Here is a 240,948-nt window from a genome sequence, read left to right on the forward strand (position 1 = left end):
AAACCCTATTAAATAATAATTAAACCAACATTATCGTTTAACACGTAACTCATCATTTTTTTATTTGTGCAGTATACAAACTGTAGTTTATATATATATATATATATATATATATATATATATATATATATATATATATATATATATATATATATATATATATATGTCGTGCCGAATATATAAAACTGATCAATTAGCAAGAACTCGTTTAAAATTAAGTCCTTTCTAAAATTTTCTCTTATACGTTTAGAGATATATTTTTTTCATTAATGTTAATGTAAAAAATTTTAATTTTGCACCAAAAGAATCTTAGAAAACTTACCTAACCTTATTATAACAAGCACAATTTATTTTAGCCTAACCCAACTAAATATATTTTAAATACGTTTACAATAATTTAATACTAAACAAACGCAATCAAATATATTTTTTTCGTTAGGTTCAGAATGATTTTGGCGAAATTATTGCATACACAAATTTTCACTTGTCCTATATGGCACCAATAACTCACTACAGTTGTGACCGGGTGTGGAAGTGTGAATTGCTCATTACTCTATAATTTGTTCATGATTGTAGCCAAAGTATAAACGTAAGTAACCATTCTACAGAATTCATTACCTTTGTAACTTGTGAGCTCATTACCTTTGTACCTAGTTCAGCTATCAAAACTTTGGGGGCCCAGTCCCTGGACCCATTACGTACCTCTGTAATCTGTAAATACCTTTGTAACTTGTCATGATTGTGACCAGACTTACCTGGAGTTCATTACCTTTGTAAATTGTGAGTTCATTACCTTTGTAAATTGTGAGTTCATTACCTTTGTAAATTGTCAGTTCATTACCTCTGTAACTTGCTCAGCTATCAAAACTTTGGAGTCCAGTCCCTGGACCAATTATGTACCTCTGTAATCTTTTGACTACCGCCCACAGGATGGGTATGTGGTGACTACCGCCCACAGGATGGGTATGGGGTGACTACCGCCCACAGGATGGGTATGGGGTGACTACCGCCCACAGGATGGGTATGGGGTGACTACCGCCCACAGGATGGGTATGGGGTGACTACCGCCCACAGGATGGGTATGGGGTGACTACCGCCCACAGGATGGGTCTGGGGTGCATAATAAACATATTAAACTAACTATATGGCAAGATGAGCATTGCTATTTAAGCCAAGATCGCAAGTTCTGCCTATTCGGCACGACATATATATATATAAACTAGTTGGTAAATATATATTGCTAGTGGCACAAAGCCACTAGCAATATTTATATATTAATTCTGTTTTTTTTAGCACTGTGGATAATAGGTCACTTGGATTCAGCGTAAACTAATATAAATCAAGTCAGCGGATGTTTGACTTCATTCGATGTATTTTAAGCTAAATAATTCCCCTGTGATGCGTGACTTGTGGAAAGTTGCTTTTGTTATGTATTACTGTCTTGTGTGATTGATGTTCATGAGGTATTGATGTCTGGATCATCAATTGTGTGAAGAATACCTCTGGGTGTCCCTAAAGGGAGGTATCTACTGATATTTTCCCATTAGTGGATACCTCCCATGTGTGGGATACCTGAGGTATTACTTGTGTCCACACAGTTGTTGATGTAATATTGATGACTGACTCATCAACTGTAGCGACATCCTTATTTACACGAAGTTGTTGATGCAATATTGATGACTCATCACCTGACGAGACAACGGTGATGCTCGACTCATCACGTACACAACAATACTAGAAAAACAAACCAGGGTACGGGCGGGGACTGAACTCGTGGCAAGCAAGTCGTAAAACTCCTGGGCCAGCTGGCTACAATAAGATTCATTAAACTAGATATATTTAAACAACATAGGGAGGTCACAGTGTTACCTATGCAATTGTGTCATAATACTCCTAGAGAGTGTAACACTGCTGATGATGCAGTGTTGATGACCGATTCAACACTTGTCAAGTGTTTTGCATAAAAACACTGATATCATTCCTTGGCAGACAAACTGTGTCGTCCTGGTCTGGTTGCTGATAAAAGGTATAAAATACCGACACGATGTAAAAATAAGCAAATGGAGTACAATGGGATTCTTTATTGACTACATTTCGACCACACAGTGGACTTTATCAAGTCACGAACAGATCTACCTGGGTAGAGTACACGAATATATGTAAGGTAGAGTTAGGTTGTACTAGATTATACAGCGCCTGGGGGGGGGGATGTGGAAGGCATTCAGGCTTAATTCGGGGAACTGGAGCACAGATCCAATTCCCTAAATCAAGAGCCCCTCACCAACATCAAGGAACCTTCCTTGAGGGGAGGTTGTACTAGAGGGGGACCTGCAGGTCACTCTCTAGTACAACCAGACTTCTCCATACTCTATATTATACTATGATAGTGATATATAAAATACTGAGAGGAAATGTCAAGGTGGCCAGAGACAGGATGTTCCAGAGATGGGACACAGCAACAAGGTGTCACAATTGATGTTCCAGAGATGGGGCACAGCAACAAGGTGTCACAATTGATGTTCCAGAGATGGGACACAGCAACAAGGTGTCACAATTGATGTACCAGAGATGGGACACAGCAACAAGGTGTCACAATTGATGTTCCAGAGATGGGACACAGCAACAAGGTGTCACAATTGATGTTCCAGAGATGGGACACAGCAACAAGGTGTCACAATTGATGTTCCAGAGATGGGACACAGCAACAAGGTGTCACAATTGATGTTCCAGAGATGGGACACAGCAACAAGGTGTCACAATTGATGTTCCAGAGATGGGACACAGCAACAAGGTGTCACAATTGATGTTCCAGAGATGGGACACAGCAACAAGGTGTCACAATTGATGTTCCAGAGATGGGACACAGCAACAAGGTGTCACAATTGATGTTCCAGAGATGGGACACAGCAACAAGGTGTCACAATTGATGTTCCAGAGATGGGACACAGCAACAAGGTGTCACAATTGAAAGTTGAAGACTCAGATGAATCACAGGATTGTTAGGAAGTATTTCTTCAGTCACAGAGTTGTCAGGAAGTGGAACAGTCTGAGAAGTGATGTAGTGGAGGCAGGATCCATAGTTTAAAGTTCACGGAGCAGGAAGAGTGACCTAGTAGCGGCCAGTGAAGAGGCGGAGTCAGGAGCTGTGACTCAACCCTTGCAACAACAACTAGGTGAGGACTTGTGTACTCTCTACCCAGGCAGATCTCTAACTTGATAAAGCCAACTGTGTGGGCACAATGTAGTCAATAAAGGGGTCACATTATACTGCATTTTCCATCCAGTCTGGGTTACATTATAATCATGGTGTAGCGCTAAACCCGTGGGATAGGTCTGGGTTACAGACTGTGGGTTAAACCCACATTAACAATACTTCACTACTACACCTGCTGACTGTATATCTGAGTAAAGCTATTGTGTTGGCCGAACGTTGCCACAACAAAGATACCAAGTGTCTAATTGATCAACTTGTTGGTGCTCTGATTATAATTATAAGCAAGTGCTAAACCCACACGAGTCCTACAGCGTCGGTTCTCTGAACCATTTATCTACATTGCTGTCAGACACAGCAACATATTGGAAATTCTTCACTTGCCTAACCTACTGTCATGACCTACTTCCACATGTGGATTTGTCCACTGTGACACCACCTACAACTGCTTCGCCTCACCTGTTTATAGTATACAGTGGACCCCCGGTTAACGATATTTTTTCACTCCAGAAGTATGTTCAGGTGCCAGTACTGACCGAATTTGTTCCCATAAGAAATATTGTGAAGTAGATTAGTCCATTTCAGACCCCCAAACATACACGTACAAACGCACTTACATAAATACACTTACATAATTGGTCGCATTCGGAGGTAATCGTTATGCGGGGGTCCACTGTATAAGCCCCTTCTTTCAACATATATGGTATTCTTTCAAAATTGGTGGATTGATTACATCGACTCCAGGCTGAGGGACTGATTACCTCAAATTTCTTATCTTCACTATTCTATATATAGGACTGATGAAGACACTGTGTGGCAAAACATTTCCTTAATAAAGATACCTCAAGCGTTGCACGTGTCTAATTTATCGACTTGTCAGTTCCCTGAACTACTTATCTACATCACTGACAAGCACTATGGAGATGTTTAAATCTTATGGCAAATATTTAGAGTAACATAGTAGTATCTGTTAGACATAACAAGACTTGCTCTCCATACATAATTAAGCTTGATGTCAAACAGGTTTGTAGATGAATGGTTCAGAGAACCGACATGTTGATAAATTAGACACATGTGCAACTCTTGGGTATCTTTATTGAGGAAACGTTTCGCCACACAGTGGCTTCATCAGTCCATACGTAGGAGAAACTTGAAGAATAGGAGGAGAATGAGGTAATCAGTCCCTCAACCTTGAGTCGATGTGGTCAGTCCATCAATCTTGAATAGATTGATGGACTAGATAAGATAAGATAAGATTTCGTTCGGATTTTTAACCCCGGAGGGTTAGCCACCCAGGATAACCCAAGAAAGTCAGTGCGTTATCGAGGACTGTCTAACTTATTTCCATTGGGGTCCTTAATCTTGTCCCCCAGGATGCGACCCACACCAGTCGACTAACACCCAGGTACCTATTTGCTGCTAGGTGAACAGGACAACAGGTGTAAGGAAACGTGTCAAATGTTTCCACCCGCCGGGAATCGAACCCGGGCCCTCCGTGTGTGAAGCGGGAGCTTTAGCCACCAGACCACATCGACTCAAGGTTGAGGGACTGATTACCTCATTCTCCTACTGTTCTTCAAGATTCTCCTTTGTATGGACTGATGAAGCCACTGTGTGGCGAAACGTTTCCTCAATAAAGATACCCAAGAGTTGCACATGTGTCTAATTTATCATCTTGATGTCAAACTTTGGTTTGTAAATCAAATGTGTAATAAAGTTTTTCAACTGTCTGTGTCTTTTTCAAGAACCCCTGGTCATGGACTGGGATGGGGGGAATTGACCCCTGAAACCCTCTTCCAGGTTTACTCCAACCTTGCCTGAGACAACCCCTTAACACTCCTCCTCTCCATCCTAGATTTATACACCCTCCTAGCCATCTTATTATGCTCCAACCTCTCTTAATGCATAAACCACCTCAACAACCTTCTTAATAATATTGTTGGTAATTCTACACCCATTTATAATCTCCATGTTCTGAGTTCTTTGTATAATACACAACCCACACATAGGAAAAAGAAACTTACGACAATATTTCGGACCGAGTAGGACCATTAACTAGTAACACTGCATTGTTTCGGTCACAGTAGTGTGCTTTTGAATTCTATGTATAATATTCACACCACACATTACTTTCAAACCTGTCATGTCCACTGTCTCCAGCATCCTTGCTGCAATTTTTAAAACCCAAGCTTCAGACCCATACAACAGTGTTGGTACCACTATACTCTGGTACATTCCCTTTTATATCTCCACTGATTAAATTCTTTACCTCCACAGATGCCACAACACACCACCCATTTTTTCATTCCTTGTCAATTCTGTTTTGCCTCATCTTTCATAAACCCATCCATCAAGTGAACTCCTTAACGGTTCAACACATTTATTTACATAATCATTCTCTCTAGTCTGATAGCTTATCTTTCATTCCCTAGACTCTTGCTACTCTCAAAATTATGTATGAAGAACTAGATAATAAGTTACTTACCCATTTACATTGTGTAAAGCAAGTAAACAACCACAGCACGGGTGGAGCTCGAACTTGTGGAAAGTGAGTCGCAAAACTCCAGACCAGTGCATAAGCCACTGGGCCAGCTGACTACAATACGATTCATATAATAGGTATTTTAAACACATAGAAACAACATCGATGTTAAAAAAACTTGATCCCTTATAAAAAAATTCTTACGTGTCTTATTAAAATAATGATACATGCATACGTGTCGGCGGATGGATTTATGAATGATGAGGTTAATCATAGAATTGATGAGGGAAAAAAGGTGAGTGGTGCGTATATGTGGAGTCAAAAAACGTTATCTATGGAGGCAAAGAAGGGAATGTATGAAAGTATAGTAGTACCAACACTCTTATATGGGTGTGAAGCTTGGGTGGTAAATGCAGCAGCGAGGAGACGGTTGGAGGCAGTGGAGATGTCCTGTCTAAGGGCAATGTGTGGTGTAAATATTATGCAGAAAATTCGGAGTGTGGAAATTAGGAGAAGGTGTGGAGTTAATAAAAGTATTAGTCAGAGGGCAGAAGAGGGGTTGTTGAGGTGGTTTGGTCATTTAGAGAGAATGGATCAAAGTAGAATGACATGGAAAGCATATAAATCTATAGGGGAAGGAAGGAGGGGTAGGGGTCGTCCTCGAAAGGGTTGGAAAGAGGGGGTAAAGGAGGTTTTGTGGGCGAGGGGCTTGGACTTCCAGCAAGCGTGCATGAGCATGTTAGATAGGAGTGAATGGAGACGAATGATACTTGAGACCTGACGATCTGTTGGAGTGTGAGCAGGGTAATATTTAGTGAAGGGATTCAGGGAAACCGGTTATTTTCATATAGTCAGACTTGAGTCCTGGAAATGGGAAGTACAATGCCTGCACTTTAAAGGAGGGGTTTGGGATATTGGCAGTTTGGAGGGATATGTTGTGTATCTTTATATGTATATGCTTCTAAACTGTTGTATTCTGAGCACCTCTGCAAAAACAGTGATAATGGGTGAGTGTGGTGAAAGTGTTGAATGATGATGAAAGTATTTTTCTTTTTGGGGATTTTCTTTCTTTTTTGGGTCGCCCTGCCTCGGTGGGAGACTGCCGACTTGTTAAAAAAAAAAAAAAAAAAAAAAAAACATGCATACGTGGGTACCTAAGTTGTATACAACAATGCCACCTTCATATTATATTAATGGGGAGCACTAAACCCAACAGTAGTCATACAGTTGTATATCAGTGATATTTAGTACTGACATCATGATGAATTAAGACACATATGCAACATCTGGGTATGTTTACTTGTAGATGTTTTGCCATCCAGTGACTAACTGATACATGGGCATAATAAAAACATATACAGCAAATAGTGAAAGACAAGGTAATCAGTCCCTCAGCCTAAGAGCAGATGATGACTAGTGGTCATCACCAGCTCCTAGGCTGAGGGACTGATTACCTTGTCTTCTACTGACTTCTGTACGTATTTCTAGTCTTCAGATTCTTCTGTTTTTCAACAAACTGGAGCCATTAGATTATGTCCATATATTGTAATGACGAAGCCACTGGATAGCAAAATGTCTACAAGTAAAGATATTCAGATGTTGAAAGTTTTTTATTTTTATCACACTGGCCGATTCCCACCAAGGCAGGGTGGCCCGAAAAAGAAAAACTTTTACCATCATTCACTCCATCACTGTCTTGCCAGAAGGGTGCTTTACACTACAGTTTTTAAACTGCAATATTAACACCCCTCCTTCAGAGTGCAGGCACCGTACTTCCCATCTCCAGGACTCAAGTCCGGCCTGCCGGTTTCCCTGAACCCCTTCATAAATGTTACTTTGCTCACACTCCAACAGCACGTCAAGTACATAAAGATATTCAGATGCATGTTTTTTCCATAAAATGTCTCCAAAAAAAAGCCTGCGTCCTATAAACTGAAGGTCAGTGACAGGAGCTATACGTTTGGGGTTTGGGGTGGGCTGCAGCTCTCCCAATTATGTCCGATGCCGAGCCGTTGATACTAAAACAAGTCTCATCAGCCGCATCTTATAAGCTACGAAATACGGTAATTCATCAGTCAATACAATGCCTGGGTAATAAAGAATAGCACCAACTTGTATGATGAAGAGAGTCAAGTCCAAGGCAGCTACAGTGACAAAAAACTGTTCCACAAGGCACATTACTCCCTCCCAGCCTTTTCCTCATTCTCATGTCTGATTTAGACAGAGATGTAAACCACAGCATCAAGACTTCCTTTGCTGATGGTGATATCACACGTCCCTGTCTAAAGCTTACTTTTACTGGAAAATAATTTTCCTCTCTAATACATACCCTAACCTGAGCCTCACTTTTTTTTTTTTCCAACAAGTCGGCCGTCTCCCACCGAGGCAGGGTGACCCAAAAAAGAAAGAAAATCCCCAAAAAAGAAAATACTTTCATCATCATTCAACATTTTCACCACACTCACACATTATCACTGTTTTTGCAGAGGTGTTCAGAACACAACAGTTTAGAAGCATATACGTATAAAGATACACAACATATCCCTCCAAACTGCCAATATCCCAAATCCCTCCTTTAAAGTGCAGGCATTGTACTTCCCATTTCCAGGACTCAAGTCCGACTATATGAAAATAACCGGTTTCCCTGAATCCCTTCACTAAATATTACCCTGCTCACACTCCAACAGATCGTCAGGTCTCAAGTATCATTCGTCTCCATTCACTCCTAACATGCTCATGCACGCTTGCTGGAAGTCCAAGCCCCTCGCCCACAAAACCTCCTTTACCCCCTCTTTCCAACCCTTTCGAGGACGACCCCTACCCCTCCTTCCTTCCCCTATAGATTTATATGCTTTCCATGTCATTCTACTTTGATCCATTCTCTCTAAATGACCAAACCACCTCAACAACCCCTCTTCTGCCCTCTGACTAATACTTTTATTAACTCCACACCTTCTCCTAATTTCCACACTCCGAATTTTCTGCATAATATTTACACCACACATTGCCCTTAGACAGGACATCTCCACTGCCTCCAACTGTCTCCTCGCTGCTGCATTTACCACCCAAGCTTCACATCCATATAAGAGTGTTGGTACTACTATACTTTCATACATTCCCTTCTTTGCCTCCATAGATAACGTTTTTTGACTCCACATATACCTCAACGCACCACTCACCTTTTTTCCCTCATCAATTCTATGATTAACCTCATCCTTCATAAATCCATCCGCCGATACGTCAACTCCCAAGTATCTGAAAACATTCACTTCTTCCATACTCCTCCTCCCAATTTGATATCCAATTTTTCTTTATCTAAATCATTTGATACCCTCATCACCTTACTCTTTTCTATGTTCACTTTCAACTTTCTACCTTTACACACATTCCCAAACTCATCCACTAACCTTTGCAATTTTTCTTTAGAATCTCCCATAAGCACAGTATCATCAGCAAAAAGTAACTGTAGTAGGTTGGTAGACAGCAACCATCCAGGGAGGTACTACCGTCCTGCCAAGTGAGTGTAAAACGAAAGCCTGTAATTGTTTTACATGATGGTAGGATTGCTGGTGTCTTTTGTCTCATAAATATGCAAGATTACAGGCATGTCTTGCTACTTCTACTTACACTTAGGTCACACTACACATTCATGTACACGTTTATTTATACACACTCATCTGAGTTTTCTTTGATTTTATCTTAATAGTTCTTGGTCTTATTACTTTTCCTTTTATATCCATGGGGAAGTGGAATAAGAATCTTTCCTCCGTAAGCCATGCGTGTTGTAAAAGTCAACTAAAATGCCGGGAACAATAGGCTAGAAACCCCTTTTCCTGTATTATTATTATTATAATCAAGGGGGAAGCGCTAAACCCGTAGGATTATACAGTGCCCAGGGGAGGGGGGATGTGGAAGGCATTCAAGCTTAATTCGAGGAACTGGAGCACAGATCCAATTCCCTAAATCAAGAGCCCCTCACCAACATCAAGGAACCTTCCATGAGGGGCCCTTTTCCTGTAAAGATTACTAAAAAGAATAAGAAGAAAATTGTCAAACTGAGCCTCATTACCCTCGTAAAAACTAACTGCTTTCATAAACTTACCACCTATTCACCCCTTGAAAGAGTTACCATCTTCATTACTTCTACCTGCTATATTTTTTTCCAAGTTATTCTGAGAAAGAACCTTAACAGCTTTTCGACACTTTCAATTTTAGATTACATTACTTAGGATTACTTAGGGAACTTGAACGGTTTTGTTTCGAGCCTATCAAATTCTTGAGGGTCATTAAGGTTGTATATAACTTGTATACCAGTAGTCAAGGATTTTTTTTTTTTTAACAAATCGGCCGTCTCCCACCGAGGCAGGGTGACCCAAAAAGAAAGAAAATCCCCAAAAGGAAAATACTTTCATCATTCAACACTTTCACCTCCACTTTAAATTCCTAAAAAACAATTAAAGTAAATTCTGTGTATATACACTGACAAACACACATTTTCATGTCTATAAACAACATACTATGTATGCACTGTGCCTAAGGTAGGGGAAGTAATGTTTGACAGGAATGACAGCTCCAATTCACTGGATCAAAAGCCCTTCACCAGCATTAAAGCTTCTTGACTCATGAAATCAAAATGACACGAGTGGAAACAAACCATACCACAAGTGGGGTTTGAACCCGCGATCAGAGTCACAAAACTCAGACCGTCGCATTAACCACTGGGCCAGCTAGCTACAATAACCTTCCTATGGTGTAGAAATATACCTAGTTGGATGAATCTTATTGTAGCTAGCTGGTCTAGTGGCTAACGTGATGGTCTGGAGTTTTGTGACTCTGATCACAGGTTCAAACTCCACCTGTGGTATGGTTTATTAAAACTTCCTACTTTGAAGAGAGTTCTTTGAAAAAATAAATGAAACAGGTCCAGGCAAATGCTTATCCAAAGGTAGAGAGAGTCGTATTTTACTCTTCCTCTGACAAGAATCTTCCTCAGTGATGTGTCATTAGCAAAGTTCAGTACTGAGACGACCTCGTAGTACCTCAGCTACATCACATCTTACCAGGAGATATCAGAAACACTGCTGGGACAAGTGTAGAGGTCGGCAACTTAACATCACATCTTACCAGGAGATATTAGAAACACTGCTGGGACAAGTGTAGAGGTCGGCAACTTAACATCACATCTTGCCAGGAGATATTAGAAACACTGCTGGGACAAGTTTAGAGGTCGGCAACTTAACATCACATCTTACCAGGAGATATCAGAAACACTACTGGAACAAGTGTAGAGGTCGGCAACTTAACATCACATCTTACCAGGAGATATCAGAAACACTACTGGAACAAGTGTAGAGGTCGGCAACTTAACATCACATCTTACCAGGAGATATCAGAAACACTACTGGAACAAGTGTAGAGGTCAGCAACTTAACATCACATCTTACCAGGAGATATCAGAAACACTACTGGAACAAGTGTAGAGGTCGGCAACTTAACATCACATCTTACCAGGAGATATCACAAAAACTGCCGGAACAAGTGTAGAAGTCTTCAAGAGGAAACTGGGCATCTTCACCAGGTGGCAGATCAATCAGGCTGGGATGGATATGTGGATCAGCAGACCAGCAGCAGCAACAACCTGGTGGACCAGGTTACCACCAGATAAGCCTAGCCAAAAAACTTTCAAAACTCATCGAAGGTATATCATAGGTCCCTCCCCCTCAATACCATGAAGGTAGTACTGGCTCTTACACTTTCCTTCCAAATCCCATTAGGGTAATGATACTCCTTTTTTACAAATATAATATAATATAAGAACTAATGAAATCATGATATATCAATAATCCTGTAAAAACAAAGCTGAAAACCAGCTCTAGTTTCATTGCAAGAGCAAGTCGAAACTTATATCAGTGTTTCAACTGGATAATAATTTCATACAGCACTTCAGTTTTCTAGTAACAGAATCCTGACAAAATGGTAAGTAAAAATATTTAGTTGTTTCTAATCCCTAGAGCTTGTTCCAGTTCAGCTCGTTTCTGCTGAATCTTAGAATAGAAGTAGCGGTTGACAGCTTCGTGAGTCCAGGGTTGATAGTAGTATTGCGCTCGTCGTTCTTCCTCTGGATTACCAACAACGTCAGTCATGGTTTTCAAGTCACGATTCTGGAAAGTAAAAATGTTACTTTGCTTGACTGACTGCCAACCTTCAAAGACTGTAATAATGTTGGTAGAATTACCCACATGTTAGGTAAAAGGAAGCAAGGGGCTAGTACCCCTTCTCCTGCACACACTACTAAATTTAACAAGAGAAACTTTCATGTTTTTTTTTAGGTCACCCTGCCTAGGTGGGATGTGGCTGGTTCATTGAAAGAATGAATTAAAATTTTACCGCTAAATAAGCAATTTTTTTTTTCAACAAGTCGGCCGTCTCCCACCGAGGAAGGGTGACCCAAAAAAGAAAATACTTTCATCATCATTCAACACTTTCACCACACTCACACACAATCACTGTTTTTGCAGAGGTGCTCAGAACACAACAGTTTAGAAGCATATACGTATAAAGATACACAACATATCCCTCCAAACTGCTAATGTCCCGAACCCCTCCTTTAGAGTGCAGGCATTGTACTTCCCATTTCCAGGACTCAAGTCCGACTATATAAAAATAACCGGTTTCCCTGAATCCCTTCACTAAATATTACCCTGCTCACACTCCAACAGATCGTCAGGTCCCAAATACCATTCGTCTCCATTCACTCCTATCGAACACACTCATGCACGCCTGCTGGAATGTCTAGTTTTAAGCAATCTGTGAGTGTTAGCATTAGTCTACTAAAATGTATATGCATGTTAGTGGCTTTCTCTGTGCTTAACAGTATTCCTTTTTTTTTAACACATCGGCCGTTTCCCATCAAGGCCGGGCGACCCAAAAAGAAAAAACAAATTTCATCATCATTCAACACTTTCACCATCATTCCTACATAATCACCGTCTTTGCAGAGGCACTCGGATACAATAGTACACTATACAAAAAATAAAGCTGTTAATTGTTAAAAAACAAGGGCAGTAGTAATCTGCTCATTTAACCCTTAAACGGTCCAAACAGATCGACGTTCAAATTCGTAGTGATCCAAAAGTAGATCTACTTTTTTTTTTACACATTTTCAAATATAACAAAAAAAAAAAATGTAGATAAAAGTTTTTTTTACACATTTTCAAATGTAAAACAAAAAAAAAGATTTACATTTTTTACATACTTTCAGATGTTGAAAAAACGTATATATACGTTTGGACCGTTTAAGGGTTAACAATAATGATGGGATCCTGGAGAGAAAGGGATCACCACTCATGACCCAGTGGATGAAAATATACTGAGCATAGTACCTGGAGCACTCTACCTCCTTTTATTTTTCTACCTCTCTTTCTCCTACCCGTGGCCTACTCTTGTGTAAATATCGGTTCCCTTACCTTCATGTGTGACTATTTAATGATCAACGTCAGACCGAAATGTCACAATGAGTTTCTTTTTACGTGCGGGTTATTTGTGTATTGTGTCCTAAGTTTGTAACTCGATGGTATGCTGATTCTTTCCTGCTCTACAATATTCTCAAAGATTTCATTAAGCTATGATCTTTTCACTAACATTAATACAAAAGCAAACAACCTAACTTCAGTTCTGAATTTCCTAATTTACTTTATACTTTTGTTATCTGCAATTGATTCTATCATTCACTGTCCCAGCAGGTAGGCTTCAGACAAGGCCTCCTAAACTAGAGGAATTTTTTTTTCAACGTGCTGGTTATCTCTCACTGAGGCAGGGCAATCGGAAAAAGAAACACTTTCACCATTTATACTATCACTGTCTTGCCAGAGGTATGTAGACAACAGTTTACATGGATCTCTAAAGAACAAAGTACAGGCAAAGTACTTCCCACCATCAGGACTCGAGTCCGGCTAACCGGAAATATTTTGCCGAGAAAAAATTATACAACCGACAAGCTATATTAAAAAGATACTATGGCAGAACAGACACCATTGTGGATGTTTCACTTGGAGACCAAGCTTTTTAAGCCTACAGAGTAGTACAGTGGACCCCCGCTTAACCATCACCTCCAAATGCGACTAATTATGTAAGTGTATTTATGTAAGTGCGTTTGTACGTGTATGTTTGGGGGTCTGAAATGGACTAATCTACTTCACAATATTCCTTATGGGAATAAATTCAGTCAGTACTTGCACCTGAACATAATTCTGGAGTGAAAAAATATCGTTAACCGGGGGTCCACTGTATACTTCTCTTCATTTATTCAGATTTCCTATGATAAATATATTCACCACTCTGTATAGTCTAAGGACAAAAACATTCTAAGTAATGTGTGTACTGTATACGCATTTTTAAGGGATAGCTTTATTGCTCACTTAATACATGACAGTGTAAACACGTTATCAGGCTTTTATGTGTATATTTGAAAGTTAAAAAAAAAAAAAAAGGGGGGAAATGTTTCACTTTACAGCAGTAGCCTGGAACCTAACCTGCTGTATAAGTGAGGCCCACCTGTAACAATGTATAGGTCCTGTGTGTGGGTTATTTGTGTACTGTTCCAGTTCTGGTATTTTTTATTCTTTAAATTGCCTTAATAAAGGTTTACAATGTGCAATAGTGCCTTCATATCAAGAGCTATTAAGAAATACAGAGAAGATAACCAAATACAGTGGACCCCCGCATAACGATCACCTCCGAATGCGACCAATTATGTAAGTGTATTTATGTAAGTGCGTTTGTACGTGTATGTTTGGGGGTCTGAAATGGACTAATCTACTTCACAATATTCCTTATGGGAACAAATTTGGTCAGTACTGGCACCTGAACATACTTCTGGAGTGAAAAAATATCGTTAACCGGGGGTCCACTGTACTACTAATTTAAGTATAACTCAAAGATTTACCACAGAAAAGACAAGAAATCCATTTGACAGGTATCATTTCACAATAATGGCAGGACAGTATGGTAGCACAGTACCTCCTTGGATGGTTGCTGCATACCAACCAACTCTTGTTTCATATCATACAGGGCTGTGAAAAATACTGTCGTCATACTGACAAGATGTATAAAAAATACACTTGTATGTACAGTTCCAGACATTTATTAGAGGAAACTTTTTGCCACAAATGGCATGATGTTATTTTATTTTTTTTATTATTATCACACTGGCCGATTCCCACCAAGGCAGGGTGGCCCGAAAAAGAAAAACTTTCACCATCATTCACTCCATCACTGTCTTGCCAGAAGGGTGCTTTACACTACAGTTTTTAAACTGCAACATTAACACCCCTCCTTCATGATGTTACCTCTAATAATGTCCAGAACTGTACATGAATTACCTTTTCCACATATAGGGCAATAGTACAGTACCTCCTTGGATGGCTGATATATACCAACCTACTATTGATGTATACCACTCTACTGTGTTTCATCAGAGAAAAGAGTAGCACAGTACCTCCTTGGATGGCTGATATATACCAACCTACTATTGATGTATACCACTCTACTGTGTTTCATCAGAGAAAAGAGTAGCACAGTACCTCCTTGGATGGTTGATACATACCAACCTACTATTGATGTATACCACTCTATTGTGTTTCATCAGAGAAAACAGTAGCACAGTACCTCCTTGGATGGCTGATATCTACTAACTTGTTGCCTGGTAAAATTACTGACAATGTTAAGTAAAAGGACACAGATGCAACCAATGTGACCTTTTTTACTATAATGGCTTGACAGTTCCTGGAGAGTGAAACGTTGCCACATTAAACGTCCTTTTTACCTAATTTATTACCTCTCTTAAGCTCAACACTAACTGAAATGCCTTGTAATCCTTACTAGCAATCTCTCATTTTTCCAAACAGAAATTGTAAAAGGCACTCACCTGGGATATCAGCCATTTCTGAATGAACTGCTGTGGATCCTTGGCAAACGAGAGGTAGAACTCGCGATTAGTTTTGAGGGAATTGATAGTTTCCACTGTCTCGTGGATCTTGGTGTCTAGCGTCTGGATATCTTGCTGGGAGTTGGTACTCAGTAGGAAATTGTTCATTTGGGTCTGTTTACGTCAAGACGGGAAATACATAATGTGAATCAATTTTAAATGTGTAAAAAAATGGGAGCATCCTGTTTTAGTCTCATACTATTTGCTTTATTCTGATAAATGCACAGCTACTTACATTTTGATTTTTTTTTTTAAGTTTCTTAATGATCCCTAAATATTAAAATTAACCAATAATAAGCTTTGTGTTAGTTAAGTGCTGTACTACTGTACTTTGTGTTACAGTTTTCAAGTACAGTGGACCCCCGGTTTACGATCAGCTCCCAATGCGACCAATTATGTAAGTGTATTTATGTAAGTGCGTTTGTACGTGTATGTTTGGGGGTCTGAAATGGACTAATCTAATTCACAATATTCCTTATGGGAACAAATTCGGTCAGTACTGGCACCTGAACATACTTCTGGAATGAAATAATATTGTAAACCGGGGGTCCACTGTACTATATTACTATACAAGTTTGTGATGATGCTACACTCCTATTCTTTATTTCTAACATAACCCTTAGAAACATTCTGAATACTGTACTTTCAATTAGCAACTTCCACACTAACTTTTACTTTTCACATTATTCCATTCCTTATATTATTTGTAAATACTGTACCACTTCCTAGTAATGCAAACTAAATCATGTTCTGATAGCATCAATTTCATCCAATCCTCAATGAAATACCTAAAGCTGTGATTCACAATTAGATTTAGCCTGTAAACGGCCCAAACATATACAGTGGACCCCCGGTTTATGATATTATTTCATTCCATTAGTATGTTCAGGTGCCAGTACTGACCGAATTTGTTCCCATAAGGAATATTGTGAATTAGATTAGTCCATTTCAGACCCCCAAACATACACATACAAACGCACTTACATAAATACACTTACATAATTGGTCGCATTGGGAGCTGATCGTAAACCGGGGGTCCACTGTATATACGTTTTTTCAGCATTTGAAAGTAAGTAAAAAAAACAGATCATCTTCTTGTTTTTTTACATTTGAAAATGTGTAAAAAACTTTGATCTACTTTTTTTGTTATATTTGAAAATATGTAAAAAAAAACATAGATCTACTTTTGTAGCGCTACACATGTGAACATAGATCTGCTTGGACCTTTTACGGGTTAAAGATATTACAAGACTTAAATTTGTATAAAGTGGTAGAACAATAAACTACTACTTCTCTTATTTAGTATTTTCTACAGGAGAAGGGGTTACTAGACCATTGCTCCCGGCATTTTTAGTCGCCTCGTACGGCAGGCATGGTTTATGGAGGAAAGATTCTTTTCCACTTCCCCATGGAGAATAGAGGAAATAAAATGAATAAGAACTATTTAGAAAAAAGAAGAAAAACCTAGATGTGTGTATGTATATATATATATATATGCATGTGCGTGTCTGCGTAGTGTGACCTAAAAATGTAAGTAGCAAGACATACCTGTTATCCAGCGTGATTATGAGACAGGAAAAAGAACACCAGCAATCCTACCATCATTTAAAACAATTACAGGTTTTTGTTTACACTCAGTTGGCAGGACGGTAGTACCTCCCTGGGTGGTTGTTGTCTACCAACCTACTACCACAGGATGGTAGTACCTCCCTGGGTGGTTGTTGTCTACCAACCTACTACCACAGGATGGTAGTACCTCCCTGGGTGGTTGTTGTCTACCAACCTACTACCACAGGATGGTAGTACCTCCCTGGGTGGTTGCTGTCTACCAACCTACTACCACAGGATGGTAGTACCTCCCTGGGTGGTTGTTGTATACCAACCTACTACCACAGGATGGTAGTACCTCCCTGGGTGGTTGCTGTCTACCAACCTACTACCACAGGATGGTAGTACCTCCCTGGGTGGTTGTTGTCTACCAACCTACTACCACAGGATGGTAGTACCTCCCTGGGTGGTTGTTGTCTACCAACCTACTACCACAGGATGGTAGTACCTCCCTGGGTGGTTGTTGTCTACCAACCTACTACCACAGGATGGTAGTACCTCCCTGGGTGGTTGTTGTCTACCAACCTACTACCACAGGATGGTAGTACCTCCCTGGGTGGTTGCTGTCTACCAACCTACTACCACAGGATGGTAGTACCTCCCTGGGTGGTTGTTGTCTACCAACCTACTACCACAGGATGGTAGTACCTCCCTGGGTGGTTGCTGTCTACCAACCTACTACCACAGGATGGTAGTACCTCCCTGGGTGGTTGTTGTCTATCAACCTACTACCACAGGATGGTAGTACCTCCCTGGGTGGTTGTTGTCTACCAACCTACTACCACAGGATGGTAGTACCTCCCTGGGTGGTTGTTGTCTACCAACCTACTACCACAGGATGGTAGTACCTCCCTGGGTGGTTGCTGTCTACCAACCTACTACCACAGGATGGTAGTACCTCCCTGGGTGGTTGTTTTCTACCAACCTACTACCACAGGATGGTAGTACCTCCCTGGGTGGTTGTTGTCTACCAGCCTACTACCACAGGATGGTAGTACCTCCCTGGGTGGTTGTTTTCTACCAACCTACTACCACAGGATGGTAGTACCTCCCTGGGTGGTTGTTGTCTACCAACCTACTACCACAGGATGGTAGTACCTCCCTGGGTGGTTGTTGTCTACCAGCCTACTACCACAGGATGGTAGTACCTCCCTGGGTGGTTGTTTTCTACCAACCTACTACCACAGGATGGTAGTACCTCCCTGGGTGGTTGTTGTCTACCAACCTACTACCACAGGATGGTAGTACCTCCCTGGGTGGTTGTTGTCTACCAACCTACTACCACAGGATGGTAGTACCTCCCTGGGTGGTTGTTGTCTACCAACCTACTACCACAGGATGGTAGTACCTCCCTGGGTGGTTGTTGTCTACCAACCTACTACCACAGGATGGTAGTACCTCCCTGGGTGGTTGTTGTCTACCAACCTACTACCACAGGATGGTAGTACCTCCCTGGGTGGTTGTTGTCTACCAACCTACTACCACAGGATGGTAGTACCTCCCTGGGTGGTTGTTGTCTACCAACCTACTACCACAGGATGGTAGTACCTCCCTGGGTGGTTGCTGTCTACCAACCTACCACCACAGGATGGTAGTACCTCCCTGGGTGGTTGTTGTCTACCAACCTACTACCACAGGATGGTAGTACCTCCCTGGGTGGTTGTTGTTCTACCAACCTACTACCACAGGATGGTAGTACCTCCCTGGGTGGTTGCTGTCTACCAACCTACTACCACAGGATGGTAGTACCTCCCTGGGTGGTTGCTGTCTACTAATAGAACAATATTTGCAAATGTCTACCTGATTTTCTGGACTATTTCCTGCTTACCACTAAAATTAGACTATTTTGACTAAAAATCCATTGCTTTATAGTCAAAATATCTATCTCTTCAATTTTATAGTACTTTTTATATCTAGATTTTTTTTAAAATAGTTAATCATCAACTCCCACACTTTTTTTTTTTAAGACTGGCAGTCTCCCACCAAGGCAGGGTGACTCAAAAGAGAAACTTTCACCATCATTCATGCTATCACTGTCTTGCCAGAGGCATGTAGATTTAACAGTTTAGATATCCTTCTAAACAGCAAGTATCTCCACCCTCCTTCAGAGTGCATGCACTCTACTTTCCACCTCCAGGACTCAAGTCTGGCTAACTGGTTTCCCTGTAACCCTTCACAAAATACAGCAGAATCCTCATATCCATGGAGGTGGTTTCCAAGGTTTCAGTTACCCATGGTTTACCTTGATCTGAAAATAACACTTAATTTTGCTTAATAATTCCCTGCAGATATAGGGGAACTACTGCATTATCTTCCTCACACTCCAACAGCTCATCAAGTCCCAAAAACCATTTGTCTCCACTCACTCCTAATACGCTCACACATGCCTAGTGTATGTCGAAACCCCTTGATACACAAAACCTTCTTTACCCCCTCACTCTGTCTATATTACTATATTCACAAAGCTTAAATTTGGATAAAATTGTCGAGTAATACAGCCTCTCCTCACTTAGCGATGTACTTGTTTACCGACCACTCGAATTTACGACCCTCTCTCCAACCAGTAAACTAAATAATGTATATCAGAGCTGATTTCCTCCATTCTGTTTATTACAATATACCAGGAATGTTATAAATGGTGCAAAGGTAACATTAAAACAACAACAGATTGCTTGGACAAACCCCCTACCATTATAGTATACTCTTCACTTACCGACAAATTCGTTTAGCGACGTAGTCTTAGGGACGGAACTCCATCATTAAGTGAGGAGAGGCTGTATTTAGGTATGCATACTGATCAGACAGCCTGTCATAAGTCTGAGTCGTTGGTATACGAGTCCGACACCAAGTGAAAAGAAGCTGCATTTGCAGATGCCTACCTTGAGATTATCATCAACTTCCACATCTATATCATAACACGATGTCTTCTTCTGGTCTGCCCCCTCGACAGATATGGTATGATTGATAATGATGGGATCTGGAGGAAACAGCAACTGGTTCAGTCTCCCAGGGATTTCTGCAAATTTCATGCGAGGGACACCAAAGATCTGAAAGGTATTACCTGATATGACCATCGTTTGTAAATAATGTTGGGAGTAAGGGGCTAGTAACCTCTCCTCCTGTATAAATTACTAAAACATAAGCCTTATAGTTTTTTGGGGCACCCTGCCTCAGTGAGAGATGGCCGGAATGCCCCCCCCCCAAAAAAAAGGACAGTGGACCCCCGCTTAACGATCACCTCCAAATGCGACCAATTATGTAAGTGTATTTATGTAAGTGCATTTGTACGTGTATGTTTGGGGGTCTGAAATGGACTAATCTAATTCACAATATTCCTTATGGGAACAAATTCGGTCAGTACTGGTACCTGAACATACTTCTGGAATGAAAAAAGATCGTTAATCGGGGGTCCACTGTAATTATAAAGAAGAAAATCAATTAATAAAAAAAATGAACTAAACGTTATATCAGTAGAGGAAATACAGCATTTCATTGACAGTTTAAAATGTTAGTCAGACTCTAATTACAAGCTAATACAACACAACTTCATTGCTTTTCTGCAATATACAACATGTAATTTACATTAATAAAATATTGTTATGCACAAAAGAAAGCCATTAACATGCAGCTTATTTTAGGCAGGTTATGCCTAATGCTTACAGACTACTAAAGACCAGACATAGGTTAATGTAGGCCATTTACAAATCCCACTGGACTTTGTAAATGGTCCAAGGCCGACCGAAACATTGCCGTAGCTTCTCTCTCCTATGTGCGGGTTGTGTAGCAAGTTTTCAGGGCTCATATACATAAAGAACTGAGATGATTTATATCACTAATTACTACTGCGTCTGAATTTTATTGTTCAAATTTAATCCATCAGGCAGTCTGAAAAGGATTTTTTTTTTTTATGTTTGGATAATCAGGGTCTAGAATATCTTCGTAACTTTGGAAATATAAAACAAAAAATGTCGAGAGCAAAAAGGCACAATACCATGAGTGGAACAACAGACAAATAACCTGCAAACGACAGACAAACGTATGACATTTCAGTCAGGGGGCCAAAGACTGTTGAACTGCCTCCCAGTATACATAAGGGGGATTACCAATAGACCCCTGACTGTCTTCAAGAAGTTGCTGGAAGAACATCCAAAGACAGTACCTGACCAGCTGGGCTGTAGTTCCTACATCAGTCTGCATGCAGCCAACAGTTACAGCCTGGTTGATCAGACGCTGGTCACAGACTGGGCTGTGAAGGTATTGATCCCCAAAACCCTCTCTAGGTATACTTAGACCATTAACTAGTTGCTATAAGCTTTTCTTCTAAATGCAGGTTACTTGTGTATAAAAAAGTCAGCAATACAGTGCATTTAGCCTTTGTTCTTCTGTTAAGGTTTTAAACTTTTGAGGATCGGAACTCCTGATCTTCTAACTAACACACACACACACACACACTAACACACACACACACACTAACACACACACACACACTAACACACACACACACACACACACACACAAACACACACACACACAAACACACACTAACACAAACACACACAAAAAAAAAAAAAAAAAAAACAACAAAAAAAAAAAAAAAAAAACACAAAAAAAAAAAAAAAAAGTACAGAAGCTTTTTCTGAAGGTAATAAACCCAAAAGTATGAAATTTGATGGAAAACTTATGGAATTATGCTCTCACAAACTTAGCGGTTTTAGCGATGTTCGGGCATTGGCAATTTCACCCACTTTGAGCTCTTCTCGACCAGTTCCATCATTACAGTTAACCAAACTCATTGTTATTTTGCTAGTCTTGTTCCTAACCTAACAACAGAGAAATCGTTTATCTACCTATTTCAATTACCCAATAAAGTGATCAAGAAATAGATAATTCGGCCAATTTTACATATACATAAAACTCAAAAACTGACAATTTAAAAATAGGTCCAGAATAAATGACATGGATATTCCTAGCACTAAAAACAACATATCCTCTGTTAATTAATCACGTCAACAGGCCTCTCCTATATTAAGCTTGCTTTCCAGTTTGAATTTTTTTTTTTTTTTTTTCAACAAGTCGGCCGTCTCCCACCGAGGCAGGGTGACCCAAAAAAGAAAGAAAATCCCCAAAAAGAAAATACTTTCATCATCATTCAACACTTTCACCACACTCGCACATTATCACTGTTTTTGCAGAGGTGCTCAGAATACAACAGTCTAGAAGCATACACATAAAGATACACAACATATCCCTCCAAACTGCCAATATCCCAAACCCCTCCTTTAAAGTGCAGGCATTGTACTTCCCATTTCCAGGACTCAAGTCCGACTATATGAAAATAACCGGTTTCCCTGAATCCCTTCACTAAATATTACCCTGCTCACACTCCAACAGATCGTCAGGTCCCAAGTACCATTCGTCTCCATTCACTCCTATCTAACACGCTCACGCACGCTTGCTGGAAGTCCAAGCCCCTTACCCACAAAACCTCCTTTACCCCCTCTCTCCAACCCTTTCGAGGACGACCCCTACCCCGCCTTCCTTCCCCTATAGATTTATATGCTTTCCATGTCATTCTACTTTGATCCATTCTCTCTAAATGACCAAACCACCTCAACAACCCCTCTTCTGCCCTCTGACTAATACTTTTATTAACTCCACACCTTCTCCTAATTTCCACACTCCGAATTTTCTGCATAATATTTACACCACACATTGCCCTTAAACAGGACATCTCCACTGCCTCCAACCGTCTCCTCGCTGCTGCATTTACCACCCAAGCTTCACACCCATATAAGAGTGTTGGTACTACTATACTTTCATACATTCCCTTCTTTGCCTCCATAGATAACGTTTTTTGACTCCACATATACCTCAACGCACCACTCACCTTTTTTCCCTCATCAATTCTATGATTAACCTCATCCTTCATAAATCCATCCGCCGACACGTCAACTCCCAAGTATCTGAAAACATTCACTTCTTCCATACTCCTCCTTCCCAATTTGATATCCAATTTTTCTTTATCTAAATCATTTGACACCCTCATCACCTTACTCTTTTCTATGTTCACTTTCAACTTTCTACCTTTACACACATTCCCAAACTCATCCACTAACCTTTGCAATTTTTCTTTAGAATCTCCCATAAGCACAGTATCATCAGCAAAAAGTAACTGCATTACTCTAATAACTGTATAAATAATGGGGGAGATGTTGTGTATCTTTTTATGTATATGCTTCTAAACTGTTGTGTTCTGAGCACCTCTGCAAAAACAGTGATTATGTGTGAGTCAGGTGAAAGTGTTGAATGACGATTAAAGTATTTTCTTTTTGGGGATTTTCTTTCTTTTTAGGGCACCCTGCCTCGGTGGGAGACAGCCGACTTGTTAAAAAAAAAAAAAAAAGTCAGTGCATTTGTGAACATGTATTAAACTGACCAGCTGGATGCATACTGGACGAATGACATAATTTGTGTACTCTGGAATATCAGCAAAAATCAATCTTTGAGCTCAATTTCAAGCTACCTTCAGTCCTAACCCTCCCTACCTTGGTTTATCCTGGGTGTCTAACCCTCTGGGATAAAAAAAAATCCAGACAAATCTTACCTTATCACAATTCAAATTATTTCCTAACTAATTCTAACAGAATAAGACAAACCTGCTCCAGGTACTTGTCACAGTTGATGTATTCTCTCTCGTGACTGTCTTGCAACTTGTGGGTTTTAATATACTGCCACAGAGCAGTAATAATGACAGGGCGTGTCTGCGTGTGCACTCCCAAGAGGCGAGCCAGACGTGGATCCAGCTTGAATTGATGTGGTTGATAATCCAACAACAGTAGGATGGTGCAGCGGACGTTTTTATCACCAGGTCGTTTTACCTGTCAAAGAAAGTGTCAAAAATACACATGATAAATATTTACATTATGCAGACACTCTTCATGACTCAAGAAATCGTAATGACACGATTGCAAATAAACCATACCCCCGGCCGGGATTGAACCCGCGGTCATAGAGTCTCAAAACTCCAGCCCGTCGCGTTAGCCACTAGACCAGCTAGCCACAATAAGATTCATCCAACTAGGTATATTTCTACGTCATGTTGACGGCAGTGAAGGGACTTGAGCTAGAGTTCGTCACGGCCACGCTAGCTGGAGATTCGTCTGTAAAAACTTGCATTTGTGGTCACAGAGGTGCCTGTGCTAACTTTCCTATGGTGTAGAAATATACCTAGTTGGATGAATCTTATTGTGGCTAGCTGGTCTAGTGGCTAACGTGACGGGCTGGAGTTTTGAGACTCTATGACCGCGGGTTCAATCCCGGCCGGGGGTATGGTTTTTCAGACACTCTTCACTTAACGACCTATCTGTTTAATGACCTTGTGGACTTATGATCAGCTCTCCGACCAGTTGGTACTGTACGCTGTATAAGAACTTTGATCATGGGAACTTGCTAACGTGCTTTGTTTAGATGTGGAGGATACTGAATAATTAGTGGAATATCAAGGGAGAGTAACTAACAAAGATTGAATAGAGTTGGAAGCACAGCAGCACTTGGAAGAGGAAGAGGAGGAAAGAATGGAAGTAAGAAAGAAGTTCACAGTAAAGGGGTTAGCTGGTGTGTTCTTGAAAGTGAATGCAGAACAGAACTCAGTTGTTAAGTGAGGAGTACCTGTATATACAGTGGACCCCCACCTTACGATCAGCTCCCAACTCGACCAGTTACGTAAGTGTATTTTTGCAAGTGCTTTTGTACGTGTATTTTTGGGGGTCTGAAACGGACTAATCTAATTCACAATATTCCTTATGGGAACAAATTCGGTCGGTAACAACACCCGAACAGACCACTAGAATGAAATAATATCATAAGGCGGGGGTCCACTGTAATTCCAAATATTTTTTTTTTCAACTAGCTGTATCCCACCAAGGCAGGGTGACCTAAAAAGAAAAATGAAAGTTTTTTTTTTTTTTTAAATTTAGTAAAATATACAGGAGAAGGGGGTTACTAGCCCCTTGCTCCCAGCATTTTAGTCGCCTCTTATGACACACATGGTGTACGGAGGAATTCTTCACCACTTCCCAAGGGAGTAAAAATAAACTACAGCCTCTTCTCACTTAGTGACGTACTTGTTCTGAACCCTCACAGCTCAACCTTTGGTCAGGTTTCCTTCCTGATGACTTGTTCAACCAGGCTGTTGCCATTAGCACCCATGCCTTTACCTTTGACGAGTTTAGAGAGTTTTACTACTCTTGGAGCCCAGTCATGGTTTAGGTTCATCTGGTGCTAGCCTAGTCAACCATGCTGTTGCTGGTGGTGGCCTGCAACTCCACATATTCATCACAGACTGGATGATCTGGAACCTGGTGAAGATACTTGTCCAGTTTCCTCTTGTAGACTTCTACACTTGTTCCAGCAGTGTTTCTGATATCTTCTGGTAAGATGTTGAATAAACTGGGGCCATGAATATTGATACAGTATTTCCTTATTGTGCCCACTGCACACCTGATTTTCACCGAGTTTATTTTACACTTCCTCCCATATCTCTCACTCCATGCATCTGCATAGCCATCATAGCCTGGGTGATCTGGCACCTAGCAGTTTAACTTCAAACCCAGCTAATACATTAAATACTTGAATATTACATAGTATTACTGTGATATTATAAAATATTCAAATCTATCTTTCTTTCAACACACCGGCCGTATCCCACCGAGGCGGGGTGGCCCATAAGGAAAAACGAAAGTTTCTCCTTTCAAATTTAGTAATATATACAGGAGAAGGGGTTACTAGCCCCTTGCTCCCGGCATTTCAGTCGCCTCTTATGACACGCATGGCTTACGGAGGAAGAATTCTGTTCCACTTCCCCATGGAGAAAAATATTCAAATATTTTTATGAAATTACTGCACTCATTTGATATGGAGTTACTGAAGGAGGTAATTACCTTAAAAATGATTTTTTTAGAGAAAGAGTTGCATAGTTTGGGCCAGTAGGCCTACTGCAGTGCCTATATTTTGTTTTTTAACATGCTAGTTGTCTCCCACTGATGCATGGTGACCAGAAAAAGAAACTCACTATCATTCATACTATCACACTATCACAGTTTAATTTTTTTTTTTTTTAACAAGTCGGCCGTCTCCCACCGAGGCAGGGTGACCCAAAAAGAAAGAAAATTCCCAAAAAGAAAATACTTTCATCATCATTCAACACTTTCACCACACTCACACATTATCACTGTTTTTGCAGAGGTGCTCAGAATACAACAGTTTAGAAGCATATACGTATAAAGATACACAACATATCCCTCCAAACTGCCAATATCCCAAACCCCTCCTTTAAAGTGCAGGCATTGTACTTCCCATTACCAGGACTCAAGTCCGACTATATAAAAATAAATGTCCCTCCAAAAAGCAAATATCTCCACCTGTCCTTCAGAGCGCAGGCACTGTACTTCCCACCACCAGGACTCAAGTCTTGCTAACTAGTTTCCCATCTCCACCTGTCCGTCAGAGTGCAGGCACTGTACTTCCCACCACCAGGACTCAAGTCTTGCTAACTAGTTTCCCATCTCCACCCGTCCTTCAGAACACAGGCACTGTACTTCCCACCACCAGGACTCAAGTCCTGCTAACTAGTTTCCCATCTCCACCCGTCCTTCAGAGCACAGGCACTGTACTTCCCACCACCAGGACTCAAGTCCTGCTAACTAGTTTCCCATCTCCACCTGTCCTTCAGAGCACAGGCACTGTACTTCCCACCACCAGGACTCAAGTCTTGCTAACTAGTTTCCCATCTCCACCCGTCCTTCAGAGCGCAGGCACTGTACTTCCCACCACCAGGACTCAAGTCCTGCTAACTAGTTTCCCATCTCCACCCATCCTTCAGAGCGCAGGCACTGTACTTCCCACCACCAGGACTCAAGTCCTGCTAACTAGTTTCCCTGAAACCTTTCACAAAATATGCTCTTACACAAGATTATACTAATAAACTTGACATACCTGAAATCCATCAGTTTCCTGTGTGGTTGCTGTTCGATGCCACTCGACCAAGTGGTTGTCAGGACCATACAGCTCCTTATCCAATTCAATCACCAGAGATTTAAAGAATGAGGAGAATTTACGCTTCAGTTTGCTGGGATCGTTCTGCAAGGATTATTCTTCATTTAGAAAAGTACAAAACATAGTTATGCCTAATTTTTTTTTCGCATGCTGGCCATCTCCACACTATCATTTTAATAATGAATCACAAAACTGCTCTATAAAATTTATATTCATAATAAAAACAGGCTCTATGCTCTGATTATTTAAAAAAACAAAAAATTCTATATCATTCATGCACACAAATGAATTCATGAACATTCAACTTTCTAATAATGAATTGCAAAAAAGGCAGCTACAAAAAAAAAAAAAATTTTTGTAAGGAAATTAGGTTCTATGTTCTGATATTGGCAGTTTGGAGGGAGATGTTGTGTATCTTTATACATATATGCTGCTAAACTGTTGTTCTGAGCACCTCTGCAAAAACAGTGATAATGTGTGAGTGTGGTGAAAGTGTTGAATGATGATGAAAGTATTTTCTTTTTGGGGATTTTCTTTCTTTTTTGGGTCACTCTGCCTCGGTGGGTCACCCTGCCTCGGTGGGTCACTCTGCCTCGGTGGGTCACCCTGCCTCGGTGGGTCACCCTGCCTCGGTGGGTCACTCTGCCTCGGTGGGTCACCCTGCCTCGGTGGGTCACCCTGCCTCGGTGGGTCACCCTGCCTCGGTGGGTCACCCTGCCTCGGTGGGTCACCCTGCCTCGGTGGGTCACCCTGCCTCGGTGGGTCACCCTGCCTCGGTGGGTCACCCTGCCTCGGTGGGTCACCCTGCCTCGGTGGGTCACCCTGCCTCGGTGGGTCACCCTGCCTCGGTGGGTCACCCTGCCTCGGTGGGTCACCCTGCCTCGGTGGGTCACCCTGCCTCGGTGGGTCACCCTGCCTCGGTGGGTCACCCTGCCTCGGTGGGTCACCCTGCCTCGGTGGGTCACCCTGCCTCGGTGGGTCACCCTGCCTCGGTGGGTCACCCTGCCTCGGTGGGTCACCCTGCCTCGGTGGGTCACCCTGCCTCGGTGGGTCACCCTGCCTCGGTGGGTCAACCTGCCTCGGTGGGTCACCCTGCCTCGGTGGGTCACCCTGCCTCGGTGGGTCAACCTGCCTCGGTGGGTCAACCTGCCTCGGTGGGTCACCCTGCCTCGGTGGGTCAACCTGCCTCGGTGGGTCACCCTGCCTCGGTGGGTCAACCTGCCTCGGTGGGTCACCCTGCCTCGGTGGGTCACCCTGCCTCGGTGGGTCACCCTGCCTCGGTGGGTCAACCTGCCTCGGTGGGTCACCCTGCCTCGGTGGGAGACGGCCAACTTGTTGAGAGAGAAAAAAAAAAAATTCTGATAATTATGTTGTGTGCACAATTGTGAACAAAAAATATCTTGTTTATGAATACACATTGTTTCCAGTTACCAAAATCAAATGATTATTCATTTGATTTGTTATTAACACACTGGTCTTGCTTTGTTATTAACACACTGGTCTTGCTTTGATATTAACACACTGGTCATCTCCCACTGTGGCAGGGTGGCACAAAAAGCTAACACTTCATGGTGCCCCACGGCCTGGTGGCTAAAGCTCTCGTTTCACACGGCGAGGGTCTGGGTTTGATTCCCAGCGAGGGTAGAAACATTGGGTGTGTTTCTTTACACCAGTTGTTCCCCCATCAGTAAAATGGATACCCGGGTGTTAGTAGACTGGTGTGGGTTGCACCCTGGGACAAACCTGACCTAATTTTCCCAAAATGCTCTGCATAACAAGCAACTTTCTATACAGTATTATGTCACTGATGTCAGCTATGGTCTGTATACCTTTTAAATTTAGCAATATATACAGAAGGGGTTACTAGCCCCTTGCTCCCGGCATTTTAGTCGCCTCTTACGACACCCATGGCTTACGAAGGAAGAATTCTGTTCCACTTCCCCATGGAGAACCTTGCACATGTACTTGTAGTAAATGAAAGATATTATTATTCACACTATCGCTGTCTTGTCAGAGGCACACAGATCCAACAGTTCAGATGTCACTTCAAACAGCAAATATTCCAAACCCCTCCTTAGAGTGCAGGCAGTGTACTTTCCACTTCCAGGACTCAAGTCCAGCTAACCGATTTCCCTGAATCCTTTCACAAAATATTACCCTGCTCACACTCCAACAGCTCATCAAGTCCCAAAAACCATTTGTCTCCATTCACTCCTAACACACTCACACATGCCTGCTGTGTGTCCAAGCCCCTTGCACACAAAACCACCTTACCTTATGGTCATCTAAAAGACGGCCTTCCACTCTCAGTTCCCATGATGCAACGGACGCATCGTCACCTTCAACTCCCTCGGCCCGTGCAGGGTAAAACGTGTTGGATATAAAAATCCGCAATTTTTTCTTGACTTTCATGGGTCGTTTCAAAGCTTCCTGAAATGCAAGTTTGAAGACACAATTATGAAAGTGAATTTATTAAAAAAAAAAAAAAAAAAAAAAGTAGAACCACAATATACATTTTAGCATAACCCAAATTTGTCTAGTATGACAATGTTGCACAAAATCCTTTTGCAACACACACCAGTTCAAAAAATGCAACCAAAAGTTTTGACAAAGAAACCTTGGTGTACACTTTTGACGAGTTTCACGAGTTTTCTACTCCTGGAGCCCAACTTTATTTCTTTGGCACCACTGAAAATGGGTTGGGTGCATATATATTTGTTAGTGGGTTTGGGTTTGAGAAGGACCTGCCTAGTATGGGCCCATAGACCTGCTGCAGTGTTCCTCCATATGTTATTAAACATGCAAAATACTGGAACACATCATAGCATTAATGTACATGCAAAATTTGGGTACTATGCACTGGGGTACAGGATTCGTACCCACTAACAACCAGCACCATCTATGGTTGTATCCAGGAAGTACACTACGTCTCGACTTACAAACATATTGAGAATCTTCTGTATTGTGTATATTATTATATCATTAGACATAATACAAGTCCCCAACGTGTTCATAAGTTGACGACTTCCTGTATCATGAATATTATACACAATAGAGGAGGTACGCAATGTGTTTGTAAATTGAGGACTTACTGTATAATGATACTGCATGTAATTCACTTGTAGATAGTCCTTCAGTTACGATATACAGTGGACCCCCGGTTAACGATATTTTTTCACTCCAGAAGTATGTTCAGGTGCCAGTACTGACTGGATTTGTTCCCATAAGAAATATTGTGAAGTAGATTAGTCCATTTCAGACCCCCAAACATACACGTACAAACGCACTTACATAAATACACTTACATAATTGGTCGCATTGGGAGGCGATCGTTAAGCGGGGGTCCACTGTATATATAACAAAATTCATAATGAAACCTCTGAATTAAAAACATGAATAAATGACAAAATACATATAAAGACGTAAAAAAAATTAATACGCAAAACATGCAAAATGAAAAGTACACTAATTTCTGGGTTGTATTCTTTGTACAGGCTTCCATCATTTTCTGTTTTATGCAAACACTAAGTATCTTACAATAATTAATGTTACTGAATAAGTAAATAAACAAATAATTACTATAACTAACCAAATACCAGTATTGAAAAGTCAAGTTAGGGGCTTTCTGCCTTCATCCTGGGTAATTATCTTAAGTTTCACCTCCAAAGTACAGTGGACCCCCGGTTTACGATATTATTTCATTCCAGAAGTATGTTCAGGCAGGTGCCAGTACTGACCGAATTTGTTCCCATAAGGAATATTGTGAAGTAGATTAGTCCATTTCAGACCCCCAAACATACACGTACAAACGCACTTACATAAATACACTTACATAATTGGTTGCATTGGGAGCTGATCGTAAACCGGGGGTCCACTGTAATTGCTTTCACACAATTGTAAAGTTGAAATATCCTAGTTTAAACTATTTTAAGTCGAGGAGCACCTGGACTTCTGTACAAGTATATTTGTGAAACACATTCCACAGCCATATGCAACTGCTATGGTTTGAAAAGCACATTAAAAATTCAAAGTATGCAGAGTTGTATATTGCCTGATTGAACCTGGACTGAACCTACAACATAAAACCACAGAAGCCTGTGCCTATATATATTCTTCTTTCAACAAACCGGCCGTATCCCACCAAGGCAGGGTGGCCCAAAAAGAAAAACAAAAGTTTCTCTTTTTAAATTTAGTAATTTATACAGGAGAAGGGGTTACTAGCCCATTGCTCCCGGCATTTTAGTCGCCTCTTACAACACGCATGGCTTACGGAGGAAGAATTCTGTTCCACTTCCCCATGGAGATAAGAGAAAATAAACAAGAATAAGAACTAGTAAGAAAATAGCAGACAACCCAGAGGGGTGTGTATATATATGCTTGTACATGTATGTGTAGTGTGACCTAAGTGTAAGTAGAAGTAGCAAGACGTACCTGAAATCTTGCATGTTTATGAGACAGAAAAAAGGACACCAGCAATCCTACCATCATGTAAAACAATTACAGGCTTTCGTTTTGCACTCACTTGGCAGGACGGTAGTACCTCCCTGGGCGGTTGCTGTCTACCAACCTACTACCTAGGACCTAGGTATGTGTGCTACTGAAAAACCACAGCTTCTGAGATATCAAAACCATACACAAAAGATATTTTTAACGATGCCCAGACAAACCAAAAATGTTTACTCTTGCAGCTATTTGTTGAGTCATACCTAAAGTATTTTGCATTGTAAAACAAGAGTAAAATAAAAATTCCACTGATAAGAGTTAAATACAAGATGGACAATAATAAGTTAAACACAAATCAAGAATAAAAATAACGTCTGACCTGAATATCGAGTCTCTTCCTCATGATGGTAGCATCAAGCTTGCGTTCGAAAGCTAGGAGGTCCATGTATGCCTGGCTTTCTGGTACAAGGTCTCGAACCTGCGAATCCATCATAACATTATTAAATATCTGACCTCATATGGCACAGAGCCAAAATGTATTTTGAGAAAGTGATCAAAATAATTAACATGTAGTGTGTACAATATAATCTTTCAACATTCTCAAACACAGTGTAACATGTAGCATGTACAGTGTAATCTTTCATTCACAAAGCAGAAAAAACTCAAAGGTTTCAAGGTTACATGAAACCTACAAACAAAAATGATCTCACACACTTCTATTCCAGTCAAGACACTAAGACCAAAAGATCCATCATCACTGGATTTTTCCCAAGATCATAATATCGAATTTGCAGTCCAGAGTTTCTTGACGAGGAGTATACAAATATACACCAAACCTTCACTGATCTACATTTCCCTTCCTTCTTCATCACAGAGCAAGAAAAGAGCCCTTCAGATCATCAATTCTCCATGAATCAACACCACTCCTAACAAAGTTATAATACTTCCCTACAGCCAGGTTGCTCTGACTATCTCTAAAGTACTCATCTAATCTAGCACTTGAGTCACCACAACTAACTCTTTCATGAAATATCTAACTAGGGCAAAATTTAAGCACCTTGAACCAGTCAATGCAGGGGTTCACACTATACCCTGTGGAGGCTGCGGCAATATATGTAGCAAAAACCCTCAAAACACGTCTTAATGAACATGTTAATGTATGTAGGAATGATAACTTGAACAACGCCTGTGTACAAAACCGAAATTCCACCAATCACCTGATGAAATTCAAAGACGCCTGACTAGTGATTAAAGAACCTAATTTCCATAGACTTAACCCTTTGAGGGTCGACAGGCCCTCTCCGAAACTCGTTCTCAGGGTCGGCCAAATTAAAAAAAAAAAAAAAATAATTTTCTCTTATGAAAAGATAAGAGAATCTTTTCCCGATCATAAGGACACCAAAAGTTTGAAATTTGACGGAAAACTTACGGAATTATGCTCTCGCGAAGTTAGCGGTCTCGGGGATGTTTACACATCGGCAATTTTGCCCACTTTGAGACCCATTTTCGGCAAATTCCACTGTACTAGTCGACAAAAAACATGAATATTTCGCTAGAACTCCATTTTTTCTATCGAATGGATGCAACAAACCACCCATTTATGAAACTCAACTATCCAGTACAGTGGTCAGAATTTAGCAATTTTGCCAATTTCATACAAATTTCAAAAGATGCCAATTTCCGAATTGGGTCCAGAATAAACAAGAAAGACATTCCTGGCACTAAAATGACATTTCCTCTGGTCATTAGTCACGTCTCAAGGCCCCTCTTATATTCTTTTGCTTTCCACTTTGAATTTTTATTCTCACAAAAAATATAAGATTTACTGTTATGCAGACTACTGCATTAGTGTAAAAAATGGTATAAATATTATTGGCGCACTTGTGAAAGAATATTAGACTCACCAGTTGACGTGTATTGCACGCTTGGCACGATTTGTTTACTTTTGAAATTTGGTAAAAATCGAACATTTCTGCTACTTTGAGCTCAATTTCGAGGTATCTTTCATTGTAAAACCAGTCAAAATCATCTCAATTTCTGTAATATGTCTTCCATTCTATAAAATGAGACCAAGAAAACTAGAATACAACAATAAATACCATACGAAAATACACTGCAAAGTCGCTGTTTTATCCAAAAAAACGGTCCAAGTTTTTTTTTTCTCATTATTCACTGTGTGCTGCAGGATTTTTTTTATACTGTGCACACTGACCACATAGACCCATTCTTTCATATGTAGGCCTACCAGCTTTCTCCCACTAGATTTGAGGGCGCTAGAATTTAGGCGTACTAGTACATGTACGTCAAAAACCCTGGGTCGTAAGCTGTACTAGTACGTCTGAAACCCTCAAAGGGTTAAATACCTTGAATCATCATTAACACTATTTCTAACACAATTAAGTAAAATAAAGGCAAATTTGTCATCTCTGAAGTCTTCTTCTTTCAACAAACCGGCCGCATCCCACTGGGGCAAGGTCGCCCAAAAAGAAAAGTGAAAGTTACTCTTTTTAAATTTCCTAACTTATACAGGAGGAGTTACTGGCCCCATGCTCCCAAAATTTTAGTCGTCTCTTACAACACACATGGCTTACCAAGGAAGAATTCTGTTCCACTTCCCCATCTCTGAAGTATTAGCAAGAATTCTCCTCCAAACAATAAACCCTGCCATTACATAGATGCTGATACTACTACTACTATGACTACTAGTATTACCACAACTAGTATTACTACTACTTCTAGTATTACTACAAAGATTACATTATGCCTTACACCTCACTCTAAAGCTTACACATACCTTCTGTGTCCATGTATTGTTTGTAATGGCATGATAAAGTTCCTGGAGAGCGAAACGTTGCCACAATAAAATGTCACATTAGTTGCACTTGTGTCCTATTACTTAACACGACACCAAAACTAAACGTGGTGTAATTATAGGCTTTTCCCGCGAGCACTCAGAATCTTCAGTAAGGAGTTCCTTGAGGAAGAATGCACTATAATTGAACAAGTACAGTATTTTCTAAACTTCACTATCCTCATCATTTCATAAGAGACTGCAGACGACGGGCATTAAACATCTTCAACACACCCAGAGAAGACACTGCCAAGAAGAGATGCATAGTCCTCCCCAGTAACTCCACTGCCAAACACGTTTCCAACATCTTTTCCAATACCTCATTCCAAGTATCTACCTCCACAACCACAACCATCCAGGACATTACCAGTAATAGACAGGACAAGCTTCCATCCTCTGCAGTGATATACATAATCCCTTGTAATGACTGCAGCAAATTATACGTGGGCAAAACTTCAAAAGACCTCCAAACACGTATTTCAGAACACCAATATGCAAGCAGGTCTGACGATCCAAGGAATGCCTGTGTACAACACCGTAATTCACATAACCATTTAATAAACAACAGAAACTCGAGACTTATCGCCACAGAAGACAACACTCAATACCGAAGAATCCTGGAATCATAACTTATTTCTATATCCGACAACTTCAACCAGAATAGTGGCTTCTATAACATAGCTGAATCACTTGCCAAGAAACTTCTTCATCGCTATCCCACATAAGAACACAGGAATGGAAGAACACTGCAGAAGGTCTACTCACAAACTTATCCAATCTCTTTTCCAAACTACCCAAGATTTTAGACTCTATAACCCCACTCGGTACATCATCAGATGCAGCATTCTCCACCTGACCTCAACATTCTGAACCTGACTATAAATACTCACGTTCCTTCCACCCCAGGTAGATCTGTTTGTGACTTGAAAAAGCCCACTGTGTGGGTGAAACGTTGTCAATAAAGGATCACATTATACTGCATGTGTGTTTATATTTCCATTGTGTCGATATTTTATACTATTTATTTCCAGTAATAAATTAACTGGATAATGGAATGAGTTGAAGAGATTCTTGGATTCTTTTCCTTTTAACACCAGTTGTTTCCCACCAGGGCAGGGTGACCCAAAACACAAACATTTTCACCATCATTCACACTATCACTGTTTTGCCAGAGGATCACAGATATAACCGTTTAGATATCCCTCCGAACAGAAGATATCCCAGACCCCTCCTTCAGAACGCAGGCACTGTACTTCCCACCTCCAGGACTCAAGTCCTGCCAACTAGTTTCCCTGAATCCCTTCACAAAATGTTACCTTATTCACACTCACACTAGTGAAGACTAAAAAAGGCATAATACTATGACTGGAACAATACACGAATAACTCACACATAGGAGAAAGAATGACAAGATTTTGGTCCATCTTGCACTAGTCAATGGTCCAAAACTAACCAAAACATAAGTCACGAGTTTCTTTTTCGTACGTGCGAATTATCCGTGTATTCCAGGTGAGCGTCAACAAACCTTCTGAGGTAGTATTTTCTCAGCTAATTTCTTCTTCTTTTTGGAGCTTCCATGTGAATAGTCTGATGGAACTCCACCCTGGCTGGTTGGGGGAGGCACTCCCCCACCCCCACTCCCTCCACTGCCTCCTCCACTGTAGAATTCACGTTAAAAATGAAACACAACAATCATATGACAAATCGGGAAGACTTTACCTTACATTTGTATTCATTATGTTCTACTTCTAATATATCATTCAATAGTTGTGATAGTTAATTATTATTAAATTCAAGGGGAAGTAATTAATGCTTGTGGCCTGGTAGGCAAACCTCTGGCTTCACATGCTGAGGGTCCGGGTTCGATTCCCGGCAAGGGTGGAAACACTGGGCATGTTTCCTTACACCGGTTATCCCCGTTCACCCATCAGTAAAATAGGTACCTGGGTGTTAGTTGACCAGTGTGGGTTGCATCCTGGGGACAAAATTGACCTAATTTGCCCGAAATGCTCAGCATAACAAGATATTTTCTATATAATAGTACGTCACTGATGTTAGCTATGGTCTGTATACCTTGTACATGTACTTGTAGAAATAAAATTATTATTATTATTATATTATAGGAAGGGTGAGTTTATTTAGGCACTGGGACACAATTATCATACATCATGAGTAGAGAGCAAATAAATAACAAAAAGGCACAATACCGTGACTGGAACAATACACAAATAACCCGCACATAAAAGAGAGAAGCTTACGGCGACGTTTCGGTCCGACTTGGACCATTGACAAAGTCACACTGACTTTGTCAATGGTCCAAGTCGGACCGAAACGTCGCCGTAAGCTTCTCTCTTTTATGTGCGGGTTATTTGTGTATAGAGAGCAAATACAATTCTTCAAATCAAGAGTTCACTGTCTTCAAACTGTGCGAAGAGCAGAAACTGGAGACAAGGGAGTATAGATTGCAGTTGAAGATGCAAATAAGTTGCAGATATACAATACACAATATACAATTTTTTTTATCATGATATTATTTATACAGAAATGGGTGACACTTTAGAGCATTTGGAAAGTCAATGGTTATGCAGTGCATTTCGGGCAGACTTAAGCCTACAATGGCAATAATTATTATTTGCCTATACAGAGACTCCCCTATATACGAACATGTGTGTTGCGAACTTTCGATTATACTAACAATTTGCCAACGCCTTCTCACCACCTGTTTTATTAAATTTATATTTTCAAACTATTATAAACATTATATTATTTATAAGACATTTTGTTTACTAGAGTAAAATAAGTTAGACTAGTAAATTTGATGTTCATACACACATACACACACACACTACACTACAGCCTCTCCTCACTTAATGACAGGGTTGTGTTCCCAAGAGTAGGTCAGTAAGCGAACTGGTCATTAAGCGAGAAGCATACTATACTGGTAGTGGATTTGTGTCAACTATCTTCAGATATTTTTTTTAATGTCACCTTTGCACCATTCATAATATTTCTAGTATACTTTTAAATGTTTATACAGTAGTGTACTGTATACTGTAATACACCTACCATCCGACTTACGACCACTCGACTTACGACCGTGTTTTTTATGCCAAATTTCTGGGAAATAAACAACTATTTGTGTTGTACACAGTGTTTATCCTAAACCTTACAGTATAAAATACAGTACTAACAACATAAAAAGTAAAGTAAAACATGAAATACCAAAATAAAACAATAAAATAAAGTCATTACAAAAATGTTTTGTTGATACAGTATTCAGTAGTTAAGTTCGACTTATGGCCATTTCGACTTACGACCGGTTTCTTGGAACTGAACTCGGTCCTAAGTCAGATGTTAGGTGTACACAGAATAGAAGAAATCAGCTTTAATATACATTGCTTGGGTTTGCATATTGATTGGAGAGCTGATCGTAAGTCTGAGCAGTTGGTAACTGAGTACGTCACTGAGGAGAGGCTGTACTACACTATTGTACAATGTTAGGTAAGACACATATGCAACAGTTAGGTATCTTTATTTTGAAACGTTTCGCCTACACAGTAGGCTTCTTCAGTCGAGTATTGTTCCATAGTCTGAAACAACATGGAGTTGAAGTGACAGGATGGAGCCTTATATACCGCCAGGAGGCGAGATGAAGGCTACTAGTAGAGGTAAGAATGTAGTCGTTCGGAGGTCACGTCCCTCTGAAATCCAGCCATTCTCACTAGTTGAAGTTTTCCAAGTTGTTTTTTGTTTTGTACCAAGATACCATTGTGTTGCAGTGTCTGACAGAGTGAACATCAAAATGGTACAAAATACTGACAGGTTGTCGGTATTTTATACCATTTTGATGTTCACTATTGTACAATACTCTATATGCACATATGCTGGACTTACAAAAAAGACTTATGACTCATACCACAGAAGGGGACAGAACCCATAGTCAGAGAGTCATAAAACTCCAGACCAATGCATTTTCAATCATGTCATTACGATATAGAGAGTCAAGAGTTATGAACAACCACTCGGAACTGAACCTGTTCCTAAGTAGGGGAGTATCTGTATATAAGGACCTTGAAGGAATACAAACAAATTTACACATTACAAATAGTAAAGAATAAGCAGACATTTATTTCTTGAAGCTTAATTTATGAATGCAAGTAATGAGACTTAGACGTAATGAAACACGCCATCAGTCAGAATAGTTAATCAATGGAACGATGGGGTTATCCACATTGTTCAATTGCAATACATGTATATGCACTGACCTTTTGGATGAGCTAGAAGAGGCAGGTCGTTTAGAGCCTGGGGTTGTGGGCATAGATGGAGGGCGTACCATACCCCCAGTGTATGGCTGTGAACCTGGAGGTCCTGGAGGACGCTGCATACCTGGAGCAGAGCTTACTGTGGGACCCCCCATCCCAACAGGAGGGTACTGAGACCGTTGCACATTCATTTGCTGCAAAAGCATTTTATTTAAAAGAATTATAATACACAGGTGCTCTTTGGCTTAGGATGAGGTTACATTCTGTTAAGCTCATCGTAAGTCAAAAATATCGTCAGTCAAATATCAATTAATATTATATTATTATTATTATTAAAGATTCGCCGGTATTCTCCCGGCCCGGGCCTTTTCCAAGTGGTGGCCTGGCCTTGGCTCTCTCTTTAGGGAGTGTCTGAGATCTAAGTCTCCCAAGGGAGGAGGTACAAGTACCTCCTCATCTTTGGGACCAACTGTCCCCAGGCCTAGCCACAAGCTAGGCCTCTCTGGTCTGCCATCCCCGCCTCAAGGGGACTAATGGAAATGACAGTCTTGTGAGCTGTAAGCTCTGGCTCAGGCACCTACCCTACCCTAGAAAGGCTGGGCATGGTGTCAATCAAATATTATTATTATATTTTTATTATTATTAACACATCGACAGTTTCCCACCAAGGCAGGGCGACCAGGAAAAGAAGAAAAACTTTCCTCATCATCCACTCCATCACGGTAAACTTTGGTGTTAATGGACTACTGGGGAGCAGGCGGCTGGTAACAATGACTGTGGTGGCTGGAGATGAGGTTGATTTGCCACGACTGTAAAATTAGCGGACAATTCTGGAACAAACGCACTTGGCCCGTCATTTCCGAACTGACCGACCTGGTGGAATTTGATGCCATACTTACTTCTGAAATTCGTTAAATGAGGAATGCTGTATGTTTACGTTCATTATTGGCAAGGAACTCCAGGAGAGGTACCCTGATGCTGGCAAAGGGCTCTTGATCCAAGAATAAGAGCTATCATCCCCTTGATATAAGCCCCATTACCTCTCGATCTCCAGACTCGGTATAAATAACAATGACTGGTAAGGACCTCAATGGATCCTTAAACACTATACACTGTACATTATTATTATATTTAAAAACAAGTGCCAAACCCACATGAGAAATAGAATGAACATTAAAATGGTATAAAATACCGACAGGTTGTTAGGCAAGACACATATGCCTACTGTGTTTACCTGGAGTTTACCTGGAGAGTTCCGGGGGTCAACGCCCCCGCGGCCCGGTCTGTGACCAGGCCTCCTGGTGGACCAGAGCCTGATCAACCAGGCTGTTGCTGCTGGCTGCACGCAAACCAACGTACGAGCCACAGCCCGGCTGATCAGGAACTGACTTTAGGTGCTTGTCCAGTGCCAGCTTGAAGACTGCCAGGGGTCTGTTGGTAATCCCCCTTATGTGTGCTGGGAGGCAGTTAAACAGTCTCGGGCCCCTGACACTTATTGTATGGTCTCTTAACGTGCTAGTGACACCCCTGCTTTTCATTTGGTATTTCATGTGTAGGCGAAACGTTTCGAAATAAAGATACCTAACTGTTGCATATGTGTCTTACCTGAGAAATAGAATGCAGAGTTGGTTTAAATTGTAAAGGGTTCGTGTATTTGTAAAAATATCATAGCTGGCGCAACTGGTCGGTGTTAGTCGCAGGATGTCTGTCAAAGGTGACGACTAGAATAATAACGACAATATTGGAAATAAGATATTGATTTTTTTTAAGGACAATAATAGAAATAAGATATTTATTTTTTTTAGGTTATCCTAGGTAATTTACACTTTGATAATTATTTAAGTAAGTTTAATTAGGCATGTGTACCCATGCCTAATTAAACTTACAGGTGCATATAGGTACAATTATCATACCAAGTTCACCTAGCAGTAAGTAGGTACCTGGGTGTTAGTTACCTTACATCTGCTGTCAGTGTTCACCTAGAAGTAGGTACCTGAGTGTTAGTTACCTTGCATCTGCTGTCAGTGTTCAACTAGTAGTAAGTAGGTACCTGGGTGTTAGTTACCTTACATCTGCTGTCAGTGTTCACCTAGAAGTAAGTAGGTACCTGAGTGTTAGTTACCTTACATCTGCTGTCAGTGTTCACCTAGAAGTAAGTAGGTACCTGAGTGTTAGTTACCTTACATCTGCTGTCAGTGTTCACCTAGCAGTAAGTAGGTACCTGAGTGTTAGTTACCTTACATCTGCTGTCAGTGTTCACCTAGAAGTAAGTAGGTACCTGAGTTAGCTACCTTACACCAGCAGTATTCACATAGCAGTAAGTAGGTACCTGAGTGTTAGCCACCTTACACCAGCAGTATTCACCTAGCACTAAGTAGGTACCTGAGTGTTAGCCACCTTACACCAGCAGTATTCACCTAGCAGTAAGTAGGTACCTGAGTGTTAGTTACCTTACACCAGCTGTCAGTGTTCACCTAGCAGTAAGTAGGTACCTGAGTGTTAGTTACCTTATACCTGCTGTGTGTTCACCTAGCAGTAAGTAGGTACCTGAGTGTTAGTTACCTTACACCAGCAGTATTCACCTAGCACTAAGTAGGTACCTGAGTTAGTTACCTTACACCAGCAGTATTCACCTAGCAGTAAGTAGGTACCTGAGTGTTAGTTACCTTACACCAGCAGTATTCACCTAGCAGTAAGTAGGTACCTGAGTGTTAGTTACCTTACAACAGCAGTATTCACCTAGCACTAAGTAGGTACCCGAGTTAGTTACCTTACACCAGCAGTATTCACCTAGCAGTAAGTAGGTACCTGAGTGTTAGTTACCTTACACCAGCAGTATTCACCTAGCAGTAAGTAGGTACCTGAGTGTTAGTTACCTTACAACAGCAGTATTCACCTAGCACTAAGTAGGTACCCGAGTTAGTTACCTTACACCAGCAGTATTCACCTAGCAGTAAGTAGGTACCTGAGTGTTAGTTACCTTACACCAGCAGTATTCACCTAGCAGTAAGTAGGTACCTGAGTGTTAGTTACCTTACACCAGCAGTATTCACCTAGCAGTAAGTAGGTACCTGAGAGTTACCTTACACCAGCAGTATTCACCTAGCAGTAAGTAGGTACCTGAGAGTTACCTTACACCAGCAGTATTCACCTAGCACTAAGTAGGTACCTGGTTTTAGGTGCCGGGTATCGAACCCAGCCCCACAAATTACGAACCTAATTACCACTTACCCCCCCTCCTTTGGAGACAAATCCAAGACCACAAATCACATATTTACGAACCTAATTAATAATTCATCATAACAAAACACCCCAAAAAAAATCGAAAAAAAAACAAAAACACGAAAATCCGATTTTGACCCGAGCAATTAAACCCCCCCTGCCCCCCCCGGGGGGTTACAAATACCAAAACTTACTGGGTAACTCTGCTGGGGGTACCTAATAGGTGTACCTTGCCCCCCCTGAGGTCCAGGGTACCTCTGAGGGGTGACAGGAGGTGCTCCAGGAGGCGGCGGGGTGCCCGGGTATGGTGGACGCGACGCCATTTTGAACTGTTGGTCGTTTATACTCCGACTCTCTCACTACCACCACAACACCTGTATCTTATTCTAATTCTAATTCTAATTGTGTTTAAGTAAGTAAGTAATGTTAATATTTTTATTATGAACACCAGACATCCTGTGGGTGTTGAAAAAAATTAGAAGTATATAATGGGTCTCTCACTACCACCACAACACCTATATCTTATTCTAATTCTAATTCTAATTGTGTTTAAGTAAGTAAGTAAGTGATGTTAATGTTTTTATTATGAACACCAGACATCCTGTGGGTGTTAGTTGAAAAAAAATTAGAAGTATATAATGGGTCTCTCACTACCACCACTTATATCTAATTCTAATTTAAATTAGTAAATAGGTTAGTGAGTAAGTAAATCAGTAAGTTAGATTAATATATTTATTATAAACCCCAGAGACAACCTACGGGTGTTAAAACATTACGAGGTTTATAATGGGTTTAGGCTTGTATCCCTTTACAAATACTTTAAACTTCCCTAAGTTAATAAGTCATTAAATAAGTCATTAAATAAGCAAATAAGTACATTTATTCAGGTACAGGTATACATAAATACGGTTACATTATGATATATATTAAATAATATGTTAATTACCCTCCAGCATAACACAGAGCTAAAGTGACTTATGTCCACAGTGACACAATCTTAACTTAACATTAAACTTAACTAATTTAACCACAAAACTAAGAAAAATATATATAAACTATCCATATACAAAATAATTAACCTTACTAGCATAATAAGAAATAACAATGACAGGATGGATAATGAGAACCTTCAAAACTAGGGAGGCCAAGCCCATGATGACACTCTTCAGGTCACTTGTTCTATCTAGGCTGGAATATTGCTGCACACTAACAGCACCTTTCAAGGCAGGTGAAATTAAATCTTCATCAGAGTACAAAACAAATTCTGGCCACAAAATAGAGCGAAACACCAACGTCAAAGACCTGGGAGTGATCATGTCGGAGGATCTCACCTTCAAGGACCATAACATTGTATCAATCGCATCTGCTAGAAAAATGACAGGATGGATAATGAGAACCTTCAAAACTAGGGAGGCCAAGCCCATGATGACACTCTTCAGGTCACTTGTTCTATCTAGGCTGGAATATTGCTGCACTCTAACAGCACCTTTCAAGGCAGGTGAAATTGCTGACCTAGAAAATGTACAGAGAACCTTCACGGCGTGCATAACGGAGATAAAACACCTCAATTACTGGGAGCGCTTGAGGTTCCTAAACCTGTATTCCCTGGAACGCAGGAGGGAGAGATACATGATTATATACACCTGGAAAATCCTAGAGGGACTAGTACCGAACTTGCACACGAAAATCACTCACTACGAAAGCAAAAGACTTGGCAGACGATGCGCCATCCCCCCAATGAAAAGCAGGGGTGTCACTAGCACGTTAAGAGACCATACAATAAGTGTCAGGGGCCCGAGACTGTTCAACTGCCTCCCAGCACACATAAGGGGGATTACCAACAGACCCCTGGCAGTCTTCAAGCTGGCACTGGACAAGCACCTAAAGTCAGTTCCTGATCAGCCGGGCTGTGGCTCGTACGTTGGTTTGCGTGCAGCCAGCAGCAACAGCCTGGTTGATCAGGCGCTGATCCACCAGGAGGCCTGGTCACAGACCGGGCCGCGGGGGCGTTGACCCCCGGAACTCTCTCCAGGTAAACTCCAGGTATACATACATATATATACATATATACATATACATATACATATATACATATACATACATATATATACATATATACATATACATACATATATATACATATTCCTTGTATTTCTCTGTATTATGTTCAAATTAATAAATAAATAAATAAATTTCAATTTGGAACGAATCATTTAGTCGAATATTTTGGTACATTCCTGTAGTTCTTTTAAAACTTTCTTAAACTTGTTAGTAGATTTATTTAGGTACAGGTACATATAAATACAATTATTATACCTAGTAACAATTGTGTAAATTACTTATGATAACCCAAAATAGTCTGAGAGAGTTTATATTAATTATTTGGTCAAATATTAAGGTGATCGATAATTCACTCTTAAAACGGTCAATAGTACGTGAGTTAGTCGTGTTTATATTGTGGATATAATAAGAAACTTAACCTTACTTCGCCAGAGGTAGATACTGGTCTGAAATGTCTTTGTTTCTTTATTTAGCTAAGTTCATATACAAAGTGTCTGGGATCTATCCCCGGCACGGGTGGAAGTCTACCTACTTGGAGTAAGTTTATTTCTAGGGTGGCCCGTGGCCTGGTTGGCAAAGCTCTGACTTCACACGCTGAGGGTCTGGGTTCGATCCCGGGAGAGGGTGGAAAAATTGGGTGTAATTCCTTACACCTGCTGTCTTTGTTCGCTCATCATTAAAATAGGTACCTGGGTGTTAGTGGACTGGTGTGGGTCACATCCTGGGTGTTAGTGGACTGGTGTGGGTCACGTCCTGGGTGTTAGTGGACTGGTGTGGGTCACATCCTGGGTGTTAGTGGACTGGTGTGGGTCACATCCTGGGTGTTAGTGGACTGGTGTGGGTCACATCCTGGGTGTTAGTGGACTGGTGTGGGTCACATCCTGGGTGTTAGTGGACTGGTGTGGGTCACATCCTGGGTGTTAGTGGACTGGTGTGGGTCACATCCTGGGTGTTAGTGGACTGGTGTGGGTCACATCCTGGGTGTTAGTGGACTGGTGTGGGTCACATCCTGGGTGTTAGTGGACTGGTGTGGGTCACATCCTGGGTGTTAGTGGACTGGTGTGGGTCACATCCTGGGTGTTAGTGGACTGGTGTGGGTCACATCCTGGGTGTTAGTGGACTGGTGTGGGTCACATCCTGGGTGTTAGTGGACTGGTGTGGGTCACATCCTGGGTGTTAGTGGACTGGTGTGGGTCACATCCTGGGTGTTAGTGGACTGGTGTGGGTCACATCCTGGGTGTTAGTGGACTGGTGTGGGTCACATCCTGGGTGTTAGTGGACTGGTGTGGGTCACATCCTGGGTGTTAGTGGACTGGTGTGGGTCACATCCTGGGTGTTAGTGGACTGGTGTGGGTCACATCCTGGGTGTTAGTGGACTGGTGTGGGTCACACCCTGGGTGTTAGTGGACTGGTGTGGGTCACATCCTGGGTGTTAGTGGACTGGTGTGGGTCACATCCTGGGTGTTAGTGGACTGGTGTGGGTTACATCCTGGGTGTTAGTGGACTGGTGTGGGTCACATCCTGGGTGTTAGTGGACTGGTGTGGGTCACATCCTGGGTGTTAGTGGACTGGTGTGGGTCACATCCTGGGTGTTAGTGGGCTGGTGTGGGTCACATCCTGGGTGTTAGTGGACTGGTGTGGGTCACATCCTGGGTGTTAGTGGACTGGTGTGGGTCACATCCTGGGTGTTAGTGGACTGGTGTGGGTCACATCCTGGGTGTTAGTGGACTGGTGTGGGTGACATCCTGGGTGTTAGTGGACTGGTGTGGGTCACATCCTGGGTGTTAGTGGACTGGTGTGGGTCACATCCTGGGTGTTAGTGGACTGGTGTGGGTGACATCCTGGGTGTTAGTGGACTGGTGTGGGTCACATCCTGGGTGTTAGTGGACTGGTGTGGGTCACATCCTGGGTGTTAGTGGACTGGTGTGGGTCACATCCTGGGTGTTAATGGACTGGTGTGGGTCACATCCTGGGTGTTAGTGGACTGGTGTGGGTCACATCCTGGGTGTTAGTGGACTGGTGTGGGTCACATCCTGGGTGTTAGTGGACTGGTGTGGGTCACATCCTGGGTGTTAGTGGACTGGTGTGGGTCACATCCTGGGTGTTAATGGACTGGTGTGGGTCACATCCTGGGTGTTAGTGGACTGGTGTGGGTCACATCCTGGGTGTTAGTGGACTGGTGTGGGTCACATCCTGGGTGTTAGTGGACTGGTGTGGGTCACATCCTGGGTGTTAGTGGACTGGTGTGGGTCACATCCTGGGTGTTAGTGGACTGGTGTGGGTCACATCCTGGGTGTTAGTGGACTGGTGTGGGTCACATCCTGGGTGTTAGTGGACTGGTGTGGGTGACATCCTGGGTGTTAGTGGACTGGTGTGGGTCACATCCTGGGTGTTAGTGGACTGGTGTGGGTCACATCCTGGGTGTTAGTGGACTGGTGTGGGTCACATCCTGGGACAAAACTGACATAATTTACGGGAAATGCTCAACATAACAAGTGACTTTCTATATAGTAGTATGTCATTGGTGTGAGCTATGGTCTGTATAAGTTGTGTCAGGTACTGCTAGTAAATATAGGTATTATTATTATTATTATTATTATTATTATTATTATTATTATTATTATGTCATTGGTGTGAGCTATGGTCTGTATAAGTTGTGTCATGTACTGCTAGTAAATATAGGTATTATATCAATACTGTACTGTACTGTAACAGCCTGGTTGATCAGGCTCTGATCCACCAGGAGGCCTGGTCACAGACCGGGCCGCGGGGGCATTGACCCCCGGAACTGTCTCCAGGTAAACTCCAGGTACTGTACTGTACTCACCTATGTCTGGTTGCAAGGGGTCGATTCACAGCTCCTGCATATACTTAAGTTGCTATTTGTTAAGTGTACCACATAAGTAGACAGCACTGTACTACATGGTACTAAAGGTGATATTTCTTAATGTACCATTTAAGCGAATATTTTAATAATAATTACAGTTTAATAAGGATGACTGATAAGTGGTACAGCAGATTCAGTTTTTATTAATTCAATAGAGATTATGTAGCGTTCATGATGGTGGTTTTGAGGGGACATGAGCTAGAGTTCGTCACGAACACGCTGGCAGGAGATTCATCTTGTAAAAACTTGCATTTGTGGTCACAGTGGTGGCCCATGCTAACCTCCCTATGATGAATAAACATACCTAGTTTGATGACTTATTATAACCAGCTGGCCCAGTTGTTAACACACTGGCCTGGTCTTACCACTCACCTGCCATGGGTTCTAACCCCACTAGTACCCTGAATATTTGAAACTCACCAGAAAAACTATTCCTTAGTGAATATAAATGAATATCACTATACCTGGTCACAGGTATAGTGGCCTGATCACAGGCCGGGCAGCGGGGGCGTTGACCCCCGGAACTCTCTCCAGGTAGACTCGTGTGTTCACGTCACTTACACTTCTCTTAGTGTTATCCAGGTGGGTAAGTTACATATATGTTACTGGGCACAACCACTGTGAAAAATAGTGTAATTCCAAGTGCTTTCGTGATTTCTCACATTATTAAGGAACTAGGAAAAGGATCATCAAATATTTGTTTTTTTTACAGTTCCTTGATAATGTGATAAATCACGAAATCGCTTGGAATTTCACTATTTTTGTCACAGTGTTGTTGTACCTAAACAAACTTACTAAGTTAACAATATGTAACTTACTCCAGCCAAAAGGATGATAAGCCTTGTAACCGATCACATAAATTATATTCTCCACTTATAACACAGATTAACATCGTTATATAACAACGATAATACGAAAAGTTAGATGTACCGTATTTTCTGGCATATAAGGCGCGCCTTATATGCCGGAAAATAAGGTATATAAGGGACTTCTTTATTTAGCATAGAAAGTCTTGGTAAATCAACCTGCGTCTTATATGCTAAGAGTCAAGGGTAGACTTTGTGTTAGGTTTAACATACTGCTATGATACCTCTGTTGTGCGTCTTATATGCCGGAGAATACGATTTATGCCAGATTTAAGGTGTAAGGAGGAAGTAACCAGCTTAGGGAGTGAGGAAGATTGTGTAGGAGAAGAGCAGGAGTAAACTGGAGAGAAAAAGACGCTCCCTCTACAGAAGACGACGAAGAGTCACTGAGCTCCTCAGGAGTGCTAGAATATCTGATACACGAAAGGAGGCGCTGACCAGGGAAGTGGAAACTATCGAACTTAAGCTAAATGACTTCTACAGGAACCAGGAGAGGCAGGAGGAGCTTAAAGCTATTAGTGAAATTGAAAGAAATTCAAAATATTTCTTTTCATATGCCAAAAACAAGGCAAATACCACATCTAGTATCGGGCCCTTACTCAGACAGGATGGGACTTACACAGATGACAACAAGGAAATGAGTGAAATATTGAAATCCCAGTACGACTCTGTGTTTAGTGAACCACTAATCGGTCTGAGGATCGACGACCCAAATGATTTCTTCATGAATGAGCCTCAAAACTCCATAAATGTAGATTTCCGACATTACCCTAACTCCGATAGATTTCGAAAAAGCCATTGACAACATGCCTATGCACTCAGCCCCGGGCCCAGACTCGTGGAACTATGTTTTCATTAAGAACTGCAAGAAACCCCTCTCGCGTGCCCTACGTACACTATGGAGGAGGAGCTTGGACATGGGTGAAATTCCACAGTCACTTAAAACAAAGGATATAGCCCCACTCCATAAAGGTGGCAGCAAAGCATTAGCTAAGAACTATAGACCAATAGCTCTGACGTCCCACATCATAAAAATCTTCGAAAGAGTGCTAAGAAGCAGGATTGCAAATCACCTGGATTCCCAAAATCTGCACAATCCAGGGCAACATGGGTTCAGGGCAGGTCGCTCCTGCCTCTCACAACTACTGGATCACTATGATATAGCCTTGGATGCACTGGAAGAAAATCAAAATGCAGATGTAATATACACAGACTTTGCAAAAGCATTTGACAAATGCGATCATGGCGTAATAGCCCATAAAATACGTGCTAAAGGAATAACTGGGAAAGTGGGGAGATGGATCTTCAACTTCCTAACAAATCGAACACAAAGAGTAGTGGTCAACAGAGTTAAATCGGAGGCTGCCATAGTGAAGAGCTCTGTTCCACAAGGCACAGTACTCGCCCCCATCTTATTCCTTATCCTCATATCAGACATAAACAGAGATATACACCACAGCACCGTATCATCCTTTGCGGATGATACTAGGATCTGCATGAGGTTGTCATCTGCTGAGGACGCGGTTAACCTCCAAGAAGATATAAACAAAGTTTTCCAGTGGGCAACGGTAAACAATATGATGTTCAATGAGGACAAATTCCAACTACTCCGTTATGGAAAACTGGAGGAGATAATAACTAGAACAGAGTATACTACTGACTCCGGCCATACAATAGAGCGGAAAAATAATGTAAGGGACCTGGGAGTAGTAATGTCTGAGGATCTCACTTTCAAGGATCACAACAGTGCCACGATCGCACGTGCAAAGAAAATGATAGGATGGATAATGAGAATTTTCAAAACGAGAGATGCCAAGCCCATGATGATCCTTTTCAAATCACTTGTTCTCTCTAGGCTGGAATACTGCTGTACATTAACATCTCCATTCAAAGCAGGTGAAATCGCAGATCTAGAGAGTGTACAGAGATCCTTTACTGCACGTATAAGTTCTGTCAAGCACCTTAACTACTGGGAACGCTTGGAAGCACTTGACTTGTACTCGTTGGAACGCAGGAGGGAGAGATATATCATAATCTACACTTGGAAAATCTTGGAAGGAATGGTCCCAAATCTGCACACAGAAATCACTCCCTACGAAAGTAAAAGACTGGGCAGGCGATGCAAAATGCCCCCAATAAAAAGTAGGGGCGCCATTGGTCTAAGGGAAAACACCATAAGTGTCCGGGGCCCAAAACTGTTCAACAGCCTCCCATCAAGCATTAGGGGAATTGCCAATAAACCCCTGGCTGCCTTCAAGAGAGAGCTGGACAGATACCTAAAGTCAGTGCCGGATCAGCCGGGCTGTGGCTCGTACGTTGGACTGCGTGCGGCCAGCAGTAACAGCCTAGTTGATCAGGCCCTGATCCATCGGGAGGCCTGGTCATGGACAGGACCGCGGGGGCGTTGATCCCCGGAATAACCTCCAGGTAACCTCCAGGAGAGAATAATGTGAAGGCGCAGGGGCGTTTTGTGTGTGTGTACTCACCTAGTTGTACTCACCTAGTTGAGGTTGCGGGGGTCGAGTCCGAGCTCCTGGCCCCGCCTCTTCACTGATCGCTACTAGGTCACTCTCCCCGAGCCGTGAGCTTTATCATACCTCTGCTTAAAGCTATGTATGGATCCTGCCTCCACTACATCGCTTCCCAAACTATTCCACTTACTGACTACTCTGTGGCTGAAGAAATACTTCCTAACATCCCTGTGTGTGTGTGTGTGTGTGTGTGTGTGTGTGTGTGTGTGTGTGTGTGTGTGTGTGTGTGTGTGTGTGTGTGTGTGTGTGTGTGTGTGTGTGTATGTGTGCGTGTCAGGCAGCGTGTGTGGGAGGTGAGGTAGAGTGTGTGTGTGAGAGGTGAGAGGTGAGGTACTTGCTGTACAGTCATGGACACTTTCCAGGTAAGTGTTCCCTCGTGAAGGTACCAAGTGTATTTAGCTATTACCACTCAAGTAACACACCCTCAATAATAATAATAATAATAATAATAATAATAATAATAATAATAATAATAATAATAATAATAATAATAATATCAGTATATGATACAACTTATACAGACCATAGCTGACATCAGTGACATACTGCTATATAGAAAGTCCCTTGTTATGTTGAGCATTTCCCGCATATTAGGTTCTGTCCCCAGGATGCCACCCACACCAGTCCACTAACACCCAGGTACCTACTTCCTCTGTGGTTGTATTGTATCACCCACAGTATGGTTGTATCACCCACAGTGTGGTTTTATCACCTATAGTGTGGTTGTATCACCCACATTGTGGTTGTAACACCCACAGGGAACGGTTAAAGGCCCTTGATCTGTATTCTCTGGAAAGCAGGCGAGAGAAATACATGATATACACTTGGAAAATCGTAGAGGGATTAGTACCAAACTTGCACACGAAAATCACTCACTATGAAAGCATAAGTCTCGTCAGGAGATGTAACATTCCCACAATGAACAGCAGGGGCGCCACGAGTACACTGAGAGACAACACAATAAGTGTTAGGGGCCCAAGACTGTTCAATTACCTCCCAGCATACAGAAGGGGGGGATTACCAATAGACCCCTGGTTGTCTTCAAGACTCCTCTTCAAGACCCCTGACTGTCTTCAAGACCCCTGGCTGTCTTCAAGACCCCTGGGTGTCTTCAAGACCCCTGGCTGTCTTCAAGACCCCTGGCTGTCTTCAAGACTCCTGGCTGTCTTCAAGACCCCTGGCTGTCTTCAAGACCCCTGGCTGTCTTCAAGACCCCTGGCTGTCTTCAAGACCCCTGGCTGTCTTCAAGACCCCTGGCTGTCTTCAAGACCCCTGGCTGTCTTCAAGACCCCTGGTTATCTTCAAGACCCATGACTGTCTTCAAGACCCCTGGTTATCTTCAAGACCCCTGACTGTCTTCAAGACCCCTGACTGTCTTCAAGACCCTTGACTGTCTTCAAAACCCCTGGTTGTCTTCAAGACCCCTGACTGTCTTCAAGACCCCTGGCTGTGTTCAAGACCCCTGGCTGTGTTTAAGACCCCTGGCTGTCTTCAAGACCCCTGACTGTCTTCAAAACCCCTGGCTGTCTTCAAGACCCCTGGCTGTCTTCAAGACCCCTGGTTATCTTCAAGACCCATGACTGTCTTCAAGACCCCTGGCTGTCTTCAAGACCCCTGGCTGTCTTCAAGACCCCAGGTTATCTTCAAGACCCCTGGCTGTCTTCAAGACCCCTGGCTGTCTTCAAGACCCCTGGCTACCTTCAAGAGTGAGCTGGACAGACACCTAAAGTCAGTACCTGATCAGCCAGGCAGTGGTTCCTATGTCGGTTTACGTGCAGCCAGCAGTAACAGCCTGGATAATCAGACCCTGATCCACCACGAGGCCTGGTCATGGACCAGACCACGGGGGCGTTGACCCCCGAAACCCTCTCCAGGTAAACTCCAGGTATACTCCAAGTATTATCTACTACACCGTTTAGTACACGAATAGATGTAGGTTTAAATCCTATCTGCTACGCATATGTTATTAATAAGGCTGAAATTCGTTTGTATATTATGTCAAAATAATTCTATTAAAATCTAGGCTCTTTCTAGTTACTTTTCAAATGTTATGGACACTAATATACTGTATGACTCACGAAATCGTAATGACACGATTACAAACAAACCAAACCCCGGCCGGGATTGAACCCGCGGTCAATCCCGGCAACGGGCTGGAGTTTTGAGACTCTCTGACCGCGGGTTCAATCCCGACCGGGGTATGGTTAATGTACTGTATATATGTAATGACCAATATGTCGTATTTACTGGAATCAGTGTGTATGTTGTGGAATGTGTACGTGGAAAGTGGGCAGGGACTGTGTACGTGTACGTGTGTGTGTCTGTACGTGGGGGGTCAGACGTCGATATATGATCAATGGAGCACTGAGAATCACCTGACCTGGTGATGGTGCTAATGGTGGTGGTAATAGTGGTAGTGGTGGTGGTACTAGTGGTAGTGGTGGTGGTTGTAGTGGTAATGGTGGTGGTTGTGGTGGTAGTGGTTGTAGTAATGGTGGTAGAGAGGGAAGCTCTGGTCGTGACACTGAGGAATATACTAGACGAGAATATACGTATATATATATACATAAATACACCGTGGAACACTGGTGGTGGGGAGGGAACCTGATCCAACACTTGCTACAACAATACTAAACTCAATACTCAAAATACACTAACATAAACACCCCAGAATATAGATTTGGAAACGAAGCCGAAGGTTTGGTACACCAATGCAAGCGGAATAACCAATAAGTGTGAAGAGTGGCACGGAAGAATCAAGGATGCATCCCCAGACATCATAGCTCTCAAGGAAACCAAGCTCGTGGGAGTAGTAACAGATGCCATCTTTCCAACTGGATATCAGATGCTGACGAAAGATAGAGGGAATAGAGGGGGTGGAGGAGCTGCACTGTTTATCGAAAACCAGTGGAGTTTTGAGAAGTTGGAATAGACAGAAGGGAAGCAAGGGACTACATACTAGGAACACTTCAGACTGGAGGTCACAAGGTGGTGATTGCAGTGATGTACAATGCACCACAGAACAGCAGGAGCAACAGAGAGATGGTTGACACACTAGTTGAGGTGGTTAGAAGGGCCCAAGTGGGGCAGGGAAAAACTACTAGTTATAGGTGATTTCAATTACAAGGAAATCGACTGGGAAAACCTTAAGCCACAAGGGGCACTAAAAATGTGGAGAAGTATGATGTTGGAGATGGTACTGGAAAACCTCCAGCGTCAACATGTTAGGGACACTACCCGAGAGGAGAGAACGAACTGTGACGGACGGGATTCCACAGGGGTCAGTTCTAGTGTACGTGAACGACATGACGGAAGGGATAGACTCAGAAGTGTCCCCTTTTGTAGACGGTGTGAAGTTAATGGAAGAATTCAATCGGATGGGATCATGTAGGACTAAAAAGAAATCTGGACAGGCTTCAAGCCTGGTCCAGCAACTGGCTCCTGGAGTTCAATCCCACCAAGTGCAAAGTCATGAAGATCGGGGAAGGTCAAAGCAGACCGCAGACAGAGTACAGGATAGGGGGGCTCAAGACTACAAACCTCACTCAAGTAAAAGGATCTTGGGGTGAGTATAATGTCGAGCACATCTCCTGAGGCGTACATCAACCAGGTAACTGCTACAGCATCCGGGCGCCTGGCAAACCTAGGAATAGCATTTCTACACCTTAGTAAGGAATCAGTCTGGAGCCCACACCTTGTCAAGCACGTCAGGAAATTAGAGAAAGTGCAGAGTTTGCAACAAGACTAGTCCTGAAGCTAAGGGGCATGTCTTACGAGGAGAGGTTAAGGGAAATCGGCCTGACGACACTGGAGGACAGGAGGGTCAGGGGAGACATGATAACGACATACAAAATACTGCGTGGAATATACAAAGTGGACAGAGACAGGATGTTCCAGAGATTGGACACAGCAACAAGGTGCCACAGTTGGAAGTTGAAGACACAAGTGAATCACAGGGATGTTAGGAAGTATTTCTTCAGTCAAAGAGTTGTCAGGAAGTGGAATAGTCTGGGAAGTGATGTAGTGGAGGCAGGATCCATACATAGCTTTAAGACGAGGTATGACAAAGCTCATGGAGCAGAGAGAGAGAGGACTTAGTAGCGATCAGTGAAGAGGTGGGGCCAGGAGCTGTGAGTGACCCCAGCAACCATAATTAGGTGAGTATACACTCACAAACACCTCACTGTTTCCCTGTCACCAGTAACTAACAACAAACACTTGATCAATACCACTCACACGTGTTCAGTCACACGTGTTCAGTCACACGTGTTCACTCACACGTGTTCACTCACACGTGTTCACTCACATGTGTTCACTCACATGTGTTCAAACACGTGCTCACATGTGGTTATACACACATGGTCACACACGTGGTCACACAGTGTATAAACAAACTTTTATACCTCAGTGTATATACACTGAGGTGTATCCCTCTCAGTGTATATACACTGAGGTGTATCCCTCTCAGTGTATATACACTGAGAGGTGTATCCCTCTCAGTGTATATACACTGAGGTGTATCCCTCTCAGTGTATATACACTGAGAGGTGTATCCCTCTCAGTGTATATACACTGAGAGGTATATCCCTCTCAGTGTATATACACTGAGAGGTGTATCCCTCTCAGTGTATATACACTGAGAGGTGTATTCCTCTCAGTGTATATACACTGAGAGGTATATCCCTCTCAGTGTATATACACTGAGAGATGTATCCCTCTCAGTGTATATACACTGAGAGGGATACACCTCAGTGTATATACACTGAGAGGTATATCCTTCTCAGTGTATATACACTGACACTTTAATCAATACTTTAGTTATGAAAGTATTCTCGTCTCTTGACGTTACTAATGACGTATAATAATATCTACAATGTTTGACGCCTCACTTGACGTTACTAATGGGTGGTGTTAGGCTGGAATGCTCGTCATTACGTCAGTGCTGGGTTATTGTAAGGTCTGTTTATCAAGCGTCTTCCACAGGTGAATGACCTTTACGTCATATGTATTATAGATCCCCCTGTTGTTGGCAGCCAGATGTATATAGATTTAAGAGAAAAGTAAACTTTACTGTGTGTGTGTGTGTGTGTACTCACCTATTTGTGGTTGCAGGGGTCGAGTCCTAGCTCCTGGCCCCGCCTCTTCACCGGTTGCTACTGGGCCCTCTCTCTCCCCGCTCCATGAGCTTTATCAAACCTCGTCTTAAAACTGTGTATGGTTCCTGCCTCCACTACGTCATTTTCTAGGCTATTCCACTGCCTTACAACTCTATGACTGAAGAAATACTTCCTAATATCTCTCTGACTCATTTGTGTCTTCAACTTCCAATTGTGGCCTCTTGTTTCTGTGTCCCCTCCCTGGAACATCCTGTCCTTGTCCACCTTGTCTATTCCACGCAGTATTTTATATGTCGTTATCATGTCTCCCCTGACCCTCCTGTCCTCCAGTGTCGTCAGGCCGATTTCCCTTAATCTTTCTTCATAGGACATTCCCCTTAGCTCTGGAACTGTGTGTGTGTGTGTGTGTGTGTGTGTGTGTGTGTGTGTGTGTGTGTGTGTGTGTGTGTGTGTGTGTGTGTGTGTGTGTGTGTGTGTGTGTGTGTGTGCCACAAGTCAAGACCAACACCCCAGTATTCCCCAGGGAACCATCGCCTTCAACCCAGCCTGTGACCCGGAGAAGTCAAGCAAGAAACTCCGGAAGGCCATGAAAGGCATTGGAACTGACGCTAGGGTCATCATACAGGAGCTGACCACCCATCAAAACATACAGCGTCAGGAGATCGTTGAGAAATACAAGGACCTGTATGGACGGGTGAGTTCCCAGTTCTCATTAATCTCTACGTATGAGTTAATTGATAAGACACTTAGGTAACTATATTCCGATACGTTCCTCCTACACAGTAGGCTTCTCCAGCTCATTAACTTGGCCTCAAAGGCATAAGAGAATGTAGGAATGGACGGCTACGTTCAGTTATCGGTTGTAAAAATGTGGAACAAGACACGTACAATTCAGGATATTTATTACAGGCAACATTTCGCCAAGATTGCTTCTTCAGTCCTAAGTTGGGTACATGGACACCGACGCATCTACTGTGACATTTTACCGTAGCAACGTTTCACACTCCAGGAGCTTTAGGTACAGGTACACTCAGTTACACAAATTATACATGGTGACATGTGTGTAAATTACTCGCCATTTAACCCAAGAATGTTAGAGACTTGTGGCTATTGCGGTTCTTGAAGACACTTTGTCTTCAAGATGGATGTAGTTCTTCTTACTTTGCTCTTAATAGGACCTAAGTCTGGGTTCTTCGCCATCCATAGGACCTAATTTAGTGTTCGGCTTCTTTGGGACCTAATCCTGAATTCTTGGCCCTTGGCAGGACCTGAGGAAAGACCTGATGGACGAGTTGGGAGGGACCTTTGAGGAAGCGGTATTAGCTCTTCTGGACAGCCCTAACGACCTGTTGGTAAATGCCCTTAACAAAGCCTTGAAGGTAAGGTTGCCCATCTTGCCCTGCTATGCCCCTTGCCCTAACTCATTTCTATCTTTACAACTTACAGAGCAATCACTCTCTGCAGAGCACCTGCTGCCCTTATTCGCTCATCAGTAAATAGGCACCTGGGTGTTAGTTGCTTGATGTGGGTGGCATCCTGGGGAAGGAGAGGAAAGTCCTCAGTGGAAATAAGCCAGGAAGGTTGACCTCTCTGGGTTACCCTGGGTTAGCAACCCTCCCCGGCAAATATTTTGTGGGTTTGGGTTTGAGGACCTGCCTAGTAAGAGCCAGTAGGCCCATATTGGGCATGTTCTTAAACTGGGCAAGTAGGCCCATACTAGACAGGTCCTCAAACCCAACCTAGTATGGGCCTGTAGGCCCATACTAGGTCTATGTTCTTAACGTTCTTCTTGGTCTCCAACAGGGCCATGGAACAGATGAAAAGACTCTCATAGACATTCTATGTTGCCTCACTCCGGACGAGTTAGAGTCACTCAGAGATCATTACAGAAGAAGTGAGTAACAGAGAGAGAGAGAGAGAGAGAGAGAGAGAGAGAGAGAGAGAGAGACGCACGCCTCAGACATTACCAATGCCTCCCCTTAAAGACTCGCTTGTGAATAATGAATAAATGGTTTAGAAAAGTGACAAATAGTTGAAAATGGTAAACAATACCGACAAGTTGAAGACTAAGACACATGTGCAACAGTTAGGTACTATCTTTATTGATGAAACGTTTCGCCTGCACAGCAGGCGCTTTCAGATACAAAGGCAGCAGTGATAATGAAACAATGATGATGTAATCAATCCATCAACATTGGAGAAACAGTATTTGAGGTGGTCAGTCCCTCAGTCTGGAGAAGAGTTCAGCACCATGGTCTGGAACAAGGTGGTCAGTCCCTCAGCCTGGAGAAGAGTTCAGCACCATGGTCTGGAACAAGGTGGCCAGTTCCCCAGTCTGGAGAAGAGTTCAGCACCATGGTCTGGAACAAGGTGGCCAGTTCCCCAGTCTGGAGAAGAGTTCAGCACCATGGTCTGGAACAAGGTGGCCAGTTCCCCAGTCTGGAGAAGAGTTCAGCTCCATGGTCTGGAACAAGGTGGTCAGTCCCTCAGCCTGGAGAAGAGTTCAGCACCATGGTCTGGAACAAGGTGGCCAGTTCCCCAGTCTGGAGAAGAGTTCAGCACCATGGTCTGGAACAAGGTGGCCAGTTCCCCAGTCTGGAGAAGAGTTCAGCACCATGGTCTGGAACAAGGTGGCCAGTTCCCCAGTCTGGAGAAGAGTTCAGCACCATGGTCTGGAACAAGGTGGTCAGTCCCTCAGTCTGGAGAAGAGTTCAGCTCCATGGTCTGGAACAAGGTGGTCAGTCCCTCAGTCTGGAGAAGAGTTCAGCACCATGGTCTGGAACAAGGTGGTCAGTCCCTCAGCCTGGAGAAGAGTTCAGCTCCATGGTCTGGAACAAGGTGGTCAGTCCCTCAGTCTGGAGAAGAGTTCAGCACCATGGTCTGGAACAAGGTGGTCAGTCCCTCAGCCTGGAGAAGAGTTCAGCACCATGGTCTGGAACAAGGTGGTCAGTCCCTCAGCCTGGAGAAGAGTCCAGCTCCATGGTCTGGAACAAGGTGGTCAGTCCCTCAGCCTGGAGAAGAGTCCAGCACCATGGTCTGGAACAAGGTGGTCAGTTCCTCAGCCTGGAGAAGAGTCCAGCTCCATGGTCTGGAACAAGGTGGTCAGTCCCTCAGCCTGGAGAAGAGTCCAGCACCATGGTCTGGAACAAGGTGGTCAGTCCCTCAGCCTGGAGAAGAGTTCAGCACCATGGTCTGGAACAAGGTGGTCAGTCCCTCAGCCTGGAAAAGAGTTCAGCTCCATGGTCTGGAACAAGGTGGTCAGTCCCTCAGCCTGAAGAAGGGTTCAGCTCCATGGTCTGGAACAAGGTGGTCAGTCCCTCAGTCTGGAGAAGAGTTCAGCTCCAAGGTCTGGAACAAGATGGTCAGTCCCTCAGCCTGAAGAAGGGTTCAGCTCCATGGTCTGGAACAAGGTGGTCAGTCCCTCAGCCTGAAGAAGGGTTCAGCTCCATGGTCTGGAACAAGGTGGTCAGTCCCTCAGCCTGAAGAAGAGTTCAGCACCATGGTCTGAAACAAGGTGGTCAGTCCCTCAGCCTGGAGAAGAGTTCAGAACCATGGTCTGGAACAAGGTGGTCAGTCCCTCAGCCTGGAAAAGAGTTCAGCTCCATGGTCTGGAACAAGGTGGTCAGTCCCTCAGCCTGGAGAAGAGTTCAGCACCATGGTCTGGAACAAGGTGGTCAGTCCCCCAGTCTGGAGAAGAGTTCAGCTCCATGGTCTGGAACAAGGTGGTCAGTCCCTCAGCCTGAAGAAGGGTTCAGCTCCATGGTCTGGAACAAGGTGGTCAGTCCCTCAGTCTGGAGAAGACTTCAGCTCCAAGGTCTGGAACAAGATGGTCAGTCCCTCAGCCTGAAGAAGGGTTCAGCTCCATGGTCTGGAACAAGGTGGTCAGTCCCTCAGCCTGAAGAAGGGTTCAGCTCCATGGTCTGGAACAAGGTGGTCAGTCCCTCAGCCTGGAGAAGAGTCCAGCTCCATGGTCTGGAACAAGGTGGTCAGTCCCTCAGCCTGGAGAAGAGTCCAGCACCATGGTCTGGAACAAGGTGGTCAGTTCCTCAGCCTGGAGAAGAGTTCAGCACCATGGTCTGGAACAAGGTGGTCAGTCCCTCAGCCTGGAAAAGAGTTCAGCTCCATGGTCTGGAACAAGGTGGTCAGTCCCTCAGCCTGAAGAAGGGTTCAGCTCCATGGTCTGGAACAAGGTGGTCAGTCCCTCAGTCTGGAGAAGAGTTCAGCTCCAAGGTCTGGAACAAGATGGTCAGTCCCTCAGCCTGAAGAAGGGTTCAGCTCCATGGTCTGGAACAAGGTGGTCAGTCCCTCAGCCTGAAGAAGGGTTCAGCTCCATGGTCTGGAACAAGGTGGTCAGTCCCTCAGCCTGAAGAAGAGTTCAGCACCATGGTCTGAAACAAGGTGGTCAGTCCCTCAGCCTGGAGAAGAGTTCAGAACCATGGTCTGGAACAAGGTGGTCAGTCCCTCAGCCTGGAAAAGAGTTCAGCTCCATGGTCTGGAACAAGGTGGTCAGTCCCTCAGCCTGGAGAAGAGTTCAGCACCATGGTCTGGAACAAGGTGGTCAGTCCCCCAGTCTGGAGAAGAGTTCAGCTCCATGGTCTGGAACAAGGTGGTCAGTCCCTCAGCCTGAAGAAGGGTTCAGCTCCATGGTCTGGAACAAGGTGGTCAGTCCCTCAGTCTGGAGAAGAGTTCAGCTCCAAGGTCTGGAACAAGATGGTCAGTCCCTCAGCCTGAAGAAGGGTTCAGCTCCATGGTCTGGAACAAGGTGGTCAGTCCCTCAGCCTGAAGAAGGGTTCAGCTCCATGGTCTGGAACAAGGTGGTCAGTCCCTCAGCCTGAAGAAGAGTTCAGCACCATGGTCTGAAACAAGGTGGTCAGTCCCTCAGCCTGGAGAAGAGTTCAGAACCATGGTCTGGAACAAGGTGGTCAGTCCCTCAGCCTGGAAAAGAGTTCAGCACCATGGTCTGGAACAAGATGGTCAGTCCCTCAGCCTGAAGAAGGGTTCACCTCCATGGTCTGGAACAAGGTGGTCAGTCCCTCAGCCTGGAAAAGAGTTCAGCACCATGGTCTGGAACAAGGTGGTCAGTCTCTTAGACTGGAAAAGAGTCCAGCTCCATGGTCTGGAACAAGGTGGCCAGTCCCTCAGCCTGAAGAAGAGTTCAGCACCATGGTCTGAAACAAGGTGGTCAGTCCCTCAGCCTGAAGAAGAGTTCAGCACCATGGTCTGAAACAAGGTGGTCAGTCCCTCAGCCTGGAGAAGAGTTCAGCACCATGGTCTGGAACAAGATGGTCAGTCCCTCAGCCTGGAGAAGAGTTCAGCACCATGGTCTGGAACAAGATGGTCAGTCCCTCAGCCTGGAGAAGAGTTCAGCACCATGGTCTGGAACAAGATGGTCAGTCCCTCAGCCTGGAGAAGAGTTCAGCTCCATGGTCTGGAGCAAAGTGGTCAGTCCCTCAGCCTGGAGAAGAGTTCAGCTCCATGGTCTGGAACAAAGTGGTCAGTCCCTCAGCCTGGAAAAGAGTTCAGCTCCATGGTCTGGAACAAGGTGGCCAGTTCCTCAGCCTGGAGAAGAGTTCAGCACCATGGTCTGGAACAAGGTGGCCAGTTCCTCAGCCTGGAGAAGAGTTCAGCACCATGGTCTGGAACAAGGTGGCCAGTTCCTCAGCCTGGAGAAGAGTTCAGCACCATGGTCTGGAACTAGGTGGCCAGTTCCTCAGCCTGGAGAAGAGTTCAGCACCATGGTCTGGAACAAGGTGGTCAGTCCCTCAGCCTGGAGAAGAGTTCAGCACCATGGTCTGGAACAAGGTGGCCAGTCCCTCAGCCTGGAGAAGAGTTCAGCACCATGGTCTGGAACAAGGTGGTCAGTCCCTCAGCCTGGAGAAGAGTTCAGCACCATGGTCTGGAACAAGGTGGCCAGTTCCTCAGCCTGGAGAAGAGTTCAGCACCATGGTCTGGAACAAGGTGGTCAGTCCCTCAGCCTGGAGAAGAGTCCAGCTCCATGGTCTGGAACAAGGTGGTCAGTCCCTCAGCCTGGAGAAGAGTTCAGCACCATGGTCTGGAACAAGGTGGTCAGTCCCTCAGCCTGGAGAAGAGTTCAGCACCATGGTCTGGAACAAGGTGGTCAGTTCCTCAGCCTGGAGAAGAGTTCAGCACCATGGTCTGGAACAAGGTGGTCAGTCCCTCAGCCTGGAGAAGAGTTCAGCTTCATGGTCTGGAACAAGGTGGTCAGTCCCTCAGTCTGGAGAAGAGTTCAGCTCTATGGTCTGGAACAAGGTGGTCAGTCCCTCAGCCTGGAGAAGAGTTCAGCACCATGGTCTGGAACAAGGTGGTCAGTCCCTCAGCCTGGAGAAGAGTTCAGCTCTATGGTCTGGAACAAGGTGGTCAGTCCCTCAGCCTGGAGAAGAGTTCAGCACCATGGTCTGGAACAAGGTGGTCAGTCCCTCAGCCTGGAGAAGAGTTCAGCTCCATGGTCTGGAACAAGATGGTCAGTCCCTCAGCCTGGAGAAGAGTTCAGCTCCATGGTCTGGAACAAGGTGGTCAGTCCCTCAGCCTGGAGAAGAGTTCAGCTCCATGGTCTGGAACAAGGTGGTCAGTCCCTCAGCCTGGAGAAGAGTTCAGCTCCATGGTCTGGAACAAGGTGGTCAGTCCCTCAGCCTGGAGAAGAGTTCAGCTCCATGGTCTGGAACAAGGTGGTCAGTCCCTCAGCCTGGAGAAGAGTTCAGCTCCATGGTCTGGAACAAGGTGGTCAGTCCCTCAGCCTGGAGAACAGTTCAGCTCCATGGTCTGGAACAAGGTGATCAGTCCCTCAGCCTGGAGAACAGTTCAGCTCCATGGTCTGGAACAAGGTGGTCAGTCCCTCAGCCTGGAGAAGAGTTCAGACCATGAAGCTGAACCCTTCTCCAGGCTGAGGGACTGACCACCTTGTTCCAGACCATGGTGCTGAACCCTTCTCCAGGCTGAGGGACTGACCACCTTGTTCCAGACCATGGTGCTGAACTCTTCTCCAGACTGAGGGACTGACCACCTTGTTCCAGACCATGGTGCTGAACTCTTCTCCAGACTGAGGGACTGACCACCTTGTTCCAGACCATGGTGCTGAACTCTTCTCCAGACTGAGGGACTGACCACCTCAAATACTGTGTCTCCAAGGTTGATGGATTGATTACATAAGAACATAAGAATGAAGGAACACTGGCCCATACAAGGCAGGTCCTTATCAAAACCACAACTACCCAAGAATTTACTCCCATACCATTTTTAAATCTAAATTGATCAAACTTAAATCCGTTATTCCTGGTTCTTACCTGATTCGATAGCCTCAGTATTTTATTAATATCGCCTTTGTTTATGCCCGTATCCCCTTTGTTTCATTACCACTGCTGCCTTTGTATCTAATGGAGCTTACTGGGTATGGGAAATGTTGCATCTATAAAGATACCTAACTGTTTCACGTGTCTTAATTTTTACCCTCTCGTGTCATGATGTTCAACTGCCTCCCAGCATACATAAGGGGGATTACCAATAGACCCCTGGGTGTCTTCAAGACCCCTGGGTGTCTTCAAGACCCCTGGGTGTCTTCAAGACCCCTGGGTGTCTTCAAGACCCCTGGTTGTCTTCAAGACCCCTGGGTGTCTTCAAGACCCCTGGGTGTCTTCAAGACCCCTGGGTGTCTTCAAGACCCCTGGGTGTCTTCAAGACCCCTGGGTGTCTTCAAGACCCCTGGGTGTCTTCAAGACACCTGGGTGTCTTCAAGACCCCTGGTTGTCTTCAAGACCCCTGGTTGTCTTCAAGAACCCTGGCTGTCTTCAAGACCCCTGGATGTCTTCAAGACGGCACTGGACGCACCTAAAGTCAGTACCTGACCAACCGGGCTGTGGTTCGTATATCAGTTTGCGTGTGGCCAGCAGTAACAGCCTGGTTGATCAGACCCTGATCCACCACGAGGCCTGGTCTCAGGCCGAACCGCGGGGTATACTCCAGGTATACTCCGGGGTAAACCAGCGAACGATGTCTTCAAATAAGTCTTTTTTCCGTACTACCTACAGACTTCAACACCGACCTGGACGACGACCTGCAGAACGACCTGTCAGGGGACTTCAAGATGTTGATGTGTAGTCTTGTAGCTGCTGGCAGGAACGAGGACCAGACTGTGGACCCGGCCACTGCAGCCACTGACGCCCAGGTTGGTCTGTAGAAGAAAGTTAAGACACTTGTGCAACATCTGGGTATCATATTGTAGACGTTTCGCCATCCAGTGGCTTTATCAATACAGATTCTTGGACATAACTGGAAGACAGTAGAACTATGTACAGAAGATGAGGTAATCAGTCCCTCAGCCTTGGAGGTGGTGTTCACAGCACCGTGGTTGTAGAGATTCTGAAGCACAGGTAAGGAGACTGGTGCTTATATAGGTGTCAGTGGATAGGGACGTGTAGCAGACGAGGACATAGTTACTGGTAGGTGGGATTCCCCAGTGGAAGTAAGTCCTTCCCAAATTGATGGGTTAGTTGTAGAAGTCGTGAAGAAGGTCATGTAGATGTAATCTGAACCAAGATACCATGATGTTGTAGTGCCTGACAAGTTGTGCAAGACAGGTATGCAATACCGACAAGATGCAAGTTAAGACACTTGTGCCACTGGATGGCGAAACGTCTACAATAAGATACCCAGATGTTGCACAAGTGTCTTAACTTTCATCTTGTCGGTATTGCATACCTGTCTTGCACAATTGGTCTGTAGAACGTGAGAATAGAGGAACACTGTAGAAGGCCTACTGGCCCATACATGGCAGGTCCTTATCAAAATAACCACTACCCAAAGGTACCCAAGAATTTGTTTTTGCACCCCAGGCACCAACCAAACCCAGTCCCTCCCACTCATATATGTCACAGAGGGTACCCAGGGTCGTAGCTTCTATCACCCTACTCGGAAGATTGTTCCACGCATCCACAACTCTGAAAATCAGTACGTACCTATGTCCTTTCTAAATCTAAACTGATCTAACTTAAATCCCTTATTTCTGGTTGTTACTTGATTCGATATCCTCAGCATTTTATTAATATCGCCTTCGTTAACGTCCAGCGTCCACTTATATACTAAGTAAGACACATGTGCAACAGTCAGGTATCTTTATTCCACAATGTTTCGCCTACACAGTAGGATTTTTCAGTCATGAGAAAATAAAAATGGTATACCTAAGATACCTAACTGTTCCATATGTGTCTAATTTTCATCTCGTCGGTATTGTCTACCATTTATATATACCTAGAAGTAAGTCTCATCTAGGGGTAAAGTGCCTAAGAATCTTCAGAGTTATACTGGGTTATTAAGGCTGTGAAACAGGGGTTACTAATCGAAATATTGTTCTGAGTCTTGTCTGTTCTGTGGTGCAGACACTGTACGATGCTGGGGTTGGCAAGAACAGTGAGACAGATGAGGAAGAATTTATCAGACTCTTCAACAACCGCAGCTTCCCACAGCTAAAGGAAACCTTTGAAGAATACCAGAAGCTCTCTGGGTCGCCCATAGAGGATGCTGTCAGTCAGGAGTTCTCAGGGGACATCAAGACAGGATTACTGGCTATTGGTGAGGCTGGAATATTAATGTCTATTACTAACTACAAGAGGAGAGTTATGGGTAATGGTATGGTGATACAGACAAGATATGGTGAAAGACACACGGGCGGGGATAAAACACTCGATGAGAGAGTTATAAAACTTGTATTTGTGGTCACAGTGGTGGCTTATGCTAACCTTCCTATAGTGTATAAATATACCTACTTGGATTAATCTTATTGTAGCCAGCTGGTCCAGTGGCTAGCGCGTCGGTCTGGAGTTTTGTGACTCTCTGATCACCTAACTGTGGTTGCATGGGTCGATCCATAGCTCCTGGCTCCACCATGTGTGTGTGTGTGTACTCACCTAACTGTGATTGCATGGGTCGATTCATAGCTCCTGGCTCCACCGTGTGTGTGTGTGTACTCACCTAACTGTGATTGCATGGGTCGATTCATAGCTCCTGGCACCACCATGTGTGTATGTACTCACCTAACTGTGATTGCATGGGTCGATTCATAGCTCCTGGCTCCACCGTGTGTGTGTGTGTACTCACCTAACTGTGATTGCATGGGTCGATTCATAGCTCCTGGCTCCACCATGTGTGTGTGTGTGTACTCACCTAACTGTGATTGCATGGGTCGATTCATAGCTCCTGGCTCCACCGTGTGTGTGTGTGTACTCACCTAACTGTGATTGCATGGGTCGATTCATAGCTCCTGGCACCACCATGTGTGTATGTACTCACCTAACTGTGATTGCATGGGTCGATTCATAGCTCCTGGCTCCACCGTGTGTGTGTGTGTACTCACCTAACTGTGATTGCATGGGTCGATTCATAGCTCCTGGCTCCACCATGTGTGTGTGTGTGTACTCACCTAACTGTGATTGCATGGGTCGATTCATAGCTCCTGGCTCCACCGTGTGTGTGTGTGTACTCACCTAACTGTGATTGCATGGGTCGATTCATAGCTCCTGGCTCCACCATGTGTGTGTGTGTGTGTACTCACCTAACTGTGATTGCATGGGTCGATTCATAGCTCCTGGCACCACCATGTGTGTATGTACTCACCTAACTGTGATTGCATGGGTCGATTCATAGCTCCTGGCACCACCATGTGTGTATGTACTCACCTAACTGTGATTGCATGGGTCGATTCACAGCTCCTGGCACCACCATGTGTGTATGTACTCACCTAACTGTGATTGCATGGGTCGATTCACAGCTCCTGGCACCACCATGAGTGTGTGTACTCACCTAACTGTGGTTGCAGGGGTCGTGTGTGTATATTGTGTTTATAACGAGTGTATATTACATAAAGTACATACATAATGCGTTGTATTTCAGTGCAGAGAGTTAAGGATCCTCTTGGCTTCTTCTGTGAGCGACTCAACACCACCATGGAAGGTCCTGGTACTGATGATACCACTCTTATACGACTCCTGGTATCACGCTCTGAGGTCAGCAACCACACACGCTATCTTAATAACCCATCCTATAGTAGTAGTGGTAGTAGTGGTAGTAGTGGTAGTAGTAGTGGTAGTAGTAGTAGTAGTAGTAGTGGTAGTAGTAGTAGTAGTGGTAGTAGTAGTAGTAGTAGTAGTGGTGGTGGTGGTGGTGGTGGTAGTAGTAGTAGTAGTGGTGGTGGTGGTAGTAGTAGTAGTAGTAATACTAGTAGTAGTAGTAGTAGTAGTAGTAGTAGTAGTAGCAGTGGTGGTAGTAGTGGTAACATTTACTGGACATATGGCCCACGTAATCACCCACCAAAAACTATGAAAGCAACAGAGATAAAATTAACAAATTAACATTAATATACCAAGTTAAAACAACTAACATCACTTATAAACCCCAATAATGTTAAAAGTAACCTCAGACTCCCCCCGAGGTCCCTACAGGCACCTCGGTAATTATTAATTCACGACAGATGAAAAAGTGGTGGAACAGTGAGTAGGGTGAGGAAAATAGGGGGTAGGAGAAGACAGCAATATATATTTAGGAACATAAGAAGGAACACTGCAGCAGGCCTACTGGATTATGCGAGGCAGGTCCAATTCTCCCACCGGCTTAAGCTAATGCCTTGACCTAGTGAGGTCAAACACGTTACCCGGCATCCGACCTAGCAGCACAAGCTAGTCAGGTCCAACTCACACCCACCCATACCCACTCATGTATTTATCTAACCTATTTTTAAAACTGCACAATGTCTTAGCTTCTATGACGGTACCAGTACTTGATGCAACTTATACAGACCATAGCTCATACCAATGACATACTACTATATAGAAAGTCACTTGTTATGTTGAGCATTTCCCGTAAATTATGTCAGTTTTGTCCCAGGATGTGACCCACACCAGTCCACTAACACCCAGGATGTGACCCACACCAGTCCACTAACACCCAGGATGTGACCCACACCAGTCCACTAACACCCAGGATGTGACCCACACCAGTCCACTAACACCCAGGATGTGACCCACACCAGTCCACTAACACCCAGGATGTGACCCACACCAGTCCACTAACACCCAGGATGTGACCCACACCAGTCCACTAACACCCAGGATGTGACCCACACCAGTCCATGTATTGAGAAGTGAGAGCATATTCACCACCACCTGTGTGCTGACTCGTACCTCCTTGTACTTACAGATAGACCTGGCGAGCATCAAGACAAAGTACCAGGAGATGTATCAGACCGAGCTGGCGGAGGCTGTTAAGGATGATACCAGAGGACAGTACCAGAATATGCTCCTGGCTATTATCGGTACCTAAACTAATACTGTACTGAAGCTGGGGTCAAGCTCCAGGCTGGGGGTCAAGCTCCAGGCTGGGGGTTAAGACCCAGGCTGGGGGTCAAGACCCAGGCTGGGGGTCAAGACCCAGGCTGGGGGTCAAGACCCAGGCTGGGGGTCAAGACCCAGGCTGGGGGTCAAGACCCAGGCTGGGGGTCAAGACCCAGGCTGGGGGTCAAGACCCAGGCTGGGGGTCAAGACCCAGGCTGGGGGTCAAGACCCAGGCTGGGGGTCAAGACTCAGGCTGGGGGTCAAGACCCAGGCTGGGGTCAGGACCCAGGCCGGGGTCAGGATCCAAACTGGGGTCAGGATCCAAACTGGGGTCAGGATCCAAGCTGGGGTCAGGACCCAGGCTGGAGGTCAAGACCCAGGCTGGGGTCAGGACCCAGGCCGGGGTCAGGATCCAAGCTGGGGTCAGGACCCAGGCTGGGGTCAGGACCAAGGCTGGGGTCAGGACCCAGGCTGGGGTCCCTAACCTTTCTTACCTTAACCTAGCCTACCTTAACCTACCTTACCTTAACCTAGCCTACCCTAACCTACCTTACCCTAACCTAGCCTACCCTAACCTACCTTACCATAACCTAGCTTTCCCTAACCTAGCCTACCCTAAACTACCTTACCCTAACCTAGCTTACCCTAACCTACCCTAACCTACCTTACCTTAACCTAGCTTACCCTAACCTAGCCTAACCTAACCTACCTTACCTTAACCTAGTCTACCCTAACCTACCTTATCTTAACCTAGCCTACCCTAACCTACCTTACCCTAACCTAGCTTACCCTAATCCACCTTACCTTAACCTAGCTTACCCTAACCTACCTTACCTTAGCCTAGCTTACCCTAACCTACCTAACCTTAACCTAGCTTACCCTAACCTACCTTACCTTAACCTACCTTACCTTAACCTACCTTACCTTAACCTACCTTACCTTAACCTAGCCTACCCTAACCTACCTTACCTTAACCTAGCTTACCCTAACCTACCTTACCTTAACCTAGCATACCCTAACCTACCTTACCTTAACCTAGCCTACCCTAACCTAGCTTACCTTAACCTAGCTTACATTAATTTACCTTACGTTATCCTAGCTTACCCTAACCTACCTTACCTTACCTAGCTTACCCTAACCTACCTTACCTTAACCTACCTTACCCTAACCTACCTTACCTTAACCTACCTTACCTTAACCTACCTTACCTTAACCTACCTTACCTTAACCTAGCTTACATTAACCTACCTTACCTTAACCTAGCTTACCCTAACCTACCTTACCTTAACCTACCTTACCTTAACCTACCTTACCTTAACCTAGCTTACCCTAACCTACCTTACCTTAACCTAGCCTACCCTAACCTAGCTTACCTTAACCTAGCTTACATTAACCTACCTTACGTTAACCTAGCTTACCCTAACCTACCTTACCTTAACCTACCTTACCTTAACCTACCTTACCTTAACCTAGCTTACCCTAACCTACCTTACCTTAACCTAGCTTACCCTAACCTACCTTACCTTAACCTACCTTACCCTAACCTACCTTACCTTAACCTACCTTACCTTAACCTACCTTACCTTAACCTGCCTTACCTTAACCTAGCATACATTAACCTACCTTACCTTAACCTAGCTTACCCTAACCTACCTTCCCTTAACCTACCTTACCTTAACCTACCTTACCTTAACCTAGCTTACCCTAACCTACCTTACCTTAACCTAGCTTACACTAACCTACCTTACCTTAACCTAGCTTACCCTAACCTACCTTACCTTAACCTAGCTTACCCTAACCTACCTTACCTTAACCTAGCTTACCCTAACCTACCTTACCTTAACCTAGCCTACCCTAACCTACCTTACCTTAACCTAGCTTACCCTAACCTACCTTACCTTAACCTACCTTACCTTAACCTAATTTACCTTAACTTAGCCTACCCTAACCTACCTTACCTTAACCTAGCTTACCCTAACCTACCTTACCTTAACCTAGCCTACCCAATCCTGCCTTACCTTAACCTAGCCTACCCTAACCTTCCTTACCTTAACCTAGCTTACCCTAACCTACCTTACCTTAACCTAGCCTACCCTAACCTGCCTTACCTTAACCTAGCCTACCCTAACCTACCTTACCTTAACCTAGCTTACCCAAACCTACCTTACCTTAACCTAGCCTACCCAATCCTGCCTTACCTTAACCTAGCCTACCCTATCCTACCTTACCTTAACCTAGCCTACCCTAACCTACCTCACCTTAACCTAGCCTGCCCTAACCTACCTTACATTAACCTAGCTTACCCTAACCTACCTTACCTTAACCTAGCTTACCCTAACCTACCTTACCTTAACCTAGCCTACCCTAACCTACCTTACCTTAACCTAGCTTACCCTACCCTACCTGACCTTAACCTAGCCTACCCAATCCTGCCTTACCTTAACCTAGCCTACCCTAACCTACCTTACCTTAACCTAGCCTACCCTAACCTACCTTACCTTAACCTAGCTTACCCTAACCTCCCTTACCTTAACCTAGCTTACCCTAACCTACCTTACCTTAACCTAGCCTACCCTAACCTGCCTTACCTTAACCTAGCCTACCCTAACCTACCTTACTTTAACCTAGCTTACCCTAACCTACCTTACCTTAACCTAGCCTACCCAATCCTACCTTACCTTAACCTAGCTTACCCTAACCTACCTTACCTTAACCTAGCTTACCCTAACCTACCTTACCTTACCCTAGCCTACCCAATCCTGCCTTACCTTAACCTAGCCTACCCTAACCTACCTTACCTTAATCTAGCCTACCCTAACCTACCTTACCTTAACCTAGCCTACCCTAACCTACCTTACCTTAACCTAGCTTACCCTAACCGACCTTACCTTAACCTAGCTTACCCTAACCTACTTTACCTTAACCTAGCCTACCCTAACCTACCTTACCTTAACCTAGCCTACCCTAACCTACCTTACCTTAACCTAGCTTACCCTAACCTACCTTACCTTAACCTAGCCTACCCTAACCTATCTTACCTTAACTTAGCTTACCCTAACCTACCTTACCTTAACCTAGCTTACCCTAACCTACCTTACCTTAACCTAGCCTACCCTAACCTACCTTACCTTAACCTAGCTTACCCTAACCTACCTTACCTTAACCTAGCTTACCCTAACCTACCTTACCTTAACCTAGCCTACCCTAACCTACCTTACCTTAACCTAGCTTACCCTAACCTACCTTACCTTAACCTACCTTACCTTAACCTAGCTTACCCTAACCTAGCCTACCCTAACCTACCTTACCTTAACCTAGCCTACCCTAACCTACCTTACCTTAACCTACCTTACCTTAACCTACCTTACCTTAACCTAGCTTACCCTAACCTAGCCTACCCTAACCTACCTTACCTTAACCTAGCCTACCCTAACCTACCTTACCTTAACCTACCTTACCTTAACCTACCTTACCTTAACCTAGCTTACCCTAACCTACCTTACCTTAACCTAGCCTACCCTAACCTACCTTACCTTAACCTAGCTTACCCTAACCTACCTTACCTTAACCTAGCCTACACAATCCTGCCTTACCTTAACCTAGCCTACCCTAACCTACATTACCTTAACCAAGCCTACCCTAACCTACCTTACCTTAACCTAGCTTACCCTAACCTACCTTACCTTAACCTAGCCTACCCTAACCTACCTTACCTTAACCTAGCTTACCCTAACCTACCTTACCTTAACCTAGCTTACCCTAACCTACCTTACCTTAACCTAGCCTACCCTAACCTACCTTACCTTAACCTAGCTTACCCTAACCTACCTTACCTTAACCTACCTTACCTTAACCTAGCTTACCCTAACCTAGCCTACCCTAACCTACCTTACCTTAACCTAGCCTACCCTAACCTACCTTACCTTAACCTACCTTACCTTAACCTACCTTACCTTAACCTAGCCTACCCTAACCTACCTTACCTTAACCTAGCTTACCCTAACCTACCTTACCTTAACCTAGCCTACCCTAACCTACCTTACCTTAACTTAGCTTACCCTAACCTACCTTACCTTAACCTAGCTTACCCTAACCTACCTTACCTTAACCTAGCTTACCCTAACCTACCTTACCTTACCCTAGCCTACCCAATCCTGCCTTACCTTAACCTAGCCTACCCTAACCTACCTTACCTTAACCTAGCCTGCCCTAACCTACCTTACCTTAACCTAGCCTACCCTAACCTACCTTACCTTAACCTAGCTTACCCTAACCGACCTTACCTTAACCTAGCTTACCCTAACCTACTTTACCTTAACCTAGCCTACCCTAACCTACCTTACCTTAACCTAGCCTACCCTAACCTATCTTACCTTAACTTAGCTTACCCTAACCTACCTTACCTTAACCTAGCTTACCCTAACCTACCTTACCTTAACCTAGCCTACCCTAACCTACCTTACCTTAACCTAGCTTACCCTAACCTACCTTACCTTAACCTAGCTTACCCTAACCTACCTTACCTTAACCTAGCCTACCCTAACCTACCTTACCTTAACCTAGCTTACCCTAACCTACCTTACCTTAACCTACCTTACCTTAACCTAGCTTACCCTAACCTAGCCTACCCTAACCTACCTTACCTTAACCTAGCCTACCCTAACCTACCTTACCTTAACCTACCTTACCTTAACCTACCTTACCTTAACCTAGCCTACCCTAACCTACCTTACCTTAACCTAGCTTACCCTAACCTACCTTACCTTAACCTAGCCTACCCTAACCTACCTTACCTTAACTTAGCTTACCCTAACCTACCTTACCTTAACCTAGCTTACCTTAACCTACCTTACCTTAACCTAGCTTACCCTAACCTACCTTACCTTAACCTAGCCTACCCTAACCTATCTTACCTTAACTTAGCTTACCCTAACCTACCTTACCTTAACCTAGCTTACCCTAACCTACCTTACCTTAACCTAGCTTACCCTAACCTACCTTACCTTAACCTAGCTTACCCTAACCTACCTTACCTTAACCTAGCTTACCCTAACCTACCTTACCTTAACCTAGCTTACCCTAACCTACCTTACCTTAACCTAGCTTACCCTAACCTACCTTACCTTAACCTAGCTTACCCTAACCTACCTTACCTTAACCTAGCTTACCCTAACCTACCTTACCTTAACCTAGCTTACCCTAACCTACCTTACCTTAACCTAGCTTACCCTAACCTAGCCTACCCTAACCTACCTTACCTTAACCTAGCCTACCCTAACCTACCTTACCTTAACCTAGCTTACCCTAACCTACCTTACCTTAACCTAGCTTACCCTAACCTAGCCTACCCTAACCTACCTTACCTTAACCTACCTTACCTTAACCTACCTTACCTTAACCTAGCTTACCCTAACCTAGCTTACCCTAACCTACCTTACCTTAACCTAGCTTACCCTAACCTACCTTACCTTAACCTACCTTACCTTAACCTAGCCTACCCTAACCTACCTTACCTTAACCTAGCTTACCCTAACCTACCTTACCTTAACCTAGCCTACCCTAACCTACCTTACCTTAACCTAGCTTACCCTAACCTACCTTACCTTAACCTACCTTACCTTAACCTACCTTACCTTAACCTAGCTTACCGTAACCTACCTTACCTTAACCTAGCTTACCGTAACCTACCTTACCTTAACCTACCTTACCTTAACCTACCTTACCTTAACCTACCTTACCTTAACCTACCTTACCTTAACCTAGCTTACCGTAACCTACCTTACCTTAACCTAGCTTACCGTAACCTTCTTTACCTTAACCTACCTTACCTTAACCTACCTTACCTTAACCTACCTTACCTTAACCTACCTTACCTTAACCTACCTTACCTTAACCTAGCTTACCCTAACCTACCTTACCTTAACCTACCTTACCTTAACCTAGCCTACCCTAACCTACCTTACCTTAACCTAGCTTACCCTAACCTACCTTACCTTAACCTACCTTACCTTAACCTAGCCTACTCTAACCTACCTTACCTTAACCTAGCTTACCCTAACCTACCTTACCTTAACCTACCTTACCTTAACCTAGCCTACTCTAACCTACCTTACCTTAACCTAGCTTACCCTAACCTACCATAATCAGAACCATAACTTCCTGACTACACTTATAACTAAATATAACATAACTTCTAAGCATGTATAGACAACATACCCTGGGTATGACATGCTTAATACATTAACACACTAACTTGCTTAGATATCAACAAAAAAAATACCACGGGTGGGGTTAGAACCCGCGATCAGAGTCAAAAAACTCCAGACCGTGGGTTCTATTCCCGCCGACTGGAGTTTACAGTCGAGTTGAGATCCAGGAACCATTACGTGTCTGTGTAACCTTCAGGATGGCTATGTATACCAAGGCTATATAATAAATACTGTTAAACTAACGTGTTTTCCCTGTCATAATAATAATAATAATAATAATAATAATAATAATAATAATAATAATAATAATAATAATAATAATACCTATATTTACTAGCAGTACACGACACAACTTATACAGACCATAGCTCACACCAATGACATACTACTATATAGAAAGTCACTTGTTATGTTGAGCATTTCCCGTAAATTATGTCAGTTTTGTCCCAGGATGTGATCCCACAAGTGTGACCATGGCGTAATAGCGCACAAAATGCGCGCTAAAGGAATAACAGGAAAAGTCGGTCGATGGATCTATAATTTCCTCACTAACAGAACACAGAGAGTAGTCGTCAACAGAGTAAAGTCCGAGGCAGCTACGGTGAAAAGCTCTGTTCCACAAGGCACAGTACTAGCTCCCATCTTGTTCCTCATCCTCATATCCGACATAGACAAGGATGTCAGCCACAGCACCGTGTCTTCCTTTGCAGATGACACCCGAATCTGCATGACAGTGTCTTCCATTGCAGACACTGCAAGGCTCCAGGCAGACATCAACCAAATCTTTCAGTGGGCTGCAGAAAACAATATGAAGTTCAACGATGAGAAATTTCAATTACTCAGATATGGTAAACATGAGGAAATTAAATCTTCATCAGAGTACAAAACAAATTCTGGCCACAAAATAGAGCGAAACACCAACGTCAAAGACCTGGGAGTGATCATGTCGGAGGATCTCACCTTCAAGGACCATAACATTGTATCAATCGCATCTGCTAGAAAAATGACAGGATGGATAATGAGAACCTTCAAAACTAGGGAGGCCAAGCCCATGATGACACTCTTCAGGTCACTTGTTCTATCTAGGCTGGAATATTGCTGCACTCTAACAGCACCTTTCAAGGCAGGTGAAATTGCTGACCTAGAAAATGTACAGAGAACTTTCACGGCGCGCATAACGGAGATAAAACACCTCAATTACTGGGAGCGCTTGAGGTTTCTAAACCTGTATTCCCTGGAACGCAGGAGGGAGAGATACATGATTATATACACCTGGAAAATCCTAGAGGGACTAGTACCGAACTAGCACACGAAAATCACTCACTACGAAAGCAAAAGACTTGGCAGACGATGCACCATCCCCCCAATGAAAAGCAGGGGTGTCACTAGCACGTTAAGAGACCATACAATAAGTGTCAGGGGCCCGAGACTGTTCAACTGCCTCCCAGCACACATAAGGGAGATTACCAACAGACCCCTGGCAGTCTTCAAGCTGGCACTGGACAAGCACCTAAAGTCAGTTCCTGATCAGCCGGGCTGTGGCTCGTACGTTGGTTTGCGTGCAGCCAGCAGCAACAGCCTGGTTGATCAGGCTCTGATCCACCAGGAGGCCTGGTCACAGACCGGGCCGCGGGGGCGTTGACCCCCGAAACTCTCTCCAGGTAAACTCCAGGTAAACACCAGTCCACTAACACCCAGGATGTGACCCACACCAGTCCACTAACACCCAGGATGTGACCCACACCAGTCCACTAACACCCAGGATGTGACCCACACCAGTCCACTAACACCCAGGATGTGACCCACACCAGTCCACTAACACCCAGGATGTGATCCACACCAGTCCACTAACACCCAGGATGTGACCCACACCAGTCCACTAACACCCAGGATGTGACCCACACCAGTCCACTAACACCCAGGATGTGACCCACACCAGTCCACTAACACCCAGGATGTGACCCACACCAGTCCACTAACACCCAGGATGTGACCCACACCAGTCCACTAACACCCAGGATGTGACCCACACCAGTCCACTAACACCCAGGATGTGACCCACACCAGTCCACTAACACCCAGGATGTGACCCACACCAGTCCACTAACACCCAGGATGTGACCCATACCAGTCCACTAACACCCAGGATGTGACCCACACCAGTCCACTAACACCCAGGATGTGACCCACACCAGTCCACTAACAACCAGGATGTGACCCACACCAGTCCACTAACACCCAGGATGTGACCCACACCAGTCCACTAACACCCAGGATGTGACCCACACAAGTCCACTAACACCCAGGATGCCACCCACACAAGTCCACTAACACCCAGGATGTGACCCACACCAGTCCACTAACACCCAGGATGTGACCCACACCAGTCCACTAACACCCAGGATGTGACCCACACAGGTCCACTAACACCCAGGATGCCACCCGCACCAGTCCACTAACACCCAGGATGCCACCCACACCAGTCCACTAACACCCAGGATGCCACCAACACCAGTCCACTAACACCCAGGATGTGACCGACCCCAGTCCACTAACACCCAGGATGTGACCCACACCAGTCCACTAACACACAGGATGTGACCCACACCAGTCCACTAACACCCAGGATGTGACCCACACCAGTCCACTAACACCCAGGATGTGACCCACACCAGTCCACTAACACTCAGGATGTGACCTACACCAGTCCACTAATACCCAGGATGTGACCCACACCAGTCCACTAACACCCAGGATGTGACCCACACCAGTCCACTAACACCCAGGATGTGACCCACACCAGTCCACTAACACCCAGGATGTGACCCACACCAGTCCACTAACACCCAGGATGCGACCCACACCAGTCCACTAACACCCAGGATGCCACCCACACAAGTCCACTAACACCCAGGATGTGACCCACACCAGTCCACTAACACCCAGGATGCCACCCACACAAGTCCACTAACACCCAGGATGTGACCCACACCAGTCCACTAACACCCAGGATGTGACCCACACCAGTCCACTAACACCCAGGATGTGACCCACACCAGTCCACTAACACCCAGGATGCCACCCGCACCAGTCCACTAACACCCAGGATGCCACCCACACCAGTCCACTAACACCCAGGATGCCACCCACACCAGTCCACTAACACCCAGGATGTGACCGACCCCAGTCCACTAACACCCAGGATGTGACCCACACCAGTCCACTAACACCCAGGATGCCACCCACACGAGTCCACTAACACCCAGTATGCCACCAACACCAGTCCACTAACACCCAGGATGTGACCCACACCAGTCCACTAACACCCAGGATGCCACCCACATCAGTCCACTAACACCCAGGATGTGACCCACACCAGTCCACTAACACCCAGGATGTGACCCACACCAGTCCACTAACACCAAGGATGTGACCCACACCAGTCCACTAACACCCAGGATGTGACCCACACCAGTCCACTAACACCCAGGATGCCACCCACACTAGTCCACTAACACCTAGGATGTGACCCACACTAGTCCACTAACACCCAGGATGTGACCCACACCAGTCCACTAACACCCAGGATGCCACCCACACCAGTCCACTAACACCCAGGATGTGACCCACACCAGTCCACTAACACCCAGGATGCCACCCACACCAGTCCACTAACACCCAGGATGTGACCCACACCAGTCCACTAACACCCAGGATGTGCCCCACACCAGTGCACTAACACCCAGGATGCCACCCACACCAGTTCACTAACACCCAGGATGTGACCCACACCAGTCCACTAACACCCAGGATGTGACCCACACCAGTCCACTAACACCCAGGATGCCACCCACACCAGTCCACTAACACCCAGGATGGCACCCACACCAGTCCACTAACACCCAGGATGTGACCCACACCAGTCCACTAACACCCAGGATGTGACCCACACCAGTCCACTAACACCCAGGATGCCACCCACAGCAGTCCACTAACACCCAGGATGTGACCCACACCAGTCCACTAACACCCAGGATGTGACCCACACCAGTCCACTAACACCCAGGATGCCACCCACACCAGTCCACTAACACCCAGGATGTGACCCACACCAGTCCACTAACACCCAGGATGTGACCCACACTAGTCCACTAACACCCAGGATGCCACCCACACCAGTCCACTAACACCCAGGATGTGACCCACACCAGTCCACTAACACCCAGGATGTGACCCACACCAGTCCACTAACACCCAGGATGCCACCCACACCAGTCCACTAACACCCAGGATGCCACCTACACCAGTCCACTAACACCCAGGATGCCACCCACACCAGTCCACTAACACCCAGGATGCCACCCACACCAGTCCACTAACACCCAGGATGCCACCCACACCAGTCTACTAACACCCAGGATGCCACCCACACCAGTCCACTAACACCCAGGATGCCACCCACACCAGTCCACTAACACCCAGGATGCCACCCACACCAGTCCACTAACACCCAGGATGCCACCCACACCAGTCCACTAACACCCAGGATGCCACCCACACCAGTCCACTAACACCCAGGATGCCACCCACACCAGTCCATAAACACCCAGGATGCCACCCACACCAGTCCACTAACACCCAGGATGCCACCCACACCAGTCCACTAACACCCAGGATGCCACCCACACCAGTCCACTAACACCCAGGATGCGACTCACACCAGTCCACTAACACCCAGGATGCCACCCACACCAGTCCACTAACACCCAGGATGCGACTCACACCAGTCCACTAATACCCAGGATGCGACTCACACCAGTCCACTAACACCCAGGATGTGACCCACACCAGTCCACTAACACCCAGGATGTGACCCACACCAGTCCACTAACACCCAGGATGTGACCCACACCAGTCCACTAACACCCAGGATGCCACCCACACCAGTCCACTAACACCCAGGATGCGACTCACACCAGTCCACTAACACCCAGGATGCGACTCACACCAGTCCACTAACACCCAGGATGTGACCCACACCAGTCCACTAACACCCAGGATGTGACCCACACCAGTCCACTAACACCCAGGATGTGACCCACACCAGTCCACTAACACCCAGGATGTGACCCACACCAGTCCACTAACACCCAGGATGTGACCCACACCAGTCCACTAACACCCAGGATGTGACCCACACCAGTCCACTAACACCCAGGATGTGACCCACACCAGTCCACTAACACCCAGGATGGGACCCACACCAGTCCACTAACACCCAGGATGTGACCCACACCAGTCCACTAACACCCAGGATGTGACCCACACCAGTCCACTAACACCCAGGATGTGACCCACACCAGTCCACTAACACCCAGGATGTGACCCACACCAGTCCACTAACACCCAGGATGTGACCCACACCAGTCCACTAACACCCAGGATGTGACCCACACCAGTCCACTAACACCCAGGATGGGACCCACACCAGTCCACTAACACCCAGGATGTGACCCACACCAGTCCACTAACACCCAGGATGTGACCCACACCAGTCCACTAACACCCAGGATGTGACCCACACCAGTCCACTAACACCCAGGATGTGACCCACACCAGTCCACTAACACCCAGGATGTGACCCACACCAGTCCACTAACACCCAGGATGTGACCCACACCAGTCCACTAACACCCAGGATGTGACCCACACCAGTCCACTAACACCCAGGATGTGACCCACACCAGTCCACTAACACCCAGGATGTGACCCACACCAGTCCACTAACACCCAGGATGTGACCCACACCAGTCCACTAACACCCAGGATGCCACTCACACCAGTCCACTAAGAAAGAAAGAAAGATTTCGTTCGGATTTTTAACCCCGAAGGGTTAGCCACCCAGGATAACCCAAGAAAGTCAGTGCGTCATCGAGGACTGTCTAACTTATTTCCATTGGGGTCCTTAATCTTGTCCCCCAGGATGCGACCCACACCAGTCGACTAACACCCAGGTACCTATTTGCTGCTAGGTGAACAGGACAACAGGTGTAAGGAAACGTGTCGGAATTTCCACCCGCCGGGAATCGAACCCGGGCCCTCCGTGTGTGAAGCGGGAGCTTTACCCACCAGACCACCGGGCCACCCAGGTACCTATTTTACTTAAGGGAAACACAGACAACCGTTGTAAGGAAACACGCTCAATATTTCTACCCTCTCTAGGAATCGAACCTGGACCTTTGCCGTATGAAGTGAGAGCTTTAGCCATGGGGCACCGTCATTGTAGCAATTACAGTCATGCGCCGAATAACGACGTTTCGGCCAACACTGGACCGCATAACGACGCTTCGGTCAACGATGCTTCGCATATACGGCGGTATAAACAAACCTACTGCGCTGCCAGACGTGTGAAAATACATCACATACAATTATTTACAGCAAATATTTCATAATGATAATAAACAACTATGTTACTGGTTTATGTATTTACTATACCGTACTTTTTATCGTTATTCTAGAGTGTACTCTTTCAACTTACAAAAAAAACAAAAGTGTACTGTAAAACAGTATGGGCTGCTACGCCGGCAGCCTAATACCTCTGTTTATTTCCGTATTTCCTAAAATAGATTAAGAGAGGACGTGAAGAGAGACATGAGCATATATTTACTAATTTTTTTTGTAAATGCTATTGAAAAAAACGTATCTGAAATTTCATAGCACGTAAAAAGAGGTGTATAATATGGAATGGGGCAGGAGACGCAACATTCCCCCAATGAAAAGCAGGGGTGCCACTAGCATGATAAGAGACAACACAATAAGTGTCAGGGATCCAAGACTGTTCAACTACCTCCCAGCATACACAAGGGGGATTATCAATAGGCCCCTGGTTGTCTTCAAGACCCCTGGTTGTCTTCAAGACCCCTGGTTGTCTTCAAGGCCCCTGGTTGTCTTCAAGACCCCTGGTTGTCTTCAAGACCCCTGGTTGTCTTCAAGACCCTTGGTTGTCTTCAAGACCCCTGGTTGTCTTCAAGACCCCTGGTTGTCTTCAAGATCCCTGGTTGTCGTCAAGACCCCTGGTTGTCGTCAAGACCCCTGGTTGTCTTCAAGGCCCCTGGTTGTCGTCAAGACCCCTGGTTGTCTTCAAGACCCCTGGTTGTCTTCAAGGCCCCTGGTTGTCTTCAAGACCCCTGGTTGTCTTCAAGACCCCTGGTTGTCTTCAAGGCCCCTGGTTGTCTTCAAGACCCCTGGTTGTCGTCAAGACCCCTGGTTGTCTTCAAGACCCCTGGTTGTCTTCAAGACCCCTGGTTGTCTTCAAGACCCCTGGTTGTCTTCAAGACCCCTGGTTGTCTTCAAGACCCCTGGTTGTCTTCAAGACCCCTGGTTCTCTTCAAGACCCCTGGTTGTCGTCAAGACCCCTGGTTGTCTTCAAGACCCCTGGTTGTCTTCAAGACCCCTGGTTGTCTTCAAGGCCCCTGGTTGTCTTCAAGACCCCTGGTTGTCGTCAAGACCCCTGGTTGTCTTCAAGACCCCTGGTTGTCTTCAAGGCCCCTGGTTGTCTTCAAGACCCCTGGTTGTCTTCAAGACCCCTGGTTGTCTTCAAGACCCCTGGTTGTCGTCAAGACCCCTGGTTGTCTTCAAGACCCCTGGTTGTTTTCAAGACCCCTGGTTGTCGTCAAGACCCCTGGTTGTCTTCAAGGCCCCTGGTTGTCTTCAAAACCCCTGGTTGTCTTCAAGACCCCTGGTTGTCTTCAAGGCCCCTGGTTGTCGTCAAGACCCCTGGTTGTCTTCAAGACCCCTGGTTGTCTTCAAGGCCCCTGGTTGTCGTCAAGACCCCTGGTTGTCTTCAAGACCCCTGGTTGTCTTCAAGACCCCTGGTTGTCTTCAAGACCCCTGGTTGTCTTCAAGGCCCCTGGTTGTCTTCAAAACCCCTCGTTGTCTTCAAGACCCCTGGTTGTCTTCAAGGCCCCTGGTTGTCGTCAAGACCCCTGGTTGTCTTCAAGGCCCCTGGTTGTCTTCAAAACCCCTCGTTGTCTTCAAGACCCCTGGTTGTCTTCAAGGCCCCTGGTTGTCGTCAAGACCCCTGGTTGTCGTCAAGACCCCTGGTTGTCTTCAAGACCCCTGGTTGTCTTCAAGACCCCTGGTTGTCTTCAAAACCCCTGGTTGTCTTCAAGACCCCTGGTTGTCAAGACCCCTGGTTGTCTTCAAGACCCCTGGCTGTCGTCAAGACCCCTGGCTGTCTTCAAGATCCCTGGTTGTCTTCAAGACCCCTGGTTATCTTCAAGACCCCTGGTTGTCTTCAAGACCCCTGGTTATCTTCAAGACCCCTGGTTGTCTTCAAGACCCCTGGTTGTCTTCAAGGCCCCTGGTTGTCTTCAAGACCCCTGGTTGTCTTCAAGACCCCTGGTTGTCGTCAAGACCCCTGGTTGTCTTCAAGACCCCTGGTTGTTTTCAAGACCCCTGGTTGTCGTCAAGACCCCTGGTTGTCTTCAAGGCCCCTGGTTGTCTTCAAAACCCCTGGTTGTCTTCAAGACCCCTGGTTGTCTTCAAGGCCCCTGGTTGTCGTCAAGACCCCTGGTTGTCTTCAAGACCCCTGGTTGTCTTCAAGGCCCCTGGTTGTCGTCAAGACCCCTGGTTGTCTTCAAGACCCCTGGTTGTCTTCAAGACCCCTGGTTGTCTTCAAGACCCCTGGTTGTCTTCAAGGCCCCTGGTTGTCTTCAAAACCCCTGGTTGTCTTCAAGACCCCTGGTTATCTTCAAGGCCCCTGGTTGTCGTCAAGACCCCTGGTTGTCTTCAAGGCCCCTGGTTGTCTTCAAAACCCCTCGTTGTCTTCAAGACCCCTGGTTGTCTTCAAGGCCCCTGGTTGTCGTCAAGACCCCTGGTTGTCGTCAAGACCCCTGGTTGTCTTCAAGACCCCTGGTTGTCTTCAAGACCCCTGGTTGTCTTCAAGACCCCTGGTTGTCTTCAAAACCCCTGGTTGTCTTCAAGACCCCTGGTTGTCTTCAAGACCCCTGGTTGTCGTCAAGACCCCTGGCTGTCTTCAAGATCCCTGGTTGTCTTCAAGACCCATGGTTATCTTCAAGACCCCTGGTTGTCTTCAAGACCCCTGGTTGTCTTCAAGGCCCCTGGTTGTCTTCAAGACCCCTGGTTGTCTTCAAGACCCCTGGTTGTCTTCAAGACCCCTGGTTGTCGTCAAGACCCCTGGTTGTCTTCAAGACCCCTGGTTGTTTTCAAGACCCCTGGTTGTCGTCAAGACCCCTGGTTGTCTTCAAGGCCCCTGGTTGTCTTCAAGACCCCTGGTTGTCTTCAAGACCCCTGGTTGTCTTCAAGACCCCTGGTTGTCGTCAAGACCCCTGGTTGTCTTCAAGACCCCTGGTTGTTTTCAAGACCCCTGGTTGTCGTCAAGACCCCTGGTTGTCTTCAAGGCCCCTGGTTGTCTTCAAAACCCCTGGTTGTCTTCAAGACCCCTGGTTGTCTTCAAGGCCCCTGGTTGTCGTCAAGACCCCTGGTTGTCTTCAAGGCCCCTGGTTGTCGTCAAGACCCCTGGTTGTCTTCAAGACCCCTGGTTGTCTTCAAGACCCCTGGTTGTCTTCAAGACCCCTGGTTGTCTTCAAGGCCCCTGGTTGTCTTCAAAACCCCTGGTTGTCTTCAAGACCCCTGGTTGTCTTCAAGGCCCCTGGTTGTCGTCAAGACCCCTGGTTGTCTTCAAGGCCCCTGGTTGTCTTCAAAACCCCTGGTTGTCTTCAAGACCCCTGGTTGTCTTCAAGGCCCCTGGTTGTCGTCAAGACCCCTGGTTGTCTTCAAGACCCCTGGTTGTCTTCAAGACCCCTGGTTGTCTTCAAAACCCCTGGTTGTCTTCAAGACCCCTGGTTGTCTTCAAGACCCCTGGTTGTCTTCAAGACCCCTGGCTGTCGTCAAGACCCCTGGCTGTCTTCAAGATCCCTGGTTGTCTTCAAGACCCCTGGTTATCTTCAAGACCCCTGGTTGTCTTCAAGACCCCTGGTTGTCTTCAAGACCCCTGGCTGTCTTCAAGGTCCCTGGTTGTCTTCAAGACCCCTGGTTGTCTTCAAGACCCCTGACTGTCTTCAAGGCCTCTGGTAGTCTTCAAGGCCCATGGCTGTCTTCAAGACCCCTGGTTATCTTCAAGACCCCTGGCTGTCTTCAAGACCCCTGGCTGTCGTCAAGATCCCTGGCTGTCTTCAAGACCCCAGGTTGTCTTGAAGACCCCTGGTTGTCTTCAAGACCCCTGGTTGTCTTCATGACCCCTGGCTGTCTTCAAGACCCCTGGCTGTCTTGATGATCCCTGGCTGTCTTCAAGACCCCTGGCTGTCTTCAAGACCCCTGATTATCTTCAAGACCCCTGGTTGTCGTCAATACCCCTGGCTGTCTTCAAGACCCCTGGTTGTCTTCAAGACCCCTGGCTGTCGTCAAGACCCCTGGCTGTCTTCAAGACCCCTGGCTGTCTTCAAGGCCCCTGGCTGTCTTCAAGACCCCTGGTTATCTTCAAGACCCCTGGCTGTCTTGAAGACCCCTGGCTGTCGTCAAGATCCCTGGCTGTCTTCAAGACCCCAGGTTGTCTTGAAGACCCCTGGTTGTCTTCAAGACCCCTGGTTGTCTTCATGACCCCTGGCTGTCTTCAAGACCCCTGGCTGTCTTGATGATCCCTGGCTGTCTTCAAGACCCCTGGCTGTCTTCAAGACCCCTGGTTATCTTCAAGACCCCTGGTTGTCGTCAATACCCCTGGCTGTCTTCAAGACCCCTGGTTGTCTTCAAGACCCCTGGCTGTCGTCAAGACCCCTGGCTGTCTTCAAGACCCCTGGCTGTCTTCAAGGCCCCTGGTTGTCGTCAAGACCCCTGGTTATCTTCAAGACCCCTGGCTGTCTTCAAGGCCTCTGGTTGTCTTCAAGGCTCCTGGCTGTCTTCAAGGCCCTGGTTGTCTCCAAGACCCCTGGTTGTCTTTAAGACCCCTGGTTGTCTTCATGACCCCTGGCTGTCTTCAAGACCCCTGGCTCTCTTGATGATCCCTGGCTGTCTTCAAGACCCCTGGCTGTCTTCAAGACCCCTGATTATCTTCATGACCCCTGGTTGTCGTCAATACCCCTGGCTGTCTTCAAGACCCCTGGTTGTCTTCAAGACCCCTGGCTGTCGTCAAGACCCCTGGCTGTCTTCAAGACCCCTGGCTGTCTTCAAGGCCCCTGGCTGTCTTCAAGACCCCTGGTTATCTTCAAGACCCCTGGCTGTCTTGAAGACCCCTGGCTGTCGTCAAGATCCCTGGCTGTCTTCAAGACCCCAGGTTGTCTTGAAGATCCCTGGTTGTCTTCAAGACCCCTGGTTGTCTTCATGACCCCTGGCTGTCTTCAAGACCCCTGGCTGTCTTGATGATCCCTGGCTGTCTTCAAGACCCCTGGCTGTCTTCAAGACCCCTGGTTATCTTCAAGACCCCTGGTTGTCGTCAATACCCCTGGCTGTCTTCAAGACCCCTGGTTGTCTTCAAGACCCCTGGCTGTCGTCAAGACCCCTGGCTGTCTTCAAGACCCCTGGCTGTCTTCAAGGCCCCTGGTTGTCTTCAAGACCCCTGGTTATCTTCAAGACCCCTGGCTGTCTTCAAGACCCCTGGCTGTCGTCAAGATCCCTGGTTATCTTCAAGACCCCTGGTTGTCGTCAATACCCCTGGCTGTCTTCAAGACCCCTGGTTGTCTTCAAGACCCCTGGCTGTCGTCAAGACCCCTGGCTGTCTTCAAGACCCCTGGCTGTCTTAAAGGCCTCTGGTTGTCTTCAAGGCTCCTGGCTGTCTTCAAGGCCCTGGTTTTCTCCAAGACCCCTGGTTGTCTTTAAGACCCCTTGCTGTCTTCATGAGCCCTGGCTGTCTTCAAGACCCCTGACTGTCTTCATGATCCCTGGCTGTCTTCAAGACCCCTGGCTGTCTTCAAGACCCCTGGCTGTGTTCAAGACCCCTGGCTGTGTTCAAGACCCCTGACTATCTTCAAGAAGTTGCTAGACAGATACCTAAACCCAGTACCTGATCAGCCGGACTGTGATTCCTACGTCGGTTTACGTGGGGCCTACAGTAGCAGCCTGGTTAATCAGACCCTGATCCACCACGAGGCCTGGTCACAGACCGGGCCGCGGAGGCGTCGTTCCCACGAAAGCCTCTCCAGGTATATAATTCTCTCAAGGTGTGTGAAGCAGAGAATAAGCTAAGACTCCTTACTGCTGGATCACTGCTGGAAGCTAATATACAAGCTGGTAGATCTTAAGACTACGGGGATTTATGAGACAGATAGGCTATCTTAGATAAGATATCAGGTGAAGGTAATTACCTGGAGATAGGAGTAAGGGTGGTGGGTGGAAGGCGTCTATAAGGCTCCACCTCTCCCAGTGTACTTCGCACCTTTGCCTGGTACCTGCACCTTTGCCCGGTATCTGCACCTTTGACCTCTATAGGTTTTCGGGTAAGTTGCTTTCGTCACACCAACCCAGACACAACACACGTCTCTGGCTCACAATGGAAAGGACACGGGTTCGATTCCTTGATGTATGGGAGCAAATCCCTTTGCACCTGATGCCAAGGTGTTAGTTGACTGTTGTAGGTGCAGTTTACAAGTGGTGAGACGTTTGGGACAGTCTCCTAACACCTGCTGCCCCTGTAAAATACCAGTAAATAGGTACTTGGAAGTTAGTCACATGTTGTGGGTCGCATCCTGGGTAAAGAGGAACTAACGACCCCAACAGAAATAAGACACACTGGCTTATTAACCTCTCCCACTGCCAAGAATAAGCCACACTGCTACACCTCCAACCACTGTATACAACCCCCCAAAAAATGGCGGCAAACGAAAAATAGTCCAGGACCCCAATGGGTCCTGGTTACCTGGAGTTTACCTGGTTATCCCAGGTTGTCTACACATATACTGCTATGTATAATAAGACTTAAGAAATCGTAATGAAACGATTTATTTGCAATCGTGTCATTACGATTTCTTAAGTCATGTTGACGGCAGTGAAGGGACTTGAGCTAGAGTTCGTCACGGCCACGCTAGCTGGAGATTCGTCTGTAAAAACTTGCATTTGTGGTCACAGAGGTGCCTGTGCTAACTTTCCTATGGTGTAGAAATATACCTAGTTGGATGAATCTTATTGTGGCTAGCTGGTCTAGTGGCTAGCGCGACGGGCTGGAGTTTTGAGACTCTATGACCGCGGGTTCAATCCCGGCCGGGGGTATGGTTGATGTATGATAATCTATGTATCTGTGTATACCTGAATAAACTTCCAGTAACTTATAGACACTGGAAGGAGTTCCTGTAACAATTATATATACGTGTGTGTCTGTGTGTGTACTCACCTAATTGTGCTCTCCTAATTGTGGTTGCAGAGGTCGAGACTCAGCTCCTGGTCCCGCCTCTTCACCGAGTGCTACTAGGTCCTCTCTCTCCCTGCTCCATGAGCTTTATCATACCTCATCTTAAAGCTATGTATGGATCCTGCCTCCACTACATCACTTCACAGACTATTCCACTTCCTGACAACTCTGTGACTGAAGAAATACTTCCTAACATCCCTGTGACGCATCTGTGTTTTCAACTTCCAACTGTGACCCCTTGTTGCTGTGTCACATCTCTGGAACATCCTGTCTTTGTCCACCTTGTCAACTCCTCGCAGCATTTTGTATGTCCTTATCATGTCTCCCCTGACCCTCCTGTCCTCCAGTGTCGTCAGGCCAATTTCCCACAACCTTTCTTCGTAGGACATACCCCTTAGCTCTGGAACTATCCTTGTTGCAAACGTTTGCACTTTCTCTAATTTCTTGACGTGCTTGACCAGGTGCGGGTTCCAAACTGGTGCTGCATACTCCAGTATGGGCCTGACGTACACGGTGTACAGTGTCTTGAACGATTCCTTACTAAGGTATCGGAACGCTATTCTCAGGTTTGCCAGGCGCCCATATGCTGCAGCAGTTATCTGGTTGATGTGTGCCTCCGGAGACATGCTCGGTGTTATACTCACCCCAAGATCTTTCTCCTTGAGTGAGGTTTGCAGTCTCTGTCCACCTAGACTATACTCTGTCTGCGGTCTTCTTTGCCCTCCTCCAATCTTCATGACTTTGCATTTGGCGGAGTTAAATTCGAGAAGCCAGTTGCTGGACCACGCGTCCAGTCTGTCCAGGTCTCTGAAGTCCTGCCTGGTCCTCATCTGATTTAATTCTCCTCATTAACTTCACATCATCTGCAAACAGGGACACTTCTGAGTCTAACCCTTCCGTCATGTCGTTCACATATACCAAAAATAGCACTGGTCCTAGGACCGACCCCTGTGGGACCCCGCTCGTCGCAGGTGCCCACTGTGTGTGTGTGTGCGTGTGTGTGTGCTCACCTAATTGTGGTTGCAGGGGTCGATTCATAGCTCCGGGCCCCGCCTCTTCACTGTGTTAATCGTTCATTTAGAAATACTTATCATCTATTTAGACCTAGTTATCATGCATTTAGACCTAGTTATCATGCATTTAGACCTAGTTATCAAGCATTTAGACCTAGTTATCATGCATTTAGACCTAGTTATCATGCATTTAGACCTAGTTATCATGCATTTAGACCTAGTTATCATGCATTTAGACCTAGTTATCAAGCATTTAGACCTAGTTATCATGCATTTAGACCTAGTTATCATGCATTTAGACCTAGTTATCATGCATTTAGACCTAGTTATCATGCATTTAGACCTAGTTATTAATCATTTAGACCTAGTTATCGTCTGTTTAGACATATATCGTCCCACAGATCTACCATATTTACATGGTAGGATAACAAGTACTATTACCTACCATCTTTACCATACTATGGTACCATAACACACACACACACTGCTGACAGACTTGATCCTTCACACAAAACACCTGCCGACCACCAGCAGCAACAGCTTAACCAGGCAAACTCCAGACGAGCCTGGCCCATAGCCGGGCTTCAGGAGTAGACTCATCAGAGGCATAGTAAGAGTAAAGGCATACCTCCAACACTTTCTATAGGTCAGCTACATTCACCATCATTCACTCCATCACTGTCTTGCCAGAGGGGTGCTTTACACTACTGTTATAAAAGTGGCACATTCACACCCATCCTTCAGATTAGCAATCACCGAGCATTACCTCTCTGGTACAGCTCTGAACTGTCTACTAGAGAGTACTGGTGACCTCAAAACAATACCTGGAGTATACCTGGAGAGGATTTCAGGGGTCGACGCCCCTGCGGCCCGGTCGGTAAGCAGGCCTCGTGGTGGATCAGAGCCTAATTAACCAGGCTGTTACTGTTGGCCACACGTAAACCGACGTAGGAATGACAGCCTGGCTGGTCAGGTACTGACTTTAGGTGACTTTCCAGCACCTTCTTGAAGACTGTCAGAGGTCTATTGGTAATCCCCCTTATGTATGCTGGGAGGCACTTGAACAGTCTTGGACCCCTGACACTTATTGTGTTGTCTCTTTGCCTATAAGAAATACTACCATGATTTTTAAAGGGGTGGAGGGGTAAGCCAGTGGAAGGCCTCGGTCAGATGACCAAAAGCTCCAGCTGTGGGCCATCACATAACTAAGACAAGAGTCAGGCAACACTTGTCCTGTTTCCTGACAAACCTTACCTAACCTAACTACAAGTCTAGGTCTAGCACTCGCAGGCAACAAGGACACTCATCGCACTCAGCTCACACACTGAGGTCCGTGGTTCGATCCCCGGTAAGGGTGGAAACATTAGGACGTGTTCCCTTAAGACACCTGCTGTCCCTGTTCACTTAGCAGGTACCTGGGTGCTAGTGGACTGGTGTGGGTTGCATCCTGGGTGTTAGTGGACTGGTGTGGGTCACATCCTGGGTGTTAGTGGACTGGTGTGGGTCACATCCTGGGTGTTAGTGGACTGGTGTGGGTCACATCCTGGGTGTTAGTGGACTGGTGTGGGTCACATCCTGGGACAAAACTGACATAATTTACGGGAAATGCTCAACATAACAAGTGACTTTCTATATAGTAGTATGTCATTGTTGTGAGCTATGGTCTGTATAAGTTGTGTCAGGTACTGCTAGTAAATATACATATTATTATTATTATTATTATTAGTATTATTATTATCATCAAAAGAGTGGAATGATGGTGAGAGATGTCTGGAAAGTATAAAGAATGAGAGATAACGAGATACAGGTGATAAGAGAGAGTGAGATATTACGTTAGTGTCTTCTGGGTGGCTGGTATCTCCCAGCCTCACCACTGCTGCCTTACACCAAGCTTATATATACCAGATACCATGTATCACCACCATCACTACCATCACCACAACAACCATTACCACCATCCTCACTACCACCATCATGTGTGTATATATATATATATATACACTGGGGATACATGGCTGTCAGTGTATACTAGTCACTGACAGGTACGTATAATTTGCCAGGAAACAGGACAAGTGTTTCCTAACGCTGGTCTTAGTCACATAATAACCCACAGCTGGAGATTTTGGCCATCTGACCGATACCTTCCACTGGCTTACCCATCCACCCCTTTAAAAATCACTGACGGATACATAATCTTGTATTTATGTGTGCTGGAGCACATCCATGGTCTGGCCCCTACCTACCTACCTACCTGTAAACACCCTCTCTCTCTCTCTCTCTCTCTCTCTCTCTCTACCTCTCTCTCTCAGCACACCAGCTCACTCATTCACTATATATTATACAAGTAGTGAACATTGAACTGTGGGAGAGAGGTGATGCAGGTGCCAGTGATTGAAGTTAAAATACTTTCTCCCAGGTAAATATACCCACACATATCCCACCTTCATTATGTACCTCATACCCATCCTGTGGGTGGTAGTCAGCACATTACACTGGTACATAATGGGTCCAGGGACTGTATCTCAACACTACAGAGGTACATAATGGGTCTAGGTACAAGGTACAAAGGTAATAAACTTCAGTCTGTGTCTGAAGGAACTTTACGGAGATGGTAGCGCACTCACCTCACACACTGAGGTTCGGGGATCGATCCCTGGTACGGGTGGAAAATGTATTTTCTTAAGACACCTGCTGTCCATGTTCACCTAGCAGTAAAATAGGTACCAGGGTGTTAGTGGACTGGTGTGGGTCACATACTGGGTGTTAGTGGACTGGTGTGGGTCACATACTGGGTGTTAGTAGACTGGTGTGGGTCACATCCTGGGTGTTAGTGGACTGGTGTGGGTCACATCCTGGGTGTTAGTGGACTGGTTTGGGTAACATCCTGGGTGTTAGTTGACTGGTGTGGGTCACATCCTGGGTGTTAGTGGACTGGTGTGGGTCACATCCTGGGTGTTAGTGGACTGGTGTGGGTCACATCCTGGGTGTTAGTGGACTGGTGTGGGTCACATCCTGGGTGTTAGTGGACTGGTGTGGGTCACATCCTGGGTGTTAGTGGACTGGTGTGGGTCACATCCTGGGTGTTAGTGGACTGGTGTGGGTCACATCCTGGGACAAAACTGACATAATTTACGGGAAATGCTCAACATAACAAGTGACTTTCTATATAGTAGTATGTCATTGTTGTGAGCTATGGTCTGTATAAGTTGTGTCGTGTACTGCTAGTAAATAAACATTATTATTATTATTATTATTATTATTATTATTATTATTATTATTATGATTATTATTATGTCATTGGTGTGACGTGTTGGAGCGGAAAATGAGCCTATATGTTGGATTAGGCCTACAATTAATTGCTTACAAAATTGTTGGTAGTAACTTGCAGATGCTGCCTCAAGGAAGACGTGAAGTACTCTAGTTGACGAAGTACTCTAGTTTGGTGTATCAGAGTACAACACTGTTGTATGATGGTGTATCAGAGTACAACACTGTTGTATGATGGTGTATCAGAGTACAACACTGTTGTATGATGGTGTATCAGAGTACAACACTGTTGTATGATGGTGTATCAGAGTACAACACTGTTGTATGATGGTGTATCAGAGTACAACACTGGTGTATGATGGTGTATCAGAGTACAACACTGTTGTATGATGGTGTATCAGAGTACAACACTGTTGTATGATGGTGTATCAGAGTACAACACTGTTGTATGATGGTGTATCAGAGAACAACACTGTTGTATGATGGTGTATCAGAGTACAACACTGTTGTATGATGGTGTATCAGAGTACAACACTTGTATGATGGTGTATCAGAGTACAACACTGGTGTATGATGGTGTATCAGAGTACAACACTGTTGTATGATGGTGTATCAGAGTACAACACTGTTGTATGATGGTGTATCAGAGTACAACACTGGTGTATGATGGTGTATCAGAGTACAACACTGGTGTATGATGGTGTATCAGAGAACAACACTGTTGTATGATGGTGTATCAGAGTACAACACTGCTGTATGATGGTGTATCAGAGTACAACACTGTTGTATGATGGTGTATCAGAGTACAACACTGGTGTATGATGGTGTATCAGAGAACAACACTGTTGTATGATGGTGTATCAGAGTACAACACTGTTGTATGATGGTGTATCAGAGTACAACACTTGTGTATGATGGTGTATCAGAGTACAACACTGGTGTATGATGGTGTATCAGAGAACAACACTGTTGTATGATGGTGTATCAGAGTACAACACTGCTGTATGATGGTGTATCAGAGTACAACACTGTTGTATGATGGTGTATCAGAGTACAACACTGGTGTATGATGGTGGATCAGAGTACACCACTGTTGTATGATGGTGTATCAGAGTACAACACTGTTGTATGATGGTGTATCAGAGTACAACACTGGTGTATGATGGTGTATCAGAGTACAACACTGTTGTATGATGGTGTATCAGAGTACAACACTGGTGTATGATGATGTATCAGAGTACAACACTGTTGTATGATGGTGTATCAGAGTACAACACTGTTGTATGATGGTGTATCAGAGTACAACACTGTTGTATGATGGTGTATCAGAGTACAACACTTGTATGATGGTGTATCAGAGTACAACACTGTTGTATGATGATGTATCAGAGTACAACACTTGTATGATGGTGTATCAGAGTACAACACTGTTGTATGATGATGTATCAGAGTACAACACTGTTGTATGATGGTGTATCAGAGTACAACACTGCTGTATGATGATGTATCAGAGTACAACACTTGTATGATGGTGTATCAGAGTACAACACTGTTGTATGATGATGTATCAGAGTACAACACTTGTATGATGGTGTATCAGAGTACAACACTTGTATGATGATGTATCAGAGTACAACACTTGTATGATGGTGTATCAGAGTACAACACTGTTGTATGATGGTGTATCAGGGTACAACACTGTTGTATGATGGTGTATCAGGGTACAACACTGTTGTATGATGATGTATCAGAGTACAACACTGTTGTATGATGGTGTATCAGAGTACAACACTGTTGTATGATGATGTATCAGAGTACAACACTGTTGTATGATGGTGTATCAGGGTACAACACTGTTGTATGATGGTGTATCAGGGTACAACACTGTTGTATGATGATGTATCAGAGTACAACACTGTTGTATGATGGTGTATCAGAGTACAACACTGTTGTATGATGGTGTATCAGAGTACAACACTGGTGTATGATGGTGTATCAGAGTACAACACTGGTGTATGATGGTGTATCAGAGTACAACACTGTTGTATGATGGTGTATCAGAGTACAACACTGTTGTATGATGATGTATCAGAGTACAACACTGTTGTATGATGGTGTATCAGAGTACAACACTGTTGTATGATGGTGTATCAGAGTACAACACTGTTGTATGATGGTGTATCAGAGTACAACACTGCTGTATGATGGTGTATCAGAGTACAACACTGTTGTATGATGGTGTATCAGAGTACAACACTGCTGTATGATGGTGTATCAGAGTACAACACTGTTGTATGATGGTGTATCAGAGTACAACACTGGTGTATGATGATGTATCAGAGTACAACACTGTTGTATGATGGTGTATCAGAGTACAACACTGTTGTATGATGATGTATCAGAGTACAACACTGGTGTATGATGATGTATCAGAGTACAACACTGTTGTATGATGGTGTATCAGAGTACAACACTGGTGTATGATGATGTATCAGAGTACAACACTGTTGTATGATGGTGTATCAGAGTACAACACTGTTGTATGATGGTGTATCAGAGTACAACACTGGTGTATGATGATGTATCAGAGTACAACACTGTTGTATGATGGTGTATCAGAGTACAACACTGTTGTATGATGATGTATCAGAGTACAACACTGGTGTATGATGATGTATCAGAGTACAACACTGTTGTATGATGGTGTATCAGAGTACAACACTGGTGTATGATGATGTATCAGAGTACAACACTGTTGTATGATGGTGTATCAGAGTACAACACTGTTGTATGATGGTGTATCAGAGTACAACACTGGTGTATGATGATGTATCAGAGTACAACACTGTTGTATGATGGTGTATCAGAGTACAACACTGGTGTATGATGATGTATCAGAGTACAACACTGGTGTATGATGGTATTCAACAGCATTAACCAGGATGAACCAGGATGAACCAAAATGAACCAGGATGAACCAGGCTTAACCAGGATGAACCAGGCTTAACCAGGATGAACCAGAATGAACCAGGATGAACTAGGCTTAACCAGGATGAACCAGGATGAACCAGGCTTAACCAGGATGAACCAGGATGAACCAGGCCTTAACCAGGATGAACCAGGCTTAACCAGGCTTAACCAGGATGAACCAGGATGAACCAGGCTTAACCAGGTTGAACCAAGATGAACCAGGATGAACCAAGCTTAACCAGGATGAACCAGGATGAACCAGGATGAACTAGGCTTAACCAGGATGAACCAGGCTTAACCAGGATGAACCAGGATGAACCAGGCTTAACCAGGATGAACCAGAATGAACCAGGATGAACTAGGCTTAGCCAGGATGAACCAGGATGAACCAGGCTTAACCAGGATGAACCAGGCCTTAACCAGGATGAACCAGGCTTAACCAGGATGAACCAGGCTTAACCAGGATGAACCAGGATGAACCAGGCTTAACCAGGTTGAACCAAGATGAACCAGGATGAACCAAGCTTAACCAGGATGAACCAGGCTTTACCAGGATGAACCAGGATGAACCAAGACGAACCAGGCTTAACCAGGATGAACCAGGCTTAACCAGGCTTAACCAGGATGAACCAGGACGAACCAGGCAGAACCAGGATGAACCAGGCTTAACCAGGATGAACCAAGCTTAACCAGGATGAACTAGGCTTAACCAGGATGAACCAGGCTTAACCAGGATGAACCAGGCTTAACCAGGATGAACCAGGCTTAACCAGGACGAACCAGGATGAACCAAGCTTAACCAGGATGAACCAGGACGAACCAGGCTTAACCAGGATGAACAAGGCTTAACGTGGATGAACTAGGACGAACCAGGCTTAACCAGGCTTAACCAGGATGAACAAGGATGAACCAGAGTGAACCAGGCTTAACCAGGATGAACAAGGATGAACCAGAGTGAGCCAGGCTTAACCAGGATGAACCAGGATAAACCATGCTTAACCAGGATGAACAAGGAAGAACCAGAGTGAACCAGGCTTAACCAGGATGAACAAGAATGAACCAGAGTGAACCAGGCTTAACCAGGATGAACAAGGATGAACCAGAGTGAGCCAGGCTTAACCAGGATGAACCAGGATAAACCAGGATTAACCAGGATGAACAAGGATGAACCAGAGTGAACCAGGCTTAACCAGGATGAACAAGGATGAACCAGAGTGAGCCAGGCTTAACCAGGATGAACCAGGATAAACCAGGCTTAAGCAGGATGAACCAAGATTAACCATAATTTACCTAATTCTCACAAAAATACTGGTAATTAACCAGACTTGAGGCTCTTGTGATATCTTGTATATACTAGTTAGGTAATAGGCTGTTGTTGTTAACTATCTGCCTAGTGCACTATTACTAGTAATATCACTAGTACTATCACTAGTACTATCACTAGTACTATCACCAGTGCTATCATCAGTAGTCACTAGTACTATCACTAGTACTATCACTAGTACTATCACCAGTGCTATCATCAGTAGTCACTAGTACTATCACTAGTACTATCACCAGTGCTATCATCAGTAGTCACTAGTACTATCACTAGTACTATCACTAGTACTATCACTAGTACTATCACTAGTACTATCACTAGTACTATCACCAGTGCTATCACTAGTACTATCACCAGTGCTATCATCAGTAGTCATTAGTACTATCACTAGTACTATCACTAGTACTATCACCAGTGCTATCATCAGTAGTCATTAGTACTATCACTAGTACTATCACTAGTACTATCACCAGTGCTATCATCAGTAGTCATTAGTACTATCACTAGTACTATCACTAGTACTATCACTAGTACTATCACTAGTACTATCACTAGTACTATCACTAGTACTATCACCAGTGCTATCACTAGTACTATCACCAGTGCTATCATCAGTAGTCACTAGTACTATCACTAGTACTATCACTAGTACTATCACCAGTGCTATCATCAGTAGTCATTAGTACTATCACTAGTACTATCACTAGTACTATCACCAGTGCTATCATCAGTAGTCACTAGTACTATCACTAGTACTATCACTAGTACTATCACTAGTACTATCACCAGTGCTATCATCAGTAGTCACTAGTACTATCACTAGTACTATCACTAGTACTGTCACTAGTACTATCACTAGTACTATCACTAGTACTATCACTAGTACTATCACTAGTACTATCACTAGTACTATCACTAGTACTATCACCAGTGCTATCACTAGTACTATCACCAGTGCTATCATCAGTAGTCACTAGTACTATCACTAGTACTATCACTAGTACTATCACCAGTGCTATCATCAGTAGTCATTAGTACTATCACTAGTACTATCACTAGTACTATCACCAGTGCTATCATCAGTAGTCACTAGTACTATCACTAGTACTATCACTAGTACTGTCACTAGTACTATCACTAGTACTATCACTAGTACTATCACTAGTACTATCACTAGTACTATCACCAGTACTATCACTAGTATTATCACCAGTACTATCGCTAGTACTATCACTAGTACTATCGCTAGTACTATCACTAGTACTATCACTAGTACTATCACTAGTACTATCACCAGTACTATCACTAGTACTATCACCAGTACTATCGCTAGTACTATCACTAGTACTATCACCAGTACTATCACCAGTACTATCACTAGTACTATCACTAGTACTATCACTAGTACTATCACCAGTACTTGTGTACTGTCACTAGTACTGTCACTAGTACTATCACTAGTACTATCACTAGTACTATCACTAGTACTATCACTAGTACTATCACCAGTACTATCACTAGTACTATCACTAGTACTATCGCTAGTACTAACACTAGTACTATCACTAGTACTATTACTAGTCCTATCACTAGTACTATGACCAGTACTATCACTAGTACTAGCACTAGCACTATCACCAGTACTATCACTAGTACTATCACTAGTACTATCGATAGTACTATCACTAGTACTATCACAAGTACTATCACTAGTACTATCACTAGTCCTATCACCAGTACTATCACTAGTACTATCACTAGTATTAACACTAGTACTATCACTAGTACTATCACTAGTACTATCAGCAGTACTATCAGCAGTACTATCAGCAGTACTATCAGCAGTACTATCACTAGTACTATCACCAGTACTATCACTAGAACTATTACTAGTACTATCACTAGTACTATCACTAGTACTATCACCAGTACTATGACCAGTACTATCACTAGTATTATCACTAGTACAATCACTAGTACTATCACTAGTACTATCACCAGCACTATCACCAGTACTATCACCAGTACTATCTCTAGTACTATCACTAATACTATAACCAGTACTATCACTAGTACTATCACTAGTACTATCACCAGCACTATCACCAGTACTATCACTAGTACTATCACTAGTACTATCACCAGCACTATCACCAGTACTATCACTAGTACTATCACTAATACTATCACCAGTACTATCACCAGTACTATCACCAGTACTATCACTAGTACTATCACTAGTACTATCACTAGTACTATAACCAGTACTATCACTAGTACTATCACCAGTACTATCACTAGTACTATCACTAGTACTATCACTAGTACTATCACTAGTACTATCACTAGTATTATTACTAGTACTATCACTAGTATTATCACTAGTACTATCACTAGTACTATCACTAGTACTATCACTAGTACTATCACTAGTATTATCACTAGTACTATCACTAGTACTATAACCAGTACTATCACTAGTATTATCACCAGTACTATCACTAGTACTATCACTAGCACTATCACTAGTACTATCACCAGTACCATCACTAGTACTATCACTAGTATTATCACCAGTACTATCACTAGTACTATCACTAGTACTATCACTAGTACTATCGCCAGTACCATCACTAGTACTATCACTAGTACTATCACCAGTACTACCACTAGTATTATCACCAGCACTATCATTAGTACTATCACCAGTACTATCACTAGTACTATCACTAGTACTATCACTAGTACTATTACCAGTACTATCACTAGTACTATCACTAGTACTATCACCAGTACTATCACTAGTACTATCACCAGTACAATCACTAGTGCTATCACTAGTACTATCACCAGTACTATCGCTAGTACTATCGCTAGTACTATCACTAGTACTATCACTAGTACTATCACCAGTGCTATCATTAGTACTGTCACTAGTACTATAACTAGTACTATCACAAGTACTTGTGTACTATCACTAGTACTGTCACTAGTACTGTCACTAGTACTATCACTAGTACTATCACTAGTACTATCACTAGTACTATCACTAGTACTATCACCAGTACTATCACTAGTACTATCACTAGTACTATCGCTAGTACTAACACTAGTACTATCACTAGTACTATTACTAGTCCTATCACTAGTACTATGACCAGTACTATCACTAGTACTAGCACTAGCACTATCACCAGTACTATCACTAGTACTATCACTAGTACTATCGATAGTACTATCACTAGTACTATCACCAGTACTATCACTAGTACTATCACTAGTCCTATCACCAGTACTATCACTAGTACTATCACTAGTATTAACACTAGTACTATCACTAGTACTATCACTAGTACTATCAGCAGTACTATCAGCAGTACTATCAGCAGTACTATCAGCAGTACTATCACTAGTACTATCACCAGTACTATCACTAGAACTATTACTAGTACTATCACTAGTACTATCACTAGTACTATCACCAGTACTATGACCAGTACTATCACTAGTATTATCACTAGTACAATCACTAGTACTATCACTAGTACTATCACCAGCACTATCACCAGTACTATCACCAGTACTATCTCTAGTACTATCACTAATACTATCACCAGTACTATCACCAGTACTATCACTAGTACTATCACTAGTACAATCACTAGTACTATCACTAGTACTATCACCAGCACTATCACCAGTACTATCACTAGTACTATCACTAGTACTATCACCAGCACTATCACCAGTACTATCACTAGTACTATCACTAATACTATCACCAGTACTATCACCAGTACTATCACCAGTACTATCACTAGTACTATCACCAGTACTATCACTAGTACTATCACTAGTACTATAACCAGTACTATCACTAGTACTATCACCAGTACTATCACTAGTACTATCACTAGTACTATCACTAGTACTATCACTAGTACTATCACTAGTACTATCACTAGTATTATCACTAGTACTATCACTAGTATTATCACTAGTACTATCACTAGTACTATCACTAGTACTATCACTAGTACTATCACTAGTATTATCACTAGTACTATCACTAGTACTATAACCAGTACTATCACTAGTATTATCACCAGTACTATCACTAGTACTATCACTAGTACTATCACTAGTACTATCACCAGTACCATCACTAGTACTATCACTAGTATTATCACCAGTACTATCACTAGTACTATCACTAGTACTATCACTAGTACTGTCGCCAGTACCATCACTAGTACTATCACTAGTACTATCACCAGTACTACCACTAGTATTATCACCAGCACTATCATTAGTACTATCACCAGTACTATCACTAGTACTATCACTAGTACTATCACTAGTACTATTACCAGTACTATCACTAGTACTATCACTAGTACTATCACTAGTACTATCACCAGTACTATCACTAGTACTATCACCAGTACAATCACTAGTGCTATCACTAGTACTATCACCAGTACTATCACTAGTACTATCACCAGTACCATCACTAGTACTATCACTAGTACTATCACTAGTATTATCACTAGTACTATCACTAGTACTAATGCCAGTGCTATCACTAGTACTATCACTAGTACTATCACTAGTACTATCACTAGTACTATCACCAGTACTATCACTAGTACTATCACCAGTACTATCACTACTACTATCACTAGTACTATCACTAGTACCATAACCAGTACTATCACTAGTACTATCACTAGTACTATCACAAGTACTATCACTAGTACTATCACTAGTACTATCACTAGTACTATAACTAGTACTATCACTAGTATTATCACAAGTACTATCACTAGTACTATCACTAGTACTATCACTAATGCTATCACCAGTACCATAACTAGTACTATCACTAGTACTATCACCAGTACTATCACTAGTACTATCACCAGCACTATCACTAGTACTATCACCAGTACTATCACTAGTACTATCACTAGTACTATCACTAATGCTATCACCAGTACCATCACTAGTACTATCACTAGTACTATCACCAGTACTATCACTAGTACTATCACCAGCACTATCACTAGTACTATCACTAGTACTATCACTAGTACTATCACTAGTACTATCACTAGTACTATCACTAGTACTATCACTAGTATTATCACCAGTACTATCACTAGTACTATCACTAGTACTATCACTAGTACTATCGCCAGTACCATCACTAGTACTATCACTAGTACTATCACCAGTACTATCACTAGTACTATCACCAGCACTATCATTAGTACTATCACCAGTATTATCACTAGTACTATCACTAGTACTATCACTAGTACTATCACTAGTACTATAACCAGTACTATCACTAATACTATCACTAGTACTATCACCAGTACTATCACTAGTACTATCACTAGTACTATCACTAGTACTATCACCAGTACTATCACTAGCAGTATCACCAGTACTATCACTAGTACTATCACCAGCACTATCACTAGTACTATCACCAGTACTATCACTAGTACTATCACCATCACTATCACTAGTACTATCACCAGTACTATCACTAGTACTATCACTAGTACTATCACTAGTACTATGACCAGTACTATCACTAGTACTATCACTAGTACTATCACTAGTACTATCACTAGTACTATCACCAGTACTATCACTAGTACTATCACCAGTACTATCACTAGTACTATCACCAGTACTATCACTAGTACTATCACTAGTACTATCACTAGTACTATCACCAGTACTATCACCAGTACTATCACTAGTACTATCACCAGTACTATCACTAATACTATCACTAGTACTATAACCAGTACTATCACTAGTACTATCACCAGTACTATCACTAGTACTATCACCAGTACTATCACTAGTACTATCACCAGTACTATCACCAGTACTACCACCAGTACTATCACCAGTACTATCACTAGTACTATCAGCAAGCATTATCACCAGTACTTACCCTGGGTTAACCACCGTGGCTTACCCTGGGTCAACCACCATGGTTACCCTGGGTTAACCACCATGGTTACCCTGGGTTAACCACCCTGGCTTACCCTGGGTTAACCACCATGGTTTACCATGGGTTAACCACCGTGCCTTACCCTGGGTTAACCACCGTGCCTTACCCTGGGTTAACCACCCTGGATTACACTGGGTTAATCACCGTGCCTTACCCTGGGTTAACCACCTTGGCTTACCCTGGGTTAACCAGCCTGACTTACCCTGGGTTAACCACCCTGACTTACCCTGGGTTAGCCAGCCTGGGTTACCCAGGGTTAACCAGCCTGGCTTACCCTGGGTTAACCACCCTGGCTTAACCAGCCTGGCTTACCTTGGGTTAACCACCCTGGCTTACCCTGGGTTAACCACCCTGGCTTACCCTGGGTTAACCAGCCTGGCTTACCCTGGGTTAACCAGCCTAGCTTACCCTGGGTTAACCAGCCTGGCTTACCCTGGGTTAACCAGCCTGGCTTACCCTGGGTTATCCAACCTGGCTTATACTGGGTTAACCAGACTGGCTTACCCTGGGTTAACCAGCCTGACTTACCCTGGGTTAACTAGCCTGGCTTACCCTGGGTTAACAAGCCTGGCTTACCCTGAGTTAACCAGCCTGGCTTACCCTGGGTTAACCAGCCTGGCTTACCCTGGGTTAACCAGCCTTGCTTACCCTGGGTTAACTACCCTGGCTTACCCTGGGTTAACCAGACTGGCTTACCCTGGGTTAACCAGCCTGGCTTACCCTGGGTTAACCAGAATGGCTTACCCTGGGTTAAGGAGCCTGGCTTACCCTGGGTTAACGAGCCTGGCTTACCCTGGGTTAACCAGCCTGGTTTACCCTGGGTTAACCAGCCTGGCTTACCCTGGGTTAACCAGAATGGCTTACCCTGGGTTAACCAGCTTGGCTTACCCAAGGTTAACCAGCCTGGCTTACCCTGGGTTAACCATCCTGGCTTACCCTGGGTTAACCAGCCTGGCTTACCCTGGGTTAACCAGAATGGCTTACCCTAGGTTAACCAGAATGGCTTACCCTGGGTTAACCAGCCTGGCTTACCCTGGGTTAACCAGCCTGGCTTACCCTGGGTTAACCAGCCTGGCTTACATTGAGTTAACCAGCCTGGCTTACCCTGGGTTAACCAGAATGGCTTACCCTAGGTTAACCAGAATGGCTTACCCTGGGTTAACCAGCCTGGCTTACCCTGGGTTAACTACCCTGGCTTACCCTGGGTTAACCAGACTGGCTTACCCTGGGTTAACGAGCCTGGCTTACCCTGGGTTAACCAGAATGGCTTACCCTGGGTTAACAAGCCTGGCTTATCCTGGGTTAACGAGCCTGGCTTACCCTGGGTTAACCAGCCTGGTTTACCCTGGGTTAACCAGCCTGGCTTACCCTGGGTTAACCAGAATGGCTTACCCTGGGTTAACCAGCTTGGCTTACCCTAGGTTAACCAGCCTGGCTTACCCTGGGTTAACCCTCCTGGCTTACCCTGGATTAACCAGCCTGGCTTACCCTGGGTTAACCAGAATGGCTTACCCTGGGTTAACCAGCTTGGCTTACCCTAGGTTAACCAGCCTGGCTTACCCTGGGTTAACCCTCCTGGCTTACCCTGGATTAACCAGCCTGGCTTACCCTGGGTTAACCAGAATGGCTTACCCTAGGTTAACCAGAATGGCTTACCCTGGATTAACCAGCCTGGCTTACCCTGGGTTAACCAGCCTGGCTTACCCTGGGTTAACCAGCCTGGCTTACCCTGGGTTAACCAGCCTGGCTTACCCTGGGTTAACCAGAATGGCTTACCCTAGGTTAACCAGAATGGCTTACCCTGGGTTAACCAGCCTCGCTTACCCTGGGTTAACCAGCCTGGCTTACCCTGGGTTAACCAGCCTGGCTTACCCTGGGTTAACCAGAATGGCTTACCCTAGGTTAACCAGCCTGGCTTACCCTGGGTTAACCAGCCTGGCTTACCCTGGGGTAACCAGCCTGGCTTACCCTGGGTTAACCAGCCTGGCTTACCCTGGGTTAACCAGCCTGGCTTACCCTGGGTTAACCAGCCTGGCTTACCCTGGGTTATCAGACATCAAAGTAGTGCTGCTGCGAATTAATGATAAGTTTGTTATATGCGGCATCATGCCACTGTTTACATTAATTCCCCCTGGCGGCTATTGTTGGTACCACGGTCACTATACTGCTGCACTCCTGGCGGCTATTGTTGGTACCACGGTCACTATACTGCTGCACTCCTGGCGGCTATTGTTGGTACCACGGTCACTATACTGCTGCACTCCTGGCGGCTATTGTTGGTACCACGGCCACTATACTGCTGCACTCCTGGCGGCTATTGTTGGTACCACGGCCACTATACTGCTGCACTCCTGGCGGCTATTGTTGGTACCACGGTCACTATACTGCTGCACTCCTGGCGGCTATTGTTGGTACCACGGTCACTATACTGCTGCACTCCTGGCGGCTATTGTTGGTACCACGGTCACTATACTGCTGCACTCCTGGCGGCTATTGTTGGTACCACGGTCACTATACTGCTGCACTCCTGGCGGCTATTGTTGGTACCACGGTCACTATACTGCTGCACTCCTGGCGGCTATTGTTGGTACCACGGTCACTATACTGCTGCACTCCTGGCGGCTATTGTTGGTACCACGGTCACTATACTGCTGCACTCCTGGCGGCTATTGTTGGTACCACGGTCACTATACTGCTGCACTCCTGGCGGCTATTGTTGGTACCATGGTCACTATACTGCTGCACTCCTGGCGGCTATTGTTGGTACCACGGTCACTATACTGCTGCACTCCTGGCGGCTATTGTTGGTACCACGGTCACTATACTGCTGCACTCCTGGCGGCTATTGTTGGTACCACGGTCACTATACTGCTGCACTCCTGGCGGCTATTGTTGGTACCATGGTCACTATACTGCTGCATTCCTGGCGGCTATTGTTGGTACCATGGTCACTATACTGCTGCACTCCTGGCGGCTATTGTTGGTACCATGGTCACTATACTGCTGCACTCCTGGCGGCTATTGTTGGTACCACGGTCACTATACTGCTGCACTCCTGGCGGCTATTGTTGGTACCACGGTCACTATACTGCTGCACTCCTGGCGGCTATTGTTGGTACCATGGTCACTATACTGCTGCACTCCTGGCGGCTATTGTTGGTACCACGGTCACTATACTGCTGCACTCCTGGCGGCTATTGTTGGTACCATGGTCACTATACTGCTGCACTCCTGGCGGCTATTGTTGGTACCACGGTCACTATACTGCTGCACTCCTGGCGGCTATTGTTGGTACCAAGGTCACTATACTGCTGCACTCCTGGCGGCTATTGTTGGTACCATGGTCACTATACTGCTGCACTCCTGGCGGCTATTGTTGGTACCATGGTCACTATACTGCTGCACTCCTGGCGGCTATTGTTGGTACCATGGTCACTATACTGCTGCACTCCTGGCGGCTATTGTTGGTACCATGGTCACTATACTGCTGCACTCCTGGCGGCTATTGTTGGTACCATGGTCACTATACTGCTGCACTCCTGGCGGCTATTGTTGGTACCACGGTCACTATACTGCTGCACTCCTGGCGGCTATTGTTGGTACCATGGTCACTATACTGCTGCACTCCTGGCGGCTATTGTTGGTACCACGGTCACTATACTGCTGCACTCCTGGCGGCTATTGTTGGTACCACGGTCACTATACTGCTGCACTCCTGGCGGCTATTGTTGGTACCATGGTCACTATACTGCTGCACTCCTGGCGGCTATTGTTGGTACCATGGTCACTATACTGCTGCACTCCTGGCGGCTATTGTTGGTACCACGGTCACTATACTGCTGCACTCCTGGCGGCTATTGTTGGTACCATGGTCACTATACTGCTGCACTCCTGGCGGCTATTGTTGGTACCATGGTCACTATACTGCTGCACTCCTGGCGGCTATTGTTGGTACCATGGTCACTATACTGCTGCACTCCTGGCGGCTATTGTTGGTACCATGGTTACTATACTGCTGCACTCCTGGCGGCTATTGTTGGTACCACGGTCACTATACTGTTGCACTCCTGGCAGCTATTGTTGGTACCATGGTCACTATACTGCTGCACTCCTGGCGACTATTGTTGGTACCACGGTCACTATACTGCTGCACTCCTGGCGGCTATTGTTGGTACCACGGTCACTATACTGCTGCACTCCTGGCGGCTATTGTTGGTACCATGGTCACTATACTGCTGCACTCCTGGCGGCTGTTGTTGGTACCACGGTCACTATACTGCTGCACTCCTGGCGGCTATTGTTGGTACCACTGTCACTATACTGCTGCACTCCTGGCGGCTATTGTTGGTACCATGGTCACTATACTGCTGCACTCCTGGCGGCTATTGTTGGTACCACGGTCACTATACTGCTACACTCCTGGCGGCTATTGTTGGTACCACGGTCACTATACTGCTGCACTCCTGGCGGCTATTGTTGGTACCACGGTCACTATACTGCTGCACCCCTGGCGGCTATTGTTGGTACCATGGTCACTATACTGCTGCACTCCTGGCGGCTATTGTTGGTACCATGGTCACTATACTGCTGCACTCCTGGCGGCTATTGTTGGTACCATGGTCAATATACTGCTGCACTCCTGGCGGCTATTGTTGGTACCACGGTCACTATACTGCTGCACTCCTGGCGGCTATTGTTGGTACCACGGTCACTATACTGCTGCACCCCTGGCGGCTATTGTTGGTACCATGGTCACTATACTGCTGCACTCCTGGCGGCTATTGTTGGTACCATGGTCACTATACTGCTGCACTCCTGGCGGCTATTGTTGGTACCATGGTCACTATACTGCTGCACTCCTGGCGGCTATTGTTGGTACCACGGTCACTATACTGCTGCACTCCTGGCGGCTATTGTTGGTACCATGGTCACTATACTGCTGCACTCCTGGCGGCTATTGTTGGTACCATGGTCACTATACTGCTGCACTCCTGGCGGCTATTGTTGGTACCATGGTCACTATACTGCTGCACTCCTGGCGGCTATTGTTGGTACCATGGTCACTATACTGCTGCACTCCTGGCGGCTATTGTTTGTACCACGGTCACTATACTGCTGCACTCCTGGCGGCTATTGGTACCATGGTCTCTATACTGCTGCACTCCTGGCGGCTATCGTTGGTACCACGGTCACTATACTGCTGCACTCCTGGCGGCTATTGTTGGTACCACGGTCACTATACTGCTGCACTCCTGGCGGCTATTGTTGGTACATGGTCACTATACTGCTGCACTCCTGCCGGCTATTGTTGGTACCATGGTCACTATACTGCTGCACTCCTGGCGGCTATTGTTGGTACCATGGCCACTATACTGCTGCACTCCTGGCGGCTATTGTTGGTACCATGGTCACTATACTGCTGCACTCCTGGCGGCTATTGTTGGTACCATGGTCACTATACTGCTGCACTCCTGGCGGCTATTGTTGGTACCATGGCCACTATACTGCTGCACTCCTGGCGGCTATTGTTGGTACCATGGTCACTATACTGCTGCACTCCTGGCGGCTATTGTTGGTACCATGGTTACTATACTGCTGCACTCCTGGCGGCTATTGTTGGTACCACGGTCACTATACTGCTGCACTCCTGGCGGCTATTGTTGGCACCATGGTCACTATACTGCTGCACTCCTGGCGGCTATTGTTGGTACCACGGTCACTATACTGCTGCACTCCTGGCAGCTATTGTTGGTACCACGGTCACTATACTGCTGCACTCCTGGCGGCTATTGTTGGTACCACGGTCACTATACTGCTGCACTCCTGGCGGCTATTGTTGGCACCATGGTCACTATACTGCTGCACTCCTGGCGGCTATTGTTGGTACCATGGCCACTATACTGCTGCACTCCTGGCGGCTATTGTTGGTACCACGGTCACTATACTGCTGCACTCCTGGCGGCTATTGTTGGTACCACGGTCACTATACTGCTGCACTCCTGGCGGCTATTGTTGGTACCATGGTCACGACACTGCTGCACTCCTGGCGGCTGTTGTTGGTACCATGGTCACTATACTGCTGCACTCCTGGCGGCTATTGTTGGTACCATGGTCACTATACTGCTGCACTCCTGGCGGCTATTGTTGGTACCACGGTCACTATACTGCTGCACTCCTGGCGGCTATTGTTGGTACCACGGTCACTATACTGCTGAACTCCTGGCGGCTATTGTTGGTACCACGGTCACTATACTGCTGCACTCCTGGCGGCTATTGTTGGTACCACGGTCACTATACTGCTGCACTCCTGGCGGCTATTGTTGGTACCATGGTCACTATACTGCTGCACTCCTGGCGGCTGTTGTTGGTACCACGGTCACTATACTGCTGCACTCCTGGCGGCTATTGTTGGTACCATGGTTACTATACTGCTGCACTCCTGGCGGCTATTGTTGGTACCATGGTCACTATACTGCTGCACTCCTGGCGGCTATTGTTGGTACCATGGTCACTATACTGCTGCACTCCTGGCGGCTATTGTTGGTACCACGGTCACTATACTGCTGCACTCCTGGCGGCTATTGTTGGTACCACGGTCACTATACTGCTGCACTCCTGGCGGCTATTGTTGGTACCATGGTCACTATACTGCTGCACTCCTGGCGGCTATTGTTGGTACCACGGTCACTATACTGCTGCACTCCTGGCGGCTATTGTTGGTACCACGGTCACTATACTGCTGCACTCCTGGCGGCTATTGTTGGTACCATGGTTACTATACTGCTGCACTCCTGGCGGCTATTGTTGGTACCATGGTCACTATACTGCTACACTCCTGGCGGCTATTGTTGGTACCACGGTCACTATACTGCTGCACTCCTGGCGGCTATTGGTACCATGGTCACTATACTGCTGCACTCCTGGCGGCTATTGTTGGTACCACGGTCACTATACTGCTGCACTCCTGGCGGCTATTTGTACCACGGTCACTATACTGCTGCACTCCTCACGGCTATTGGTACCATGGTCACTATACTGCTCCACTCCAGGCGGCTATTGTTGGTACCACGGTCACTATACTGCTGCACTCCTGGCGGCTATTGTTGGTACCACGGTCACTATACTGCTGCACTCCTGGTGGCTATTGTTGGTACCATGGTCACTATACTGCTGCACTCCTGGCGGCTGTTGTTGGTACCATGATCACTATACTGCTGCATTCCTGGTGGTTGTTGTTGGTATCATGGTCACTATATTGCTTCACTATACTGCAGTACTCCTGGCGGCTGTTGTTGGTACCATGGTCACTATACTGCTGCACTCCTGGCGGCTGTTGTTGGTACTACGGTCACTATACTGCTGCACTCCTGGGGGCTGTTGTTGGTACCACGGTCACTATACTGCAGTACTCCTGGCGGCTGTTGTTGGTACTACGGTCACTATACTGCTGTACTCCTGGGGGCTGTTGTTGGTACTACGGTCACTATACTGCAGTACTCCTGGCGGCTGTTGTTGGTACCACGGTCAGTATAATGCTGTATCCTGGCGGCTGTTGTTGGTACCATGGTCACTATACTGCTCCACTCCTGGCGGCTCTTGGTATCATCGTCACTACACACCTTCACTATACACCTTCACTACACACCTTCACTATACACCTTCACTATACTTCACTATACACCTTCACTATACTTCACTATACACCTTCACTATACACCTTAACTATACACCTTCACTATACGTCTTCACTATACACCTTTAATATACACCTTCACTATACACCTTCACTATACTTCACTATACACCTTCACTATACTTCACTATACACCTTCACTATACTTCACTATACACCTTAAAAGTATACACCTTCACTATACACCTTCACTATACTTCACTATACACCTTCACTATACACTTTCACTATACACCTTCACTATACTTCGCTATACACCTTCACTATACACTTTCACTATACACCTTCACTATACACTTTCACTATACACCTTCACTATACTTCGCTATACACCTTCACTATACACTTTCACTATACACCTTCGCTATACACCTTCACTATACACTTTCACTATACACCTTCACTATACTTCGCTATACACTTTCACTATACACTTTCACTATACACCTTCACTATACTCCTTCACTATACACCTTCACTATACATCACTATACACCTTCACTCTACACCTTCACTATACACTTTCACTATACACCTTCACTCTACACCTTCACTATACACCTTCACTATACACCTTCACTATACTTCACTATACACCTTCACTATACACCTTCGCTATACTTCACTATACACCTTCACTATACACCTTCACTATACTTCACTATACACCTTCACTATACACTTTCTCCATACACTTTCACTATACAACTTCACTATACACTTTCATTATGCACCTACACTATACACCTTCACTATACACCTTCACTATACACCTTCACTATACACCTTCACTATACACCTTTACTATACACTTTCACTATACACCTTCACTATACACCTTCACTATACACCTTCACTATACTGCACTATACACCTTCACTATACTTCACTATACACCTTCACTATACACCTTCACTATAAACCTTCACTATACTTCACTATACACCTTCACTATACACCTTCACTATAAACCTTCACTATATACCTACACTATACACCTTCACTATACTTCACTATATACCTTCACTATACACCTTCACTATATACCTACACTTTACACCTTCACTATACTTCACTATACACCTTCACTATACACCTTCACTATATACCTACACTATACACCTTCACTATACTTCACTATACACCTTCACTATACACCTTCACTATATACCTACACTATACACCTTCACTATACACCTTCACTATACTTCACTATACACCTTCACTATACTTCACTATACACCTTTACTATACACCTTCACTATACTTCACTATACACCTTCACTATACTTCGCTATACACCTTCACTATACACCTTCACTATACTTCACTATACACCTTCACTATACTTCACTATACACCTTCACTATACTTCACTATACACCTTCACTATACTTCACTATACACCTTCACTATACACCTTCACTATACACCTTCACTATACACCTTCACTATACTTCAGTATACACCTTCACTATACACTTTCACTATACACCTTCACTATACACCTTCACTATACACCTTCACTATACTTCATAATACACCTTCACTATACTTCACTATACACCTTCACTATACTTCACTATACACCTTCACTATACACTTTCACTATACACCTTCACTATACTTCGCTATACACCTTCACTATACACTTTCACTATACACCTTCACTCTACACCTTCACTATATACCTTCACTATACTTCATAATACACCTTCACTATACTTCACTATACACCTTCACTATACTTCATAATACACCTTCACTATACTTCACTATACACCTTCACTATACACTTTCACTATACACCTTCACTATACTTCGCTATACACCTTCACTATACACTTTCACTATACACCTTCACTCTACACCTTCACTATACACCTTCACTATACTTCACTATACTTCATAATACACCTTCACTATACTTCACTATAGACCTTCACTATACACCTTCACTATACTTCACTATACACCTTCACTATACACTTTCACTATACACCTTCACTATACACCTTCACTATACACCTTCACTATACTTCGCTATACACCTTCACTATACACCTTCACTATACTTCGCTATACACCTTCACTATACACCTTCACTATACTTCACTATACACCTTCACTATACACCTTCACTATACACCTTCACTATACTTCACTATACACCTTCACTATACTTCACTATACACCTTCACTATACACCTTCACTATACACCTTCACTATACTTCACTATACACCTTCACTATACTTCGCTATACACCTTCACTATACACCTTCACTATACTTCGCTATACACCTTCACTATACTTCGCTATACACCTTCACTATACACCTTCACTATACTTCATAATACACCTTCACTATACTTCGCTATACACCTTCACTATACACCTTCACTATACTTCGCTATACACTTTCACTATACTTCGCTATACACCTTCACTATACACCTTCACTATACTTCATAATACACCTTCACTATACTTCACTATACACCTTCACTATACTTCGCTATACACCTTCACTATACACCTTCACTATACTTCATAATACACCTTCACTATACTTCACTATACACCTTCACTATACTTCTCTATACACCTTCACTATACTTCACTATACACCTTCACTATACTTCACTATACACCTTCACTATACACCTTCACTATACTTCGCTATACACCTTCACTATACACCTTCACTATACTTCGCTATACACCTTCACTATACTTCGCTATACACCTTCACTATACACCTTCACTATACTTCATAATACACCTTCACTATACTTCACTATACACCTTCACTATACTTCGCTATACACCTTCACTATACTTCATACACCTTCACTATACTTCACTATACACCTTCACTATACTTCGCTATACACCTTCACTATACACCTTCACTATACTTCATAATACACCTTCACTATACTTCACTATACACCTTCACTCTACACCTTCACTATACACCTTCACTATACTTCATAATACACCTTCACTATACTTCACTATACACCTTCACTATACTTCACTATACACCTTCACTATACACTTTCACTATACACCTTCACTATACTTCGCTATACACCTTCACTATACACTTTCACTATACCTGGAGTTTACCTGGAGAGAGTTTCGGGGGTCAACGCCCCCGCGGCCCGGTCTGTGACCAGGCCTCCTGGCCTCCAGGCCTCTACACCTTCACTATACACCTTCACTCTACACCTTCACTATACACCTTCACTATACTTCATAATACACCTTCACTATACTTCACTATACACCTTCACTATACTTCATAATACACCTTCACTATACTTCACTATACACCTTCACTATACTTCATAATACACCTTCACTATACTTCACTATACACCTTCACTATACTTCACTATACACCTTCACTATACACTTTCACTATACACCTTCACTATACACCTTCACTATACTTCACTATACACCTTCACTATACACTTTCACTATACACCTTCACTATACACCTTCACTATACTTCACTATACACTTTCACTATACTGCACTATACACCTTCACTATACACTTTCACTATACTTCACTATACACCTTCACTATACACTTTCACTATACACCTTCACTATACACCTTCACTATACTTCACTATACACCTTCACTATACACCTTCACTATACACCTTCAATATACACCTTCACTATACTTCACTATACACCTTCACTATACACCTTCACTATACTTCACTATACTTCACTATACACCTTCACTATACACCTTCACTATACTTCACTATACACCTTCACTATACACCTTCACTATACACCTTCACTATACTTCACTATACACCTTCACTATACTTCACTATACTTCACTATACACCTACCACTTCACCTAGCAGTAAACAGGTACCTGGGTGTTAGTCACCTTACACCTGCTACTACCATTCACCTAGCAGTAAACAGGTACCTGGGTGTTAGTCACCTTACACCTGCCACTTCACCTAGCAGTAAACAGGTACCTGGGTGTTAGTCACCTTACACCTGCCACTTCACCTAGCAGTAAACAGGTACCTGGGTGTTAGTCACCTTACACCTGCCACTTCACCTAGCAGTAAACAGGTACCTGGGTGTTAATTAACTGGTGTGGGTTGCATCCTGGGAAATGGAACATACCAGGTATAGAAATATTCCAGACTGGCTGGCTTTTCTGGGTTACCCTGGGTTATTAACCAGGCGACACATGTACATGCTGAGAGTTCTAGAAATATTAGCCTGGTTAATCAGTGCTGAGAGTTTGAAGGCGATCGGTTACGGCGTTCTCTGGTTACAAACAATTCTGTCAGACTGGTATCCCTTCTGTCAGACTGGTATCCCTTCTGTCAGACTGGTTTCGCTTCTGTCAGACTGGTGTCGCTTCTGTCAGACTGGTATCCCTTCTGTCAGACTGGTATCCCTTCTGTCAGACTGGTATCCCTTCTGTCAGACTGGTATCCCTTCTGTCAGATTGGTATCCCTGTCAGACTGGCATCCCTTCTGTCAGACTGGTGTCGCTTCTGTCAGACTGGTATCCCTTCTGTCAGACTGGTATCCCTTCTGTCAGACTGGTATCCCTGTCAGACTGGTATCCCTTCTGTCAGACTGGTGTCGCTTCTGTCAGCCTGGTATCCCTTCTGTCAGCCTGGTATCCCTTCTGTCAGACTGGTATCCCTTCTGTCAGACTGGTGTCGCTTCTGTCAGCCTGGTATCCCTTCTGTCAGACTGGTATCCCTTCTGGCACACTGTTATCCCTTGTCAGCCTGGTATCCCTTCTGGCACACTGGTATACCTTCTGTCAAACTGGTATACCTTCTGTCAAACTGGTATCCCTTCTGTCAGACTGGTATCCCTTCTGTCAGACTGGTATCCCTTCTGTCAGCCTGGTATCCCTTCTGGCACACTGGTATACATTCTGTCACACTGGTATCCCTTCTGTCAAACTGGTATCCCTTGTCAAACTGGTATCCCTTCTGTCAGACTGGTATCCCTTCAGGTATATCTAATAACGAAATGTTTTAATTTTCTTGTGATTAAATTTTTGCCCTTGTGGAGCAGGTGAAGCCAAAGACGTTGGACAAGGAGGTGCGTGTCCAGCCACGGAGGATGAGTATGCCACGCATTGATGTGGACATGGGTTGTGGTGGGGGACATGTGTCCGTGTTAAACTCCCCAACTCAGGTATATCACCCCACCAGCCCACCCTTGGCCTCTCCCCAGGCCTACAACAGCAACAGTAGCAGCAACGGTGCCAACACCGGGGGTACCATTGGCCCACCCACGCCTATGTCGGCCCCACCCACGCCCATGTTTGCTCCACCCACACATTCAGTCATCGTGCCTAATTCAGCGGTTCTTCACCAACAAGGTTAGTAGCTAAACATGTGCAAACCTTGGGTAGTTAGTTTAGGAACTTATCGCCCACACAGCAGGCTTCTTCAGTTAACTTCAACGCTGAGGGACTGACTACCTCAAGACTAATTCATCGGACTGAAGACGCCTACTGTGTAGGTGAAATCCTTCGGAACTCATCACAGTATTTCATTAACATGTCTTGTACATCAACTTGTCACAGTTATTTACTGTTATTACGAAGAATTAAACACGTACAACATCTGGGTGTCTGTATTTGTAGATGTTTCGCCCTCCAGTCACTTTATCAATAGAAGGAAACAGCGGGAAGACTGTAGTAGTATATACAAAGATGAGGTAATTAGTCCCTCAGGATGCAAAACAACCACAGGAGGAGTTGAATACCTCTAGGCCTTTCGTGTTGCAATCAACGTATCAGGAGCTTGCAATGTTGCAGAAAGGAGGAGGTCCAAGGAAGTACTATCATAGGGAACGTATTTGCAAAGGCGCGTATATACACTGGGAGTTGTGTATCTCCCAGTGTATATACACTGGGAGTTGTGTATCTCCCAATGTATATACACTGGGAGTTGTGTATCTCTCAGTGTATATACACTGGGAGTTGTGTATCTCCCAATGTATATACACTGGGAGTTGCGTATCTCCCAATGTATATACACTGGGAGTTGTGTATCTCCCAATGTATATACACTGGGAGTTGTGTATCTCTCAGTGTATATACACTGGGAGTTGTGTATCTCCCAATGTATATACACTGGGAGTTGTGTATCTCCCAATGTATATACACTGGGAGTTGTGTATCTCCCAATGTATATACACTGGGAGTTGTGTATCTCCCAATGTATATACACTGGGAGTTGTGTATCTCCCAATGTATATACACTGGGAGTTGTGTATCTCCCAGTGTATATACACTGGGAGTTGTGTATTTCCCAATGTATATACACTGGGAGTTGCGTATCTCCCAATGTATATACACTGGGAGTTGTGTATCTCCCAATGTATATACACTGGGAGTTGTGTATCTCTCAGTGTATATACACTGGGAGTTGTGTATCTCCCAATGTATATACACTGGGAGTTGTGTATCTCCCAATGTATATACACTGGGAGTTGTGTATCTCTCAGTGTATATACACTGGGAGTTGTGTATCTCCCAATGTATATACACTGGGAGTTGTGTATCTCCCAGTGTATATACACTGGGAGTTGTGTATCTCCCAATGTATATACACTGGGAGTTGTGTATCTCTCAGTGTATATACACTGGGAGTTGTGTATCTCCCAATGTATATACACTGGGAGTTGTGTATCTCCCAATGTATATACACTGGGAGTTGTGTATCTCTCAGTGTATATACACTGGGAGTTGTGTATCTCCCAATGTATATACACTGGGAGTTGTGTATCTCCCAGTGTATATACACTGGGAGTTGTGTATCTCTCAGTGTATATACACTGGGAGTTGTGTATCTCTCAATGTATATACACTGGGAGTTGTGTATCTCGCAGTGTATATACACTGGGAGTTGTGTATCTCCCAATGTATATACACTGGGAGTTGTGTATCTCCCAGTGTATATACACTGGGAGTTGTGTATCTCTCAGTGTATATACACTGGGAGTTGTGTATCTCGCAGTGTATATACACTGGGAGTTGTGTATCTCCCAATGTATATACACTGGGAGTTGTGTATCTCCCAGTGTATATACACTGGGAGTTGCGTATCTCTCAGTGTATATACACTGGGAGTTGTGTATCTCCCAGTGTATATACACTGGAAGTTGTATGTCTACCAGTGTATATACACTGGAAGTTGTATGTCTACCAGTGTATATACACTGGAAGTTGTATGTCTACCAGTGTATATACACTGGAAGTTGTATGTCTACCAGTGTATATACACTGGGAGTTTAATCAGTATTTTAAGTATTATTCGTGACTTGTGGTGTCGAGGTGACATTCAGCCTTCACAACCATCATTTAGTAGATAGATTTTAACCCCAATTAACCATCGTATCTTTTTGCTTTCGTATTAATTAGCCACCTTTTACCCCTTACTCCACAGGTAGTGTAACATCACTGTGTGGTGTAGGGGTATCGATCGTGGGTAGCGGGGAGATGGTGGTGGGAAGTGTGGGCACCTTGGCGTGTGCCATCTGTGGCGACAGGGCCACTGGTAAGCATTATGGTGCACACTCCTGTGACGGTTGTAAAGGATTCTTCCGTCGCTCCGTCAGAAAGAATCACACCTACAACTGCAGGTACTTCACTGATATCTTCTTTAGTATTCACTACTGTCGCATTTCTAGTCCCATAGTCGTCGAGGCATCTAGCTGGCTAGGTAGTTTCTTTATTTCTTGTGTGTATTGAGTCCAGTACTTGCTGGTGCATTCTTCCTATTTAACACATGTAATGTTCCTATTTTCTCTGATATCTCTTTCCACCTCCCCCCTTCTTGTCTTATTACCTGGTTCTCTAAGTTAGATAAGATTTCGTTCGGATTTTTAACCCCGGAGGGTTAGCCACACAGGATAACCCAAGAAAGTCAGTGCGTCATCGGGGACTGTCTAACTTATTTCCATTGTGGTCCTTAATCTTGTCCCCCAGGATGCCACCCACACCAGTCGACTAACACCCAGGTACCTATTTGCTGCTAGGTGAACAGGACAACAGGTGTAAGGAAACGTGTCGAAATGTTTCCACCCGCCGGGAATCGAACCCGGGCCCTCCGTGTGTGAAGCGGGAGCTTTACCCACCAGGCCACCGTGTAGTTGGATAACAACTTAGGGTAGAAATTAGCGTACGTTCCTATGTTATTCTCAAACTGCCATTCACCCTCTCTCATTACCATATGTGCGTAACTGTCTCAAAAAACAATGGTTTCCATAGTACTGTGTTGAGAGTGACCTCCCTCTGCGCCTCCCTCAGGTTCAACAGAAGCTGTACAGTGGACAAGGACAAGAGGAACCAGTGTCGCTACTGCAGACTCCGCAAGTGTATCCGAGCTGGTATGAAGAAGGAAGGTATGGTAGCAAGGGTGTGGGTACTCACCTATTTGTGGTTGCAGGGGTTGATTCATAGTTCCTGGGCCCGCCTCTTAACTGATTGCTACTGGGTCCTCTCTCTCCCTGCTCCCTGAGCTTAAAACTATGTATGGTTCCTGCCTCCACTACGTCACTTTCTAGGTTATTCCAATTGCTGACAACTCTATGAAGAAATACTTCCTAACATCCCTGTGACTCATCAGAGTCCTCAACTTCCAATTGTGTATGTGTGAGTGTACCCACCTATACGTGGTTGCAAGGGTCGATTCACAGCTCCAGGCTCTGTTTCTTCGTTGGTCGCTACTAGGTCCACTTTCCCCCCTTCTCCAAGAGCTTTATCATACCTCTTCTTAAAGCTGTGTATGGATCCTGCCTCCACTGTTTGTGTGTACTCATCTATTTGTATTCGCCTATTTGTGGTTACAGGGGTCGAGTCCAGGCTCCTGGCCCCGTCTCTTTGCTATTCGCTACTAGGTTCACGGTGTACTCACCCAATTGTGATTGCAGGGTTCGATTCATAGCTCCTGTGCATGTGTGTGACTACCTGTCCATAACCACAGGTAGTTGGGTTATCATCCTGGAGGTGGGTTATCATCCTGGAGGTGGGTTACCATCCTGGAGGTGGGTTATCATCCTGGAGGTGGGTTATCATCCTGGAGGTGGGTTATCATCCTGGAGGTGGGTTATCATCCTGGAGGTGGGTTACCATCCTGGAGGTGGGTTATCATCCTGGAGGTGGGTTATCATCCTGGAGGTGGGTTATCATCCTGGAGGTGGGTTATCATCCTGGAGGTGGGTTATCATCCTGGAGGTGGGTTATCATCCTGGAGGTGGGTTACCATCCTGGAGGTGGGTTATCATCCTGGAGGTGGGTTATCATTCTGGAGGTGAATTATCATCCTGGAGGTGGGTTATCATCCTGGAGGTGGGTTATCATCCTGTAGGTGGGTTATCATCCTGGAGGTGGGTTATCATCCTGGAGGTGGGTTACCATCCTGGAGGTGGGTTATCATCCTGGAGGTGGGTTATCATCCTGGAGGTGGGTTATCATCCTGGAGGTGGGTTATCATCCTGGAGGTGGGTTATCCTGGAGGTGGGTTATCATCCTGGAGGTGGGTTATCATCCTGGAGGTGGGTTACCATCCTGGAGGTGGGTTATCCTGGAGGTGGGTTACCATCCTGGAGGTGGGTTATCATCCTGGAGGTGGGTTATCATCCTGGAGGTGGGTTATCATCCTGGAGGTGGGTTATCATCCTGGAGGTGGGTTACCATCCTGGAGGTGGGTTATCATCCTGGAGGTGGGTTATCATCCTGGAGGTGGGTTACCATCCTGGAGGTGGGTTATCATCCTGGAGGTGGGTTATCATCCTGGAGGTGGGTTACCATCCTGGAGGTGGGTTATCATCCTGGAGGTGGGTTATCATCCTGGAGGTGAATTATCATCCTGGAGGTGAGTTATCCTGGAGGTGGGTTATCATCCTGGAGGTGGGTTATCATCCTGGAGGTGAGTTATCATCCTGGAGGTGGGTTATCATCCTGGAGGTGGGTTATCATCCTGGAGGTGGGTTATCCTGGAGGTGGGTTATCATCCTGGAGGTGGGTTATCACCCTGGAGGTGGGTTATCATCCTGGAGGTGTTATCATCCTGGAGGTGTTATCCTGGAGGTTGGTTATCATCCTGTAGGTGGGTTATCCTGGAGGTGGGTTATCCTGGAGGTGGGTTATCATCCTGGAGGTGGGTTATCATCCTGGAGGTTGGTTATCATCCTGTAGGTGGGTTATCCTGGAGGTGGGTTATCCTGGAGGTGGGTTATCATCCTGGAGGTGGGTTATCATCCTGGAGGTGAGTTATCATCCTGTAGGTGGGTTATCATCCTGGAGGTGGGTTATCCTGGAGGTGGGTTATCATACTGGAGGTGGGTTATCATCCTAGAGGTGGGTTATCATCCTGTAGGTGGGTTATCATCCTGGAGGTAGGTTATCCTGGAGGTGGGTTTTCATCCTGGAGGTGGGTTATCCTGGAGGTGGGTTATCATCCTGGAGGTGAGTTATCATCCTGGAGGTGAGTTATCATCCTGGAGGTGGGTTATCATCCTGGAGGTGGGTTATCATCCTGGAGGTGAGTTATCATCCTGGAGGTGGGTTATCATCCTGGAGGTGGGTTATCATCCTGGAGGTGGGTTATCATCCTGGAGGTGGGTTATCATCCTGGAGGTGGGTTATCATCCTGGAGGTGAGTTATCATCCTGGAGGTGGGATATCATCCTGGAGGTGGGTTATCATCCTGGAGGTGGGTTATCATCCTGGAGGTGGGTTATCCTGGAGGTGGATTATCATCCTGGAGGTGGGTTATCATCCTGAAGATGGGTTATCCTGTAGGTGGGTTATCATCCTGGAGGTGGGTTATCCTGGAGGTGAGTTATCATCCTGGAGGTGGGTTATCATCCTGGAGGTGGGTTATCATCCTGGAGGTGAGTTATCCTGGAGGTGGGTTATCATCCTGGAGGTGGGTTATCATCCTGGAGGTGGGTTATCATCCTGGAGATGGGTTATCCTGGAGGTGGGTTATCACCCTGGAGGTGGGTTATCATCCTGGAGGTGTTATCATCCTGGAGGTTGGTTATCATCCTGTAGGTGGGTTATCCTGGAGGTGGGTTATCCTGGAGGTGGGTTATCATCCTGGAGGTGGGTTATCATCCTGTAGGTGGGTTATCATCCTGAAGGTGGGTTATCCTGGAGGTGGCTTATCCTGGAGGTGGGTTATCATCCTAGAGGTGGGTTATCCTGTAGGTGGGTTATCATCCTGGAGGTAGGTTATCCTGGAGGTGGGTTATCCTGGAGGTGGGTTATCATCCTGGTGGTGGGTTATCATCCTGGAGGTGGGTTATCATCCTGGAGGTGAGTTATCATCCTGGAGGTGGGTTATCATCCTGGAGGTAGGTTATCCTGGAGGTGGGTTATCATCCTGGAGGTGGGTTATCATCCTGGTGGTGGGTTATCATCCTGGAGGTGGGTTATCATCCTGGAGGTGAGTTATCCTGGAGGTGCGTTATCATCCTAGAGGTGAGTTATCATCCTGGAGGTGGGTTATCATCCTGGAGGTGGGTTATTCTGGAGGTGGGTTATCATCCTGGAGGTGGGTTATCATCCTGGAGGTGGGTTATCATCCTGTAGGTGGGTTATCATCCTGGAGGTGAGTTATCATCCTGGAGGTGGGTTATCATCCTGGAGGTGGGTTATCCTGGAGGTGGGTTATCCTGGAGGTGGGTGATCATCCTGGAGGTGGGTTATCATCCTGGAGGTGGGTTATCATCCTGGAGGTGGGTTATCATCCTGGAGGTGGGTTATCATCCTGGAGGTGGGTTATCATCCTGGAGGTGGGTTATCCTGGAGGTGGGTTATCATCCTGGAGGTGGGTTATCATCCTGGAGGTGGGTTATCATCCTGTAGGTGGGTTATCATCCTGGAGGTGAGTTATCATCCTGGAGGTGGGTTATCATCCTGGAGGAGGGTTATCATCCTGGAGGTGGGTTATCCTGGAGGTGGGTTATCATCCTGGAGGTGAGTCATCATCCTGGAGGTGTTATCCTGGAGGTGGGTTATCATCCTGGAGGTGGGTTATCATCCTGGAGGTGGGTTATCATCCTGGAGGTGAGTTATCATCCTGAGGTGAGTTATCATCCTGGAGGTGGGTTATCATCCTGGAGGTGGGTTATCATCCTGGAGGTGGGTTATCATCCTGGAGGTGGGTTATCATCCTGGAGGTGAGTTATCATCCTGGAGGTGGGTTATCATCCTGGAGGTGGGTTATCATCCTGGAGGTGGGTTATCATCCTGGAGGTGGGTTATCATCCTGGAGGTGGGTTATCATCCTGAAGATGGGTTATCCTGTAGGTGGGTTATCATCCTGGAGGTGGGTTATCCTGGAGGTGGGTTATCATCCTGGAGGTGGGTTATCATCCTGGAGGTGGGTTATCATCCTGGAGGTGAGTTATCCTGGAGGTGGGTTATCATCCTGGAGGTGGGTTATCATCCTGGAGGTGGGTTATCATCCTGGAGATGGGTTATCCTGGAGGTGGGTTATCACCCTGGAGGTGGGTTATCATCCTGGAGGTGTTATCATCCTGGAGGTTGGTTATCATCCTGTAGGTGGGTTATCCTGGAGGTGGGTTATCCTGGAGGTGGGTTATCATCCTGGAGGTGGGTTATCATCCTGTAGGTGGGTTATCATCCTGGAGGTGGGTTATCCTGGAGGTGGGTTATCCTGGAGGTGGGTTATCATCCTAGAGGTGGGTTATCCTGTAGGTGGGTTATCATCCTGGTGGTGGGTTATCATCCTGGAGGTGGGTTATCATCCTGGTGGTGGGTTATCATCCTGGAGGTGGGTTATCATCCTGGAGGTGAGTTATCATCCTGGAGGTGGGTTATCATCCTGGAGGTAGGTTATCCTGGAGGTGGGTTATCATCCTGGAGGTGGGTTATCATCCTGGTGGTGGGTTATCATCCTGGAGGTGGGTTATCATCCTGGAGGTGAGTTATCATCCTGGAGGTGGGTTATCATCCTAGAGGTGAGTTATCATCCTGGAGGTGGGTTATCATCCTGGAGGTGGGTTATTCTGGAGGTGGGTTATCATCCTGGAGGTGGGTTATCATCCTGGAGGTGGGTTATCATCCTGTAGGTGGGTTATCATCCTGGAGGTGAGTTATCATCCTGGAGGTGGGTTATCATCCTGGAGGTGGGTTATCCTGGAGGTGGGTTATCATCCTGGAGGTGGGTGATCATCCTGGAGGTGGGTTATCATCCTGGAGGTGGGTTATCATCCTGGAGGTGGGTTATCATCCTGGAGGTGGGTTATCATCCTGGAGGTGGGTGATCATCCTGGAGGTGGGTTATCATCCTGGAGGTGGGTTATCCTGGAGGTGGGTTATCATCCTGGAGGTGGGTTATCATCCTGGAGGTGGGTTATCATCCTGTAGGTGGGTTATCATCCTGGAGGTGAGTTATCATCCTGGAGGTGGGTTATCATCCTGGAGGAGGGTTATCATCCTGGAGGTGGGTTATCCTGGAGGTGGGTTATCATCCTGGAGGTGAGTCATCATCCTGGAGGTGTTATCATCCTGGAGGTGGGTTATCATCCTGGAGGTGGGTTATCATCCTGGAGGTGGGTTATCATCCTGGAGGTGAGTTATCATCCTGAGGTGAGTTATCATCCTGGAGGTGGGTTATCATCCTGGAGGTGGGTTATCATCCTGGAGGCGGGTTATCCTGGAGGTGGGTTATCATCCTGGAGGTGTTATCATCCTGGAGGTGTTATCATCCTGGAGGTGGGTTATCATCCTGGAGGTGTTATCATCCTGGAGGTGGGTTATCATCCTGGAGGTGTTATCATCCTGGAGGTGTTATCATCCTGGAGGTGGGTTATCATCCTGGAGGTGTTATCATCCTGGAGGTGTTATCATCCTGGAGGTGGGTTATCATCCTGGAGGTGGGTTATCATCCTGGAGGTGGGTTATCCTGGAGGTGGGTTATCCTGGAGGTGTTATCCTGGAGGTGAGTTATCATCCTGGAGGTGGGTTATCATCCTGGAGGTGGGTTATCATCCTGGAGGTGAGTTATCATCCTGGAGGTGGGTTATCATCCTGGAGGTGTTATCCTGGAGGTGGGTTATCATCCTGAAGGTGGGTTATCATCCTGGAGGTGTTATCATCCTGGAGGTGGGTTATCATCCTGGAGGTGGGTTTTCCTGGAGGTGTTATCCTGGAGGTGGGTTATCATCCTGGAGGTGGGTTATCATCCTGGAGGAGGGTTATCATCCTGGAGGTGTTATCATCCTGGAGGTGGGTTATCCTGGAGGTGGGTTATCATCCTGGAGGTGAGTTATCATCCTGGAGGTGGGTTATCATCCTGGAGGTGGGTTATCATCCTGGAGGTGGGTTATCCTGGAGGTGGGTTATCATCCTGGAGGTGGGTTATCATCCTGGAGGTGGGTTATCATCCTGGAGGTGGGTTATCATCCTGGAGGTGAGTTATCATCCTGGAGGTGAGTTATCATCCTGGAGGTGGGTTATCATCCTGGAGGTGGGTTATCATCCTGGAGGTGGGTTATCATTCTGGAGGTGGGTTATCATCCTGGAGGTGGGTTATCCTGGAGGTGGGTTATCATCCTGGAGGTGGGTTATCATTCTGGAGGTGGGTTATCATCCTGGAGGTGGGTTATCATCCTGGAGGTGGGTTATCCTGGAGGTGGGTTATCATTCTGGAGGTGGGTTATCATCCTGGAGGTGGGTTATCATCCTGGAGGTGGGTTATCATCCTGGAGGTGGGTTATCCTGGAGGTGGATTATCATCCTGGAGGTGGGTTATCATCCTAGAGGTGGGTTATCATCCTGGAGGTGGATTATCATCCTGGAGGTGGGTTATCCAGGAGGTGGGTTATCATCCTGGAGGTGGGTTATCCTGGAGGTGGGTTATCATCCTGGAGGTGGGTTACCATCCTGAAGGTGGGTTATCATCCTGGAGGTGGGTTATCATCCTGGAGGTGGGTTATCCTGGAAGTGGGTTATCATCCTGGAGGTGGGTTATCCTGGAGGTGGGTTATCCTGGAGGTGGGTTATCATCCTGGAGGGGGGTTATCATCCTGGAGGTGGGTTATCATCCTGGAGGTGGGTTATCATCCTGGAGGTGGGTTATGATCTTGGAGGTGGGTTATCATCCTGGAGGTGGGTTATCATCCTGGAGGTGGGTTATCATCCTGGAGGTGGGTTATCATCCTGGAAGTGGGTTATCATCCTGGAGGTGGGTTATCATCCTGGAGGTGGGTTATCATCCTGGAGGTGAGTTATCATCCTGGAGGTGGGTTATCATCCTGGAGGTGGGTTATCATCCTGGAGGGGGGTTATCCTAGAGGTGGGTTATCATCCTGGAGGTGGGTTATCATCCTGGATGTGGGTTATCATCCTGGATGTGGGTTATCCTGGAGGTGGGTTATCCTGGAGGTGGGTTATCATCCTGGAGGTGGGTTATCATCCTGAGGTGGGTTATCATCCTGGAGGTGGGTTATCATCCTGGAGGTGGGTTATCATCCTGGAGGTGGGTTATCATCCTGGAGGTGAGTTATCATCCTGGAGGTGGGTTATCATCCTGGAGGTGGGTTATCATCCTGGAGGTGAGTTATCATCCTGGAGGTGGATTATCATCCTGGAGGTGGGTTATCATCCTGGAGGTGGGTTATCATCCTGGAGGTGGGTTATGATCTTGGAGGTGGGTTATCATCCTGGAGGTGGGTTATCATCCTGGAGGTGGGTTATCATCCTGGAGGTGGGTTATCATCCTGGAGGTGGGTTATCATCCTGGAGGTGGGTTATCATCCTAGAGGTGGGTTATCATCCTAGAGGTGGGTTATCATCCTGGAGGTGGGTTATCATCCTGGAGGCGGGTTATCATCCTGGAGGTGGGTTATCATCCTGGAGTTGGGTTATCATCCTGGAGGTGGGTTATCCTGGAGGTGGGTTATCATCCTGGAGGTGGGTTATCATCCTGGAGGTGGGTTATCCTGGAGGTGGGTTATCATCCTAGAGGTGGGTTATCATCCTGGAGGTGGGTTATCCTGCAGGTGGGTTATCATCCTGGAGGTGGGTTATCATCCTGGAGGTGGGTTATCCTGGAGGTGGGTTATCCTGGAGGTGGGTTATCATCCTGGAGGTGGGTTATCATCCTGGAGGTGGGTTATCCTGGAGGTGGGTTATCATCCTGGAGGTGGGTTATCATCCTGGAGGTGGGTTATCATCCTGGAGGTGGGTTATCATCCTGGAGGTGAGTTATCATCCTGGAGGTGGGTTATCATCCTGGAGGTGGGTTATCATCCTGGAGGTGGGTTATCCTGGAGGTGAGTTATCATCCTGGAGGTGGGTTATCATCCTGGAGGTGGGTTATCATCCTGGAGGTGGGTTATCATCCTGGAGGTGGGTTATCATCCTGGAGGTGGGTTATCATCCTGGAGGTGGATGATCATCCTGGAGGTGGGTTATCATCCTGGAGGTGGGTTATCCTGGAGGTGGGTTATCATCCTGGAGGTGGGTTATCATCCTGAGGTGGGTTATCATCCTGGAGGTGGGTTATCATCCTGGAGGTGGGTTATCATCCTGGAGGTGGGTTATCATCCTGGAGGTGAGTTATCATCCTGGAGGTGGGTTATCATCCTGGAGGTGGGTTATCATCCTGGAGGTGAGTTATCCTGGAGGTGGATTATCATCCTGGAGGTGGGTTATCATCCTGGAGGTGGGTTACCATCCTGGAGGTGGGTTATGATCTTGGAGGTGGGTTATCATCCTGGAGGTGGGTTATCATCCTGGAGGTGGGTTATCATCCTGGAGGTGGGTTATCATCCTGGAGGTGGGTTATCATCCTAGAGGTGGGTTATCATCCTGGAGGTGGGTTATCATCCTGGAGGCGGGTTATCATCCTGGAGGTGGGTTATCATCCTGGAGGTGGGTTATCATCCTGGAGGTGGGTTATCCTGGAGGTGGGTTATCATCCTGGAGGTGGGTTATCATCCTGGAGGTGGGTTATCCTGGAGGTGGGTTATCATCCTAGAGGTGGGTTATCATCCTGGAGGTGGGTTATCCTGGAGGTGGGTTATCATCCTGGAGGTGGGTTATCCTGGAGGTGGGTTATCATCCTGGAGGTGGGTTATCCTGGAGGTGGGTTATCATCCTGGAGGTGGGTTATCATCCTGGAGGTGGGTTATCATCCTGGAGGTGGGTTATCCTGGAGGTGGGTTATCATCCTGGAGGTGGGTTATCCTGGAGGTGGGTTATCATCCTGGAGGTGGGTTATCATCCTGGAGGTGAGTTATCATCCTGGAGGTGGGTTATCATCCTGGAGGTGGGTTATCATCCTGGAGGTGGGTTATCATCCTGGAGGTGAGTTATCATCCTGGAGGTGGGTTATCATCCTGGAGGTGGGTTATCATCCTGGAGGTGGGTTATCATCCTGGAGGTGGGTTATCATCCTGGAGGTGGGTGATCATCCTGGAGGTGGGTTATCATCCTGGAGGTGGGTTATCATCCTGGAGGTGGGTTATCATCCTGGAGGTGGGTTATCATCCTGGAGGTGGGTTATCATCCTGGAGGTGGGTTATCATCCTGGAGGTGGGTTATCATCCTGGAGGTGGGTTATCATCCTGGAGGTGGGTAGTGCAATGCCAATAATAACAAATTCCCACATCTATTCATTTCCAAAATATTTTTTTTTCAATTATCATTTGTAAAATTGACTCAAAAAAAAAAATCTGGCTTAAACACAGTGTTCCAAAATTATGACCCAATATCATGGCAACAAGTCATTACAACCGGGTCCATCAATTTGAAACACCCTGTATAAACACGCCTCTTTGCTTTATAAAGAATAATAATCAAGGTCACTGTGTCACAGCTGCCTTGATTTCCTTGATATTTTCAAGGTTAAAGTCAGTATTTTTTTGGTTTAAAAATACATCACAAAGTGTGTTTGTTCTCACACATACTGATATAATTGTTAATTATATTGTACACTCTTGTTTACTGTCCTCTCCAATTATTATTATTACTATTATCATCATTACTATCATTACTATTATGATTAATACTATTACTATCATTATTACTACTATTATCATTATTATCATAATTATTACAGCTGACAGGTGAATATTATTTCTGCAGAATTTTATATTAATATTATTGCCAATATTTGTTATATTTCTGGAGGCATCAGAGCGGCTGAGGAATAAGAAATATGGTTTGAAACCTATCTGCAGATGCATTTGTGAAAAATGAGATCTGGAGTATACCTGGAGAGGGTTTCGGGGGTCGACGCCCCCTTGGCCCGGTCTGTGACCAGGCCTTGTGGTGGATCAGGGTCTGATCAACCAGGCTGTTACTATTGCCTACATGCAACCTGACGTAGGAACCACAGCCCGGTTGGTCAGGTACTGGCTTTAGGTGCTTGTCCAGTGCCTTATTGAAGACTGCCAGGGGACTATTGGTAATCCCCCTTATGTATGCTGGGAGGCAGTTGAACAGTCTTGGGCCCCTGACACTTATTGTGTTGTCTCTTATCATGCTAGTGGCACCCCTGCTTTTCATTGGGGGAATGTTGCATCTCCTGCTATACTGCATCATCTGAGTCTTCTGCTTTCGTAGTGAGTGATTTTCGTGTGCAAGTTCGGTACTAGTCCCTCTACGATTTTCCAGGTGTATATAATCATGTATCTCTCCCGCCTGCGTTCCAGGGAATACAGGTTTAGGAACCTCAAGCGTTCCCAGTAATTGAGGTGTTTTATCTCCGTTATGCGTGCCGTGAAGGTTCTCTGTACATATTCTAGGTCAGCAATTTCACCTGCCTTGAAAGGTACTGTTAGTGTGCAGCAATATTCCAGCCTAGATAGAACAAGTGACCTGAAGAGTGTCATCATGGGCTTGGCCTCCCTAGTTTTGAAGGTTCTCATTATCCATCCTGTCATTTTTCTAGCAGATGCGATTGATACAATGTTATGGTCCTTGAAGGTGAGATCCTCCGACATGATCACTCCCAGGTCTTTGACGTTGGTTTTTCGCTCTGTTGTGTGCTTGGAATTTGTTTTACACTCCGATGTAGTTTTAATTTCCTCACGTTTACCATATCGGATCAAATGAATGAACATCACACGAACAAGATAATGAATAAGACACACGTGCAACACACGTGGTGCACACGAGTGTTTAATGATGCCACTAGAGACACCCATGTGTTGCACATGTGTCCTAGTCATCAGTGATAAGGTGGACGTTAGATTAGGTGTGTGTGTGTGTGTGTATTTACTCATCTAGTTGTGGTTGCCTCTTCCTGCTCCATGAGCTTTACCATACCTCTTCTTAAAGCTATGTATGGATCATGCCTCCACTACATCACTTCCCAGACTATTCCACTTCCTGACAACTCTGTGACTGAAGAAATACTTTCTAACATCCCTGTGATTCATCTGAGTCTTCAACTTTCAACTGTGACACCTTGTTACTGTGTCCCATCTCTGGAACATCCTGTCTCTGTCCATTTTGTCAATTCCTAGCAGTATTTTGTATGTCGTTATCATGTCTCCCCGACCCTCCTGTCTTCCAGTGTCATCAGGCCGATTTCCCTTAACCTTTCCTCTTAGGACATTCCCCTGAGCTCTGGGACTAGTCTTGTTGCAAACCTTTGCACTCTCTAATTTCTTGATGTGCTTGACCAGGTGTGGGTGCCAAACTGGTGCTGCATACTCCAGTATGGGCCTGACGTACATGGTGTACTGAGTCTTGAATGATTCCTTACTGAGGTATCGGGGTATCAGAATGCTAGTCTTAGGTTTGCAAGGCGCCCATATGCTGCAGCAGTTATCTGGTTGTTTTTTGCCGCAGGAGATGTGCTCAGTATTATACTCACCCCAAGATCCTTTTCCTTGAGTGAGCATTACAGTCTTTGGCCACCTAGACTATACTCTGTCTTCGATCTTCTTTGCCCTTCACCAATCTTCATGACTTTGCACTTGGTGGGGTTAAACTAAAGAAGCCAGTTGCTGGACCAGGCTTGCAGCCTGTCCAGATGCCTTTGTAGTCCTGCCTGATCCTCATCCAAATAAATTCTTCTTATCAACTTAACATCATCTGCAAACAGGGACACTTCTGAATCTATCCCTTCTGACATGTCATTCACATATACCAGAAACAGCACTGGTCCTAGGACTGACCCCTGTGGAAGCCTGGTTGTCACAGACACCCACTTTGACACCTCATCATGTACCATCACTCGTCGTTTCCTACCTGTCAGGTATTCTCTGATCTACTGTGGTGCCTTTCCTGTTATACCTAGCTTTAGCACTAATCTCTCATGTGGAACCGTGTCAAAAGCCTTCTTACAGTCCAAGAAAATACAATCTACCCACCCTTTTCTCTCTTGTTTTACTTCCTTCACATTGTCGAAAACCCCAGTAAGTTTGTGACATAAGATTTCCTTTCCCTGAAACCATGCTGGTTGCTGTGTATTAGCTCATTCCTTTCTAGGTGTTCCACCACTCTTCTCCTGATAATCTTCTCCATGACTTTACATACTATACATGTCAGTGATGCTGGTCTGTAGTGTAATGCTGCATGTCTGTCTCCTTTCTTAAAAATTGGGACTACATTTGCTGTCTTCCATACCTCAGATAGTCCCCATGTTTCGACAGAAGTGTTGAAGGTTGTTGTTAGTGACACACACAGCGCCTCTTATCCCTCTCTCAGGACCTTTCTGGCAGGTCATGTTTGTTTGGTCAAGTGCCAAGCAAACGGTCGACTACTGAACAATTTGTTTACCGAACAAAGCCTTTGAATACTTAATTGTTTGAGTACGGAGCTGTACGAGTACCAAGGTTCCACTGTACATAAACATATATAACAATAGCTTCCTTATTTTTTTTTTTTTTTTTTTATTATCACACCGGCCGATTCCCACCAAGGCAGGGTGGCCCGAAAAAGAAAAACTTTCACCATCATTCACTCCATCACTGTCTTGCCAGAAGGGTGCTTTACACTACAGTTTTTAAACTGCAACATTAACACCCCTCCTTCAGAGTGCAGGCACTGTACTTCCCATCTCTATACTTCCCATACTCTATTCTAATAAAGTTTACATTTGTGCAGCTGTTCAGAATGAGAGAGATCGTATTAGTACGAGGCGTCCCAGCTATGACGAGTCTGGCAGTCCCACTGGTATGACACTTACCACTATCCTCAATGCTGAGCACCTTTCTCGCCAGGTCAGTAAATTAATATTAATAATATCTTTGTATCTACAAGTACATGTACAAGGTATACAGACCACAGTTGACATCAATGACATACTACTACTATATAGAAAGCCCCTTGTTATTCAGAGCATTTCCCATAAATTAGGTCAGTTATCAAACCCAATCCCACTACAAAAATAGTTACCCAACCCATTTTCAGTGCTACTACAGGGAAAATCTTTGTTAATCCTATTAAGTCATATACACATTTACTGTCTGTGATGATGAAAGATATAAAGGAGTTAAGTAAATATGGGACAGAGAGAAGGGACGGTGAAAAGATAAATGACCCGTCCAGCTTTCATTGTTACCTTATAAATGAATGTTATTTACCTATTGTACTCTCACTCACATGCTTAATGTTATTTAAGGTAAGCTAACATATTCTAACCCAGTCTTGTATTGGTACAGTTCTCCCCAGCGATGGGAGACGTCAGTATGATGAACAAGAAGGTGGCAGGAGTGATGGATGTGTGTGACAGTATGAAGCAACAGCTGCTCATCCTGGTGGAGTGGGCCAAGTATATCCCTGCGTTCTGTGACCTTATCCTTGATGACCAGGTGAGCACTAGTACATACTACTAGTACTAGTAGCACTAGTACACAATAGTGGCTTCCTTTTTTATTTAACCCTTAAACTGTCCAAACGCAGATCTACGTTCACGTGCGTAGCCCTCCGAATGTAGATCTACTTTTTTTTACATGCTTTCAAATGGAGAAAATAAAGGTTGGAGCGCTACGCACGTGAACGAATATCTATGTTTGGACAGTTTAAGGGCTAATAATGTGCTATTCCATGTAAAATACATCATCTGTGTACTGCATAAAGGAAATAAAAATTTGAATTTGGCATAGCATCTTACAAGTGTTTTGAAACTGGTTCAAAATATTGACAAGTTGATTAAGACACTTGTGCAACAGTTGGGGATCTTTATTGTTGAACCGTTTCACCTACACAGTAGGCTTCGTCAGTCAAATACAAACAGAACAGGTGTACTGGAGAAGAGTTCAGCTCCATGGAGCTGTACTCTTCTCCAGGCTGAGGGACTGACCATCTTGTTCCAGACCATGGAGTCCAACTCTTCTCCAGGTTGAGGGACTGACCACCTTGTTCCAGACCATGGAGTCCAACTCTTCTCCAGGCTGAGGGACTGACCACCTTGTTCCAGACCATGGAGTCCAACTCTTCTCCAGGCTGAGGGACTGACCACCTTGTTCCAGACCATGGAGTCCAACTCTTCTCCAGGTTGAGGGACTGACCACCTTGTTCCAGACCATGGAGTCCAACTCTTCTCCAGGCTGAGGGACTGACCACCTTGTTCCAGACCATGGAGTCCAACTCTTCTCCAGGTTGAGGGACTGACCACCTTGTTCCAGACCATGGAGTCCAACTCTTCTCCAGGTTGAGGGACTGACCACCTTGTTCCAGACCATGGAGTCCAATTCTTCTCCAGGCTGAGGGACTGACCACCTCAAATACTTTTTCTCCAAGGTTGATGGACTGATTACATCATCTCTACTTCACTACCATACCTGTTGCCTCTGTATTTGACTGAAAAAGTCTATTGTGTAGGCAAAACATTTCAGAATGAAGATACCTATCATCTTATAAACTAGCCATATATTGAGATATTATTATTATTATACAGTGTCTGTGAGGGGGGATGGAAGGTATTTAGGCTCAATTCAGGGAACTGGAGCACAGGTTCAATTCCCTAGATCAAGAGCCCCTCACCAGCATCAAGGAACCTCCCTTGAGGGATGGGGTACATGGAAAGAGATGTAATCAAATCTCAGTTATTCATATGTTCTTTAACCCAACTTATTGTTGCTGGTTTACAGTACCTGGAAAATCATGAATAAGACCTGTGTGCAACACCTGGGTATCTTATTGCTTAAAAGTTTCAGCTGTAGAAGAGACGAATACAGCCTCTCCTCGCTTAACGACGGAGTTATGTTCCTAAGACCATATTGTTAAATGAATTCGTCATTAAGTGAGGAGCATACCATAATGGTAGTGAATTTGTGTCAACCATCTTTGATATTGTTTTAATGCCACCTTTGCACCATTTATAACAATTCTGGTATATTTTTAAATGTTTATACAGTACTGTACTGAATATTGTAATAAACAGAATAGTGGAAATCAGTTCAAATATACATTATTTAAGTATAAACACTGGTCAGAGAGCCCGTCATAAGTCCGAGGAATCAGTAAACGAGTACGTCGCTAAGTGAGGAGAGGCAGTATTGTAATAAACAGAATAGAGGAAATCAGCTCTAATATACATTATTTAGGAATGAATACTGGTCCAAGAGCCCATCATAAGTCCAAGGCGTTGGTAAACAAGTACGTTGCTAAGTGAGGAGAGGATGTACCACACTGCAGGAGATAGAAATAATTTTGACCAGAAATAATCACAAGTAAGCGATAACAGAGGGAAATCAACAAGAAGGACGGGATTATATAACTTGCTCAAAGCACCTTTAAAGATAAAAGATTTCATTTCTTTGCAAAGGTTACAATGTGTAATTACAATTTTGATTTAAGTGCAAATAAAGTCACTATCATGCCGGAGCATTTCCGGCAGACTAATCCTAGCACACCTTTGATGTTGCTGAGAATGGTATAAAATACCGACAAGTTGAACTGATGAAACATTTCACCTACACAGTAGGCTTCTTCAGTCAAATACAGAGGGAGAAGTAGTAATAAAGATGATGTAATCAGTCCATCAACCTTGGAGAAAAAGTATCTGAGGTAGTCAGTCCCTCAGCCTGGAGAAGAGTTCGGCTCTATGGTCTTGAATGATAAGACACACTTAAGAGATGGAACTTTAGAGAAGGTTTTGGTCCATCCTGAACCATTATCAGGTAACAACTGAGTGAGAAAATGCAAAATCTACAAGATAAGGTTTCAAGACTATCTGCTACAAGACTGCTGCATGTCACCTGTTCACCTCTCCTGAATTATCTAATACCTAAAATATTGATTACACTCCTAATGTATATATACCAAGGTATACTTCACAGCGTATACATTATATATTTCACAGTGTATAAGTGGTACCTGTGGACTGGTGGCTAAACTCTCACTTCACATGGCGAGGGTCTGGGTTCGATTCCCAGCAAGGGTAGAAATATTGGATGTGTTCCCTTACACCGATTGTCTATGTTCACCCATCAGTAAAATAGGTACCTGGGTGTTAGTTGACTGGTGTGGGTTGCATCCTGGGACAAAACTGACCTAATTTGCTCTAAATGCTCTGCATAACAGGTGGCCTTCTTTATATGTAGTAGTACGCCACTGATGTCAGCTACGCATGTATACCATGTACATGTACTTGTAGTAAATAAAGATATTATTATACAACCTCTCCTCACTTAACGGAGTTCCGTGCCTAAGACCACGTCATTAAATGAATTTGTGTGAGGGTCAAAATGGGTGGGAGTACTGTACCTGTGTTTAAAACATGGAGGAGAGGAGAAGTGAAAAGGGCCTCTAACTAATCACCACGAGTCACAGTGAGACGCTTTCCCAGAGGTAATGACGAACATTGAAATCACCTAATAAGAGGCGAAGTAAGGAAGAAACCAGAAATGCAACACCTGGAGGATAAAGATACAAAGAGCAGACTGCATACCACTTGTTCAAGTAGATACACGCTGCGGTGTAATGCAGTGAAGCATGAAGACCTGAGAGTATGGTACATCGGTTTTGTACAAGTGCACTTATATTAAACTTTCCATCGGGAAAAGGACCTGATGAATGTAATAAGATACAGTCCTAGATGGGATGGATAACAGTGGAGTGCAATTTAGGTTCTTGTAAACAGACACACACACAGGGAAACACTGGGAGAACAACACCTGAACCTGACTCCGATTACCCTTCAGGCCTCGAATATTTCATTGTAAATAAGTCGTGATATCTGAATAAAAGTATACTGGTAGGATGACATAGGAGCCTACAGACTAGCGGGGTTAGTAAAGGCTACATATGGAGGTAGCGGAAAATTAGTAAGCAGCAAAGGATTAGAATGCTGTGAAGAAAGGGAATGTGTAGAAAGTTGAGAAGGTGTGAAGGAGGAGTGATGAGAAGTAGATCAGTGTTCAGAATTAGTTTTGTCCCCTCAGTATATTCAGAGATGGCTTCAAGCATTTCAGACGACAAGGACATTGCAGGTAGTACAATATCAGAGAAAGAAGATGGAGGGTGAGTGAAGACTGGAGAGACGATGGGTGTTACTAAAGATGAGGGGAATGAGAAGATAGTGGGAACTTGGGAAGAAACCTGGGAGAGGACAGGAGTGGCAGGAACTTAGAGTGGGGACAGGAAAGGAGGGAACTACATGAGGGGGAGGTGGAGTACTAGGCTCAGACTGGAAAAGCAAAATGTTTGGGAAGGTCATACTGCAGCTTTATACATCATTAGTAAGGCCTCACCTTGATTATGCAGCTCAGTTCTGGTCTCCGTATTACAAAATGGACATAAATTCGTTAGAAAACATTCAGCGTAGGATGACTAAATTAATACATAGCATCAGAAATCTTCCTTATGAAGAAAGATTGAAGACTCTTAAGTTACATTCACTTGTTAGACGAAGAATGAGGGGAGACCTGATCGAAGTGTATAAGTGGAAGATAGGTATTAATAAAGGGGATATTAATAAGGTCTTGAGGATGTCTCTCCAAGAGAGAACGCGCAGTAATGGATTTAAATTAGATAAGTTTAGATTTAGAAAGGACATAGGAAAGTATTGGTTTGGAAATAGGGTAGTTGATGAGTGGAACAGTCTACCTAGTTGGGTTATTGAGGCTGGGACTTTGGGTAGTTTCAAATCTAGGTTGGATAAGTACATGAGTGGGAGGGGTTGGATTTGAGTGGGACTTTCACATCATTGCTTATTTCTTGGGTGGCATTGAAAATTGGGTTGGTCAAATGTTTTGTTAGTGGGATGAATTGTAAAGGACCTGCCTAGTATGGGCCAGCAGGCCTCCTGCAGTGTTCCTCCTTTCTTATGTTCTTATGTTCTTATGAACTTTGGTGATGGTTTAGACTTTGGAGAAGCTGGGATGTGAGGTGATGGTGTAGTTGTGGAAGGTCTTTTTTTTTTTTATTATTATTATCACACCGGCCGATTCCCACCAAGGCAGGGTGGCCCGAAAAAGAAAAACTTTCACCATCATTCACTCCATCACTGTCTTGCCAGAAGGGTGCTTTACACTACAGTTTTTAAACTGCAACATTAACACCCCTCCTTCAGAGTGCAGGCACTGTACTTCCCATCTCCAGGACTCAAGGTCTTGTAGACAGAAAAATGTGAGCGAAAAGATGAAGACGCAAGGACAGTGTGAGTTGACAAGATAGGGACCTCAGAGCCCAGGGCTGCAAAAGAGTTAGATACAGAGGTGACTGGAAGTTATGACCACATAGGAAATTGTAGAAGTAAGTACCACCGAGGTTGGGGGCCGCCTAGTAACTCTAGAATAAGAAAACCATGAAAGTCTCCCTTAGAGGCAGAGATGGGAGACTGCCATGGTGTAAAATTTTCTCTATGAGACAGAGAATTTCTTGTTCCTTTAAGAAAACTTGGCAACAACGAGAATAAGCTGGGTGAGCCTCATTACAATTTAAGCAAGAGGGAGAGTGGCTGCAGGATGTATTGTTATGGTCAACAGGGCATTCCTCCATGGACCTGCAATATTTCACTGGGTGGCCAAAGCGCCAGCAATTTGTACATTGTTGTGGTGTAGGAATCAATTCCCATACTTGTAAACATTGTCCCGCAATATGTACAGAGGATGGAGGTTCACAGCAGTCAAAAGTTAACTGAGCTATATTGCAGGCAAAACGTCTCTGATCGCAGACAAGTAGTACATATATAAGTATCTAAATTGTTGCAAAATGTCAGCATTTCATGTCTGGAAATCACGTTGAACAATGGTATGTGGAAGAACTAAGGTACCACCGTAAGTATTAAGAGACGTGTTTATGAATCGTGACTGGAATAGTGTCAATGGAGGTAAGATGGGAAAGATTGCGAGTCTGACCAGCATTTTGTACCATGATGATGCATACACCACTCTTAACCCTTAAATGGTCCAAACGTATATATAAGTTTTTTCAACATCTGAAAGTACGTAAAAAAATGTAGACCTTTTTTTTGTTTTACATTTGAAAATGTGTAAAAAAAATTTTTATGTACATTTTTTTTTTTTGTTATATTTGAAAATATGCAAAAAAAAAGTAGATCTACTTTTGTAGCTACGAATTTGAACGTCGATCTGTTTGGACCGTTTAAGGGTTAAGAGCATAAAATTAAATATCTTCACAACATGACATAGGAGTGACTTGCTGATACGTATTATAATCAGAAAGACAGTCAGTAGGACATGTCAGTTGTAATGTGAAAAACTTAGTCCACTGCACACCTTGAAATGCAGTTGTAAGGGCAGTGTTCTGTCGGTCTTTTCTAGGAAGGGTGAAAGGTAACCTAGACAGTGTTATCTGTTAATAGTTGTAGTCGTTTAGGTGTGGGACTGGAGGTGGCCAATCAAGAGAGAGAAAGGGGTCTGGCAGGAGGAATTTCATGGGCATGGGGCTCCATGGTTAAGTTTCCCTTTTCATTTATTTTTGAAAAAAAAAAGAGAAAAAAGTGGGGTACATGGAGGGGTAGCTCCTAGCAGGAATGAAAGGGATCACATATCTCCCTCTGCACCCAAGAGGGCTCTCAGTGTGACCAGTAGTGCAGATGTGGTGTGGAACCCTTGACCTACACTACCCTTCCTGTGCCCTACACTACCCTTCCCATGCCCTACACTACCCTTCCCATGCCCTACACTACCCTTCCTATGCCCTACACTACCCTTCCCATGCCCTACACTACCCTTCCTGTGCCCTACACTACCCTTCCTGTGCCCTACACTACCTTTCCCATGCCCTACACTACCCTTCACATGCCCTACACTACCCTTCCCATGCCCTACACTGCCTTCCAGTGACATACCCAACACTCCATGTCAGTAAACTGGCAATCCAGGATAACATCCTCGTATCCATAAAGTCACCTTGGTGAACAAAAGAGAAAGCAGTTGGAAGCCCACCACAAGAAATACCTCCAGCAGCCTCCACCTCCCAGAACCTCCAAGCAGCCTCCAGAGATACAACCGTCACCTGAAGGATACCCTAAACTGCCCCCTGGAACTCCGGAGGGTGGATCAGCACATTCGTAGATGATCCAGATTCCATGAACAACACAACCACCAAGAACCTCAACGGAATGGGATGGACAACGCTACCTCTATTCCAAGCTACGAGCTGGAATTTTGGAGGGGAAAGCCTCAAAGGCCAAAAGCAGGAAAGGAAGGAACGAGAGGAGAAGAATGGGAAAGGAGGGATGGGAGGGATGAGAAAGGGGGGAATGGGAAGGATGGGATAGGGAAGAAAAGAATGAGAAGAATGAGAAAGAATGAGAGGAAGAAGATCCAATTGCTCAGGCCAATGCCTCTTGGGCCATGTCAATGAGCCCTCTCCACCTTGAAGAGGTGTACAGGTGTTGCAACTTGCTGTACAGGTGTAGCAACTTACTGTACAGGTGTAGCAACTTTCTGTACAGGTGTAGTAACTTACTGTACAGGTGTAGTAACTTACTGTGCAGGTGTAGTAACTTACTGTACAGGTGTAGTAACTTACTGTACAGGTGTAGTGACCTTCACCTGCCCACAGGTAGCACTCCTACGAGCCCATGCTGGAGAACACTTGTTACTGGGTGCTGCCTGGCGTTCCATGAACATCCACGACATGATACTTCTCGGCAACGACTGTGTCATCCTCAGAAACTCCTCTGGTATTTATACATTAATGTTTTAAAATGTTGCATTCACAGTCCCTCAGTTATTATTCACAGTCCCTCAGTTATTATTCACAGTCTCTCAGTTACTATTCACAGTCTCTCAGTTATTATTCACAACAAACTTACAGTTATATATGGGACTTCAGACAAGACTTCACTACATTCTAAATATCCTCACACCAACCGTACTACTACTATGACTACTACTACTCTTACTACTGCTACTACTACTAATACAGTGGACCCCCGGTTAACGAACTTTTTTCATTCCAGAAGTATGTTCAGGTGCCAGTACTGACCGACTTTTTTCCCATAAGGAATATTGTGAAGTAGATTAGTCCATTTCAGACCCCCAAACATACACGTACAAACGCAATTACATAAATACACTTACATAATTGGTCGCATTTGGAGGTGATCGTTAAGCGGGGGTCCACTGTACTACTACTATGACTACTACCGCTATTACTACCTCACTACACTCCACTCACTGACTCTAGTGTCACTATCACTCCTCCACCTCCTTCTCCTCCACCACCTCTACCTCCTCTACCAACACCTCCTCCACTTCTTCCTCCTCCTCCACCACCTTCTCCTCCTCCACCACCACCTTCTCCTCCTCCACCACAACCTTCTCTTCCACCTCCTCCTCCACCAACACCTCCTCCTCCTCCACCAACACCTCCTCCTCCTCCACCAACACCTCCTCCTCCTCCACCACCTCCTCTTTCTTACTACATAATAATCTTTTATCATCAAAACATTCCAACATACACGGGCGGGGACTGAACTCTTGGCAAGTGAGTAGTAAACCCAGGCCAGTGTGTTAACCACTGGGACACCTGGCTACAATAAGCTTCACCTATCTAGGTTCATTTATACACCATAGGGAGGTTAGCATGGGTCACCACTGTGACCACCAGGATCAAAAATAACAGAATAGCACAAGACTTACAAGGCTGAGATATCACCTCACATATGACCTTACACCCATCCCAGTATGCAAAAAATCACAGGAAACAGGTGATATCACAACTTATAAAAAATAACTGCTATCAAAAAATATTAAATTTTGAAGTGCCTTCGTGATTTCCCACATTAAACAATAATAATAATAATCTTTATTTCTACCAGTACATGATACAACTTATAAAGACCATAGCTGACACCAATAACATACTACTATACAAAAAGCCGCTTGTTATGCTGAGCATTTCCCGCAAATTATGTCAATTTTGTCCCAGGATGCGACCCACACCAGTCAACTAACACCCAGGTACCTATTTTACTGATAGGTGAACATGGACAGCAGGTGTGTTATGGAAACATGTCCTAATGCTTCCATCCGTACCAGGGATCGAACCACAGACCTCAGTGTGTGAGCTGAGTGCACTGATAATTGTACTTAAGTGTACCTGTGTACACAAATAAACTTACCACTGAGCTCCAGACGTCTCTCACTGAGTAAGATTGTAGGAGAGGTCAGTCACCCTCTTTCAAAATAAAATCCCAAATAGATAGATAACTATTTTATATATGGGGAGACGCGAAAATGAAAATGAAAATATTAATTTTCTCGTAAAGCTTATACGGTGTGGTTTACATATTATAAAATATTAATTACAAAGAATGCCACTAGCATGCCTAGGCATTTTGAGCAGACTAATACTAATTCTTACTCTATATTGACACAGGTTATGGAGCAGTACATTTTAATATAGATTATTGTATACTAATATAAAAGTTAGGGAATTAAAGTGTTTAATTAGATTAATAATAATAAGGAAGTACAAAACATATAATAATGTTACAACTAGTTAATTTAGTAATGGTAATGGTTAAGTCTTGGCAGGCTCTGATCCACCAGGAGGCCTGGTCACAGACCGGGCCACGGGGGCGTTGACCCCCGGAACTCTCTCCATGTAAATACACTGTTACTATTAAAGCTGCCTGGTGGAGGGCCCGGTGGCCTGGTGGCTAAAGCTCCCGCTTCACACACGGAGGGCTCGGGTTTGATTCCCGGCGGGTGGAAACATTTCGACACGTTTCCTTACACCTGTTGTCCTGTTCACCTAGCAGCAAATAGGTACCTGGGTGTTAGTCGACTGGTGTGGGTCGCATCCTGGGAGACAAGACCCCAATGGAAATAAGAACATAAGAACATAAGAAAGGAGGAACACTGCAGGAGGCCTGCTGGCCCATACTAGGCAGGTCCTTTACAATTCATCCCACTAACAAAACATTTGCCCAACCCAATTTTCAATGCCACCCAAGAAATAAGCTCTGATGTGAAAGTCCCACTCAAATCCAACCCCTCCCACTCATGTACTTATCCAACCTAGATTTGAAACTACCCAAAGTCCCAGCCTCAATAACCCAACTAGGTAGACTGTTCCACTCATCAACTACCCTATTTCCAAACCAATACTTTCCTATGTCCTTTCTAAATCTAAACTTATCTAATTTAAATCCATTACTGTGCGTTCTCTCTTGGAGAGACATCCTCAAGACCTTATTAATATCCCCTTTATTAATACCTATCTTCCACTTATACACTTCGATCAGGTCTCCCCTCATTCTTCGTCTAACAAGTGAATGTAACTTAAGAGTCTTCAATCTTTCTTCATAAGGAAGATCTCTGATGCTATGTATTAATTTAGTCATCCTACGCTGAATGTTTTCTAACGAATTTATGTCCATTTTGTAATACGGAGACCAGAACTGAGCTGCATAATCAAGGTGAGGCCTTACTAATGATGTATAAAGCTGCAGTATGACCTCTGGACTTCTGTTGCTTACACTTCTTGATATAAATCCCAGTAATCTATTTGCCTTATTACGTACGCTTAGGCATTGCTGTCTTGGTTTAAGGTTGCTGCTCACCATAACCCCCAAGTCCTTTTTGCAATCTGTATGGCTAAGTTCTACATCATTTAATTTATAAGTACTAGGGTTATGGGCACTCCCAAGCTTCAGAACCTTGCATTTATCTACATTGAACTGCATCTGCCACTTTTCTGACCAAGAATAGAGTTTGTTTAAATCCTCCTGAAGTTCCCTAACATCTACGTTTGAATCAATTATCCTACCTATCTTTGTGTCATTGGCGAATTTGCTCATATCACTAGTAATTCCCTCATCAAGATCATTGATATATATTATAAACAACAATGGGCCCAAGACTGATCCCTGTGGAACGCCACTTGTTACAGATCCCCACTCGGATTTAACCCCATTTATGGACACTCTCTGCTTCCTGTCAGTGAGCCATGACTCGATCCACGAGAGCACTTTTCCCCCAATGCCATGAGCTGCCACTTTCTTTAACAGTCTATGGTGCGGAACTCTATCAAAAGCCTTACTAAAATCTAAGTAAATAATATCAAATTCTTTATTGTGGTCAACAGCCTCAAAAGCTTTACTGAAGAAAGTTAATAAATTAGTTAGACAAGACCGGCCTCATGTGAATCCATGCTGAGTATCATTAATCAAGCTATGCTTATCGAGATGGCTTCTTATAATCTCAGCTATAATTGACTCTAGTAATTTGCCTACAATTGAGGTCAGGCTTATTGGGCGGTAATTTGACGGTAACGACTTGTCCCCTGTTTTAAAAATAGGAGTTACATTAGCCATCTTCCACATATCAGACACTACACCTGTTTGAAGAGATAAATTAAAAATATTAGTTAATGGTTCACAGAGTTCCATTTTGCATTCCTTAAGAACCCTTGAAAAAACCTCATCAGGACCCGGCGACTTATTTTGCTTCAGTCTGTCTATCTGCCTCACAACCATCTCACTAGTGACTGTGATGTTACATAATTTATCTTCTTCTAGCCCACTGTAAAAATTAATTACTGGAATATTGTTAGTGTCTTCCTGTGTAAAAACTGAGAGAAAATAATTATTTAAAATCAAGCACATTTCATTCTCATTGTCAGTAAGGTGCCCATAGTTATTTTTAAGGGGACCTATCTTATCTCTAACTTTTGTTCTATAGACCTGGAAAAAACTTTTTGGGTTAGTTTTAGAATCCCTAGCAACTTTAATTTCATAGTCCCTTTTAGCTTTTCTTATCCCCTTTTTAATGTCCCTCTTAATGTCAATATACTGATTCATAAGATGACCCTCACCTCTTTTGATACGCCTATAAATTCCTTTCTTATGCCCTAGTAGATATTTGAGCCTATTATTCATCCATTTTGGGTCATTTCTATTTGATCTAATTTCTTTATATGGGATAAATGCTCTTTGAGCAGCATGTATAGTGTTCAGAAAACTGACAGTCCTCGATGACACACCAACTTTCTTGGGTTATCCTGGGTGGCTAACCCTCCAGGGTTAAAAATCCGAACGAAATCTTATCTTATCTTATCTTATCTAGGCAAGCTTACCAATAACTTAACATTTATTAGGTAATAAGTACATCAGGAATTTTGTTTACAGTCATCTGGGTGAGCGTTAGCATAAATTAGGGGGAATTGCAGATAACAAGAGTAAGACTATTTTGTTTTGGATGTATTCATGATACAAAAAAGAGAATAGGTGGTTTTCACATAGCTGATGATGGGGCGTGTTAGGACATAAGGTGTCTTAACGGTAGTTTTGAAAATGTCGGTTGAGTCTGCGGTTCTAGAGTTTTCAGGCAGGGAGTTCCAGATTTCAGGCCCTTTTATGCACATATAGTTTTTTAGAGATTTAGCCAGACATGAGGGATACCATAGAGATTTTTGCATCTGATATTGTATCTATGGGTCCTGTTGCAACTATCAAGAAAATATTTTAATTCAGGGTTAATAATAGAATTTATGGTTCTGTAAATGTAGATCACACAGTAGTAGATGTGAATATTTTGTACAGTGAGTATGTTGAGGTTTCTGAAGAGTGAGGGGGACGGAGTGTTGTCTAGCATTGGATTGCATGATAATTCTTACTGTGGCTTTCTGTTGGGTTATTATTGACTTTAGGTGGGTTGCTGCTGTTGATCCCCAGGCACAAATGGCATACGTGAGGTAGGGATAGATGAGTGAATAGTATAGTATGAGTAGGGATGATTGTGGTACATAGTAACGAATCCTGGAGAGGATCCCAACTGTTTTGGATACTTTTTTTTTGTTATGTGTTGGATATGGGTGCTGAATTTCACATTGCTGTCAAGATGCAGACCCAGGAATTTGCCCTCATTATGTTTAGCAATAAGAGTGTTGTCAATCATAATGTTCAGCTGGGCATCACCTGTTCTCCTCCCAAAGATAATGCAGAGCATTTTGTCAATGTTAATTTTAAGTTTATTAGCAGTCATCCAGGATGATATTTTTTCTAGCACTTCATTAACAATAGTGTTGAGTGAGGCAATGTTCATCAGGAAACGGGACAAGTGTTTCCTGATGCTGGTCTTAGTTATATGATGACTCACAGCTGGAGCTTTTAGTCATCTGACCGAGACCTTCCACTGGCTTACCCCTCCACCCCTTGAAAAATTATGGTTACGATTATAACAATCATGAATTAATAATAATCTGTAGGAGTTCTTGAACATCTGGGAAATGGGTGGTAATCATGATTGCTCCAAGAATGGCCAGGGTAGCTACAATTCCCCAGATCAAGAGCCCTTCACAATCTTTTCAACTCTTAAGAGTTAAAAAGATACAATTTTTTTTAAGACAAATTTAAGTCGATTTGAACTGTAGTGTGGGCAAGCCTCTGGTAAGACAGTGATGGAGTGATGGTGAAAGTGCTTCTTCTTTTTTGGATTACCCTGCCTAGGTGCGAAATGGCCGGTAAGACAGGATAAGAGATAAGATTTTCTTCAGATTTATAACCACTGAGAGTTAGCCACCCAGGATAACTCAAGAAAGTCAGTGCGTCATCGAGGACTGTCTAACTTATTTCCATTGGGGGTCCTTAATCTTGTCCCCCAGGATGCGACCCACACCAGTCGACTAACACCCAGGTATCTATTTGCTGCTAGGTGAACAGGACAACAGGTGTAAGGAAATGCATCAAAATGTTTCCGCCCACCGGGAATCGAACCCGGGCCCTCCGTGTGTGAAGCGAAAGCTTTAGCCACTAGGTCACTGGGTCACCGATGTGTTAATAAAAAATATTTTATATTATAATTATTATTCTTGTTATTATTATTATTATTATTATCACAAGAAGGATTTAAAAATAAATGAGCCATAAAGTCTCTTGTAATTAATAACTCACAAAATCGTAATATCACAATTGCAAATAGACCACAGAACAGGTGAGGTTTGAACCCACAGCGAGTGACCTGGAGTTTTAGTACTCACTCGCCATGGCTTCAAACCTCCGCCCATTCCATTTTTTTTTTTTTTTTTGTAATTAGTGGTTGTCAACAGAGATGGAACTTAGTAGAATTGGTCAGCGTATGATGGATGAGCTCATCCGGCCACTACGAGGGGTGCAGCTGGATGAACATGAGTATGCCTGCCTCAAAGCTATTGTCTTCTTTGATCCTAGTAAGTAAAAGAATAATAATAATATAGTGGTACCTTGAGTTACGAACTTAATTCATTCCAGAAGGCTGTTTGAGTGCAGATACTGAATGAATTTCTTCCCATAAGGAATAATGTAAATAAGATTAGTCCATTTCAGACCCCCAAAAATACACTTACAAAAGCACTTACAAAAATACAGTGAACCCCTGGTTAACGATATTTTTTCAATCCAGAAGTATGTTCAGGTGCCAGTACTGACTGAATTTGTTCCCATAAGGAATATTGTGAAGTAGATTAGTCCATTTCAGACCCCCAAACATACACGTACAAATGCACTTACATAAATACACTTACATAATTGGTCGCATTCGGAGGTGATCGTTATGCGGGGGTCCACTGTACACTTACATAATTGTCTGAGTTGGGAGCTGTTCGAAACTCAATGTACCACTGTAATAATAATAATGATAATCTTTATTTCTACAAGTACATGATACAACTTATACAGACCATCATTGACATCAATGACATACTACCACATAGAAAGCCCCTTGTTATGTAGAGCATTTCCCACAAATTCGGTAAATTTTGCCCCAGGATGCGACCCACACCAGTCGACTAACACCCAGGTACCTATTTTACTGCTAGGTGAACATGGACGGTAGGTGTCTTATGGAAACACCAGCAATTGCTTTCAGACCCAAAGCTTTTATGACTTTTTTGATGCTGACACTGACACAGCCTTGGAAGCATAGGCCTACAGCCAACAGTACTAATGAAAAACTTGCTCTCAAAGCAAGTTTAATCTGTGATGTTTCACTGTATAAAACTTTATAAAGTCAGACTTAATGACTTGACTCACAAAGCCTGGGAATTTAGAAAACTTTGTAAAGCTGACTTAATTGACTTGACTTAACCGACCTGACTCATGAAATCATAACAATATGATTGCAAATGTAACACGGAATGGCGGTCACAGCGATTGGCCAGGATAACCTCCCTATGGTATATACAAATATATTTAGTGGATAAGATAAGATTTCGTTCAAACTTTTAACCCCAGAGGGTTAGCCACCCAGGATAACCTAAGAAAGCTGGTGCATCATTGAGAGACTATGACTTATTTCCATTGGGGTCCTCAATCTTGTCCCCCAGGATGCCACCCACGCCAGTCTGCTAACATCCAGGTACATATTTGCTTGCTAGGTGAACAGGACAACAGGTGTAAGGAAACATGCTCAATGTTTCCACCTGTGCCGGGGATTAAACCACGGACAGTCAGCATGTGAGGTGAGAGCTTTACCTACCAGACCATGGGCCAGCTGGCCCAGTGGTTAACACACTGGCCTTTAAGATTTAGCACCCACTTGCCATGGGTTTAAATCCCACCCGTTCAATGATCTGACGATAAAGTTCTACATAGTACATGTACAGTGCTTGCATTCTTAAGGAGCGAGTAGAGATGTTGTGGGTCAGAAAGCCATTTATACTGTGATGTCAGAAGTATGATGTCACAGTATAAATAGGTACCTGGTTGCTAACTGACTGGTGTGGGTTGCAGGAAATGCTGTGCATAACAAGTGGCTTTCTATACAGTAGTATGTTACTGTTATAAGCAATGGTCTGTATAAGTTGTACATATTTATTTTTATTATTATCACACTGGCCGATTCCCACCAAGGCAGGGTGGCCCAAAAAAGAAAAACTTCCACCATCATTCACTCCATCACTGTCTTGCCAGAAGGGTGCTTTACACTACAGTTTTTAAACTGCAACATTAAAACCCCTCCTTCAGAGTGCAGGCACTGTACTTCCCATCTCCAGGACTCAAGTCCGGCCTGCTGGTTTCCCTGAACCCCTTCATAAATGTTACTTTGCTCACACTCCAACAGCACGTCAAGTATTAAAAACCATTTGTCTCCATTCACTCCTATCAAACACGCTCACGCATGCCTGCCGGAAGTCCAAGCCCCTCGCACACAAAACCTCCTTCGCTCCATTCTCTCTACATGTCTGAACCACCTCAACAACCCTTCCTCAGCCCTCTGGACAACAGTTTTGGTAATCCCGCACCTCCTCCTAACTTCCAAACTACGAATTCTCTGCATTATATTCACACCACACATTGCCCTCAGACATGACATCTCCACTGCCTCCAGCCTTCTCCTCGCTGCAACATTCATCACCCATGCTTCATACCTATATAAGAGTGTTGGTAAAACTATACTCTCATACATTCTCCTCTTTGCCTCCAAGGACAAAGTTCTTTGTCTCCACAGACTCCTAAGTGCACCACTCACCCTTTTCCCCTCATCAATTCTATGATTTACCTCATCTTTCATAGACCCATCCGCTGACACGTCCACTCCCAAATATCTGAATACATTCACCTCCTCCATACTCTCTCCCTCCAATCTGATATCCAATCTTTCATCACCTCATCTTTTTGTTATCCTCATAACCTTACTCTTTCCTGTATTCACTTTTAATTTTCTTCTTTTGTACACCCTACCAAATTCATCCACCAATCTCTGCAACTTCTCTTCAGAATCTCCCAAGAGCACAGTGTCATCAGCAAAGAGCAGCTGTGACAACTCCCACTTTATGTGTGATTCTTTATCTTTTAACTCCACGCCTCTTGCCAAGACCCTCGCATTTACTTCTCTTACAACCCCATCTATAAATATATTAAACAACCACGGTGACATCACACATCCTTGTCTAAGGCCTACTTTTACTGGGAAATAATTTCCCTCTTTCCTACATACTCTAACCTGAGCCTCACTATCCTCGTAAAAACTTTTCACTGCTTTCAGTAGCCTACCTCCTACACCATACACCTGCAACATCTGCCACATTGCCCCCCCTATCCACCCTGTCATATGCCTTTTCCAAATCCATAAATGCCACAAAAAATTCTCTTTAGCCTTATCTAAATACTGTTCACTTATATGTTTCACTGTAAACACCTGGTCCACACACCCCCTACCTTTCCTAAAGCCTCCTTGTTCATCCTTGTTGTACATGTACAGATAGAAATAAAGATATTATTATTATTATTATTATTATTATTATTCTTTCAACAAACCGGCCGTATCCCACCAAGGCGGGGTGGCCCAAAAAGAAAAACGAAAGTTTCTCTTTTTAAATTTAGTAATTTATACAGGAGAAGGGGTTACTAGCCCCTTGCTCCCAGCATTATAGTCGCCTCCTACAACACGCATGGCTTACAGAGGAAGAATTATGTTCCACTTCTGAATGAAGATAAGAGGAGATAAACAAGAACAAGAACTAGAAAGAAAATAGAAGAAAACCCAGAGAAGTGTGTATATATACACTTATACATGTATGTGTAGTGTGACCTAAGTGCAAGTAGAAGTAGCAAGACATACCTGAAATCTTGCATGTTTATGAGACAGACAAAAGACACCAGCAATCCTACCATCATGTAAAACAATTACAGGATTCCGTTTTACACTCACTTGGCAGGACGATAGTACTTCCCTGGGCGGTTGCTGTCTACCAACATACTACCTACTATTATTACAGTGGACCCCCGGTTTACGATCACCTGCCAATGCGACCAATTATGTAAGTGTACAGTGGACCCCCGCATAACGATTACCTCCGAATGTGACCAATTATGTAAGTGTATTTATGTAAGTGCGTTTGTACGTGTATGTTTGGGGGTCTGAAATGGACTAATCTACTTCACAATATTTCTTATGGGAACAAATTCGGTCAGTACTGGCACCTGAACATACTTCTGGAGTGAAAAAATATCGTTAACCGGGGGTCCACTGTATTTATGTAAGTGCGTTTGTATGTATATGTTTGGGGGTCTGAAATGGACTAATCTAATTTACAATATTCCTTATGGGAACAAATTCGTTCAGTACTGGCACCTGAACATGCTTCTGGAATGAAATAATATCGTAAACCGGGGGTCCACTGTAATATTATATTATTATTAAGACAGTGATGGAACGAGTCATGGTTAAAGTGTTTCCTCTTTTTGGATTTCCCTATCTTAGTGGGAGATAGGCAGTGCATTGAACAAAAAATGTACCATTCAAAATGCTCAACAAAGTTCAAAATTCTCCTAAAAAAAACAAATATTTAAAAAAATCTAAATTTTAAAAATATATATAACAGTTACAAGGCAAAAATTTTTTTTTATACACTTTGAAGAGCCAGACACAGAAAATTTGAAATATTATTGCAAATAAAAATTCTAATATGTAAATTTGGGGAAGGTTAATTGACTGTTTTATTACAAAATAAAAATTTAGGTATATAAACTTCTTGGATATGTGTTGGATTTGCAGCCCAGATGTAGGTCTAAAAATTTGACCTCAATGTGTCTTGGATAGTTGCTTTCTTTGTACCAATCAAATTATGAAATGTAAACACACACTGTAATCTTTGCAAAGAAATAAACTTTTTCGTTTTGTTTTGAAGCTGGACATTTAACCCTTAGACTGTCGCAACACCCAATCCTGAGGTGTCTCCTGGTGTCGCAAAATTTAAAAAAAAAAAAAATTATTTTTTCTTATAAAATGATAGAGAATCTTTCCCCGATTGTAATGACACCAAAAAAACGAAATTTGATGGAAAACTGACGGAATTATGCTCTCACGAAGTTAGCGACCCCGGCGCTGTTTACAAATCGGCGATTTCGCCCACTTTGACCCCTATTTTCGGCTAATTCCATTGTTCCAGTCGCCCAAACTCATAGCTATTTCTTTAGAACTCCATTTTTTCTATCGATTGAGTACAAGAAACTGCCCATTTACCGATTTCAACTACCTAATAATGTGGTCAGATTTCACAAAAACTAAAAAATATGACAATTTCAAAATAAGGTCCAGAATGAACAATGCAGACATTCCTGGCTCTAAAATAACATTTTCTTTGTTCATCAGTCACGTCTCCAGGCCCCTCTGATATTACTCTTGCTTTCTATTTTGAATTTTTATTCAAACAAAAAATAGAAGACTTACTATTATGCAGACTACTGCAATACTGTAATAATTGTATAAATAACATCAACCCATTCATGACTGCATATTAGAATGGCTAGTTGGACATTTATTGGACAATGGCATCATTTGTTTACTTTTGAACATCGGCAAAAATCAAACATTTCCCCTACTTTGAGCTCCATTTCTAGGTTCTTTTTATAGTAAATTCAATCAAAATCACCTCTATTTCTATAATATGTTTTCCATTCTATCAAATGAGACCAAGAAAACGAGAATACAACCATAAATACTATACGATAATAGACCACAAAGTCGGCATTTTAATTAAAAAAAACGGTCGGAGTTTTTTTTTTCTCATGCACTGCGTGCTCCAGGATTTTTTTATGTGGTGCACACTGACCACACAGACCCATTCTCTCACATGTGGGCCTACCAGCTTTCTCCTGCTTGATTTGAAGCTGCCAGAATTTACGAGTATATATACATCAAACACGGTACCTCGTAAGACGTATATATACGGCCGCGACAGTCCAAATGTATATACACCTACCATCCGACTTATGACCGAGTTCGGTTCTGAGAAACCGGTCGTAAGTCGAAATGGTCGTAAGTCGAACTTTACTAATGAATATCAACAAAATATTTTTGTAATGACTTTATTTTGTTTTATTTTGGTATTTCATGTTTTACTTTACTTTTTATGTTGTTAGTACTGTATTTTATACTGTAAGGTTTAGGATAAACACTGTGTACAACACAAATACTTGTTTATTTCCCAGAAATTTGGCATAAAAAACACGGTCGTAAGTCGAGTGGTCATAAGTCGAGTGGTCATAAGTCGAGTGGTCGTAAGTCGAGCAGGTCGTAAGTCGGATGGTAGGTGTATACAGGTCTCCCTCAACATTCATGTTTTCAACTTTCACGGGCTTCACACATTCGCGAATTCCCAACCGCCAAATTCCCATCCACCAAATTCCCAGCCGCCAAATCATATTTAAGTTTCCCGCCACCTGCGAGTCCCTACTACCCTCCCTCCGACCCCCTCAACTGGCAGCCAGCCCTCCCACCACTCAGTGTGGTGAGTGTTTTGTTTGTTCATTATTTGCTATTAAACTACAGAATAAATAATGTAAACCCATTCATGACTGCATATTGGAATGGCTATTAGGAAAGGTATTAGACGGTGACATCATGTGTTTACTCTTGAACACTGCAAAGAATTAAACATTTCTACTACAGCTAATAATAACAATAGTAATAATAATAATAATAATAATAATAATAATAATAATAATAATAATAAGAAATATGATATAATTGAAGAAGGAAATTGTACAAAAATACGAGGGAGTGGTTGACACATCGTCAGTGTGACTTTGTTTATGCTGGAGTGAACATTAGTCTCCGTGCTCTTCCAAACATTTCACAATAATTCATTGTGTTTGGTGCTTGTAGATTGAGTGTGACTGGAGTGGTAGAGGCAGTGGGTGAGACAGTGGTATTTAATAACATACATGTTAATAATAATACATGTTATTAATAATATGTACTATTATTATTTATAACATACATGTTATTAAATACATACATGTTAATAATAATACATGTTATTAATAATAGCGTACTATTATTATTTATAACATATATGTTATTAAATACCACTGCCTCAACCGCTGAATTATTGTGAAATGTTTGGAAGAGCAGGGAGACTAATGTTCACTCCAGCATAAACAAAGTCACACTGACGATGTTATTATTATTATTACTATTGTTATTATTAGCAATAGTAGAAATGTTCAATTCTTTGCTGTGTTCAAGAGTAAACACATGATGTCACCGTCTAATACCTTTCCTAATAGCCATTCCAATATGCAGTCATGAATGGGTTTACATTATTTATTCTGTAGTTTAATAGCAAATAATGAACAAACAAAACACAATGGAAGTCACTCTGTCTGACTTTTTTGGGTTATCCCAGGTTCTCTACACATATGCTGCTATGTATGATAATTCTATGTAACTGTGTTTGTGTATACCTGAATAAACTTACTTAACACTCACCACACTGAGTGGTGGAAGGGCTGGCTGCCAGTTGCGGGGGTCGGAGGGAGGGTAGTAGGGACTCGCAGTGGTGGAGGCAGTGGTGGAGTCTGTGGTATTTAATAACATACATGTTATTAACATACATGTTATTAAATAACATACATTATTAAAGCATAACATGTATATATTTAGTACAATTTACGACGTTTTCATGTATTTTATGATTATTCATGGTTCAACAAGTTAAGGAAGCAGTATTGTAATATATTTCCCTACAATATATTGGGGCACCAAACATTCACGGTTTTTCAACATTTGCGAGGCTCTTGATCCCCTAACCCTCGTGAATGTTGAGGGAGACCTGTACGTTTTTCAACATTTGAAAGTACAGTGGAACCTTAAATATCAAACTTTCTTCGGTCCAGAAGGCTGTTCGAGTGCCTTTACCAAATGAATTTATTCCCATCAGGAATAATGTAAATTAGATTAGTCCATTTCAGACCCTCAAAAATACACTTATAAAAGCACTTACAAAAATACACTTACATAATTGGTTGTGTTGGGAGCAGTTCGTTTTTTGAGGTTCCACTGTATGTAAAAAAAGCAGATCTTTTTTTTTTTTTTTACATTTGAAAATGTGTAAAAAACTTTGATCTACTTTTTTTTGTTGTTATATTTGAAAATATTTACAAAAAACGTAGATCTACTTTTGTAGCACTACACATGTGAACGTAGATCTGCTTGGACAGTTAAAAGGTGGAACCTTGGTTTTCCTATGTCCTAGTTTGTATGTAAGACTATAGTTATTCTCTATAAAATGAATTTTTTCTTAATATTTTTGGGTGTCTGGAACAGATTAATTGGATTTACATTATTTCTTATGGGAAACATTGCTTCAGTTTTCATACAATTCTGTTTATCATGACTTTTTCGAACAGATTAATCACGAAAACCAAGGTTCCACTTTACTGAGAGTTTCTTGGTTGTCATCCACGTCGATATTTTTAGTAACTCGTCGTTATCAGTGTAACTAAGGATAGTCGGGTTTGTGTGGGAGAAGACATAAGCAGTGTCATCTGTGAACAGAACTGGTTTAAGGAGATAAGATGCTTTGGGGAAATCATTAATGTAAATGAAAAAGAGCAGAGGGCCAAGGACACTTCCCTGGGAAACTGCCGTGTCTACAAACTGAGTAGACAAGGTTACACCATTTGTGAAGACATACTGGTGTCTATTGCAAAGATAAAATTTTAGGTTTGCAAGAGTAAGTCCTCTGACCCCATAATGTTTTAGTTTAAAGAACAAGATACTCAAATAACCCGCACATAGAAGAGAGGAGCTTACGACGACGTTTTGGTCCGACTTGGACCATTTACAAAGTCACACTGTGACTTTGTAAATGGTCCAAGTCGGACCAAAACGTCATCGTAAGCTCCTCTCTTCTATGTGCGGGTTATTTGTGTATCATTCTAGTCACGGTATTGTGCCTTTTTTTGTTATTTAACAAGATACTGTGGTCCACTGTATCGAATGCTTTTCACAGGTCTATGAGGAGTTGCAGAGGATGTTCATTTTTTTCAACACTGCATATAGCAGTTCAAGCCTTTGTATAATAGCATCATTCATACATTTTTTGGTATAAACCCAAACTGGCAGAGGTTAAGTATGCTGTGACATATTAGGTAGAAGTAAACTTGCTTGTTTGATATAGTTATTCAGTTCAGTCTTTTTTCAGCATTTCTGAAATTTGAGAGTTCACAAAATGTTTTATTTTTTTGCAGTTATTCGAGGTCTTCGTAATGTGGAGAGAGTGAAGGCTCTGAGGTACCAAGTGCAGCTGCTCTTAGAAGACTACATCAATGATCGACAGTATGAGTCTCGTGGCAGGTTTGGTGAAATACTCCTCACACTTCCAGCACTACAGTCAATAACATGGCAGATGATTGAACAAATTCAATTTGCTAAGCTCTTTGGGGTTACTAGAATTGACAATCTTCTGCAGGAAATGCTGTTGGGTGGTACGTATTTTTTCTTCAATTATCATTAATTTTTTTTAATGCACTGGCTGTTTCCATAGGAAAAAATCTTGCCAATAAAATCCCAAGCTCAAATACCCCACCCAATGACTACCTCACTGGCAACTACCTGAACACACTGTTCCTAGCTCCGACTAACCCAACAAAAGTCTCCCTTATTTTCAACACACTAAAAAACAAGACAGGAGATTTAAATACCTTACCACCCTTTATATACAAAAAAGCATCGAAAGTGCTGTCACCAATCATTGCAACACTCTTTAACAAATCCATCAAATCCTCCACCTTCCCTACAGTACTCAAAATAGCAAGGGTCACCCCGTTCCATAAAGGAGGAGACCAAACAGACTTGAATAACTATAGGCCAATATCCAACTTACACCCTCTCTCTAAAATCTTCGAAAAATTAATTCATAAGCGAATTTATTCCTACCTCATCTCCCACAACATACTCAACCCCTGTCAGTTTGGGTTCAGGCCTAATAAAAATATGAATGATGCTATTATACACATGCTAGAACAAATATACACTGCACTAGAGAAAAAAGAAGTCCCACTGGGGATCTTTATTGATTTATGTAAAGCTTTTGATACAGTCAACCATGATTTGCTCCACATAAAATTGTCGCTCTACGGTATAAGAGGGCACTCCCTCAACTACCTAAAGTCATACCTCAGCAACAGAAGCCAATATGTGTACACAAATGGAGCAAACTCTTCCACACAGCCAATTACAGTTGGTGTCCCACAGGGAAGTGTCCTTGGCCCTCTTCTCTTTCTCGTTTACATAAATGACCTACCAAATGCATCGCAACTACTCAAACCCACACTATTTGCAGATGACACTACATACATCTTCTCTCACCCAAGCCCAGTCATACTAGCCAATACTGTAAATACCGAATTACAGAAAATATCTACCTGGATGAGGACTAACAAACTTACACTAAACATTGACAAAACCTACTTCATTCAGTTTGGTAACAGAGCTACAGATGTCCCTCTTAACATAATGATAAACGGATCACCTATCACAAAGCTAACAGAGGGAAAATTCTTAGGAATCCACCTTGATAATAGACTCAAATTTCATACACATATACAACAAATTTCCCCAAAAATTTCCAAGACCGTAAGCATACAGGCAGGAAAACAGTGAAGTCCCAGTGTAGTAATATTACGAGTTCTAGGGGAACTAGTAATAATAAGAACGAGATAGATATTGAAAAGCCAGGGACCTTGGGTGATAAGGACAGTAATAGGTTTAGTAGAAAAATAGAAATGAGCAGGAAGGGTAAAGAGAAAGGAGAGTCTTTCAATGTTTATTATGCTAATTGCCGTAGTGCTAGGAATAAGATGGACGAGTTGAGATTAGTTGCTAGTGCAGGTAACATTGATGTATTTGCCTTAACTGAGACGTGGTTTTTTTTTTTTTTTATTTATTTATTTATTTATTTATTTATTTATTTATTAACAATTTGAGCATACATACAGAGGTACAAAAAAATACAGATAAGAGCAGCATGCCAAAGCCACTTATACTATGCATAGCATTATGGGCTGGCTTAAAATTAACTAAGCAATGATGAAATCAGTGATAAGACATTATTGTAAACAGATAACTATAAAGCACAAGTGAGTATTACAAAGACAGGTCATATGATTGCATGCATTGTTGTACATTCAGTCGTATGGAGTATTCTGTTAGGTAGTGTATTTAAAAAATAATAAAGTTAGATTGGGTTTTAGGTTTAACATTTATGTGATACAATTGTGAGTAACATATAGGATATACAATTTATAAGGTTCAGTTATTCAGTATTTATTTGGTTTTGAGTGAGTAAGTGATCTTTGAGAAGAGACTTGAATTTATAAACAGGTAGTGTTTCTTTTATATTTACAGGTAATGAATTCCAGATTTTAGGGCCTTTTATGTGCATTGAGTTTTTACATAGTGTGAGATGGACATGAGGAACATCAAAGAGTGATCTGTGCCTTGTGTTATGGTCATGTGTTCTGTTGAGGTTGGCAAGGAGATGTTTGAGGGGAGGGTTAATATCATAGTTAAGTGTTCTATGTATGTAATAGGTGCAGTAATAAGTATGGATGTTTTGTATGGTGAGTAGGTTTAGTGTATTGAATATTGGTGGAGTGTGCTGCCTGTAGTGAGAATTTGTTATCATTCTAACTGCAGCCTTTTGTTGGGTAATTAGTGGTCTGAGATGGTTAATTGTTGTTGAGCCCCATGCACAAATTCCATAGGTGAGATAGGGGTAAATAAGAGAGTGATATAGGGCCAGGAGGGCTGACTGTGGAGCATAGTACCGTATCTTCGATAGTATGCCTACAGTCTTGGAAATTTTCTTAGAAATTTGTTGCATATGTTTAATTCAAAAAGTCGGGACATGCCTGCGGAATGTCATATTCAGGGTTTTAAATTGTTCCAAGAAGATAGAAGTATTGGGAGAGGGGTTGGGGTGGCATTGTATGTCCGAGATCGCTTGAACTGTTGCATAAAAACGGGTATTAAGTCTGAAGTAACACATACAGAGTCTGTTTGGATAGAATTTTCAGAGGGGCATGAAAAAGTGATTTTAGGTGTGATATACCGTCCCCCAAACTTAGATAGGGACCAAGGGAAACTACTATGGGAGGAAATTGTTAAGGCCACAAGGCACGATAATGTAGTAATTCTAGGAGACTTTAACTTTAGTCATGTTGATTGGAATTTCTTGACTGGGAATTTAGAATCATACGACTTCTTAGAAGTATTTCAGGATTGTTTTTTGAAGCAGTTTGTGACAGAACCTACAAGGGGAAATAACCTGCTTGACTTAGTTATGGCAAACAATGAATCCCTTGTTAATAATTTAGAAATTTCAGAGGAACTGGGTGCTAGCGACCACAAATCAATTACATTTAGCATTGAATGGAAGTACGATAGTAGCGATAACTCAGTAACAGTCCCAGATTTTCGCTTAGCAGATTACGATGGGCTTAGAGAACACTTATCATCTGTTGACTGGGGTAACGAAGAGAGCTATCAATATGACAGTTTTCTGAACACTATACATGCTGCTCAAAGAGCGTTTATCCCATATAAAGAAATTAGATCAAATAGAAATGACCCAAAATGGATGAATAATAGGCTCAAATATCTACTAGGGCATAAGAAAGGAATTTATAGGTGTATCAAAAGAGGTGAGGGTCATCTTATGAATCAGTATATTGACATTAAGAGGGACATTAAAAAGGGGATAAGAAAAGCTAAAAGGGACTATGAAATTAAAGTTGCTAGGGATTCTAAAACTAACCCAAAAAGTTTTTTCCAGGTCTATAGAACAAAAGTTAGAGATAAGATAGGTCCCCTTAAAAATAACTATGGGCACCTTACTGACAAAGAGAATGAAATGTGCTTGATTTTAAATAATTATTTTCTCTCAGTTTTTACACAGGAAGACACTAACAATATTCCAGTAATTAATTTTTACAGTGGGCTAGAAGAAGATAAATTATGTAACATCACAGTCACTAGTGAGATGGTTGTGAAGCAGATAGACAGACTGAAGCAAAATAAGTCACCGGGTCCTGATGAGGTTTTTTCAAGGGTTCTTAAGGAATGCAAAATGGAAATCTGTGAACCATTAACTAATATTTTTAATTTATCTCTTCAAACAGGTGTAGTGTCTGATATGTGGAAGATGGCTAATGTAACTCCTATTTTTAAAACAGGGGACAAGTCGTTACCTTCAAATTACCGCCCAATAAGCCTGACCTCAATTGTAGGCAAATTACTAGAGTCAATTCTAGCTGAGATTATAAGAAGCCATCTCGATAAGCATAGCTTGATTAATGATACTCAGCATGGATTCACAAGAGGCCGGTCTTGTCTAACTAATGCTTTTGAGGCTGTTGACCACAATAAAGAATTTGATATTATTTACTTAGATTTTAGTAAGGCTTTTGATAGAGTTCCGCACCATAGACTGTTAAAGAAAGTGGCAGCTCATGGCACTGGGGGAAAAGTGCTCTCATGGATCGAGTCATGGCTCACTGACAGGAAGCAGAGAGTGTCCATAAATGGGGTTAAATCCGAGTGGGGATCTGTAACAAGTGGCGTTCCACAGGGATCAGTCTTGGGCCCGTTGTTGTTTATAATATATATCAATGATCTTGATGAGGGAATTACTAGTGATATGAGCAAATTCGCAGATGACACAAAGATAGGTAGGATAATTGATTCAAACGTAGATGTTATGGAACTTCAGGAGGATTTAAACAAACTCTATTCTTGGTCAGAAAAGTGGCAGATGCAGTTCAATGTAGATAAATGCAAGGTTCTGAAGCTTGGGAGTGCCCATAACCCTAGTACTTATAAGTTAAATGATGTAGAACTTAGCCATACAGATTGCGAAAAGGACTTGGGGGTTATGGTGAGCAGCAACCTTAAACCAAGACAGCAATGCCTAAGCGTACGTAATAAGGCAAATAGATTACTGGGATTTATATCAAGAAGTGTAAGCAACAGAAGTCCAGAGGTCATACTGCAGCTTTATACATCATTAGTAAGGCCTCACCTAGATTATGCAGCTCAGTTCTGGTCTCCGTATTACAAAATGGACATAAATTCGTTAGAAAACATTCAGCGTAGGATGACTAAATTAATACATAGCATTAGAAATCTTCCTTATGAAGAAAGATTGAAGACTTAAGTTACATTCACTTGTTAGACGAAGAATGAGGGGAGACCTGATCGAAGTGTATAAGTGGAAGATAGGTATTAATAAAGGGGATATTAATAAGGTCTTGAGGATGTCTCTCCAAGAGAGAACCCGCAGTAATGGATTTAAATTAGATAAGTTTAGATTCAGAAAGGACATAGGAAAATATTGGTTTGGAAATAGGGTAGTTGATGAGTGGAACAGTCTACCTAGTTGGGTTATTGAGGCTGGGACTTTGGGTAGTTTCAAATCTAGGTTGGATAAGTACATGAGTGGGAGGGGTTGGATTTGAGTGGGACTTTCACATCAGAGCTTATTTCTTGGGTGGCATTGAAAATTGGGTTGGGCAAATGTTTTGTTAGTGGGATGAATTGTAAAGGACCTGCCTAGTATGGGCCAGCAGGCCTCCTGCAGTGTTCCTCCTTTCTTATGTTCTTATGTTAAGATACGGTACTATGTTCCACAGTCAGCCCTCCTGGCCCTATATCACTCACTTATTTACCCCTATCTCACCTATGGAATTTGTGCATGGGGCTCAACAACAACTAACCATCACAGACCATTAATTACCCAACAAAAGACTGCAGTTAGAATGATAACAAATTCCCACTGCAGGCAGCACACTCCACCAATATTCTAAACTCTAAACCTACTCACCATACAAAACATCCATACTTATTATTGTACCTACTACATACATAGAACACTTAACTCGGATATAAACCCCCCCTCAAACGTCTCCTTACCAACCTCAACAGAACACATGACCATAACACAAGGCACAGATCACTCTTTGATATTCCTCGTGTCCATCTCACGCTATGCAAAAACTCAATGCACATAAAAGGTCCTAAAATCTGGAATTCATTACCTGTGAATATAAAAGAAACACTGTCTGTTTATAAATTCAAGTCTCTTCTCAAAAATCACTTACTCACCCACAACTAAATAAATACTGAATAACTGTATCTCACCTAGGTAGTAGGTTGGTAAACAGCAACCGCCCAGGGAGGTACTACCGTCCTGCCAAGTGAGTGTACAACGAAAACCAGTAATTGTTTTACATGATGGTAGGATTGCTGGTGTCTTTTGTCTCATAAACATGCAAGATTTCAGGTACGTCTTGCTACTTCTACTTACACTTAGGTCACACTACACATACATGTACAAGCATATATATACACACCCCTCTGGGTTTTCTGCTATTTTCTTACTAGTTCTTATTCTTGTTTATTTTCTCTTATCTCCATGGGGAAGTGGAACAGAATTCTTCCTCCGTAAGCCATGCGTGTTGTAAGAGGCGACTAAAATGCCGGGAGCAAGGGGCTAGTAACCCTTTCTCCCATATAAATTACTAAATTTAAAAGAGAAACTTTCGTTTTTCTTTTTGGGCCACCCTGCCTTGGTGGGATACGGCCGGTGTGTTGAAAGAAAGAAAGAATTGCATCTCATAAATGTTTACCCTGTGACTCAATCAAACTTTATTTTTTAATTACATTACCTAACAGAATACTCCATTCTACTGAATGCTCAGCAACACAGTAAATGACCATATGACCTGTCTTTGAAATACTCATTTGTGCTTAATTGTTATTTGTTTACAATAATGTTTACCACTGAATATATCATTGCTTAGTTAATCTTAAGTTAATTTTAAGCCTGCCCATAATGCTCTGCATACAAGGGGCTTTGGCATGTTACACTTAACCACTGTATTTCCTTGTACTTCTATGTATCATGTTCAAATTAATAAGTAAATAAATAAATAAAAGGCAAGGTAACCTGAAAATGAAGAAACACTTTCACCATCACTCACTCCATCACTGTCTATCAGAGACATACTCGTACTACAGTTCAAAAACTGTAACATATCTTTGCCCCTCCAAAATGCAGGCACTGTACTTCCCACCTCCAGGACTCAAGGCATGGCAGGTGGCAGAATTGAAAGAGATAACAGAGAGGAACAGATTGAGATGTCGAGGAAAGCACTTCAGTGAAAACAATAGAGAGAAAGAAGATCACAAATAACAAAAAAGGCACAATACCGTGACTGGAACGATACACAAATAACCCGCACTTAAAAGAGAGAAGCTTACGACGACATTTCGGTCCGACTTGGACCACTGACAAAGTCACACTAACCAGAAGTGGAGCCGTCCTGCTTCACTTCTGGTTAGTGTGACCTTGTCAATGGTCCAAGTCGGACCGAAACGTCATCGTAAGCTTCTCTCTTTTATGTGCAGGTTATTTGTGTAAAGGAGATCACAGTCCGCATAACAAATCAATATAAACTGGGTTACTCCATGGGGGAGTCGAACAGAATTTTTCCTCCGTAAACCATGCGTGTCTTAAGAGGCGACTAAAATGCTGGGAACAAGAGGCTAGTAACCCCCTTCTCCTGTATAAATTACTATATGTAAAAAGAAAAACTTGGGTTTCTTCTTTTTCGGGTCACCTGCCTTGGTGTGGCACGGCCGGTACATTAAAAAACACTTGGATGATAAACTGATTAGTGGGTATTTATACCCACTATCAGTTTATCATCCAAGTCTTATTCTGCAATGCAGAATAAGACTTTATTGTAGTCTGACTTTATAAAGCTCACTCTTGAGCAAAAAAGGTCTGACATAAAGGCTTACTTTGTATTGTGTGTGTTTATCCCTGACAAATCAATACCAGTTAAGATATACCATACAATAAAATACAAATTAATTTCTCTTCTGAAGTATATAAAATGTAGTTTACATGTAGAGGCGGGATCTGGTTTACAGCACTTTGTTTTATGGTGTTTTGCTAATGCAGTCGTTTTCACATACAGTGGACCCCCGCATAACGATCACCTCCCAATGCGACCAATTATGTAAGTGTATTTATGTAAGTGTGTTTGTACGTGTATGTTTGGGGGTCTGAAATGGACTAATCTAATTCACAATATTCCTTATGGGAACAAATTCGGTCAATACTGGCACCTGAACATACTTCTGGAATGAAATAATATCGTAAACCGGGGGTCCACTGTATACCCATTCTTCATTTATTCAGACTTCCTACAATAAATATATTCACCACTTACTATAAGCTAAGGACGAAAATATTTTAAGGTAAGTAATGTGTGAACTGTATATGCATATTTTAGGCTTAACTCTATTGCTCACTAATACAGTGGACCCCCGGTTTACGATATTATTTCATTCCATTAGTATGTTCAGGTGCCAGTACTGACCGAATTTGTTCCCATAAGGAATATTGTGAATTAGATTAGTCCATTTCAGACCCCCAAACATACACGTACAAACGCACTTACATAAATACACTTACATAATTGGTCGCATTGGGAGGTGATCGTAAATCGGGGGTCCACTGTACTTGATAGTATAAACATGTTATCATGCTTTTATATGCATTTGGAAGTGAAAAAAGGCCGTGTTCTCCACCTGGCAACCACACCTCCATAGCACATAAACAGCATGTTTATAAGCTATGTAATGTATTTCTTATATAATTTTTAAGAAAATATCATACGTGGATTAACGAAAATGTCTATATTGACGTAAAGTAAGACATTTAATGTGCCCAATTTGCTCTAGCTCTGATATCTCTCCTGCCCTGAATGGGGCTATCAGTGTTACTGCCCCTTTCGGTGCAGAAGAAAAATCAGAGCTAAAACAAATACGGAGATCATTTATGGCCAGCACAGAGCAAGTAAAGCACTTAAATTACTGGAACGCCTTAAAGTCTTAAATATGTACTCACTGGAGCGGAGGAGAGAGAGATGCATGATAATATATACCTGGAATGTACTCAAGGGCTTGGTCCCGAATCTGCACACTGCCATAACCACATACTGGAGTGAGAGATATGGGAAGAAGTGCAAAATAAAACCAGTGAAAAGCAGGGGTGCAGTGGGCACAATAAGGGAACAATGTATCAACATCCATGGCTCCTGATTATTCAACATCTTACTAGAAGATATTAGAAACACTGATGGAATAAGTGTAGAAGTCTTTAAGAGAAAACTGGACAAGCATCTTCACCAGGTGCCATATCAACCAGGCAGTGATGGATATGTGGGGCAGAGGGCCACCAGCAGCAACAGCCTGGTTGACCAGGCTAGCACCAGACAAGCCTGGCCTTAGGCCAAGCTCTGGGAGTAGAAAGACACTTGAAACTCATCATAGGTATACTACAGTGATTTTTTGCTTTACAGCAGCAGCCCAGAACCTAACCTGCTGTATAAATGGGACCCTCTTGTAATAAAATATTCTTAAGCACAAAAGAACGGCACTAACAAATGGTACATTCAGACAGAATAATCCTAATGCTTAAAGTCTACTTAAGAACTAGACATAATAATAATAATAATAATAATAATAATAATAATAATAATAATAATAATACAGCCTTTCCTCACTTAATGACAGAGTTGTGTTCCTAAGGCCATGTAGTTAAACAAATTCGTCACTAAGTGAGGAGCATACTATAATGGTAGTGGGTTTGTGTCAACCATCTTTGATATTGTTTTAATGTTACTTTTGCACCATTTATAACATTTCTGGTATATTTTTAAATGTTTATACAGTAGTGTACTGAATATTGTAAATAACAGAACAGAGGAAATCAGCTCTAATACAGTGGACCCCCGGTTAACGATATTTTTTCATTCCAGAAGTATGTTCAGGTGCCAGTACTGACCGAATTTGTTCCCATAAGGAATATTGTGAAGTAGATTAGTCCATTTCAGACCCCCAAACATACACGTACAAACGCACTTACATAAATACACTTACATAATTGGTCGCATTCGGAGGTGATCGTTATGCGGGGGTCCACTGTATACGTACATTATTTAGGAATGCATGCTGGTCAGAGAGCCCATCGTAAGTCTGAGTCGTTGGTAAACGAGTATGTTGCTAAGTGAGGCGAGGCTGTAATATCTTCAATTTTACATGTACAAGGTATACAGACCATAGCTGACATCAATGACATACTACTATATAGAAAGCCCCTTGTTATGCTGAGCATTTCCCGCAAATTAGGCCAATTTTGTCCAAGGAAGCAACCCACACCAGTCAACTAACACTCAGGTACCTATTTTACTGATAGGTGAACATAGACAGCAGGTGTCTTATGGAAACACATTCTAATGTTTTCCAGCCGTACCGGGGATCGACCCCCCCAGACCTCAGTGTGTGAGCTGAGTGCACAACAGAACTACAGGACACTGTAGGAGGAGTTGTTAACCCTTTGACTGTCGCGGCCGTATGTATACGTCTTACGAGGTACCGTGTTTGACGTATATTTTTTTTTTTTTTATCACACTGGCCGATTCCCACCAAGGCAGGGTGGCCCGAAAAAGAAAAACTTTCACCATCATTCACTCCATCACTGTCTTGCCAGAAGGGTGCTTTACACTACAGTTTTTAAACTGCAACATTAACACCCCTCCTTCAGAGTGCAGGCACTGTACTTCCCATCTCCAGGACTCAAGTCCGGCCTGCCGGTTTCCCTGAACCCCTTCATAAATGTTACTTTGCTCACACTCCAACAGCACGTCAAGTATTAAAAACCATTTGTCTCCATTCACTCCTATCAAACACGCTCATGCATACCTGCTGGAAGTCCAAGCCCCTCGCACACAAAACCTCCTTTACCCCCTCTCTCCAACCTTTCCTAGGCCGACCCCTACCCCGCCTTCCTTCCACTACAGACTGATACACTCTTGAAGTCATTCTGTTTCGCTCCATTCTCTCTACATGTCCGAACCACCTCAACAACCCTTCCTCAGCCCTCTGGACAACAGTTTTGGTAATCCCGCACCTCCTCCTAACTTCCAAACTACGAATTCTCTGCATTATATTCACACCACACATTGCTCTCAGACATGACATCTCCACTGCCTCCAGCCTTCTCCTCGCTGCAACATTCATCACCCATGCTTCACACCCATATAAGAGCGTTGGTAAAACTATACTCTCATACATTCCCCTCTTTGCCTCCAAGGACAAAGTTCTTTGTCTCCACAGACTCCTAAGTGCACCACTCACTCTTTTTCCCTCATCAATTCTATGATTCACCTCATCTTTCATAGACCCATCCGCTGACACGTCCACTCCCAAATATCTGAATACATTCACCTCCTCCATACTCTCTCCCTCCAATCTGATATTCAATCTTTCATCACCTAATCTTTTTGTTATCCTCATAACCTTACTCTTTCCTGTATTCACCTTTAATTTTCTTCTTTTGCACACCCTACCAAATTCATCCACCAATCTCTGCAACTTCTCTTCAGAATCTCCCAAGAGCACAGTGTCATCAGCAAAGAGCAGCTGTGACAACTCCCACTTTGTGTGTGATTCTTTATCTTTTAACTCCACGCCTCTTGTCAAGACCCTCGCATTTACTTCTCTTACAACCCCATCTATAAATATATTAAACAACCACGGTGACATCACACGTATATATACTCATAAATTCTAGCGGCTTCAAATCAAGCAGGAGAAAGCTGGTAGGCCCACATGTGAGAGAATGGGTCTGTGTGGTCAGTGTGCACCATATAAAAAAATCCTGGAGCACGCAGTGCATAATGAGAAAAAAACTGACCTTTTTTTTTAATTAAAATGCCGACTTTGTGGTCTATTTTCGTATAGTATTTATGGTTGTATTCTCGTTTTCTTGGTCTCATTTGATAGAATGGAAAATATATTATAGAAATAGAGGTGATTTTGATTGATTTTACTTTAAAAAGAACCTAGAAATGGAGCTCAAAGTAGGGGAAATGTTTGATTTTTGCCAATGTTCAAAAGTAAACAAATGATGCCATTGTCCAATAAATGTCCAACTACCCATTCTAATATGCAGTCATGAATGGGTTGATGTTATTTATACAATTATTACAGTATTGCAGTAGTCTGCATAATAGTAAGTCTTCTATTTTTTGATTGAATAAAAATTCAAAATAGAAAGCAAGAGTAATATCAGAGGGGCCTGGAGACATGACTGATGAACAAAGAAAATGTTATTTTAGAGCCAGGAATGTCTGCATTGTTCATTCTGGACCTTATTTTGAAATTGTCATATTTTTTAGTTTTTGTGAAATTGGCCAAATTGCAAATTTCTGACCACATTATTAGGTAGTTGAAATCGGTAAATGGTCATTTTCTTGTACTCAATCGATAGAAAAAATGGAGTTCTAAAGAAATAGCTATGAGTTTGGGTGACTGGAACAATGGAATTAGCCGAAAATAGGGCTCAAAGTGGGCGAAATCGCCGAATTGTAAACAGCGCCGAGGTCACTAACTTCGTGAGAGCATAATTCCGTCAGTTTTCCATCAAATTTCGTTTTTTTGGTGTCATTACAATCGGGAAAAGATTCTCCATCATTTCATAAGAAAAAATAACTTTTTTTGTTTTTTAAATTTTGCAACACCAGGAGACACCTCAGGATTGGGGGTTGCGACAGTCAAAGGGTTAAATGTATCCGAGTCTGCAATGAAGAGAGGACAGCAGACAAAATAACTGTACCAGAATTAAATGAAAATGAAAATGTTTATTTACTTGCACAGCTTACAATGTGTGGTTTACATTCTTCTTTCTTCTTTCAACACACCAGCCGTATCCCACCGAGGCGGGGTGGCCCAAAAGGAAAAACGAAAGTTTCTCCTTTTACATTTAGTAATATATACAGGAGAAGGGGTTACTAGCCCCTTGCCCCTGGCATTTTAGTTGCCTCTTACAACACGCATGGCTTACGGAGGAAGAATTCTGTTCCACTTCCCCATGGAGTGTGGTTTACATATTATAAAATATTAATTACAAGGAAGGCCTCTAGCAGACCTAGACATTTCAGGCAGACAAATCCTAATTTTTATTCTATATTGACACAGGTTATGGAGCAGAATGTTGAAGAGGGAAAGGCCTGAAATTCAGTTGTACTCTGTAATGAACAGGACAATTAATCAGATGATTTTGAACAGTTAATACAACCTGAACAGTACACTGGGGTATTTTTTCCTTCAACATCTTAATAAAATTATACTGACTGAGGTGTCACCTCAGGGTTTAACATATAAAATGAGCTCGTGTTCCCTCTGGTATTTCTTCACATTCTATTACATTTTCCATATATCAGCTAGTACCATCAAGACTCACGAAGTTGTGATAACACAACTGTCAATAAACCACGGAACAGGTTGGGTTTGAACTCGTGGTGAGTAAGTACTAAAACTCACAGGTCAGTAAGTACTAAAACTCACAGGTCAGTAAGTACTACAACTCACAGGTCAGTAAGTACTAAAACTCACAGGTCAGTAAGTACTAAAACTCACAGGTCAGTAAGTACTACAACTCACAGGTCAGTAAGTACTACAACTCACAGGTCAGTAAGTACTAAAACTCACAGGTCAGTAAGTACTACAACTCACAGGTCAGTAAGTACTAAAACTCACAGGTCAGTAAGTACTAAAACTCACAGGTCAGTAAGTACTACAACTCACAGGTCAGTAAGTACTAAAACTCACAGGTCAGTAAGTACTAAAACTCACAGGTCAGTAAGTACTACAACTCACAGGTCAGTAAGTACTACAACTCACAGGTCAGTAAGTACTAAAACTCACAGGTCAGTAAGTACTACAACTCACAGGTCAGTAAGTACTAAAACTCACAGGTCAGTAAGTACTAAAACTCACAGGTCAGTAAGTACTAAAACTCACAGGTCAGTAAGTACTACAACTCACAGGTCAGTAAGTACTAAAACTCACAGGTCAGTAAGTACTACAACTCACAGGTCAGTAAGTACTAAAACTCACAGGTCAGTAAGTACTAAAACTCACAGGTCAGTAAGTACTAAAACTCACAGGTCAGTAAGTACTACAACTCACAGGTCAGTAAGTACTAAAACTCACAGGTCAGTAAGTACTACAACTCACAGGTCAGTAAGTACTAAAACTCACAGGTCAGTAAGTACTAAAACTCACAGGTCAGTAAGTACTAAAACTCACAGGTCAGTAAGTACTAAAACTCACAGGTCAGTAAGTACTACAACTCACAGGTCAGTAAGTACTAAAACTCACAGGTCAGTAAGTACTACAACTCACAGGTCAGTAAGTACTAAAACTCACAGGTCAGTAAGTACTACAACTCACAGGTCAGTAAGTACTACAACTCACAGGTCAGTAAGTACTAAAACTCACAGGTCAGTAAGTACTAAAACTCACAGGTCAGTAAGTACTAAAACTCACAGGTCAGTAAGTACTAAAACTCACAGGTCAGTGAGTAAACAATTCAGCCAGTTGGGTATAATAAGATTTATCAGGTATAATATATGAACCATCAAACTATAATGCTACAGTAGAGAAAATAATTCGTCCTGGTCAAGCAGGATACAGTATAGGTGCTCCTTGACTTACAATGGGGGTTCTATTCCACTGAATCCATTGGAAGTTGAAAATGTCATCAATCGAATATGAATAAAATATGATAAATAAATAAGTAAATAAATAACTAGAGTCACCGAATAAGTAACTAAACAAATAATTACTGTAACTAACTAAATACCAGTAATGAAAAATGGATGTTCTGGAGTTGTGAATGTCGTGGAGCATTATTGAAAACAAGGAGAATCTTAAGGGGTATATTTTGATGACAATATTCTTTCTGTAAAGTAAAAGGACACAAGTGCAACTAATGTGACATTTATTGTGGCAACGTTTCGCTCTCCAGGAGCTTTATCAAGCCATTACAAACAATACATGGCTTGATAAAGCTCCTGGAGAGCGAAACGTTGCCACAATAAATGTCACATTAGTTGCACTTGTGTCCTTTTACTTTACATATTGTCGGTAATTCTACCAACTTTATTACAATATTCTTTCTGCTGGTTTCTAGAATAGTTCAAACAATGGTACCACACTACACAAATAACCCGCACATAGGAGAGAGGAGCTTATGACGACATTTCAATCCAACTTGGACCACTTACAAAGTCACACTAACGAAGCTACCACACCATCGTAAAGTAGATAATATTGTAAGTTGAACCATCATAAAGTGAGAAGCATCTGTACTTGAACAGTCCATTACAAGCATCAGCTGCTGACAACTGCAGATACACAGTTGTTAGCACCACATCTGTCAGAACAACGGTCGTCCACCTCAGCTCAGTAGGACCACATCAGTCCTCGAAACAAGATTCCACGTCAACAAGCATTGACAACTAGAATGATTCAAACAAAAATTTTATAATAGGATTACAAATAAAATGTACTGGCCTTTGCACTGAACTTGACTTAAGAGTGAGGGAGACTGACACCAGTCAGTCTATCTATCATCATTCTATCATGCAGGAGGAGCCACATGTCTATGATGCATCCAACAAAGTAAGCAGACTCTTTGATGTCACTACCGCCCGGCTCCAGCTGGGTTACAAGTATCTTTGGCAGGTTAAATCACCACCACCAGATGTACACCAAATGAAATGTAAACTTTGCCAGATGGACTATTGTTACACCCTGCGTCAATATGTACTGGAATGCGATAAAATTTAGGAATTCAGAGACAGCTCACTTAGAAATGTTCAAGATATGTCCAAGTATTTTATCCACAGTGGTATATTACAAACCATTCTGGAAAGATACCCTGACTTTGCTCACTGTAAATAAAGCATTACCACTGTGCATGTGTATGTGTGTATGTGTGTGTGTGTGTGACCAATTTAATGTCTGAATAAATAACTCATTACGATTGCGACCAGATATAAACATGTAAACAATTCATTACCACCGCTGGACCCATTATGTACCTCTGTAATGTTGAGGTACAATCCCTGGACCCATTATGTACCTCTGTAATCCTTTGGCTTCCACCCACAGGATGGGTCTGGGGTGCCTAATAAAGATGTTAAACTAACTTGAGTTTCAAGACTCACTTGCTATGGGTTCAAACCCCACCATTCCCTGGTTTAACAAGTAGAATGTAAGATAAACTGTACTAATTTGTACTTAGGAGAATATAAAAAAAAATGGTTTGGCAAATTTAGAGACATCTGGAACATAACCATATTTTTTCCATATGTTCTTCACATCACATACTGATACAGTAATTTCTAGGAACATATACATCACTAGTGGGTTTACTGTTTAGTTTACAGTAGTACTGTAATTCTATAACTGAAAATTTAGTAGACATGATTTATTTTAAATTATACAATGTTTATATAATGTGTTAATTTGTGTTATACTATACAATGTTTATATACCGTGTTAGTATTTCTAATCCATTTCTTTTTCATGTCATGAAAATACCTTTCACAGAATTATTTTAAGTTTTCCCTATGTTTAGAAGATTTTAAACTCATCAGGAGCAAATGGCGATGCTGTAAATGGCACGTCCACTGGTGCTGGTGGATATGGCGGAGGTGATGGAGGCATTGGAATAGGAGTACCAGCGCCTCCACCAGGCGGTGTGGGACTTCCCATACCTTTAGGAGCGGCCACAGCAGCAGGTGGAGGGGTAGCCATGGGTATGAACACCAATGCAGAAGCCATGCGCATGATCACCAGTGGGGAAGCCATGCGCATGAACACCAGTGGAGAGGCCATGCAGATCCCTGCATCCCTTCATGGCAATCAGTGCCTGGCCTCGTATAACAACAACGAAGGCAGCAACAGTCACTTAGGGGTCATAACTCGTGATACAACAAAGGACAACGAACAACCCAGAACAGAGCGAACATTTAAACAAGAAACTACTGATTCAAATTACGAACTGTGAGAAACTTTTTTCAAAAAAACTGCCTTAACAGTGAAAGCCTGGAGAAGACACTGCCAGTTATGAGTATTATTATACAATTTCCAGTGAAAATTATAATTTTTAAATCCTCAGTTTTATAATTTATGCATGTAAAATACAGGGCGTTTCAAAAAGATGGACATATGTAAAATGTAGATGCAATGAAATTAGATCCATCTTTTTGACACACCCTGTATTTGATATAGTGGAAAGTTATTATAGTGTGCAAGCTTAATATTTGTTTGTATATAAAATGTAAAGTATATACAGTGGAACCTTGGTACTCGAACAGCTCCCTACTCAAACAATTCAGTATTCGAATGCTTTGTTTGGTAAAAAAAAATCACTTGGTAGTTGACCACACAAGCATGACCTGCCAGAACCTCGCTGTACACCATTTCGCATTTCTTCGCAGTTTTTGGTGTATTTTTTTTTTTACATTATTTGTATAGATAAGTCACCATGGGGCTTAAGAAGATTAGTGATAATAGCCAACCAAAAAGAAAATTGGTTGGGAAAAATTCGTTCTGCACAAGAACAGATCGGCACTCGGTCTTCTGGAACGAATTAAGTTCGAGTATCAAGGTTCCACTGTACTGCAGCTTAAAGCTAGTTTTTATTTAACTAATGAGCAAATATAAGAAACATACTCATATGGGACCCTGTGGCCTGGCTGGCAAAGCTCTTGCTTAACACACTGAGGGCCCGGGTTCGATTCCCGGTGGGGTGGAAATACAGTGGACCCCCGGTTAACGATATTTTTTCATTCCAGAAGTATGTTCAGGTGCCAGTACTGACCGAATTTGTTCCCATAAGAAATATTATGAAGTAGATTAGTCCATTTCAGATCCCCAAACATACACATACAAATGCACTTACATAAATACACTTACATAATTGGTCGCATTGGGAGGTGATCGTTAAGCGGGGGTCCACTGTATTTCGACACATTTCCTTACACCTGTTGTCCTGTTCACCTAGCAAGTGGGTACCTGGGATTTAATAGACTGGTGTGGGTCACATCCTGGGGGACAAGATTGAGGACCCCAGTGGAAATAAGACAGACAGTCCTCAATGACATACTGACTTTCTTGGGTTATCCTGGATGGCTAACCCTCCAGGGCTAAAAATCTGAATAAAATCTTATATCTTAAGATCAATATGGTAATATATTAATTTATTCATAGGGAAGTGGTAAAGTCATACAGGTGGAAAGTATTGTAAATAATGTATAGGGAAATAGATTATAACTTACTGGACACCATTAATGGGGGAAGTGGTGTGAATGCCGAACCTTCAAAAAGATCAGGGTGGTTGTCTTGATGTAGATGAAAGGCTCTTGGTCCAGGAAAGTGGAGCAACCCTTCCTGTACCTTGACTGGCAGCACACACAGCTCACACACTGAGGTCTGTGGTTAGATCCCTATACAGTTGGAAACATTAGGATGTTTCCTTAAGCACCTGCTGCCTATGTTTACCTATCAGGAAAATAGGTACCTGGGTGTTAGTGAACTGGTGTGGGTTGCATCCTGGAGACAAAATTGACTTAATTTGTATGAAATGCTCAACATAACAAGGGGCTTTCTATATAGTAGAATGTCACTGATGTCAGCTATGGTCTGTATACCTTGTACACATGCTTGTATAAATAAAGATTATTATTATTATTACGTATTATTATTATTATTATTATAAAAACTTCATTACTTCTCATTACCCAGATTATGGGTTTACCAATTCTCCATTAATTTAATAATAATAATAATGAAATGTAGAATATTCAGATTAAGTAAGGGAAATGTGTACAGTAAGAGTGAAACCTGGACTAGTGTGTGTAAATGGCTGTCTACCTACGAGAGAAGACCTACGAGAGAAGACCTACGAGAGAAGACCTACGAGAGAAGACCTACGAGAGAAGACCTGCGAGAGAAGACCTACGAGAGAAGACCTACGAGAGAAGACCTGCGAGAGAAGACCTACGAGAGAAGACCTACGAGAGAAGACCTGCGAGAGAAGACCTACGAGAGAAGACCTACGAGAGAAGACCTGCGAGAGAAGACCTGTGAGAGAAGACCTAGGAGAGAAGACCTACGAGAGAAGACCTACGAGAGAAGACCTGCGAGAGAAGACCTATGAGAGAAGACCTAGGAGAGAAGACATGCGAGAGAAGACCTACGAGAGAAGACCTACGAGAGAAGACCTGCGAGAGAAGACCTGTGAGAGAAGACCTAGGAGAGAAGACCTACGAGAGAAGACCTACGAGAGAAGACCTATGAGAGAAGACCTGCGAGAGAAGACCTGCGAGAGAAGACCTAGGAGAGAAGACCTACGATAGAACACCTACGAGAGAAGACCTACGAGAGAAGACCTACGAGAGAAGACCTACGAGAGAAGACCTACGAGAGAAGACCTACGAGAGAAGACCTATGAGAGAAGACCTGCGAGAGAAGACCTGCAAGAGAAGACCTAGGAGAGAAGACCTACGAGAGAAGACCTACGATAGAAGACCTACGAGAGAAGACCTACGAGAGAAGACCTACGAGAGAAGACCTGCGAGAGAAGACCTATGAGAGAAGACCTAGGAGAGAAGACCTGCGAGAGAAGACCTACGAGAGAAGACCTACGAGAGAAGACCTGCGAGAGAAGACCTGTGAGAGAAGACCTAGGAGAGAAGACCTACGAGAGAAGACCTACGAGAGAAGACCTATGAGAGAAGACCTGCGAGAGAAGACCTGCAAGAGAAGACCTAGGAGAGAAGACCTACGAGAGAAGACCTACGATAGAAGAAATACGAGAGAAGACCTACGAGAGAAGACCTACGATAGAAGACCTACGAGAGAAGACCTACGAGAGAAGACCTACGAGAGAAGACCTACGAGAGAAGACCTACGAGAGAAGACCTACGAGAGAAGACCTACGAGAGAAGACCTACGAGAGAAGACCTACGAGAGAAGACCTACGAGAGAAGACCTACGAGAGAAGACCTACGAGAGAAGACCTACGAGAGAAGACCTACGAGAGAAGACCTACGAGAGAAGACCTACAATAGAAGACATACGAGAGAAGACCTACGAGAGAAGACCTACGAGAGAAGACCTACGAGAGAAGACCTACGAGAGAAGACCTACGAGAGAAGACCTGCGAGAGAAGACCTACGAGAGAAGACCTACGAGAGAAGACCTACGAGAGAAGACCTACGAGAGAAGACCTACGAGAGAAGACCTACGAGAGAAGACCTACGAGAGAAGACCTACGAGAGAAGACCTACGAGAGAAGACCTACGAGAGAAGACCTACAATAGAAGACCTACGAGAGAAGACCTACAATAGAAGACCTACGAGAGAAGACCTACGAGAGAAGACCTACGAGAGAAGACCTACGAGAGAAGACCTACGAGAGAAGACCTACGAGAGAAGACCTACAATAGAAGACCTACGAGAGAAGACCTACGAGAGAAGACCTACGAGAGAAGACCTACAATAGAAGACCTACGAGAGAAGACCTACAATAGAAGACCTACGAGAGAAGACCTACGAGAGAAGACCTACGAGAGAAGACCTACGAGAGAAGACCTACGAGAGAAGACCTACGAGAGAAGACCTACGAGAGAAGACCTACGAGAGAAGACCTACAATAGAAGACCTACGAGAGAAGACCTACGAGAGAAGACCTACGAGAGAAGACCTACGAGAGAAGACCTACGAGAGAAGACCTACGAGAGAAGACCTACGAGAGAAGACCTACGAGAGAAGACCTACGAGAGAAGACCTACGAGAGAAGACCTACGAGAGAAGACCTACGAGAGAAGACCTACGATAGAAGACCTACGAGAGAAGACCTACGAGAGAAGACCTACGAGAGAAGACCTACGAGAGAAGACCTACGAGAGAAGACCTACGAGAGAAGACCTACGAGAGAAGACCTACAATAGAAGACCTACGAGAGAAGACCTACGAGAGAAGACCTACGAGAGAAGACCTACGAGAGAAGACCTACGAGAGAAGACCTACAATAGAAGACCTACGAGAGAAGACCTACGAGAGAAGACCTACGAAAGAAGACCTACGAGAGAAGACCTACGAGAGAAGACCTACGAGAGAAGACCTACGAGAGAAGACCTACAAGAGAAGACCTACGAGAGAAGACCTACGAGAGAAGACCTACGAGAGAAGACCTACGAGAGAAGACCTACGAGAGAAGACCTACGCACATGCTTTTTCATCTGTATTTTTAATTTATCACACTGTCAACATCCCCCCAATGAAAAGCAGGGGTGTCACTAGCACGTTAAGAGACCATACAATAAGTGTCAGGGGCCCGAGACTGTTCAACTGCCTCCCAGCATACATAAGGGGGATTACCAACAGACCCCTGGCAGTCTTCAAGCTGGCACTGGACAAGCACCTAAAGTCTGTACCTGACCAGCCGGGCTGTGGCTCGTACGTTGGTTTGTGTGCAGCCAGCAGTAACAGCCTGGTTGATCAGGTTCTGATCCACCAGGCGGGCTGGTCACAGACCAGGCCGCGGGGGCGTTGACCCCCGGGACTCTTTCCAGGTAAACTCCAGGTAAACTGTCATTATTGTGGATCTGTTTGTTTACATATGGGGTAGTGAGAGAAGTAAACGTTGGAGTGTATTTATGAGTGATTTGCGGCCACTGCAAGATTCCACTCTTCACACCATACAGGCAAACCTGTAATAAATGTCCTTAAAATGAACAAAACCATCTAATATCGTTCCATTAGCAGCCATTAACCCTTTGACTGCCGCAACCCCCAATCCTGAGGTGTCTCCTGGTGTCGCAAAATTTAAAAAAAAAAAAAAAATTATTTTTTCTTAGGAAATGATAGAGAATCTTTTCCCGATTGTAATGACACCAAAAAAACGAAATTTGATGGAAAACTGATGGAATTATGCTCTCGCGAAGTTAGCGACCTCGGCGCTGTTTACAAATCGGCGATTTCGCCCACTTTGAGCCCTATTTTCGGCTAATTCCATTGTTCCAGTCGCCCAAACTCATAGCTATTTCTTTAGAACTTCATTTTTTCTATTGATTGAGTACAAAAAACTGCCCATTTACTGATTTCAACTACCTAATAATGTGGTCAGAAATTTGCAATTTGGCCAATTTCACGAAAACTAAAAAATATGACAATTTCAAAATAAGGTCCAGAATGAACAATGCAGACATTCCAGGCTCTAAAAAAACATTTTCTTTGCTCATCAGTCATGTCTCCAGGCCCCTCTGATATTACTCTTGCTTTCTATTTTGAATTTTTATTCAAACAAAAAATATTAGACTTACTATTATGCAGACTACTGCAATGCTGTAATAACTGTATAAATAACATCAACCCATTCATGACTGCATATTAGATTGGCTAGTTGGACATTTATAGGAAAATGGCATCATTTGTTTACTTTTGAACATTGGCAAAAATCAAACATTTCCCCTACTTTGAGCTCCATTTCTAGGTTCTTTTTATAGTCAAATCAATCAAAAACACCACTATTTCTGTAATATGTTTTCCATTATATCAAATGAGACCAAGAAAACGAGAATACAACCATAAATACTATACGAAAATAGACCACAAAGTCGGCATTTTAATTAAAAAATACGGTCGGAGTTTATTTTTTCTAATTATGCACTGCATGCTCCAGGATTTTTTTTATATGGTGCACACTGACCACACAGACCCATTCTCTCACATGTGGGCCTACCAGCTTTCTCCTGCTTGATTTGAAGCCGCTAGAATTTATGAGTATATATACGTCAAACACGGCACCTCGTAAAACGTATATATACGGCCGCGACAGTCAAAGGGTTAATCTTGTACAAAACATAAACATGTGTATACTATGACAGAATAATACTTGGTTAAAATTATAAACATTAAGAAAAATGAATTGTCACAGTAGTGGTTGTTCGAATACTACATAGCGTTATGTCACAGTAGTGGTTGTTCGCATACTACATAGCGTTATGTCACAGTAGTGGTTGTTCGCATACTACATAACATTATGTCACAGTAGTGGTTGTTCGCATACTACATAACGCTATGTCACAGTAGTGGTTGTTTGCATACTACATAACGTTAAGTCATAGAAGTGGTCGTTCGCACACTACATAAGCACTTGTCACAGTAGTGGTCATTCACACACTACATAAACATTATGTCACAATTGTGGTCGTTTGCAAAGTACATAAACATTGTGTCACAATTGTGGTCGTTTGCAAAGTACATAAACATTGTGTCACAGAGGTGATTCATCTTTGCCTTAAAACACTACTTTATAGTGCTTTGCTTTGCAGCACTCGGTTTTACAACACTTTGCTTTACAGTAATTTGCTAATGCAGCAGTTTTCAATTATGTACTACAGTCATTCTTCATTTATTCAGATTTCCTTCAATAAATATATTCACCACTCACTATAAGCTAAGGACGAAAATATTTTAGGGTAAATAATCCATGTACTGTACGTACGAACATGCATTTTTAAGGCTTAATTCTATTGCTCACTTAATATATGATAGTGTAAATAAAAAAGTGGAAAAAAATTACGTTTCACTTTACAGCAGTAGCCTGGGGACCTCCTGTATATATAAAAGTTGTGTGTCCTTGTATTATTGTTAAGTGGTCGACTAAGCTCCTGGAGGATGCAACATTGACTCAATAAAATGTCAAATTTGTTACACATGTGTCCTTTTTACCTATAAAGTTATTTGTATGATCATTATTATTAATTTATATAAGAATTCTAAACCAACTATATTTTTTAAATAGCTAAATTATTTAATGTGGTAGTGCTATATGATCACTCTTAGTAGATTAATGTTTTTGTCAAATGGTCTAGAAAAGTTTCAAAATGAATTTCCTAGCCATAATTTGCTTTGTGTTTGTCGCATCCGAGTGGTTGATACTTGGTAAACAAACCGAGAAACTTAACGCACACTCTAAAGTCCTGTAGCAACAATGGCGGGGCATAGAGAAGAAAATAAGTAAGTAAACATTTAGGTATTACCTGACCCCTGAGAGCTAGGAGGGACACTCGCTCTACTATTCATTATGGGTATATCTTCCCCTTGTGGTCAGTGACATCTATGTCCAAGATACAGATAGAACTAATATTAAAAGGTATACCGAACTCATCAAACAGGCTGGTGAAGAGCCAGCCGGTTCGCCTCAGCTGGCTTTCTTGACCTGGAGATACATGATGAACCTAGCGTTAGTTGGTATATTAGCCTGGAATATTTTTTCAGGAACATCTGAGCCTACCAGCACTAACATACATGATTCAGGTAGTGCTCTTAGCAACTATATTGAAAAATACACTGATATAGTTCGCAAAAAATACACTGATATAGTTTGCAAAAAATGGTTCCCAAAACCTAATTTCAGTGTGTCCACAGAAACTGACATCAGCACTTCCACAGGACCCGACGTTAGCACTTCCACAGGACCCGACGTCAGCACTTCCACAGGACCCGACGTCAGCACGTCCACAGGACCTGACGTCAGCACGTCCACAGAACCTGACGTCAGCGACTCCACAGAACCCGATGTCAGCGACTCCACAGAACCCGATGTCAGCATCTCCACAGAATCTGAAGTCAGCGACTCCACAGAACCCGACATCACCATCTCCACAGAACCTGATGTCAGCATCTTCAGAGAACCTATTGATGACTGCTGCATCACCACATATTCGTGGAAAGACATCCATGTGAAGCCCTGGAAATATCCAATACTACACAAACTTAGATAACCCTGGATTCTTCAGAAACCAGGAACTTTCTTAAGTTACAAAAGCTTCCGGAGTGGAACATATGGTGAGGATAAACTACCCATCATAGTACAGAAGCAGCGAACAACTGGAGATGAGAGCCGCATGCTTTGGAAACTACGACAGTATAACATCCCAGGAGTACCAGTTATCATGGGGAAAGTACTAGCGGAAGACAATTATCCTGAGGCTCTCGTACTGGATCATTATGAGGGTAAAACCTTCAGTGAACTGATTAAATCCTCATGGAACAGATTTTTCTGTATTTAGGCTCTTCATCAGGTATGCTTAACACTGTGCGAACTACATGAAAGGCATATCCTACATGGGTCCGTTAATCCATCTAACGTAATCATATCAATAGAAAAATCATAGATTAAAACTACTCTGGTTGATTACAGCCAGAGTAAACAAGTGGAACCTGAAAACAAAAAAGATTTAGAAAAAGATATTGAAGACCTGTTTCATTTCATCAATAAAGTATTTCCTACAATGGAAAAAATGACGGTTGAAGAGATAAGAAAATTTACTAAAGAAAGCATCTTAACCGCTGATGGTATGAGGAAAATAACCGGTTCGATTAAAACAAAAGAGGAAACAATTCGCAAAACCAAAATACAGGAATATAAGAGAAAATTTTGGGCCCCAAAACAGGAAAATCGCGCTGAGAATGAGGATTTACGTTTGTTATATTGAAACTGTCCCCATTATCAGGTCATACCAGGTGTCCCATTGTACCCTGGGATCACCATAGTTAATTATGTCATTGAGTCATATAATGAAGACCCATGAGAGTGTTAATGTGTCGGTTCTTTGAACCATTCATCTACAATCCTGTCAGACACTGCAACTTCTTGGGATCTTAATACTTGGGAATTCTTCGCTTGCCTAACCCTTGGGCACGACCTACTTCCACATTGAACAAATGTGACACCACCTACGACTGCTGCACCTCTCCTGCCATACGGTTTATAAGCTGCCTCTCCGCTCATATGCCGTATTCTATTCAAGATTGATGGATTGACCACATCGACTCAAGGTTGAGGGACTGATTACCTCATTCTCCTCCTGTTCTTCAAGTTTATCCTTTGTATGGACTGATGAAGCCACTGTGTGGCGAAACATTTCCTCAATAAAGATACCCAAGAGTTGCACATGTGTCTAATTATCAACGTGTCGGTTCTGTGAACCATTGATCTACAACCCATGAGAGGTCAGACTTTACCATCCAGGAGATACTGAAAACAAATATTCTCATTAAAACTGTCTAAAATACACCAACTTACAGTAATACTAATATTATTATTTTTTTTATTATTATTACTACTACCTATTATTACTACTACTACAGTACTACTGCTATTATATATTAGTATAACTATTACTATTATTACTATTACAGCCTCTCCTCACTTAGCGACGTACACGTTTACTGATGATTCAGAATTACGATGGGCTCTCTGACCAGTATGCATACCTAAATAATGTATATTAGAGCGGATTTCCTCAATTCTTTTAATTACAATATACAGTACACTGCTATATAAACATTCAAAAATATACCAGAAATGCTACAAACGGTGCAAAGGTGACATTAAAATAATTTCAAAGATGGTTGACACAAACCCACTACCATTACAGTATGCTCCTCACTTAGCAACGAATTTGTTTACTGACGTGGTCCTAGGAACAGAACCCCGTCATTAAGTGAGGAGAGACTGTATTATCAATATTAGTCGTTTTGTTGTTGATTAGGACTTTGAAGAGAATACACGTTGTTGTAACTCTTTCATTAAGATAAGATAAGATAAGATTTCGTTCGGATTTTTAACCCCGGAGGGTTAGCCACCCAGGATAACCCAAGAAAGTCAGTGCGTCATCGAGGACTGTCTAACTTATTTCCATTGGGGTCCTTAATCTTGTCCCCCAGGATGCGACCCACACCAGTCGACTAACACCCAGGTACCTATTTGCTGCTAGGTGAACAGGACAGTAGGTGTAAGGAAACGTGTCGGAATTTCCACCCGCCGGGAATCGAACCCGGGCCCTCCGTGTGTGAAGCGGGAGCTTTAGCCACCAGACCACCGGGCCTACAGCCCAAATAGGCAGTAAGGAACATAGGAAAAATATTGTTATGACGTAAATCTGGGAGCACAAACCAGGATGAGAAGCAAACTGAGAGTGAAAGGTGTTTCAGGAGATATATAATGTGTCTCCTGATGGATACTGTAAGAGCAAAAACTTGAGTATGTTAAATAAGACAGTTGTGGAGGACCTGCTGTGATGTATGGAAATATATGTACGTGTACGTATATAGGTAAGTGGTCAAGTGCATAAGTAAGTTGTTAACTATAAACATTATGTCACAGTAGTGGTTGTTCGCATACTACATAACATTATGTCACAGTAGTGGTTGTTCGCATACTACATAACATTATGTCACAGTAGTGGTTGTTCGCATACTACATAACATTATGTCACAGTAGTGGTTGTTCGCATACTACATAACATTATGTCACAGTAGTGGTTGTTCGCATACTACATAACATTATGTCACAGTAGTGGTTGTTCGCATACTACATAAACATTATGTCACAATTGTGGTCGTTTGCAAAGTACATAAACATTGTGTCACAGAGGTGATTCATCTTTGCCTTAAAACACTACTTGATAGTGCTTTGCTTTGCAGCACTCGGTTTTACAACACTTTGCTTTACAGTAATTTGCTAATGCAGCAGTTTTCAATTATGTACTACAGTCATTCTTCATTTATTCAGATTTCCTTCAATAAATATATTCACCACTCACTATAAGCTAAGGACGAAAATATTTTAGGGTAAATAATCCGTGTACTGTACGTACGAACATGCATTTTTAAGGCTTAATTATATTGCTCACTTAATATATGATAGTGTAAACGTATGTAAATAAAAAAGCAGAAAAAAATTACGTTTCACTTTACAGCAGTAGCCTGGAGCCTAACCTGCTGTATAAGTGGGGACCTCCTGTATATATAAAAGTTGTGTGTCCTTGTATTATTGTTAAGTGGTCGACTAAGCTCCTGGAGGATGCAACATTGACTCAATAAAATGTCAAATTTGTTACACATGTGTCCTTTTTACCTATAAAGTTATTTGTATGATCATTATTATTAATTTATATAAGAATTCTAAACCAAATATATTTTTTAAATAGCTAAATTATTTAATGTGGTAGTGCTATATGATCACTCTTAGTAGATTAATGTTTTTGTCAAATGGTCTAGAAAAGTTTCAAAATGAATTTCCTAGCCATAATTTGCTTTGTGTTTGTCGCATCCGAGTGGTTGATACTTGGTAAACAAACCGAGAAACTTAACGCACACTCTAAAGTCCTGTAGCAACAATGGCAGGGCATAGAGGAGAAAATAAATAAGTATACATTTAGGTATTACCTGACCCCTGAGAGCTAGGAGGGACACTCGCTCTACTATTCATTATGGGTATATCTTCCCCTTGTGGTCAGTGACATCTATGTCCAAGATACAGATAGAACTAATATTAAAAGATATACCGAACTCATCAAACAGGCTGGTGAAGAGCCAGCCGGTTCGCCTCAGCTGGCTTTCTTGACCTGGAGATACATGATGAACCTAGCGTTAGTTGGTATATTAGCCTGGAATATTTTTTCAGGAACATCTGAGCCTACCAGCACTAACATACATGATTCAGGTAGTGCTCTTAGCAACTATATTGAAAAATACACTGATATAGTTCGCAAAAAATACACTGATATAGTTTGCAAAAAATGGTTCCCAAAACCTAATTTCAGTGTGTCCACAGAAGCTGACGTCAGCACTTCCACAGGACCCGACGTCAGCACTTCCACAGGACCCGACGTCAGCACTTCCACAGGACCCGACGTCAGCACGTCCACAGGACCTGACGTCAGCACGTCCACAGAACCTGACGTCAGCGACTCCACAGAACCCGATGTCAGCGACTCCACAGAACCCGATGTCAGCATCTCCACAGAATCTGAAGTCAGCGACTCCACAGAACCCGACATCACCATCTCCACAGAACCTGATGTCAGCATCTTCAGAGAACCTATTGATGACTGCTGCATCACCACATATTCGTGGAAAGACATCCATGTGAAGCCCTGGAAATATCCAATACTACACAAACTTAGATAACCCTGGATTCTTCAGAAACCAGGAACTTTCTTAAGTTACAAAAGCTTCCGGAGTGGAACATATGGTGAGGATAAACTACCCATCGTAGTACAGAAGCAGCGAACAACTGGAGATGAGAGCCGCATGCTTTGGAAACTACGACAGTATAACATCCCAGGAGTACCAGTTATCATGGGGAAAGTACTAGCGGAAGACAATTATCCTGAGGCTCTCGTACTGGATCATTATGAGGGTAAAACCTTCAGTGAACTGATTAAATCCTCATGGAACAGATTTTTCTGTATTTAGGCTCTTCATCAGGTATGCTTAACACTGTGCGAACTACATGAAAGGCATATCCTACATGGGTCCGTTAATCCATCTAACGTAATCATATCAATAGAAAAATCATAGATTAAAACTACTCTGGTTGATTACAGCCAGAGTAAACAAGTGGAACCTGAAAACAAAAAAGATTTAGAAAAAGATATTGAAGACCTGTTTCATTTCATCAATAAAGTATTTCCTACAATGGAAAAAATGACGGTTGAAGAGATAAGAAAATTTACTAAAGAAAGCATCTTAACCGCTGATGGTATGAGGAAAATAACCGGTTCGATTAAAACAAAAGAGGAAACAATTCGCAAAACCAAAATACAGGAATATAAGAGAAAATTTTGGGCCCCAAAACAGGAAAATCGTGCTCAGAATGAGGATTTACGTTTGCTATATTGAAACTGTCCCCATTATCAGGTCATACCAGGTGTCCCATTGTACCCTGGGATCACCATAGTTAATTATGTCATTGAGTCATATAATGAAGACCCACGAGAGTGTTAATGTGTCGGTTCTTTGAACCATTCATCTACAATCCTGTCAGACACTGCAACTTCTTGGGATCTTAATACTTGGGAATTCTTCGCTTGCCTAACCCTTGGGCACGACCTACTTCCACATTGAACAAATGTGACACCACCTACGACTGCTGCACCTCTCCTGCCATACGGTTTATAAGCTGCCTCTCCGCTCATATGCCGTATTCTATTCAAGATTGATGGACTGACCACATCGACTCAAGGTTGAGGGACTGATTACCTCATTCTCCTCCTGTTCTTCAAGTTTATCCTTTGTATGGACTGACGAAGCCACTGTGTGGCGAAACATTTCCTCAATAAAGATACCCAAGAGTTGCACATGTGTCTAATTTATCAACGTGTCGGTTCTGTGAACCATTGATCTACAACCCATGAGAGGTCAGACTTTACCATCCAGGAGATACTGAAAACAAATATTCTCATTAAAACTGTCTAAAATACACCAACTTACAGTAATACTAATATTATTATTTTTTTTATTATTATTACTACTACCTATTATTACTACTACTACAGTACTACTGCTATTATATATTAGTATAACTATTACTATTATTACTATTACAGCCTCTCCTCACTTAGCGACGTACACGTTTACTGATGATTCAGAATTACGATGGGCTCTCTGACCAGTATGCATACCTAAATAATGTATATTAGAGCGGATTTCCTCAATTCTTTTAATTACAATATACAGTACACTGCTATATAAACATTCAAAAATATACCAGAAATGCTACAAACGGTGCAAAGGTGACATTAAAATAATTTCAAAGATGGTTGACACAAACCCACTACCATTACAGTATGCTCCTCACTTAGCAACGAATTTGTTTACTGACGTGGTCCTAGGAACAGAACCCCGTCATTAAGTGAGGAGAGACTGTATTATCAATATTAGTCGTTTTGTTGTTGATTAGGACTTTGAAGAGAATACACGTTGTTGTAACTCTTTCATTATACCCTACAGCCCAAATAGGCAGTAAGGAACATAGGAAAAATATTGTTATGACGTAAATCTGGGAGCACAAACCAGGATGAGAAGCAAACTGAGAGTGAAAGGTGTTTCAGGAGATATATAATGTGTCTCCTGATGGATACTGTAAGAGCAAAAACTTGAGTATGTTAAATAAGACAGTTGTGGAGGACCTGCTGTGATGTATGGAAATATATGTACGTGTACGTATATAGGTAAGTGGTCAAGTGCATAAGTAAGTTGTTAACTTACTTATGCACTTGATCACTTACCTACTTGACCACTTACCAACTTGACCACTTACCAACTTGACCACTTACCAACTTGACCACTTACCTACTTGACCACTTACCTACTTGACCACTTACCTACTTGACCACTTACCTACTTGACCACTTACCTACTTGACCACTTACCTACTTGACCACTTACCTACTTGACCACTTACCAACTTGACCACTTACCAACTTGACCACTTACCAACTTGACCACTTACCAACTTGACCACTTACCTACTTGACCACTTACCTACTTGACCACTTACCTACTTGACCACTTACCAACTTGACCACTTACCAACTTGACCACTTACCAACTTGACCACTTACCAACTTGACCACTTACCTACTTGACCACTTACCTACTTGACCACTTACCAACTTGACCACTTACCAACTTGACCACTTACCAACTTGACCACTTACCAACTTGACCACTTACCAACTTGACCACTTACCAACTTGACCACTTACTTACTTGACCACTTACCTACTTGACCACTTACCTACTTGACCACTTACCAACTTGACCATTTACCAGCTTGACCATTTACCAGCTTGACCACTTACCAACTTGACCATTTACCAACTTGACCATTTACCAACTTGACCACTTACCAACTTGACCACTTACCTACTTGACCACTTACCAACTTGACCACTTACCAACTTGACCACTTACCAACTTGACCACTCACCAACTTGACCACTTACCAACTTGACCACTTACCTACTTGACCACTTACCTACTTGACCACTTAAGTACTTGACCACTTATGTAACGGAAGTACCAAGTTCCAAAACCTTCCTTGGTACTGTTCCCACCTTACCTGGTTCATATACGTACTACAATACCTGGTTCATACACAGGTTGGCCATCACTAATCTGGCAATCAGTAATCTGGCACTAATTCTGGCTAGCATAATTTCAAATTTCTGGGGTCACCACACCAACGTGCCACTACTGTCTGGCGGTGCTACTTGCTGCATAAGTCATTCCAATTCCTTTTTCTCCGTTTATTGTTATAACCTGCTTACTTTTAGCCCTAGCCATGATTCCAATGAATAAAAGAAATGCTTCTTGTTGTGTAAAGCACATACACTCCATCTTATTGTGGCTAGCTGGTCCAGTGGCTAACGCGACGGTCTGGAGTTTTGAGACTCTCTGACCGCAGGCTCAAATCCCGCCCATGGTATGGTTTGTTTGCAATCGTGTCATTACGATTTCGTGAGGCACATACACTGTATGTTGTCCATAAAACTAAGGTGGCTTTGAAGCCACTGTCGGTCGCCATAAGCTCAGGTCACTCAGATAAGCTGTGACTGGTAAATCTTTGCCTAATCTGTAATGAGAGAATAGGATTGTGTGGCAAGTGTGCACTATAAAAAAAAATCCTGCAGCATGCAGTGCATGAGAAAAAAAGGGGACCGTGCTTGTCATGTAAAACAGCGACTTTGCAGTGTATTTTTGTACGGTTTGCATGGTTGTATTCTCGTTTTTCTTGGTCTCATTTGATAGAATGGAAGATACATTACAGAAATAGATATAACTTTGACTGGTTTCATGCCAGAAAGTACCTTAAAATTGAGCTCAAAGTAGCGGAAATGTTCAATTTTTGCCGATGTTCAACAGTAAGCAAATGACATCACCGTCCAGTATGTGTCGAACTGGCAGGTCTATTACTCAGTCATGAATGGGGTGACATTTATACGATTATTACAATAATGCAGTAGTCTGAATAACAGTAAATCTATTTTTTGCGTGAATAAAATTCAAAATGAAAAACAACCATAATATACGAGGGGCCTGGAGATGTGATTAATTTTTTTTTTTTTATTATCACACTGGCCGATTCCCACCAAGGCAGGGTGGCCCGAAAAAGAAAAACTTTCACCATCATTCACTCCATCACTGTCTTGCCAGAAGGGTGCTTTACACTACAGTTTTTAAACTGCAACATTAACACCCCTCCTTCAGAGTGCAGGCACTGTACTTCCCATGTCCAGGACTCAAGTCCTAGTGTTAGGAATGTCTGCACTGCTTCTTCTGGACCCTATTTTGAAATTTGTGTGAAACTGGCCAATTTACCAATTTCTGACCACTTTATTCGCAAGATGAAATAGGTGAATGGGTGGTTTCTTGTGCTCAGTCGACAGAATAGAAGGAGTGCTAGTGAAATAGCTATGAGTTTGGCAGACTGAAACAGTGGAATGGGCCAAAAATAGGGTGTAAAGTGGGTGAAATTGCCGATGCATAAATATCTCCATTAAGTGTATTCTAGCCTAACCACTTTGTAATCAGGCAAAATCACTAATCTGGCACCCTACAGGTCCCGATGATGCTGGATTAGTGATGGCCAACCTGTACTAAGAATGATCAAATGGCACAACCACATTACCTAATTTTCCTAGTTAAATATAATTGACATAGAATTCTTATATAAATTAATAATAATACTAATAAGAAAAATGATTTATTGCGTAAAAGGAAACGTGTAACAAATAATGTGTTCTCCAGGAGCTTAGTCGACCACTTAACAATAATACAATAACACAGCTTATATATATGAGGGCAATGTGTGGTGTGAATATAATGAAGGGAATTCGTAGTTTGGAAATTAGGAGGAGGTGGGGGATTACCTAAACTATTATCCAGAGAGCTGAGGAGGGGTTGTTGAGGCGGTTTGGAAATGTAGAGAGAATGGAACGAAACAGGATGACCTTGAGTGTAAATCTGTAGTGGAGGGAAGGTGGGGTAAGGGTTGGCCTAGGAAAGGATGGAGGGAGGGGGTAAAGGAGGTTTTGTGTGCGAGGGGCTTGGACTTCCAGCAAGCGTGCGTGAGAGTATTTGACAGGAGTGAATGGAGACAAATGATTCACGAAATCGTAATGACACGATTGCAAACAAACCATACCATGGGCGGGATTGAACCTGCGGTCAGAGAGTCTCAAAACTCCAAACCGTCGCGTTAGCCACTGGACCAGCTAGCCACAATAAGATTCGTCCAACTAGGTATATTTCTACACCATAGGAAGGTTAGCATAGGCACCACTGTGACCACAAATGCAAGTTTTTACAGACAAATCTCCAGCTAGCGTGGCCGTGATGAACTCTAGCTCAAGTCCCCTCAATGCCGTCAACATGACGGCATTTGTGGTCACAGTGGTGCCTATGCTAACCTTCCTATGGTGTAGAAATATACCTAGTTGGACAAATCTTATTGTGGCTAGCTGGTCCAGTGGCTAACGCGACGGTCTGGAGTTTTGAGTCTCTCTGACTGCGGGTTCAATCCCGCCCGTGGTATGGTTTGAGACAAATGATTTTTGATACTTGACGTGCTGTTGGAGTGTGAGCAAAGTAACATTTATGAAGGGGTTCAGGGAAACCGGCAGGCCGGACTTGAGTCCTGGAGATGTAAGTACAGTGCCTGCACTCTGAAGGAGGGGTGTTAATGTTGCAGTTTAAAAACTGTAGTGTAAAGCACCCTTCTGGCAAGACAGTGATGGAGTGAATGATGGTGAAAGTTTTTCTTTTTCGGGCCACCCTGCCTTGGTGGGAATTGGCTGATGCGTTAATAAAACAAAAAAAGTAACAATGTGAGGTGAAAGACAATAAGCACTGTAGTGGTAGTAGTAGAGTAGTAGTAGAGTAGTAGTAGAGTAGTAGTAATAGTAGTAACAGTAGCAGTAACAGTAGTAGTAATAGTAGCAGTAACAGTAGTAGTAATAGTAGCTGTAACAGTAGTAATAATAGTAACAGTAGTAGTAATAGTAGTAGTAATAGTAGTAGTAATAGTAGTAGTAACAGTAGTAGTAACAACAGTAATAATAGTAGTAGTTAAAGTAGTGGTATTAATAGTTGTAGTAATTGTTATGGAGTAGTAGTTATAGTAGTAGTGATAGTAGTAACAGTAGTAGTAATAGTAGTAGTGGTGGTGGTGGTGGTAGTAATAATAATTATAGTACAGTAATGGTGGTAGTAGTAGTATAGTACTAACAGTAGAAGAGGGGGTGGTATGTATTAGGAGTAATAATACTAGTAGTAGTTATAGCAGTACTAACAATAGTATAATCGGAGAGAGTTCTGGGGGTCAACGCCTCCACGGCCCAGTCTGTGACCAAGCCTCATGGTGGACCAGGGTCTGATCAACCATGCTCTTACTGCTAGCCCCACACAGTCCAACATACGAGCCACAGCCCGGCTGGTCAGGTACCGACTTTAGGTGCTTGTCCAGTGCCAGCTTGAAGACAGCCAGGGGTCTATTGGTAATCCCCCTTATGTATGCTGGCAGGCAGTCTTGGACCCCTCACACTTATTGTGTTGTCTCTTATCATGTTAGTGGCACCCCTGCTTTTCATTGGGGGGGACATTGCATCATCTGCCGCGTCTTTTGCTTTCGTGCGCAAGTTTGGTACTAATCCCTCTAGGATTTTCCAAGTGTATATAAACGTGTATCTCTCCCATCTGCATTCTAGGGAGTACAGGTTGAGGATTATTATTATTATTATTATTATAATCAAAAAGAAGCGCTAAGCCACAAGGGCTATACAGCGCAATACAGGTTGAGGAACTTCAAGCGTTCCCAGTAATTGAGGCGTTTTATCGCAGTTATGTGTGACGTGAAGCTTCTCTCTACACTTTCTAGGTCAGCAATTTCACCAGCCTTGAAAGGTGGTGTTAGTGTGCAGCAATATTAGTATAGTAGTAATAGTAATAGTAGTATTAGTAGTAACAGTAGCATTAATATCTGTAGTAGTAATTGAGTAGTGGTATAGCAGTACAGTGGACCCCCGCTTAACGATCACCTCCTAATGTGACCAATTATGTAAGTGTATTTATATAAGTGCGTTTGTACGTGTATGTTTGAGGGTCTGAAATGGACTAATCTACTTCACAATATTCCTTATGGGAACAAATTCGGTCAGTACTGGCACCTGAACATACTTCTAGAATGAAAAAATATCGTTAATCGGGGGTCCACTGTAGTAGCATTGGTGAGTAGTAGTAATAATAGTAGTTTATCTGGAGACCTGGAGAGAGTTCCGGGGGTCAACGCCCCCGCAGCCCGGTCTGTGACCAGGCCTAGTAATAATAATAGTAGTATTAGTAGTGGTTGTAGTAGTACTGTTGGTAGTAGCAGTAATAAGTGGTAGTAGATGAAGTGATGGAGACAGTTATTATAGTGGTAATCAAAATCAAAATTAAAATCAAAATTTTATTTATTTTCAAAGGTTACACTGTGTGTTTACATTTCATAATTTGATTGGTACAAAGAAATCCACTATCACGCTGAGGTATTTCAGGCCTTAGTAATATATGTAGTAGTAATAATAGAAATTAATAATAGTGGTAGTAGTAGTGGTAATAGTAGTAGCAGCAGTAGTAGTGCTAGTAGTAATGGTTGTGGTTGTAGTAGTGGTATTTGCAGTACGTACATGATACAACTTTTACAGACCATAGCTGACATTTATGACATACTACTATAAAGTCCCTTGTTATGCTGAGCATTTCCCACAAATTAGGTCAGTTTTGTCCCAGGATGCCACCCACACCAGTCAATACTACCCAGGTAACCATTTTACTGATGGGTGAACATGGACAGCAGGTAAGATAACATAAGATAAGATTTCGTTCGGATTTTTAACCCTGGAGGGTTAGCCACCCAGGATAACCCAAGAAAGTCAGTACGTCATCGAGGACTGTCTAACTTATTTCCATTGGGGTCCTTAATCTTGTCCCCCAGGATGCGACCCACGCCAGTCGACTAACACCCAGGTACCTATTTGCTGCTAGGTGAACAGGACAACAGGTGTAAGGAAACGTGTCGAAATGTTTCCACCCGCCGGGAATCGAACCCGGGCCCTCCGTGTGTGAAGCGGGAGCTTTTAGCCACCGGGCCACCAAGGAAACATGTCCAATGTTCCTACCCTCGCCGGGAATCAAACTCGGACCCTCGCTGTGTGAAGGCAGAGTTTTAGCCACCAGGCCACGGAGCTCCGTATGTCTGTACAAAGGTGAATGATGTGGATGAACATATAGAATGCCCCTTAATATTAATTCAGACTATTTTGGGCAAACTTACGACTAACTTAAGAGTAATAAGGCAATAAGAATATGAGTGTGACTGTGAGTATAAATTTAAGAGTTGCAAAGAATACAAGAGAATTGAATATCCTGTTTATGCTATATAGCTTTTATTAAGTTTAACTGGTAAGGAATTACAGGTCTGACTATTAAAATAAATGGGACTCAATTTTTTTAATGTTTGGTTGGATTACAAATATTGAGAGTAAGATGTTAAACCAGAGTACAAGTGGAGGATTGAACTCGCTTACGACTCACTTGTTGCAAGTTCAATCCCCACCCCGTACTATGGTTTGTCTGCAATCATTCCATTACGATTTCTTGAATTGTAAGATTACATTGTATTACACGTGTTCGTGACATTGAAAATGTGTAAATGTAGTTACCACATATATAACTGATGCTGGGATATGTTAGGGAGATTTCTGGCAGAAAGTTCCAGATTTTAGGCCCCTTCATGAACATCAAATTTGTGAAGAGATTTAGCCAGACACGGGGAATGTCGGAGAGTTTTGTACCTAATACAGTGGACCCCCGGTTTACGATATTATTTCATTCCAGAAGCATGTTCAGGTGCCAGTACTGACCGAATTTGTTCCCATAAGGAATATTGTGAATTAGATTAGTCCATTCCAGACCCCCAAACATACACGTACAAACGCACTTACATAAATACACTTACATAATTGGTCGAATTGGGAGGTGATCATAAACCGGGGGTCCACTGTACAGTGGACCCCCGCATAACGATTACCTCCGAATGCGACCAATTATGTAAGTGTATTTATGTAAGTGCGTGTGTACGTGTATGTTTGGGGGTCTGAAATGGACTAATCTACTTCACAATATTCCTTATGGGAACAAATTCGGTCAGTACTGGCACCTGAACATACTACTGGAATGAAAAAAGTTTGTTAACCGGGGGTCCACTGTATTATGTCTATGTGTCCTGTTGCAGCTATCGAGAAAGTGCTTCAGGTCGGAATTAATATTAATAGTGTGGGTGACATCCCCGGGATGCAACAAACACCAGTCTACTAACACCCAGGTACCCATTATACTGATAGTGAACATGGACAACAGCAGTAAGGAAACACGTCCAATGTTTCCACCCTCACCGGGGATCGAACACAGACACTCAGCATGCCACCTTGTGGCCTACGAGGCCAAGGGCCACCTTGTCGCACTTTAGTCTCCTTAATTAATACAACCCATGGTGACCCATGGTGACCCATGGCTTGATCACTAAAGCTCTCGCTTCACATGACGAGGGTCTGCGTTTGATTCCCAGCGAGGGTAGAAACATTGGTTGTGTTTCTTTACACCTGTTGTCCGTGTTCACCTAGCAGTAAAATAGGTACCTGGGTGTTAGTGGACTGGTGTGGGTCGCATCCTGGGTGTTAGTGGACTGGTGTGGGTGGCATCCTGGGTGTTAGTGGACTGGTGTGGGTGGCATCCTGGGTGTTAGTGGACTGGTGTGGGTCACATCCTGGGTGTTAGTGGACTGGTGTGGGTCACATCCTGGGTGTTAGTGGACTGGTGTGGGTCACATCCTGGGTGTTAGTAGACTGGTGTGGGTCACATCCTGGGTGTTAGTGGACTGGTGTGGGTCACATCCTGGGTGTTAGTGTACTGGTGTGGGTCACATCCTGGGTGTTAGTGGACTGGTGTGGGTCACATCCTGGGTGTTAGTGGACTGGTGTGGGTCACATCCTGGGTGTTAGTGGACTGGTGTGGGTCACATCCTGGGTGTTAGTGGACTGGTGTGGGTCACATCCTGGGTGTTAGTGGACTGGTGTGGGTCACATCCTGGGTGTTAGTGGACTGGTGTGGGTCACATCCTGGGTGTTAGTGGACTGGTGTGGGCCACATCCTGGGTGTTAGTGGACTGGTGTGGGCCACATCCTGGGTGTTAGTGGACTGGTGTGGGTCACATCCTGGGTGTTAGTGGACTGGTGTGGGTCACATCCTGGGTGTTAGTGGACTGGTGTGGGTCACATCCTGGGTGTTAGTGGACTGGTGTGGGTCACATCCTGGGTGTTAGTGGACTGGTGTGGGTCACATCCTGGGTGTTAGTGGACTGGTGTGGGTCACATCCTGGGTGTTAGTGGACTGGTGTGGGTCGCATCCTGGGTGTTAGTGGACTGGTGTGGGTCGCATCCTGGGTGTTAGTGGACTGGTGTGGGTCACATCCTGGGTGTTAGTGGACTGGTGTGGGTCGCATCCTGGGTGTTAGTGGACTGGTGTGGGTCACATCCTGGGTGTTAGTGGACTGGTGTGGGTCGCATCCTGGGTGTTAGTGGACTGGTGTGGGTCGCATCCTGGGTGTTAGTGGACTGGTGTGGGTCGCATCCTGGGTGTTAGTGGACTGGTGTGGGTCGCATCCTGGGTGTTAGTGGACTGGTGTGGGTCGCATCCTGGGTGTTAGTGGACTGGTGTGGGTCGCATCCGGGGTGTTAGTGGACTGGTGTGGGTCGCATCCTGGGTGTTAGTGGACTGGTGTGGGTCGCATCCTGGGTGTTAGTGGACTGGTGTGGGTCGCATCCTGGGTGTTAGTGGACTGGTGTGGGTCGCATCCTGGGTGTTAGTGGACTGGTGTGGGTTGCATCCTGGGTGTTAGTGGACTGGTGTGGGTCGCATCCTGGGTGTTAGTGGACTGGTGTGGGTCGCATCCTGGGTGTTAGTGGACTGGTGTGGGTCGCATCCTGGGTGTTAGTGGACTGGTGTGGGTCACATCCTGGGTGTTAGTGGACTGGTGTGGGTCGCATCCTGGGTGTTAGTGGACTGGTGTGGGTCACATCCTGGGTGTTAGTGGACTGGTGTGGGTCACATCCTGGGTGTTAGTGGACTGGTGTGGGTCACATCCTGGGTGTTAGTGGACTGGTGTGGGTCACATCCTGGGTGTTAGTGGACTGGTGTGGGTCACATCCTGGGTGTTAGTGGACTGGTGTGGGTCACATCCTGGGTGTTAGTGGACTGGTGTGGGTCACATCCTGGGTGTTAGTGGACTGGTGTGGGTCACATCCTGGGTGTTAGTGGACTGGTGTGGGTCACATCCTGGGTGTTAGTGGACTGGTGTGGGTCACATCCTGGGTGTTAGTGGACTGGTGTGGGTCACATCCTGGGTGTTAGTGGACTGGTGTGGGTCACATCCTGGGTGTTAGTGGACTGGTGTGGGTCACATCCTGGGTGTTAGTGGACTGGTGTGGGTCATATCCTGGGTGTTAGTGGACTGGTGTGGGTCACATCCTGTGTGTTAGTGGACTGGTGTGGGTCACATCCTGGGTGTTAGTGGACTGGTGTGGGTCACACCCTGGGTGTTAGTGGACTGGTGTGGGTCACATCCTGGGTGTTAGTGGACTGGTGTGGGTCACATCCTGGGTGTTAGTGGACTGGTGTGGGTCACATCCTGGGACAAAACTGATAGTAAATACAGATATTATTATCATTATATTAAGCAATATGGCTACATTACTTCTAATAACAGTTACTAACAATTTAATCCTACCTAAAATATCCTGACAACGTAAATCTATCAACTTGTATTATCTTGTTGTTGTTGTTGTTGTGGTTTATAAGGCCACTTACTGTATGTAATGTATTTGTTTTGGGTGGGTGTTAAGGGCTTCTAAAACTTCCTTATTTTAGGAATCCCGTCGGTGGATAATAATAATCTTTGTTTATTAGCAGTACATGATGTAATTTAACTTTGGAACTCCAAAGTGTGGTGGTTCACTAAGTGTGGTGGTTCACTAAGTGTGGTGGTTCACTAAGTGTAGTGGTTCACTAAGTGTCGGGGTTCACTAAGTGTGGTGGTTCACTAAGTGTAGTGGTTCACTAAGTGTGGTGGTTCACTAAGTGTGGTGGTTCACTAAGTGTGGTGGTTCACTAAGTGTGGTGGTTCACTAAGTGTGGTCGTTCACTAAGTGTCGGGGTTCACTAAGTGTGGTGGTTCACTAAGTGTGGTGGTTCACTAAGTGTCGTGGTTCACAAAGTGTCGTGGTTCACAGTGTCGTGGTTCACTAAGTGTCGTGGTTCACTAAGTGTCGTGGTTCACTAAGTGTCGTGGTTCACAGTGTCGTGGTTCACAAAGTGTCGTGGTTCACTAAGTGTAGTGGTTCACTAAGTGTCGTTGTTCACTAAGTGTCGTGGTTCACTAAGTGTCGTGGTTCACTAAATGTCGTGGTTCACAAGTGTGTTCCTAAGGGTGGACACCAACAACTCTTCAAGACTCGTCTCACAGTGGATCATATTCAGTACATTTCCGTGCACTCTAACCCAGTCTTGGTATCTACATATTAGAAAGGACATTATAGATATATCTAAGAGACAGTATATAAATGTATTCTTCATTTTTAGTAATAATACCAGTTAAAAATTCACTTTTTTTTTTGGTTTGGACTCTGGATTGATCTCTCCTCTGGTCCCAGGCTGTCTAAATCTTTACCAGTTCTCCAGGTCGTCTGTTCACTGTTCTGGTCTCCAAGCTGCATAAATGTTCTCTAGATACTCTCCTTACTTCTCCGGTCGTCTCCTCATGTGATATACGTATCACATCGAAGTTCTCTTGGTCTCCAAAGCTCCTGGCTGTTCTCTTGGTCTCCAAAGCTCCTGGCTGTTCTCTTGGTCTCCAAAGCTCCTGGCTGTTCTCTTGGTCTCCAAAGCTTCTCGCTGTTCTCTTGGTCTCCAAAGCTCCTGGCTGTTCTCTTGGTCTCCAAAGCTCCTGGCTGTTCTCTTGGTCTCCAAAGCTCCTGGCTGTTCTCTTGGTCTCCAAAGCTCCTGGCTGTTCTCTTGGTCTCCAAAGCTCCTGGCTGTTCTCTTGGTCTCCAAAGCTCCTGGCTGTTCTCTTGGTTTCCAAAGCTCCTGGCTGTTCTCTTGGTCTCCAAAGCTTCTCGTTGTTCTCTTGGTCTCCAAAGCTCGTGGCTGTTCTCTTGGTCTCCAAAGCTCCTCGCTGTTCTCTTGGTCTCCAAAGCTCCTGGCTGTTCTCTTGGTCTCCAAAGCTCGTGGCTGTTCTCTTGGTCTCCAAAGCTCCTGGCTGTTCTCTTGGTCTCCAAAGCTTCTCGTTGTTCTCTTGGTCTCCAAAGCTCCTGGCTGTTCTCTTGGTCTCCAAAGCTCGTGGCTGTTCTCTTGGTCTCCAAAGCTCCTCGCTGTTCTCCTGGATGCATTATTCACAAGGCCATCTCTTCCTATCTCCTCAATGTTCTCCTGGTCTCCAGGACGTCTCTGGATGCGCTAATCCACACTTGTCTCTCACACACACAACTCCTGTCAAGAAAATTAACATCCTACCTCACAGTAAATGTTAATTTTTTACAGAATTTAACCCAGAAATGCCCAAAAGAAGGGGAAATTTAGAAGACACATGCAGGCAAACTAGAGAATACTGAGACATGAAGATACACATTGCAGCATGTGTCATAAGAAGCCAAAATATATTAAACTACAAGACTAGTGATCTTAAAAATACCAGAACTATTCACAACTCAGTCACAGTTTAGTCATAATTTAAAAGAGATCTCATTCTATCCTGGGCTAAATAATGGTTATGGACGAATCGAAATATCGTCTGTTTCCTCTACAAACTGTAGTTTAGTTTTTATGACTCACGAAATCGTAATGACACGATTGCAAACAAACCATACCACGGGTGGGGTTAGAACCCGCGATCAGTCATAAAACTCCAGACCGACACATCCAGTGGCTAACGCGTCAATCTGGAGTTTTGCGATTCTCCGATCGCGGGTTCTAACCCCACCCGTGGTTTATAGGTTTGTTTTATAATATAAGCACTCAGAAGTTGGACCAAAATGTCGTCATAAGCTCCTCTCTCATGTCCCCTCAAGGGAGGCTCCTTGACGCTGGTGAGGGGCTCTTGATCCAGGGAAATGGATCTGTGCTCCAGTTCCCTGCGTTGAGCTTAAATACCTTCCATCCCCCTATGCTAATCCCTACGGGTTTAACGCTCCCCCATGGTTGTAAAAATCTAACTGGAACTTTTAGCATACAAAATTAAACTAAACCCAGTTATATATTAAACTAGTTTTAAGAAAACTAAGAAAACTGATATGACCGAATAAGATTTGTATACATCACTTTGAAAAATGCTTTAATTGTATACTTCAAGTATTATTAATACAATAATATGGTACATGAATGGCATAAAACACAGATAAATGATAATTAGACCCATGTGCAACATCTGTGTGTCTACTGTATACCTGGAGAGGATTTCGGGGGTCAACGCCCCCGCGGTCTGAGACCAGGCCTCACAGGCGAAAAGTCTACAATAAGAACACCTAGATACTCACATGTGTCTTTGAACAATAATACGGGGGGCACAGCCCCCTACTGTACTAACCTTGCCGTCTGCATCCCCCTCCATGCTGCTGAGGTCAGAGAAAAAGACTGGTGAGATGCATCATGTGTCAGCGTCACAGTGATCAGTTAGTTACCGTCCATGTCGCAAAGCCGAGCATATTTGGGATTTCCAAGGGCATTGCAGTCTAATATTGCAGAGGATGCCTCTTAAAAACCCCAAGTTTGCTTCAGCGAACTTAGGTCCTTGGTGCAGGATAGAACTTTGTCGTAAGAGATGTATGGTGGTCGTTTTGCGAACACTGGTGTCGTCGTTCTGATGTCCGAAATTCTGTGTACACGCAGGAGCAGTCGTCTTGTTGTCCAGTGGAACTGTCATTCTGAGGCCAGTGTGTGGCACTGTCGTGGCCAGTGTGTGGCACTGTCGTGGCCAGTGTGTGGCACTGTCTTGGCGTGTGTTGGATAGAAGCAGTATTGCAGTACTCATAGCAGCAGCAGTGGTAGTAGTAGTAATGTGTCAAAGACTTGTCAAACAGGTATCCTGTTGTTAGTTACCATTTTGTCCTAGGCACATGTCGATTAGACACTAGGCCTGTTGTGTGTGTGTGTGTGTGTGTGTGTGTGTGTGTGTGTGTGTGTGTGTGTGTGTGTGTGTGTGTGTGTGTGTGTGTGTGTGTATGTGTGTATGTATATAAATTAACTCATTTAATAATGGAAGTATAGGTACAGATGTACAGGTGTGAGCACACACACAACACTGTCAGACACAAGGCAATAATCACACAACTATGCAATACCTGCCATCACAACACCTGTCTTAAGAAAACACAATTGTTTTAATATATATAACCACAACGACCTTAAAAATACATACAGCAAATGTTGGTTGAGTCCAGTACATGGTTGAGTCCAGTACATGGTTGAGTCCAGTACATGGTTGAGTCCAGTACATGGTTGAGTCCAGTACAAGGTTGAGTCCAGTACATGGTTGAGTCCAGTACATGGTTGAGTCCAGTACATGGTTGAGTCCAGTACATGGTTGAGTCCAGTACATGGTTGAGTCCAGTACACGGTTGAGTCCAGTACATGGTTGAGTCCAGTACATGGTTGAGTCCAGTACATGGTTGAGTCCAGTACATGGTTGAGTCCAGTACATGGTTGAGTCCAGGACATGGTTGAGTCCAGTACATGGTTGAGTCCAGTACATGGTTGAGTCCAGTACATGGTTGAGTCCAGTACATGGTTGAGTCCAGGACATGGTTGAGTCCAGTACATGGTTGAGTCCAGTACATGGTTGAGTCCAGTACATGGTTGAGTCCAGTACATGGTTGAGTCCAGTACATGGTTGAGTCCAGTACATGGTTGAGTCCAGTACATGGTTGAGTCCAGTACATGGTTGAGTCCAGGACATGGTTGAGTCAAGGACATGGTTGAGTCCAGTACATGGTTGAGTCCAGGACATGGTTGAGTCCAGTACATGGTTGAGTCCAGTACATGGTTGAGTCCAGTACATGGTTGAGTCCAGTACACGGTTGAGTCCAGTACATGGTTGAGTCCAGTACATGGTTGAGTCCAGTACATGGTTGAGTCCAGTACATGGTTGAGTCCAGTACATGGTTGAGTCCAGTATATGGTTGAGTCCAGTACATGGTTGAGTCCAGTACATGGTTGAGTCCAGTACATGGTTGAGTCCAGTACATGGTTGAGTCCAGTACATGGTTGAGTCCAGTACATGGTTGAGTCCAGTACACGGTTGAGTCCAGTACACGGTTGAGTCCAGTACACGGTTGAGTTCAGTACACGGTTGAGTCCAGTACACGGTTGAGTCCAATACATGGTTGAGTGCAGTACACGGTTGAGTCCAGTACATGGTTGAGTCCAGTACATGGTTGAGTCCAGTACATGGTTGAGTCCAGTACATGGTTGAGTCCAGTACATGGTTGAGTCCAGTACATGGTTGAGTCCAGTACATGGTTGAGTCCAGTACACGGTTGAGTCCAGTACATGGTTGAGTCCAGTACATGGTTGAGTCCAGTACATGGTTGAGTCCAGTACACGGTTGAGTCCAGTACATGGTTGAGTCCAGTACATGGTTGAGTCCAGTACACGGTTGAGTCCAGTACACGGTTGAGTCCAGTACACGGTTGAGTCCAGTACATGGTTGAGTCCAGTACACGGTTGAGTCCAGTACACGGTTGAGTCCAGTACACGGTTGAGTCCAGTATATGGTTGAGTCCAGTACATGGTTGAGTCCAGTACACGGTTGAGTCCAGTACATGGTTGAGTCCAGTACATGGTTGAGTCCAGTACAAGGTAACAATACGTCAGCGTCCTGGTACACACGTCAGAAAAACCTTCTCTTGTATTTACATCAAAGTCAACATGACTAGCAAAACGTAGCCGCCTACTGGTGCTAGTATAGCTAGTTTTCTGTCAAGATTGTAAAAATATCCCGGTAATAAGGGTGTGTACTAGCTGTGATCATTACTACGATACAGCGGGTGTGTACTAGCTGTGATCATTACTACGATACAGCGGGTGTGTACTAGCTAGGATCATTACTACGATACAGCGGGTGTGTACTAGCTAGGATCATTACTACGATACAGCGGGTGAGTACTAGCTAGGATCATTACTACGATACAGCGGGTGAGTACTAGCTAGGATCATTACTACGATACAGCGGGTGTGTACTAGCTAGGATCATTACTACGATACAGCGGGTGTGTACTAGCTGTGATCATTACTACGATACAGCGGGTGTGTACTAGCTGTGATCATTACTACGATACAGCGGGTGTGTACTAGCTGTGATCATTACTACGATACAGTGGGTGTGTACTAGCTGTGATCATTACTACGATACAGCGGGTGTGTACTAGCTAGGATCATTACTACGATACAGCGGGTGAGTACTAGCTAGGATCATTACTACGATACAGCGGGTGTGTACTAGCTAGGATCATTACTATGATACAGCGGGTGAGTACTAGCTAGGATCATTACTACGATACAGCGGGTGTGTACTAGCTAGGATCATTACTACGATACACCGGGTGAGTAGTAGCTAGGATCATTACTACGATACAGTGGGTGTGTACTAGCTAGGATCATTACTACGATACAGCGGGTGAGTACTAGCTAGGATCATTACTACGATACACCGGGTGAGTACTAGCTAGGATCATTACTACGATACAGCGGGTGAGTACTAGCTAGGATCATTACTAAGATACAGCGGGTGTGTACTAGCTAGGATCATTACTACGATACAGCGGGTGAGTACTAGCTAGGATCATTACTACGATACAGCGGGTGAGTACTAGCTAGGATCATTACTACGATACAGCGGGTGTGTACTAGCTAGGATCATTACTACGATACAGCGGGTAAGTACTAGCTAGGATCATTACTACGATACACCGCGTGAGTACTAGCTAGGATCATTACTACGATACAGCGGGTGTGTACTAGCTAGGATCATTACTACGATACAGTGGGTGAGTACTAGCTAGGATCATTACTACGATACACCGGGTGTGTACTAGCTAGGATCATTACTACGATACAGTGGGTGAGTACTAGCTAGGATCATTACTACGATACAGCGAGTGAGTACTAGCTAGGATCATTACTACGATACAGTGGGTGAGTACTAGCTAGGATCATTACTAAGATACAGCGGGTGAGTACTAGCTAGGATCATTACTAAGATACAGTGGGTGTGTACTAGCTAGGATCATTACTACGATACAGCGGGTGTGTACTAGCTAGGATCATTACTACGATACAGCGGGTGAGTACTAGCTAGGATCATTACTACGATACAGCGGGTGTGTACTAGCTAGGATCATTACTACGATACAGCGGGTAAGTATTAGCTAGGATCATTACTACGATACAGCGGGTGAGTACTACCTAGGATCATTACTACGATACAGCGGGTGTGTACTAGCTAGGATCATTACTACGATACAGTGGGTGAGTACTAGCTAGGATCATTACTAAGATACAGCGGGTGAGTACTAGCTAGGATCATTACTACGATACAGCGGGTGAGTACTAGCTAGGATCATTACTACGATACAGCGGATGAGTACTAGCTAGGATCATTACTACGATACAGTGGGTGAGTACTAGCTAGGATCATTACTAAGATACAGTGGGTGAGGTAGGGACGAGGCGTCAGGGACAAGTTCCGTCCCTGAGGCACAGGTCAGGGCCCAGCCCACGACTGAATACCAGAGTTCACCACTGTACCACAACCACCATCCAGTCATCTACCTAACATGACAGTGTAATACACTGCGGTCATCACAATAAAACACTTTACAGCGTAAACAACGACGGTATAACAGTCAATGTACGTATTACAATGTAAACAACGTCGGTATAACAGCCAATGTACGTATTACAATGTAAACAACGTCGGTATAACAGCCAATGTACGTATTACAATGTAAACAACGACGGTGTAACAGCCAATGTACGTATTACAATGTAAACAACGACGGTATAACAGCCAATGTACGTATTACAATGTAAACAACGACGGTATAAAAGCCAATGTACGTATTACAATGTAAACAACGACGGTGTAACAGCCAATGTACGTATTACAATGTAAACAACGACGGTATAACAGCCAATGTACGTATTACAATGTAAACAACGACGGTATAACAGCCAATGTACGTATTACAATGTAAACAACGACGGTATAACAGCCAATGTACATATTACAATGTAAACAACGACGGTATAACAGCCAATGTACGTATTACAATGTAAACAACGACGGTATAACAACCAATGTACGTATTACAATGTAAACAACGACGGTATAACAGCCAATGTACGTATTACAATGTAAACAACGACGGTATAACAGCCAATGTACGTATTACAATGTAAACAACGACGGTATAACAGCCAATGTACGTATTACAATGTAAACAACGACGGTATAACAGCCAATGTACGTATTACAATGTAAACAACGACCGTATAACAGCCAATGTACGTATTACAATGTAAACAACGACGGTATAACAGCCAATGTACGTGTTACAATGTAAACAACGACGGTATAACAGCCAATGTGCGTATTACAATGTAAACAACGACGGTATAACAGCCAATGTACGTATTACAATGTAAACAATGACGGAATAGCAAACAATGTACGTATTACAATGTAAACAACGACGGTATAACAGCCAATGTACGTATTACAATGTAAACAACGACGGTATAACAGCCAATGTACGTATTACAATGTAAACAACGACGGTATAACAGCCAATGTACATATTACAATGTAAACAACGTCGGTATAACAGCCAATGTACGTATTACAATGTAAACAACGACGGTGTAACAGCCAATGTGCGTATTACAATGTAAACAACGGCGGTATAACAGCCAATGTACGTATTACAATGTAAACAACAACGGTATAACAGCCAGTGTACGTATTACAATGTAAACAACGACGGTATAACAGCCAATGTACGTATTACAATGTAAACAACGACGGTATAACAGCCAATCATAAATCAACAAGTCAGTGTCTGGGGAGGTACACTGTATATATGTCAAGGTAAACTATGGTAGCATATATCACCATGGTAGCATTGTAAACTCTGGTAGCATATATCACCATGGTAGAATTGTAAACTATGGTAGCATATATCACAATGGTAGCATTCTAAACTATGGTAGCATATATCACAATGGTAGCATTGTAAACTATGGTAGCATATATCACAATGGTAGCATTGTAAACTATGGTAGCATATATCACCATGGTAGCATTGCAAACTATGGTAGCATATATCACCATGGTAGCATTGTAAACTATGGTAGCATATATCACCATGGTAGCATTGTAAAATATGGTAGCATCTATCACCATGGTAGCATTGTAAACTATGGTAGCATATATCACAATGGAAGCATTGTAAACTATGGTAGCATATATCACCATGGTAGCATTGTAAACTATGGTACCATGTATCACAATGGTAGCATTGTAAACTTGTCAGAAAGTGGGAGGAGGTAAGTTAGTTGATCAGGTAGACTGTGAGACACATCTAACATAGCCAACGTAGCCTAACATAGCCAACGTAGCCTAACATAGCCAACGTAGCCTAATATAGCCAACGTAGCCTAATATAGCCAACGTAGCCTAACATAGCCAACGTAGCCTAACATAGCTAAGGTAGCCTAATATAGCCAACGTAGCCTAACATAGCCAACGTAGCCTAATATAGCCAACGTAGCCTAACATAGCCAACGTAGCCTAACATAGCCAACGTAGCCTAATATAGCCAACGTAGCCTAACATAGCCAACGTAGCCTAATATAGCCAACGTAGCCTAACACAGCCAACGTAGCCTAATATAGCCAACGTAGCCTAATATAGCCAACGTAGCCTAATATAGCCAACGTAGCCTAACATAGCCAACGTAGCCTAATATAGCCAACGTAGCCTAATATAGCCAACGTAGCCTAATATAGCCAACGTAGCCTAACATAGCCAACGTAGCCAACGTAGCCTAACATAGCCAACGTAGCCTAACATAGCCAACGTAGCCCAACATAGCCAACGTAGCCCAACATAGCCAGCGTAGCCTAACATAGCCAGCGTAGCCCAACATAGCCTAACATAGCCAGCGTAGCCTAACATAGCCAACGTAGCCCAACATAGCCTAACATAGCCAACGTAGCCTAACATAGCCAACGTAGCCCAACATAGCCTAACATAGCCAACGTAGCCTAACATAGCCAACGTAGCCCAACATAGCCTAACACAGCCAGCGTAGCCTAACATAGCCAGCGTAGCCAACGTAGCCTAACATAGCCAACATAGCCTAACATAGATAACGTCGCCTAACATAGCAAACATAGCCTAACATAGCCAACGTTGCCTAACATAGCCTAACATAGCCAGCGTAGCCTAACATAGTCAGCGTAGCCTAACATAGCCAACGTAGCCTAACATAGCCAACATAGCCTAACATAGCCAGCGTAGCCTAACATAGCCAACATAGCCTAACATAGCCAACATAGCCTAACATAGCCTAACATTGCCAACATAGCCTAACATAGCCAACATAGCCAGCGTAGCCTAACATAGCCAACATAGCCTAACATAGCCAGCGTAGCCTAACATAGTCAGCGTAGCCTAACATAGCCAACATAGCCTAACATAGCCAGCTTAGCCTAACATAGTCAATATAGCCTAACATTGCCAACATAGCCTAACATAGGCAGCGTAGCCTAACGTAGCCTAACATAGCCAACGTAGCCTAACATAGCCAACATAACCTAACATAGCCAACATAGCCTAACATAACCAACATAGCCTAACATAGCCAACATAACCTAACATCGCCAACATAGCCTAACATAGCCAACATAGCCTAACATAACCTAACATAGCCAACATAGCCTAACATAGCCAACGTAGCCTAACATAGCCAACATAGCCTAACATAGCCAACATAGCCTAACATAGCCAACATAGCCTAACATAGTCAACATAGCCTAACATAGCCAACATAGCCTAACATAGCCAACATAGCCTAATATAGCCAACATAGCCTAACATAGCCTAACATAGCCAACATAGCCTAACATAGCCTAACATAGCCAACATAGCCTAACATAGCCAACATAGCCTAACGTAGCCAACATAGCCTAACATAGCCAACATAGCCAACATAGCCTAACATAGCCAACATAGCCTAACATAGCCAACATAACCTAACATAGCCAACATAGCCTAACAGCCAACATAACCTAACATAGCCAACATAACCTAACATAGCCAACATAACCTAACATAGCCAACATAGCCTAACATAGCCAACATAACCTAACATAGCCTAACATAACCTAACATAGCCAACATAACCTAACATAGCCAACATAGCCTAACAGCCAACATAACCTAACATAGCCAACATAACCAACATAGCCTAACATAGCCAACATAACCTAACATAGCCAACATAGCCTAACATAGCCAACATAGCCTAACAGCCAACATAACCTAACATAGCCTAACATAGCCAACATAACCTAACATAGCCAACATAACCTAACATAGCCAACATAGCCTAACATAGCCAACGTAAAAATGATTCAATAACAAAGTGTTCCTGAGATGTACGACAACCTCGGCCCGGGCCACTGGCAGCAAGACCAGGGTCCTTCCCCACTGCCACTGACACCTACCCCTGTTATATATCCCAAGAACAGCATCTATGCTGTTATATATCCCAAGAACAGTATCTATGCTGTTATATATCCCAAGAACAGCATCTATGCTGTTATATATCCCAAGAACAGTATCTATGCTGTTATATATCCCAAGAACAGCATCTATGCTGTTATATATCCCAAGAACAGCGTATATGCTGTTATATATCCCAAGAACAGTATCTATGCTGTTATATATCCCAAGAACAGCATATATGCTGTTATATATCCCAAGAACAGCGTATATGCTGTTATATATCCCAAGAACAGCATATATGCTGTTATATATCCCAAGAACAGCATATATGCTGTTATATATCCCAAGAACAGTATCTATGCTGTTATATATCCCAAGAACAGCATATATGCTGTTATATATCCCAAGAACAGCATCTATGCTGTTATATATCCCAAGAACAGTATCTATGCTGTTATATATCCCAAGAACAGCATATATGCTGTTATATATCCCAAGAACAGCATATATGCTGTTATATATCCCATGAACAGCATCTATGCTGTTATATATCCCAAGAACAGTATCTATGCTGTTATGTATCCCAAGAACAGCATATATGCTGTTATATATCCCAAGAACAGCATATATGCTGTTATATATCCCAAGAACAGTATCTATGCTGTTATATATCCCAAGAACAGCATATATGCTGTTATATATCCCAAGAACAGTATCTATGCTGTTATATATCCCAAGAACAGCGTATATGCTGTTATATATCCCAAGAACAGCATCTATGCTGTTATATATCCCAAGAACAGCGTATATGCTGTTATATATCCCAAGAACAGCGTATATGCTGTTATATATCCCAAGAACAGCATCTATGCTGTTATATATCCCAGGAACAGCGTATATGCTGTTATATATCCCAAGAACAGCGTATATGCTGTTATATATCCCAAGAACAGCATCTATGCTGTTATATATCCCAAGAACAGCGTATATGCTGTTATATATCCCAAGAACAGCGTATATGCTGTTATATATCCCAAGAACAGCATCTATGCTGTTATATATCCCAAGAACAGCGTATATGCTGTTATATATCCCAAGAACAGTATCTATGCTGTTATATATCCCAAGAATAGCATCTATGCTGTTATATATCCCAAGAACAGCATCTATGCTGTTATATCCAAGAACAGCGTATATGCTGTTATATATCCCAAGAACAGCATCTATGCTGTTATATATCCCAAGAACAGCATCTATGCTGTTATATATCCCAAGAACAGCATCTATGCTGTTATATAACCCAAGAACAGCATCTATGCTGTTATATATCCCAAGAACAACATATATGCTGTTATATCCAAGAACAGCATCTATGCTGTTATATCCAAGAACAGCATATATGCTGTTATATATCCCAAGAACAGCACCTATGCTGTTATATATTCCAAGAACAGCATCTATGCTGTTATATATCCCAAGAACAGCATCTATGCTGTTATATATCCCAAGAACAGCATCTATGCTGTTATATATCCCAAGAACAGCATATATGCTGTTAATTACCCCAAAAAACAGCATATATGCTGTTAATTACCCCAAAAAAAGCATATATGCTGTTAATTACCCCAAAAAACAGCATATATGCTGTTAATTACCCCAAAAAACAGCATATATGCTGTTAATTACCCCCAAAACAGCATATATGCTACAAATATTATAACAGCAACACCTCTGCTGCAACAGAGGTGTTTCCTGTTGTCGTATTTCCTAGAACTTTCTATTTCCTGCAACATTGCAAGCTTGTGATGTGTTGATTGCAACACGGAAGGCCAAGAGCTATCATTCAACTCCCCCGTGGTAGTTTTACATCATAATAACCTATGTAAACAGGTGAGGCTATCGTAGCTACTGTTCCTGCGTCCTAATTGCGATACATATACCCTCGAATTTAGTCCTGCCTTGTCTGTATGCAAAACTGTTTTTATTATCAATAAAATGAATTTTTTGTTAATATTTTTGGGTGTCTGGAATGGTTTAATTGTATTTACATTATTACCTATGGGAAATATTAACAAAAAAATATATTTTATACATAAAACCAGTTTTTTGTACAGATAAGGCAGGACTAAATTCGAGGGTCCACATCTAAATCGTCCATATGTAAGTCGTATATATAAGAATATACATTATGGTGTATCCAATTCTAATTGAGAAAATGCCATCTAAATGAGGGATGAATGTAGCGGGTTTGATGATTTTTTTTGTCTGTGGATCATTGATATAAACAATAGATGGTTGACTGCAGAGATGACTGTTGTTTACAAGTTGTTTGTCGGAGTCACGTGATGGTTGGTAAGTTGTGGGTCAGAAGGAAGAGACAGCAGTGTAGACAGCAGGCAGAGACAGCAGTGTGGACAGCAGGCAGAGACAGCAGTGTGGACAGCAGGCAGAGACAGCAGTGTGGACAGCAGGCAGAGACAGCAGTGTGGACAGCAGGCAGAGACAGCAGTGTGGACAGCAGGCAGAGACAGCAGTGTTGACAGCAGGCAGAGACAGCAGTGTGGACAGCAGGCAGAGACAGCAGTGTGGACAGCAGGCAGAGACAGCAGTGTTGACAGCAGGCAGAGACAGCAGTGTTGACAGCAGGCAGAGACAGCAGTGTTGACAGCAGGCAGAGACAGCAGTGTAGACAGCAGTGTGGACAGCAGGCAGAGACAACAGTGTGGACAGCAGGCAGAGACAGCAGTGTAGACAGCAGTGTGGACAGCAGGCAGAGACAACAGTGTGGACAGCAGGCAGACACAGCAGTGTGGACAGCAGGCAGAGACAGCAGTGTAGACAGCAGGCAGAGACAGCAGTGTTGACAGCAGGCAGAGACAGCAGTGTAGACAGCAGTGTGGACAGCAGGCAGAGACAACAGTGTGGACAGCAGGCAGACACAGCAGTGTGGACAGCAGGCAGAGACAGCAGTGTGGACAGCAGGCAGAGACAGCAGTGTGGACAGCAGGCAGAGACAGCAATGTGGACAGCAGGTAGAGACAGCAGTGTGGACAGCAGGCAGAGACAGCAGTGTGGACAGCAGGCAGAGACAGCAGTGTGGACAGCAGGTAGAGACAGCAGTGTGGACAGCAGGTAGAGACAGCAGTGTGGACAGCAGGCAGAGACAGCAGTGTGGACAGCAGCCGGCAGAGACAGCAATGTGGACAGCAGGCAGAGACAGCAGTGTGGACAGCAGCCGGCAGAGACAGCAGTGTGGACAGCAGGCAGAGACAGCAGTGTGGACAGCAGCCGGCAGAGACAGCAGTGTGGACAGCAGGCAGAGACAGCAGTGTGGACAGCAGGCAGAGACAGCAATGTGGACAGCAGGCAGAGACAGCAGTGTGGACAGCAGCCGGCAGAGACAGCAGTGTGGACAGCAGGCAGAGACAGCAGTGTGGACAGCAGGCAGAGACAGCAGTGTGGACAGCAGTGTGGACAGCAGGTAGAGACAGCAGTGTGGACAGCAGGCAGATACAGCAGTGTGGACAGCAGGCAGAGACAGCAGTGTGGACAGCAGGCAGAGACAGCAGTGTGGACAGCAGGCAGAGACAGCAATGTGGACTGCAGGTAGAGACAGCAGTGTGGACAGCAGGCAGAGACAGCAGTGTGGACAGCAGGTAGAGACAGCAGTGTGGACAGCAGGTAGAGACAGCAGTGTGGACAGCAGGCAGATACAGCAGTGTGGACAGCAGGCAGAGACAGCAGTGTGGACAGCAGGCAGAGACAGCAGTGTGGACAGCAGGCAGAGACAGCAATGTGGACAGCAGGTAGAGACAGCAGTGTGGACAGCTGGCAGAGACAGCAGTGTGGACAGCAGGCAGAGACAGCAGTGTGGACAGCAGGTAGATACAGCAGTGTGGACAGCAGGCAGAGACAGCAGTGTGGACAGCAGGCAGACACAGCAGTGTGGACAGCAGGCAGAGACAGCAGTGTGGACAGCAGGCAGAGACAGCAGTGTGGACAGCAGGTAGAGACAGCAGTGTGGACAGCAGGCAGATACAGCAGTGTGGACAGCAGGCAGAGACAGCAGTGTGAACAGCAGGCAGACACAGCAGTGTGGACAGCAGGCAGAGACAGCAGTGTGGACAGCAGGCAGAGACAGCAGTGTGGACAGCAGGTAGAGACAGCAGTGTGGACAGCAGGTAGAGACAGCAGTGTGGACAGCAGGCAGAGACAGCAGTGTGGACAGCAGGCAGAGACAGCAGTGTGGACAGCAGCCGGCAGAGACAGCAGTGTAGACAGCAGGCAGAGACAGCAGTGTAGACAGCAGACACAGTAGTGTAGACAGCAGGCAGAGACAGCAGTGTGGACAGCAGGCAGAGACAGCAGTGTGGACAGCAGGCAGAGACAGCAGTGTAGACAGCAGGTAGAGACAGCAGTGTGGACAGCAGCCGGCAGAGACAGCAGTGTGGACAGCAGACAGAGACAGCAGTGTAGACAGCAGCCGGCAGAGACAGCAGTGTGGACAGCAGACAGAGACAGCAGTGTAGACAGCAGGCAGAGACAGCAGTGTAGACAGCAGGCAGAGACAGCAGTGTGGACAGCAGCCGGCAGAGACAGCAGTGTGGACAGCAGACAGAGACAGCAGTGTAGACAGCAGGCAGAGACAGCAGTGTGGACAGCAGTGTGGACAGCACCCAGAGACAGCAGTGTGGACAGCAGGCAGACACAGCAGTATAGACAGCAGTGTGGACAGCAGGCAGAGACAGCAGTGTGGACAGCAGGCAGAGACAGCAGTGTGGACAGCTGTGTGGACAGCAGGCAGAGACAGCAGTGTGGACAGCAGGCAGAGACAGCAGTGTGGACAGCAGGCAGAGACAGCAGTGTGGACAGCAGGCAAAGACAGCAGTGTAGACAGCAGTGTGGACAGCAGGCAGAGACAGCAGTGTAGACAGCAGGCAGAGACAGCAGTGTAGACATCAGGCAGAGACAGCAGGCAGAGACAGCAGTGTAGACAGCAGGCAGAGACAGCAGTGTAGACAGCAGGCAGAGACAGCAGTGTAGACAGCAGGCAGAGACAGCAGTGTAGACAGCAGGAAGAGACAGCAGTGTAGACAGCATGCAGAGACAGCAGTGTAGACAGCAGGCAGAGACAGCAGTGTAGACAGCAGGAAGAGACAGCAGTATAGACAGCAGGAAGAGACAGCAGTGTAGACAGCAGGAAGAGACAGCAGTATAGACAGCAGGAAGAGACAGCAGTGTAGACAGCAGGAAGAGACAGCAGTGTAGACAGCAGGCAGAGACAGCAGTATAGACAGCAGTGTAGACAGCAGGAAGAGAGAGCAGTGTAGACAGCAGGAAGAGACAGCAGTGTCGACAGCAGGAAGAGACAGCAGTGCAGACAGCCGGGAGAGACAGCAATAAGAGGAAGAGACAGCAGTGTCGTCAGCAAGAAGGGGCAGGAAGAGACAGCAGGAAGAGAGAGCAGGAAGGGGTAGGAACTGGCAGGAAGAGAGAGTAGTGTAGACAGCAGGAAGAGAGAGCAGTGTAGACAGCAGGAAGGGGACGGTGTTGAGACGGGTGTAGCCGTCTGGCAGGAGGGGTGAAACCATCAAACTGGAGGTGTGATTGCTGGCCAGACCATCAGACTGGAGGTGTGGTTGCTGGCCAGACCATCAAACTGGAGGTGTGGTGGCTGAGGTGGGCTGACCGAGGCTAGGGACTTAGCAGGCCAGTAGGGCCCTTCACCAAATTCACCCACTGTATCCACTAAGACCCACACCCCAGCCACCGTCACACACACACACTGTAACATATATACATATATACATCAGCCACAACAATGTAGTGGAAATATTAAACTGGGCACTCCTAAGCCACGCTCCTTGTCTACGATCATAAAAACTAGCATCTAAGACCTTAAAACTAGTTTTTAGCCACGGTCAGATGGGTTGAACCCCATCCACCAGCCTCATCCAAACCCCACGCGCTCTAAACCCAAATATCTCCTACCAAAATCCTCCTAAAATCCTCTACAGTCAACAATTATATCTCTCAACATATCACTAAGAGTATAGCGACTGGATCTACTCGAAGTCCCCAGACTGATACTTGTCTAAAGCAAGGTGGTGGCCACTGGGCCTTGTCTAAAGCAAGGTGGTGGCCACTGGGCCTTGTCTAAAGCAAGGTGGTGGCCACTGGGCCTTGTCTAAAGCAAGGTGGTGGCCACTTGACCTTGTCTAAAGCAAGGTGGTGGTCACTTGACCTTGTCTAAAGCAAGGTGGTGGCCACTTGACCTTGTCTAAAGCAAGGTGGTGGCCACTTGACCTTGTCTAAAGCAAGGTGGTGGTCACTTGACCTTGTCTAAAGCAAGGTGGTGGTCACTTGACCTTGTCTAAAGCAAGGTGGTGGCCACTTGACCTTGTCTAAAGCAAGGTGGTGGTCACTTGACCTTGTCTAAAGCAAGGTGGTGGTCACTTGACCTTGTCTAAAACGGTAGTGGTCACCTGACCTTGTCTACCACCACACTTACCACAGATTCCTCTCTATATGTGACTAAGACCGTCAAGGGGTTACAACTGACATATTTCCTGACGAATCTGACCTAACCTAACATCTCCCTTCAAGAAAAACGTAGGAAATCCTCCCAGAAGGGACCAAAATACGAAGGAAATGCTTAAGGAATCTCCTAAATTACCTGAGAATGGCCCCAAAACCAGACGAAAACTCACCTTCATTTGACCTATGATAGTTACCCATCAATAGCGGAATCAAGTCAGTATACGAGTCAGACGTAACCAGTTGCGTCTGTCGTGGAATCTTGACGGGGTATTTGTAGCAAGATTTTGGTCACCTTCAGTATCTCGTGTGTCTTGCTGTCACCGGGACCCGGAGCTTGAGCCTCACTGCAACACATGGCGGCTGTGGAACAGAACTATTTGTTATAATGGAATCATTATGTAAATAATCCCCTGGTCACGGACCGAGCCGCAGTGGCGTTGACCAGTGCAACCCTCTCCAGGTATACTCTCCAGGTATACTCTCCAGGTATACTCTCCAGGAATATTCTCCAGGTATACTCTCCAGGTATACTCTCCAGGTGCACTCTCCAGATACACTCTCCAGGTGCACTCTCCAGGTACACTCTCCAGGCATACTCCCCAGGTATACTCATCAGGTATACTCTCCAGGTACACTGTCCAGGTACACTGTCCAGGTACACTCACCAGGTACACTCTCCAGGTACACTGTCCAGGTACACTCACCAGGTACACTCACCAGGTACACTCTCCACGTGCACTCCAGGTACACACTCCAGGTACACTCCAGGTACACTCTCCAGGTACACTCTCCAGGCATACTCCCCAGGTATACTCACCAGGTATACTCTCCAGGTACACTGTCTAGGTACACCGTCCAGGTACTCTCTCCAGGTATACTCACCAGGTACACTCACCAGGTATCCTTGTCCAAATCCCTTTTATCACTAGTACCTACTAGACAGAGGTACAGGTAGGTACACTGTATTATACTCAGCAGACAAACCTGCAACTTAAATTGTAAGTGCCTTCACCTATCCTTCACCCCAGTGTCACTACCCCAGTGTCACCATACCAGTGTCACCATACCAGTGTCACTACCCCAGTGTCACCATACCAGTGTCACTACCCCAGTGTCACTACCCCAGTGTCACCATACCAGTGTCACTACCCCAGTGTCACTACCCCAGTGTCACCATACCAGTGTCACTACCCCAGTGTCACTACCCCAGTGTCACCATACCAGTGTCACCACCCGTGTCACCACCCTGGCATCAACACCCCAGCATCACCACCTCGGCATTGCCACCTCAGCATCACCACCCCAGCATCACCACCTCAGCATCACCACCTCAGCATCACAACAGCATCACCCCAGCATCACCGCCCCAGCATCACCGTCCCCAGCATCACCGTCCCCAGCATCACCGCCCCAGCATCACCGTCCCCAGCATCACCGCCCCAGCATCACCGTCCCCAGCATCACCGCCCCAGCATCACCGCCCCAGCATCACCGTCCCCAGCATCACCGTCCCCAGCATCACCGCCCCAGCATCACCGTCCCCAGCATCACCGCCCCAGCATCACCGTCCCCAGCATCACCGCCCCAGCATCACCGCCCCAGCATCACCACCTCAGCATCACCACCTCAGCATCACCCCAGCATCACCACCTCAGCATCACCACCCCAGCATCACCACCCCAGCATCACCACCTCAGCATCACCACCCCAGCATCACCCCAGCATCACCACCTCAGCATCAACCCAGCATCACCACCCCAGCATCACCACCCCAGCATCACCACCCTAGCATCACCACCTCAGCATCACCACCCCAGCATCACCACTCCATCACCTCAGCATCACCACCCCAGCATCTCCACCCCAGCATCACCACCCCAGCATCACCACCCCAGCATCACCCCAGCATCACCACCCCAGCATCACCCCAGCATCACCACCCCAACATCACCCCAGCATCACCACCCCAGCATCACCACCCCAGCATCACCTCAGAATCACCACCCCAGCATCACCACCTCAGCATCACCTCAGCATCACCCCAGCATCACCACCCCAGCATCACCACAGAATCACCACCCCAGCATCACCTCAGAATCACCACCCCATCACCTCAGCATCACCACCTCAACATCACCCCAGCATCACCACCCCAGCATCACCACCCCAGCATCACCTCAGAATCACCACCTCAGCATCACCACCTCAGCATCACCCCAACACCACCTCAGCATCACTACCCCAGCATCACCTCAGCATCACCCCAGCATCACCACCCCAGCATCACCACCTCAGCATCACCTCAGCATCACCCCAGCATCACCACCCCAGCATCACCACCCCAGCATCACCACCTCAGCATCACCCCAGCATCACCCCAGCATCACCCCAGCATCACCACCCCAGCATCACCACCTCAGCATCACCCCAGCATCACCACCCCAGCATCACCACCCCAGCACCACCACCCCAGCATCATCACCTCAGCATCACCACCCCAGCATTACCACCCCAACATCACATCAGCATCACCACCTCAGCATCACCACCTCAGCATCACCACCCCAGCATCATCACCTCAGCATCACCACCCCAGCATCACCACCTCAGCATCACCACCCCAGCATCATCACCTCAGCATCACCACCCCAGCATCACCACCCCAGCATCACCACTTCAGCATCACCACCCCAGCATCACCACCTCAGCATCACCACCTCAGCATCACCACCCCAGCATCACCTCAGCACCACCCCAGCATCACCACAGCATCACCACCCCAGCATCACCACCCCAGCATCACCACCTCAGCATCACCACCCCAGCATCACCACCTCAGCATCACCACCTCAGCATCACCACCCCAGCATCACCTCAGCATCACCACCTCAGCATCACCCCAGCATCACCACCTCAGCATCACCACCCCAGCATCACCACCCCAGCATTACCACCTCAGCATCACCACCCCAGCATCACCACCCCAGCATCACCACCCCAACATCACCCCAGCATCACCACCCCAGCATCACCACCCCAGCATCACCTCAGCATCACCACCCCAGCATCACCACCTCAGCATCACCACCCCAGCATCACCACCCCAGCATCACCCCAGCATCACCACCCCAGCATCACCACCCCAGCATCACCACCCCAGCATCACCACCCCAGCATCACCCCATCACCCCAGCATCACCACCCCAGCATCACCACCTCAGCATCACCACCCCAGCATCACCACCTCAGCATCACCACCCCAGCATCACCACCTCAGCATCACCACCCCAGCATCACCACCTCAGCATCACCTCAGCATCACCACCCCAACATCACCACCCCAACATCACCCCAGCATCACCACCCCATCACCCCAGCATCACCACCCCAACAACACCCCAGCATCACCACCCCAACATCACCCCAGCATCACCACCCCAACATCACCCCAGCATCACCACCCCATCACCCCAGCATCACCACCCCAACATCACCCCAGCATCACCACCCCAACATCACCCCAGCATCACCACCCCATCACCCCAGCATCACCACCCCATCACCCCAGCATCACCACCCCATCAATCCAGCATCACCACCCCATCACCCCAGCATCACCACCCCATCACCCCAGCATCACCACCCCAACATCACCCCAGCATCACCACCCCAACATCACCCCAGCATCACCACCCCAACATCACCCCAGCATCACCACCCCATCACCCCAGCATCACCACCCCACCACCCCAACATCACCCCAGCATCACCACCCCAACATCACCCCAGCATCACCACCCCATCACCCCAGCATCACCACCCCAACATCACCCCAGCATCACCACCCCAACATCACCCCAGCATCACCACCCCATCACCCCAGCATCACCACCCCAACATCACCCCAGCATCACCACCCCATCACCCCAGCATCACCCCAGCATCACCACCCCAACATCACCCCAGCATCACCACCCCAGCATCACCACCCCATCACCCCAGCATCACCACCCCAACATCACCCCAGCATCACCACCCCATCATCACCACCCCAACATCACCACCCCTGCATCACCATCCCATCACCCAAGCATCACCACCCCATCACCCCAGCATCACCACCCCAGCATCACCACCCCAGCATCACCACCCCAACATCACCACCCCTGCATCACCATCCCATCACCCAAGCATCACCACCCCATCACCCCAGCATCACCACCCCAGCATCACCACCCCTGCATCACCATCCCATCACCCAAGCATCACCACCCTATCACCCCAGCATCACCACCCCAGCATCACCACCCCAGCATCACCACCCCAACATCACCACCCCTGCATCACCATCCCATCACCCAAGCATCACCACCCCATCACCCCAGCATCACCACCCCAGCATCACCACCCCAGCATCACCACCCCAACATCACCACCCCTGCATCACCATCCCATCACCCAAGCATCACCACCCCATCACCTCAGCATCACCACCCCAGCATCACCACCCCTGCATCACCATCCCATCACCCAAGCATCACCACCCCATCACCCCAGCATCACCACCCCAGCATCACCACCCCAACATCACCACCCCTGCATCACCATCCCATCACCCAAGCATCACCACCCCATCACCCCAGCATCACCACCCCAGCATCACCACCCCAGCATCACCACCCCAGCATCACCACCTCAGCATCACCTCAGCATCACCACCTCAGCATCACCACCCCAGCATCACCACCCCAGCATCACCACCCCAGCATCACCACCTCAACATCACCCCAGCATCACCACCCCAGCATCACCACCCCAACATCACCACCCCTGCATCACCATCCCATCACCCAAGCATCACCACCCCATCACCCCAGCATCACCACCCCATCACCCCAGCATCACCACCCCAACATCACCACCCCAACACAAACAATAAATACATCTTATCAATCTCCTCTAACAACGTAAATACCATGAATATCATATATACCGTCGTCAGCGATAGTGTTATACTGAATCTATCATGGGTATACTTTAAGGGGCACGTCAGTGCCCCTCTCTATTATTTTTCGACTATAATCCACTGCATTCACAATTTCTGTCGTATTTCCATTACTTTCCTGAGATGAAGTCTGAGATCTTCCATTAATTCATGGTATAACTTAACTAATCTGTAATGACAGTTGTGTTGCACAGGTCTGAGTAGAAGTCCAGACCTGTGCGACACAACTGCGACACAACTGTCATTACAGATTTGTTAAGTTATACCATGAATTAAGGGAAGATCTCAGACTTCACCTAACAAAGCGAATACGATAATAATTATGAATAAGGTAGATTAAAAGTGTAAATATGAAGATGGTAATACAAGACGAGGGCACTTACGAGCCTCTTAAAGGACACACGTAGTAAAACACGATACCATACTTCACGAAATCGTAAATATATCACAGAACGGTGGGACTTGAACCCTGGAGTATACCTGGAGAAGTATACTCCAGGGTTCAAGTCCCCTGGGAAATAAGTCACAGTGTCTGACTTTTTTGGGTCATCCCAGGTTGTCTACACATATACTGCTATGTATGGTAATTCTATGTAACTGTGTGTATACCTGAATAAACTTACTTACTAACTTACTTACTAACTCTCTGAGCCAGTGGTTAACGCACTGGCCTGTGAGTTCCAGCACTTACCATGGGTCGATAAGACACATGTCCAATAGTTAGGTATCTTTATTACGAAAAGTTTCGCCTACACAGTAGTCGTCTTCAGTCGAGTACAGAAGAATAAACAGCAGCAACAGAGATGTGAAGACGACGTAATCAGTCCATCACCCTTGTAGTAGTTATGAGGTGGTCAGTCCCTCAGCCTGGAGGGACTGACTCTCGCCTACTGTGTAGGCTACAAGTTTCGAAATCAAGATACCGAACTGTTACACATATGTGGTACCAACCTGTCGGTATTGTACACCGTTATGATGTTCACTCACCGCGGGTTCAAATACCTCCCGTTACCTGAGTTATTTACCATATCATAGATCAAAAGTCATGGTACGAGACGAGTAAGTAATATATACACCAGCTGCCTTTATTAGTTAAATAATAATAATAATAATAATAATAATAATAATAATAATAATAATAATAATACCTATATTTACTAGCAGTACATGACACAACTTATACAGACCATAGCTCACACCAATGACATACTACTATATAGAAAGTCATTTGTTATGTTGAGCATTTCCCGTAAATTATGTCAGTTTTGTCCCAGGATGTGACCCACACCAGTCCACTAACACCCAGGATGTGACCCACACCAGTCCACTAACACCCAGGATGTGACCCACACCAGTCCACTAACACCCAGGATGTGACCCACACCAGTCCACTAACACCCAGGATGTGACCCACACCAGTCCACTAACACCCAGGATGTCACCCACACCAGTCCACTAACACCCAGGATGTGACCCACACCAGTCCACTAACACCCAGGATGTGAACCACACCAGTCCACTAACACCCAGGATGTGACCCACACCAGTCCACTAACACCCAGGATGTGACCCACACCAGTCCACTAACACCCAGGATGTGACCCACACCAGTCCATTAACACCCAGGATGTGACCCACACCAGTCCACTAACACCCAGGATGTAACCCACACCAGTCCACTAACACCCAGGATGTGACCCACACCAGTCCACTAACACCCAGGATGTGACCCACACCAGTCCACTAACACCCAGGATGTGACCCACACCAGTCCACTAACACCCAGGATGTGACCCACACCAGTCCACTAACACCCAGGATGTGACCTACACCAGTCCACTAACACCCAGGATGTGACCCACACCAGTCCACTAACACCCAGGATGTGACCCACACCAGTCCACTAACAACCAGGATGTGACCCACACCAGTCCACTAACACCCAGGATGTGACCCACACCAGTCCACTAACACCCAGGATGTGACCCACACAAGTCCACTAACACCCAGGATGTGACCCACACCAGTCCACTAACACCCAGGATGTGACCCACACCAGTCCACTAACAACCAGGATGTGACCCACACCAGTCCACTAACACCCAGGATGTGACCCACACCAGTCCACTAACACCCAGGATGTGACCCACACCAGTCCACTAACACCCAGGATGTGACCCACACCAGTCCACTAACACCCAGGATGTGACCCACACCAGTCCACTAACACCCAGGATGTGACCCACACCAGTCCACTAACAACCAGGATGTGACCCACACCAGTCCACTAACACCCAGGATGTGACCCACACCAGTCCACTAACAACCAGGATGTGACCCACACCAGTCCACTAACACCCAGGATGTGACCCACACCAGTCCTCTAACAACCAGGATGTGACCCACACCAGTCCACTAACACCCAGGATGTGGGTCACATCCTGGGTGTTAGTGGACTGGTGTGGGTCACATCCTGGGACAAAACTGACATAATTTACGGGAAATGCTCAACATAACAAGTAACTTTCTATATAGTAGTATGTCATTGGTGTGAGCTATGGTCTGTATAAGTTGTGTCAGGTACTGCTAGTAAATATAGGTATTATTATTATTATTATTATTATTATTATTATTATTATTATTATTATTATGTCATTGGTGTGAGCTATGGTCTGTATAAGTTGTGTCAGGTACTGCTAGTAAATATTGGTATTATTATAATACGAAAAACACCTAACTGCTGGGAAGTTATCTAGATACCCTAACTGACGTAATATACTTCACACAGTACTAAAATATGTGAAACTCGCATGAGTTATACAGCGCCTGGAGGATAGGAAGGAATCGGGGAATATCCTAGGCAGGGATATTCCTTGAAGGGTGTAGACATGCTGGAATATATATATATATATATATATATATATATATATATATATATATATATATATATATATATATATATATATATATATATATATATATATATGGAAAACTTTAACCTGATTCCCTGAGATATGGAGTGTGTCCAGGATGGTGCGGGCATTCCCTCTCTGGATGGCAAAACTTAGCCTCTGGAAAAGAAACTTTTGTACTTAGGAAATTTATTCATTACTAACCTATATGGAGACAGGAACTCTGAAGATGAGTTTGTCTGTATGCACATATACAATATGACTCAGGGAACGGGTGGGGATTGAACTATGGCAAGCAAGTCTTAAATCTCAGAGGCCAGTGCGTTAACCCCTTGACCAGCTGACTGATATTATTCACGAGTTGTCTGTAATAATGTTATCACGATTTCCCGAGTAATGACCGACATGATTCAGTCACCACCTCACAAGCTATCATGTACAGAACCAGCATGATTCAGTCACCACCTCACAGGCTATCATGTACAGGACCAGCATGATTCAGTCATCACCTCACAGGCTATCATGTACAGGATCAGCATGATTCAGTCACCACCTCACAGGCTATCATGTACAGGACCAGCATGATTCAGTCACTACCTCACAGGCTATCATGTACAGGACCAGCATGATTCAATCACCACCTCACAGGCTATCATGTACAGGACCAGCATGATTCAGTCACCACCTCACAGGCTATCATGTACAGGACCAGCATGATTCAGTCACCACCTCACAAGCTATCATGTACAGAACCAGCATGATTCAGTCACCACCTCACAGGCTATCATGTACAGGACCAGCATGATTCAGTCACCACCTCACAGGCTATCATGTACAGGACCAGCATGATTCAGTCACCACCTCACAGGCTATCATGTACAGGACCAGCATGATTCAGTCACCACCTCACAAGCTATCATGTACAGAACCAGCATGATTCAGTCACCACCTCACAGGCTATCATGTATAGGACCAGCATGATTCAATCACCACCTCACAGGCTATCATGTACATAACACGTACAGGACCAGCATGATTCAGTCACCACCTCACAGGCTATCATGTACATAACACGTACAGGACCAGCATGATTCAGTCACCACCTCACAGGCTATCATGTACATAACACGTACAGGACCAGCATGATTCAGTCACCACCTCACAGGCTATCATGTACAGGACCAGCATGATTCAATCACCATCTCACAGGCTATCATGTACATAACACGTACAGGACCAGCATGATTCAGTCACCACCTCACAGGCTATCATGTACAGGACCAGCATGATTCAATCACCACCTCACAGGCTATCATGTACATAACACGTACAGGACCAGCATGATTCAGTCACCACCTCACAGGCTATCATGTACATAACACGTACAGGACCAGCATGATTCAGTCACCACCTCACAGGCTATCATGTACATAACACGTACAGGACCAGCATGATTCAGTCACCACCTCACAGGCTATCATGTACAGGACCAGCATGATTCAATCACCACCTCACAGGCTATCATGTACATAACACGTACAGGACCAGCATGATTCAGTCACCACCTCACAGGCTATCATGTACAGGACCAGCATGTTTACTGTGATTTACCCTCGCCACCTATATTAATCTATGCAATTCACTTATAACAAAGGAGAAGCACTAAACCCATCAGGGCCATAACAACATCCGTGCAGTGCAAAGAATCTGACAGTGACTTGTCAACAACAGTATACTGTATCACTGTTTTTTGTATATTCAGGTTGTATGATCTATTTTCTCAATTCTCTCGTAGTTCAGACCACTGAAGCCAGTACTAAATTAGACATGTGAAACATCTGGGTATCTTGTAGATGTTTCGCCATCCAGTGGCTTTATCAGCACAGGGATAGATAGAAATATAGCGAGAAGTGAAAGATAGGCAGTCCCTGAGAACCTATCTTCCTGCGTCTGCTTCACCTGCTCCGTGGCTCAGGGACCGATTACCTCGTCTTCCACAGTCTTCAGATTATATCCATGTATTGAACTGATAAAACCACTGGATGGCGACACGTCTACAAGATACCCAGACGTTTCACACGCGTTTAATTCTTCACTTATCGGTACTGTATACCACTGACAGTCAAGCCAATGTCACTCTGTAACCTACACACTGTGGCGTTCTTAAAGGTGCGTCTGCTTAATCTGGTTATTTAAGCTGAAACATACTGTATGAAGTGTCTAACTCTGCTGACTAACTCTACTGACTAGCTCTACTGACTAGCTCTACTGACTAACTCTGCTGACTAACTCTGCTGACTAACTCTACTAACTCTGCTGTCTAACTCTACTGACTAACTCTGCTGACTACCTCTACTGACTCTACTAACTCTGCTGACTAACTCTACTGACTAACTCTACTGACTAACTCTGCTGACTAACTCTACTGACTAACTCTACTGACTAACTCTGCTGACTAACTCTGCTAACTAACTCTACTGACTAACTCTGCTGACTAACTCTGCTGACTAACTCTATTAACTCTACTAACTCTACTAACTCTGCTGACTAACTCTACTGACTAACTCTACTAACTCTACTGACTAACTCTGCTGACTAACTCTGCTGACTCTACTGACTAACTCTGCTGACTAACTCTACTGACTAACTCTACTGACTAACTCTACTGACTAACTCTACTGACTAACTCTGACTAACTCTACTGACTAACTCTGCTGACTAACTCTACTGACTAACTCTACTGACTAACTCTACTGACTAACTCTGCTGACTAACTCTACTAGCTCTGCTGACTAACTCTACTAACTCTGCTGACTAACTCTACTGACTATGCTGACTAACTCTACTGACTAACTCTACTGACTAACTCTACTGACTAACTCTACTAACTCTGCTGACTAACTCTGCTGACTAACTCTGCTGACTAACTCTGCTAACTCTGCTGACTAACTCTACTAACTCTGCTGACTAACTCTACTGACTATGCTGACTAACTCTACTAACTCTACTGACTAACTCTGCTGACTAACTCTGCTGACTAACTCTACTAACTCTGCTGACTAACTCTACTGACTATGCTGACTAACTCTACTGACTAACTCTACTGACTAACTCTGCTGACTAACTCTACTGACTAACTCTACTGACTAACTCTGCTGACTAACTCTACTGACTAACTCTGCTACATCATCATCATTATTATAGTGATGGAGTCCCTGCCTCTGAGACGTAATAAGATCTCACCTAAGGACAGAGAGAGACAGGTTCCTAGTGCCTGGATCAGGAGTCCTTCACTAGAATTAGGACCCACATCTCTGCTGGAAGGACCCAGTATTACACCTTTGCTAACCACCAGAGGCATATTATCACAGGGGTGCGCTAAACCCCTAGGGATTATTCATCACCTGTGGGGGGGAGGGGTGTGGAAGGTATTTAGGTTCAATTTAGAGAACTGAACCACAGATCCAATTCCCTAGATCAAGAGCCCCTCACCAGCGTCAGGCACAGTCCCTCGAGGGGCCAGGGGTATAAAAAGCAACCTTGATTTATCAAGAAATATCAACAATATTTTGAGAGTACAAGTCACTGAATAAACGCATGAATTATATATAAAGTCGATAAAACAACATAGAATGAGCTAATGAGTACAAAGGCACTGTGCTAATGTGCAGAGTCACCGTAGTGTACATCTGTTACGGGGAGTTATTATGTTACCATTAGTTAATATTAATACTGATATCAGTATTACTAAAAATAACTACACTGAAATGATTAGTTAAACGTTCCCTCAGTAAGTCTCCTTTGTTAAGTATGTATGAGTCAGCCTTGACGGGCAACAAAGCTATCTTAAGTGTACAAAATTGGTATTGGGTAACTGTGGTATGAGGCCTCTGGTAAGTCTTACCATATGGAGAGTTGTCTTGGATTACTACTGCAGGCGGAGTTGATATCTCCAGTGGGTTATGACGCTCTTGGTAATCTTCTGTCTCCTCAGGCTTTATTAATCTGAAATGTTGGTTGCTTTGTCTGTTTTTCGATATTGATATAAGTAATATTGCACTGGGTGTCTGCTCTTGGGCGCTGCGGTTGTCTGCTCTGGACTTCTAAGGTTTTGTTTTATGTCTTCGGGTTCCAGTATTGTTAGTGCCAACACAAAGTTCTTACAAGTCTTGTTTGATAGGCTTTCAACTATGGCACTCGGCACTGGAGAGCCAAAGAGAAGAGCAGCAGCAACAGCAGACACACATCCAACTACCATCAAGGTCTGCGTCCAACTGTCTGCTCATGGCTGCCGTGGCAGCAGGTGGAGACCACCCCACTCCCGACCTAATTCTGCTCCCCCGACCCTCCCTCTCCTCTCCGCTTTCTGAGGCTCTCTCTCCTCCACCATCTTACACCGGTCACTACCCTCATTACTCCTCCAGCGTACCATCAAACACAAAAGCAAAAACAGTGTTATAATACAAAGTAGAGTAAGTGCACGATCACTGCCCCTGATCTCAAATACCGGTACCGAAAGCTGGTAGAAAGCTGCAGTCGGGTCGCCGTGTATCCGTATTGCTGACCCACATACCTACCCGTCCACCGATCCTTTTCTCCACCACAACTAAGATTACCTGCTTATCTGGCAAGCTATTTTATTCTTGCAGAATGGGGTTGTTGACACTAGTTACACTTCAGTGTGAAAGGATGTAAAGTGGGGGTAATGAAAGTGGGATTCACTATTATTCCAGGAGACGTGAATCTTGCCAGCTGCTGATTATACCAGGAAATAGCCTTCAGAGTTCCTCCATATACCCATTTTGTCTGCGTCAGTCTGTACTACTTCCAGCGTACGAGTCTGTTCGTGTCAACAGAGTACATTGTACCCTCATCACAGAAGGTACTCTTGCTTCCGCATTATCGACACGGAAACTGGTTTCATGGGACGTTAAACCGCAAATAATCAGTGAAATTTTTAGCACACACCACAATGGTCGTCACAACAACCATTTAACAACACAAACAAATCAAAAAAACACATTTGTACTACCATATACACCAGCCTACCTGCCCCTTCCCATCTGCATTTCACCCATAGACTCGTTAAAAATACTGTGCAATGCCAGCCTACGGTGATGCAGGATTTGATGCAGGATTTAGGGCAACAACAGGTCAAAGTCTGACCATATTAAATCGGGTTTCGGGTCTACCGTTACCCGCAAGAACCAGATGGAGAGGGGACCTTCCAGGTCGAGCTGGACCTCAATGGATGGTCGAGAGGTTCTTAATGTAGTGATCAGGAACTTTTTGATGATTAATAATCATTTAGAGCCTATTAAAGACGCACAGGATAATAGCTAATTAGACTGACATCAACGTAATCTTTATGAGACGAATATAATCGCAAATAAAGAGAATATGACAATAACGATGGAGAGGCTAAGGAATAGATAAAATAGTGATGATATGATGATAGATAATGGTATCATGATGATAGATAATGGTATCATGATGATAGATACAAGGATATCATGATAGATACGAGAATAACAAGATAACAGAGGTGTTCTGAACAGGTCACATACACTGACGACACTGTAACAGAGAACCAAAGGTGACAAAATAAACTGATAAAATAACACTTGCTTTGATAACAATAACAGATTAGACATGAAGATAACATGTACAGAAATTCACACTAATTTTGAAATTCACTTAGAGATGCTGAAGAAATCCTCATGTCAACACATTTTGCTTCTGAGATGACTGAAATGACGAGTTACTTGTGAACTAAATAGAAATGAATTTTAAAACGGTCAAAACTAATAAAAAAATTAAGAGTATCGAATCTCAAAAACGTAAATAGAGAAATGTGATAAATTAGTTAAAGGGGTTGACAGTCTGTCTACTGGACGATTGTCTTTCAGATTCAGACACGGATATTGATTACCTCTCAGTGTATGTACACTGAGATATACACCTCTCAGTGTATGTACACTGAGATATACACCTCTCAGTGTATGTACACTGAGATATACACCTCTCAGTGTATGTACACTGAGATATACACCTCTCAGTGTATGTACACTGAGATATACACCTCTCAGTGTATGTACACTGAGATATACACCTCTCAGTGTATGTACACTGAGATATACACCTCTCAGTGTATGTACACTGAGATATACACCTCTCAGTGTATGTACACTGAGATATACACCTCTCAGTGTATGTACACTGAGATATACACCTCTCAGTGTATGTACACTGAGATATACACCTCTCAGTGTATGTACACTGAGATATACACCTCTCAGTGTATGTACACTGAGATATACACCTCTCACCAGTCCACTAACACCCAGGATGCCACCCACATCAGTCCACTAACACCCAGGATGTGACCCACACCAGTCCACTAACACCCAGGATGTGACCCACACCAGTCCACTAACACCCAGGATGTGACCCACACCAGTCCACTAACACCCAGGATGTGACCCACACCAGTCCACTAACACCCAGGATGTGACCCACACCAGTCCACTAACACCCAGGATGCCACCCACACCAGTCCACTAACACCCAGGATGCCACCCACACCAGTCCACTAACACCCAGGATGCCACCCACACCAGTCCACTAACACCCAGGATGCCACCTACACCAGTCCACTAACACCCAGGATGCCACCCACACCAGTCCACTAACACCCAGGATGCCACCTACACCAGTCCACTAACACCCAGGATGCCACCCACACCAGTCCACTAACACCCAGGATGCCACCTACACCAGTCCACTAACACCCAGGATGTGACCTACACCAGTCCACTAACACCCAGGATGCCACCCACACCAGTCCACTAACACCCAGGATGCCACCCACACCAGTCCACTAACACCCAGGATGCCACCTACACCAGTCCACTAACACCCAGGATGCCACCTACACCAGTCCACTAACACCCAGGTACCTACTTGCTAGGTGAACAACACAACAGATGTAAGGAAACACATCGAAATATTTCCACCCCGCGGGAATCGAACCCGGGCCTTCCGTGTGTGAAGCGAGAGCGTTGCCCACCAGGCCACCGGGGTGTCGTACAGAAAAGAGGAAACACCGTCATAAGAAACAGTAAATAGTAAGAAACACGAAGAATTGAGGCAGATGGTGTTAGAGAACCGCACTTGACCTACAGAGAAGGGAATGGGGTGAAGGAATTGAAGGAGTAGATGGAGGGAATGGAGGGGATGGAGGGGGAAGTATGCCAACCCGACCCTGTGACCTAAATCCCCCACCTGGTCTCCACTTCCCCAACCCCCCAGACAGTCAGATTTCTCTACCAGTTAGCCAGTCACTACCGTCCTACATTCTCCTGTCTTCACTAACCTATATTACTTACCTATGTAGTGTAATATTTAACATTACCACACTATGTACCACAATATTTAACATTACCACACTATGTACCACAATATTTAACATTACCACACTATGTACCACAATATTTAACATTACCACACTATGTACCACAATATTTAACATTACCACACTATGTACCACAATATTTAACATTACCACACTATGTACCACAATATTTAACATTACCACACTATGTACCACAATATTTAACATTACCACACTATGTACCACAATATTTAACATTACCACACTATGTACCACAATATTTAACATTACCACACTATGTACCACAATATTTAACATTACCACACTATGTACCACAATATTTAACATTACCACACTATGTACCACAATATTTAACATTACCACACTATGTACCACAATATTTAACATTATATATGCTTTACACGTATTTACGAAGGGACATATATATTCCAAATGTTTACTCTGGGATAAATTCCAGTTGGTACATTGTTTTTTGGTGATTGTGAATATCCGGAGTGAGAAATATTGATGACTGACGCGGGTCTAACAGAGGTGACTGTCAATGTTAACTGTTGACTTGTTAGTGAGATAGTGGACTAGTTTGTGTTACACCACTAATCTGTGTGTCAACACCACTAATCTGTGTGTCAACACCACTAATCTGTGTGTCAACACCACTAATATGTGTGTCAACACCACTAATCTGTGTGTCAACACCACTAATCTGTGTCAACACCACTAATCTGTGTGTCAACACCACTAATCTGTGTGTCAACACCACTAATCTGTGTGTCAACACCACTTATCTGTGTGTCAACACCACTAATCTGTGTGCCAACACCACTAATCTGTGTGTCAGCACCACTAATCTGTGTGTCAACACCACTAATCTGTGTGTCAACACCACCAGTCTGTGTGTCAACACCACTAATCTGTGTGCCAACACCACTAATCTGTGTGTCAACACCACTAATCTGTGTGCCAACACCACTAATCTGTGTGTCAACACCACTAATCTGTGTGCCAACACCACTAATCTGTGTGTCAGCACCACTAATCTGTGTGTCAACACCACTAATCTGTGTGTCAACACCACCAGTCTGTGTCAACACCACCAGTCTGTGTGTCAACACCACTAATCTGTGTGTCAACACCACTAATGTGTGACAACACCACTAATCTGTGTGTCAACACCACCAGTCTGTGTGTCAACACCACCAGTCTGTGTCAACACCACCAGTCTGTGTCAACACCACCAGTCTGTGTGTCAACACCACCAGTCTGTGTGTCAACACCACCAGTCTGTGTGTCAACACCACCAGTCTGTGTGTCAACACCACCAGTCTGTGTGTCAACACCACCAGTCTGTGTGTCAACACCACCAGTCTGTGTGTCAACACCACTAGTCTGTGTGTCAAAACCACCAGTCTGTGTGTCAACACTACCAGTCTGTGTGTCAACACCACCACTCTGTGTGTCAACACTACCAGTCTGTGTGTCAACACCACCAGTCTGTGTGTCAACACCACCAGTCTTTGTGTCAACACCACCAGTCTGTGTGTCAACACCACCAGTCTGTGTCCACTAAAATATATTAAACAGAGCCTAACTAATGCCTCCCATATACAAGTATAAACATCAACGTAATTTATTACTTTTAACAGTTTTGTGCTAAGTAATTAAAGAATATATTGCATATTGCAAAAAAGGAATAATTTAACAGACAAAATCTATGAACACAGAATCAATGATAATTCTGGGTAAGTCTGTGTCTGTTGGCACAAGACTTGTACAGGGTGTTTTAAAATGATGAACCCAATCTCAAAGCAAACTGCTTTCAAATTGGGTCCTTAAATTGAAACACCCTGTAATTACCCTGTATTACTCTGTTGCACAAATGTCTTACTTATCTTGTCGGTTTTCGAAACCATTCACATCGTAGAGACCAGATTGAAGACAGGTCGACCAGGTATACCTGGAGAGGGTTTCGGGAGTGAACGCCCCCTCGGCCGGGTCTGTGATCAGGCCTCCTGGTGTTACCAGTGGGTTTGTCGATACTAAATCATACACAAACCATACCACGGGCGGGGATAGAACCCGCGATCAGAGTCTCTGACCGCGGGTTCTATCCCCACCCGTGGTATGGTTCGCTTGCAATCGTGTCATTACGATTGCGTATGTACTTACAGAGGCTTAAGACGGGTCCGCCACGAACAAAGGGAACGGGTGGTTGCGGGTCCTGGCCAGGTTTTCACTCGGGTTCAACGCACCGGAACTGTCTTGGCACGCACTGGCACGCACTTTTTTTCTTTCTCTCTCTCTCTCTCTCTCTCTCTCTCTCTCTCTCTCTCTCTCTCTCTCTCTCTCTCTCTCTCTCTCTCTCTCTCTCTCTCTCTCTCTCTGTCTGTCTGTCTCGCAGTCTCAACTCTCTCCCTCCACACACACGATCATGAAGCGACGAGGGAAGAGGCGAGGCTAGGAGCTATGACTCGACCCCTGCAACCACAACTATGTGAGTACACACACACACACACAGCTTCCGATGTAGCTGAGGCGTTCTATACATAGCATAAATATTAATTAGTTAGCACTATGTTCCTGGCTTAGTCAATACAACACGTTCCTGGCTTAGTTAGCACTATGTTCCTGGCTTAGTCAACACAACACGTTCCTGGCTTAGTTAGCACTATGTTCCTGGCTTAGTCAACACAACACGTTCCTGGCTTAGTTAGCACTATGTTCCTGGCTTAGTCAACACAACACGTTCCTGGCTTAGTTAGCACTATGTTCCTGGCTTAGTCAACACAACACGTTCCTGGCTTAGTTAGCACTATGTTCCTGGCTTAGTCAACACAACACGTTCCTGGCTTAGTTAGCACTATGTTCCTGGCTTAGTCAACACTACACGTTCCTGGCTTAGTTAGCACTATGTTCCTGGCTTAGTCAACACAACACGTTCCTGGCTTAGTTAGCACTATGTTCCTGGCTTAGTCAACACAACACGTTCCTGGCTTAGTTAGCACTATGTTCCTGGCTTAGTCAACACAACACGTTCCTGGCTTAGTTAGCACTATGTTCCTGGCTTAGTCAACACAACACGTTCCTGGCTTAGTTAGCACTATGTTCCTGGCTTAGTCAACACAACACGTTCCTGGCTTAGTTAGCACTATGTTCCTGGCTTAGTCAACACAACACGTTCCTGGCTTAGTTAGCACTATGTTCCTGGCTTAGTCAACACAACACGTTCCTGGCTTAGTTAGCACTATGTTCCTGGCTTAGTCAACACAACACGTTCCTGGCTTAGTTAGCACTATGTTCCTGGCTTAGTCAACACTACACGCTCCTGGCTTAGTTAGCACTATGTTCCTGGCTTAGTCAACACAACACGTTCCTGGCTTAGTTAGCACTATGTTCCTGGCTTAGTCAACACAACACGTTCCTGGCTTAGTTAGCACTGTTCCTGGCTTAGTCAACACAACACGTTCCTGGCTTAGTTAGCACTATGTTCCTGGCTTAGTCAACACTACACGTTCCTGGCTTAGTTAGCACTATGTTCCTGGCTTAGTCAACACAACACGTTCCTGGCTTAGTTAGCACTATGTTCCTGGCTTAGTCAACACAACACGTTCCTGGCTTAGTTAGCACTATGTTCCTGGCTTAGTCAACACAACACGTTCCTGGCTTAGTTAGCACTATGTTCCTGGCTTAGTCAACACTACACGTTCCTGGCTTAGTTAGCACTATGTTCCTGGCTTAGTCAACACAACACGTTCCTGGCTTAGTTAGCACTATGTTCCTGGCTTAGTCAACACAACACGTTCCTGGCTTAGTTAGCACTATGTTCCTGGCTTAGTCAACACAACACGCTCCTGGCTTAGTTAGCACTATGTTCATGGCTTAGTCAACACAACACGTTCCTGGCTTAGTTAGCACTATGTTCCTGGCTTAGTCAACACTACACGTTCCTGGCTTAGTTAGCACTATGTTCCTGGCTTAGTCAACACAACACGTTCCTGGCTTAGTTAGCACTATGTTCCTGGCTTAGTCAACACAACACGTTCCTGGCTTAGTTAGCACTATGTTCCTGGCTTAGTCAACACTACACGTTCCTGGCATAGTTAGCAAATGTTCCTGGCTTAGTCAACACAACACGTTCCTGGCTTAGTTAGCACTATGTTCCTGGCTTAGTCAACACTACACGTTCCTGGCTTAGTTAGCACTATGTTCCTGGCTTAATCAACACTACACGTTCCTGGCTTAGTTAGCACTATGTTCCTAGCTTAGTCAACACAACACGTTCCTGGCTTAGTTAGCACTATGTTCCTGGCTTAGTCAACACTACACGTTCCTGGCTTAGTTAGCACTATGTTCCTGGCTTAGTCAACACAACACGTTCCTGGCTTAGTTAGCACTATGTTCCTGGCTTAGTCAACACTACACGTTCCTGGCTTAATTAGCACTATGTTCCTGGCTTAGTCAACACTACACGTTCCTGGCTTAGTTAGCACTATGTTCCTGGCTTAGTCAACACAACACGTTCCTGGCTTAGTTAGCACTATGTTCCTGGCTTAGTCAACACAACACGTTCCTGGCTTAGTTAGCACTATGTTCATGGCTTAGTCAACACAACACGTTCCTGGCTTAGTTAGCACTATGTTCCTGGCTTAGTCAACACTACACGTTCCTGGCTTAGTTAGCACTATGTTCCTGGCTTAGTCAACACAACACGTTCCTGGCTTAATTAGCACTATGTTCCTGGCTTAGTCAACACAACACGTTCCTGGCTTAGTTAGCACTATGTTCCTGGCTTAGTCAACACAACACGTTCCTGGCATAGTTAGCAAATGTTCCTGGCTTAGTCAACACAACACGTTCCTGGCTTAGTTAGCACTATGTTCCTGGCTTAGTCAACACTACACGTTCCTGGCTTAGTTAGCACTATGTTCCTGGCTTAATCAACACTACACGTTCCTGGCTTAGTTAGCACTATGTTCCTAGCTTAGTCAACACAACACGTTCCTGGCTTAGTTAGCACTATGTTCCTGGCTTAGTCAACACAACACGTTCCTGGCTTAGTTAGCACTATGTTCATGGCTTAGTCAACACAACACGTTCCTGGCTTAGTTAGCACTATGTTCCTGGCTTAGTCAACACTACACGTTCCTGGCTTAGTTAGCACTATGTTCCTGGCTTAGTCAACACAACACGTTCCTGGCTTAGTTAGCACTATGTTCCTGGCTTAGTCAACACAACACGTTCCTGGCTTAGTTAGCACTATGTTCCTGGCTTAGTCAACACAACACGTTCCTGGCTTAGTTAGCACTATGTTCCTGGCTTAGTCAACACTACACGTTCCTGGCTTAGTTAGCACTATGTTCCTGGCTTAATCAACACTACACGTTCCTGGCTTAGTTAGCACTATGTTCCTAGCTTAGTCAACACAACACGTTCCTGGCTTAGTTAGCACTATGTTCCTGGCTTAGTCAACACTACACGTTCCTGGCTTAGTTAGCACAATGTTCCTGGCTTAGTCAACACAACACGTTCCTGGCTTAGTTAGCACTATGTTCCTGGCTTAGTCAACACAACACGTTCCTGGCTTAGTTAGCACTATGTTCCTGGCTTAGTCAACACAACACGTTCCTGGCATAGTTAGCAAATGTTCCTGGCTTAGTCAACACAACACGTTCCTGGCTTAGTTAGCACTATGTTCCTGGCTTAGTCAACACTACACGTTCCTGGCTTAGTTAGCACTATGTTCCTGGCTTAATCAACACTACACGTTCCTGGCTTAGTTAGCACTATGTTCCTAGCTTAGTCAACACAACACGTTCCTGGCTTAGTTAGCACTATGTTCCTGGCTTAGTCAACACAACACGTTCCTGGCTTAGTTAGCACTATGTTCATGGCTTAGTCAACACAACACGTTCCTGGCTTAGTTAGCACTATGTTCCTGGCTTAGTCAACACTACACGTTCCTGGCTTAGTTAGCACTATGTTCCTGGCTTAGTCAACACAACACGTTCCTGGCTTAGTTAGCACTATGTTCCTGGCTTAGTCAACACAACACGTTCCTGGCTTAGTTAGCACTATGTTCCTGGCTTAGTCAACACAACACGTTCCTGGCTTAGTTAGCACTATGTTCCTGGCTTAGTCAACACAACACGTTCCTGGCTTAGTTAGCACTATGTTCCTGGCTTAGTCAACACTACACGTTCCTGGCTTAGTTAGCACTATGTTCCTGGCTTAATCAACACTACACGTTCCTGGCTTAGTTAGCACTATGTTCCTAGCTTAGTCAACACAACACGTTCCTGGCTTAGTTAGCACTATGTTCCTGGCTTAGTCAACACTACACGTTCCTGGCTTAGTTAGCACTATGTTCCTGGCTTAGTCAACACAACACGTTGAAAAACCATTCCTCACATCTGTCAGACACTGCAACATTACGGGATCTTGATACAAAGACTTTAACACCTGTCCAACCTTTGGACGAAGACATACTCACACTAGTGGCAGGTCCCACTGTGACTCCGCCTCCTGCTTCCACGACATACTCACACTAGTGGCAGGTCCTACTGTGATCCCCCCGCCTCCTGCTTCCACGACATGCTCACACTAGTGGCAGGTCCCACTGTGACTCCCCCCGCCTCCTGCTTCCACGACATACTCACACTAGTGGCAGGTCCTACTGTGATCCCCCCGCCTCCTGCTTCCACGACATACTCACACTAGTGGCAGGTCCTACTGTGATCCCCCCGCCTCCTGCTTCCACGACATACTCACACTAGTGGCAGGTCCTACTGTGATCCCCCCGCCTCCTGCTTCCACGACATACTCACACTAGTGGCAGGTCCTACTGTAATCCCCCCGCCTCCTGCTTCCACGACATACTCACACTAGTGGCAGGTCCAACTGTGATCCCCCCGCCTCCTGCTTCCACATCCTCACACTAGTGGCAGGTCCTACTGTGATCCCCCCGCCTCCTGCTTCCACGACATACTCACACTAGTGGCAGGTCCTACTGTGATCCCCCCGCCTCCTGCTTCCACGACATACTCACACTAGTGGCAGGTCCCACTGTGATCCCCCCGCCTCCTGCTTCCACGACATACTCACACTAGTGGCAGGTCCCACTGTGATCCCCCCGCCTCCTGCTTCCACGACATACTCACACTAGTGGCAGGTCCCACTGTGATCCCCCCGCCTCCTGCTTCCACGACATACTCACACTAGTGGCAGGTCCCACTGTGATCCCCCCGCCTCCTGCTTCCACGACATACTCACACTAGTGGCAGGTCCCACTGTGATCCCCCGCCTCCTGCTTCCACGACATACTCACACTAGTGGCAGGTCCCACTGTGATCCCCCCGCCTCCTGCTTCCACGACATACTCACACTAGTGGCAGGTCCCACTGTGATCCCCCGCCTCCTGCTTCCACGACATACTCACACTAGTGGCAGGTCCCACTGTGATCCCCCCGCCTCCTGCTTCCACGACATACTCACACTAGTGGCAGGTCCCACTGTGACTCCGCCTCCTCCTACTTCGCCTCACCTGACTACAGTATATAAACCACCTCTCTGGCCCTATGCTGCACTTCCTACAAGACTGATGGACTGAACACATCGACTCCAGGTTGAGGGACTGATTACTTTATACTCCTCCTTATCCATTTCTACTTTGTATTGGACTGATGAAGACACTATTGGAGAAACGTTTCGCCACACAAAGATTCCCATATGTTGCATAAGTGTCTCAATTCAACTTGTCTGTTTCCCAAACCACTCATAACATGATGTAACATGTTACGTCTGTGTTAGAAAACAGGACCACCGAGTGACTGTAGTGAGGGAGGGATGACCTGACATAACACAGGTCACCTGACATACACTAAGAGGGTGACCATGTTGACCTCAAACTGTTACCAACTGCTTCACATATCACACTCTCTTACACCTAAATAACTTCACTCTATACATAAATTTACATTTCAGACTTGTTCATTTTAGCTCCTAACAAGCAGGTTCGTAATATGATATTAAGTGATATCCGCTCTAAGTAATGCAGAAGTTGACCAGGCCTAACAATATATATATATATATATATATATATAGCTAATGGAAACCATTAGAGATCCGAAAACGATCATTTTTATCTCAAAGCAACTTAGTGTGGCTATCCAGAGAGGGAACGCCTGCAGCATTTCTGTTTGTCAACACAAATTAAACTAATCAAAAATATATATGTGTTACACACACACACACACACACACACACACACACACACACACACACACACACACACACACACACACACACACACACACACATATATATATATATATATATATATATATATAATTTATATTATCTTACGAGGGTATAATTTGGCCAGGTAGATATCCGGTATATTTTCTTAGTGTATCATTTTGGGTAGTCAGGTAAATTTTATCTGTGATAATGTATAATTTGAGTGTCTGTAAATTACAAGGTGGATATTACTGAAGAATATTTAGTACGTTGTTCTGTCTAGCTAGCTAGTACTAGCTAGGCAGTACTAGCGAGGCAGTACTAGCTAGGCAGTACTAGCTAGTACTAGCTAGGCAGTACTAGCTAGATAGTATTAGCTAGCTAGTATTAGGCAGTACTAGCTAGGCAGTACTAGCGAGGCAGTATTAGCTAGTACTAGCTAGGCAGTACTAGCTAGGCAGTACTAGCTAAGCAGTACTAGCTAGGCAGTACTAGCTAGGCAGTACTAGCTAGGCAGTACTAGCTACATAGTATTAGCTAGCTAGTATTAGGCAGTACTAGCTAGGCAGTACTAGCGAGGCAGTATTAGCTAGTACTAGCTAGGCAGTACTAGCTAGGCAGTACTAGCGAGGCAGTATTAGCTAGGCAGTACTAGCTAGGCAGTACTAGCGAGGCAGTACTAGCTAGGCAGTATTAGCTAGTACTAGCTAGGCAGTACTAGCTAGGCAGTACTAGCTAGGCAGTACTAGCGAGGCAGTATTAGCTAGTACTAGCTAGGCAGTACTAGCTAGATAGTATTAGCTAGCTAGTATTAGGCAGTACTAGCTAGGCAGTACTAGCTAGATAGTATTAGCTAGTACTAGCGAGCCAGTATTAGCTAGTACTAGCTAGGCAGTATTAGCTAGTACTAGCTAGGCAGTATTAGCTAGTACTAGCTAGGCAGTATTAGCTAGTACTAGCTAGGCAGTATTAGCTAGTACTAGCTAGGCAGTATTAGCTAGTACTAGCTAGGCAGTATTAGCTAGTACTAGCTAGGCAGTACTAGCTAGGCAGTACTAGCTAGGCTTGTGGTTTACATAGTATGTAAGTATACTCTCTGTGTAAGATACCTAGAGTATACCTGAAGTATACCTGGAGAGGCTTTCGGGGGTCGACGCCCCCGCGGCCCGGTCTGTGACCAGGCCTCGTGGTGGATCAGGGCCTGATCAACCAGGCTGCTACTGTAGGCCCCACGTAAACCGACGTAGGAATCACAGTCCGGCTGATCAGGTTACGTGCCTGTCCAGTGCCTTCGTGAAGACAGCCAGGGGTCTTGAAGACAGCCAGGGGTCTTGAAGACAGCCAGGGGTCTTGAAGACAGCCAGGGGTCTTGAAGACACCCAGGGGTCTTGAAGACACCCAGGGGTCTTGAAGACAGCCAGGGGTCTTGAAGACACCCAGGGGTCTTGAAGACACCCAGGGGTCATGAAGACAGCCAGGGGTCTTGAAGACAGCCAGGGATCATGAAGACAGCCAGGGATCATGAAGACAGTCAGGGGTCTTGAAAACAGCCAGGGGTCTTGAAGACACCCAGGGGTCTTGAAGACAGACAGGGGTCTTGAAGACAGCCAGGGGTCTTGAAGACAGCCAGGGGTCTTGAAGATAACCAGGGGTCTTGAAGACAGCCAGGGGTTTTGAAGACAGCCAGGGGTCTTGAAGACAGCCAGGGGTCTTGAAGACAGCCAGGGGTCTTGAAGACAGCCGGGGTTCTTGAAGAAAGCCAGGGGTATTGAAGACAGCCAGGGGTATTGAAGACAGCCAGGGGTCTTGAAGACAACCAGGGGTCTCGAAGACAGACAGGGGTCTTGAAGACAGCCAGGGGTCTTGAAAACAGACAGGGGTCTTCAAGACAGCCAGGGGTCTTGAAGACAGCCAGGGGTCTTGAAGACAACAAGGGGTTTTGAAGACAGCCAGGGGTCTTGAAGACAGACAGGGGTCTTGAAGACAGCCAGGGGTCTTGAAGACAGTCAGGGGCCTTGAAGACAGCCAGGGGTCTTGAAGACAACCAGGGGTCTTGAAGACAACCAGGGGACTTGAAGACAGACAGGGGTCTTGAAGACAACCAGGGGTCTTGAAGACAGCCAGGGGTCTTGAAGACAACCAGGGGTCTTGAAGACAGCCAGGGGTCTTGAAGACAACCAGGGGTCTCGAAGACAGCCAGGGGTCTTGAAGACAGCCAGGGGTCTTGAAGACAGCCAGGGGTCTTGAAGACAGCCAGAGGTCTTGAAGACAGGGGTCTTGAAGACAACCAGGGGTCTTGAAGACAACCAGGGGTCTTGTAGACAGTCAGGGATCCTGAAGACAACCAGGGGTCTTGAAGACAACCAGGGGTCTTGAAGACAACCAGGGGTCTTGAAGACAACCAGAGGTCTATTGGTAATCCCCCTTATGTGTTGTCTCTCAGTGTACTCGTGGCACCCCTGCTGTTCACTGTGGGAATGTTGCATCTCCTGCCAAGTCTTGTACTTTCATAGGGAGTGATTTTCGTGTGCAAGTTTGGTACTAATCCCTCTAGGATTTTCCAAGTGTATACAATCATGTATCTCTCTCGCCTGCATTCTAGGGAGTACAGGTTGAGGAACTTCAAGCGTTCTCAGTAATTGAGGTGTTTTATCTCAGTTATGTGTGACGTGAAGATAACATGTATGGTGTCTGTGTAAGATAACATGTATGGTGTCTGTGTAAGATAACATGTATGGTGTCTGTGTAAGATAACATGTATGGTGTCTGTGTAAGATAACATGTATGGTGTCTGTGTAAGATAACATGTATGGTGTCTGTGTAAGATAACATGTAAGATAACTCTCTCACACTCCCTCTCACACTCTCACACTCTCACTCTCTCACACTCTCTCTCACACTCTCACTCACACTCTCTCTCACACTCTCACACTCTCTCACACTCTCACACTCTCTCACACTCTCTCACACACTCTCTCACACTCTCACACTCTCTCTCACACTCCCTCACACTCTCTCTCACTCTCACACTCTCTCTCACACTCTCACTCTCTCACACTCTCTCTCACACTCTCTCACACTCTCACACTCTCTCTCACACTCTCTCACACTCTCTCTCACTCTCTCACACTCTCTCTCACACTCTCTCTCACACTCTCTCACACTCTCTCACACTCTCACACTCTCTCTCACACTCCCTCTCACTCTCTCACACTCCCTCTCACACTCTCTCTCACTCTCTCACACTCTCTCACACTCCCTCTCACACTCTCTCTCACACTCTCTCTCACTCTCACACTTTCTCTCACACTCCCTCTCACTCTCTCACACTCTCTCACACTCCCTCTCACACTCTCTCTCACACTCTCTCTCACTCTCACACTCTCTCACACTCTCTCTCACACTCTCTCTCACTCTCTCACACTCTCACTCTCTCTCTCACACTCTCTCTCACACTCTCACACTCACACTCTCTCTCACACTCTCTCTCACACTCTCTCACACTCTCACACTCTCTCACACTCTCTCTCACACTCACACTCACACTCTCTCACACTCACACTCTCTCACACTCTCACTCTCTCTCACACTCTCACACTCTCTCTCACACTCTCTCACACTCTCTCTCACACTCTCTCACACACTCTCACTCTCTCACACTCTCTCACACTCTCTCTCTCACACTCTCTCACACACTCTCTCACACTCTCTCACACTCTCTCACACTCTCTCTCACACTCTCTCTCACACTCTCTCTCACACTCTCACACTCTCTCACACTCTCTCTCACACTCTCTCTCACACTCTCACACTCTCTCTCACACTCTCACACTCTCTCACACTCTCACACTCACACTCTCTCACACTCTCACACTCTCACACTCTCTCTCACACTCTCTCACACTCTCACACTCTCTCACACTCTCTCTCACACTCTCACACTCTCTCACACTCTCTCTCACACTCTCTCACTCTCACACTCTCACTCTCTCACACTTTCACACTCTCTCACACTCTCTCTCACACTCTCTCACACTCTCTCACACTCTCTCACACTCTCTCTCACACTCTCTCTCACACTCTCTCACACTCTCTCTCACACTCTCTCTCACACTCTCTCTCACACTCTCACACACTCTCACACTCTCACACTCTCACACTCTCACACTCTCACACACTCTCACACTCTCTCACACTCTCACTCTCTCTCACACTCTCTCACACTCTCTCACACTCTCTCTCACACTCACACTCTCTCACACTCTCTCTCACACTCTCACACTCTCTCACACTCTCACACTCTCTCACACTCTCACACTCTCTCTCACACTCTCTCTCACACTCTCTCACACTCTCTCACACTCTCTCACACTCTCTCTCACACTCTCTCTCACTCTCACACTCTCTCTCACACTCTCACACTCTCACACTCTCTCACACTCTCTCTCACACTCTCTCTCACACTCTCACTCTCACACTCTCTCACACTCTCTCACACACTCTCTCTCACACTCTCTCTCACACTCTCTCTCACACTCTCACACTCTCACACTCTCACACTCTCTCACACTCTCTCACACTCTCTCACACTCTCTCTCACACTCTCTCACTCTCACACTCTCTCACTCTCTCTCACACTCTCACTCTCTCTCACACTCTCTCACACTCTCACACTCTCTCTCACACTCTCACACACTCTCACACTCTCTCACTCTCACTCTCTCACACTCTCACACTCTCTCACACTCACACTCTCTCACACTGTCTCTCACACTCTCTCACACTCTCTCTCACACTCTCTCTCACACTCTCTCTCACACTCTCTCTCACTCTCACACTCTCACACTCTCACACTCTCTCTCACACTCTCTCTCACTCTCTCACACTCTCTCACACTCTCTCTCACACTCTCTCACACTCTCTCACACTCTCTCTCACACTCTCTCACACTCTCTCACACTCTCTCTCACACTCTCTCACACTCTCTCACACTCTCTCACACTCACTCTCTCTCACACTCTCTCACACTCTCTCACACTCTCTCTCACACTCTCTCACACTCTCTCTCACACTCTCTCACACTCTCACACTCTCACACTCTCTCACACTCTCACACTCTCTCACACTCTCTCTCACACTCTCACACACTCACACACTCTCTCACTCTCTCTC

The 240,948-nt window shown here is 44.2% G+C and overlaps 4 protein-coding genes across 8 annotated transcripts; 2 read left to right on the plus strand and 2 right to left on the minus strand.

Annotated features, from left to right (window-relative positions):
• Positions 1-11,502: 11,502 nt before the first annotated feature.
• Positions 11,503-86,297, minus strand: Bap60 (Brahma-associated protein 60). 3 transcript variants are annotated; one of them, XM_070105133.1, is made up of 10 exons: positions 86,140-86,297; positions 38,899-39,089; positions 36,159-36,291; positions 32,162-32,260; positions 29,614-29,769; positions 27,280-27,423; positions 23,943-24,164; positions 20,166-20,333; positions 15,619-15,792; positions 11,503-11,854 (listed from the first exon to the last, which is right to left on the minus strand). In XM_070105133.1, the coding sequence occupies exons 2-10, from the start codon at positions 39,084-39,086 to the stop codon at positions 11,684-11,686; spliced, it is 1,455 nt and encodes a 484-aa protein (XP_069961234.1). In that variant the 5' UTR covers positions 39,087-39,089; positions 86,140-86,297; the 3' UTR covers positions 11,503-11,683. The 3 variants fall into 3 exon arrangements, with proteins under 3 accessions (XP_069961234.1, XP_069961233.1, XP_069961232.1); XM_070105132.1 differs by lacking the exon at positions 86,140-86,297 and adding an exon at positions 63,636-63,754; XM_070105131.1 differs by lacking the exon at positions 86,140-86,297 and adding an exon at positions 42,312-42,471.
• LOC128704960 (annexin-B12) lies at positions 50,667-68,024 on the plus strand. The gene is made up of 8 exons (XM_070105134.1): positions 50,667-50,824; positions 56,103-56,273; positions 56,845-56,958; positions 57,383-57,473; positions 63,622-63,758; positions 64,969-65,161; positions 66,479-66,591; positions 67,781-68,024. The coding sequence occupies exons 1-8, from the start codon at positions 50,810-50,812 to the stop codon at positions 67,901-67,903; spliced, it is 957 nt and encodes a 318-aa protein (XP_069961235.1). The 5' UTR covers positions 50,667-50,809; the 3' UTR covers positions 67,904-68,024.
• A 140-nt stretch (positions 86,298-86,437) lies between the features above and the next one.
• LOC128705035 (hepatocyte nuclear factor 4-gamma-like) lies at positions 86,438-172,006 on the plus strand. 3 transcript variants are annotated; one of them, XM_070105128.1, is made up of 10 exons: positions 86,438-86,572; positions 114,875-115,184; positions 117,259-117,454; positions 118,122-118,216; positions 130,914-131,029; positions 131,471-131,620; positions 138,789-138,909; positions 145,284-145,403; positions 154,192-154,428; positions 170,524-172,005. In XM_070105128.1, the coding sequence occupies exons 2-10, from the start codon at positions 114,923-114,925 to the stop codon at positions 170,934-170,936; spliced, it is 1,710 nt and encodes a 569-aa protein (XP_069961229.1). In that variant the 5' UTR covers positions 86,438-86,572; positions 114,875-114,922; the 3' UTR covers positions 170,937-172,005. The 3 variants fall into 3 exon arrangements, with proteins under 3 accessions (XP_069961229.1, XP_069961231.1, XP_069961230.1); XM_070105130.1 differs by lacking the exon at positions 170,524-172,005 and adding an exon at positions 169,053-169,198; XM_070105129.1 differs by lacking the exon at positions 145,284-145,403 and having other exon boundaries at positions 170,524-172,006.
• A 20-nt stretch (positions 172,007-172,026) lies between these two features.
• On the minus strand, positions 172,027-198,580 carry LOC138855502 (uncharacterized). The gene is made up of 2 exons (XM_070105135.1): positions 194,622-198,580; positions 172,027-172,432 (listed from the first exon to the last, which is right to left on the minus strand). The coding sequence occupies exon 1, from the start codon at positions 196,276-196,278 to the stop codon at positions 195,649-195,651; it is 630 nt and encodes a 209-aa protein (XP_069961236.1). The 5' UTR covers positions 196,279-198,580; the 3' UTR covers positions 172,027-172,432; positions 194,622-195,648.
• Between the last annotated feature and the right edge of the window lie 42,368 nt (positions 198,581-240,948).

Source organism: Cherax quadricarinatus, chromosome 97 (genome assembly GCF_038502225.1).
Source record: "Cherax quadricarinatus isolate ZL_2023a chromosome 97, ASM3850222v1, whole genome shotgun sequence".
NCBI classification, from domain to species: domain Eukaryota; kingdom Metazoa; phylum Arthropoda; class Malacostraca; order Decapoda; family Parastacidae; genus Cherax; species Cherax quadricarinatus.

What these genes read in the sequence shown, in the direction of transcription:
- LOC128705035 (XM_070105128.1), top strand. Translation starts at nt 114,923, where the DNA reads ATGAGTATGCCACGCATTGATGTGGACATGGGTTGTGGTGGGGGACAT. An exon ending in AATCACACCTACAACTGCAG is followed by an intron (nt 117,455 to 118,121) that starts GTACTTCACTGA and finishes CGCCTCCCTCAG; the next exon opens with GTTCAACAGAAGCTGTACAG. An exon ending in AGCTGGTATGAAGAAGGAAG is followed by an intron (nt 118,217 to 130,913) that starts GTATGGTAGCAA and finishes ACATTTGTGCAG; the next exon opens with CTGTTCAGAATGAGAGAGAT.
- Bap60 (XM_070105131.1), bottom strand. Translation starts at nt 42,440, where the DNA reads ATGGCGTCGCGTCCACCATACCCGGGCACCCCGCCGCCTCCTGGAGCA. An exon ending in AGGAAACTGATGGATTTCAG is followed by an intron (nt 24,165 to 27,279) that starts GTATGTCAAGTT and finishes TTTCTTTGACAG; the next exon opens with GTAAAACGACCTGGTGATAA. An exon ending in AAGTTGATGATAATCTCAAG is followed by an intron (nt 15,793 to 20,165) that starts GTAGGCATCTGC and finishes TGACGTAAACAG; the next exon opens with ACCCAAATGAACAATTTCCT.
- LOC138855502 (XM_070105135.1), bottom strand. Translation starts at nt 196,278, where the DNA reads ATGCATCCAGGAGAACAGCGAGGAGCTTTGGAGACCAAGAGAACAGCC.
- LOC128704960 (XM_070105134.1), top strand. An exon ending in CCCTTAACAAAGCCTTGAAG is followed by an intron (nt 56,959 to 57,382) that starts GTAAGGTTGCCC and finishes GGTCTCCAACAG; the next exon opens with GGCCATGGAACAGATGAAAA. An exon ending in CAGAGATCATTACAGAAGAA is followed by an intron (nt 57,474 to 63,621) that starts GTGAGTAACAGA and finishes TACTACCTACAG; the next exon opens with ACTTCAACACCGACCTGGAC.